The sequence below is a fragment of the Schistocerca cancellata genome, chromosome 9 (assembly GCF_023864275.1).
Source record: "Schistocerca cancellata isolate TAMUIC-IGC-003103 chromosome 9, iqSchCanc2.1, whole genome shotgun sequence".
NCBI classification, from domain to species: Eukaryota; Metazoa; Arthropoda; class Insecta; order Orthoptera; family Acrididae; genus Schistocerca; species Schistocerca cancellata.
In genome coordinates, this window is record NC_064634.1 from 27,549,503 (window position 1) to 27,837,860 (window position 288,358).

General features: G+C 43.2%; 1 pseudogene; it reads left to right on the plus strand.

Annotated features, from left to right (window-relative positions):
* Positions 1-158,449: 158,449 nt before the first annotated feature.
* On the plus strand, positions 158,450-158,567 carry LOC126102490 (5S ribosomal RNA; annotated as a pseudogene).
* The last annotated feature ends 129,791 nt before the right edge of the window (positions 158,568-288,358 follow it).

Below are 288,358 nucleotides of genomic sequence, written 5' to 3' on the forward strand. Positions count from 1 at the left end.
AAAAAGTTGGGAATTACTTACTGAGCAACTCTCGAAAATTTCTACCATCTCCTGTCGTGCTACGAATTTGGCCATTTTCAACTATTTTTTTTAATACTTGCAGTGTCTCTTAGCAGCTAAACTCTTGACAGTACATTCCTTTCGTAGTCTTCTTCCTGTGTAAAAAATTTCAGGGTTGGTTTCGACGTGTTTTATTGGACCATTCCATTTTAAGTTATTTGAAATAACGGTCAGCTGTCCACTATTAACATCGACGCTTATGACGAGGACACAACAGGCTGATAACAGCTGGAGGAGTTTAACACGCTCAGCGCTTTAGCTCAGAAAAACGTACCGTAAAACTCAGTACAAAATCCATATATAAGCAAACAGAAGTACTGCTCCTCTTTCAGGATTTTCAATTGTAGAATTCACGCACTACCACCTGATAGTCGTTTCCCATTCCGTCCATATTAAAAGGGCCAAACGAACGCCAATCTAACGGGATTTGCCGTCGTACAGCAATATTGTAGCTCGCGCTGCACACACCGCCTTCCACGCCAGCGTCACACAAATATCGAGCGCCCAGCTAACTTCATCGTGTCTTCACTTCCCCCTCAATCCGCCCCGCCACTGACGGCTTCTTCTGCGTACCCTGCACGACCATTCGTTGGCAGTACCGTTGCATGCAAAGATCTAGCAACTAGAGATCTGCCAGATCAAAGATGTACCACCGTCCGGCACAGAGTGTAATCGTCAAAATAACTTTCAAATTATAAAACTGTCGTACAAGAGTCCTGGACAACTTCCGTACGCTGGGCGCAGCCTATTCGCGTATCTACAACGCGATTTTGTAAGCGTCTCTGTGGCAACACGTCTTCATAGCTCTGTGAACGGTTTTTGCCCACAATCGTTTGCGCTTCGCAGTTCAAAGCTGTCAAAGGCGCCGCCAGGTTGTAACCTCCCCCTCACTTATCGACCTTAATGACAATGAACAATTAAACCGCGTGTACCTAATGGAAATTTGGGAAAAAGCAATCATCACCGAAGTTAATCTGTCGGTAAAGAGGGAGGAAAGGGTTACATCTAAATGAAAGGAAAAATGCTAATGAAACTGGTGGAAATTAATTTTGAAATAGGGTTAAAGTTAATAAAGAAAGTAAATGTGCGGCCGTTACGTTAACAATCAACTAGCGGTAATTAGATATTTGAGATTTTGGGGAAATTACGGTCGCCAGTCCTAAGGACAATTACTATAGTAACTGAAAAAGAAAGATTATTACACCTATAATTAGCACTAGAAGTGTGGCAACTGAAGGTTGACAAGTGTAGTGCGAAAACTGAAAGTCTGTCAGAAATTAATTTAGAAAAAGAATTAATAAAACCGGAAAATCGAAAGTTAATTTAGTGACTGAAGTTAATAGTGAGCTTTCTTTCTGAAGCACATCGAAATTCAGTAAAATACGGTTAGTCTTGGACTACCTCAACAGTCATTTCAAAAGCTACTTGAATCTACGCAATTTAGAAATAAGAGATTTAACTTTGAACTTGAATTAAATGATTCTGAACAATTAACAATAGTAAAATTTAGTAGGTACCAAACTGAGCTGCAGTCACAGGTAAGCTAAAATACGGTAACAAAACTCGCACTCTTAATTTGTGCTTGTGTAACCTAAATATTGTAGCCAGCTATGAATACCTTAACTGAAATTTGAAATTAAAGCAGTGAAATCGAATGATTGTACTTTAATGCTGGCGTCTGAATTTCAATGACACTCGGGTTCATGTCGGGAAAGGAAGGGACCCTGCTTGGTAATGCAATTGGGACAATGAGCAACAAAGGTTCATGCAAAGTTGCTGTAATTTTGTGATGCAACAATTTTAAAAGTTTGAAAAGCTGAGGTCTGCCATACAGTTCTAAAACTTTACCTGCTTCCAGTCTTCCTTGTTGGTTGAATGAAGGTTTGAAGCCGTCGATCGAGGAAGTGGCGACAGTCACTCATTGTCAGCCGTCGCTGTTGCAGAAGCTGGATGTTGGCGCGCCTTCTTATGGACACGGTCACCAGACGAAACGGGCTCTTGATGTGCGCCAGCTAATGCTTCCCATCTGCGACACCATGTCAGAAACTATCATCGCAAGTCGAGCGCAATTACATGCTGCCAAACCCCGAAAGCGCGGCAACTCGCGGGAGCGTCACACAACACACCTGCTCCACTCGCTACTCCAGCCAGACTCTCTCTGACCGCGCTCCACGCGACAGAGTTAACGCCACCAAAGATCCTACACACTTTGATTCTTCACACGACCTATCGATGTAATCGTTCGATAGCAGTTTTCCCTAGGCAAGACCCAGCGTAAAAATACAAATAATATTTACGAAACAAACTAATTATACATCGACATAAATGCATATATATATAAACAGTAAAACAATTACAATATACGAAGACACAGAAATGTTATATATTCAGGTAACAAAAATGAGGAAAACAAATTTATAGTACAATAGATGGAAATAGGAGGATATGCATTTCCGGCGTTACAAGGTGTCAGCGATTTCCTTAAGCTGACCCGACTGTATGTATGGTTTAATAATAAGAAACACATGTATTAAAACTTCATGCATGATGCTGCATTTTTTCACGCATCTCAGTGTTTATGACGTCATATCTCTTGTACTACACGTCGTACAATGATGTAATTTTGTAGGTACATTCAGTGGCGTATGTAGAAATTGTCTGGTAAATGTATTGCCGATAGAGTTAGTAACAGAGAAGTAATAAATTTAATTGTCGGCACTTTGCGATAGTTTTTCATGCATCTCAGTTTTTGTATGGTCATATCCGCTGAACTATGCGTAGTACCATATTTTGTAGCTGCATTTAGCGGTGAAGTTTATTGCAAACAGAGTTAGTATCGTAAAAGTAATTAATTTAATCGTCATGCACGATGCGGAAGTTTTTCACGAATCTGATTGTTTATGACGTCATATCTCCTGAACTATGGTAGCAACAGCGACTGTTGCCTGATAGTGAGGTATGTATGTGGCACGTTTGGTTGAAACTGGTTGAGTGGTTTACGGAGAGATGTGGAACATACACCCATATATAAATACATTTTTATAATATGTACGGCTTAATATTCATTTTCTATTGTAGTATATGTGATGTTGTTGTTATGGTCTTCAGTCCTGAGACTGGTTTGATGCAGCTCTCCATGCTATCCTATCCTGTGCAAGCTTCTTCATCTCCCAGTAACTACTGCATCCTACATCCTTTTGAATCTGTTTAGTGTATTCATCTCTTGGTCTCCCTCTACGATTTTTGCCCTCCACGCTGCCCTCAAATGCTAAATTTATGATCCCTTGATGCCTCAGAACATGTCCTACCAACTGGTCCCTTCTTCTTGTCAAGTTGTGCCACAAACTCCTCTACTCCCCAATTCTATTCAATACCTCCTCATTAGTTATGTGGTCTACCCATCTAATCTTCAGCATTCTTCTTTAGCACCACATTTCGAAAGCTTCTATTCTCTTCTTGTCCAAACTATTTATCGTCAATGTCTCATTTTCACACGTGGCTACACTCCATACAAATACTTTCAGACACGACTTCCTGACACTTAAATCTATATTCGATGTTAACAAATTTCCCTTCTTCAGAAACGTTTTCCTTGTCATTGCCAGTCTACATTTTATATCTTCACTACTTCGACCATCATCAGTTATTTTGCTCCTCAAATAGCAAAACTTCTTTACTACTTTAAGTGTCTCATTTTTTAATCTAATTCCCTCAGCATCACTCGACTTAATTCGACTACATTCCATTATCCTCGTTTTGCTTTTGTTGATGTTCATCTTATACCCTCCTTTCAAGACACTGTCCATTCCGTTCAACTGCTCTTCCAAGTCCTTTGTTGTCTCTGAGAGAATTACAATCTCATCACTGAACCTCAAAGTTTTTATTTCTTCTCCGTTTATTTTAATACCTACTCCGAATTTTTCTTTTGTTTCCTTTACTGCTTGTTCAATATACAGATTGAATAACATCGGGGAGAGGCTACAACCCAGTCTCACTCCCTTCCCAATCACTGCCTCTCTTTCATGCTCCCTGAATCTTATAACTACCATCTGGTTTCTGTACAAATTGTAAATAGCCTTTCGCTCCCCGTATTTTACCCCTGCCACCTTTATAATTTGAAAGAGAGTATTCCAGTCAACATTGTCAAAAGCTTTCTCTAAGTCTACAAATGCTAGAAACGTAGGTTTGCCTTTCCTTAATCTTTCTTCTAAGATAAGTCGTAAGGTCAATATTGCCTCACGTGTTCCAATATTTCTACGGAATCCAAACTGATCTCCCCCGTATATGTGATACCGTACATTTATTCTTAAACACTGCAGTAGGTCTGTTACAAAAGACAAGTGATTACTGAATTACAATAAAAAAATCACTGTGACCGCATCTGCTGTTATTGCATTTTTAAAAACATGTTTTGCTTTCCAGTGTTTCTTCTATTTCCTTACCAAGCGCTTTAATTATTCATACTTACCAGTCCATTGTCTGTATTGCTCCCGCCTTCCTCCAGCGTAAATATAAAAGCACCAATACCGCCATTCATATTGTTGGTCTATCTCTGCTTCTCTTGTCCTACCCTACACAACTTAAGTCATACTTCTTTTAGGTAGGTCGCCTTCAATCGTTAGCATCATGTAGCCACACTATTTAAGCGTATTGTTTCTCTCTAGTTCAACTTCCACGCTCACACACAGATACCGATATGTCTTGAATCATGTCACTTGCCGTATGTGTGATTACAGTGGTGGGTAACTGTCGTTTTCGGACGTTCGTATTCTTCCGAAAAATGCAGAAAAAAATATTTTGTTACAGGTGCTCTGGTATTCATTTCATTAAATGAATCGTGTTATGAAACTAGAGTACTCGAAATTTCCTTGGAGTTGTATAAACCGTATCCCATTATCGGCTAACAATCGATGTAATAAATGTCACTGATCCCCTTGAGCATTGCACAATCTGCACAATGTATTGCAGTACACTGTTCGTCATTTTCAGAACATGAGGAAGAATTTTCTTGCGAGTCGCGCAGCAGGGCAATAAGTGTCGCTCTGAAATTCGAGCTTGGCCAGTCAGTGGGGAACTACCTTATAGCGATTTTTTGAAACGGACGCCTGCATACGTAACACTCCGAGGTCACAGCAGCAACGCTTCGCCTGGGAAGGTCGGAAAATGGCGTGACGTTGGCAGGTCGACCATAATTTATCACTTCCAGTAGACAGTACAAGGTCCCTCCATTAGGCAGGAAAGAGGTGACCATATGGAGAGATGGCTATCTCCGTCACCGATGAAGAAGAAATGGCTATGGAATTTGTTGATGTGAAATTTCAGTGGGAGCTTTACGCGACTGTGGACTGGATAGACAGCGATGCCACGACTCAACATTCTGTAGAGAATAAAACGAGATATTATTTACTTTGTGCAGCGTGCGCAACATTGTTGTTCATGGTATTCGCAACGGTAGCAATTTATTGCCTGTAATTTGTTGAAATGAAATGTACTTCGCAGTACTACATTTTATAATAATTCCTGTAGGTCATTCCTTTTGATAATTTTTGATTGTTGTGCATTTGACTATCAGTGGAACAGTTCTTTGTTGTTTATGCCCTGTAGTCGTCACAAAAGTGTGAAGTGTCTATTGAATGACAAATAGAAACATTTTTATTGCACCAGGTACATCCAGACAAAGAAAAAATTGATGCAGTCAGGCACTTCGCTGTAGCCATTACTTTTATTTAGACAGAACTGGGATGGAGTCAGAAATGGTCCCGACCGTTGTTCTGCATATTGCGCTGCATACCAGGATACTTAATCAAAATCGTAAATCGTGGCGAAGAAAACTGGTAATGCACAAACGTCTGGAGCTTTAGAATACTGTTCTGCTGATGAATCTGTAATGAAAGAGACGCTTCGGAAATAATGTTGTCTGATATTTTATTGAAAAATGCTCTCCAATGTCGAAAAAATTCTTTATCGGGAGGTTGAATCGTACTAGTAGTTCCAGGCGGAAACTACATTACATGTAGATTTTTCGTCGTTCTCGTGTCGTTATGTCCAGACCATGACTCCAACAAAAGCAATGAATTAATTTCTGCAGCTGGTAGGAATGCGTTTCGAACGAAATGTTGAAAATTATTCTTCCCCGTTTTTCCAGATTTTGATACGTTGATTACAAGATTTTTGCAACTAAAGAGTACATTTTTTATTTCTGGTCCTAATTTGCCTTGCAGTTGTTGAAGAGAGATACACAGCTGCGGAAACAGGAAACCACTCATCCTTTCGAAAGCTTCTATTCTCTTCTTGTCCAAACTATTTATCGTCCATGTTTCGCTTCCATACATGGCTCCAATCCATACAAATACTTTCAGAAACGACTTCCTGACACTTAAATCTATACTCGATGTTAACAAATTTCTCTTCTTCAGAAACGCTTTCCAGCGTGCGCAACATTGTTGTTCATGGTATTCGCAACGGTAGCAATTTATTGCAAAAAAAAAAAAAAATCAGCAGTTGCTGCAACTGTATTTTGGAACACCACGACCGATGTCATCCACCTGGGTCACTTTCAAATGGGTATCTGAATGAATAAAAATGTTAAAGAAAAAATACAAATGGAATTAGTTACAAAAATGGATAGAGTAACAACAAATACCATTAAGACAATCAGTAAAATTCTTCTGGGTTTGAGGCCGCATTGTCATCTGTAAAATTCCGACGTTTCGGCGACTGTTGCAAGGCGCCTTCCTCAGGGTGTTAGCAGTACACCCTGAGGAAGGCGCCTTGCAACAGTCGCCGAAACGTCGGAATTTTACAGGTGACAATGCGGCCTCAAACCCAGAAGAATTTTATTGACTGTGACAACGTCTGCGGAAGCCTACGTTTACAATCATTAAGACAAGATGGTACAGTATGGATTACGAGGTCATTATGAGAAATAATGCCTGTGAATTTTAGATGTGAAAACTCTAAAATCTTTTTAAATGAAACGGACTTTATTAACATTCTTCATCTGCATTCTTTCTGTCTACTTATTTGCAGTCCTCTGTCGCTACGCGGCTCCGAATTCTACCGTGTAACGTCGCGGTGTGTAACGTAGCTATGTCGATGGGGTGAGAAACAGTGTGCTGCAATCAAGATTAAAATCTAAGAGTTCTTCCACACGTAGAACACCCTCTCCTTCAGAATGACAACGCTGGAACACAAGTGGGCGCTTTGGGTTCACAGTCACAGAGTCCCGATTTGAACCCATCCGCCGGCCGTGGTGGCCGAGCAGTTCTAGGCGCTACAATCTGGAACCGCACGACCGCTGCGGTCGCAGGTTCGGATTCTGCCTCGGGCATGCATGTGTGTGATGTCCTTAGGTTAGTTAGGTTTAAGTAGTTCTAAGTTCTAGGGGACTGATGACCTTTAGAAGTTAAGTCCCATAGTGCTCAGAGCCATTTGAACCATTTTTTTTGAACCCATCCGTTCTTTATCTGTCTTCAGAACATAAGGAACGCTTTCGAAGACTTCATAATGTTACTTAAAATCCGTCTTGATTGCAAATTTTTTTATTCATATGTCCGGTTTCGGTTCATTCAGAACTATCCTCAGATCTGATATTTCAGTTACAGGAGTAACCCGTCCAAATCCAGCAACTTTCACATGCTGCGTCACATGTACAAGTTGCTGGATTTGGACGGGTTACTCCTGTAACTGAAATATCAGATCTGAAGATGGTTCTGGATGAACCGAAACCGGGTCATATGAATAAAAAATTTCCAGTCAAGACGGATTTTAAGTAACATTACAGAATCACTGATTGCTGTTATCCCACAAGACATTATGTCTCTTTTTGCAAAATTCGAAGACTTCACTTCGATAGTGAGGGACCGGTGCAGGCAGAGGTGAGGTTGTGGCTCCGCCAACACAGCCAAACTTTCTATAAAGACGTTATGAACAAACTGGTCTGTCGTTGGGAAATAGTGTTGGTCACTAGGGTGACTATGTTGGCAAATAAATATGTAGGCACGAAGAATAAAGATGAAGAATGTTAATAGCGTTAGATTTTTTTTTTAGAAAAGCTATGTAAGTTTGCACATAAAAAATTCGCAGGCATTATTCTTGCGCGCTCACTCGTACGTTCTTAGAGACTGTTAAATTCACGTCAACGTAAAGGCAATTTGCAGTTTATTGACGTTTTCGCAGATCTGAAGCCGGCTTTCTAGCACTAAAAACTAGTAATCAACAGATTGCTGCGATCAAGACTTTTTATTTTGTAGATGGTAAGCAGAAGACCTTAAAAGCAAAACAAAATCTTTATTCAGATCAACACTTGAAAATGACCCTGGTACCTGAATCTGGTCATGCAATTAGCAAATACTGCTGTAATTTTTTTTTACAAAAGCTGTTACTACTGTTAACAATTTCGTAAACATAATTTGATAAGAGTAGGACGGAAGGCATGGCGATTACGATCGGCGACGGGGTTAGCGAGAAGCGACCCAAGTGCGTGTTGGCACAGTGCAGAAAGCACACACACGCATGTACCACAACTGTCATTTGGAATCGTCAATAATGCAATCCCCATCTGTGCCTTGACATGCACGAACTGCCGTCATTTGTGGATCGAACTTTAATAGGCCCAGGCTGCCGATATGTTCAGCACTGAACTAGGCAACTGGTGATGTGGAGAGTGCCCATAGGTTTGCAACTGCTAAGGCTGTGGTCAGCATACCCTTGTGCTGAGATGAGCAGAGAATCACCACTGGAATTTAAAAAAGACTGTCCGCTGTGGCAGCTCTCCACCAATTTTTCTGAGTGTACAGCGTACCTCAGCCAAACAGCCCACTGGTCTCTATGGTGGACATCCACCAAAAGCCACAAAAATTTCTCCTTTTCTCCCTCCTTGACACCAAATCTACATGGAGTCACCAAAAATTGTCCCTTCCAATGGCCAAGCTGCTCATGCAAATTGCACAAATGGTTTACTTCTAACACCACGCCAGAACTCTTGCCTAGACATGGCATAGCGATATTCTTCCAATGAGACATTTTGCTGCAAATATCTATGCTCTTCCTCACTAAACTTGGCACCAGAGGAATGTGCGTTCGCTCCACACCGGCCGAGGACAATGCTCTCCTTCACAGAGCAACCATAAAGCTCAGCGCCCATCTATCGATCGCACACCTAAGGTGGACAGACAATATGTGTCCAGAATCCAGGCTGCTGGCCATTGTCTTGCTGAAGACCGGGCTGCTCGTGGATTGACTTTATGGTGAGAGGCCAACCCCTCCACTCACAAACAAAGTGGTCACACTTTTATTGAAGCCTGGACCCTTTCCTGGAAGAGCCTATGGCAGTTTTTTTGACTTCTGCCGTTCTAGACATGTCTCCCTGCAATCATCGCTAACATAGAAAAAAATCTAGTGGCACAACTATTTATTGCAATCTAAATCTGTCATTCCCTGTCATATCTACAATTACTTGTCGTGATGGCTTGCTATGTGCCAGTACCTGAGATGGCTGCAGTGCCTCTGCAGGGACTTTGAAATCAACAAGAGGTGAAAGATGACATGACACTTTACTCGGACTTCGGAGACCAGCGTGTAAGAGGTCCATGACTAAGGAATTTATTACTAGCGCACTCGAGCAGATGTAATTTCGATGGATTGCTGACGCGCTGCCTGCGATATGTAAGCTATAAGAGAATCGCAGACCAGAGAGCAGTGTTGTATGCAGTTGTAGTAGTAGTAGCTCGAAGTCGGGCGGTTGGGGCCAGTCATGGAGAGCAATGGCGGTGCCTGAGCGACGTAGTATGAGGTAAAAGCAGCCGCGCGCATATATAATTTGTAACAACTGATTTTGTACTATTGTTATATCAAGTCCCATGTAAATGTTTTTAAAAATATTTTAATAATAATCTTTCTTATAATATTTACTTTTGACAATCATTCATCTGAATTTAAAGATTTTACTCATTTCTCCTATCCATGGTCATCCCGATTATCGTAAAGAACAATCAGTTGTTTCTTTTTATACATGACAGATCTAGCGGCCAGCATTGCACTGGGCTGTGCCAGAAAAATTTATTATAGGAGCAGATATACAGGGTTATTACAAATGATTCAAGCGATTTCACAGCTCTACAATAACTTTATTATTTGAGATATTTTCACAATGCTTTGCGCACACACACAAAAACTCAAAAAGTTTTTTTAGGCATTCACAAATGTTCGATATGTGCCCCTTTAGTGATTCGGCAGACATCAAGCCGATAATCAAGTTCCTCCCACACTCGGCGCAGCATGTCCCCATCAATGAGTTCGAAAGCATTGTTGATGCGAGCTCGCAGTTCTGGCACGTTTCTTGGTAGAGGAGGTTTAAAAACTGAATCTTTCACATCACTATGCGTGAAACTTGCCCGCACGCGTTCAACCGTTTCTTCGCTCACTGCAGGCCGACCCGTTGATTTCCCCTTACAGAGGCATCCAGAAGCTTTAAACTGTGCATACCATCGCTGAATGGCGTTAGCAGTTGGTGGATCTTTGTTGAACTTGGTCGTGAAGTGTCGTTGCACTGTTATGACTGACTGATGTGAGTGCATTTCAAGCACGACATACGCTTTCTCGGCTCCTGTCGCCATTTTGTCTCACTGCGCTCTCGAGCGCTCTGGCGGCAGAAACCTGAAGTGCGGCTTCAGCCGAACAAAACTTTATGAGTTTTTCTACGTATCTGTAGTGTGTCGTGACCATATGTCAATGAATGGAGCTACAGTGAATTTATGAAATCGCTTCAATCATTTGTAATAGCCCTGTATACGCGTTATCCGGGGACTTCATTGAGGTAATAATTTTCAATTTATTCAGAATGATTTTTCAGGGCCATGACGCAACATTGCTGACGTCCAGATTTACCAGTTAAGATTCACAGTCAGTTAATTATTGAAAGGTTATATATGACTCACATTTTCACCGGGAGGTTAGTCACATTTTATTATTCCGAGGTCACGGAAGTAAACTGTTGGGAGGTTACAAGCGGTTAAAACCCCAATCCGGCCATCCGGTTTTAGGCTTTCCGCGATAGCCGTAAACCCGTTAGATCAACTACTGTGGTGGTTCCTTTGATATGGCGCTACTGACATATTTGTCCCAAACTGAATTCGTGCTTTCTCTCTCTAATGACCTCATCATCGACGCATGGCTTAACCCTACCATTCTTTCCTTCCTCCCAATGCTTTAATCATTGTGACACCTTACTCGGTGCTCAAATTGGAGACGCCTGCAAGAGTAGCAAGTGGTGTGGGTGAATTTAGAAGCATTGACTAACTGCTGAGAATTAATTACTGTTTTTGAAAATGTAAGGAGACCGTATGGAAGTCCACGTGGCGAAGGGAGGGATTTACGTTATTTCCTACCTCCTATGAGAATAATAAATCACTTCGTTCCAAGAAAGGCACCCCCACCTGAAAGATGGAGGTAAAGGATAGTAGACACTTTAGGTTTCAATGATTGAAAGCACACCTAAAAATACACTTGGTAAGAGGGAATTTTATGTCCGTTCTAGTGTTTTAGCTGTACACCCAAGAGCAGTAACAGTCGAACATTTTTGTTCAAGAGATAATACTGGTACTGCGAGGCGGCAACCCGGGCCACATATGCACCGATTCTATAAATAATTTATAACGAACATAAACTAGCCCAGTAGGCTAGATGTAGCAAGGACGATGCAAAAAATCTAGTAAACACGGGCACTAAAATGCATACCTCAAAAGCTATGAGCAAATGTTCAGTAGCAGAGATGTGTTTCACAGTATCAGGGATGAAGAAGTGCTCATTGCTTTCACTGTGTATTTTTTCTTAATTTGGTCCATAGTAGCACTTCTGAAAATATGGAAAGCAACGAGCTTGCAATAGAACAAATTTTCACTCAAACGACAAAGAAATTGTATTCAAATACACAGATATGTAATCAGGCAGAATACGGCGCTGCGGTCGGCAACACCTATATAAGACAACAAGTGTCTGGCGCAGTAGTAAGATCGATTACTGCCGCTACAGTGCCAGTTTATCAACATTTGAGTCAGTTTGAACGTGATGTTGTAGTCGGTGCACGAGCGATGTGGCACAGTAGCTCCGAGGTAGCGATGAAGTGTGGATTCTCTCGCACGACAATTTCACGCATGTGCAGTGAATATCAGGAATCCGGTAAAACATCGAATCTCCGAGATCGCTGATGCCGGAAAAAGATCCGGTAAGAACGGAACCAACGACGACTGAAGATAATCGTTCATCGTGACGGAAGTGCAACCCTTCCCGCAAATTGCTGCAGATTTCAATGCTTGGCCACCAACAAGTGTCAGCGTGCGAACCATTCAACGAAACGACATGAAGATGAGCTTTCGGAGCCGATGGCCCACTCGTGTACCCTTGATGACTGCACGACACAAAGCTTTACGCCTCGCCTGGGCCCGTCAACGCCGACGTTGGAGTGTTGACGATTGGAATCATGTTGCCTGGTCGGAGGAGTCTCGTGTCAAATTGTATCGAGCGGATGGACGTGTGCGGGTATGGAGACAACCTCATGAATCCACTGACCCTGCTTGTCGGCAGGGGACTGTTCAAGCTGGTGGACGCTCTGTAATGGTATGGGGCGCGTACAGTTGGAGTGATATGGGGCGCCTGATACCTCTAGATACAGCTCTGACATGTGACACGTACGTAAGCATCCTTTTCGATCACCTGCATCCATACATGCCCATTGCGAATTCCGACGGACTTGAGCAATTCCAGCAGGACAATACGACACAGTGATCATATCTGGGATGCCTTGCAACGTTCTGTTCAGATGAGATCTCCACCCCCTCGTACTCTTACGGATTTATAGACAGCCCTGCAAGATTAATCGTGTCAGTTCCCTCCTTCACTAGTTCCGACATTAGTCGAGTCCGTACTACGTCGCGTTGCTGCACTTCTGCCTGCTCGCGGGGGCCCCACACGATATTAGGAGTTTTTTCAGTTCCTTTTGCTCTTGAGTCTATTTTACAGTATCGAAGATGAAGAAATGCTCATGGTTCTTGAGGTAAACATTACAGAGGCCATATTTACTAGACCTTATTTTTTGCTTCGAATTGTCATGGTTCAAATGGTTCAAATGGCTCTGAGCACAATGGGACTTAACTTCTGAGGTCATCAGTCCCCTAGAACTACTTAAACCTAACTAACCTAAGGACATCAAACACATCCATACCCGAGGCAGGATTCGAAGCTGCGACCGTAGCGTTCACGCGGTTCCACACTGTAGCGCCTAGAACCGCTCGGCCATCCAGGTCGGCTCGAATGGTCATTCCTGCTGTATCCTGAATACTGACCATACCTCCTGGGGCAGTCTGTAGCTGTTCGGTGGGGTGTTAATTGGTTTGAAAGTGTGGGTGAACGACTTTTATTAATAATACAATTTGTAATTATATTTCTGTGCACTCTTGAATATGAGATACCATCACAAAAGTTTGAGAAATTATGTAAATGTCAGCTTTCCCCTACTCACTGCGTCGTATTAACAACAGCCTCAATTAATTTAATGTTCCTTGCTACAAACAAGTGCCGCATTTGAAGATGACAGTCTGGGTTCTGTATCTTCGCGAAACGATGCTACTTCGGTGTCAATATTTTTAACGTAACAGCTGCTCGGTACGAATCGTACATGCCCGTGGGTTGTCAGTACTAGAGACAGAACAATACAACATTCCCCCTCTCTGTTCCTCTAAACCCCCAGTGGCCGCGCTATATACAGTAGAAAAATGTCTCTGGGTAACCAACTAGCTGTCTACCTTGAATTTTACAACTGTTAGATAGTAAAAAAGTGCTATAAAGAATGTGGAACGTACAATGATCGACTAACTTTAAAACGTTGCTGAAAATAATATCACAACCAACATCTACAGACAGCAATACTGGTTTACGCGAAGTTGATATATGTCCATCTACAACGTCACGACATGTACTGATGAAGGCAATAAAGCCGAAAGGAGTTTATATACTAAAATAAAATATCAAGCTGCATACTGTTCTTCATTTCTGTGCACTATCTTTTAATTATTTTTATGTTACAATCAACTAGATACAGTTTTATACCCTTCGAAAACACGTAATCCATGAATGTGCATCACCAAAGCGCATTTATAATCGAAGGCTCTGACCACTAATCAAAATGGTTCAAATGGCTCTGAGCACTATGGGACTTAACATCTATGGTCATCAGTCCCCTAGAACTTAGAACTACTTAAACCTAACTAACCTAAGGACAGCACATAACACCTGGTCATCACGAGGCAGAGAAAATCCCTGACCCCGCCGGGAATCGAACCCGGGAACCCCGGCGCGGGAAGCGAGAACGCTACCGCACGACCACGAGCTGCGGACTGACCACTAATCGCATCATAAATATCTTACATGGCATGCTGTGCTAACTTACCGACTCACAGCCTACAGAAGTTTTACACACCCCATCACTTCATTCCATGAGATGACTAAAATGTACTTTCGTCTACCATTAGCACAGATATCCTCGGTATATCCTGTCCCATCATTCATTATCACACTCCAAATTTTTCACTCTCTGCCCACGTTAGTTTTCTACCGACTGGCAGACAACATTATTTTTCTGCAATAACCCTGGCGCCTGCACCGATACACATATTCGAACAATGTTATATACTACGGCAATCTAGTATGTTTACAGGAAACGGCATCTAAAGTCCATTTTCTTGGTTTTAAAAAAGACAGTAAATTACTCAATTGAAAATTAATCTATTAAAATAATATACGCAGATTATTAGTATAACATTGACAGGTGCCAAATAAGACCTGTAACACAGCATGAAGATCAACTGTCGACGCTTTGCTTTCTTATTCGTGTTTACACTGAGTCGACGGAAGCCATGGGATAGCTACACTACTGGCCATTAAGATTGCTACACCGAGAAGAAATGCAGATGAGAAACGGGGATTCATTGGACAAATATATTATACTAGGACTGACATGTGATTACATTTTCACGCAATTTGGGTGCATAGATCCTGAGAAATCAGTACCTCTGGCCGTAATAACGGCCTTGATAGGCCTGGGCAATGAGTCAAACAGAGCTTGGAAGGCGTGTACAGGTACAGCTGCCCATCAGCTTCGACACGATACCACAGTTCATGAAGAGTAGTGACTGGCGTATTGTGAAGAGCCACTTGCTCGGCCACCATTGACCAGACGTTTTCAGTTGGTGAGAGATCTGGAGAATGTGCTGGCCAGGGCAGCAGTCGAACATTTTCTGTATCCAGAAAGGCCCGTACAGGACTTGCAACATGCGGTCGTGCATTATCCTGCTGACATGTAGGGTTTCGCAGGGATCGAATGAAGGGTAGAGCCACGGGTCGTAACACATCTGAAATGTAACGTCCACTGTTCAAAGTGCCGTCAACGCGAACAATATGTGACCGAGACGTGTAACCAATGTCACCCCATACCATCGCGCCGGGTGATACGCCAGTATGGCGATGACGAATACACACTTCCAATGTGCGTTCACCGCGATGTCGCCAAACACGGATGCGAGCATCATGATGCTGTAAACAGAACCTGGATTCATCCGAGAAAGTGACATTTTGCCATTCGTGCACCCAGGTTCGTCGTTGAGTACAGCAACGCAGGCGCCCCTGTCTGTGAAGCACCGTCAAGGGTAACCGCAGCCATGGTCTCCGAGCTGATAGTCCATGCTGCTGCAAACGTCGTCGAACTGTTCGTGCAGATGGTTGTTGTCTTGCAAACGTCCCCATCCGTTGACTCAGGGATCGAGACGTGGCTGCGCGATCCGTTACAGCCATGCGGATAAGATGCCTGTCATCTCGACTGCTAGTGATACGAGGACGTTGGGATCCAGCACGACGTTCCGTATTACCCTCCTGAACCCACCGATTCCATATTCTACTAACAGTCATTGGATCTCGACCAACGCGAGCAGCAATGTCGCGATACGACAAATTGCAATCGCGATAGGCTACAGTCCGACCTTTATAAAAGTCGGAATCGTGATGGTACGCATTTCTACTTCATTACAGGAGGCATCACAACAACATTTCACCAGGCAACGCCGGTCAACTGTTGTTTGTGTATGAGAAATCGGTTGGAAACCTTACTCATGTCAGCACGTTGTAGGTGTCACCACCGGCACCAACCTTGTGTGAATGCTCTGAAAAGCTAATCATTTGCATATCACAGCATCTTCCTTCTGTCGGTTAAATTTCGCGTCTGTAGCACGTCATCTTCGTGGTGTAGCAATTTTAATGGCCAATAGTGTATTATGAACATGCACAGATGGCCATATATCGTGTACACGAGGTACAAACGGACAGTGCATTAGCAGAGCTTTCATTTGTACTCAGGTGATTAATGTGGAAAGGTTTGCAACGTGATTGTAGCCACACGAAGGGAACTGACGGACTTTGAATGCCGAATGATAGCTGGAGCTAGATACACACAACATTCCATTTCGGGAATAGTTAAGAAACTCAATATTCCGAAAAACACAGTGTCAAGAGTGTGTCGAGAATACCAAATTTCGAGTACAAACCTCACCACGGATAATGCAGTGGTCGACGTCCTTCACTTAACGACCGAGAGCAGCGGCGTTTGCATAGAGTTGTCAGTGATGATAGACAAGCAACACTGCTTGAAATTGATGTTGGTTGGCAGGAGAGCCAACACCGGTTTACTAGAGGAAGCCGAAAGGCACGCGTTTTAGCTCACGCAGGCTGGCGTGAGGTCTGGAACAGGACGAGGAAATTAGACTTTAGCAAAAAACGGACGTAGCTGGTGGAATACTTAACTTTAATCCATAAATGGTGAACGACGGTACATGATTACAGTATCAATGGTAACTGGTAATGGCGCCTTGCTAGGTCGTAGCAAATGACGTAGCTGAAGGCTATGCTAACTATCGTCTCGGAAAATGAGAGCGTATTTTGTCAGTGAAGCATTGCTAGCAAAGTCGGTTGTATAACTGGTGCGAGTGCTAGGAAGTCTCTCTAGACCTGCCGTGCGGCGGCGCTCGGCCTGCAATCACTGACAGTGGCGACACGCGGGTCCGACGTATACTAACGGACCGCGGCCGATTTAAAGGCTACCACCTAGCAAGTGTGGTGTCTGGCGGTGACACCACAGAAATAACTGCAGAGATCAATGTAGACATACGACGAAAGTGTCCTTTAGGACAGTGCGCTGAAACCTGGTGTTAAACCGGTTAGAGCAGCAGACGACCGACGCGAGTGTCTTTGCTAACAGCACGACATCGACTGCAGCGCCTCTCCTGGGATCGTGACCATACCGGTTGGACCCTAGACGGCTGGGAAACCGTGGCCTGAATAGATGGACCACGACTTCAGTTGCTAAGAGCTGACGGCAGGGTTCGAGTGTGGCGCAGACCCCACGAAGCCATTGACCCATGTTCTCATCAAGGCACTGTGCATGCCGATGGTGGCTCCATAATGGCGTGGGCTGTGTTTACGTGGAATGAACTGGTCCAACTGAAGATATCATTGACTGGAAATCGCTTTGCTCCGCTACCTGGAGCGCATTTGCAGCCATCTGCGATGGAATTTTTATGGCTGACAACGCCCCATGTCATCGGGCCACAGTTGTTCGCTGTCGGTTTGAAGAACGTTCTGGACGATTCGAGCGAATGGTTTCACCTCCCTGACTGTCTAACATGAATCCCGGCAAACAATTATGGGACTTAATCCAGAGGTCTGTTCGGGCATAAAATGCAGCACCGGCAACACTTCCGCAATTGTGGACGGCTATGAGGCAGCACGGCTCAATATATCTGCAAGGCACATCCAACGATTTATTGAGTCCATGCCACGTTGCGTTGCTGCACTACGCCGACACGTTATTAGAAGGAGTCCCATGAATTTTGCCACTTTAATGTACACTAAATCAATACCGCGTTTTGTCGAACTTTCGAGACTCAGGTGTCCGTTGCAGCAGCTTAAACATTAAATTCAACACCGTATTTTAAAACAAAGTTACATCAGTGTTTCGCAGTGGCTCATGCTCTTTACAGTGACTGCCTCAGCCACAGACTTAGAGAAAGCTTTTTACAATGTTGACTGGAATACTCTCTTTCAAATTCTAAAGGTGGCAGGGGTAAAGTACAGCGAACGAAAGGCTATTAACAATTTGTACAGAAACCAGATGCCAGTTATAAGAGTCGAGGGACATGAAAGGGAAGCAATGGTTGGGATGTGAGTGAGACAGGGTTGTAGCCTCTCCACGATGTTATTCAATCTGTATATTGAGCAAGCAGTACGGGAAACAAAATAAAAGTTCGGAGTAGGTATTAAAATCCACGGAGAAGAAATAAAAACTTTGAGATTCGCCGAAGACATTGTAATTCTGTCAGAGACAGCAAAGGACTTGGAAGAGCAGTTGAACGGAATGGACAGTGTCTTTAAAGGAGGATATAAGATGAACATCAACAAAAGCAAAACGAGGATAATGGAATGTAGTCGAATTAAGTCGAGTGATGCTGAGGGAATTAGATTGCGAAATGAGACACTTAAAGTAGTAAAGGAGTTTTGCTATCTGGGGAGCAAAATAACTGATGATGGTCGAAGTAGTGAGGATATAAAGTGTAGACTGGCAATGGCAAGGAAAGCGTTTCTGAAGAAGAGAAATTTCTTAGCATCGACTATTGATTTATGTGTTAGGAAGTCGTTTCTGAAAGTATTTCTATGGAGTGTAGCCATGTATGGAAGTGAAACATGGACGATAAATAGTTTGGAAAAGAAGGGGATAGAAGCTTTCGAAATGTGGTCCTACAGAAGAATGCTGAATATTACATGGGTAGATCACATAACTAATGAGGTGGTATTGAATAGAATTGGGGAGTAGAGGAGTTTGTGGCACAACTTGACTAGAAGAATGGACCGGTTGGTAGGACATGTTCTGAGACATCAAGGGATCACCAATTTAGTACTGGAGGGCAGCGTGGAGGGTAAAAGTCGTAGAGGGAGACCAAGAGATGTATACACTAAGCAGATTGAGAAGGATGTAGGCTGCAGTAGGTACTGGGAGATGAAGAAGCTTGCACAGGATAGAGTAGCATGGAGAGCTGCATCAAACCAGTCTCAGGACTGAAATCCACAACAACAACAACAACAACCACAGCCACAGAGTTATTAACTGAGTGCAGCTCCTTTTCCATTCGGGCTGTACTTTTATAGATCTCTTATTTCTTTCACAACAGCGTCGGATTTTCAATCTATTATCACGTTTATAGCTAGAGAAAAGTGCAATATATAGAAAAATGACAACGTATTCACATGGTGATGCTCTTCCGTTCGCTTTGCTATGCCCGTTTTTCTGTTGTTGTTGGTATGACAGGTAGCTGATACAGCAAAGACTTTAAGTGGGACCACAGACAGTAAACACTGCGAACACCGTTCAGCAGTAGAGAAGGTTTACCAACAGTGGTTTGCCCAAGGAGAACACTGGACCGTGTAGATACACTACATCGTCTTTCCAGACGAGTCCCGGTTTTGGGTACAGTATCACGATGGTCATATCTGCTTGTAAAGACTCCAAGGATAACAAATGTTGCGAGACTGCACTCGTGATCGTCATTGGACCCAGCATATGGTGCGACTGTGTGGAATGCCGGTGGGTACACAACACGATCACTTCCGGTTCACATAGCTGGTAATCTATTCAACACATGTCACATTTTTGACTTGGCAAGGCCCGTTGTTGTGCTTCATCTTCGACGTCTGCTTGTCGTTATCTTTCAACAAGACAACAGAAGACCACATGTTGTCCTTGCCGTTCTGACCTGTCTCGACAGAACAGATGTTTGAGTGTTGACGAGGCCTGAACCTTGTCCACATATTCACAACTGGAAAAGTATCTATTAATGGGATGCGGAGATACTGGCTCGCCAACACTCACCAGCCACTACAATAGATTAAATATGGCATGAAGTTTAAGAAGCATGGAATGAAGTAACGTATCTACCACCCCCCGCCCCCAAGCATATTTCGACTGAGCACTCAGCCACGCTGGATTCATTGTTGCCGTGAGGTGTAGCAGGTCTGTAAACTACACTTCGCGACGCCCGGGGTGGCCGAGCGGTTCTAGGCGTATCAGTCTGGAACCGCGCTACCACTACGGTCGCAGGTTCGAATCCTGCCTCGGGCACGGATGTGTGTGTTGTCCTTAGGATCGTTAGGTTTAAGCAGTTCTAAGTTCTAGGGGACTGATGACCTCAGATGTTAAGTCCCATAGTGCTCAGAGCCATTTGAACTAAACTTTCCACCGGGTCCATCCCCAAAACACTTACAAATTTAATCACATATTCTTTCTACTATATTCTTCGTACTATACTGTATTCTCACAACAATTAAAATTTCTCATTTTCTGTCCTTCGAGATGTTAATGTCTGTGGACGCTGAAACAAGTTATATACTAAGGTGGCTTTCAGTTACCATACACACAGAGGTATTTGTTTGCTGCAAGTTCTGTTGCAGTTCATCCGAGGCAACACGCCCCAGAAGGGTGCTGGCTGGGTCTGGGACGCCGTAAACACTCCCCGGCTCAATAAGCCGCTGGAGTTGCGACAGGTGCAACCAACGACGCTTCACTTGAGGGACGATGCAATAGCCGAGTTCGCGGCGTGGCTTTGGCGGGAATTGGGTCTCCCCTCTTCTCTTCTCACACCTCCCTCTCTCACTCAAGCAGAAACTTCTCTTCGCCGGTATGCAAGTCCTCAGGAACCGCTGATGCCAGCAGGCGCGTGATGCGGTAAAACGAGGTCGTCATCCATCTCACAGAGACTTTCTATCCAGTAATCTAGGAATTGTGACAGTTGTTCCCCACTAGCACCACTTCATTTCGTGATGTATATTCATGACTTGTCTATTAATCCTGGCAATACCAACTTTTTCCATAACCCGCATTTCCTTGGGGAGGGGGGGTACCTTATGCCCACCCTAAAAGAATCTACAACAAACCATATTATATAATTCTTGCTTCTTAATGAGGAACTGATGTGTAAGGAGAGTCCAGAAGCTGAAAATATAGTTTAGCAAACCGTAAGCAGTACCGAGGTACTCTCAACTGCCATCTCTACTATAATCAACACAAAAAAATTAAGTGTAAATATCGTTAGTTCTTATTCACTGTAACTCAATGCATACTTTTAAAAGACATACTGATGTGTAAGCAAGTTCCTGAACGTGAAAATATTGCTTGTGACATTCTTTAGGAAATGTGACGTTTACTGCAAAGGCTTAAATTTTTGAATTCACTTGAGCTGAAAAACAAAACTTTACTGGAATTTGATGGAAGAATTCATTAAAAACAAAAACACCATTTTAAAATATAAAAAAGGCAGACTAGGTACAATATTTTCAAAAGATAGAAATAAATCACTCTCCCCACCCTCCGTTACTGCGAGAGTTAATCCTCCCTGTTCCGGCATTTAGTGTGGACAACTTATCAAAGTATGTTCTACAAGGCTCCAATTTTACACCTTTGTAACTGTCCACGTTAAACTGCCTGAAGTTGAGGGCTATCCCTCAGAACCAGTGGCCGTTAATAAAAGACACTGTTAGCAAACGCAGGCGTCCACTGCAGAGGATACAGAGATTGTTAGGAATTAATTGCAGAGACAAACGGCCACAGATCACGTATTAATTAATTTATTATTAGTTCCACTCATCAGAGACGAGCATCTTCAGATAATCTTTGCATTGTGGCAACATGTTGAAAGTATCACGTTACACTCAGCACCATCTGGGCAACTAAATTCTAAAGTTGGTCATGTCTGATGAACGGACCAGTAATAAATCACTTAATAAGCGATTTTTAACGGTTTATCTGCACACTAAAGGACTTTCCGTAAGGGTTCTAATTATATCTATTGTAATTAATTATTTGGCTTCGAATGTAGAAATATTCCTTAACGCTATCTTTTTTATTAATAAAGGAAACTGCTGTGACTTCTTCTGACGCGGTACACAGCGCTACCTAGAAATGTCACCACACAGCAGACGTAACAGTGTGCCACCTCACACGTAATATGGGCAGTCACCTCCAGATGGCACTCATACTAGAACTGCTTTCTGCTTGTGCTCCAGTAAATTCGAATAGGCCATGCATCCGCCAATACAGGGCGAGTCAAAAGTCCTTGGATACCTTCATAAGTCGGAAGATGAAAGGGAAAATTGAAATGTGATGATGGGAACATAGGTTTGATGTAGGGCCGCAACTTTTCAGTGAATGTCATTCATGGCCGCCATCTTGAAATCCGCCATTTTGGATTCAAGTCATGTTTTTTAAATGGGAAGGGGGGTATATGACACATGAAATAACACTCGCATGAGCTCTGGAATTTAATGGTGTAATTTGTTTTTGTCCATCTTGTACAGTTTAGAGGTTATTAATGGTCAAAGTTGGGAAGTTACCTTCATACTGACGGCTACAACACATGTTCTACGTGTTGTCCATCACGTGCAATGCACAACTGGAGTCGCTGCAACCACTCTGACTGCACACGCAGGAGAGTGTCTCCTGCAATTTGGTCACAGGCGTGCTGTACGTGTTCCTCCAGGTGTCTCAAATTACGGATGCTCTCAGCATACACTATCTACTTAAGATGTCCCCAAAGATAAAAATCAAGGGGCGTTAAGTCGGGGGATCTGGGAGGTCACTCCACGGGACCACGGCGACCAATCCACATACCTGGCAGTTGTTCCTCCACGGACACCAATGCCGTAGTGTGGAGGGGCTCCATCGTGCTGAAAATAAGGTGGGAAAATGCCGTCAGCGTCCAGTGTGGAAGGGAACACAAGGTCCTGCAGCAGCAACAGATACTGTGTGCAGTTAAGGTGTTGTAAATGAAAAATGGTCCAATGATGCGGGTATCCCATATGCCACATCATACCATCACCTTCGCTGGACTATGTTCTCGAATTGGGGCAATGCACTTCGGATTTGCGTCACTCCATTATCGACAATTATGTCTATTAACCTCCCCGTTCAAAGTGAAATACGCCTCGTCGCTGAAACGTATGCCCTTGGCAAACGAAGGATCCAGTTCGTGTTGTTCAGTAGCCCACAGGCAGAAATCCGACCGGCGATCAGGGTCATCTCGTTAAGTCGAAGTTGCATCTGCAGCTTGTAAGGATGCCACTTATTGGTGTGCAATATCCGGAGAACGGAGGTTTGGCTTATCCCACATGCTAGGGCCACACAACGGGTACTTCGTTTAGGACTTTTCACAAACGACGGAACAACCGCAGTTGCAGTTTCCTCATTGGTGGCAGACCTTTGTTGAACATGAATCGCTCGTAGCAACAATGGCTGTTTGTTAATTTAAAAATGTAAACTGAATAACGGATTATTCTTAATGGCTGCTGGCCATGTTACAACATATCGTACAGAAGTCGGCCATATTGTACACTCGTGTATTGGTATTGTTGCAGAAGTTATTGTTTAAGGAAAAGCACAGAGAATGAAATTTATCACTGAAAACTGCTACGCACGAAAGAAATACTACAGAATCTACTGAAGAGCTAATACACTAAATTATGCGTCTGGTCAAGCCTGCCAAGGCAAAGATGCTGCGTCTTACCTTATTTTGCTGGAAGCTTCGTTGCGTCTTCCCGCAAAATTTTAGAATTGGAAAATATCTTCAGATTTTTGTTATTTCTCATATATTCAAGTCCAGGCCCAGAAAGTTGATTTTTCACATGAAACAGAGAGAACAATGTAACGAATGACAAAATAACAAGTCCGACACGCAGTCGCCAGTATAAAATAAATAAATAAAATAAAATATTAATTATTGTATATATATGATAGTGATTGGTTGTAATTAATATTTGCTTATCTGGAACGTGGACGTTTAATTATTTGGTATCAGACGCTTGACAATGGCTTTTTCGTAAATGCAATGTTATTCGTAGTTGACCGTGAAATAAGACTCAAATAATCGGACTTCGTATTTAAATCGTTTCCAAAGACCGCTGCGGTAGGTGCGGACTCAAAATCTAAATCTCAATATTAGAATAATTTGCCAGCCATGTCAATACGTCGTACAGAGGTGACTGTCTACTAAACATAAAAAAGTTTAAACAGTTAGTTAAATCAGATATATTCAACGAATAAGGCTACAGTTAAATAATTCTACTTACTTTCATAAATAAAAATTCTTTACAGAATCGAGTGCCTAGTAAGATTGCAACTCGCAGTGTTCTTATCTGACACCACATATGGCGGTGTGCCAGTTAATAAAATATACGTGCTTCCCGCACCAGCTATTCTCCAGACCTACCTCTTCTTAATGAAACATAAGAGTGTCATAATTGTATTTTGTTTTATCAGCAGCATAGCGCTGCACTTCTGTGCCATAGGCTTTATTTATTTGTCAGAGATTAATTATTTAATTAAGATTTCGCGTTTCCGAGGAAACTCGCGCACGGCATGCAAATGTGCCTTTATACCCCCTTCCCATTAAAAAAAATGAATTGAATCCAAAATGGCGGATTTCAAGATGGCGGCCATGAATGAAATTCACTCCAAAAGTTGCGGCCCCACGTCAAACCAATGTTCCCACCACCACATTTGAATTTTCCCTTTAATCTTCCAACTTATGAAGGTGTCCGAGGACTTTTGACTCGCCCTTTCTGCCCCTATAGAGAGCGCTGTAACCTGCAAGTATTTCAAGCATCGGTCCAATAGTTCGCATGATGAGCTTCATACGCCGAGCGCACGATTTAAGCGACTGCACGCCGACCGTCGTCCAGTTCTTATCAGTTCCAGTTACCAGCAGTTGTCGTCAGTGTCAATTCCACTTATCACAGTCATCGCTCAGCGGTTATTCCCCAGCGTTCGAGAGCAGCTAATGCCGCAGTTCAGCAGTTCCAGTCGTCGGTCTATTTACGCCGAGTGTCAGACGTTATTCCAACTGATAATGAAAGTATTCATCTACTGAGGGAGGGAATTTAAACTCTCTCAATTTGAAACAGATAGCGAGAGAACATCTATTTTGTTAGGTTGTTCATCAGTGTCACATCTTATCACAAAGCAAAATCTGAGTATTTATTTTGTGATACATATTGTTCAATAAATGATATTTATTGTACTCACGTTTTGCCTCCACTGATTCTGCTTTAGAGGATAGTGTGTAGCTAGCGTGGCAGCAGGCCATTCCCAGTTAGCTTGAGCTATCAGTAGTAGGCGTTTCACTTCCTGCTACCCATACGTCATCTCAGGCGTACCCAACAGAAACAGAATTTCCGGTATAAGTCTCTGGTCAATGTAAATATTTTGTGAATAAACCCATCTAAGTCACATAATGTTATTTATCACGCCATTAGGCTACTGTCATGATTAGATCGAAACTTAGAGCCCGGCACCCCAATTAGGCATAGTTTTATGATGGTGACACTGAAACTTGTTTCGGAAGTTCTAAGTTTTGATATGACGGCGACAATAGCAGAAACGGCTTTAAAATAAAAACTACTAAGCGATCTGAGGTCGTTTTGTTTGCCGATGATACAAACTTAGATGGTCAATTTGTTCAGCATGCAACTCATCTTCGATAGAGGGCATCCGAAACTCTTGGTACAGTTTGATCAAATGGCAACTGCAACTGCGTAAAAACGTGGCTAATGTCGACCGGTTCCGACCCCTACATTAATATCATATTATCAGAATTAGGTATTACAAGTCATGTTGTAATTCTATGGGAGCAAGGGACATACACTACTTGTACTACCAAGTTCTCATCATGTTCCTACTTCTTACATGGTCAATTTCTTCAGCATGCACCTCATCTTCGATAGAGGGCATCCGAAACTCTTCGTACAGTTTGATTAAACGGCAACTGCAACTACGTAAAAGCGTTGTTAATGTCGTCCGGTTCCTACCCCTAGGCTAATATCAAATTATCAGAATTAGGTATTACAACTCATGTTCTAATTTTATGAGAGCAAGAAACATACACTACTAGTACTACAGAGCTCTCGTCATGTTCCTACTTCTGCTAATTGGAAAATCTCGATCACGTACAGTTATTTTCATAACGCCTAGAAAATGCTCGACGGCGATTACGCTGAGCGATTTCCATGGAAATGTCTTTGTTTTAAAGCTTATAAAATGGCAGACGAAGCTCGGTCGTTCGTTGTTTGTGTTGGGTGTGTACGGAACTCACGAAGATGTGAAACAATGTAGAATGCTTTCTTATATCAAACGCCGAATAATCCAAGTAGGGTTTCCGTGGCACCGGCGAATACCTCACCGTTGTCTCGATACAATAGCACTAGTAACGTGACGTGCTTAACATCCAAACTTTCAACAACACAGTAGTGGAATGAATGAAAGTATTATCCTGCCTAGAAATAAGATTACATAGGATGGAATACATCGGAATTAGACTGGTACACGTGATGAAAGCTTTCTTGAGTGAAAGAGAAAGGAGGAAAAGTTCTAGAAAACGTGAGTCGGGAGCACTGCGTAGAATGGAAGTGAAATGAAAACCAGCAGACCAAGAAAGAAAGGTGGTGCTATTCGAGAATGTTAATAACTCAGTGGAGATATGATGTACGAAGTGAAGAATTTATAAAAATACTTGAGTGTGGAAGGAATCTATGGGAGAGTCTTAGCGGGACATATATTACAGCACCGAGGAGTGCTTAACTTGGCGCTGGAATGAGGAGTAAAGTAGAGAAATGGAAGGGACAGAAAACGACTAGTATACATACAGAACAGGTTATAGGGGATACTGGATGTAGTGGTTACGAAGAATCGAAAAGATTCCCACAGGATAGGGAAAGGAGCATAACAGCAACAGATACGTAGAAGAAAAACTTTAGAAAAATTGACAACCATCCACAGGTCAACCGGAATCCGACTGTAGCCTTAAAATCCCAGTATCGATATTGATACATGCGTGAAAAACTGAAGGACGAAAGTAACTGTCGCATAATGCGTCACTGCCTAGCAACACAGCTCGATGAAACTTACAGAAAACGCAATGAGACGAACAGAAATGACACTTTCATTCAAAGAAAATGATTACATAATAATCTCCGCGAGTTACGACGGTCACCCGGACATTATAAAAGGTGGGTCGTGGTGCTGGATAGGATGTATGATAGCCACAGGTGACAACACATCCACTAAAACATACTTCCAAGCTGGATATAAGGTTGGCAACGACTTTTTGTGGCAGGGTGTTCCATTCCCCCACCACCGCGGTTGACAAATCCTGGATGGTCATTGGTACATGTATTCATGCTGCCTCCCCAGCGCATCGTACACGTGCTCACTGGAATTTAGCCCTAAACCACTAAAAGAGGGGGGGGGGGGGTGGCGTGGGGTGGGGGGAATGCCACTAAACCATCATAAAGTGTACTACTGCACATTTCGATCAAAGCAAGTCACAATTTACAGCTTAGGTGTTCGTTAATTACAATTAGCGGATCTGCAATGCTATGTTGTATACCAAATTAACTAGGCTACAAAATGTCCTGCTTTATGCCCCACTGCAGTCGTAAATTTTACGGAGGTTTAGTAGCCCAGAGTTACGCCAGGTGAGCCGGCCCCTGTGGCCGAGCGGTTCTAGGCGCTTCAGTGTACAACTTCGCGACCGCTATGGTCGCAAGTCTAAATCCTGGGGCCCTATTCTGTATCTTTCATACCGATCGGTGTAGTAAGTTAGTGTCGGTAGTGACGTCATTTTCGGTTCCTTATCGAAACATCCTATTCAGTAAGCTTCTGAGACTTGTTACCGAATGGTCCTCCCACCGATTTTACGACAATTGTACCGAGAGGTTTTGGATTTCGGTCTGGCCCTGTCTATCGGTGAGCTGTGGTTTATGTACACCTATAATTTGTTATTTTCAACATATTTAGCGGTTTTAGCTTTGGATTTAGTGATTGTGTTACTAAAGAATCACCAAAGGACGTATCCGGTTAGAAAGAGAGTTCGTAATTCACTATTTTCCTTTGTTAGAAATATGGTTAGGTTGGGTTGTTATGTGAATGATTACATACAAAAAAAAATGTTTTCGGTCAATATTCTCTCAAAATACGTGTTTTTTTATGCAAACAATAGTTTAAACATCATTAAATATCAAGACTGGCTCTGCTTACGTATATTACATGAGTATGAACTGACGTTACTAGTGCCTTTGTGTACTTTTTGCCACAAATGGCTTAGTTAGTAATTATCGAAACGTGTTTACGACTGTCAAGTAACAATGGAAAGCAATTATGTGAAGCCTGATATTGGAAACCTTCCAAACTATCACGCATTTATGACTTACGCAGCACCGTTTGGCAACGAAGTCAGCCTACATTCCTCTGCACTACAGAAATTGAGGACACTCTGTCTATTGTTTGGTGTGGCCAAGTGGTTAGCGGGCGGGAATGCGATACGAAATCTCAGCAGTTCGCGCATGGGTGGGGCAAAATTTTTTTTTTCCTCTTCATATATGTAACACGTTCTGAGACACTGTTATTCGTAAGTTAAGATTTTTCTGCAATATTCGTTAGTACTTACATGCAAGAGCGCACTTCCTCAGTAATGATTTCGTGGTTTCTGTGTGTTTCAAAGTGCTGTGAGTGAAACAACCGTCAGTGACCTTTATATTTTTGCTTGTCTGAAATAATTCACCATTTTTCCCGAATATGTACCGATTTCCGAGTATGCGGTTAGACAGGAATCTAAGAGCACAACTTAAATTACTGGGAATGTAACTAGCAGCAGTCATCTTCATAATCTTGCTAGTCACAAGTATACAGGGTGAGTCACCTAACGTTACCGCTGGATATATTTCGCAAACCACATCAAATATTGACGAACCGATTCCACAGACCGAACGTGAGGAGAGGGGCTAGTGTAATTGTTTAATACAAACCATACAAAAATGCACGAAAGTATGTTTTTTAACACAAACCTACGTTTTTTTAAGTGGAACGACGTTAGTTTTGTTAGCACATCTGAACATATAAACAAATACGTAGTCAGTGCCGTTTGTTGCATTGTAAAATGTTAATTACATCCGGAGATACTGCAACCTAAATTTGACGCTTGAGTACCACTCCTCCGCTGTTCGATCGTGTGTATCGGAGAGCACTGCAACATACATCGCGTTTCTACAGAATGATATGCCAACGTTGCTCGAAAATGTCCCACTGGAAACGCATCGACGTATGTGGTATCAGCATGATGGTGCACCTGCACATTCCGCAATTAACACTAGGCTGACCCTTGACTGGATGTTCGACGGGCGTTTCATAGGACGTGGAGGACGCATAAATTTCCAGCCCGTTCTCCTGATCTCTGGACTTCTTTCAGTGGGGTACGTTAAACGAGAATGTGTACCGTGATGTGCCTACAACCCCAGAGGATATGGAACAACGTATTGTTGCAGCCTGCGGCGACATTACACTAGATGTACTGCGGCGTGTACGACATTCATTACGCCAGAGATTGCAATTGTGTGCAGGAAATGATGGCCACCACATTGAACATCTATTGGCCTGACATGTCGGGACACACTCTATTCCACTCCGTAATTTAAAACGGAAACTATGTGTGTACGTGTACGTCACCCCTCATGGTAATGTACATGTGCGTCAGTGAAAAAGACCAATAAAAAGGTGTTAGCATGAGGACGTAATGTGCTGTTCCAGTCTCTTCTATACCTAAGAGCCATCACCGTTACCTTTGGATCCCTACGTAATTCGGTGCTCTCCGATACACACGATCGAACAGCGGAGGAGTGGTACTCAAACGTCAACTTTAGGTTACAACATCTTCGGATGTAATTAACATTTTACAGTGCAACAAACGGCACTGATTACGTATTTGTTTATATGTTCAGATGTGCTAACAAAACTAACGGGGTCCCATAAAAAAACGTAGGTTTGTGTTAAAAAACATACTTCCGTGCATTTTTGTATGGTTTGTATTAAAGAATTACACTAGCCCCTCTCCTCACGTTCGGTCTGTGGAATCGGTTCGTCAGTATTTGATGTGGTTTACGAAATATATCCAGCGGTAACGTTAGGTGACTCACCCTGTATATCTGCGATCGAATCCTCAACCACAGTAGACAGAGATGTAAGATCTCTGTTGTAGTATTTTTAGACTGTAGCACCATATGCGAAAGATTTTCATTCATGAGGTGCATGTTATGAACTTCGACGAACTGAAGGAGCTCTCGAAAATGCGTTTTTTTTTTATTTTGCAATTTTGTTTTGAAGACCCAAATCGTTGATGCATCATATAGGGAAGTGGGCTACTTAATCATTTGGATCTCTAGGAGCGTGTTATAACCACATTCTGTTTATCTTCTAACTCTAAGAAATCAATTTTTCGGGTGTTTTTATAGATGTATTAGTACATTGTTGCACTACACACTATTACTAACTCATTTTCCGAAACGTAAAATCCAAAACACAATGTCAGTGTGAATGACAATAAGGTGACATAATGCGGCATTTACAACAATCTGCAGAACACAGTCAAATACGCTATCGTTATTATGCATGCATGGAAACATGCGGTCAGAGCAACTGTAAAAATTTTTATACATTTCAGCTGAGAATCATGGAAATGGATTTACTGCGCCTGACACTGTTAAGGAGGAGGCAAGGGCGATGAAGGCGGGCACGTCAGCTCGATGGAATGCGGCGTCATGCGTTACGGCAACGTAAACGCAGTTTTCGGTACTGCGAAGACTGGCTGCTGCTCCTTTTATGACCTCCTCACTGTGAGGAGGTTCGGGTGGAAGTTTGTGGCCTGTTGGCCTTTACTCCCCTGGGAATCTTGACGAATCTTCTTTCTGTACTGGTAGGTATTTCTGGACTGGCAAGGAGTGCCGGTGACCTATTTCCTGTACTTGTCGGTGTGACGATTTTTCTTCTCCTTTTGGCTGTTGCTGAGGGCTCTTCCTCGGATGGGATATTGTGCGAGATGCATCCCGCTTTATCGTATTCTCCATTGACCAGAGCGATGATGATACAGCGCATTTGCCACTCTGTGAAGATAGGGTAGGAGTCAATCAGATTGAACTCCTCCCTAGAAAGACCAAGAAGGCCTTCTGGATATCCAAGTGGGCGATGTGGGAGTTGGGGTTTAGGATGGTTAGGTGGAATGAAAGGATATGGGTTGTCGTGGTGGGGGTACGTGCCATCGCGAAGCGATGCAGCAATCCTCTGCGTTACAGCGCTTGCGCTGTACATATCTGGAAGTGGGAGGAATGGGACTTCTTCCCACTCTTCTTCTTGTGCTGCTGCTTCGGTGTCCGTCGTGAGCTGTGTTGCCTCTCCTTCGGCAGGCTCGTCGGTCTGCGTGGCCACCGTCGCGAACTCCACGCGTGAAGAAGTCGCGTGGGTGGCTGTGTCGACTGTTGTGGCGGAAGCTGCTTTGGCTGAGCGAAGTTCTTGCGTCAGCACAGCAATCTGACGCCGAGCCTCGCCCAGTTCCGCCAGCATGGCCGCCCTCTCTTCCGCCATGGCGGATTTAAAGGCGGACACGGCGTCTTGTACGGCGTCGTTAAGGCGCCTGGTGACGACGTCTTCTGTGCAAGTGACCACCTCTTCGTGTGTGGTGGTCACTTGCTTCTTCGTCTTCTTCTCCGGTCCGCGCCAATTTCTTCTGTAGGCGCAGGAACGGGCGTTGGCCGCGTGTGCGCCACCGCAGTTGGCGCAGGTGCAGAGGGCGTCCTTCTGCTTCTTGCAGTCACGTGTGTCGTGTGCTTGCGCACACTTCGAGCACGCAACCGCTCCGCTGCAGTGCTTGGCGACGTGGCCAAGCTTTTGGCAGCGAAAGCACTGCGCTGCAGTCTTCCTCTTCTTCTTACCGGAAGTCCCTGCTATCGTGAGCAGCAACTCCGCCAAGGCAGCAGCTTTGCGTCCCCTTCCGCGTCCAGGCATCTCCAGTAGCAACAGCGACAATCTGCTATGCGTACCTCACCGCGACGTGAGCGGGAATGACTGCGAAGAAGAGCGCGCCTGTGTCGCCTGCTAGCCGCTTTGTGTTCGTGGCGCTGTGCGCGCTGCAGTGCGCATGCGCGAATCTGCGGCCGCTTGTTTTGCATTGGCTTGCACGACACAAATCGACAACAGCGCTTCAGTTCTCTAGACCCGAACGGTATCGCTGCCGAAATGCATACTGAATAACGCAGCAACTCTAATTCGAGTGCTAGACCGTTCGGTGCTACTGAGTACCGAAACGATCGGCACAATGGCGGGAAGATACAGAATAGGCACCCTGCCTCGGGCATGGGTGCGTGTGCTGTCCTTAGGTTAGTTAGGTTTAAGTAGTTCTAAGTCTAGGGGACTGATGACCTCAGATGTTAAGTCCCATAGTGCTCAGAGCCATTTGAACGTCAGGTCAACGGGCAGGCCAGTCCATTCGCCGAATATCCCCTCGTTCCAAGAGCTCCTGCACCTGCGCTATTCGATGCTTTCACCCAGTGTCGTCGATAGAAATGAAGTTAGGGTCGAATGCGCCCCTGAAAAGACGCACATGGGGAAGGAAGACAGTGTCACAATAACGTGTAGTGTCACAATACTGTGTTCAAAGATTTGGTCAGTACGCTTATGGAACAATGAGACACTATGCGTCCCTACACCATAACATGTGGACCACCGAAACGATCATGTTCGACAATGTTCTTGAGTGCATTACGTAATTTCCATCGTACGACGATATGTCCAGAATCACCACTCAGACTTAAGGTCCTCTTATCAGAGAAGAGCTCGCACCCCGATCCTCTTTGGTTCAGTCCCTTCTCTCTTGGCATCACTGTAAACGTCGCCGCTGACGTGCGGGTCTCAGCGGAACACAACGTACTATGTCATCGCGCAGAGAGGCCACCCTATCGCACACTCGGCGTACCACTTTGCAGAATGAGACTGCACAGTGTGACGGCCGTCTGCCGTTGTAACTGACCGTTGTCAGCAACATCCTGTTACTCGGGCAGCAGTGCCTGTGATTCGGAACGGTCCCCATACACCCTAAGCAGTGCTTTTAGCTACACCAAAGTTTTTTGATAAACTGATGAAAAACAAAAAAAAGTGGAAAGAACAATTTGAGTAAATTTTGCTCTGCGCTCCATAAAGCAACCAATGTGACAAGCATTCGATATAAAACAAAGGCTTTTAGAAACAGCCGATTGCCTTCCACTCTTCTTACTACCACTGCCTGGTTAGAGAAATTTATCGATAGTGTCGTTCCTCCCATCGTTCCTTTCCCAAATCTTCCGTCTCCTGTTGCGATGACCGACATCATATCTTGCTTCGTTCTTTCTTTCAATAACTCAGTGAATTTTTAGAACCCCGCGGCCGGCCCGTGTGGCCGTGCCGTTCTAGGCGCTTCAGTCTGGAACCGCGTGAGCGCTATGGTCGGAAGTTCGAATCCTGCCTCGGGCATGGATGTGTGTGATATCCTTAGGTTACTTAGGTTTAAGTAGTTCTAAGTTCTAGGGGACTGATGGCCACAGATGTTAAGTCCCATAGTGCTCAGAGCCATTTGAACCATTTCGAACCGTTGCCATTCAAACGAAACAAACGGTCATCGCGGCTGTTCTTGACGATAACGAAGCTTGTAATCACGTACATATTCCTATTCATTTGAACAAGCTGACGGAGTTCGGCATTTCTTCAAGGACGGTTTATCATATTAATACCCTGGTCACTCAAAGGACAAACCACACGAATTTCAAAGGCAGCTTGCTCGGACCTATTCTGGTATCCTAGAACTTGCCATAAGGTGCAGTATTAAATTGACTCTTATTTACTCTCTACACTCATGATGGGAATACACGAGCACTTCCCAACTAAAATATTTCGTATACGGACGAAGTATGTGCTTATTACACTGCCGAATCGTATGTTCATGTCAAAACGGCATTACCCACTCTCACAGCACACGTCGATGAATGGCTGGAGGCTCCTACTGAGAAATCGATGATCGCTATTCTCATTGATGGTCATACCGTGTGTGGAAATTACGTTATGCTCGATGCCTAGGGATGATATTTGACTCTAGTTTAAGCTAGGCGCCTCATGTTAGAACTACTGTGACAAAGTGTGAATAAGGTTTAAATGTAATTCCCTCACTCACCCTTGTGCGGTGGGCAGGTTACCTTACTCACAGTATAACGAAGGGTTATTCGATCTCGCCTAGCTTAAAGCTGTCTACTGTATCACAATACAGCTATGGTTTATCCTTCCAAATTAGAGACTCCTCAACACAGAACCATTAGAACTTGTGCAGGAGTCATGCTTTCGACGTCCACCAATGCCGTTTTAATGGAGGCAAATTTCCTTGAGCATTAGAAGCCAAATATTGTCAGATAAACTTTACCCTCTAGGCATGATCCCCATGGACAGTTCTGTATTTAAAATTAGAGACTGCATTTAATGATTACGAACTGCATACTACAGAAGAACTTTCGGCCGTTTGTACCAGCTTTGCCAATTGATCTCCCACCAAACATTGTGTATGATATTCTCCGCATTTGCCTTTATTTATCCACTTAAGTGCCACAAAACTGTTATACGCATGCGCATTCAAATGCAGATGTACGTAATCAGTCAGAATACGGCGTCGCGGTTGGCAACACCTATATAAGACAACAAAAGTCTGGCGCTGTTCTTAGATCGATTACTGCTGCTACAATGGCACGTTATCAAGATATAAGTGAGTTACAACTTGGTGCTACAGTCGGCGCACGAGCGATGGGACACAGCATCTCCGAGGCAGCGATGAAGTGGAGATTTTCTAGTACGACCATTTCACGAGTGTGCCGTGAATATCAGGAATCCCGTAAAACATCAAATCTCCGACATCGCTGCTGCCGGAAAAAGACCCTCCAAGAACGGGACCAACGACGACCATTAAAATTGGTACACCAAGAAGATATGAAGATGATAAACGGGTATTCATGGGACAAATATATTATACTAGAACTGACATGTGATTACATTTTCACGCAATTTGGGTGTATAGATCCCGAGAAATCAGTACCCAGAACAATCAACTCTTGCCATAATAACGGCCTTGATACGCCTGGGCATTGAGTCAAACAGAGTTTGGATGGTGTGTACAGGTACAGCTGCCCATGCAGCTTCAACACATTACCACAGTTCATCAAGAGTAGTGAGTGGCGTATTGTGACGAGCCAGTTCCTCGGCCACCATTGACCAGATGTTTTCAGTTGGTGAGAGATCTGCAGAATGCCAGGGCACCAATCGTACATTTTCTGTATCCAGAAAGGCCCGTGCAGGACCTGCAATATGATATCGTGCATTATCCTGCTGAAATGTAGGGTTTCTCAGTGATCGAATGAAGGGTAGAGCCACGGATCGTAACACATCTGAAATGTAACGTCCACTGTTCAAAGTGCCGTCAATGGGAACATACGGTGACCGAGACGTGTAACCAATGGCACCTCATACCATCACGCCGGGTGATACGCCAGTATGGCGATGACGAATACACGCTTCCAATGTGCGTTCACTGCGATGTCGCCACACACGGATGCGACCATCATGATGCTATAAACAGAAACTGGATTCATCCGAAAACATGACGTTTCGCCATTCGTGCACCCAGGTACGTCGTTGAGTACACCATCGCAGGCGCTCCTGTCTGTGATGCAGCGTCAAGGGTAACCGCAGCCACGGTCTGCAAGCTGATACTCCATGGTGCTGCAACGTCGTCGAACTGTTCGTGCAGATGGTTGTTGTCTTGGAAACGTCCCCATCTGTTGACTCAGGGATCGAAACGTGGCTGCACGATGCGGATAAGATGGCTGTCATCTCGAGTGCTAGCCATTCGAGGCCGTTGGGATCCAGCAAGGCGTTCCGTATTACCCTCCCGAACCCACCGATTCCATATTCTGCTAACAGTCATTGGATCTCGACCAACGCGAGCAGCAATGTCGCGATACGATAAACTGCAATCGCGATAGTCTACAATCCGACCTTTATAAAAGTCGGAAACGTGATGGTACGCATTTCTCCTCCTTACACGTGGCATCACAACAATGTTTCACCAGACAACGTCGGTCTACTGCTGTTTGTGTGTGAGAAATCGGTTGGAAACTTCCCTCATGTCAGCACGTTGTAGGTGTCGCCACCGGCGCCAACCTTGTGTGAATGCTCTGAAAAGCTAATCGTTTGCATACCACAGCATCTTCTTCCTGTCGGTTAAATTTCACGTCTGTAGCACGTCATCCTCGTGGTGTAGCAATTTTAATGGCCAGTAGTGTAACTTCCTTTGCTGCACCGTATACTAATAGTGGCCGCTTTTCTTGATTCGAATTGAGCATTATTTACTTCGTCTTCTTTGATGAAAGTTTGGTAACTCCATTTTAGTGGCACTGTCATTGGTAACGTTACCTTCGCAACTGCTCAGTGGAGTTGCAATCCTGATAGGTGGGAATAACACTTGGCTGCCTGTCACACCGCTTACACAGCTGTAGGGACCTTTCCCACGTCGATCCTTGGAGCACTATCTGTGGATCACTCCCTTTTTTTATTTGGTCTGATTGTGTCAATTCTTTAAAAGAAACTTTTTTTATATACTATTATTATTGCTTGTGGCCTTCATCCAATAAAAAATTTGAATTCTTCTTAATAAGGCCTTCACCCGTCAGTGTAGCTTGTGTTACTGTTATTTTTTTAATGATTGTTTTAAAAATTATTTTGGTATCTTTAACGCGTAATTGTCTCCCTCATTTGTAATTGAGGCCTTCAGCCATTAATTGTCCTGAAGTATTACTCGTGGCCTTCAGCCGACAAATAATTTGAATTCTTTCTTAATAAGGCCTTCAGCCGTCAGTGTAGCTTGTGTTACAGTCAATTTTTTTAATGATTGTTTTAAAAATTATTTTGGTATTTTCAATGTGTAGTTATCTTTCTCACTTGTAATGCAGGCCTTCAGCAGCTAATTGTTCTGAAGTACTGCTTGTGGACTTCTGCCAACAAATAATTTTGATTTCTTTCTTTCTTAATAAGGCCTTCAGCCATCAGTGTAGCTTGTATTACAGGCAATTTTTTCAAAAGATTGTTTAAAAATTATTTTGGTATCTTTAACGTGTAATTGTCTCCCTCATTTGTAATTGACGCCTTCAGCCATTAATTGTCCTGAAGTATTACTCGTGGCCTTCAGCCGACAAATTATTTTGAATTCTCTCTTAATAACGCCTTCAGCCGTCAGTGTAGATTGTGTTGCAGTTAATTTTAAAAAAAATGATTGTTTTTTAAAAAAAATATTTCCTTAAATAAAGTTTATGTGTTTACTGTGCTACCGACGGTAACTGATTAGGCCCCTTCCACACCTTTTCTTGGTTTCCCTAAGTCCCACGTCTTAATACTCTTTAAAAGTTATTGGATTTTTTACAGATTTCTGTTACTTTATGATTTCTAAATCATTTACTTTCATTGATTGTGCATTAGACAGAATTGTGCGCCAACAGATAAATTTCCTACTCGCAACAGCGAGAACGTGACTTTATCCAACTGGAACTGTCACCGCATTCGGATTTTCAATTTCATGTGTTCCAGTCGATAAGAGTAATAAAGATGACAAATGACCGATAACCGACTATTCTCGGTGAAGTCCTATCACAAAATACGCGATCGGGGAACGAAAGTTATTGAAAGGGTTAAAAGAAATTTGGAAGGTACGCGGAGTCGCGAAGTGTTAGAATCCTTTGCATCCAGTCTGTGTTCGCATTCCGTTTACGTGTCCTCCATTCAACTACTGATTCTCACTTAGGATGGGAATAGGATAGGTAGGAATTCATGGATATATACAAACATACACAGTGAGAAGAAAATGTTAAAGTTCCTTGTAATCTTGAAGACAAAAAAATTCTCTGACTCTTCTGTCTCATCAAAAGTGTCAATGAAATCAAATTACTTCTAGATTTACCTTTAATACTATTCTCTACCTATTTAAATTTTATTTACAATGTCCATATCAGGTTAGACTCCTCGTGGTGTGACGTCTCCCGGCAAGACATTTATAAAATCGTTATTATGTATAAAAGAATAACAAAAATAAACAATTAGATGTATTATTGTTATTATTTCATTACTCAAAATTTTTCATGTTTATGTTTGTGCAATATTGATGTATTTATATTTCACAAATAGCGTCTGTGGTCGGCGAATGTATGTATCGAAACAGATAATGATAATGCAAAGAGATAATAAAGATGAATATTAAATTGCCTATAAATAGTGGAGGTTAAAACATTACTCTCTCAGTCTTCTTGTAGCCGTTAAAGTTGTAAGAGCATGTGACGCTCGCTGGAATTCGTAGGTAGCCTTCGTTTGTCCTTCGAACGAGAAAGACGCCATTGGAGGTTGATATTTGTAAAAGGTGTGCACTTTCAATTTATGTTGATTTTTTGAATGTAGAAAAAAAATTATTACCTGTAATAATTTATTGCTAGCTTGCCCAAGATTTCATTCCACATTCTTAGCCGTTTCCAACATATTAGGAATTTTTCATGACGCAGAGCCGTTTTGTTCGGCTGAAGCCGCACTTCATGTTTCTGCCGTCAGAGCACTCGAGAGCGCAGTGAGACAAAATGGCGACAGGAGCCGAGAAAGCGTATGTCGTGCTTGAAATGCACTCACATCAGTCAGTCATAACAGTGCAACGACACTTCAGGACGAAGTTCAACAAAGATCCACCAACTGCTAACTCCATTCGGCGATGGAATGCGCAGTTTAAAGCTTCTGGATGCCTCTGTAAGGGGAAATCAACGGGTCTGCAGTGAGCGAAGAAACGGCTGAACGCGTGCGGGCAAGTTTCAGGCGTAGCCCGCGGAAAATTGGCTCATGCCACAACTGGAGACTGACAGCGCCGACTTCATCTTTCAACAGGATGGTGCTCCACCGCACTTCCATCATGATGTTCGGCATTTCTTAAACGGTGAAAGGTCTCTGTTGGATTCCTTTCATGTTTAATTTCTTAAATCTGTTGCCATTTATGGAATAAATTCCTCTTCTAAATGTACTGTGGCGTTTCTGACTATCTGGGAGGAGACTGAGCAGTGGAACGTGTTACTTTTACACATAAACAAGAACGATCTGTCACACTACTACACTTTAAAGCACAGTTTATATGTAATTCTTATATGTAATTCATGTCACACAGTCTCATACGGAACCTACATCCGCTTTCTTTTATATACTGTATATGATAAGATACTGTCATCCCCCTTCCCTTTTGTGTGAGAGGATGAATGAGCATATGTATTTCTAGTTGCATGCTTGAGGGTAGCAGACAAGGCTGTCTGCTAGAGAACAGTAGGACCAACGTCGGAACAGGTAGCTACGCTTCCTAAAAGCAAAGAGGTTTCTATCCTTAGTATGGTCCTGTCCGTCCGTTGTCATGTTGGTATAGGAAGCTGCCCCTCTGGCCACTTCCGTTGGTCTTTGTGAGCCTCCCTGAGGAAGTACGCTCGGCAGTAGAGCAGTTGCAGTGTGGCCGTGGCGAGCGTCTGAAGTGGTAAGATCTCTGGCTAAGCGCGTGTCTGTTAAGTCCGTAGGACAATGGATTTCTTAAGTTCAGCCTAACTGAAAATTTAATCACCTTGATTTCAGGTTTAGCTCTAAAATATCTAATGCTATCTTAAACTGCAGCGGAGTGTAATTCTCGTGTTAAATTCAGATTATTTTGGGGTAGTTGCTTTGTTACTACTTTGTGAGTAAATTGGAACCACGTGTTGATCAGTAACTCTAACTAAGTTCATCAATCTTAAATGCGAATGTTTGTGTGATTATAACGTCTCGTCTTGACAATATTTTGCAATATAGCAACTTTTCTTTATGTTAAACCCACGTGGAGTGTACTTTGCGAGACCAGTACCACGTGCTTACATAACTGTTTGACCCATCAGATTAATAGTAAGACGTTAGTAACCAGTTCAAGGTTTTTCTTTGGTCAATTGCTTTTCGATCTAATTTATTTTAATTATCAAAATTATTGTGGAGTTGTACGCTTTGTGTAAACCAAGTTGACCACGTGGAGCATGTGGTGTAATCATCAAAGTAGCCCTCAGCTATTCTTTTTGCGAAGACTTCACAAAGAGTTAATATGAATTTAGTATACCAGTGTGTGGTAATTACATGACGGACAGGATTGTGGTATGAACGTAATTTCTTTGGGTAAAAACTGAATCTGTTGGTTGTGGTTAATTTCTTCTTGCTTATGTTTCAATGTTCTTCGTGTGTTATTTTATGAATGGAGTGTTGTATGCAGTTTCCCAAATCTTGGCTCCATATTTTATGTGTTCCGTAAGATTACAATCTCACATTCTTTTCAATCGTAAATAAGGCACCAGCTCAGTTATAACTCACGTATAACATGCTGAAATTTCAATGAACAATATTAAAATAAATTTCCAAGTATAAACTGATTTCTTTCTTTTTATTTAAATTCTCCTTTTTATATATATATTTTACCGGTTTTGTATGACTATTAAAAGATTATCATTAATGTTAGTCTGCTAAATATCTGATGAAACAGTTGCCCAGTAATCCATGGTTAACGTCCCCAGACAGATCACGGCTTTTAACCCACTTTCATTGTCAATTAGCACCGATTTCAGTATACCAAAATTAAAGTAACAATCTTACACATGGCGACCCTGTTCTGTGAATCCGCTAGACTCTGGAATCTCTGAAACGTTAGATTGCGAGCGTGTTATAGTCTTAATTTTTTTCCTACAGCGCTCAAACAACTTCTGTGTTGTTTCCGAGCAGACTTTCAAAAGATTCACGGCGTTGTTGATCGGCGTTGCGTTGTTTGTCTTGTTTTGTTTTTTATACTTGTGTGTTTTATATGTCTGTGTGTTTTTTATTCTCGCTTGTAAATTCCACTGTTTCGATCTAAGATAAAAATTTGTTTTGCGTGTGAAAAAGTGCGTACTAGGTTGGGTATCTTTCGTGTGACTGTCGTAATTTTTGTGGGACACATTTATTTTGATTAGTGTGTCGCATACCGGTTATAAATTGCACTAATGCAGACACGTAACCAAACTAAAAGTAAGCGGTCCGACAACCTAAGCAACATGGACGAAGGGGATAATTTAAATTCGAATGTTAACGTGTCGGGCGGTTCCGAAAATGCAATGGGGAATACTTCAGACGAAATGCAAGACAGGACGAACGGGCTCACATCAGAGCCACAAATTAATTTGCCTCCAACTAACCAAATTGATTTGGCAGAACTCATGAAAGCCTTATTGCAACAAAATAAAGAATCATCCGAAAAATCGATCCGCGAGCTAGGCGAACAAATAGACAAAAAACTAATCCAGCAGACAAATAAAGTCGACAAGTCGATGCAGAGAGTGTCCGATGATATCTCACAAAGAATAAACACTCTGGCAAGTGAGATAAAAATTGATATTATGAAAGAATTAGGCCGTACTTTTGAACAAATCGATGATCGTCTGCAAGCTTTAGAACAGAGCAAGCGGAGGGGCGATACCGAATCTAAAGAAAGCGAAGAACGGCTACTTAGGAATTTCCAAGAGCTGAGGGAAGAATGCCAAAGGGAACACCAGCACGTAATCTCGAGAGTCCAAGAGGCGGAAACGCATTGTCCCACGTCCGTTAGCAACACAATAGCGGACAACAGTTTAGCGATCCACGCATTGGAACAGCAAATAGAACAATTGAAGCACACTGGGGCGGAGGACAAGAGACAAATAGATGATAAGACTGCGGCATTAGCGGACACTGTAGGCACGATGAAGCTGACGGAAAGCGAGAACAATACTACACCGGTAGCGGCCGCAGAGACCGAAGAAATGCGTTCGCTTCTTAGATTTCAGAAGGGACAGTTTGAAGTGAACAGACAACACAAAGCTGTAACAGGCGAATTACAAGAACGCGTGGCGCATCTGGAAAACCGCATGGCGTGTGATTCTGAACTCGCCAATAGCACTAAAAATAGCCGTACGAACAGTGCAGAGAGGGACTCCGGCCACGAGGGAGATTTTGACGACAGGGAAGAATGTAATTTAAGGGGCAGACATGAGAGAAACAGAAACATTCAAGGGCCTCGCCAGGAGGAATTGCGGGGATTTGATTTCAAACATTTCCTTACGGTGAGAAAGTTTGAGATATTCCGAAATTCGCAAAAAGGAATACATCCACGAGCATGGCTCGAGCAATTTGAGTTCTGTCTTCCTCCCGACTGGGCAAGTTGACATAAGATAGAATATATGTGTGGCTATTTGGAAGGCGAACCGGCGATTCGCATGAGGTCGGCAGCGCGTCACTGCAACTCCACTCGGGAGTTTCGACAAGCCTTTCTGTCCGCCTATTGGTCGGAAGCTGCACAAGATAGGGTCAAACATGGCATAATTATGCTGCCAAATTTGAACCAGTCTGGTTTCGGCAGCCCTGCACGCCTATTCGACCACATGCTGCAGGCAAATCAATTCCTATACGACCCATACGGGCCTGCGGAACTAATTAGGATATGCATCACCAAATTGCCGATGCACTTGCGGCACGTCATTCTTGCGGGACGATGCAAAGAGGACGTGGAAACGTTTAAGACGCTTCTCCAAGAGTTGGAATACAATACAGGAGAATGCCCGCCTAATCAGGCACAAGGTTATTACGGGGCACAGCAGCGCGACCGAAATCGTGGCCGTATTACTAATCAACGGCGTGACTGGTCGTCGCGACGCGAACGGAACAATAATCGGGACCGGCCGTATAGAAACTGGGGTGACAGTCGCGAACACAGGTGGAACAACAGAAATGATCGAGGACGTAGACAGGATCGTGAACGCTACAGGTACGGCAACCAGAATCGACACTATGATGAATACGGAGGGAATAGGACTGTAGGCGGAGCACCTCATGATGTTGAAATTCGGCCGGCTAACCCTAGACATAATCCAGCAAATGGAAATGAACGAAACCGGCAATGACAAACGATCAGCGCAGAAGGCGCCCAATCGGAACAAATGAGTAGAAAGGACAGTGAGAAGTAGAAAGGACGGTGAGGAGAAAGAATTGATTAGTTTACATTTGTGATAAATGCATTTTGAATAATATGTTGATAAAAATTAATGATAAAGATGTTTCTATGTGATGGATTGAAGTGATGTTTTAATTTTTTTCTCTCCTTGTGCAATTAGGATTTAGTTTGATTCAAACGTGAAGATAAAAGGTTTCTTTGTGAACGAGTAAAATGCTGTTTATGTTTTTTTTGTGTGTAAATTGAAAAGAGTCGCTCCTGAGGAAAGCAAGATCGTTGCTGAATTAGTGCATAAACTCAGGGGAATATCCGATCTGTGGGTATTATGGGTCTGGCAAACCCAGGTCCCCAGCTGTTAGTAGCCGTGTTTCCGATTTTCTGTTTTCAGTGCTACTATCTATCTATTACTATTCTATATCTGTCAGTGTAAATGAGGATCTCCTACTATAGTATGCGTGCTGTATGAATATTTTAAGATAGGAGAACTCTGAGAAAGGAATGAGTAAGTTTGGAATCTTGAAAACAGGATGCGATAATACGATTGTTGAACCATTGGCTTCCAATATGCGATGATACGTTAATATTGATGATATATGTCTTTTTTGTTCTTTATAGCTGAGTACGTAAAGTGCTGTCTGTGGATTTCGTAAGTATATTGATTCCCTTCAAGGTGAAAGAAGAATTGTGGTTTGTGTAATTTACGTGGCTCTGAAATATTATTGTGGTAGTCAAATACGAGCAGCTTTTCAGCAAATGGAGAATGGAACGGAAATATGGATCCTTTTTGTAGTCTTGATTGATGTTGAGCCAAAGCCTAAAAAAAATTATTCTGCGTTAATACTTGTCCTAGAAAAGCGACGTTTATGTGTTTTGCTGATGCTGTGAGCATTACAGGTTACTGTTTTCGCTGGTGCGGGATGCACTGCAGCCTATATGATTTGTACTGAGGAAATTTCCCTCTTGAAGGTAGAGGATGATTAAATAATTTTTATTATGGGAACGAAGGAAAGCTTGGTTTAAGGTAATAAGCATAAAGCAAAACATTTGTCATTTAAACTACAGGAGGATTCGGATCTTTTGTGTCTGTTGTAAGTTCAATATGTTAAGATGATACTGTTTTACAGAATAGAGGTGACCACAATTTTGCCATTCATGAGAAATGAATCCAGAATAACCACCACAGGCGAAATAACTGATTTGGAAGCGAAAGGTAACGTAAAGAAGGAACGAAATCGCAGCAAAATGGGTAAGAAAATGTAATATAACCTGTATAATGCAAACATTTTTAACCTTCTCAGAGTCATCTGCGTGATTAATTGTTGTGATAACGTAATTTTAGGTGAAATTTTCTTACTGTTTTATGTGTGAATATATGAGTATGATAAATGTATAATTGCGAGTCTCTTTTCAGGTGTGCGAACTGGTATAAATGTTTTGGCTTGTAAATAACCATTGTTCTTTTTAATGTGTATGTTTAAGGAAAGTTCTCCATATTTATCATGTGACAAGACGTATGCCGCGAGCGTCAAGAAGAATGTTGTAGTGGTATATACACGGTGTTGAAATAGCATTGAAGTAGCTTATTGGGTTAACTAGTAGTGGATAGAAGTAGAATATTGAGTAATGCATGTTTATGGGTAGTTAGTTTGTAGAATAGACAACAGGTGTGCATGTATGTGTGTGTAAATAACATGTGAACCCTATGCTGTCCTGACCTATACTTGCACAAGGCATAATCCTATTCATTTTAGTGAATTAATAAATAGCATTTGATTTATTAAAACGTAAGTGAACCACATTAGTGATGTGGATTTAAATATTATATTGTCAGTTCATTTAAATTTTTATTTTTATACTGTCAAGTCATTTCACTTTTATTTTTTTTACATTGTCAAGTCATTTAAATTTTATTTTATATTGTCGATTCATCTAATTTTTTTTATTTTTTAAAAAAAATTAAGTCTCACTTTGTTCTTAAAAATTGTGAAAAACAATACTAAGTGGTATTATGTATGACATTTTGTAATCACATAAGGATGATGAAAAATTTCTGTGAATGCAGTTGAGAACCTGAAAGCGAACCGGCAAAACTCTTAAGAGACAGCGGGAGCAGCCGGACTAGTTGTAAACTGGCGGGTTTCCCAGCAGGACACGCTGTCAGCCAGGCCACTTTGGGAGCGCGGCCGACAACAAAAGAAGGTACACGGCAAACACTTTCCCTTGTACCTGGAGCTAATGGGCGGCCGCCCCGGGCGACCCTTCCTCGAGGCGATGACCTGAGATGGGCGAGCGGTCCACCGCGCGGAAATCCATCTGCTGGCAACGCACCACACGCACGCGACCGTGACGAGACAGCCGCGGTGAAACAACACAAGGGGCGTGGAGCCTTTTGACAGGTACTGCCCAGAGAAACTTGCAGACGTCAACGACGCCTATCGACATTTCCTGATGGATGCCTACTGTCAAGCGACAGTAAATCATGGTTCGATGTTCTCTGGTCGCTAAGGGTGGCGCAAAAGAAGAGCCATTAAGTGTCATCCTTGCCCAGGAATATCAAACCGGCGAGCCAATTGAGGATAACCCAAGAATGTAACAACACAAAGGGCGTGGAGCCTTTTGACACATACTGTCCAGAGTAACTGGCAGACTTCAATGACGTCTATCAACATCTCCTGACGGATGCTCACTGTCAAGCGACAGTAAATCATGGTTCGATGTTCTCTGGTCGCTAAGGGTGGCACAAAAGAAGAGCCATTAAGTGTCATCCTTGCCCAGGAATATCAACCTGGCGTGTCAAACGAGGATACCGCACAAATTTGACAACACAAACATGGAACCAAATCGAGATGACGTGACACGGGAGAAACTTCATGAGAGGGCAGAGACGGCGGGATCGCACGCAACAGATGGACAAAAAAATCCCTACTGACAGCTGCGGCGACGAACCCCCCCTCTTTCCCCTATATTGTGCCTCGGAACAGTGGAAGTACTGAGTGTGTCAGTGAACAGTGATTATACGGTTCTTAGTCCAGTGCATATACGTGTGTTTCTGTCAGAGAAACTCTGACTCGTGTGTTTTGCAGGAGTTCGATTTATTGGTGTTTATTAGACTGACTCTTGTATTTTGCAGGTGTTCTATTTATCTTTTTTTTAGACATTGACTCTTGTATTTTGCAGGTGTTTTATTTATAGGTGTTTTTGTTTTGTTTTAGATGTTGACTACTGTACTGTTTTATTTATCAATGTTTGTTTTTGTGTGATGTATTAGATTTGTGATATTTTGTTTCGTAAATTCATTGCTGTGGCATTGCTTCGTTTATCAGTCAGATAGCTTTTTATTCTCATTGAACTGTGATCGATTAGCCTTTGCATGGGGCATATTTACTGTGAGGAACCCCTTAAGGGTAACAATCACATAATTATTGTAGTTTCAGTATAATGACACAGTGCTCATTGTTTGCTAGCTAATTGAAATATAGTAGAGTGATTAAATGAGTGCCACATAGTCATTTTAATTCTACAAATTATTAGTTTTATACGATATAGAATTTTTTTTGCGATAACCACTTTGTAAAACATGTTTTTTCTCTTATCATTTTGTTGCTTTTGCAGATTGTGCATTGTTATGTTCTGCTTTTTAATACCGATGTTATTTGATGTTCTTTTTTTTAATTGCTGTGGCACCTTTGCTATTTTCATAAATTTTGCTTGTTAATAAACAGTCATAAATTTTCCTGTGATCAGTTGGCTCTTGCAATGAGCAAATACTGGTGAACTCCATAAGGGTAACAACCAGAAATTGTTTTCATATTAATGACACAGGAACCATTGTTTTTACTTGCTGACCGAATTAGGTCTACACTACCTTTTAAATAGGTGTCACAGATTGTGTTCTTTTTTTTTGTTTGAAATTGGTAGATTCTAAAGATGTGTTGAAATTATTGTGTTTTAGCAAGTAGCTGGTGTCCTTTTGCCTTTTCTTTTACACTTTTGGTTTAAGTAGGGTGTGAGAAGCCTGCTTGGGAATGTCCTAGCATGGCCAGAAAATTCCCTGCACAGTCTTTTCCCGGAGCGTTGGGGTTATGAAAGGTCTCTGTTGGATTCCTTTCATGTTTAATTTCTTAAATCTGTTGCCATTTATGGAATAAATTCCTCTTCTAAATGTACTGTGGCGTTTCTGACTATCTGGGAGGAGACTGAGCAGTGGAACGTGTTACTTTTACACATAAACAAGAACGATCTGTCACACTACTACACTTTAAAGCACAGTTTATATGTAATTCTTATATGTAATTCATGTCACACAGTCTCATACGGAACCTACATCCGCTTTCTTTTATATACTGTATATGATAAGATACTGTCATCCCCCTTCCCTTTTGTGTGAGAGGATGAATGAGCATATGTATTTCTAGTTGCATGCTTGAGGGTAGCAGACAAGGCTGTCTGCTAGAGAACAGTAGGACCAACGTCGGAACAGGTAGCTACGCTTCCTAAAAGCAAAGAGGTTTCTATCCTTAGTATGGTCCTGTCCGTCCGTTGTCATGTTGGTATAGGAAGCTGCCCCTCTGGCCACTTCCGTTGGTCTTTGTGAGCCTCCCTGAGGAAGTACGCTCGGCAGTAGAGCAGTTGCAGTGTGGCCGTGGCGAGCGTCTGAAGTGGTAAGATCTCTGGCTAAGCGCGTGTCTGTTAAGTCCGTAGGACAATGGATTTCTTAAGTTCAGCCTAACTGAAAATTTAATCACCTTGATTTCAGGTTTAGCTCTAAAATATCTAATGCTATCTTAAACTGCAGCGGAGTGTAATTCTCGTGTTAAATTCAGATTATTTTGGGGTAGTTGCTTTGTTACTACTTTGTGAGTAAATTGGAACCACGTGTTGATCAGTAACTCTAACTAAGTTCATCAATCTTAAATGCGAATGTTTGTGTGATTATAACGTCTCGTCTTGACAATATTTTGCAATATAGCAACTTTTCTTTATGTTAAACCCACGTGGAGTGTACTTTGCGAGACCAGTACCACGTGCTTACATAACTGTTTGACCCATCAGATTAATAGTAAGACGTTAGTAACCAGTTCAAGGTTTTTCTTTGGTCAATTGCTTTTCGATCTAATTTATTTTAATTATCAAAATTATTGTGGAGTTGTACGCTTTGTGTAAACCAAGTTGACCACGTGGAGCATGTGGTGTAATCATCAAAGTAGCCCTCAGCTATTCTTTTTGCGAAGACTTCACAAAGAGTTAATATGAATTTAGTATACCAGTGTGTGGTAATTACATGACGGACAGGATTGTGGTATGAACGTAATTTCTTTGGGTAAAAACTGAATCTGTTGGTTGTGGTTAATTTCTTCTTGCTTATGTTTCAATGTTCTTCGTGTGTTATTTTATGAATGGAGTGTTGTATGCAGTTTCCCAAATCTTGGCTCCATATTTTATGTGTTCCGTAAGATTACAATCTCACATTCTTTTCAATCGTAAATAAGGCACCAGCTCAGTTATAACTCACGTATAACATGCTGAAATTTCAATGAACAATATTAAAATAAATTTCCAAGTATAAACTGATTTCTTTCTTTTTATTTAAATTCTCCTTTATATATATATATTTTACCGGTTTTGTATGACTATTAAAAGATTATCATTAATGTTAGTCTGCTAAATATCTGATGAAACAGTTGCCCAGTAATCCATGGTTAACGTCCCCAGACAGATCACGGCTTTTAACCCACTTTCATTGTCAATTAGTTCCGATTTCAGCATAGCAAATTAAAGTTACAACCTTACGAATTCAGGATACCAAATTAAAGTAACAACATTACAACGGGAGATTGGAAAACCGATGGATCGGTCTTGGTGGAGATCATGATCAGCAATTCATGTCATGGCCTCCACGCTCTCCCGACTTAACACCATGCGATTTCTTTCTGTGGGGTTCTACATCTACATCTACATCTACATTTATACTCCGCAAGCCACCCAACGGTGTGTGGCGGAGGGCACTTTACGTGCCACTGTCATTATCTCCCTTTCCTGTTCCAGTCGCGTATGGTTCGCGGGAAGAACGACTGTCTGAAAGCCTCTGTGCGCGCTCTAATCTCTCTAATTTTACATTCGTGATCTCCTCGGGAGGTATAAGTAGGGGGAAGCAATATATTCGATACCTCATCCAGAAACGCACCCTCTCGAAACCTGGCGAGCAAGCTACACCGCGATGCAGAGCGCCTCTCTTGCAGGGTCTGCCACTTGAGTTTGTTAAACATCTCCGTAACGCTATCACGGTTACCAAATAACCCTGTGACGAAACGCGCCGCTCTTCTTTGGATCTTCTCTATCTCCTCCGTCAACCCGATCTGGTACGGATCCCACACTGATGAGCAATACTCAAGTATAGGTCGAACGAGTGTTTTGTAAGCCACCTCCTTTGTTGATGGACTACATTTTCTAAGGACTCTCCCAATGAATCTCAACCTGGTACCCGCCTTACCAACAATTAATTTTATATGATCATTCCACTTCAAATCGTTCCGCACGCATACTCCCAGATATTTTACAGAAGTAACTGCTACCAGTGTTTGTTCCGCTATCATATAATCATACAATAAAGGATCCTTCTTTCTATGTATTCGCAATACATTACACTTGTCTATGTTAAGGGTCAGTTGCCACTCCCTGCACCAAGTGCCTATCCGCTGCAGATCTTCCTGCATTTCGCTACAATTTTCTAATGCTGCAACTTCTCTGTATACTACAGCATCATCCGCGAAAAGCCGCATGGAACTTCCGACACTATCTACTAGGTCATTTATATACATTGTGAAAAGCAATGGTCCCATAACACTCCCCTGTGGCACGCCAGAGGTTACTTTAACGTCTGTAGATGTCTCTCCATTGAGAACAACATGCTGTGTTCTGTTTGCTAAAAACTCTTCAATCCAGCCACACAGCTGGTCTGATATTCCGTAGGCTCTTACTTTGTTTATCAGGCGACAGTGCGGAACTGTATCGAACGCCTTCCGGAAGTCAAGGAAAATGGCATCTACCTGGGAGCCTGTATCTAATATTTTCTGGGTCTCATGAACAAATAAAGCGAGTTGGGTTTCACACGATCGCTGTTTCCGGAATCCATGTTGATTCCTACATAGTAGATTCTGAGTTTCCAAAAACGACATGATACTCGAGCAAAAGACATGTTCTAAAATTCTACAACACATCGACGTCAGAGAGATAGGTCTATAGTTTTGCGCATCTGCTCGACGACCCTTCCTGAAGACTGGGACTACCTGTGCTCTTTTCCAATCATTTGGAACCTTCTGTTCCTCTAGAGACTTGCGGTACACGGCTGTTAGAAAGGGGGCAAGTTCTTTCGCGTACTCTGTGTAGAATCGAATTGGTATCCCGTCAGGTCCAGTGGACTTTCCTCTGTTGAGTGATTCCAGTTGCTTTTCTATTCCTTGGACACTTATTTCAATGTCAGACATGTTTTCGTTGGTGCGAGGATTTAGAGAAGGAACTGCAGTGCGGTCTTCCTCTGTGAAACAGCTTTGGAAAAAGGTGTTTAGTATTTCAGTTTTACGCTTGTCATCCTCTGTTTCAATGCCATCATCATCCCGGAGTGTCTGGACATGATGTTTCGAGCCACTTACTGATTTAACGTAAGACCAGAACTTCCTAGGATTTTCTGTCAAGTCGGTACCTAGTATTTTACTTTCGAATTCACTGAACGCTTCACGCATAGCCCTCCTTACGCTAACTTTGACATCGTTTAGCTTCTGTTTGTCTGAGAGGTTTTGGCTGCGTTTAAACTTGGAGTGAAGCTCTCTTTGCTTTCGCAGTAGTTTCCTAACTTTGTTGTTGTACCACGGTGGGTTTTTCCCGTCCCTCACAGTTTTGCTCGGCACGTACCTGTCTAAAACGCATTTTACGATTGCCTTGAACTTTTTCCATAAACACTCAACATTGTCAGTGTCGGAACAGAAATTTTCGTTTTGATCTGTTAGGTAGTCTGAAATCTGCCTTCTATTACTCTTGCTAAACAGATAAACCTTCCTCCCTTTTTTTATATTCCTATTAACTTCCATATTCAGGGATGCTGCAACGGCCTTATGATCACTGATTCCCTGTTCTGCACTTACAGAGTCGAAAAGGTCGGGTCTGTTTGTTATCAGTAGGTCCAAGATGTTATCTCCACGAGTCGGTTCTCTGTTTAATTGCTCGAGGTAATTTTCGGATAGTGCACTCAGTATAATGTCACTCGATGCTCTGTCCCTACCACCCGTCCTAAACATCTGAGTGTCCCAGTCTATATCTGGTAAATTGAAATCTCCACCTAAGACCATAACATGCTGAGAAAATTTATGTGAAATGTATTCCAAATTTTCTCTCAGTTGTTCTGCCACTAATGCTGCTGAGTCGGGGGGTCGGTAAAAGGAGCCAATTATTAACCTAGCTCGGTTGTTGAGTGTAACCTCCACCCATAATAATTCACAGGAACTATCCACTTCTACTTCACTACAGGATAAACTACTACTAACAGCGACGAACACTCCACCACCGGTTGCATGCAATCTATCCTTTCTAAACACCGTCTGTGCCTTTGTAAAAATTTCGGCAGAATTTATCTCTGGCTTCAGCCAGCTTTCTGTACCTATAACGATTTCAGCTTCGGTGCTTTCTATCAGCGCTTTAAGTTCCGGTACTTTACCAACGCAGCTTCGACAGTTTACAATTACAATACCGATTGCTGCTTGGTCCCCGCATGTCCTGACTTTGCCCCGCACCCGTTGAGGCTGTTGCCCTTTCTGCACTTGCCCGAGGCCATCTAACCTAAAAAACCGCCCAGCCCACGCCACACAACCCCTGCTACCCGTGTAGCCGCTTGTTGCGTGTAGTGGACTCCTGACCTATCCAGCGGAACCCGAAACCCCACCACCCTATGGCGCAAGTCGAGGAATCTGCAGCCCACATGGTCGCAGAACCGTCTCAACCTCTGATTCAGACCCTCCACTCGGCTCTGTACCAAAGGTCCGCAGTCAGTCCTGTCGACGATGCTGCAGATGGTGAGCTCTGCTTTCATCCCGCTAGCGAGACTGGCAGTCTTCACCAAATCAGATAGCCGCCGGAAGCCAGAGAGGATTTCCTCCGATCCATAGCGACACACATCATTGGTGCCGACATGAGCGACCACCTGCAGATGGGTGCACCCTGTACCCTTCATGGCATCCGGAAGGACCCTTTCCACATCTGGAATGACTCCCCCCGGTATGCACACGGAGTGCACTTTGGTTTTCTTCCCCTCCCTTGCTGCCATATCCCTAAGGGGCCCCATTACGCGCCTGACGTTGGAGCTCCCAACTACCAGTAAGCCCACCCTCTGCGACTGCCCGGATCTTGCAGACTGAGGGGCAACCTCTGGAACAGGACAAGCAGCCATGTAAGGCTGAAGATCAGTATCAGCCTGAGACAGAGCCCGAAACCGGTTCGTCAGACAAACTGGAGAGGCCTTCCGTTCAGCCCTCCGGAATGTCTTTCGCCCCCTGCCACACCTTGAGACGACCTCCCACTCTACCACAGGTGAGGGAGCAGCCTCAATGCGGGCAGTATCCCGGGCAACCACAGTCGTAGTCCGATCGGGGGATGCGTGGGACGAGCTGGCCGTCCCCGACAAACCCCCATCCGGACCCCCACAGTGATGCCCATTGGCAACAGCCTCAAGCTGTGTGACCGAAGCCAACACTGCCTGAAGCTGGGAGCGAAGGGATGCCAACTCAGCCCGCATCCGAACACAGCAGTTGCAGTCCCTATCCATGCTAAAAACTTGTGCAAAGAACGTCTGAACTAATCTACAGAGAGCGCAAACAAAACGACACAAAATTGAAGCGGTTATTAAAATACAAGATTGCCTAGTAAATGCAGTAATGCTGCCACTTGTGCACTGCTGACACACTGCTCGGCGGCGGAAGGAGACTACGCGATTTAACACTATTCGAGTACTAAAACGTGATGCTACAACTCTCAAATACTATAATACGCCCGAAATTTATGAATTAAACAATGCAAGTACCAAAAACACGCAAAGAAATTAAGAATTAAACTATGTAACAAATGAGTGAGCTAGGAGTATACGACTTGCTGCTGCAGCTGCTTATCCAACGGCGGCAGGGAGCACACTGCCTGTGACCAACCGACACTGGCCGTTCAAAACAAAAACAGATGACAGACGACTACGCGAATTTACACTATTCAGGTACTAAAACGCGATGCTACAACTCTCAAATACTATAATACGCCCGAAATTTATGAATTAAACAATGCAAGTACCAAAAACACGCAAAGAAATTAAGAATTAAACTATGTAACAAATGAGTGAGCTAGGAGTATACGACTTGCTGCTGCAGCTGCTTATCCAACGGCGGCAGGGAGCACATGTGAAAGATTCAGTGTTTAAACCTCCTCTACCAAGAAACGTGCCAGAACTGCGAGCTCGCATCAACGATGCTTTCGAACTTATTGATGGGGACATGCTGCGCCGAGTGTGGTAGGAACTTGATTATCGGCTTGATGTCTGCCGAATCACTAAAGGGGGACATATCGAACATTTGTGAATGCCTAAAAAAACTTTGAGTTTTTGTACGTGTGTGCAAAGCATTTTGAAAATATCTCAAATAATAAAGTTATTGTAGAGCTCTGAAATCGCTTCAATCATTTGTAATAACCCTGTATTTGCAGAAATAAATGGTTAAAAGTCACTCTTCTCTTACTGCGCCCATCGGCGTAAACAGGTTACAACCACCTCCTCTGCCCTGAGGAACCGGCAAGTGGCGAACTGGGAGAGGGCATCCTGACTCACCATCCATCTGCCAAGCCTCCCAATAGTCGCAACCTGCAGTATGCTGGCTATTTCTTTTGACATGCTGCGCTTCAGATCAGCACATGTGTAAATGTTCCCCCGGTAAACCCTGTCAGTCGGGTAGTCTTACAACCAGAAGTCACAGGGAGTGAGATCAGGTAATCGTACCAGCTAAGCCAACCTTCTAAAAAACAATGGGCCAATGATGAAGGTAGCCGTGCAGCCATACCATACGGTGTCACTGTCATCACACAGAGAAACTCCATATGCAGTGACGAGTTAAAGATCTCCACACCCGGCAGTTCTGTGTGTTCACCTTACGCGTCGAGAAAAATGAGCTTCGTCTGTCCATAGGATGGTGTATGGCCAGCACTCGTCAACTTCAACCCTATGCAGACAGTGGAGAGCGAAGTCAACACGTCGTTGTGCGTCCTGTGGGGCAAGCTGGTGTACTATATGGATCTTGTTAGGATACCATTTGAGAATGGTTCGAAGCACCTTCCATACAGTGGACCACGGGATGTTCGATTGTCGTGACACAGCAAGCGCACCACCTGACGACCAGCAATTGCGCGCACCGTTGTCTGCCATACTAAAAGAGATTTCGTCAACCACCTGTGGCGCAACTAGTCGTCGGCGTTTTCCCGAAGCGACGCCCACTTCCCCAGTTGATTCGAACTTCTTCATCATGCTCCGCACAGCGGGTGGAGAAAGCGAACCCTTCCATTATTCTTCCTGCCAGCGATATACTCCAAGTGCAGCTGCAGCATTACTGTTGTTTTGATAATAGAGTTTTACCAGTAATGGTTCAAATGACTCTGAGCACTATGGAACTTAACTTCTGAGGTCATCAGTCCCCTAGAACTTAGAACTACTTAAGCCTAACTAACTTAAGGATATCACACACACCCATGCTCGAGGCAGGATTCGAACCTGCCACCGTAGCGGTCGCGCAGTTCCAGACTGTAGCGCCTAGAACCGCTCGGCCACCCCGCCCGGCTTACCAGTAATGTCCTGCTCCTTTTGTCCAAGCTCATGTTGACACGTCAACAAGTGCACTGTGACTGGTCATGTGTGTGAGACTGTATGATGACTGATCTCGGCATCTAGTGGCCGTAGTTGGAACTGGACGGTCGCGCTGTGACGCATGGAAATCATTCATTCCATATTCTGGACATTAATGTTACCAAGTTTGGTACTCGTGTACTCGTACAGTACAGTTAATAGTGTCCAAACTACAACTTGTTAAATGGGGAAAGTTCAGTTATAAACTTTCAGGAAACATTCCTCACACACAAATAAAGAAAAGATGTTATGTGGACATGTGTCCGGAAACGCTTAATTTCCATGTTAGAGCTCATTTTAGTTTCCACGCTCAATGGAGCACGTTACCATGATTTCATACGGGATACTCTACCTGTGCTGCTGGAACATGTGCCTTTACAAGTACGACACTACATGTGGTTCATGCACGATGGGGCTCCTGCACATTTCAGTCGAAGTGTTCGTACGCTTCTCAACAACAGATTCGATGACCGATGGATTGGTAGAGGCGGACCAATTCCATGGCCTCCACGCTCTCCTGACCTCAACCTTCTTGACTTTCATTTATGGGGGTATTTGAAAGCCCTTGTCTACGGAACCCCGGTACCAAATGTAGAGACTCTTCGTGCTCGTATTGTGGACGGCCGTGATACAGTACGCCATTTTTTTTTTTTTATATATACTCCGCAAGCCACCCAACGGTGTGTGGCGGAGGGCACTTTACGTGCCACTGTCATTATCTCCCTTTCCTGTTCCAGTCGCGTATGGTTCGCGGGAAGAACGAGTGTCTGAAAGCCTCTGTGCGCGCTCTAATCTCTCTAATTTTACATTCGTGATCTCCTCGGGAGGTATAAGTAGGGGGAAGCAATATATTCGATACCTCATCCAGAAACGCACCCTCTCGAAACCTGGCGAGCAAGCTACACCGCGATGCAGAGCGCCTCTCTTGCAGAGTCTGCCACTTGAGTTTGTTAAACATCTCCGTAACGCTATCACGGTTACCAAATAACCCTGTGACGAAACGCGCCGCTCTTCTTTGGATCTTCTCTATCTCCTCCGTCAACCCGATCTGGTACGGATCCCACACTGATGAGCAATACTCAAGTATAGGTCGAACGAGTGTTTTGTATGCCACCTCCTTTGTTGATGGACTACATTTTCTAAGGACTCTCCCAATGAATCTCAACCTGGTACCCGCCTTACCAACAATTAATTTTATATGATCATTCCACTTCAAATCGTTCCGCACGCATACTCCCAGATATTTTACAGAAGTAACTGCTACCAGTGTTTGTTCCGCTATCATATAATCATACAATAAAGGATCCTTCTTTCTATGTATTCGCAATACATTACATTTGTCTATGTTAAGGGTCAGTTGCCACTCCCTGTACCAAGTGCCTATCCGCTGCAGATCTTCCTGCATTTCGCTACAATTTTCTAATGCTGCAACTTCTCTGTATACTACAGCATCATCCGCGAAAAGCCGCATGGAACTTCCGACACTATCTACTAGGTCATTTATATATATTGTGAAAAGCAATGGTCCCATAACACTCCCCTGTGGCACGCCAGAGGTTACTTTAACGTCTGTAGACGTCTCTCCATTGAGAACAACATGCTGTGTTCTGTTTGCTAAAAACTCTTCAATCCAGCCACACAGCTGGTCTGATATTCCGTAGGCTCTTACTTTGTTTATCAGGCGACAGTGCGGAACTGTATCGAACGCCTTCCGGAAGTCAAGGAAAATGGCATCTACCTGGGAGCCTGTATCTAATATTTTCTGGGTCTCATGAACAAATAAAGCGAGTTGGGTTTCACACGATCGCTGTTTCCGGAATCCATGTTGATTCCTACATAGTAGATTCTGAGTTTCCAAAAACGACATGATACTCGAGCAAAAGACATGTTCTAAAATTCTACAACAGATCGACGTCAGAGAGATAGGTCTATAGTTTTGCGCATCTGCTCGACGACCCTTCTTGAAGACTGGGACTACCTGTGCTCTTTTCCAATCATTTGGAACCTTCCGTTCCTCTAGAGACTTGCGGTACACGGCTGTTAGAAGGGGGGCAAGTTCTTTCGCGTACTTTGTGTAGAATCGAATTGGTATCCCGTCAGGTCCAGTGGACTTTCCTCTGTTGAGTGATTCCAGTTGCTTTTCTATTCCTTGGACACTTATTTCAATGTCAGCCATTTTTTCGTTGGTGCGAGGATTTAGAGAAGGAACTGCAGTGCGGTCTTCCTCTGTGAAACAGCTTTGGAAAAAGGTGTTTAGTATTTCAGCTTTACGCTTGTCATCCTCTGTTTCAATGCCATCATCATCCCGGAGTGTCTGGACATGATGTTTCGAGCCACTTACTGATTTAACGTAAGACCAGAACTTCCTAGGATTTTCTGTCAAGTCGGTACCTAGTATTTTACTTTCGAATTCACTGAACGCTTCCCGCATAGCCCTCCTTACGCTAACTTTGACATCGTTTAGCTTCTGTTTGTCTGAGAGGTTTTGGCTGCGTTTAAACTTGGAGTGAAGCTCTCTTTGCTTTCGCAGTAGTTTCCTAACTTTGTTGTTGTACCACGGTGGGTTTTTCCCGTCCCTCACAGTTTTGCTCGGCACGTACCTGTCTAAAACGCATTTTACGATTGCCTTGAACTTTTTCCATAAACACTCAACATTGTCAGTGTCCGAACAGAAATTTTCGTTTTGATCTGTTAGGTAGTCTGAAATCTGCCTTCTATTACTCTTGCTAAACAGATAAACCTTCCTCCCTTTTTTTATATTCCTATTAACTTCCATATTCAGGGATGCTGCAACGGCCTTATGATCACTGATTCCCTGTTCTGCTCTTACAGAGTCGAAAAGTTCGGGTCTGTTTGTTATCAGTAGGTCCAAGATGTTATCTCCACGAGTCGGTTCTCTGTTTAATTGCTCGAGGTAATTTTCGGATAGTGCACTCAGTATAATGTCACTCGATGCTCTGTCCCTACCACCCGTCCTAAACATCTGAGTGTCCCAGTCTATATCTGGTAAATTGAAATCTCCACCTAAGACCATAACATGCTGAGAAAATTTATGTGAAATGTATTCCAAATTTTCTCTCAGTTGTTCTGCCACTAATGCTGCTGAGTCGGGGGGTCGGTAAAAGGAGCCAATTATTAACCTAGCTCGGTTGTTGAGTGTAACCTCCACCCATAATAATTCACAGGAACTATCCACTTCTACTTCACTACAGGATAAACTACTACTAACAGCGACGAACACTCCACCACCGGTTGCATGCAATCTATCCTTTCTAAACACCGTCTGTGCCTTTGTAAAAATTTCGGCAGAATTTATCTCTGGCTTCAGCCAGCTTTCTGTACCTATAACGATTTCAGCTTCGGTGCTTTCTATCAGCGCTTCTCCAGGGCAGCATCAGCGCATCATGGATTCCATGCGACGGATGGTGGATGCATGTATCCTCGCTAACGGAGGACATTTTGAACATTTCCTGTAACAAACTGAAGTCACGCTGGTACGTTCTGTTGCTGTGTGTCTCCATTCCATGATTAATGTGATTTGAAGAGAAGTAATAAAATGAGCTCTAACATGGAAAGTAAGCGTTACCGGACACATGTCCACATAAATATTTTCTTTCTTCGTGTGTGAGGAATGTTTCCTGAAAGTTTGGCCGTACCTTTTTGTAACATCATATATATATATATATATATATATATATATATATATATATATATATATATATATATATATATTGAGAGAGAGAGAGAGAGAGAGAGAGAGAGAGAGAGAGAGAGTTACGTGCTGTTTTGCTTTCATATAGATTTCTTCCTCGCTGTGAGTTTCATAGTAAACAAAACAGAAGTACTGGTTTAATGTCGTATTGGCTTAGAATACTGCTATCTAATCTTAATTTTCGATAATTTTGAATAACAATAAATGAGGCTCAAGATGAGAGGGGGAGGAGTGTCATAGACAGAGAGAAGTGGGAAGACGAGGAGACTGACAAAGGAAATGGGGAGAAGGCTATTAGGCCATTTATCCAATTAATATACGTACTTTGGAACAGTTGAGCACTGACGGGTTCTCTAGTAAACTATGAAACAAAAAGGCTCTCATCTTGAAAGCAGTCAAGGACAATAGTAGTAAAAAAACAGTATGTAAATAAAATACATTGCTTTCATGTACAACAATGTCCCCATCTCGGAGACCAACATCAGCAAATACAGCAACAGCAGGGCATTCCCAAATTCCACATAAAAAATAACAAATATACTAAAATTAATCACAGAGCAATGTTTATACTGAGAAAGAATATGCATGCGAGACCCGATTTTTCTGAGGGTTTGAATAGCGTGCCATCGTAGTTAAAACCGACTATGAGAAAGAAAACAAAACAGCACAATTTCACAGCAGAGCATTGCACAACAGTTTCATTTTCTTTCTCGCAGTCGGTTTTAACAGAAAATCTGTTCACAGTTGTTTAAAAAAATATATTGCCTATGTTAACTGGAATGTTTATTGGTGCAACGAATAAAACTTTGAGCAAGCTCGTCAAGCACTTTGCGAGATTTTGGAACATTTATTCGCCTTTATATTTATACGAGGTTTGGACTTTTAATAGTGGCAACTATTTATTTACAGCTCATACAAAATAAATATGTGTTTCAAAGTTTTACTGACCTTCAAAGTAGTCACCAGCATTGTGTGTAACCCGTCGCCAGTGATGTGGAAGTCGTAGGATACTCTTAGCAGTGCCAGTTGTGTTGACAGTTGGTGCGGCGCGGTCTATTGCCCGACGAATTTGTAGCAGTTCTGAAGCTTCTGTTTAGAAATCGAGCTGAACTCACGAGGGCTTAAGTCAGGGACGTACAGTAGGTGGTATAGCACTTAGCAGCACCATCACTCAAACAAATCAGTAACAGCTTGCACTGTACGTGCTTGAGCACTGTCCTGCAAAATGATGGTCAGGTCCTGCAGAAAGTGTCATCACTTCTGTCTCTAAGCTGGTCGTAGGTTGTGTTCCAAAAATGAACAGCATAGAGACAGAAGTGATGACATTTTCTGCAGGACCTGACCATCATTTTGCAGGACAATGCTCAAGCACGTACAGTGCAAGCTGTTACTGATTTGTTTGACTGATGGGGCTGCTAAGTGCTATACCACCTACTGCATTCCCTTGACTTAAGCCCTCGTGAGTTCAACTCGATTTCTAAACTGAAGGAAGCACTTCACGGCAATCGCTTCAAAACTGCTACAAAGTCGTCGGGCAACAGACCGCGCCGCTCGAAGTCAACACAACTGGCGCTGCTAACAGTATCGTACGACTTCCACATCGCTGGCATCGGGTTACGCACAATGCTGGTGACTACTTTGAAGGTCAGTAAAACTCTGAAACACATATCTATTTTGTACGAGCTGTAAATAAGCAGTTTCCACTATTAAAGTTCCAACCCTCGTATGTATTACAAGCAAATAACCTATGTCCATTAGACTGCTTATTAGAGTACCGAGTAAAAGTTTGAAGTAAATCGGTCACGTACTTTTCGAAATTTATGCAAACAATTTTTCCCATTCATATGCTACATATGTATTCATATATTATAAGATGGCGCTCCAGTAGGCATACGAAAACACGTACATTAGTCTGCAATGTTGTACCAAAATTTCAAATCAGTCAGTGAAGATGTAACGTTTCGAAGAAACGAACAGCTACATTTTTGTTCATATAGATTTAGCAGGATATTTTTTCTTCCTCCCTTTTTGTTCCCGTCAAAATGTTATTTTTCTTTTCCTTCATTATGCATCCAATTATTTCTGCAACTGATTAAGAGAAGAAAAATTGTTTTGGCACAAGGCAGATCCCCTCCAGAAACAAATTCTTTGTGTTCCTTTTCGCTAGTTAAATTTCTTGGACGAGACATGTTTAGTGAAGTATTTTCTCAATGTATTCTGCTGTTTCAGGGAAGCTTATAAATTTGCCATTAATTGTCAATTTATCTTCAGACGCAAAGGGTTTGTACCGTAAAATGTGCGATGCACAATGCACGACCTGTCGTGTAGGCGGACATCTCGTTAGGACGTCCTTAACGTAAAAGCAACGAAAGCGGGGATGCGGGGAAGGTTAAGCGATAGAAGAGGGAACTCTCAAGCAGAGCACTTCAGATACCATAGGGAATTTTTTTGCGTCGTTAAAGCAAGATTAATACAATTTGCATTTTCCGAGTATCGTACCACTGCACGGAAGGCTACCATTTGTACGAACTGACTGATTGCAGTTGTGACTCACTGACATTATGGGTCCTGCGTGTTATGAAGTACGCAATTTTACATTTCTAAACATTTAAAATAAGTAGCCAGTCATTGCATCACTTTTGAATGTTATCAAGGTCTGAATATTTGTACTGCTTTTCTCGGGCAGTCTGCGTAAAGTCAATATTGTGTTAACACACAAAACTAAAAGCAAGGCTGGCAACATACTTTCCAGTAGCAGGTCTGACGTGACTTCGACGTCTGTCTAAGACTCTTTGTCCGAGATTAAGCGCTACTTCCTCAGTACCAAGAAATCCTCATTACAGTCAGATATTTCGTGTGGTACCTCACTGTACATTCGTTAATAAGCATTAGTGTGACATTAAGTCAAATGCTTTTCGAAAATCAAGGAATGTAGCCTGATAGGGGTTTCAAAGTTCCAGTGTCCAGTTTCAGCGATTTTTACTATTTCTCATCGTCACTGACAGCAATATCTACAGGGTCATGTCTCACACTTCTAGAGGTTGTAGGAGTTACTTAGCAGATCACGTACTACTTAGGAAACAATTCGGTTCAATGTTACAAGGAAAACAAGAACTATTCAATCCCACGCTAAGTCTCTCTCAAGCAATTCGCCTATTATGATAGGCTACTCACATTCGTGAACTGTACGATGACACGATGTCATGCCCTCTGTTTCCATCTGCCTTGTTTTCATGTTTCCTAATGATGTGTCATTTGGCTTTACGGTGACTAGTACTGCAGTAACAGTATGCCTAAATACACGTTCGCAGAGTACCCCGATACGTTGTTAATTTACGGCACAACTCACCGTAAATGACAGAAAAGCTTAAAGTTTGTACCACGAATACTTTCCAAATTGTGTGACTGCATCTCACGACACGTTTGCCAGAGTAGAACGATGGTTGCGGGAAAGTGGAAAATTGAAAAGCGATAGAACAAACTGAGGCGCTCCAAGAAGGCGGCGCATTGTCATATTGGAAAAAGAAGTGCTTCATGAACTGGAAAAGAACTCATCGACGAGTGCTCGACCCATTGCACGTGATTTGCGTGTGTCTCATTCGTCTTTGTGGCGTATTCTGCATGAACAGTTACGCCACCTCTCTCACCATCAGAAAGTTCACGCCATGCTCCAGGCGGATTTTGTGTCACATGCAAATTTCTGTACTAGGTTTCTACATCGTTGTGGGGATTTTCCTCAGTTTCCAAGCAGAATTTTGTTCATCAGCGAAGCGCATTTCAACAGGGAAGGGGTTCTGAAAGCTCGAAATAGTCCATTTGAGATCAATAAAATCCAAAAGCTACCTGTGCACGAAGATTTCAGCTTACTTTCAGCATCATTTCTGGGCAGGTATCTGCGTTGGTGGCGTGGTTGGGCCGTACATTCTTCCTCCCCACCTAATGAGTACTAGGTACTTAACATTCCTACAACAATTGGTGGTGGAGATTTTGGAAGATGTGCCGTTGGACATTCGGCACGATTTGTGGTTCCAGCATGATGACGTTGGCAGTGCATTTTGCAGTTCGCGTTCGAAACCAAGTGAACGTAGCCTACGGGGACAGGTGGGTCGGTCGACGTGGACCACATGCTTCGCCACCAAGATTCCCAGAATTAATTCCTTTGGATTTGTCGGGCCACGTGAAGAATCATGTTTAAGAAACCGCTGTCCAGTCGGAGGAAAATCTGTTTACACGGTACATGGCTGCGGCAGAAGTAATTAACCACACACCTCGCATGTTTGACAGAGTTTATGGGAACTTACGGCACAGATACACTGTGGGCACCGAACTTGGTAGTCGTCATATCGAACAGCTTTTATAACATCACAGTAAATAGGAGTGAAACCTATACATCTTCTTAGCTTCTAATTTGCTGGCAATTAACATGACTCAGTGGATATGGTTGTAAAAATTGATGACAAACTCAGATTTTAAACTTTTCTACACTGTGTCTAAGTAGCCACTGCATAAACATAAGTGAAACGATTCACAACTATATCCACTGAATCATGCTAACTGCCAGTAAATTAGCATATTACGAAAATGTTCTCGCACTTATTTCGACAAAATTGGTTTATATAAGTGAAGACACACACTTTGGCGATGACTTGGATTCTACTCAAGTCCGATAATTTATAAAATTAGTAACTTTTGATAATTGCCTGAGGCCGAAATGTAGATTCTGGAATAAAACCTGTTGTACAGTCAAATTGCGGTTATATCCTTCAGAAAATTTGATATATTGTTTACGAATACATTCTGTGTAATTTTGTTTGAGGGACATGTGGTCCATTGTTTGTTTGTTACAGAGTGATAAATAATTTGTAATTTTCTCACTTCATTAACCAAGTTACATTTGTTGGAGGAGCAACTTGTGGGAAAATTACATTTGTTGTTGTGAAATACTTTCACAACAGTGAAAAGCCCGTAGTAGGCTATTACCAAAACGTAAACCACAAAACACATGTTAAGACAACATCCACTCTCCACTGTGACGCCCCTCCACAGACTTCATTGTACCTGGTTGCATATCGACCAACTCTTGGTCAGTAGACCTGTCCATATTGCTGTACGTACCTATAAGTATAAATGTACAACCAACACCGACGTAAAACCAAATCTGATACAGAATTCAGCGATATTGAATGCAAGTGGAGGTAAAAATTGGCCATGTGCGAGTAGAACTCACATACTGAGGGTTTCAAACAAACTTAATTATGTACTGTTGTGTACATAGTTCCGCGTAGTCAGCGTGTACACAACTTTCCCACTAGAGCGCGCCCCGCTAAGCACAACAGTGCAGGCGCAGCGCTCGTCTGCGCACTACGAGATGGCGCTGTCATAGAGATGGACCAAATTCTGCTTCTTCCGATCCACGTATTAATAAGTAACGCAGCCAATGAGATTGCTTCTAATGTAGAACCTTTTCTCCTCACGGATCACACTCATGCAGTGATACAAGAACGTGCAAGGTATTATAATGAGTGTACAGACCTCCGATTGGTGAGTCTGCATTTGTCTGCATCAGTGTACAGGTATACCAGTCTGCATTTGTCTGCACCAGTCTGTACCGGTCTACATTTGTCTGTACCAGTCTATAGTCAAGTCGCCTAATAAGATTACCATATTCCTGTCCTAGCCATGAAGAGAAACACACTCCTGGAAATGGAAAAAAGAACACATTGACACCGGTGTGTCAGACCCACCATACTTGCTCCGGACACTGCGAGAGGGCTGTACAAGCAATGATCACACGCACGGCACAGCGGACACACCAGGAACCGCGGTGTTGGCCGTCGAATGGCGCTAGCTGCGCAGCATTTGTGCACCGGCGCCGTCAGTGTCAGCCAGTTTGCCGTGGCATACGGAGCTCCATCGCAGTCTTTAACACTGGTAGCATGCCGCGACAGCGTGGACGTGAACCGTATGTGCAGTTGACGGACTTTGAGCGAGGGCGTATAGTGGGCATGCGGGAGGCCGGGTGGACGTACAGCCGAATTGCTCAACGCGTGGGGCGTGAGGTCTCCACAGTACATCGATGTTGTCGCCAGTGGTCGGCGGAAGGTGCACGTGCCCGTCGACCTGGCACCGGACCGCAGCGACGCACGGATGCACGCCAAGACCGTAGCATCCTACGCAGTGCCGTAGGGGACCGCACCGCCACTTCCCAGCAAATTAGGGACACTGTTGCTCCTGGGGTATCGGCGACGACAATTCGCAACCGTCTCCATGAAGCTGGGCTATGGTCCCGCACACCGTTAGGCCGTCTTCCGCTCACGCCCCAACATCGTGCATCCCGCCTCCAGTGGTGTCGCGACAGGCGTGAATGGAGGGACGAATGGAGACGTGTCGTCTTCAGCGATGAGAGTCGCTTCTGCCTTGGTACCAATGATGGTCGTATGCGTGTTTGGCGCCGTGCAGGTGAGCGCCACAATCAGGACTGCATACGACCGAGGCACACAGGGCCAACACCTGGCATCATGGTGTGGGGAGCGATCTCCTACACTGGCCCTACACCACTGGTGATCGTCGAGGGGACACTGAATAGTGCACGGTACATCCAAACCGTCATCGAACCCATCGTTATACCATTCCTAGACCGGCAAGGGAACGTGCTGTTCCAACAGGATAATGCACGTCCGCATGTATCCCGTGCCACCCAACGTGCTCTAGAAGGTGTAAGTCAACTACCCTGGCCAGCAAGATCTCCGGATCTGTCCCCCATTGAGCATGTTTGGGACTGGATGAAGCGTCGTCTCACGCGGTCTGCACGTCCAGCACGAACGCTGGTCCAACTGAGGCGCCAGGTGGAAATGGCATGGCAAGCCGTTCCACAGGACTACATCCAGCATCTCTACGATCGTCTCCATGGGAGAATAGCAGCCTGCATTGCTGCGAAAGGTGGATATACACTGTACTAGTGCCGACATTGTGCATGCTCTGTTGCCTGTGTCTATGTGCCTGTGGTTCTGTCAGTGTGATCATGTGATGTATCTGACCCCAGGAATGTGTCAATAAAGTTTCCCCTTCCTGGGACAATGAATTCACGGTGTTCTTATTTCAATTTCCAGGAGTGTACATTGAAAAGCCAAAGAAGCTGGTACACCCGCCTAATATCGTGTAGAGCCCCCGCCAGCACACAGAAGTGCTTGAACACAACGTGACATGGATTCGATAAATGTCGAAAGTGGTGCTGGAAGAAACTGACACCCTGAACCCAGAAGGGTTGTCCATAAATCCGAAGGGTACGAGGGGGTGGAGACCTCTTCTGAACTGCACGTTGCAAGGCATCACGGATATGCTCAAAATGTTCATATCTGGGGAGTTTGGTGTCCACCGGAAATGTTTAACCTCAGAGGAGTGTTCCTGGTGCAACTCGGTAGCAATTCTGGACGCGTGAGGTGTCGCATTCTCCTGCTGGAAATCTCCAAGACCGTCGGAATGCACAGTGGACATGAATGGATGGAGGTGGTCAGACAGCAGGCTTACGTACGTGTCACCTGTCAGAGTCGTATCTAGACATACCAGGGTTCTCGTATCACCCCAACTGCACACGCCCCACACCATTACAGAGCTCCACGAGCTTGAACAGTCCCCTACTTACACGCTGGGTCTATGGATTGATGAGGTTGTCTCCATACCCCTATATGTCCATCCACTCGATACAATGTGAACCGAGACTCGTCCGACCACGCAACATGTTTCAAGTGATCAATAGTCCAACGTCGGTATCGACGGGGTCAGGCGAGGTGTAAAGCTTTGCGTCGTGCAGTCATCAAGGGTTCACGAGTGGGCCTTCGGCTTCGAAAGCCCATATCTATGATTTCTGGTTGAATGGTTCGCACGCTGATGACACTTGCTGATAGCCCAGCACTGAAATCTAAAGCAATTTGCGGAAAGGTTGTACTTCCGTCAAGTTGAACGATTCTTATCAGTCGTCGTTGGTCCCTTCCTTGCAGGACCTTTTCCGGCCGGAGCGATGTCGGAGATTTAGTGTTTTACCGGATTCGTGATATTCAATGTACATTCGTGAAATGGTTGTACAGGATAATCCCCACTTCATAGTGGCAGGTGCTGTGTCCCATAGCTTGTGCGCCGAACACGACGTTCAAACTCACTCACACTACTGGCCATTAAAATTGCTACACCAAGAAGAAATGCAAATGATAAACGGGTATTCATTGGACAAATATATTATACTAGAACTGACATACAGGGTGTTTTAAAAATGACCGGTATATTTGAAACGGCAATAAAAACTAAACGAGCAGCGATAGAAATACACCGTTTGTTGCAATATGCTTGGGACAACAGTACATTTTCAACAGGCAAACTTTCGAAGTTACAGCAGTTACAATTTTCAACAACAGATGGCGCTGCAAGTGATGTGAACGATATAGAAGACAACACAGTCTGTGGGTGCGCCATTCTGTACATCGTCTTTCTGCTGTAAGCGTGTGCTGTTCCCAACGTGCAAGTGTGCTGTAGACAACATGGTTTATTCCTTAGAACAGAGGATTTTTCTGGTGTTGGAATTCCACCGCCCAGAACACAGTGTTGTTGCAACAAGACGAAGTTTTCAACGGAGGCTTAATGTAACCAAAGGACCGAAAAGCGATACAATAAAAGATCTGTTTGAAAAATTTCAACGGACTGGGAACGTGACGGATGAACGTGCTGGAAAGGTAGGGCGACCGCGTACGGCAACCACAGAGGGCAACGCGCAGCTAGTGCAGCAGCTGATCCGACAGCGGCCTCGGGTTTCCGTTCGCCGTGTTGCAGCTGCGGTCTAAATGACGCCAACGTCCACGTATCGTCTCATGCGCCAGAGTTTACACCTCTATCCATACAAAATTCAAACGCGGCAACCCCTCAGCGCCGCTACCATTGCTGCACGAGAGACATTCGCTAACGATATAGAGCACAGGATTGATGACGGCGATATGCATGTGGGCAGCATTTGGTTTACTGACGAAGCTTATTTTTACTTGGACGGCTTCGTCAATAAACAGAACTGGCGCATATGGGGAACCGAAAAGCCCCATGTTGCAGTCCCATCGTCCCTGCATCCTCAAAAAGTACTGGTCTGGGCCGCCATTCCTTCCAAAGGAATCATTGGCCCATTTTTCAGATCCGAAACGATTACTGCATCACGCTATCTGGACATTCTTCGTGAAATTGTGGCGGTACAAACTGCCTTAGACGACACTGCGAACACCTCGTGGTTTATGCAAGATGGTGCCCGGCCACATCGCACGGCCGACGTCTTTAATTTACTGAATGAATATTTCGATGATCGTGTGATTGCTTTGGGCTGTCCGAAACATACAGGAGGCGGCGTGGATTGGCCTCCCTATCCGCCAGACATGAACCCCTGTGACTTCTTTCTGTGGGGACACTTGAAAGACCAGGTGTACCGCCAGAATCCAGAAACAATTGAACAGCTGAAGCAGTACATCTCATCTGCATGTGAAGCCATTCCGCCAGACACGTTGTCAAAGGTTTCGGGTAATTTCATTCAGAGACTACACCATATTATTGCTATGCATGGTGGATATGTGGAAAATATCATACTATAGAGTTTCCCAGACCGCAGCGCCATCTGTTGTTGAAAATTGTAACTACTGTAATTTCGAAAGTTTGTCTGCCTGAAAATGTACTGTTGTCCCAAGCATATTGCAACAAACGGTGTATTTCTATCGCTGCTCGTTTAGTTTTTATTGCCGTTTCAAATATACCGGTCATTTTTGAAACACCCTGTAAGTTGAACTAGATCACTCGCCTTTTCTGTATGTCCAGGCTAATCTCAGGAACTACTGCAGAGATTTCGGTATAGTGTTGGAATTGTCAGGACCGCCATCTTCCCCGTATCGATCTCGATAACTGGCAAAAATCGTTGGGGATGAATGAACTGTCTATGTACATGTGGTGTGCGTACTGTAAGACCTTAGTACACACACCATCAGATTATTTGACTTGTCACTGTAACGAAGTAGGCGAGTGTCAGCAATATGTCTCGTGGTCTTATCGTGGCGTGTTTATCTTCCGCCGTTAGGTCAGACGATAGAAATGCCACTTGCACGCATAGAGTAGCAGATTGCCGGTGACCAACTTTAAACACAACTTGATTAATTTTCACACACATTTATTAAAATAATAACAAGCATAAAAATTACTTAACTTGGTTCTGGATGCTATTTACAATTGACAATCTGAAGTTCGTTTGGTATTAGTACGATAATCTTATTCTCACATATATCTCTGATACTTGACAAAAGGGTCTATATACACTCCTGGAAATGGAAAAAAGAACACATTGACACCGGTGTGTCAGACCCACCATACTTGCTCCGGACACTGCGAGAGGGCTGTACAAGCAATGATCACACGCACGGCACAGCGGACACACCAGGAACCGCGGTGTTGGCCGTCGAATGGCGCTAGCTGCGCAGCATTTGTGCACCGCCGCCGTCAGTGTCAGCCAGTTTGCCGTGGCATACGGAGCACCATCGCAGTCTTTAACACTGGTAGCATGCCGCGACAGCGTGGACGTGAACCGTATGTGCAGTTGACGGACTTTGAGCGAGGGCGTATAGTGGGCATGCGGGAGGCCGGGTGGACGTACCGCCGAATTGCTCAACACGTGGGGCGTGAGGTCTCCACAGTACATCGATGTTGTCGCCAGTGGTCGGCGGAAGGTGCACGTGCCCGTCGACCTGGGACCGGACCGCAGCGACGCACGGATGCACGCCAAGACCGTAGGATCCTACGCAGTGCCGTAGGGGACCGCACCGCCACTTCCCAGCAAATTAGGGACACTGTTGCTCCTGGGGTATCGGCGAGGACCATTCGCAACCGTCTCCATGAAGCTGGGCTACGGTCCCGCACACCGTTAGGCCGTCTTCCGCTCACGCCCCAACATCGTGCAGCCCGCCTCCAGTGGTGTCGCGACAGGCGTGAATGGAGGGACGAATGGAGACGTGTCGTCTTCAGCGATGAGAGTCGCTTCTGCCTTGGTGCCAATGATGGTCGTATGCGTGTTTGGCGCCGTGCAGGTGAGCGCCACAATCAGGACTGCATACGACCGAGGCACACAGGGCCAACACCCGGCATCATGGTGTGGGGAGCGATCTCCTACACTGGCCGTACACCACTGGTGATCGTCGAGGGGACACTGAATAGTGCACGGTACATCCAAACCGTCATCGAACCCATCGTTCTACCATTCCTAGACCGGCAAGGGAACTTGCTGTTCCAACAGGACAATGCACGTCCGCATGTATCCCGTGCCACCCAACGTGCTCTAGAAGGTGTAAGTCAACTACCCTGGCCAGCAAGATCTCCGGATCTGTCCCCCATTGAGCATGTTTGGGACTGGATGAAGCGTCGTCTCACGCGGTCTGCACGTCCAGCACGAACGCAGGTGCAACTGTAGCGTCAGGTGGAAGTGGCATGGCAAGCCGTTCCACAGGACTACATCCAGCATCTCTACGATCGTCTCCATGGGAGAATAGCAGCCTGCATTGCTGCGAAAGGTGGATATACACTGTACTAGTGCCGACATTGTGCATGCTCTGTTGCCTGTGTCTATGTGCCTGTGGTTCTGTCAGTGTGATCATGTGATGTATCTGACCCCAGGAATGTGTCAATAAAGTTTCCCCTTCCTGGGACAATGAATTCACGGTGTTCTTATTTCAATTTCCAGGAGTGTATTACTGCTTAATTAAACCATAATTGTTTCATTTAGGTGTTTTTTTTCTACTTAGGGGCAATTACTCTATGCTATCGAATTTATAATGCACTTCACATTTCTGCAGGCATATCACAGCTGTACATTTTTAACCCCCTATCCACTCCCCCCTACTGTAATACCTACTTCTGATACACCACTTCCTACCCCTTCAGCTCACAACGACAACCCAAACATGTAACAATCTTATATAAATAGCTTCTAAGTCAAGTGGAGGTTAATTGAACGTGCTGGAAATTCTGCAATCTCCTTGTGCTTAGTTACCATCCTTGTAATAAATAAGATCTGTATCTGCTGTGATTAAGATAGGTTGTAGGCGTACGCTAACCTATTTATGCTACGTAGCACTAAAGTGGCTTTGATTAGGTGTTTTTCCTACTAAGAGACAACTACTCTATTTTATACGAGTGTAACACATTTTTACATTTCGATAAGCATATTATAATACTATATATTTTCCTACTTTTAGCGTATTTCATAACTATTGCACTGTGGCTGCAGTCTCATGTTTTCTATCGAACTTGGATCCACCATCCATCCCACAACTCCACCTCCTCCCAAATTCTCCTCTCTCCCTCCCGTATCTTCTGGTCTCTCTCCTATTTTCTTATCTTTTGCTCTCTGCCCTGCTAACCTAATCCAGTGGATCACTATCCTTCCCTCCCCCCCTCCCCCCAAGCCACTCCCCCTTCGCAATTCTTCAATGTTTTATTTTTCGTTATATATCACAGTCTCTTGTCACCCCACCCCCTGCCATCCATTCAAATATGCAGTAGTATTCTTACCATCATTTTATTAAACCACCCTTCCTCATTCTCCAGCATATACCCACTTCTAACACTACTTTTCCCAGTTCTCCTTCTCACTATTGCCCTTTGACACTGCTGCCCCCAATCTCTCCCACCGTATTTGATTCCTAACCCATCTGTCTCTCTCTCTCTCTCTCTCTCTCTCAATTACACTGCTAGCTATCTTAATTTTCTTAATTTTATAAGTCTTGACTTAACAAAGTACATTCCTTCCCCTCTCCAAGCAGCATCCATTTACCTCCTCTCCGCCCCCTGCGGTTTTAATCCCCATTATTAACTTCCATATTTTGTATTATCAATGGAACTTACTGTATCCTCATGTGTGGCTCACTGGTTTTGAATTTTATCTCGATTTGTTCCTTTTAGACCTGAGGTCCTCACCCAACTTAATGTAGACTCACTTACAGTTGTTGACGATCTGATGTATACACGTTTATTGCAAAGATGATGGTGCACAGTGTCACCCCATAGATAATTATATATAATCTGAAGGTATTTAACGTTAATAGTCATATATCCATGACCCTTTTTCATTTTACTTATTCTATAACTGATACTTCCTGATTCCACTATCATTACGTTTTAAGGACGTGTGCTCATCTTTTATTTACCAACATCAGCCCGTTTTTACTAACTATAGCGTGCTCCCACATTTACTGATCTGTTACAAGAAGGTGTTTTTACACGTGGCATTTGGTGGCGAGCCGACATTTTCTTAATTTAGAGCCAACATTGACATTGACAACATGCTAAGTGTCCTGCAATATATGTTAAAGGCGTCAAATGAGGTACATATTTCGTAATTATATAGAAATATACATTCATTGTTTAAGATATTTTATATCTTTTGAAATTTTATGTGAACTTATTATATACAATTTTTGCTTCTAGCAAATACTCGGAAATGTCATTAATGGCCGAAACTTTGGTTGTATTTAAATAAACAATAAAACAGTGAAATGACTGTGAGTTCCTTTAAAAATTTTTGTTTATGTCTTATTACCTTTAATTCATATTTGACATAAATGCTTGTAAGCTACATTTTTAAGTATAATTCCACTTGTTAAAGTTTTCTGGTAATATTCCTATGTGCGTTCCCAGAGATAACGTAGTGAATGTGTTATTGCAATGCATGAGCAGCAATTTAGCGATAACCATATTTTAACTTCGAAGTCTCCTTTCGTAGCGCGTAATTAAGTCATAATAGTAATTATTCAATCTTTATAATCAGTCGAAATATCAAGCAGGAGGGGCTTGGAAAACAGAGATAACTCACCGGAGCCACAATAGTGACATTACAGATCAATTGAGCGTTTCATAGGTCGACTAAATGAGGGACACGACCACAGCAAATTTTGTTTTACGCCTCTTTATGATGCACTCAACCAACGGATAAATATTATTTAGTCCACTGAGTAGAAATACACCGAAAATCACGTTATGAGAGACAAACGAATTATTATAGGCGGTCACTTTGACAGTGCTGTTTGCACAGTCAGTTATTTTATGAAATGATCCAGAGAGACAATAATTACGTTCTTTGTTATACTGGAGGAATATTAATGTCGGGGCAAATACGCATTATTTGCCAATAATTTTCAGTAGGAAACACATACAAAAATTATTTTGCCCCGTAATCTCTGAGTGAGCGTTTAGTTATCAACTGAACGATATATAATCACGTAATTAATTTTTTTGTTGTTTACAGGTAGACCACCCTGCTATACATTTAAAACGCTGCTCTGCAGGACCGTACACACCATTAGACGAACTAAAACAATGCCTCAGCTTTATAAAGGAGATGCGTTATTACTTATTTTCATTTTGTCCCGCTCACAGCCAAAACTTTATAAGTAACCCTCGTAGTGTGAACATTAAAACGAAATATGAAACCATGATTGAAAATGAACATTGTGAATACTCTAAGGTAGAGTTAATGTGGCTACATCAAGCCTACTGAAATGTCAGGAATATGACAGAGAAAGAAATACAGATCGCAAAGCCTTCTGAGAGAAGAATATCACCACATCCAATAGCGAACTCGAAAGTACGTACAAAAACATGGTTATTTCAGTGTTCAGTGACGATCTTGCGACAGTGGAGTAACAAAGTTTCAAACAAGATCCATGCCAAGGATGTTAGTTTTCTGTTCTGTTCAGTTTGTATTCAGATTTAATCATGTAACATGAAGCGTCTAGAATGTAAACATACAGAGTGGGACCGAGAGATTTAACTCGAAAGTTTTTTGTTTTTTGGCGACCAGGTCATGGGTTACTATCCTCCTTTGAAAATTAATAACGAAATTCAGTCCATCCTCTCAGGAAGCTTTTCATTAGGTTCAACAGCGGAATATAAAATACGCAAACTGGACGTATTACGAACTGAAAAACATGTTTAGGTAACGTTACACTTGTACAGGAAAGCCCTTTTAATTACCTTGTATATAAATTACACATAGTAATGGTAAGTACATTTAAAATTAGAAGAAACAACCAAACGTGTAGACACAGTGTATAATAACATTACAAGGCATCCGAAAATCCCCTGCAGAAAAGAAGCAAGTTGAAATTTTATTCAAGTTGAGAACTATCATATTTGTGCTATTTTCCAGAGGAGTTCAATGAATCATTTTTTTAGTACTGAGACACTGTAGGAAGAACAGGAAATCTTGGCAAATAATGACAAACTTAAACACAATATGCAATGATAATAGAGTAACACATTTCACAAAATTAATAGAATGCGGTATTTCGTCAAAGAAGAAGCTCGTGTACAAACAAAACGATGAACAAACATGCCGCATACGAATAAATGTTAAATCAGTGGACCAGAACGCAGACATTGCTTAGCAAAATACAGGTGATCACAACAACGTTGTAGTCTTTGTCAGTGACATATGGTATGTACGATAAGGGCTTCATTTCTCCATGTAAAATTTTCTGTGACAACGTGTAACACAAATTATTTTCCTTGTGAATTCAAGATCATTCTGCAGAAATTTGTTCAGACAATTCAATGAAGGAAATATTGAATCTTTCAACATTCCTACAAATTCCTTAGTATTAAAGAGTATATCATTACTACCGACCAGTAAATGAATTCATAAAATCGGTGCTAACAATCATTACAATGACTTAAAGGCGCTTGTATTCCTTCAAAAGATGTTCAATAATGATGAACACACATCCCAGCAACTTAGTAGCAACCGTAAGTTCGTCTTCTAATTGATCGTTTCCCAACCTGTGGTTTGCGAATCCCCACAGGATGCGCAAAATATTTCAAGCCGTTCGCCAAAATTCTTTTCCATAATGGCGGGTATAGAGGTCAGGTCTACTCGTATTACTGATTCCTTCGTTTCTGCGCCATTGTCATAATAATAATAATAATAATAATAATTATTATTATTATTATTATTATTATTATTATTATTATCATTATTGTTATTATTTTCAAATTAAATTAACCCTGTACAGCCTTGTTATATATGTGTAATATTGGGGATTTATTACATTGTTTCCACGCTAAGTTAATATTTAACGCGAATGCCTGATTTACAGTTATTTAATGACGTTGGGAATACATTTGATGTCGCTATAATTGAAATTTACCGCTCCAGCTTCTATGTATTCTAACAAAACTAACCAAAGTAAAGTGACCCGACTAAGGGACGGTTACATGGGGGTCAGGAGTTTGATTGTGAACACTAGCCTACTTCTTCTTCCCTTGTGCCAGAGGTAGTAAGTTGTCAGTTGTGTATCAGAATCGTTTCCGTTCACATTTAAAAAAAATGGACGTTTCAAAGGGAAACAAGGTCTAACAAAACCGCAAGTTAGTGTTGTGTCAACAAGTCATCAAGCTTCTAGTGATGTTGTCAATCAAACAAAAATGAAATGTGTGTAAAGAAGAGAAAGGGTGATGATGATACTAATATTAGGTTCCGATTTTCATATATAGATGGAAAGGACTATCCCAGGCCACAGAGTATTGTTTGCGGTGACATTCTTGCTAACAGTACTCAAAAACCTTCTCTACTAAAACAGCATTTAGAAGCTAAATACCCCAAATACGTACACAAATCTGCTGATTTTTTACACGAAAAGCTAACGTACAACTACTTTTGTATCCGCTCAAACAGTAACAATGGGAATGCTCTCGAAGTGTCTCATCGCATTAGCTACAGAACTGCTAAAACTGCAAAGTCTCATTGAGCAGCTGAAGATGTAGTGTGACCATTTCTAAGTGATTTAGTGCAGGCCATGCTTGGGCTTGGAGAATGTTTCACAAAAAAGTCAGTATGATACCACTGCCTAACAATATTATCAACCGTCGGATTAAAAAGAAAATGAAATTTTGGAGAGAGTTCGTACCAGTCCTTTTTTTACGATTCAACTTGGTGGATCTACTGAAGATTCTAATTTAGCCAGTTCGTTAATTTTCGTCCGTTAATATTAATGGGGAGTCTGCAGAAAAGGAGCAAGAATTCTGCAGATTCTTAAAAGAATAAATTCGTGAAAATTCAATTGAATGGACTCGCTGTGTAGGCATGTGTTCAGGCGGTGCGGAATCTGTGACAGAGTGTTATCCTGGGTTTGGTGCCAAAGTCAAAATGGTAGCTCCGAACGCTTCTTGCACACGTTGTTACATTAATTCTTGTTTCTAATCGCATACCCAGTGGATTATAATCTGTATTGTTCGATGTAGTGAAAATATTTAATCGTATCACGGCTCATTCTACACTTTCTGCGTCTTTGCAGTGCTTTATGAGGAAATGGGAAGCATTTATGTTTATTGTCTCACATTGAAGTTAGGTGGCTATCTCGATGTAGAACTATTTCTAGACTGTATGAGATTAAACACGAAGTTTACGTTTTGTTCACCAGCCATGCCTTTCACGAAGCAAAATGTATGGAAGATGAGATCTGGCTTTTAGACTTTAGCTTATTTGGCAGACATTTTATCAGAAACTAACAGTTTAAACTGATCTCTTCAGGGGTCAAAAACAACTGTTTATACTGTGCAAGACCATATCGAGTCTCGCATTGAAAACTTGATTTTTGAGAAATGTGTTTCGATGTGAATGAGACCGAGTGCTTTGATACCCTTTACGACTCGCTGCTGGAAAATCATATTTCTTTGGACGAAAATGTCAAGAACGTGGTTAAAGAATATTTGAGGAGAATTGGGAAAACTACAGAGAAAAATTCCTTGCTATGTCCAATAATAACAACTGGATTAGTAATCCCTTCGAAGAGTCATCAACTTTAAAATCGACATTTAGCGTAAATGAGAAAGAGCAGGCTCCTGAAATTCCAACTGATTTTCAGTTACAGAAAAGTTTTAAATCTTTATCATCAAACGGTTTTTTCTTAAGTTTAAAGGAGTTCCCAGCGTTAGCAAATGCGGTCGTAATGAGTTAATTACCTTTGTCATCCACATGTTTGCGCGAAAAGTCGTTTTCTTCACATGCTGTTTAAAAAATAAATACAGAAACAGACTTTGTGTTGAAAGTGACTTGAGACTTTATTTAACTTCTGTGGTTCCTGACTTCAGCACGCTGTGTCGTGGAAAGCAGCTGCAACGTCCTCACTGAATCCTAACGGTGAGTAATTAGAATGTAAACTTGTATTTGTTGCTGCAACTAGGCCTACACATTGTGTAGCTTTTAAGCTGTAACTAGAGTAAATTTAGATTTTAACCGTTAAGGGGTAACTTAATTTCAGGTTGCTAAAGCTTTTTGCTTGGGAATAAGTGTTTTGCATGGCTACTTCATATACATTTAAAAGTCAGTGGTTCAGCCAACTCAGATCGTGGGAGAAGGGGCTTGCGAGTCGAAGAGGTTGGGAGCTACTGTTCTAAGTAAGTACACTACTGGCCATTACAATTGCTACACCACGAAGATGGCGTGGTACAGACGCGAAATTTAACCGACAGGAAGAAGGTGCTGTGATATGCAAATGATTAGCTATTCAGAGCATTCACACAAGGTTGGCGCCAGTGGCGACACCTACAACGTGCTGACATGAGGAAAGTTTCTAACCGATTCCTCATACACATACAGCAGTTGACCGATGTTGCCTGGTGAAATGTCGTTGTGATGCCTCGTGTAAGAAGGAGAAATGCGTACCAAAACGTTTCCGACTTTGATAAAGGTCGGATTGTAGCCCATCGCGATTGCGGTTTATCGTGTAACGACATTGCTGCTCGCGTTGGTCGAGATCCAATGACTGTTTGGAGAATATGAAATCGGTGGGTCCAGGAGGGTAATACGGAACGCCGTGCTTGATCCCGACGGCCTCGTATCACTAGCAGTCGAGATGACAGGCATCTTATCCGCATGGCTGTAACGGATCGTGCTGCAACGTCTCGATCCCTGAGTCAACAGATGGGGACGTTTGCAAGACAACAACCATCTGCACGAACAGTTCGACGACGTTTGCAGCAGCGTGGAGTATCAGTTCGGAGACCATGGCTGCGGTTATCCTTGACGCTGCATCACAGACAGGAGCCCCTGCGATGGTGTCCTCAACGACGACCCTGGGTGCACGAATGGCAAAACGTCATTTTTTCAGATGAATCTAGGTTCTGTTTACAGCATTAAGATGGTCGCATCCGTGTTTGGCGACATCGCGGTGAACGCACGTTGGAAGCGTGTATTCGTCATCGCCATACTATCGTATCACCCGGCTTGATGGTATGGGGTTCCATTGGTTACACGTCTCGGTCTACTGTTGTTCGCATTGACGGCACTTTGAATAGTGGACGTTATATTTAAGATGTGTTACGACCCGTGGCTCTACCCTTCATTCGATCCCTATGATAGTCTACATTTCTGCAGGATAATGCACGACCGCATGTTGCGGGTCTTGTACGGGCCTTTCTGGATACAGAAATGTTGGACTGCTGCTCCGGCCAGCACAGTCTCCAGATCTTGTGGCCAACATGAGAGCACGATGTGCAGCATGCACTGTTCTCGGTGGTAATCATACCCACTATTAAGAACCGTGTTTCATCTTGTCATTTCTGTTCGTCCCAAGGCGTTATGCTTTCAGTTACCTTCATTGCTATACTGTAGCAATTCTTTCTACATATGGTCCAAGTTTCATCAAGCTACATTACTTGGCAGCGACACGTCGTCTTTAAGTTTTACACACCCGTTTACTTTCATTCTCCACCCCGAAAGAGGGGTGAGATGATTGAATAATGACCCATTCTAGGTCCAGGCAGTTATCAGCAAACACCAGGAGGGCTGGTAGTGAGGCAAGGGATGTCCTTTTTGTAAATATTTGGGAGACGATTCCCAACTCGGGTATTTGTCTTACAACGACGAAAGATCTCCCAACAGTTGTGTCCAGAGCCGGAAAACGGAAACTGGTTTTTCGTTTTTATTTATTTATTTATTTTATTTTATTTATTTATTGTTCCTTGGGACCAAATCAAGGAGAAGTCTCCATGGTCATGGAACGAGTCAGTACATGAAATTATAACACGATATTAGAAACAGATAAAATGAAATATAAAAAAAACATATTCAGGTGACAAGTCGTAAGTTTAAATAAAGAAAATCAACAATGTAACACTGGAATTTGCTTCATTTTTCAGCTCTTCCAGGAGCTCCTCGACAGAATAGGAGTGAGCCATGAGGAAACTCTTCAGTTTAGATTTAAAAGAGTTTGGGCTACTGCTAAGATTTTTGAGTTCTTGTGGTAGCTTATTGAAAATGGATGCAGCAGATTAGTGAACTCCTTTCTGCACAAGAGTCAAGGAAGTGCATTTCACATGCAGATTTGATTTCTGCCTAGTATTAACTGAGTGAAAGCTGCTAACACTTGGGAATAAGCTAATATTGCTAACAACAAACGACATTAAAGAAAATATATACTGTGAGGGCAATGTCAGAATTCCCGGACTATTGAATAGGGGTCGACAAGAGGTTCTCGAACTTACACCACATATAGCTCGAACAGCCCGTTTTTGAGCCAAAAATACCGATTTTGAATCAGAAGAATTACCCCAAAAAATAATACCATACGACATAAGCGTATGAAAATATGCGAAGTAGACTACTTTTCGTGTTGAAGTGTCACTTATTTCAGATACTGTTCTAATTGTAAATAAAGCAGCATTTAGTTTCTGAACAAGATCCTGGACATGGGATTTCCACAACAGCTTACTATCTATCCGAACGCCTAGGAACTATAACTGTTCCGTCTCGCTTATAATATGCCCATTCTGTCTGATCAAAATAGCAGTTCTTGTTGAATTGTGAGTTAGAAACTGTAAAAACTGAGTCTTACTGTGATTTAGCATCAAATTATTTTCCACAAGCCACGAACTTATTTCATGAACTACATTATTTGTCACTGTTTCAATATTACACACAAGAACCTTCACTATCAAGCTGGTGTCATCAGCAAACAGAAATATTTTTGAATCACCTGTAATACTAGAAGGCATATCGTTTATATAAGTAAGAAACAGCAGTGGCCCCAGCACCGACCCTTGGGGAATGCCCCACTTAACAGTGCCCCATTGGGACTGAACATCACTACTACTCTCAATATTGCGGAAAATTACCTTCTGCTTTCTGTTCTTAAAGTAAGAGGCGAACCAGTTGTAAGCTACTCCCCTTACTCCATAATGGTCCAACTTCTGCAGTAATATTTTGTGGTCAACACAATCAAAAGCCTTCGTTAAATCAAAGAAAACACCTAGCGTTCGCAACCTTTTATTTAATCCGTCAAAAAACTCACAGAGAAAAGAGAATATAGCATTTTCAGTTGTTAAACCATTTCTAAAACCAAACTGAACATTTGACAGCAAATTATGTGAATGTAAATGCTCCAGTAGCCTTGTATATACAACCTTCTCGATAACTTTAGCAAACACAGATGGCATAGAAATAGGTCTATAATTGTCATATTATCCCTGTATCCCTTTTTATAAAGTGGCTTCACTACCGAGTACTTTAATCGGTCAGGAAACCGAACACTCCTAAAGGAAAAGTTGCAGATATGGCTAAGTACTGGGCTAACATACATAGAACAATACTTCAGTATTCTGCTAGATACCCCGTCATATCCATGAGAGTTCTTGGTCTTTAGTGATTTAATTATTAACTTAATCTCCCTCTTGTCAGTATCATGGAGGAGCATTTCATGTAACAGTCTCAGATCACTTTTTTCTAAGAGCGCTATATGATTCCCTGTTGGGACTAGGTTTCTATTTAGTTCACCTGCTATATTCAGAAAGTGATTATTAAATACTGTACATATATGCGACTTATCAGTAACACGGACATTCCCACTACGCACTGATTCTATATCCTCGACCTGTCTCTGCAGACCAGATATTTCCTTTACGACTGACCATATGGTTTTAATTTTATCCTGAGACTTAGCTATACTATCTGCATACCACATACTTTTTGCCTTCCTAATAACATTTTTAAGCACCTTACAATACTGTTTGTAATGGGCTGCTGCATTTAGATTCTGACTGTTCCTAACGTTTTAATATAATTGCCACTTTGTTCTACAAGATATTCTTATCCCTGTAGTCAGCCACCCAGGCTGCATGTTTGTGCTAGTACCCTGTTTTGAACGTTCTAACGGAAAGCAACTTTCAAAGAGCACGAGAAAAGTCTTGCGAAAAGCATTATATTTATCGTCTACTGTATCAGCGCTATAAACATCTTGCCACTCTTGTTGCTTGATAAGGTTTACAAAGATATCTACAGTAACTGGATCAGCTTTCCTAAACAGCTGATGACTATATTTAACACGTGTTGCTGCACAAAAATCTTTTAGAGTTAAAATTTGTGCATCATGATCATAAAGGCCATTCACCTTTTTGTTACAGAATGCCCTTCTAGTAATGAGGAATGAACAAAAATGTTGTCTATGGTTGTTCTACTGTTCCATTGCACTCTCGTTGGAAAGAATACGGTTTGCATAAGATTATATAAATTAAGGAGGTCTACCAGCATCCTCTTCCTTGCACAATCACTTATACAATTAATATTGAAGTTACCACATATAACTAACTTTTTGTATTTCCTATAAAGTGAACCAAGAACCTCCTCTAGCTTTAGCAAAAATGTTGTGAGATCGGAGTCTGGGGATCTATAAATAACAACAGTTAGAAGTTTAGCTCCATTAAATTTGACCACACCTGCACAACATTCAAACACCTTTTCAGTGCAGTACTTTGAAACATCAATTGACTCAAATGGGATGCCGTTTTTCACATACATGCCTACTCCTCCACACCGCAAAGAGCTCCTCGAAAAGCTGCCAGCCAACCTGTATCCTGGTAAAGGAAGCCTCTGAATTATCTCCTCATTTAAGAAGTGTTCAGATATACCAATAAGTTCAGAGTCAACATCTATAAGCAATTCACTAAATTTATCTCTAATACCTTGTATATTTTGATGAAATATACTGATTCCCTCATTACTCGGATACCTAAGTCATTACTCGGATACCTAAGCTTTGTCAAAAGTGGTTACTTTTTTTAGAGAGACTTCCCTTAAGCAGGAATACCTATCAGCTGACTTCAATCTAAAAAAGGTGCAGCTCTAACACCCACTACTGCAGGAATTATCCCATGCGTGATCCCACCAACCCCACCTATGCTGTCACCTATAAGCTTTGCTAACCTCCCCTTCTCATACCTGTTGAGGTGCAGGCCATGTTTAGTGAAACCCGTCCTGCTGATAGACTCCACCGACACCACTGAAATGTGACCCATGCTTTCTGTCATCAGCGCACCCCCAAGTCTCATGTTATTACACCTGACGGCTGTATTAAGATGAGGCCGATCGTGACACTGAAACAGTTCCACGAAATGCACATTCGTGTTGCCAGTCTGAGTGGCTATCTCTTCCAGATCACCATCTATGTCATACTCCCCATCCCTATCAGTATTCTTACCAGCCCCACCCACTATCACTACCTGATCCTCTTTAGTAAAATCCCTACATAGCCCCCCTATGCTAACAGTGACCTGAGCCAATCCTGCATTAGGCTTCACAATGCTGGTGACCTGGTACTCACTCCCCAGCATTTCCTGCAACTGCTGGCCTACACCTCTGCCATGAGAACTACCTAACAGCAGAACCTTCTTCTTCCTCTTCGACTTTGCAACTGTTCTAGCCACCGTAACTACTGAGGTCTGCTGCATACTTCCTATATCTACAGCTACTAGAGATTCCTCTCCACTAGACTCTGACAGTTGGTCATATCTATTGTAAACACCAATAACAAAACTATCTGAAAATCTTCTTCCCCTAGCAGATCTCTTGCCAACAGCCAGATCCCATTCCCCAACCCCCTTCTCCCTCCTCATCCTATCTAGCTCCTCCTGTGCGTTTTTCAACTGCACCTGAAGGGCACATATCTTACGCTCCTGCTCCCCTATTAACTTACTCTTGCTACATAACCTGCAGTTCCAGGAGAGGATCTCACCAGAATGCCCACTGGCTTCCCCACTGCATTCCTCCCAGTGAAAATACTTCGAACAAGTCTCACACCGCAATCCACTACTCACGGACCTACGGCAAAGCCCACACTTCTCACTCATGGTAAAATTTTACTTTTTCTAAGTTCCGCTACTACAATAAGAAGATGTTAAAAACCTGACTACAATAATTACAAACTTACTCTACAAGGGAAGTAACTACTATTATTAACAGTATTAATAGACTTGGCCACTGTTTCTATGTTTCGATACAGTGTATCGATACGTGGACCTGTTTCAGTGTTTCGGAACGGCTGTGGTTCACTGTTTCGAAACAGTGGTGTTTCATTCCGCCCCTGTCTCGGATAACCGCACCAGATTCGATCTCGAGCCAGACACAGAAACTGTATCGTTGTTTCAAAATAAGGCTGTTTCAGTCCACCTGCGCTTGGAACGGACTAATAGTATCGAAACAGTGATGTTTCATTCCGCTCTGTGTCGTACGAGATTCGGGCTCGGCACAGATACTGAAACACAACATAACACTTCATGAAACACATTCAAGAGTGTCGAAATCTTTTTGACAAGCAATAGAATGAAGCTTAAGATATCCGAAAATAAAGCTTCGTTTCTAGCTGACTGTCCTATTACGAAATGGCGTAACATCTGTTTTATAAACACTAACCAAACAATTCACATTCAAAATAATAAATATGTGAAAATCATTCGATTAAATTACACTTTTTTTATAACATACGCTTCTCTTTTCATGTACAGTAATCGTATTAAGAAACGCAAGTAAGTCTACAACATCTTGAATAAAAAAAGGCGTAGAGTGACAGTTATTAGACATATGCATAAATTTGATCTAGGTATAATTGCAAGCAATCTGTTTGACATATCACTGATAGTGTAATGGTGAACGGGAAGAGCTGGGAAGCATGGTGACTTTATAGTAACGGTTCTAAACACCTTGAAAGACAACTTTTTTTTCTGTTGCATTTTGTTATTTATTCGAATTATTTGGCGTTATTTGTGACTCTATAGTTACTGTCCCTATTATCCACAATGATTCCCTTTACGTGCATGGAAATTAGCAGGATGGGTATATTACCCATACTAACGGAATGTGGGAATCCCAGTAGCATATCCGTTGTTTCTGCAGTTTGCTCCTACCTTCAGTTCCGTTCGTGGTAGTTCTTCTGTCTTCAGTTATGGCTGTCCTCAGCCAATTGAAAAGTATGAAAGTCACACAACACGAAAGTAGCGCATTTGCTGCAGGAAATACGAAACTGCCAAGACGCCCAAATGATAGTTTCATACTTTCTGCGAAATGATTAGCGCTCTCGCAACTCATTTGTGTTTATATGGACATACTTATACAGTAGATATTGAAGATGATAAAGTGTGTGGGTTTATTAGATTACAAAACACAAACTGTTTCACTGTTTTGAAACAGCGTATCGAAACATTATACTGTACTGTTTCATTTGTTTCGAAACAGTTAAGTATTTCAGTTTGACCGTCTCTAAGTATTAATAAACAACAAACGTGAATATATCAAAAGACTAATACAGAAAGAGAATCAAACGTCTAATGACACAGTAAGTAAGCTGAAAACAGTTTCCTAAAGGTTCTTCTGAAATTATTTCACCAGAAGACACAAATAACACCTGTTTAAGACTGGTTTTTCGTTTAGTTTTGTTACGCTGTTTAATATAATATACAGCAGCATCACCGGTCTATTGCGGTCTAACTGTGTTGGTGAGGCAGTAAATTTCCACAGGGCAGTGACTGCGTCACTGCAATTCACTTTGGAGGTGTGGCGGTGGGACTTGTAGTCCCGTACCACCCTCTGACGGTGATAGTACTACATGAGTCAGGCAGAAATTTTGCCTAACATGGGCAGGTGAAGGTGTGACGGTGGGACTTGTAGTCCCGTACCGTGGCGATGTTGACATGGATAGCTGTCGTGAAATAAACCTCGACCAGAATCGAAGCCTATCCATTGAGAACAACATGCTGTGTTCTATTTGCTAAAAATTCTTCAATCCAGCCACACAGCTGGTCTGATATTCCGTAGGCTCTTACTTTGTTTATCAGGCGACAGTGCGAACTATATCGAACGCCTTCCGGAAGTCAAGAAAAATAGCATCTACCTGGGAGCCTGTATCTAATATTTTCTGGGTCTCATGAACAAATAAAGCGAGTTGGGTCTCACACGATCGCTGTTTCCGGAATCCGTGTTGATTCCTACAGAGTAGATTCTGGGTTTCCAAAAACGACATGATACGCGAGCAAAAAACATGTTCTAAAATTCTACAACAGATCGATGTCAGAGATATAGGTCTATAGTTTTGCGCATCTGCTCGACGACCCTTCTTGAAGACCGGGACTACCTGTGCTCTTTTCCAATCATTTGGAACCTTCCGCTCCTCTAGTGACTTGCGGTACACGGCAAGAAGGGGGGCAAGTTCTTTCGCGTAGTCTGTGTAGAATCGAATTGGTATCCCGTCAGGTCCAGTGGACTTTCCTCTGTTGAGTGATTCCAGCTGCTTTCTATTCCTTGGACACGTATTTCGATGTCAGCCATTTTTTCGTTTGTACGAGGATTTAGAGAAGGAACTGCAGTGCGGTCTTCCTCTGTGAAACAGAGGCTTTTGATCGGTGGTCACATTACTATGACTAAACAGTTTGTATTAAGCAATAATAGTAGTTTTAACTGTAGTTTCTGATCTTAAATATTCTTGGAGGAAAGAGGTAGCAGTTATGGCAGGTAACAAGCTCCCCACAGTCGACGCGTCTCACTTTCAAAACATCTTCTCCATGAATAAAAAAGCATGGGAAGAAGCCCCTAATTACTGTGAACATGGTATTATGTCAAGTTAAGGGAAGGGAAGGGAAGGCCAGAATTCTGTGACTATGAGTGTGAAAGGAAATCGGTCATGACCTTTTGAAAGGAAACAATCAGGCATCTGCCGGTTGTCTTAAGGTCTTCAGGGGAGTAACGTAAATTTAAATTTGGATGACTGGTGATTTGCTCCTCATCCCTCCTTCCCAACCTCTCCTCTCCCCATTACCCCCCGCCCCCAAAAAAAGTACAAGCACATTCGATGGACCCAGACATAAGAGTTTGAGACGCCCGATAAATTTATCTGAATTGGATACAAGATGTTCACACTTACTGGCTAAAGGTCGAAGGGCATTCGCCAAATACAGTGCCACGTTTCGCTGGGTGCATCAAAATTACCAAAAATATACTGCAATATTAACCCATTATTGCAAATTTTCGTTAAACTATGGAGTCAAGGTAGAACGACAGTATCAAGAGTAAGTTTTTTAACACATACTCAGAGAGAAAGCTGTTTAACATAAGGGAAATAACTATTTTGTTGTGTCCTCCCAATGGGTCATCATGGAGAACTATCCCTTCTTCTCCTGGTAAAACCTGTTGATATTCTGTTATAGAAAGAATGTCTGCTCTTTCACCAATGAAATACTAGCCCCTGGCGCTGGTGACCGTAGTAACGTGTTACAGCCGGCCGAAGTGGCCGTGCGGTTCTAGGCGCTGCAGTCTGGAACCGCGAGATCGCTACGGTCGCAGGTTCGAATCCTGCCTCGGGCATGGGTGTGTGTGATGTCCTTACGTTAGTTAGGTTTAACTAGTTCTAAGTTCTAGGGGACTAATGACCTCAGAAGTTGAGTCCCATAGTGCTCAGAGCCATTTGAACCATTTAACGTGTTGGAAACATGCAGCCTGATGTCGTGAACTTTGTCTTCTGCGGAGCTGAAAACTTCCTGCCTGCCAGAGAAATTCCGTGGCGGGAAGACTTCTCCGAGCGAGAGCGAAAATTATACCCTTTCCATATAAACTCGTCACGTTGCCGTCATCAAGTTGCTCATAGTATGCTTAATCTCGATCCAGGGATGGGGTGTCTGACGTCGCTGGACACGAATGAAGACACATTTCGAAGATTGCATGTTAGTCAGTTTCGAATAGCCAAACCATTTCCTAACCCGTGCCTCGAGTAAGTCTCGAAAATATCTCGAAGTAAAAAGGTTCTAAAATGGGATGATCACATAGTTCATATACAGGATAAAGAAAATTTGGTAGACTCGGACGTCGCAGTGTTGAGTCCTTACATACTAGCAATACAAAAATGTCAATCACAAAATTTTGCCCTGCGCCTATTTCGGGCAGTAAATGGACGTTACAGACTGGGAATCTGGCAACAGTGTAATCACATGCTTGGTAACTATCCCTGTCAGCAGATAGCAGTAGTGCTGTTCAGTTGGTGCAGTGGCTGCCGTTGTGGGTTGCCCTTATAACACTCCTGACTGTTACTGCTGTACCATAACCTTAAAGCTGGAAGTAGGTTATGTAATCAAACTATTTTATTAAAGCAATTATGGTACAACGCAACAGAGTCGTGTTACCCCCTGAGAGGAATTTTGTTATGTTGACCGTATTGTACCTAACGGAGGTGTCTTATCGGAAGTGAAAATATTTGAACAGTAACAAACAATATTTTTGCCTAGCTATACTGTTTAAAGAATAAGGAAAGCGGTCGCCAGCCTAATTAGGCAAGAGAAAGATCAACGTTCTCGTTTAAGAAAGTAGGTATAAGTAACTATAACGGACAAACACAACCTAGACTTGGCCACACGCGAGTGCAATGAACTCTGACACATACGTATGTTTTAAGATTGAAGCTAACAACTGGAGCAGCACTAACTATTTGCAAAAATATAACAGATACCGAAACACACTATTACTTTCATGGCTTGTTCAGACTGAACAGTCTTTCCTTTACTTGTTACCTAGCATTAACACAATAGACAAACTGTGGATCCTTTTATACTATTAATATGCACTTCTAATACACAAGAGAGACAAACACTTAGCAAACATGAGTATATAACGTTTCACAACTGCAGCTTTCTACTTTTACAACAGCGAGACACAAAATTAACATATATGTAAGATACTGACTCACCTTCTGCGATTTACAACAAGCAGTAATGTGATCATTTACTAAGCAAAACTTTATAAGCCTCAGTCTTAAGAACTTTTAATTTGAAGTTGGAAACAACACATTAATAAGCAGTTTTACTAGGAAAATTATTTTCAGCGAGCATCATTAATTTTAACTCACTCTCTGTCCACATTAACTTTAACTTTCTCTTTACTATGTTCAAGAGGCATTAATTAAAAAAAACTGGTTTTTAATGTTCTTTCAGTAGGGACACTCGGTAATCACTTTAGTTCAAACGGAGACGAACCTGAGAGGTGTAATGATGAGGAAAAAATCAAGGTAGGTACTTAAATTCAGATATAAATTACCTTATATTTGAGCACACTAACACATCCATTAAGCTGATCCTTCACTGTTCATCATTGTAGTATTCCGATACAAAGATTGCGCAATGTGGTGGCGCCCGCATCTCGTGGTCGTGCGGTAGCGTTCTCGCTTCACACGCCCGTGTTCCCGGGTTCGATTCCCGGCGGGGTCAGGGATTTTCTCTGCCTCGTGTTGGCTGTGTGTTGTGTGCTGTCCTTAGGTTAGTTAGGTTTAAGTAGTTCTAAGTTCTAGGGGACTTATGACCACAGCAGTTGAGTCCCATAGTACTCAGAGCCATTTGAACCATTTTTTGAGCAATGTGGTGGCAACTGCATGTTGGTAGGTCGAATTGCAGGTAGAATTGCTGGACTCTGTCATTTCTTGGTGGCGATGATATATACAAATTCCAGAATAGTTCCTGCTATTTATCCATCCATCCGAGGCATTGGAAAGTAGCAGAAAAAGCCTCCCTCGGAACCAGCACAATATGCATCTTTTACATGGCAGTGCACAGTTTGGTAGCTCGTCCCCGACTCGTAGCTCGCTCCCGACTCTTAGCTCGTCCCCGACTGACTATCAGTTCCACCTTTTCTACATAGGCCAACCACAATTTGCGCGCACTACACAGTTCCGTTCCCGAGGGGAACCACTACACCTTTTACATACAAACTAACTAAGAACCCTAAGTGAAGATCAGCAGTTTACATAGCAGCAACCAAGCACATTAAATAAAACAGAACATTTTCACATATTGACATTTCTACCAAAAATTATTCACACAAAATTACAATCATATACAGTAAGTTTTGTTTCCTCCAAATGGGACAAAGAATTTAAATGACAGATACACTACTTTACATAGAATCAAACCATGACTCAAAGTTTTTACAAAGAAAGGAGTATACAATTTTGTGTCATCGAGTCATACAAACACATTTACAGAAGCACAGCAATGTAACATTAAATGAAACAAAAGCAAAATAAATCAGCACAGCATTACAGCTATGGTGTTACACCCTGCATGAGGTTGAGGGTTCGATGCTGGGTTGAGGCTTACTTGTTTCTATTTGCTACATATAGTCTGCGTGGTACGGTATCGGGCGACTTTATCGTCATACTGCGATCACAGTGGGTCTTCCACAAAACATCTGTAGTTACGTTCTACGATCATGAAAACGGAAGTACGATCATTTTCACTAGTCAGATTTCTAAAGAAGCGTTTTGCACCTTGTGGATGCAAATTGTTTCTCGCCACTGCATCTACTACACTTCAAACTTGATCTTCCACAATTGTCATACCGAAACTATTTGTAAAGCAAGTTGCTAGCCCTTCTGGTGCCGTAAAGCCCTAACGAAATGTAATAAACCTGAACGTGGCAAGGATAATACTTGGTATTAGTGGATGCGACCATTGGTGGAGGGTACAAACAAAACAAGTTCGGAATCTAATAGATGCAGTGGTGCGAAACAATTCGCGTTCACTACGTGCAAAAGCTTCTTTAAAACCTGAGCAATGAAAACAGTTGTACTTCCATTTTTGTGTTTGTAGTATGTAACTGCACATGTTTTGTAGAAGACACAGTGTAATCGCTGTATGTCGATCAAGACGCCAGATGCCATTCCACGCAGACTACATTTAGCAAATAAAAGGAAATAAACCTCGACCCAGAATCGAAGCCTGGACCTCCTACGCGCTAACCCGAAACGCTAGCCACTGCACGAAATGCACAGTTACCAGACACATGATTACATTGTTGCCAGATTGCCAGTCTTTAACGTCCACTTACTGCCCGAAATACGCGCAGGACGAAAATTTGTGGCAGCTTCTTGTATTGCTAGTATGTGAAGAAGTCCGAGTGCCCGAATTTTTCTTCAGCCTGTATGAATGAAGGAGCCTGCAGTGAAACTGCGGTTTATCTACGAAAAAGGTGGTCTAAAATAAATTTGCGTAGTCTCTATTGCAGCACTGTTTCAGTAGTTGGTATCCCTGTCGTATCGCCGTTTCAGCCGATACTCAGTATTTGCACAGGACCACGAATACAGTCACGAACTTGCTAGTCTCGCGGGTGAATAACAGGACGGGGTTTATTATAAAGCGAGGCTAAGCGACCTTAGCCCTCGCGGTCACCCACGGTACGGGACTACAAGTCCCACCGCCACACCTGCACCTGCCCATGTTAGGCAATAAATTCTGCCTGACTCATGTAGTACTATCACCGTAAGAGGGTGGTACGGGACTACAAGTCCCACCGCCACACCTCCAAAGTGAATTGCAGTGATAAAGTCACTGCACAGTGGAAATTTACTGGCCCACCAACACAGTTAGACCGCAACAGACCGGTGATGCTGTATTGTAACCTACCACCTCGGACTACAAGTCCATTTTAAAATAAAAAAAAAAAAAAAGACCTTAGCCCTACACCACCCACGGTACGGGACTACAAGTCCCACCGCCACACCTGCACCTGCCCATGTTAGGCAATAAATTCTGCCTGACTCATGTAGTACTATCACCGTAAGAGGGTGGTACGGGACTACAAGTCCCACCGCCACACCTCCAAAGTGAATTGCAGTGACAAAGTCACTGCACAGTGGAAATTTACTGGCCCACCAACACAGTTAGACCGCAACAGACCGGTGATGCTGTATTGTAACCTATCACCTCGGACTACAAGTCCAACCTTAGCCTAGCTTTATAATAAACCCCGTCCTGTTATTCAGCGACAGCTATCCATGTCGCTTAGCCTCTCCATTGGATAGCCCTACTTATAGCTCCCGAGGAGATGAAGAATGTAAAATTACAGATTTGAGCGCGCACGGAGGCTTTCAGACAGTCGTTCTTCCCGCGAACCATACGCGACTGGAACAGAAAAGGGAGGTAATGACAGTGTCACGTAAAGTGCCCTCCGCCACACCACCTTCTGCAGCGCAGACGTGCAGGAAGAGAGTCTGTGACATTCAGTGACGTACCAACAGGGATGTGGAGGCTTGCCGCGTCCGCTGTCGAGGCCAGCTGCGCTAGGTTCCTCGGTTGAAGATCCATGGTACGAAGAGTCACTCGAAGTGTTTGCACAGATCCTATATTGAGTTTAAATCCAGTGAGTCTGGTGGCCATGGGAGTATGGTGATCCCTGAAGCACACAAGTCCACTGAGAACTGTGTGACACGTTCCGTTTCTTGCTACTAGATGTCTACATCTAGATCTACATCTACATTTATACTCCGCAAGCTACCCAACGGTGTGTGGCGGAGGGCACTTTACGTGCCACTGTCATTACCTCCCTTCCTGTTCCAGTCGCGTATGGTTCGCGGGAAGAACGACTGCCGGGAAGCGTCCGTGCGCGCTCGAATCTCTTTAATTTTACATTCGTGATCTCCTCGGGAGGTATAAGTAGGGGGAAGCAATATATTCGATACCTCATCCAGACACGCACCCTCTCGAAACCTGGACAGCGAGCTACACCGCGATGCAGAGCGCCTCTCTTGCAGAGTCTGCCACTTGAGTTTGCTAAACATCTCTATCACGCTTACCAAATAACCCTGTGACGAAACGCGCCGCTCTTCTTTGGATCTTCTCTATCTCCTCTGTCAACCCGACCTAGTATGGATCCCACTCTGACGAGAACTAACTAGAGGCCGAACTAGTGTTTTGTAAGCCACCTCCTTTGTTGGTGGACTATATTTTCTAAGGACTAAAAAATGGTTCAAATGGCTCGGAGCACTATGGGACTTAACTTCTGAGGTCATCCGTCCGCTAGAATTTAGAAGTACTTAAACCTAACTAACCTAAGGACATCACTCACATCCATGCCCGAGGCAGGATTCGAACCTGCGACCGTAGTGGTCGCGCGATTCCACACTGTAGTGCCTAGAACCGCTCGGCCACTCCGGCCGGCTCTAAGGACTCTCCCAATGAATCTCATGAATCTCAACCTGGCACCCGCCTTACCAACAATTAATTTTATATGATCATTCCACTTCAAATCGTTCCGTAGGCATACTCCCAGATATTTTACAGAAGTAACTGCTACCAGTGTTTGTTCCGCTATCATATAATCATACAATAAAGGAGCCTTCTTTCTATATATTCGCAATACATTACATTTGTCTATGTTAAGGGTCAGTTGCCACTCCATGCACCAAGTGGCTATCAGTGCAGATCTTCCTTAATTTCGCTGCAATGTTCTAATGCTGTACCTTCTCTGTATACTACAGCAACTTCCGACACTATCTACTACGTCATTTATATACATTGTAAAACGCAATGGTCCCATAACACTCCCCTCTGGCACGCCAGAGGTTACTTTAACGTCTGTAGACGTCTCTCCATTGATAACAACATGCTGTGTTCTGTTTGCTAAAAACTCTTCAATCCAGCCGCACAGCTGGTCTGATATTCCGTAGGCTCTTACTTTCTTTATCAGGTGACAATGCGGAACTGTATCGAACGCCTTCCGGAAGTCAAGGAAAATGGCATCTACCTGGGAGCCTGTATGTAATACTTTCTGGGTCTCATGAACAAATGAAGCGAGTTGGGTCTCACACGATCGCTGTTTCCGGAATCCATGTTGCTTCCTACAGAGTGGATTCTGGGTTTCCAGAAACGACATGATACGCGTGCAAAAAACATGTTGTAAAATTCTGCAACGGATCGATGTCAGAGATATAGGCCTATAGTTTTGCGCATCTGCTCGACGTAAAAACAAACTGCGTGTAGGGATGTACATGGTTCCCACGGGCACATATACACTAGTGTTGATCCGTTGTGTCTTCCAGAATGACGAGATCACCCATGGAATGCCGCGAAAACATCTGTCACACCATAACACTCCCTCCAACGACCAGGACCCTTACGACTATTGTTACACGGCCATACACGCAAATGCCTCTCTGTCTGATGGTGCGTGAAACGTGATTTACCTGAGAAGGCCACCTGTCTCCATTCAATGGACGTGCAGTTGTGGTACTGGCGTGAAAACTTCAACCGTCGTCGCCGCTGAACGCAGCCAGCATGAGTGCATGGACCAGCCGCCTGCAGCGGAGGCCTATACGCAAACAAAGTTCGCTGAACGGCCGTTCGGGTGACACAGTTGCTGGCCCCTTACTTCATCTGGGTTGTCACTTTCTCAACAGTTGCACGTCTATTCGCTCGTACACATCTCGGTAGCCGTTGTTCACCCCTGTCGTCTATTGCCGGCGGTGCACCACAGTTTCCTGGGTCTCGGCTTTGGATGATTTTCTCATGCACGCTACACTTTAACGAAGACGGCATGCGAATAGTTTACAGGCTAAGCGGAAATTCTTCCACCGTTGTCCCGAAAGAAAATTATCAAACACCTTTGGACTTCAACAAAAGTGCTCCTTTCCGCATTCCGAAACCCTACTGCCCTGTTTTTCCGTGTTCGCTCGCTGAGAAAGACAAGCCTATCGGGGACTTGGCTGTTCCGCAGGCTAAGCGTTTGGTACACTATTCCTGCGGTACTTTTAGTTCTTTGTGTTGTCTTCCCTTTCATCGTAAATTTTCCTCTCCTTTCCGCATCTCTTCGACATGTTTTACACTACCGGCCATTAAAATTGCTACACCAAGAAGAAACGCAGATGGTAAACGGGTATTCATTGGACGAATATATTATACTCTAACTGAGATGTGATTCCATTTTCACGCAATTTGGGGGCATAGACCCTGAGAAATCAGAACCTAGAACAACCAACTCTGCCCGTAATAACGGCTTTGAAACGCCTGGTCATTGAGTCAAACAGAGCTCGGATGGCGTGTACAGGTACAGCTGCCCCTGCAGCTTCAACACGATATAGCAGTTGATCAAGAGTAGTGATTGGCGTATTGTGACGACCGAGTTTCTCTGTCACCACTGACCAGACGTTTTCAATTGGTGAGAGATCTGGAGAATGTGCTGGCCAGGGCAGCAGTCGAACATCATCCGTATCCAGAAAGGCCCGTACAGGACCTGGAACATGCGGTCGTGCATTATCCTGCTGAAATGTAGGCTTTCACAGGGATCGAATGAAGGGTAGAGCCACGGGTCGTAACACATCTGAAATGTAATGTCCACTGTTCAAAGTCCCGTCAATGCGAACAAGAGGTGACCGAGACACGTAACCAATGACACCCCATACAATCACGCCGGGTGATACGCTAGTATGGCGATGACGAATACACGCTTCTAATGTGCGTTCACCGCGATGTCGCCAAACACGGATGCGACCATCATGATGCTGAAAACAGAACCTGTATTCATTCGAAAAAATGACGTTTTGCCATTCGTGCACCCAGGTTCGTCGTTGAGTACACCATCGCAGGCGCTCCTGTCTGTGATGCAGCGTCAAGGGTAACCGCAGCCACGGTCTCCGTGCTAATTGTCCGTGCTGCTGCAAACGTCGTCGAACTGTTTGTGCAGATGGTTGTTGTCTTGCAAACGTCCCCATCTCTTGACTCAGGGATCGTGACGTGGCTGCACGATTCGTTACAGCCAGGCGGATAAGATGCCTGTCATCTCGACTGCTAGTGATACGAGGCCGTTGGGATCCAGCACTGCGTTCCTTATTACCCTCCTGAACCCACCGATTCCATATTCTGCTAACAGTCATTGGATCTCGACCAACGCGAGCAGCAATGTCGCTATACGACAAATTGCAATCGCGATAGGCTACAGTCCGACCTTTATCAAAGTCGGAAACGTGATGGTACGCATTTCTCCTCCTTACAGGAGGCATCACAACAACGTTTCACCAGGCAACGCCGGTCAACTGCTGTTTGTGTATGAGAAATCGGTTGGAAACTTTCCTCATGTCAATACGTTGTAGGTGTCGCCACCGGCGCCAGCCTTGTGTGAATGCTCTGAGAAGCCAATCATTTGCATATCAGAGCATCTTCTACCTGTCGGTTAAATTTCGCGTCTGTAGCACGTCATCTTTGTGATGTAGCAATTTTAATGGCCAGTAGAGTCTATACGGTCCACTGATAGTGCCACCACCATCTGTCGGTGAGTGATTATTGCACGTTGACGTTGAACAGAGGCGGTGGTCACATTACCGTGTCTGGTCAATATTGGTTACTGACACGTTTAACAATTCTTATAATACTTTCATTCTTTTAATTCCAACATTAAGCTTACGACGACGTTAAAACGATCGCAAGCTTTTTGTTTCAACATAACGCCCACAAAAGGAGTGATGAAAGACTTTTCACCAACTTACACGGACCGGTACGTGCATACAACGAACTGCCATCCAACAGATCAACGGGTTTGGCCACTTTGGATATAGTCAAAGTGGATGGACCTCAACTTATACGCTGGACTGTTTCACAATGGAGATTGAAGACATGAAGTTTCTGTTTAAGCACAAGTGATTGACGGAAAGCCATCGAGTAAAACAGAAGTATTATGTAGTGTTCAGCAAGGAAATGTTACCAGACATTTGTCGTTCTTAATCCACCTGAACGATTTAGGAAATAATCTCTTAGATTGTTTGCAGATGATGGTGTCTGCCGACTTGTAAAGTCATCAGATGACCAAACAGATTGAAAAATTATTTAGACAAGTTATCTGTATGGTAGCAAAAGGTGAAATTGACTCTAAATAATGAAAAGCGTGAAGTCATTCACATGAGTACCAAAAGGATTTCGCTAAATTTCGGTTACACGATAAATCACACGAATGTAAAGGCTATAAATTCAACTAAATACTTAGGGATTACAGTTACGAGTGCTTAAATTGGAATGACCACATGAATAATGTTTTGCGAAAAGCAAATCAAAGACTGATTATTCCCAGAACACTTAGAAAATGCAACAGGTCTAATAAAAAGGCTGCTTATACTACCCCTGTCCGCCCTCTTCTGGAGTATTTCTGTGCAGCGTGCGATCCACATCAGAGATGAGCGACGCAGGATATCGACAAAGTTCAAAGAAGGGCATCTCGTTTCGTATTTTCGCGAAATAGTGGAGCGAGTGCCATGGATAATACGCCAACTGGGATGGCAATCATTAAGGAAACGCATGTCTCGTTGCTGCGGTATCTTCTCATAAAATCTAAATCGCCAACTTTCTCCTCAGAATGTGAAAACATTTTGTTGGCGGCCACCTACAAACGGAGGAATGACAATCATAATATAATAAGAGAGATCAGAGATCGCACTGAGAGATACGAACGTCGTCTTAGCAGCGCATTGTTCGAGAGTGGAATGGTAGAGAAATAGCATTAAGACGGTTCCATGAACCCTCTGCCAGGCACATAATAGTGAACTCCAGAACAATCGTCTGCATGTACATGTAGTTGTAAATGTTAGCGGAAGGGACTTCCCGGTAGGTATATTTGCTTGGTGGCTGGAAACATCTACATCTACATCAACATGGATACTCTGGAAATCACATTTCAGTGTCTGGCAGAGGGTTCATCAAACCACCTTTTTTCTCTATCATTCCAATCACGTATAGCGGGCGGAAAGACGACCTCTAATTTGCTTTATTTTATCATGGTGATCGTTTCTCCCTATTTAGGTCGGCGGCAACAAAATATTTTCGCATTCGGAGGAGAAAGTTGGTGACTGGAATTTCGTGGGAAGATCGCTCCGCAACTAAAAACGCCTTTGTTTTAATAATGTTCATCCCGAATCCTGTATCATTTCAGTGACACTTTCTCCCCTATTTCGCGATAACACAATACGTGCTGCCCTACTTTGAACTTTTTCGATGCACTCCGTCAATCCTATCTGGTAAGGATCCCACACCGCACAGCAGTATTCTAAAAGAGGACGGAGAAGCGTAGTGTAGGCAGTCTCCTTAGTGGATCTGTTAATTTTTCTAAGTGTCATACCAACAAAATGCAGTCTGTGGTTAGCCTTCCCCGCAACATTTTCTATGTGTTCCTTCCAATTTCAGTTGTTCGTAACTGTAATTGTAATTCCTAGGTATTTAGTTGAATTTACGGCATTTAGATTTGACTGATTTATCGTCTAGCCGAAGTTTAACGGGATCCTTTTGACACTCATGTGGATGCCCTCACACCTCTACTTATTTAGTGTGAATTGCCAATTTTTGCACCAAACATGTGAAGGTGAAAATAAACCAGTTACGCTACTGTCTTATGTTGGGAGCGTGTGCTACAAATTGGGGGAGTCTGAAACATTAAATCTTCTTACTGAAGAATGTCTCGTCCATCAGCCTAGATCATAGCGTCCCTGGGACATACTGAAGATGACAGAGAGCGGCAGGAGATCGGTGTGTATAAACTGGCGTGTCAATGTGGACAAATCAAACTGGCCAGATTGTTCGCACAGTCTTTACCAGGTGTGTGGAATTTTATTCCAATTACAGGATTAAAACAAAATGAGAAATCCGCGGTGACGAGTTTGAGATCACGAGACATTGCTTACCCGAGAATATGGAATAAAATGTAAGGATGTACAAATGGTTGCTGCCGGATCCTATTCTGGGACTGTTCCAATAATGCTCCAGTTAATACTGGGTTGGGGGATAACATTACTAACTGAAAAGGGATGTGGATGACTGTTTCAAATTGAATAATAATACAATGGAATTTGACTACGTCATCGCAAATTTATATGACAACTTTTGATAGTGAAAAGCAGCTCCTCCAAGTGGTCTCGACATGGCCTTTATAAATGTATACGTTGCCCTGGAGGCAGCATTCTGTTTTTCTGTCTCTCTCTCTTTCTTTTTTTTTACCATCTGGTCATGTCTTTTCGTGGCCCGTGTAGGGTCGAAAAGAAAACCTGATAATAACGTCAGATCAGGGTAGTGGGCGTCTAATGAGCAAATTTTGCCGTGAAACTTATTCTACAAAACCATAAGCAATGAGCGATGAATGTACGGAAATCAACAACAGTGAATAATTGGTCGCAAGAATTTTTGAGACCGCGCAGCACAAGTTTAGAGCACGGTAGCCAATAATTTCTTCGTGAATGTCAATATGGACACAGAAATTTCCAGTACGTATAATGAAACATATTTGAGATAAGAAAAGTGTTTATAATTTAATTTTTGTTTTGTGCATCATTTGTGTCACAGTTTACAGGTGCTGATATTATTTTAGAGGTGCTGATCTACTTATAAGAATGAAAGTTCATTCATGCTTGCCATACATTATAAAAAATTAAAACTCGTGACGTTTAGAAACAGAATCGAAGTAGAAATTGCAGACATTGAAAAACTGAATGAATTTAGAGCAGGGAGATCGTGTATTGATAATATACTCTCCCTATGACAATTGATAGAATAAAGAACTGAAAGAAATTTGCAGATTCACTTAGTATCCATAGATATCAAGAAAATATGTGGCAACGTCCCACTAACTAAGCTGCTCGAAGCTCTGGAACTGTACGAGTGACTCGGTGTATACATCCACAGATTTAATAAGGGTAGGATTTACCAGCTCTAGCTTTTTTAAAATAAATAAAGGGTTCGAGCAAAGCTGTTGTTTATCTCCAAAACTATTCAAAATATGTGTACAAATGGTCTTCCAGAACGAAGCTGATATCTCCTAATGATGAGAAAATTAACAGAAGAATACAGCAAACAGATACTGAAGAGGAACCTCGAGAAAACACAGTACAAAACGACGGGAATGCAATAGTTAGATATAAGGTAATGTATCAATCGGTTATTGTCAAAGTTACAAATACCTACAGAGTATAATTAATGAAGATGCAACATATGAAGATGACTTTGGAAACATATTGAGCTCTGGATGAAGTGCAGTATTAAAAGTGAACTCGCTTTTGTGATCCAAAAAATAGGATTAAATTGGAAAGAACACATAAAAATGTTGCGGGGAAGGCAAACCGAAGATTGTGTTTTATTGGCAGAACACTTAGAAAATGTAATACATCTACTGAAGACATTGCCTAAACTACGCTTGCCCGTCTTCTTTTGGAATACTGCTGGAATACTTACCAGATGGAAGTAACAAAGTATATCTAAATACACTCCTGGAAATGGAAAAAAGAACACATTGACACCGGTGTGTCAGACCAACCATACTTGCTCCGGACACTGCGAGAGGGCTGTACAAGCAATGATCACACGCACGGCGCAGCGGACACACCAGGAACCGCGGTGTTGGCCGTCGAATGGCGCTAGCTGCGCAGCATTTGTGCACCGCCGCCGTCAGTGTCAGCCAGTTTGCCGTGGCATACGGAGCTCCATCGCAGTCTTTAACACTGGTAGCATGCCGCGACAGCGTGGACGTGAACCGTATGTGCAGTTGACGGACTTTGAGCGATGGCGTATAGTGGGCATGCGGGAGGCCGGGTGGACGTACCGCCGAATTGCTCAACACGTGGGGCGTGAGGTCTCCACAGTACATCGATGTTGTCGCCAGTGGTCGGCGGAAGGTGCACGTGCCCGTCGACCTGGGACCGGACCGCAGCGACGCACGGATGCACGCCAAGACCGTAGGATCCTACGCAGTGCCGTAGGGGACCGCACCGCCACTTCCCAGCAAATTAGGGACACTGTTGCTCCTGGGGTATCGGCGAGGACCATTCGCAACCGTCTCCATGAAGCTGGGCTACGGTCCCGCACACCGTTAGGCCGTCTTCCGCTCACGCCCCAACATCGTGCAGCCCGCCTCCAGTGGTGTCGCGACAGGCGTGAATGGAGGGACGAATGGAGACGTGTCGTCTTCAGCGATGAGAGTCGCTTCTGCCTTGGTGCCAATGATGGTCGTATGCGTGTTTGGCGCCGTGCAGGTGAGCGCCACAATCAGGACTGCATACGACCGAGGCACACAGGGCCAACACCCGGCATCATGGTGTGGGGAGCGATCTCCTACACTGGCCGTACACCACTGGTGATCGTCGAGGGGACACTGAATAGTGCACGGTACATCCAAACCGTCATCGAACCCATCGTTCTACCATTCCTAGACCGGCAAGGGAACTTGCTGTTCCAACAGGACAATGCACGTCCGCATGTATCCCGTGCCACTCAACGTGCTCTAGAAGGTGTAAGTCAACTACCCTGGCCAGCAAGATCTCCGGATCTGTCCCCCATTGAGCATGTTTGGGACTGGATGAAGCGTCGTCTCACGCGGTCTGCACGTCCAGCACGAACGCTGGTCCAACTGAGGCGCCAGGTGGAAATGGCATGGCAAGCCGTTCCACAGGACTACATCCAGCATCTCTACGATCGTCTCCATGGGAGAGTAGCAGCCTGCATTGCTGCGAAAGGTGGATATACACTGTACTAGTGCCGACATTGTGCATGCTCTGTTGCCTGTGTCTATGTGCCTGTGGTCCTGTCAGTGTGATCATGTGATGTATCTGACCCCAGGAATGTGTCAATAAAGTTTCCCCTTCCTGGGACAATGAATTCACGGTGTTCTTATTTCAATTTCCAGGAGTGTAGTTCAAAGAAACTGCACGTTTTGTATTATCACGAAATAGGGGAGAGACATGATACAGGATTTGGGGTGGTCATCATTAGAAAAAAGGTGTTTTTGATTGCGGCGGAATCTCCTCTGAAAACGAAATCATTTTGCTGGCTCCGACCTACATAGGGAGAAACGATCATCATAATAAAACAAGGGAAATCAAAGAGCGAACGGAAAGATACATGCGTTCGTTCTTTCCATGCGCTGCTAGAGATTAGAACAATAGAGTATTGTTGTGAAGACAGTTTGAGGCACCCTCTGCGTGGCACTTAAGAGTGATTTGCAGAGTATCAACGAAGGTGTAGAAATAAAGCCATTGTTGAGACAACTACAGTCTACGGTTCGGACTGCTGGATGATTACGAAGAAAAGTCGCAAGATGATCGAAGCTGTAGAAATGGACTTTCTGAGACGAGCGTAATGGATCCCCAGTTTGGAGCATCGGACGAATGAAGAAGTACGGGAAATAACATGCAAGATATGCAACAGTCGATATAGAACGCAGATGACTGTTATGGTTCGGATACTTAATGGGAATAGAACAATAAAGAGTACCCAAAAACGGATTTTAACATAGACCTAGAAACGGAAGGCGTAGAAGGAGACCGCTACTTGAATGGAATCAAGGGATGGAAAGGAGTATAACCAACAGAAATTTTACCGTTGAAGACACACAAAATGGGTTATTATGGAGGCTGAGATGCGGCATGTGGCAGCAGCAGTAGTAAGTACCTCCGCCAGTATACAGAGGTTCCCAAAAAACACCTACAAACTTTAGGAACAGGTTCCTTATACAGAAATAAGTAAAAAAAGTCTAGTAAACAAAGACTTCAAAATGCTTACCTTAAGAGTATGAGCACTCTTGATCTTCGATACAATCAAATACATCTCTTCTACAGCAAGGACTTTGCTTTCCATCTATAGGGAGGCGAAAGAATTGACTAAAACAAGAAAAGAATATGTGGTAAACACGCGGCCCAAAATGCATACTTCAAGAGCTATGAGCACATGTTCATCGTCGCTGTTGTGAAACATCTCTTCTACTCAACAAGTGCTAGTAGTTCCTAGGGTATGCTTTTTAAAGCCTATGTTTACTAGAATTTTTCTCTTGTTTTGGTCTATACTACCACCTCCCAAAATGTGAAAAGCAAAGAGCTTGCAGTAGAAGAATAGTATCGAAGAGGAACAAGTATGCGTATCTCTTAACGTATGCGCTTTAGAGCCCTTGCTTACTAGACTTTTTTCTTGTTTTGACTTAAGGAATCTGTTCCTAAAACTTTTTTTTAAATTTCGTTATGAAAGATATTGCACTTTACAGTATTAACAGGCAAATGAAAAGGAGACAGATGGAAAAAAGTAAGTAAACTTCGGAACGAATTCCGTCTCAGGCAAGACAACGTCTTGTGCCTTTTGTAGTATCTTCAGTGGGTTTATTTGTTTACTTTCTCTCTGCAAAATTGTTGGTATATGTTAACTTCTAAAGAACCTTTCGGTGCAAAATATTTAAATATGTAAAGTGAGCGATTATTGTCAAATATTTTACATTAGTTTGCATACAGTTCAGAGCTGAGACAGAAATCAATATGTTTAGGAATTCGATGTTGTTCTTTTACAATATGTGTAAAAGTTCTACTTTTATGGTAAATTTCGAAATAAAGTGGGAGCATACACTTGTTACCATACCTTGCACATACATATGGAGAACCAACAGCTTCTTGGGAGGTATGGAAACAAATGTATACATCCACTTTATTTCGAAATTCACTATAAAACTAGAATCGTTACACATATCGTAAAAGAACAATAGAAAATGCCTCGACTCATTAACGCATGTCTCAATTGCTGGTCGCTGAAATATTATGTCCTACTGATTTTTAGCATCAGCGTCATTCTGATAAGAGTGCCGCATTTATTTAAATTTGTGAAATAATAATAATGTTCTCAAAGGTGATAAAATATCACTTCTTGTCTAGTACATCACATTTCTCCATTCTGTGAGTTAATTCCTGTATTTCGTAGCTGTTGAATGCTTTTTACCTGAAACCACTGGATATTGTTTCTGCTGTTAGTGGCTAGGACCTCTTCTTAGATAACCATCTCATCGTAGAAAGGTTGTCACCAATACTATCGTGTTTATCCTTAATATTCCGGGTGCAAGATAAACATCATACGGACTTCAGTCGTATATTCCAAGATCTATGAGGAAAAGAAAGCTTTCTATCAACATGAGTCGAAAGACTTTCTGTTAGGACATAACATTGCTTTGAAAGGTTGTAGCACTGCGTTAACAGGTATGTTGGAAACATTACCGAGGGCGCGTAGTTATAAAGTAATAAGTGAGAATTTCGCCTATGACAGCCGTAGGCAATAGAGGTTGGCGGTACAGGTCCAATAAAGGTAAAACTAGTGTGGTCGACAGACGCGTTATATCAGTAAACATATAGTATTACATACATTTATAGGGAATTCGCAATAATATTTACCGTGAGTGATGGAAACGTCGTGGTGGGCCTGTGACTTGTCTATTTTGGTCCTCATTCTACTGGACTTTTCTTGAGATGTCACACAAAATATCAGGCAAATGCTTTAGACAACCGTGAGGATGAGAGGTACTATGAAGTTTCCACTTAATTCTCAAGTTTCATGATGAGCATGGAATGTAAAGGAGCCAACGTAACGCTCTGTCGAAAGGGGCGAGTCTCGTTTAGAATTGACGCTCATAAATTAGGAAAGAAGTTGTAAATACATTAAAATGACTATTACGAAACCGTCTGGTAGATTAAACCTGTATGTCGGAACGAGACTCGAACTCAGGACCATTGCCTTTTGCAAGGAAGTGCTCTACCGACTGAGCTACGCAAGCAAAACACGCGAACCCACCTCACAGCTTTGCTTCTGCCAGCACCTCGTCTCCTACCTTCCAGACTTCACAGAACCTCTCCTGTGAAACTTGCGAGACTCGTACTCCTGGAAGAAAGGATATTGCGGAGACATGGCTTAGCCGCAGCCTGGCGTACCTCCACAGAAAGAAATTTTCTGTATGCAGCGGAGTTTGCACTGATATGAAACTTCTTGGCATATTGTCCGTGAAAAATATGGGTCCCAATTTCGAGTCTCGGTCCGGCACACAGTTTTAATCTGCCAGGAAGTTTCACATCAGTTCACATTTCGGTGCAGGGTGAAAATTTCTTTCAACGGCTGTTATCTTGTATAACAGAAGTTTGGTATAAGGTTAGTTTTTTATTCACTTCATATCATTTCACAGTGATATGAAATATATTCAGCTTAAAACATAACTGAAAGTTAACAAACGTTGGAAGGTGGCTACACTGAGTCACAGCGCCAGAGATTGCACCAAAGATTATTATTCTGCCGCCTCCACTGGTGCAGTAGTAGTTCAGAGAATGTCGAGTGCAGTTGTTGTTCTGTTGGGCGTGAGAGTAGATACTGTTCGGTTGGTGTAATGTATAGGTGGAGATGTTGCAATTATCACAGTGTATTTGAGAAAGGAGATGGGCTTTGATTTATGATGTTGGTGTAATGGAAAATTTTCGTCAATATATAATGAGGTGAAAAGGTATTACAGATTTCTTTAATAACAATGCTTCTTGGTCACAGGTACAGTCAACAAAGCATCTGGCTCGTGTTCATGTATTAGACTTGTAATTCTGGTTTCTATATGCAATTATAGTATTTCTGGTTTTTCAATTAGTTCATTGTAAATGGCGTTTAAAATATTTAGTCGTTTTGAGAAAGAACCGAGCTAGATACATGTACGTTGAGTCACACTACCACACAGAGAACAGTTACTCTTGTGCTTTGTTGTTTCGTAGCATTTATAGTTGCAGGGGACTTAATTAATCAATTGTGTTATTGGAAATTCCTTGTCATTATTTATCTTTATTTTATGCAGTCAGATTGCGTGCTAATACTAGTCAGGGCCAACCGGTTACGAGACTTCGTAACCGGTTACACAGCTACTAAAATTATTGCATCTTTTTCCTTTAATTAAGCCCCCATGCACGTGGCGACCGCTGCTTCGTATCGTCCCTTGGAATTCTTTTGATAGTAAAAATAGCAGACAGTAGTATCGTTGTAGTAATTTGTAGTTTGGTAACTGTTGTCTACATTGCACATATAGATTTTGTAATTGAACATTTGTAGTTGTCTTGTCATTATTCTGATGGTATTTTTGTAGAATTTAATTTTTGATGAGTCGTATACGGGTTTGACAATTTTCTGGAATTGTTCGTTAATCGTGTTTGTCGGGAAACATTTCGTGTGGATGGTATTGTTGGTGATAAATTGTTATATTGTGTGTAATTCTCGTATAATGACGAGTTTTGTATGTTTTGTAAATGATTATGCAATCGATGAAAAAGTCAATAATGATGGATAGTCAGAATAACGAAATTGTTAACATGGCGAACTTGCCAACACAGGAGAACAGAATGATAAATAATGATGCAGAAAAAAATTTAATAAGCCGGGAAAATACTCCGGAACCAGTTCAAATTTTTTCACAATAACAAAATTTTCAGAATACGAGATTAATGACTGAAGATTCTGGAATAGTATCGAACACAGATAGCTTTACAGCTATGACGAAGGAAGTTAAGTTTTACGGGAAATGTTAGGGGCGAAAAGAATTTCGAACCAGTTAATATGGAGCAGTTGATGAGTGCAATATTAAATTTGGGATCACAAATAGGAATAATTAAAACTGATATGGGAACAATGGAAACACGGTTAGACTCACGAATAGGGACATGTTTTAAAAACATGAAAGATGAATTAAAGAAAGAAATTAGAGAAGAAGTACAACTGATTTTGAATGCTCACAATAATAGATTAACTTCAATAGAAATTAGACAAAAGGAACAGGATAGAGAACTGGAAGAAAGAGATCGCGTGATAGTAGAAACATTTTCAGAGTTAAATTTACAATGTGCACACGATAAGGAAGAAATATTTGAAAACATCGAGGAAATCGTACCAAACGACAGAATAAATAACCTAACACAACAATATGAACAGTTAACTACTAAATGTGTCAATAATGAAACCAGAGTCGCGACACTTACGGAAGACGTAAATAAACAGAAAGAACAAATAGGTGACTTATCGGAAAGAGGTGATGAGATTTCAGATAAATTGACAAGTCTTAGTTTAAATGGGGACTGAGATTCAGATGAGTACCAGAATATAAAAAAACATGTTGAAAATCAGGGAAAATTTAATGAACGCGTTAAAAGGGAATTTGAGACGTTACGAAAGCAAGTTAAACAAATTGAAAGGGAAATCGTAGGAAAAGACAGTAGAAGAAATTTAGAATCACCGATAGCAGCGGGTTTTGAAGAAAATAATTTATTTCATTTACGAGATGCAACAAGAGAGCGCCAGGCGCGCGACCTTGACAATAATCGACATTCGGACTGGGGCAGACGCGGTAGGTCTTTGTCGCCACGAGGCGAAAACTTTGACTATAAACACTTTTAACTGTTCGGAAATTTGAGATCTTTTGCAATTCTAATAATGACATACATCTATGTTCATGGTTAGATCAATTTATGTACGCATTTCTGCCAAATTGGCCACTAAGTCACGAACTGGAATTTATGTGTGGATATTTAGAAAACGAACCGGCGACGCGCATGCGCGCACTTATTACAGATTGTAATAATTTAAATGATTTTTATCATGCATTTCGATCGGCATATTGGTCCGAAAACACGCAAGACAGAGTCAAATATAGTCTTATTATGCAGCGTAATTTTAAACAGTCTGAGTTCCGCACGCCGGCAGAATACTTTGAAGATATGATTGGAAAGAATCAATTCCTTTCCAACCCTTATAGCCCCACTGAATTAATTCGCATTTGTTTAACTAAGCTGCCAAAATCGATAAGACACATTGCTTTAGCCAGAAGATGTAAAGACGACATTGAAACTTTTAAGACTTTGCTACAAGAACTTGAGTATGACAACGACGACGGAACTTCTTGTAATTTTTTCAGTAATGGTAATCACAATAGATTTTCAGAGAAAAGGGATAATGATCGGAACGGACGTTATAGCGGTAATTTTGAAAATGACAGACGAAACAGACAGGACAATAGATACCAGCCTTATGACAATAACAGACGTTCTTACAGAAATTACACAGACAAGTATAATAACAGAAATTCTTACCGGAATGATCAATCATACGGAAACAGTAATCGGTATCCTCAAGACAGAAATTATTCATACAATAATAGAAATTCTTACTACAGAAATAACCAGGGTAGTAAATCTAACAATAATTTCAGAACTGACAGTCGAAATTAGACAAGAAATAGTCATGCAGATAGCCAGGAAAATAGAAATTTTAATAACAGACACAACCAAGAATTTACATGTAACAGACAGGAGGGACCTAACTGGCATCCTCCACGTGACAGAAATTCAGAGAGACAAGAGCAAATCGTTGAAATTGATCCGCGAAATGACACGAATAATCAAAGACGTGACGCAAACAATCGAAAATGACTTATAGCTTCGGCTTCTGGCAGCAATATAGACGGTTCAGAAAGAATGACACTACAACTTTACACTACGTACACTTGGAAGACATGAGAGATATTTTGCTAGACGAAAAGGAAAATAATGTAGACGCATTTTACATCCTGTTATTGAAGTATGCGTGAGTAAGAATAAGTTCACTGCGGTTTTAGACTCTGGGAGCCCATTGAATGTTATTATTGAATCAGTTTTTTGTATATGTGTAAGAACTATTGCATGCGCTGTGTTACCTGTTTCTAAAACTACAATTCGAGGAGCTATTTCTGGAAAAAGTGTGGAAGTCAAAAAACAGATCACCTTAAATTACATTATTCAAGGATATGAATTTTTTGCTAATTTTATTATTGTTCCATTACTCAGTACACAAATGATATTATATATTGAGTTTCTTAACACATATAAGGCAATTTTAGACTTTAAGGAAGGAATGTGAACTTGACTGTTGCCGGAATGCAGAGACGTTTGAAATTTTTCGAGTGTGTAACGAAATCTGAATTAGAAACAAATTGTTTAAGGTTTCTTACTTCTGATGTTTTCGCTGAGTATTATAACGACAATGCGTTCATTCATGACAACGACAATAGATACAGAGACGCGATGGATGATATAAGTAATAGTGAAGAATTAATTTATGAAAAAGTTAACAAAGGTGAAGAGACAGATGACGTTGCAAGAGAAGAATTGCACCAGATTTTGACTTCACATGCTACAGTATTTAGTCATCACAGAGGAACTATACAAGGCTTACAATATTTATTTAAAGTAAAAGAACACACACCATTTCGGGGAAAAAAGTACGCTACTCCTTTGGCTTATAGAGACAAGGTCAAGGGTGAACTTCTATACATGTTAGATCAAGGCATTACTGATCCAGCAGGCAGTCCTTGTACCAGCCCATTACATGTCGTTCTTAAAAATGGTGGGTCAATTCGTTTGGTTCTGTATTCCAGACAGATAAATAATATCATCATTCCTGAAACTGACCGTCCACAAAATTTAGATGAAATTCTTCAACATTTCCATGGAATTAAAGTTTTATCCACAATTGATATGCGCGCAAGTTTATGGCAACTCCACCCTGATTGTAGAAAATACACTGCCTTTTTAGCCTTTGGGAACTGTTATCAATTTTGGAAATTACCGTTTGGACTTCTGTATCTTCAGCAGCATTCATTCGTGGTTTAAACGAAATTTTACCTGTTTATCTTCGTAACAATATTACTTCATATGTTGACGATATTTTTATTGCTAAACGTTCTTGGAGTAAGCATAACAGAATTTTGGATTCATTATTACATATTTTTAATAGAGTTGGCATCACAGTGAACTTGGAAAAATCTGAATTTTGTCGTTCTCAGGTGAAATTTCTCGGTCATATTATTTCTACAGAAGGTATTCTTCCTGGTCCAGAGAAACTAGACGCTATTCGTAATTATGCTGTTCCTACTACAAAACGTGATGTTCGTAGTTTCCTTGGTGTCTGTAATTTTCTTAGACGCTTTGTTAGATTGGACAATTTGACCACACGTCGTTTATGTGAACTTTCTGGAAAGAATTCTAATTGGTTTTGAGATGAGGCAACTCAATTAGAATTTGAACAACTTCGTGATGCTTTAGTTGCTGCTCCACTTCTTTCACATCCGGATTTATCCAAAGATTTTTGTTTGGCGACAGACTCATCATACAAAGGCCTAGGTGCACACTTATTTCAAGAGATAGAAGAAAACAGCGTTGTAGTACAGGAAACTATTGCAGTTGGAAGTCGTGTTCTCTCTAAATCAGGAAAGAATTATTCGATTACGGAACTTGAAGCTTTGGCTGTTGTTTGGGCTTTCACAAAATTTCGCATGTTTTTGTATGGCAGACATACTAAGGTTTACACCGATCATCGAGCTCTGGAATTTCGTATGTTAACAAAATTAAAATATGGAAGATTATCAAGTGGGCACTGTATCTACAGGAATTTGATTTTTGTATTGTTTACATCCAGGGTTCTTCAAATATTATTGCTGATGCTTTATCACGTGCACCTATGGTTTGAAACAAAGTGCCGAGGAGGACTGCAAAGAAAACAATTATTGTTTGATGTATTTTCAAGGTGTTGCGTTTGAAAATTTTATTTCGTCTTCGCTCCAGGACATCGCTAAGGAGCAAAACAAGGATACAATCTGGAAGGACATTAAGGAGAAGTGGAGGAGAAAGGAAAGTGTAGCGATTAGACAGTATTATTTAGTTCGCAATGATATTCTTTTTTGAACGAAAATCGGTTGGAAACTCTGTTTGGTTAGTTTGCATTCCTGATGAGTGGGTTAATAAATTGATTTGGTATACACATTTCAGTTATGCACACTTTGGTCCCAGAAAATGCTTTCATAAATTACGAGAAAATTGCTACTTCAGTAATATGTAAAAACGTATTCGATTTGTTCTTGCCAAATGCAAATTATCTCAAAAGGCTAAGCCGCCAACCATTTCTCACAGAGCACCGTTGTTTCCTATCATTCTAGCGAAATTAAAGGAGATGGCTGCAGTCGATTTGCTCGGTCCAGTGGTTCGTTCTACTAATGGTTTTGCGTACATTTTGGTAGTAGTGGAACTGACATCAAAATATGTGTATTTTACACATTTACGCAAAGCAACAGCTCGTTCAGTATCTAATGCTTTCATCAAACATTTTCTTAAAGAAGTGGGACATGTTGATAAAGTTATATCAGATAATGGATCACAGTTTCGCTCTAAAATTTGGCTTCGTACCCTAAGGCGTCGTAAGATTAAACCAATTTTCATTTCACTTTTTCACCCTCAATCTAACGGTTCAGAGAGATGGATGAAGGAAATCAATAAATTGTGTCGTTTTTATTGTCGTCAGAATCACAGAACGTGGGATCAGTATCTTCATATCTTCCAAAAGATTCTGAATGAACTCCATAATGGTTCAACTTCTTTACTGCCTATATTGATATTAAAAAATAAAGCACCTACAAATCGCATTTCTGAAATCGTTCCTTTTCCGCCTACACGGAAACTGCGGCATTCTGAAGTTGTCAACCTGGCTCTACAAAATATTGCATCTGCGGCTGCTAGAAGAGAGAAATCAGCTAAACGTCCTGGTCGTTTAAAAACTTCGTCAGTTGGTCAAAAGGTGTTAATTAAGTCTCATCGTTTGTCTCACAAAGGAAAAGGCTTGTGTCGTAAATTTTTTCTGCTTTATAACGGTTCATATAGAGTTCGCAAAATTATTCATGGTAACACTGTTGAAGTAGAAACTCTTAAATCACGGCGTTCTAAGGGAATACATCGTATATCGAACGTTAAAAATTTTGTTGAATGACATACTTTTGAGGAATTAACAGTTACACGTAAACAAGCAGAGAATACAGGAATACCGCGCCGTGTTCTAGCTGCAGCACATACACAAAGCGACAATCAGTCCGCGTGCAGCACAAGGTAGCCGTTGACCGCAAACAATTACTTCCCACGTCACGCTTACCTACAGCTGATCGTGCGCTCAGTGCGAGTGCACTGACAGCCGTAGACAAATACACAGTCTAATTTCTCCGATTAAATTCAGTATAAAGCTACAGTGACTTGATAACTTATGTTATTAACGTTCAGTTTTTCCAAGATACAGTTGCATAAAATATTTAAGAACTTCAGGTAAATTCTGTGCTTGTACGACATTAAGAAGACTTGCTATCGAGAAAATTTCAGGAAGAACGTAATTTCGAAGAAGAAAGTAATAAACTAAAAAGGTAACTATTAATTGAGTTTATTTTTCAGTTAACATATTTCTACTTAGGTATGTACTTTATACGTAATTTGCTGCTCTCGATTACGTGATTTATACTTTGTGTTAAATTTTATGGTCTATGAATTTACTTGTGAAGCGACATGCTTGCGTACATTTGCTGATTTTGACAATGTTTTATTAATGAACAGAGTTGTTACTCGTGTATATTATGCATCGCTTGGCTGCTATGCTTTTTCACTGATGTCATATTTTTTATTATGTGCCTGCTGTGCCTATTTATTTAAATTATAATTGTCACCTGATTGGTTGTGCTGATATGGTTATGCAAGTAAGTTATACTTTGTGATTTATCTGATTGCGCCTTCATGTTTACCTGATATGATGCTTATGACCTATTTATTATGTAAGATATATACTTGCTGCTTTGCCCATGGATTGCGTATTTACACATTTTTGTTTTGTTGTCATAACTACTCTTTAATTTAGTATAGAGAAATACTTATATACTGTGTACGAACATAGAGTTTATGTTACACTATGGCATTAATTATAGATCGTTCGATTGGCAGAGGCTCGTTCTAGGGATTGTGCTGCATCCACTTCTTGACATTCCTTGCTCTACTGGTATATTTACTCGCTTTTGCATGTTTTGCTTACCCTCAGTGCTTTACATTTTAAGATAAGAAAATGAACTGCTATAATTCTACGAACTACATGGGTACAAGAAACTTCATTGAAGTCACATGAACTGGAGGTTCTATGGAAGCTATATTAATTCATTATAATATAAAGGAAGCTGACGACGTGAAATACCAACACTAGCTTTAGACCATTGACAGTTATTACACTGCATTCTTCGTGAGCAACTGAAATAGCAAGTGACACTTGACACTAAAAATACTCCACATATTTGCTTTTATTTTGCCATGATTCTTGAAGTGGTGTACACATTGTGAAACATAACGGTTTATTCATTCAAATTCTTATGTGATCATTAATACTGTGTACTCGCACCTACTTACTGAAAGTTATTCAAACTGAAGGCTGTTAGAGGTCATGTATGCATTTCTTATAGTTTGTAGTGGACAAAGTAACCAAAATGTATTTTATAATTCATAATGAGTAGAAGATTTGGCTCAGTTGGATTACACAGAAGTTGTGTGTAGACACTGTGTATTCGGATTGTATGGGATGATGAATTGAAGTTTGCACTAGGATTTTATCTGTACTTGTTCAAGAAGACTGACTAGAGGCAAGAGTTGTTATGGAAGTGAAATGATATTGATGGTTTATATGTATCGCGTTAGGTAGAGGTATTATTGAAGTATTGAGATTGTGTGATTTTGATGATTATCAGAGTTTTGGTGGATAAGAGGTAAGGTAAATGATATTGGTGATAAGGTTTATATGTATCGACGTATTGAAGTGGTATTATTGAAGTATTGTGATTATGTGATGGTGATGATTATCGGAGTTTTGATGGATAAGAGGTAAAGTAAGTGAGGAGCATTTTTAGTTTTTTGGTTTATATAGAACAAGAAGGATGAAGATGGTAGACTAGAACACTTAAGTGGAAGGAAGATTGTCTACACACACACACATTGTTAAATCAATAAGCAGTATATACGGTTTTGGGGGAGGAAGGAAGTATTTGCGTATGTTGGCAAATTGACAGCTGTTCAGCAACCATGTATTTTGATGTGGCTTGGCAAACATTGGTCTTGACATGATGACGATGACGTTGATTAACTATTATTACCTATTATACACTGTTGCCACTACTATTTGATACACATGTTGAACATCAAATCTTGACAGAATTGCATTTACGCAGTTAACACTATTCAATTACGCAATAGTACTTAATATGTGGATGAAAGATGAGTGAGTGTGTTTTGTGTGTTTTCCTTTCCTAATCTCAAATAATTGGTACCGACCTACCTCCTAAATGTTATTTTACTTGTTTGTTATGGCTTGCACTGACACCAATAAATATTATAGGTTTACTGATATTTGTGTGTTTGTAATAGTTAATATGACAATTATCTGATATCATTTGTGCGTTTATTATAATTTGTATGTTTAGTGTATGAGCATTGATAATAATTTTGTAAAAACGATTGTGTGTGCATTCAAACTGTTGTTTGTGGTTACACCTATTATCATTGATGGGTGCCACTTGTAAATGTTTAATATCTGATGATGAACTCTGATGAACTTTTTAATTATTGCTGGTGAATATTATGGACTATTACCTGCACTTGTTCAACATTACTGGGTGCCACTGTTGGAACTGCTACTATTGATGTGATGACACTCATTCCTGCCTGCACCTGCTCGCCATTGCTGGGTGCCACTGTTGGAACTGCTGATGCTGAAATGATGTCACTTGTTGCTATTTGCACCTGTTGACCTTTGATGGGTGCCACTGTTGGAACTGTCAACTACTCTGAGGAGTGCTACTTGTTTATTGAACTACTGAAAAGATTTTATATGTGTAAACTGATTTATTGTGTATTTACTGTTTATGAAATGTTATGGTACTGCTATTTGCACCTGTTGACCATTTCTGGGTGCCACTGTTTGAACTGTCAACTACTCTGAGGATTGCTACTTGTTTATTGAACTATTGAAAAGATTTTATGTGAATGTTTGTGTAAACTGATTTATTGTGTATATACTGTTTATGAAACGTTATGAGACTCTTATCTGCACCTATTTGTCATTGCTGGTGGCATTGATTGAACTGTTTAACTACTTTGAGAAATGATACTTGCGTAAACTATTATGTAAAATCGCATGTACGCAAGCATTTGTATTCCTTACTGTATTTTTATATATTAGGTTATTGAAAGATCAGTGCAAAGCCAAATTTTATTTAGTTATGTGATATTTACTTATTAATATCATCTTTTATTTTTGCCTGTGTTTTTTTGGACGAATTTGGTGGTATTTTCACCACCAATGCTGGCAAAAATACCACCAAATTCTAGCCCGTGGAGGAGGGGCATATGAAAGGTGGCTACACTGTTCACAGCGCCAGAGATTGCGCCAAATATTATTATTCTGCCGACTCCACTGGTGCAGTAGTAGTTCAGAGGATGTCGAGTGCAGTTGTTGTTCTGTTGGACGAGAGAGAGGAGGGGCATACGAAAGGTGGCTACACTGAGTCACAGCGCCAGAGATTGCGCCAAAGATTATTATTCTGCCGCCTCCACTGGTGCAGTAGTAGTTCAGAGGATGTCGAGTGCAGTTGTTGTTCTGTTGGGCGTGAGAGTAGATACTGTTCGGTTGGTGTAATGTATAGGTGGAAGATGTTGCAATTATCACAGTGTATTTGAGAAAGGAGATGGGCTTTGATTTATGATGTTGGTGTAATGGAAAATTTTCGTCAATATATAATGAGGTGAAAAGGTATTACAGATTTCTTTAATAACAATGCTTCTTGGTCACAGGTACAGTCAACAAAGCATCTGGCTCGTGTTCATGTATTAGACTTGTAATTCTGGTTTCTATATGCAATTATAGTATTTCTGGTTTTTCAATTAGTTCATTGTAAATGGTGTTTAAAATATTTTGTCGTTTTGAGAAAGAACCGAGCCAGATACATGTTCGTTGAGTCACACTACCACACACAGAACAGTTACACTTGTGCTTTGTTGTTTCGTAGCTCTTATAGTTGCAGGGGACTTAATTAATCAATTGTGTTAATGGAAATTCCTTGTCATTCTTTATCTTTATTTTATGCAGTCAGATTGCGTGCTAATACTAATCAGGGCCAACCGGTTACGAGACTTCGTAGCCGGTTACACAGCTACTAAAATTATTGCATCTTATTCTTTCAATTAAGCCCCCTTGCAACGTTCAAAAGCATAATTACAGATGGGATCAGCTAATTACAGAGTTAATTTTGCACTGGTTTGTCACATTACTTTCGCTGCACGCAATGTACACACATACTTCTAGCTGACATCATGAGCATGATGATAGCCCTGTCTGTAAATTTATATTCTTTGTGAATTCCCACTGATCCCTCCAAAAATCTGAGTTCGCATCCTTCCATAAGTAATGAGTTTTTGAGCTCAGATAGATCACAAACCTTCGACATATACTTTTCCAGTGTCGTGCATTACACCCTGAGAGTATATTATGGGATGTGCGAGAAGTTAAATTTTGGAACTGCAGCCTTGATAATTTATTTCCGGAAGCTTACTCTTTGTTATTTTCTGCACAGTATAAATTACACAGGCTGACAAAAGAAGTGTATCACACAGCAGACACAGTATGGTGTCAGTGTAACGCGGTACACGTACACAACTTTGGCGGGTATGTAAATGATTATAGAGTTGCAGTTCTCTGTGACAGCTTGTAACCTCCCAGAGAAATTTTGAAAGACAATAATTAAATGTTAGAACTAGCAATCTGACCCATGTATAAGCTGCCCACAAAATATGAAAGTCAATTTAATAAGAAATGAATGAAATCTCAATGACAATGAAAACACAAATAGACCGAAATGTCGATCTTTAGGCCCTGATTAAACTCAAATTCTTACCTCAGTAATACTGCATCTGCTCTTATTTTTCGCCATAGCTTGAAGGAAATGCATCGCAAATATAATTTTTTTTTTGAATTTAAGGGAAACTTTTCTTTAAGGAAATGCAAGGAAAATATTATTTCAAAAAGGATTGTTTGTTAAAATGCTTGGTTTGGAAACGAAATTATTATTGGGGCGATTCTTGAACAAATTAGTTACAGTTAATTTACATTACATTATCAGATGTGCGCAAAGCTGCTTCATTACCTTATTTAAAAATATACCTCGTCCTGAATCTTGGCCAGAGCCATGTCGGCGCCCGCCGACTCCTCATACACAACCCGCCTCTCTCTCGCGCGCCACTAGCACTGACTACCTACATGCAACTACTACATCTCGCAACAGAACGGAACTGTCGCGCGCTATTACTCTCTCGCAACTGAACTGACTACATGCTCTCTGGTCAAAGATTGTCATGGCTCACCAACGCTGCGTACGCGTTTCAAGCTGGAACGGTCACCAGAGTGATTTGGTGTTGTTACAAGGCCTGGCAGAACGTGTAAGGTGAGCCAAGGTCATTGGATGATGAGTGACGACTGTGAACGACATGGAACTCGAATGACACAGAGATTCCCCGTACTCGAGTGCGACAGCGTTCTCAGAACCAAATTGCGTTTGTAAGCGGCCTTGTTGGTCTCCATTTGGCCGAGTTGTCGAATTGTTCATTATTAAGAGGTTTTTGGGAATTCGAATGTGACAGTGGATTGTCGTTGGACTGCAATGGAACGTGAAGTCAGGTGAACTTGTCATCAAGATTCCTGTCGAGATATCAGATAGAGTTCGATTCGGAGGAGGCCAAAAGAGAGGCTCGCCGTATTGCGTGCAAAATATGTCCCTATATCTGCCATTCGACGACATGCAAAAGACTCCGAGCAATGGTCTGCGTCATCCCCCATCATTGGCAGGAGAATACCAGCAGTTGGGGTGGAGAACTACTGTCCCATAAGTAGAGTGCCATTGACACCACACCGCGAAGCGCTACATGCGGTCACCGGGAAGCATGCCCTGACGAAGAATGGCGTCGCACTGTGTTCTTCGATGGATAGCATTTCTGCTTTACCCCAAATGACCATTGTCGGCGAGTATGGCTGGAAACCAAGGTCTGGTCCCATGGTTTCAGTGTTTTGGAGAGACAGAGCGGTGTTACTCCTGCTGTCATGGTGTGGAGAGACATATGACGTGGGTCAAGGCTGGTTGTGAGTGAGAGACCTCTGACACACAACGGTACGTCACGGATATGGTGCGCCTTACTAGACCGTACCTGTGGTCTAGAAGTAGGGTCTTTGATTCATAATCAAAACGTCTTCGGTCCTGGGTTCGATCCTCGCCACTTCCTAAATTTTGATAAATAATCAGCATTGGCGGCCGAAGACTTCCGGCATAAGAAGTCAGCCTCATTCTGCCAACAGTCTTGTCAAAGAGGGCGGGGGAGCGGATAGAGGTTCAGGGCACTCTCTTGTCCTAGGGGTGGGAAATTGCCCCTAAAGGCGGAAGAATCAACTATGATCAACGACATGAGGATGCAGAAGGCAATGGAAACCACTGCATTAAAGACACGTAACGTGTATCCACAGGACATGTGGCCTGTATTTGAAGAAGTGTCATGATGATCTCTCCATTGGCAAAAGATTCCGGAATAGTCCCCCATTCGGATCTCCGGGAGGGGACTGCCAAGGGGGAGGTTACCATGAGAAAAAGATTGAATAATCAACGAAAGGATAACGTTCTACGAGTTGGGGCGTGGAATGTCAGAAGCTTGAACATGGTAGGGAAACTAGAAAATCTGAAAAGGGAAATGAAAAGGCTGAATCTAGATGTAGTAGGGGTCAGTGAAGTGAAGTGGAAGGAAGACAAGGATTTCTGGTCAGATGAGTATCAGGTAATATCAACAGCAGCAGAAAATGGTATAACAGGTGTAGGATTCGTTATGAATAGGAAGGTAGGGCAGAGGGTGTGTTACTGTGAACAGTTCAGTGACCGGGTTGTTCTAATCAGAATCGACAGCAGACCAACACCGACAACGATAGTTCAGGTATACATGCCGACGTCGCAAGCTGAAGATGAGCAGATAGAGAAAGTGTATGAGGATATTGAAAGGGTAATGCAGTATGTAAAGGGGGACGAAAATCTAATAGTCATGGGCGACTGGAACGCAGTTGTAGGGGAAGGAGTAGAAGAAAAGGTCACAGGAGAATATGGGCTTGGGACAAGGAATGAAAGAGGAGAAAGACTAATTGAGTTCTGTAACAAGTTTCAGCTAGTAATAGCGAATACCCTGTTCAAGAATCACAAGAGGAGGAGGTATACTTAGAAAAGGCTGGGAGATAGGGGAAGATTTCAATTAGATTACATCATGGTCAGACAGAGATTCCGAAATCAGATACTGGATTGTAAGGCGTACCCAGGAGCAGATATAGACTCAGATCACAATATAGTAGTGATGAAGAGTAGGCTGAAGTTCAAGACATTAATCAGGAAGAACTAACGGTATCTCATTTAGTTCCCTAGTCATTGGGTTTTATGTTAGACGGAGGGTCGCACACAATGGGGATCTGCCGGCTGCTATGAAATACTTATCATTTAAATTTAAGAAAACTATTGGCTGAAAAAATTGAGTTTTGTACATCTTATAGTCTGATCTCTTCGCCCGATAAAGAACTGAACTTCTTTTCGTTATACGCAGTAGCTGTTGCACTCCATCAGGTAAAGCAATGCACGAAATTTTAAAGATTTGGCAGAGGAAAAATCGCAACTACGCAAATGGTTGATTTTAGCTCATACATTGCCGTGATTGAAATGGAACTAAGATACCGAAATTTTATTTAAAATTAAGAGCAGAAGGGTATCTCAATTCGTTCTCGAGTTATTGGGTTTTACATTTGATGGACGGGTGCGAGCGACGCGCCCATTCACGTCCTTGCCCATCGCGAATCATGTAGCCATAACAATCGTCATATTTCACAAACGATTCAAGATATCGAAACGAGGTATATTGCAGATGATAGCACGATATGAGGCGCATTTGTTTTACGATAAATAATCTAGACTTTTTTTTATTCAAAGAAATATGGAAATAACTCATACGCTGCAGTGAGAGGCTGGGGATTCAGAACGCATACAGAGGTCGACAGCACTGTAACCGAGTGAGATGGCGCATTGTTTAGCACACTGGACTGGCGTTCTGGGGACGATGCTTCAATCTGGCCTCTAGGTTTTCCGCGATTTCCCTAAATCGCTTCATGCGTAAGCAGTGATGATTCCTTTGAAAGGGTATGGCCGATTTTCTTCTCCATCCTTCCCTAAACCGAGCTTGTGTTCCGTCTCTAATGACCACGCTGTCAACGGGACGTTGAACACTAATCGCCTCTTCCTCCTCGACCGTATTGTAGAAAAACCCAAGACGCGCGGATATACACGTCCACAGCATCGGGGGAACGGCGTAGCAGGAGCTACAATATACGCTCACGGCAGCGAAAGGGTTAGAAACTAGACTATAACTTCAATAGAGCTACGCAACTTCAGTAGAGTATGCACTTAGCAATACATGTTAAGAGTGTACTTCATAAAGAAAGCTGCAGAAACCACGTAGTTTACTGCCTGATATGAGTGGTAGCGCTACAAGGGAGGCTAAGCAGTGAGCACGAACGTGTTCTATGCAAGCAGAGGGTGTCGCCTCAGAACGCATCATTTGCCTGGTCTCATACTGACGTCATCTAACCGATGAGATGCCGTTCTCTGGACATAAAAGTCAGACATACCCCAGGACGATGATGATGGAGGCAATCTAGAAAACTGCTGCGGAAGCAAAGGGAACTTCACAGCAAACATAAACATAGCCAAAGCCTTGCAGACAAACAAAAATTACGCGAAGCGAAATGTAGTGTAAGGAGGGCTATGCGAGAGGCGTCCAATGATTTCGAAAGTGATGTTCTGTGTACTGACTTGGCAGAAAATCCTAAGAAATTTTGGTCTTATGTCAAAGCGGTAGGTGGATCAAAACAAAATGTCCAGACACTCTGTGACCAAAATGGTACTGAAACAGAGGATGACAGACTACAGGCCGAAATACTAAATATCTTTTTCCAAAACTGTTTCACAGTGGAAGACTGCACTGTAGTTCCTTCTCTAGATTGTCGCACAGATGACAAAATGGTAGATATCGAAACAAACGACAGAGCGATAGAGAAACAATTACAATCGCTCAAAAGAGGAAAGGCCGCTGGACCTGATGGGGTACCAGTTCGATTTTACACAGAGTACGCGAAGGAACTTGCCCCCTTCTTGTAGCGGTGTACCAGGTCTCTAGAAGAGCGTAGCGTTCCAAAGGATTGGAAAAGGGCACAGGTCATCCCCGTTTTCAAGAAGGGACGTCGAACAGATGTGCAGAACTATAGACCTATATCTCTAACGTCGATCAGTTGCATAATTTTGGAACACGTATTGTGTTCGAGTATAATGACTTTTCTGGAGACTATAAATCTACTCTGTAGGAATCAGCATGGGTTTCGAAAAAGACGATCGTGTGGAACCCAGCTTGCGCTATTAGTCCACGACACTTAGAGGGCCATACACATGGGTTCCCAAGTTTCTTGACTTCCGCAAGGCGTTCGATACGGTTCCCCACAGTCGTTTAACGAACAAAGTAAGAGCATATGGAGTATCAGACCAATTGTGTGATTGGATTGAAGAGTTCCTAGATAACAGAACACAGCATGTCATTCTCAATCGAGAGAAGTCTTTCGAAGAAAGAGTGATTTCAGGTGTGCCGCAGGGGAGTGTCGTTGGACGGTTGCTATACACAATATTCAATAATGATCTTGTCGATGACATCGGAAGTTCACTGACGTTTTTGCAGATGATGCTGTGGTGTATCGTGAGGTTGTAACAATGGAAAATTATACTGAAATGCAGGAGGATCTGCAGCGAATTGACGCATGGTGCAGGGACTGGCAATTGAATCTCAATATAGACAAGTGTAATGTGCTGCGAATACATAGAAAGAAAGATCCTTTATCATTTAGCTACAATCTAACATGTCAGCAACTGGAAGCAGTTAATTCCATAAATTATGTGGGAGCACGCATTAGGAGTGATTTAAAATGGAATGATCGTATAAAGTTGATCGTCGGTAAAGCAGATGCCAGACTGAAATTCATTGGAAGAATCCTAAGGAAATGCAATCCGAAAACAAAGAAAGTAGGTTACAGTACGCTTGTTCGCCCACTGCTTGAATAGTGCTCACCAGTGTGGGATCCGTACCAGATAGGGTTGATAGAAGAGACAGAGAAGATCCAACGGAGAGCAGCGCGCTTCGTTACAGGATCATTTAGTAATCGCGAAAGCGTTACGGAGATGATAGATAAACTCCAGTGGAAGACAAGGAGAGACGTTCAGTAGCTCGGTACGGGCTTTTGTCAAAGTTTCGAGAACATACCTTCAGCGGGGAGTCAAGCAGCATATTGAGCCCTCCTACGTATATCTCGCGAAGAGACAATGAGGATAAAATCAGAGAGATTAGAGCCCACACGGAGGCATACCGAGAGTCCTTCTTTCCAGGAGCAATACTAGACTGGAATAGGAGGGAGAACCGATAGAGGTACTCAAAGTACCCTCCGCCACACACCGTCAGGTGGCTTGCGGAGTATGGATGTAGATGTAGATGTAGAAATTTCATCCAGTTTCTAAGCGGCAAGTTAAGCGAGCACTTTTTATCCCGTCTGTGGGACGCCACCCCACCCCTGGAAGTGGCTGCCACGGGCAAGACGGCCGCGTCTCATAGGGCAGGCAGTTGGCCGGGCATCGCGCCACGCACGCCTCGGTGGTCGCAAGAAGCGCGCCGGGCGTCGATAGCGCCTGAAATACGGTCCGCTGCCGCCGCCGCGCCCCCTGCTGCCCGTAGATCTAATTAAGGCGGCGGGCCGTCCTAATGCCCTCGCCCCCTCGCTAATGGCCCGATCGTTTCGCTTCGATTTTGGCTTAACGCGGCCGGAATTCGGCGAATCCGGGACCTGAGCTCATTTGTGCAGCGGACGAGCGATGCGAGTCCGTCTGTCACTCGCACAACAAAATTGGAACCGACCTAGTTGAAATTTAAAAAAATGCCAGTGTAAGTCTTCTGCAATAGTTTAGGTTAAAAAGGTTTTAATTACGTAAGTTGCGAACAGATAGCTCCCGTTTGAGTGCGTTGCTGCAGCGTTTACGATTATGCAACGAAAGCTGGCTAATATGCGGGTATACAAGCGCTGACACATAGGCAACAAATTTATGTGGCATCCGATTTTCTCCGACGTGCTTCATCAGAGTACCACTTGCAACCTACGTCCTCTGATTGTTTGCTGGATCTGTTCCAACCTATGTCTCCCTCTCCTAGCATGGAAGTTATTCCCTGATGTCTTTATACTTGCCCTATCACCTTCAATGTATTCAAAAAAATGTTCAAATGTGTGTGAAATCTTATGCTACTTAACTGCTAAGGTTATCAGTCCCTAAACTTACACAATACTTAACCTAAATTATCCTAAGGACAAACACACACACCCATGCCCGAGGGAGGACTCGAATCTCCGCCAGGACCAGCCGCACAGTCCATGACTGCAGCGCTTTAGACCGCTCAGCTAATCCCGCGCGGCTCAATGTATTCGCTACACTTTTCACCCTCTACAGCTCCCTGTATTAGCACGGAAGACTTCTGAAGTAACAGAGGTCCTCTCACCCTCTCCCTTCCTCTCGGTACTGTTTTCCTTATAATCCTTTCCCCACCGATCCTGCAGAGAACCTGCTCATTCCTTACCTTATTCCGCCTAATTTTCAACATTCTTCTGTAGCACCATATCTCCAATGCTTCGATTCTGTGATTTTCCGATTTTCCAACACTGTTTCACTACCGTACAGTGCTGTGCTCTGCACGTACATTCTTCGAAATTTCTTTCTCAATTTAAGGCCTAAGTTTGACACCAGTAGACTCCTCTTCGCCAGGAATGCCCATTTTGCCAATACTAGCTTGGTTTTCTTTTCCTAGTTACTACATGAATGACGAGTATTTTGCTCTCTAGGTAGAAGAATTCCTTAACTTCGTCATCCCCAATGCTGACATTAAGTTTCTCGCTGATCTCATTTCCGCTACTTCTCATTACTTTCGCCTTCTTTCGATTTATTTTCCGTCCATATTTTATACTCACCAGACCGGTCATTCCATTCAACAGATATTCTAATTATTCTTCACCTTTACTGAGGATAAAAATGTCATGAGCGCATCTTATTATTGCTATCCTTCCACCTTGAATTTTTATCTCACTTTTCAACCTTTCTTCTATTCCCGTCATTCCTTCTTCGATGTATAGATTGAACAGTACGAGTGAAGGACTACATCTGTGCCTCACATCTTTTTCAATCAGAGGACTTCGTTCTTTGTCTTCCAGGCTTATTGTTCCCTCTTGGTTCTTGTACATATTGCACATTACCCTTCTTTCCCTATAGCTTACCTCTATTTTCTCAGAATATCGAACATCTTGCACCATTTTACAATGTCGAACACATTTTCCTGGTCGACAGATCCTATGAATGTGTCTTGATTTTTCTTGAGTGTTGTTTCCATTATAAACCGCAACGTCAGAACTATCTCTCTGGTGAACTGTGGCGGCGTTATTATCAAATGCGTTAAAACCAGGACCAAAGTGTAATTCTTTTCTTGGCTTCCGATGGACAAACACCGCTAGCATCTAACAAAGAATGAAGGATGTGCATGGAGTAGCATGTCTGTCGAAAATCACCGTTGTGGAATGGGATGCCAAGTTCAGCATGTCCCCAAATCGCAAACCTCGTAACGAAGAAATTTCACGAACTCAGTTGGGAGTTACTCGAGCTCGCACCTATAGTCCTGCTCTCTCCTCACGGCCGGGCGTCGTGACCGAGCGGTTCTAGGCGCTTCAGTCTGGAACCGCGCGACCGCTACGGTCGCAGGTTCGAATCCTGTATCGGGCATGGATGTGTGTGATGTCCTTAGGTTAGTTAGGTTTAAGTAGTTCTAACTCTAGGGGACTGATGACCTCAGATGTTAAGTCCCATAGTGCTCAGAGCCATTTGAACCATCTGAATCTCTCCACCCTATCAAGCTTCGCTCCCTTAAAATAGGCCTTGAAAGGTTGACGATTCCCTTCGGGTGAGGATGCAGCAAGTAGTTACGGACTTCTTCGCGCAGCAGGACACGTTTTACCAAACGGGTATCTTCAAACTAGTGTGTCGGTGGGATGACCGCCTCAGTGTTCGCGCTTATCCTGGCTGATTGGCATGCCCGCACTGGACTGTACGGCCTTCGAATGGAAAGTCTTTGTGCGTTCCTTGTAGAGTTGTAGTTTCGAGTCGCGTTGGACTACAAATATGCCCGCGTATCCAACCTACCGCGCGCTGCTGCCACGAACTACCTCCATTCCTTCCTAGTTACTGCTCGGTTCCTGCAGGTGTCTTCAATCCCCAGGTTTTCAGGGTCGTTCGCCAGGTCGTCAACCCAGCGCTGCCTTGGTCATCCTATGTGCCGTTTGGTGTTTGGTTTCTCCTCAGATGCCTTCTTCACCTGTCTTCCCTCTAGCATGAGGGCTACACTGCCCTACCCCTTGCGTTTTCTGCCCTTTAGCTTCTGTCGGACTGTTGTTTGTTGCATAAGTAGGTAGATTCTCTCATACCCCATTCTCCTCCATTCTCCGTTATCCGAGATCGGTCCCCATATCTTCCTCATTAGTCTTCTTTCAAATATTATCAGTTTCTCTTCTCCTTCAGTCATTCTCCAAGTTTCTGACCCGTACATGACTACAGAGCATGTCACTGTGTTATACTCGTAGATTCTCATCTTAGTGTTCGCTGATATCGAGTTTGAGTCGATACTCTCCCTCAAGGGAGATTTATATTTAGTTCTCGTTGCTTTTCTTTCCTTGGTGTCCATTCATACGATTTTGTCAGTGTTAAGCCAAGATCTGGTGAGCTCTCACGAACCACATGCCATCTGTCTCAAGAAATTCTTCCCGCTATTTACTTCCTAATTGCATGAACTCCATTTTGTCTTGATTAACCTTTAGCCCAAACTTCAGTGCGTGGTTGTCCATTTGCAGGTACACTTCCTTCAACTCTCGGTTGGATTCAATTAGTATTAGTGTGGACTACCATCTGCGTATGTGGAACAATTGAAGTTATCATCCATCCGTACTCCAACACATTCGTGTTGTCTACATATCGCGTTGGACTAAGGAACTAAAAAGTTTACCTTGGGTTGTATTCACAGTCATGCAACACTTGCCATTTGACTATATAGATCGCTTAATCTGCCGTGTACAATCACGAGTTCGGCGTTCGGTCATTTTCAAGCACGACAGTCATCCACGACATTGTGGTACTCGAAAATGGCCAAAGGTGGAAATCATGAATGAACAGCAAATAAGCGATATAAACAGTCAAATGGTGGAACTTTCGTTTAAAATGGAAATAAAACAATGTGAGTGGAGACGGCTCGTTCATAAGAAAATTATTCCTAACGTATCAGGTTGCAGTCACCGGCAGCCCTTGACGAAACGTCTGTTGATAACGCCTCTGACGTTGTCCGCAAAACGACACAGTTGCGTATAGGGAACAAAGGTCAGCAGAAAACCGATGTCAAATGCTGGGAGACTTGTAATGAAATGAAATATGAGTAATAGAGGGAAACATTGAAGTTTCTTACAGTCCTGTAGACAAGTAATCTATATTACCACAGTATAAAACACATGGTAACGACATTCCAGCTTACGTTTGTTATACAATGCGTCAACAGCGCTTCAAGCGGACCGAAACCTAAACTTTCGAATGTGATATCCAATGAGTACGAATAGTAACGTTAACATTAATTGTAACTTATTTCAGTCGTGCGGTAGCGTTCTCGCTTCCCACGCCCGGGTTCCCGGGTTCGATTCCCGGCGGGGTCAGGGATTTTCTCTGCCTCGTGACGGCTGGGTGTTGTGTGATGTCCTTAGGTTAGTTAGGTTTAAGTAGTTCTAAGTTCCAGGGGACTGATGACCATAGATGTTAAGTCCCATAGTGCTCAGAGCCATATTAATTTATTTCATACAATATGGAGCGTCTGTAGTGCCACGAAAAGAGCAACTAAGAAAGGCCAGATCATCTGTCCTCATCCAGTTACCTAAAGATCTTGTAACGAATGTAACGGTACACTACAGGGCATATTACTTACGATTCCCTTGTAACCTGCACATACTTACTGAAGAATGTCGGGTTATTTAAGAACAAAGAAATGACTAGAAGAAAAAAGGAGACCTGAGCTTTTGCAGGAAGATGTAGTACAACTGCTCAACAATGTGAAACTTTGTTCACTGCACTTCCAGTCACATCCGTGAATGCGGAAAATATGAAACTTGCATGCAAAGCAATAATTACATTGTTTAACGAACAAATGACGCGCCGTCAACTGTAGCTGAAGGGAAAACCACGGAGACGTGATAATACGTAGAACGCTAAAAGCAATGAAACTGTTTCACAGCACAGAAGAAGTCAATCCACAGTTGTTGCTACATTTGAGTCACCAACTACAAGAATCTTCATCACTTTCGCTTTTAACGGAAAAGTATTTACATTTACAAAAACACATGTGTATTAGGAAGTCGAGTGAAGTGTGTGTTATAATGAGAGCAGTTAACGACATCCAACAAACTACACTACTGGCCATTAAAATTGCTACACCACGAAGATGACGTGCTCAGACGCGAAATTTAACCGACGGGAAGAAGATGCTGTGATATGCAAGTGATTAGCTTATCACAGCATTCACACAAGGTTGGCGCCGGTGGCGACACCTACAATGTACTGACATGAGGGAAGTTTCCAACCGATTTCTCATACACAAACAGCAGTTTACCGATGTTGCCTGGTGAAATGTTGTTGTGATGCCTCGTGCAAGGAGGAGAAATGCGTACCATCACGTTTCCGACTTTGATAGAGATCGGATTGTAGCCTATCGCGAATGCGGTTTATCGTAGCGCGACATTAGTGCTCGCGTTGGTTGAGATATAATGACTGCTAGCAGAATATCGAATCGGTGGGTTCAGGAGGGTAATACGTAACGCCGTGCTGGATCCCAACGGCCTCGTATCACTAGCAGTCGAGATGACAGATATCTTATCCGCATGGCTGTAACGGATTGTGCAGCCACGTATCGATCCCTGAGTCAACAGATGGGGACGTTTGCAACACAACAACCATCTGCACGAACAGTTCGACGACGTTTGCAGCAGCACGGACTATCAGCCCGGAGACAATGGCTGCGGTTACCCTTGACGCTGCATCACAGACAGGAGCGCCTGCGATGGTGTACTCAACGACGAACCTGGGTGCACGAATGGCAAAACGTAATTATTTCGGATGAATCACGGGTTCTGTTTACAGCATCATGATGGTCGCATCCGTGTTTGGCGACATCGCGGTGAACGCACATTGGAAGCATGTATTCGTTATCGCCATACTGGCGTATCACCCGGCGTGATGGTATGGGGTGCCATTGGTTACACGTCTCGGTCACCTCTTGTTCGCTTTGACGGCACTCTGAACAGTGGACGCTATATTTCAGATGTGTTACGACCCGTGGCTCTACCCTTCATTCCTTCCCTGCGAAACTCTACATTTCAGCAGGATAATGCACGATCGCATGTTGCAGGTCATGTACGGGCCTTTCTGGATACAGAAAATGTTCGACTGCTGCCCTGGCCAGCACATTCTCCAGATCTCTCACCAACTGAAAACGTGTGGTCAATGGTGGCCGAGCAACTGCCTCGTCACAATACGCCAGTCACTACTTTTGATGAACTGCGGTATCGTGCTGAAGCTGCATGGGCAGCTGTACCTGTACACGCCATCCAAGCTCCTTTTGACTCATTGCCCAGGCTTATCACGTCCGTTATTACGGCCAGAGGTGGTTGTTCTGGGAACTGATTTCTCAGGAACCATGCACCCAAATTGCGTGAAAATGTAATCATATGTCAGTTCTAGTATGAATTATTTGTCCAATGAATACCCGTTTATCATTTGCATTTCTTCTTGGTGTAGCAATTTTAATGGCCAGTAGTGTGAGTGAGTTTGAACGTCGTGTTCGGCGCACAAGCTATGGGACACAGCACCTGCAACTATGAACTAACAAAATGTCCAGACACTCTGTGACCAAATTGGTACTGAAACAGAGGATGACAGACTAAAGGCCGAAATACTAAATGTCTTTTTCCAAAGTTGTTTCACAGAGGAATATTGCACTGTAGTTCCTTCTCTAGATTGTCGCACAGATGACAAAATGGTAGATATCGAAATAGACGACAGAGGGATAGAGAAACAATTAAAATCGCTCAAAAGAGGAAAGGCCTCTGGACCTGATGGGATACCAGTTCAATTTTAGTGGCCAGTAGTGTAAAACAATGTGACTGGACACGGCTCATTAATAACAACCTTGTTCCTAACGTATCAGGTTGCAGTCACCGGCAGTCCTTGACGAAACGTCTGTTGGTAACGTCTCTGAAGTTGTCCGCAAAACGACGCAGTTTCGTATAGGGAGCAAACGTCAGTAGAAAACCGATGTCAAATGCTGGGAGACTTGTAATGAAATATGAGTGAATAGAGGGAAACATTCAATTTTTTACGGTACTTTAGCCGAGTAATCTATATTAGCACAGTATAAAACACATGGTCACGACATTCCAGCTTACGTTTGTTATACACTGCGTCAGCAGCGCTTCAAGCGAACCGAAACCTAAACTTTCGAATATGATATCCAATGAGTACGAATAGTAACGTTTACATTAATTGTAACTTATTTTATACAATAAGGCGCGTCTGTAGAGCAACTAAAAAAGGCCAAATGATCTGTCGTTATTCGGTTACCTAACGATCCTGTAATGAATGTAACGGTACACTACAGGGCAGTTTATTTACGATTCCCTTGTAACCTGCAGGTATTTACTGAAGAAAGTGAGGTTATTTTAAGAACTAAGAAATTACTACAACAAAACAGGAGACCTGAGATTTTGCAGAAATATATAGTACATCTACTCAACAATGTGAAGTTTTGTTCACTGCACTTCCAGTCACAACCGCTGAGCCGTAGTAAAGTTAGCTTTGAAAAGCGCGCCGCAGCGCGTAGCGTGAAGCAGTCGCCCTCCGTTTTCTGGCGGTGGCCTTGTTGTCGTATCAGCCTTCCGTCGCCTTACCGGAACTAAACCCTCCCCCTACTATCCTCTTCTCCATGAGGATCACCCCTTCCCTGACACCCTTAGTAAGGCCAATCGCTTTGCCTCCTACCTGTCTGATGTATTTTCCATCCCCGATGATCCCCAGTTCGATTACTCCCTCTTCCCGGATATCCGCGATCGAACTGACACCTCTGTCCCTCCCCTCGTACCTGGTTTCCAGTACTTGGACAACATTGCACACACGGAACTCAATGCCCCTATCACTACACAGGATCTCATTGCTACACTCCGCACAAAACGCAACACCGCTCCTGGTCACGAACGTGTCACCTACCGTCACCTTCGTGAAGCTCCTGTCTCTTTCCTCTCCACCCTGGCCAGGCTCTACAATGTAGTCCTGTCCACCGGTTACTACCCCGACCTGTGGAAAACCTCCCGTATCCTGATGTTCCTCAAACCTGGCAATCCGCCGTCCGCCATCTCCTCCTGCCGCCCCATCAGCCTTACCTCGGTTTTCAGCAAGGTCCTGGAATCTATCCTCACCCGATGCATCCACCAGCATCTCCGCCAGCACCGCCTCCTTCCCAATGTGGCTTTCGGCCGTCCTTCTCTTCCGACGACCTTCTCCTTCACCTCACTCATCTCCTTTCCGACCAGCTTAATTCCCGTCGCTCCGCAATCTTCCTCTCCCTGGACCTCGAACGTGCTTATGACCGCATATGGCATTCCGGTCTCCCCTTCAAGCTCCAAACCTTCGCCCTTCCCATTAACTACGTCCGTCTGATCGGCTCCTTTCTCTCCCGCCGTCCTTACTACGTCACCATCCATAACACAGATTCCTACACCTTTTCCCCCTCCGCCGGTGTGCCCCAAGGCTCCGTCCTCTCCCCCCTTCTCTACCTTTTGTACACGGCGGACACGCCGCCGCCGTCACCCCCCGTCCACCTTCTCCAGTTTGCCGATGACACCACCTTCCTTGCCCTTGCCCCCACCCTGCAGCGCTCCCAACACCTTCTCCAATCCCATCTTGACCGGTTCACTGCTTGGTGCAACCAGTGGTGGCTCCTGGTCAATCCCTCCAAAACCCAGGTGATCATTGTAGCTAAAACCACCCCTTCCTTCCGCCTCCTTGATTTCTATCTCACCATCTATGGCCGTCCTATCGCCCTCACTCCCACCCTTAAGTACCTTGGCGTCACCCTCGACCGTCGCCTCGCCTGGACTCCCCACTTCCGGACAATCCAAGCCAAGGCACGCTCCTGACTCAGTCTCCTCAAGCTCCTCTCCGGCCGTACGTGGGGTCTGGACCCCTCCACCATCCTCCACACCTATAAATCCCTCATCCGCCCTATCCTTTGCTACGCCCATCTGGCTTGGATCTCCGCCCCCCCCTACCTTTTATAAATCCCTCCAAATCCTTGAACGCCATGCTCTCCGCCTCGCCTATCGCATCTGTCTCCCCTCCCCCACGCGGCTCCTGTATGATCTCATCCCTTTCCCCCACCTCCTCCTTTTCCTTGAAAGGATACGGATCCTGTACACCTCCCGCAAACTCGATCCTCCTCACCCGCTAGTCTCCCCAATCCTCTCCCACCCCAGCCTGCTGCCGCGCCTGTATTCCCACGTCCAACCCGGTCTCCATCTCTCCACTCTCCTTACCCTCTCCCAAGGTGGCTTCTGCCAGCTCCCTCTCCCTGATGATGCCCTCCTACCCTCCATCTACCCCTCCTACCAACTTTGATCCTCCCACTCTCCTCCTGTGTTTGCTCCTCTGGGCACCCTCCCTCCCTTATCTCCCTCTTCCCTCCCTCCTCCATTTTTCCCCACTCCTCCCCCGGGCTTCCCCTCCCCTGTCCCTCTCCTCCTCCCCCCATCTCCTCAGCCATTGGCATCCTTGTTCTCCCCTCTCCCCCACCTCACCCTTATTCCCCTCTTGGCAGGTCCCCGGAGTCGCACACGCTAAGTGGACATTCGCGCGCCGGAGATCATCGCCCTCAGTGTCTCGTGTGTGCCGTCGTGTTTAGTGTTCAGTGTTCACCGTCACACTCCATCGTTCACCAGTGCCATCGTCATCTTCAGTGTTTGTGCTTTGTGTCAACAGTTTGTAGTGTGGATTGTCATCGAGTGTGAACGGCTTCCTGCTTTTTTTTAATGTTCATGTGTCTACTGTTTTTTCCCGCCGTTTTTCCAAGTCATGTATCTTCTCTGTTTATATCATTGTACTATCTTTGGCTGAAGAGCGGCGTATTGTGCTGCTGCCAGGCTATCTGTTCTACAGGTTTTAAAATCACAATAAAGAAAAAAAAACTCTCGTGGATAGATGGCAGTCGGGGCATCAAGAAGCGACTAGTACTAGAGGGACAGCACGCAGACCGCGCCATCAGCGTAAGCGACGCGAGCAGCGGCTCCGTGTTACGGGGCGTTAACTGCTCGTCGCGAAAGGAATGTTCCTGAGCGTGGGTCCGCAAGGGGCCTAATCTGCAGTTCGGCCGTATGCTCAAAATGGCTCTGAGCACTATAGGACTTAACAGTCCCCTAGAACTTAGAACTAGCTAAACCTAACTAACCTAAGGACATTACACACATCTATGTCCGAGGCAGGATTCGAACCTGCGACCGTAGCGGTCGCGCGGTTCCAGACTGAAGCGCCTAGAGCCGCTCGGCCACTTCGGCCGGCCGGCCGTATGCTGTCGACCGGCGAGGAGGTTCTGAAAATCGGCGCGCCTTCCTGCGTCCGTTGAAACGGTTGGCAGCGGGCGGCTCGGCAGAGCATTTGGAGGTGCTGCGTTGGTTCAGTCATGGGAGTCGTAACGCACCAGAAGTTGAGTATTGATTGTTGACAGATTTTATGAAGTTAAAATGAATTCAATTTACTTATTCTTGTTAATTATACCAGCCGTATATTTTGGGGGTCTCCCGCCATTTATTCTCGTCTGCCCACCCGCGGGAAGGTGGTAATATTAGAAAGGGTGGTCCGTTTGTCCCCTTCTGAGGACGAAGGGGGATGGAGTCAGAGTAAATCTGTGGTTCGGATTGCTTCTTTCCCCTCCCAGCTTACCTATGGGTTATTCGACTGTTAGCCTCTGCCATGTCTGTGAATGTCTAAGACACCAATGGTTGTACTGTTTAAAATGCAAGGCACTATGACCTGATCCATTCTCTCGCCTGCCATAACTAGTATTACTAGACTCACGTGTAGAAGTTACTCTAAGAAAGAAGAAAAATTCCTTTTGTCTCGTGGTAAGAACTTGTCAATTGCATAACGAGTTCCTGCTCGTCTGGAAGCTGTAACTTACGTAAATTTGTGTTCATGTATATTTGGCTACAATCAAGCAAGGTTGTTAATGTACGCCGTAGTGGATTTTTTATATTGTTTCTAGTCAGCAAAAACTGTTGTGTGTTTTTTTACAATTCAATACCTTTTAAGGCTTTTACTCAACGTGCTTATGTGTTTTATACAGGTAGTTGGTTATTAGTGTGTTTTCTTGCCATACGAAAGTTTGCCATTTAATTACGCGTAGAAATTGTTGCCTTGAAAGAAGAATGCTGTAAAAGTTCGCAAGTCGTACCTTGCGAGCGTGTGTGTTTGCCGAAAGTTAACTGGCAGAAATTTGTAAAATTTGTTTTTTTTATATATTTTGGAAATGTTAATGTTATTAACTGTGAGTGCCCCTCCCCCTCCCGTGTGCATGACTCATGCGTTTTGGTTTTTTATATTTTGAGAACTTTTGTAAACAGGATTGTCTTTATATGTTGCAGACAAGTTAGATTCTGCGCCATTTAATGAGCCTGAGTGAGGCTGTTGTGGGCGACCGTAGCTACGGCTGACGTAACCAAATGGGAAATTTGTCTGCACAAAAGTGAAGCCATATATTCAAACCGTATTCATTTATTAATGGAGTGAAATTCACCTGTAATTTAGCTGAGCTTGAAATATTATACAGCGTCGCGTTGTATACGTTAAATTGATTGCCTGTGCTTGCCTTTTACTGGCGTGAAATTTTTTTGTAACCATTTATAATTTAAAAGTCCTTTCCTATCGTAAATTGTGACTTATTCGTTAAATGAATGTTGGGTTCCTTTAAAATATCCTAAAGTCTTGCACCAAATTTGAATAAAGAGAGTTACTGAAAATTGTGTGTAATTTCAGCAGTTATTCCTTGGCACCTACTTCTACTTTACATTTTGTGTATTAATTGTGATTAATAACCTTTGGTGAACCAGTAGTAATGTTACGGTTCATCCGTGAATGCGGAAAATTGGAAACTAGCATTGTTTAACGAACAAATGGCGCACCGTCAACTGTAGCTGAAAGGAAAACGACGGAGATGTGATAATAGATCGCTAAAAGCAAAAAAAAAAAAAAAAAAAACTGTTTTACAGCACAGAAGAAGTCATTCCACAGTTGTTATTACATTGGAGCCACAAACTACAAGAATCTTCAATACATTCGCTTTTAAAGCAAAAGTAATAATATTTACAAAAATATATGTGTATAAGGAAGTCGAATAAAGTGTATATTATAATGAGAGCGGCTAACGACATCCAACAAACTATTGTACATTACATATCATTTCAAACCATTTCTAAACTTTTTCTTGCTTATATATTTAACATAAAAAATTTGACACATTAACTCGTTTGTAAAGTAATCAGAAGTCTGAAGCTGTTTAATACGGAGGTGACAGTAGATCTTTTGAGATTGTCACCTTGTTGGTGTGGGCGTGAAGGAGCTCCACCCTTTTCTTTAAAAAAGAATTGGGATTTTGATTATTTAAAGAATCATGGATTTACCGGTACTGGTACTGGTTTACTGGTTTCGCAGCCACCCTGACTGAAGAGAAGGAGTGAGACAGCTGCGTACGGTTGATAGTCGGGAGCTCTATCTTCTTATCTCGTGTTTTCTACTGAAAATATCGTGCTTGTTCTCTTGTTAACTTTACTATTACATAGGTCGCCTAAACTTTTTTTAAATTGGTCCTGTGCGCAACAAATAACTTACTTGGTCTTTCTGCTGCCACTGCTTGATCTGCTGCATTCCATTATTTAAAAAACCATAAAAATCTTATTATTCACGCTGAGTGTGAGTGCAATGCATGTTCTGTATGGCGGCTCCTGCTGTTACTGCGGCTGCTGCTGCTTACTACAACTACATATAATTCGAGAGAAAGGGTTTGGTCAAATCTAAACTCGATAACTGATAACCCAAACAAGTAATTCCCTTTTTAAAAAACTATATTCTGAAATCGATTATTTCTCATTCAATTAACAAAGCGCTAGAAGCTCTTTGAACAATCGCTTAGTACGAGGTGCATTCAAGTTCTAAGGCCTCCGATTTTTTTTCTCCAGACTGGAAAGAGATAGAATGATGCGCATTGTTTTAAAATGAGGCCACGTTCATTGTCAATACGTCCCAGAGATGGCAGCACCGTACGGCTGATGGAATTGTACCGCCAGCGGCAAGAATGAGAACTTTTAAATACTTAATATGGCGACGTTTTCCTAACTTGAATAGCGTGCAATCATTCGTTTTCTGAATTTGCGTGGTGTGCAACCAATTGAAATTCATCGACAGTTGAAGGAGACATGTGGTGATGGAGTTATGCATGTGTCGAAAGTGCGTTCGTGGGTGCGACAGTTTAATCAGGGCAGAACATCGTGTGACAACAAACCGAAACAACCTCGGGCTCGCACAAGCCGGTCTGACGACATGATCGAGAAAGTGGAGAGAATTGTTTTGGGGGATCGCCGAATGACTGTTGAACCGATCGCCTCCAGAGTTGGCATTTCTGCGGGTTCTGTGCACACAATCCTGCATAACGACCTGAAAATGCGAAAACTGTCATCCAGGTGGGTGCCACGAATGCTGACGGACAACCACACGGCTGCCCGTGTGGCATGTTGCCAAGCAATGTTGACGCGCAACGACAGCATGAATGGGACTTTCTTTTCGTCGGTTGTGACAATGGATGAAACGTGGATGCCATTTTTCAATCCAGAAACAAAGCGCCAGTCAGCTCAATGGAAGCACACAGATTCACCACCACCAAAAAAATTTCGGGTAACCGCCAGTGCTGAAAAAATGATGGTGTCCATGTTCTGGGACAGCGAGGGCGTAATCCCTACTCAGTGCGTTCCAAATGGTATTACTGTAACAGGTGCATCCTACGAAAATGTTACGAAGAACAAATTCCTTCCTGCACTGCAACAAAAACGTCCGGGAAGGGCTGCGCGTGTGCTGTTTCACCAAGACAACGCACCCGCACATCGAGCTAACGTTACGCAACAGTTTTTTCGTGATAACAACTTTGAAGTGATTCCTCATGCTCCCTACTCACCTGACCTGGCTCCTAGTGACTTTTGGCTTTTTCCAACAATGAAAGACACTCTCCGTGGCCGCACATTCACCAGCCGTGCTGCTATTGCCTCAGCCATTTTCCAGTGGTCAAAACAGACTCCTAAAGAAGCCTTCGCCGCTGCCATGGAATCATGGCGTCAGCGTTGTGAAAAATGTGTAAGTCTGCAGGGCGATTACGTCGAGAAGTAACGCCAGTTTCATCGATTTCGTGTGAGTAGTTAATTAGAAAAAAAATCGGAGGCCTTAGAACTTGAATGCACCTCGTATGTAAATCTGCCTCCAGTGGCATTAAAGCAGTATTACAAATTAATCAAACTCTTGAGACAGACTGAAATACACCTCTATTAAATACATAGTGAAACAATTCCCTGACAATTACAAGAGAAATCAATGACAAAAATCAATACTTAATCTATTCGCCTAACAATGGTTTCCCTTAAGAATTCAACTGCTATCATTATCAATATTAGCGTCTGCTGCTACGCACATACACAAACACTTTTCTTTAAATTAATAAGCGCGCTGCAAATTATAAAAAATATCAACTCACTACCAAATCCTGTGTCGCTGCTGGCGGACACGGCAGTACGGCAGCTCGGCGACGACCCCTCGCCCAACACACGTGCGCACCACAGCAGGCGGGCTCCTACACTGGCTTCCAAACTGCCGCTAGTTAATCCGTGCGCTGCGAAGCGCGACAACAATGTCTTAGATTCCAGAGCTTGTGTATGCGCGCTGTAGCCAACCTTTAAATCCTAAGAGAGTATTGCCAACTCTCACGGTGTTCGCCCAGCGCCTACGTTCAGGAAAAGGGGAGCCAGCCCTGGCGACCGCTCCTGAACCTCCGCGCTAAAGGGCCACCAACAAGCAGAAGAATCCCAGGGTGTCTGCCCTCGCAACCGCCTCGGCTTCGCCGCAGGAGAATAGCGTCATGAAGACGTACGTCGTCCACGCAGCAACGGCAGCGACGCGGAAAGCTCTGGGGTCAGCCAGCGCCAAGGCTGAAGAAGGAAAGGCGGCACTCACCGCCAATGCGCGAGAGGCTGGCGTAGACATCCCTGCAGAAACCGCCGTACGGGCAGCCCTGCTAGAGGAACACCTGCGATAAGCAGTGAACAGAAGACGCCCAACTTCAGCGAGTTGCCGCCGGCCGGCAGCTGCCTGATGCAGCGCCAAGTCACCACCGACACGGTGCTCAAGAATTATGACGTTTTGGGAAATCATCATTGAGCCGTGGTAAAATTTGCCGTTTTGAAGAGTGCGCCGCAGCCTGTAGTGTGAAGCAGTCGCACTTTGTTTCTGGCGGTGGCGCCGCTGTGGCAATCGCAGCTTTGGTGTCTCCCTCTGGTGGCAAAGGGGAAAGGTAGCCTGTTCACGTGCATTTAAGACGCGCTATGATCTCGCTACGAGAGAGTCTGATCAGATGATCAGTCGTTGCTAGTCTAGTCAGTTGGTCAGCCGGGTCAGTGTGGGACAGTCAGTGTCTGTCTGTCGTCCAGAGTGCTAGTATGTATTAGGTCGCCAGTCTGCTCGAGTTTGTTCGGGCAATGGTCATTGGCGGTTGGATCGATCGGTTGGTCGGTCGCGCACTGGGACACAAGATGATTTGTCCGTCTTCAGCGTCGGCGCATGTGAGGTCGCCACGTGAGTCCAGTGGGCCGCGGCGTATAGCGAGGGGTAGTGGCTTCGCGGTCGACACGAGAGCAACTGGAGTCAAACCACGACATCGGGCTGGCCGGGGCGAGCTGCGACGCCGTTAGACGGGAGATCGGCGCGCCTTCCTGCGTCCGTTGAAGCGGCTGGCAGCGGACGGTTCGGGAGAGTGTAGGAGCTGCTCCGCCAGGTCTTCGCCAGAAATCGCGGTTTATTAGAAGTTAAGTGACTGGAGATATGTTGTTTCACTTACTTCTTAAAATCTACTTCATTTCGTGGTGAGGTCACCAGCCACTTTGTTTTGGGGTCGTTCCACCATTCTTCTCCGTTGGCTCACCCGTGGGAAGGTGGTTATTTATGAATTGGGTGGTCCGTTTTTCTTTTGTGGAGTTGGGGCGGGTTAGAGCAATCTGCGGTTCGGGTTGTTCAGTAATCCCCTGTCAATCTGCCATACGTTTTAGCTGCCTCTGTCATGTTTGTCGTATTTGGTGTTAACGAATTTATTGCTTAAGGGGTAAAGGCCGAATTCCTGAAATATGTTTTTATCTTGCCTATCATCTTGAAAGGTGGTATATGTGTAATGTAGAGCATGTTTGTACATTTTATGTTAGACTGCATTTCATGGATTTTTATTTAAATTGTCATTTTAGTATATAAAGTGCCACCCATCCACCGTAAGAGTTCTTTTAAAAACAAGTTGCACTTTCGGTGGCAAATAATTTTTAATGTGAATGCATTGTACCATTTACATCCCACTTACGGGTTGCACAGTTAATGTGTTTGTGTGAGTTGTTAAAATTTTTAGTTTAAAGTAATCTGGTCTGTTGAAGATTTGCACCAGTGTAGTCTTTCAGAGGTGGTTGTGAGCGGTCGTCACTAAGGCCATGTGAAAAGGGAGCGGCAAGGTCCTCAGCCCGAAAGCTTATTATTGTAAGTAGGCTGTTTAGGTTCTTATATTGGCAACGTTACGTAGCGCTCTCTATGTAAGTAGGCTGTTTATGTTTTCTTATTGGCAACGTTACGTAGCGCTATGTATGAAAATCACTGGCTGTGCTGTGTGCAGTCTGTGGCTAGTTTGCATTGTTGTCTGCCATTGTAGTGTTGGGCAGCGGCAGCTGGATGTGAACAGCGTGTAGCGTTGCGCAGTTGGAGGTGAGCCGCCAGCAGTGGTGGGTGTGTGGAGAGAAATGGCGGAGTTTTGATATTTGTAAGACTGGATGTCAATTATGAATATTAAGGTAAATACATTGTTTGTTCTCTATTAAAATCTTTCATTTGCTAACTTTGCCTATCAGTAGTTAGTGCCTTCCGTAGTTTGAATCTTTTATTTAGCTGGCAGTAGTGGCGCTCGCTGTATTGCAGTAGTTCGAGTAACGAAGATTTTTGGTGAGGTAAGTGATTTGTGAAACGTATAGGTTAATGTTAGTCAGGGCCATTCTTTTGTAGGGATTTTTGAAAGTCAGATTGCGTTGCGCTGAAAATATTGTGTGTTAGTTTAGGCACAGTCCTGTACTATTTTTCTAAGGGGACGTTTCATTATCAACAAAAAAAAACCAAAAAAATTGTTATTTCTATCTCTGAATAAATTGTAACTTGATATTTAGAGCCTGTTTTGTGATTATAATTTTTAAATCTGCTTTTTAAAAAAAATAAAGGAAAGGGTTTTTGGGGGGTTTTAGGAATAAAATTTCCATTTGTTGAAATTTATTTTGTTTTCATCAGTTACTCTGGCAACTACTTCCACGTTCACATAGTGTCATTAAATGTGTTAATGTTCTTCATGAATCGTTAGTAAATGAAGTAAATTCTTAAGAAAAGCTTTTGAAAGTAAATTCACGGTACAAACATCTCCTCCATAAAAATCAACATGGATTCCGCAAACAGAGATCCTGCGAAACTCAGCTCGCTCTGTTCCTTCATGAGATCCACAGCGCAGGAACATCGTTGAGTCTAAAAAAAAAAAAAAAGGCTCTGAGCACTATGGGACTTAACTTCTGAGGTCATCAGTCCCCTAGAACTTTGAACTACTTAAACCTAACTAACCTAAGGACATCACCCACATCCATGCCCGAGGCAAGATTCGAGCCTGCGACCGTATCGGTCACACGGTTCCAGACTGTAACGCCTAGAACCGCACGGCCACCCCCGGCCGGCGCAGGTTAATGCAATGTTCCTTGATTTCACTAAGGCATTTCACACCGTCTCGCATTGCCGTTTAATGAAAAAAATACGAGGTTACGGAGTATCGGAGGAGACTTGCGATTGGATTGAAGTCGTCGCTCTTAACGGAGCAAAATCTACAGATGTAAAGCTTATATTCGGAGTACCACAGATAACTGCGACAGGAAAGTTGCTGTTTACATATATATGTTACAGTCAAAACCCGTTTTTAGTTAGAACGCGTTCTTACCAGTTAAAACTAGTTTATACTGAGACACTTCGTCAAAACGCGTTTTGCCTAATTAAAACTAGTTTTAACTGACTTTCGCTCTAATTAAAACTACTTTTAACTGACTTTCGCTTTTGACCAGCAGTAAATTCTAGTTGTAACTAAAGCAATCAGTATCAACTAGTTTCAACGAGTAAGAACGCGCTCTAACTAGACAGAACTAGTTTTCACTAATTTTTTTTAGGGGAAAATATTAAAATTAAGAGCAACTACGTGTTGGTTGAAATAAAAAAACAGCATTTTTATATTGTGCAATGTAATATTTATTGAGAATATTGATCATACATATAAGTCGTTAATATTAACTACAGCAATACAAAAATAACCAAACACTGAGGAAACGTTTTAATGAACATTACAGAACCATCTTGCCTGTCATTGTAGCCGAGTGGTTCTAGGCGCTTCATTTAGGAACCGCGCTGCTGCAGGTTTGAATCCTGCCTCGGGCATGGATGTGTGTGATGTCCTTAGGTTAGTAAGGTGTAAGTAGTTCTAAGTCCAGGAGACTGATGACCTCAGATGTTCAGTCCCATAGCGCTCAGAGCCATTTGAACCATTTTTTGGACAGAGCCATATTAACAGTATTAGTTACGAAAGTCGAAACAAAATAATCATTCATTAAAAGTATATTAATTACCCATACAATTGACAAAAGTTGCTACACTCTTAATAAAAGAGAAATGTACCAAAAAAATTTAACAATTAAATTTTGATTATTTGTTATTGCAAGGCAAAATGCCATGACATTTTGAGTTATAAAGGTTTCCTGTTTTCCTGCAAAAGCACCTTTTTGAAATACATGCATTCTTACACACACAGCGAACAAATACTTTCCTGTTCCTAATGCTGTCATCTTGGCAGCAGCTCTTAATGATAACTTTGTCTCTGGCACGTCTTCCAGCAGCAAGAATCTCTCTTTGGGCACGTCGAATTCGGATCTGGAAGAGAACTTTTAATTAGGTTGTTTGAAAGGCGATTAGGTTCTTAATACATATTATAAAAAAAAATATTACAATGTAAGTATCAAAACTTAAAATATTAATTAATTTCTTGAATAGTTAGCAAAATTTTCAGAGCATTAAATCAACGAAGTAATGAATATGTCTGACATTTGTACTTCTACTCCACACCAACTGTGCATCTTTCTTCAAGGGATTTAATAAAACTGGTGGTGGTAAACAGTTTCTGTAACATGAAACGAAAATGTTATAGGCTTATCCCTGCATGATTGCGTTGCACACTGCTTAACTGCTTCTTTCATCGCAGGATCTGGTTCATGAGTAACAGTGATATTTCAGATTTCGTATTATGATGTAATTTCATAATCGATTATAAAAGCAAAGTTGATTGCCACCCCTATCACAACGTTTTTCTATTGTAGAGGAATTCCGCATTATGTATGACGGCTTTGTCGTTTCGTTTTCACCCAGACATGTTTCAACACTTTTTTTGCTACCTTCAGTGGGTTTATTTGATTATTTTTCTTTTGACATGACGCTATTGAATATTTATGCTAGTAGCTTGGGGTCTACTACGCAATGTGCAGGTTGTCATAGTTTTTGAGGTTGTGGTGTTTATACTTTGTGTGTGCCGCGGCAGAGATTAATTCTGTACGATTTGGTCGCCAAGCAGAGAGTCACTCAACAGTTTTCGAAAGTTGTCATTGTATTGTCCTCTCAGTTCACAGCTTGGAATTACCAGAAGCCACACAGTTTTAAATTAGTACGTAAGTCTTGATAATGAAGACACAAAATCCTAAGCATAAGCAAAATACGAAAGACGCACAATAAAATCACTCTTATAATGAAATATAAGCGCAATAATTAAATTGGTAAAACACAAACTGAAATTCTAACTGAAAGATGTCAAGCTCTTAGCTGACAACAGCTTAAGCCTTCCACTGTTTAAGATGCCTCTCCCGAAGACCAGTGTCCAGGTCCACGACTATGTAAGAGCAGTCACCTTGAATCTGACTACCTGGCAGGGGCCGTCACACAACAAATAAAACTCGTTATTTTTTGCTGAGTCAGATCAGGTCGGAGATGGTTTCTGACCAGAACCAGATCTTCTTCTTTGACCGTTCGTTGCATTATCGTACGATTGTGCCACGATTTTCTTAAATATTCCGCCTAATTCTTTACTCAGCAACTGATATTCTTTGCTTCATTCATCAGTTTTCATAAAAATACAGAAAGAATCGGTGTACTTGCAACTTTTCTTGAACATAATAAATTTAAAATATCTGTTGCATTTGAAAAATAGTTGCTAATTCCAAGACAAACAAAATGAGTACTGAAATAGGAGATGTGAAACAGATTACATCCTTCACCCTTTTTGTTCTGTGATTGGCTGCAATGTTTTAAACTTAAAATTCCATCTTATTTATTTTTCCACTGGCGTTTTTCTTGAACATAATAAATTTAAAATATCTGTTGCATTTGAAAAATAGTTGCTAATTCCAAGACAAACAAAACGAGTTAAAGGGGCTGTGCTTTTGGATAAGTCAACGGAAGGAATATTGCTGTTCCAAGAAACTAATATGATGATAGTTCGTCTCATTACCAATACTAATGAATCTCTGACGACGTATAGGTAACCTTATGTGGCAGTAGCATACTCTTAGTCTTTTTTCAGTGTACTGAAATAGGAGATGTGAAACAGATTACATCCTTCACCCTTTTTGTTCTGTGATTGGCTGCAATGTTTTAAACTTAAAATTCCATCTTATTTATTTTTCCACTGGCGTTTCCTTCATAATTTATCACTGTACGGGGAAAGTGTTTCCGAATAATTAATGTTGAAATTTTCATAGAAATTTGTATAAAACGTACCAACCAACAAGTTTTGCTTTACCTGCTGACTTATTTTGGTTGGCTCAGGAATTGCTTTCGATTTGTAGAACTTGGCAACTGTACTCTCGACGAAGGTAAACATTAAATTTTTCAAAGGGGCACTTCACTTAGCAGCTTTTTTTGGCAATAAAAAGGAAACAGCAAAAATAAAACAAATGCTGCTTTCATTTGCATTTCAACAAAACCCAGAGAATAATTAAAAAGGCGAGTTAAGAGCACATGAGTGAGGTACACATAGATGCGTTACTGTGCCTGTTGCATGTGAGCATCTGTGACGCTTTCACTAACAGTGACGTTAAGTGCTGTTTTTGCTTTAGTTTCACACGGTAACCACCGTCAGCCGTGTCTTGATATCTTCCAAAGTCGTGCTTCAACTGGTAAGACGTAGTTAATCATTTATTCGCAATTAATATTTTACATTCAGCAATTATGGTAGCGCGTGAAATCGACCAGCTAGTTGAAGGAGAAGTAGGAGCTCTCTCAGAAACTTTGACGTTAACGGCTGGGACAACAGTGTGCTATCCACATGTCTCTCACGGTCTTGGCGTTTACTAAAGCTTTATGGCAGTGACGGAACCATCAGTCACATAGGATCGCATTGTGCCCTGGGAATTACAGATCGTTCTTCCGTGTAAGCCGCGTTTCTCTAATTTCATCATTAAGAACACAGCTTGGGAGGTATTGCCATTCATTACCTTTCTGACAATGAATCTCAGTGTGCTACCTGCATTCTCGACAACTGTAGTGTCCCTGTTATTTCGCTTCAGAGAAGTACCAACATATTTTTCTTTCTCTTTTTGTAAAAGAAAAAAAAATGGGAGGAGCTCCTCCGCGCCAACACCAACGTGGTGACCACCTCAAAATATCTGCTGTCAACTCCGTATTAGTTCGTTGCTAATCGAGGACTTCACAGAATGTGGTGTCGTGATGTTATCCGTGCGTCTGGGTAGGATTACAAACTAACACCGTCGCATAGAGGAGGTAGAAGTAGACGAAAAACGAAGGAAGGGTAGCGGTTTCAAGGGCAGAGGGGGGGAAAAAGTACCAAGGCAAACGGTAAGGGAAAAAAAACGTCTGCGATAGTCTGGACAGGATAGTAAGAGCAGTAGCGGGTTTTTTGCTGCCTGCGACCGATCATGTAAGGGTAGGTTATGTTAGTAGTGGATATCTAGCATCGATACCGTGTCAGAGCTATGGGACTTTACCGTTAAAGCAATCCAGTGTGGCAGCGCATTGCACTGCTGTGAGCCTTCTGCTGCATCTATACTACGTCATACTCCGCAAGTCACCTAATGGTGTGTGGCGGAGGGTACATTCGGTACGACCATCTGATCCCTCCAACACTGTTGCACTCGCGAACAGTCGTCGGAAGAATGATTTTTGGTAAGCCTCTGTATTGGCTCTAATTTCTCTAATTTTCTCCTCGTGGTCAATAGACAAGATGTTTGTGGGGGGGAAGTAATATGTTTTCGGACTCCTCCTGCAAACTGATATCCGGAAATTTCAATAGTAAATCTCTCGGTGATGCGCATCATCTCTCTTGTAACGTTTGCCAGTGGAGTTTGTAACGCTCTCTCGCCAGCTAAACGCTCCAGTGATGAAACACGCCGCTTTTCTTTGGATCTCCTCTATCTCATCTATCAGTCCTACCTGATAGGAATCCCAGACAGGTGAACAATACTCTGGACTCGAGCGAACAAGCGACTTACAAGCCACTTCTTTCGTGGATGAGTTACATTTCCTTAAGATACTTCCGATGAATATGAGTCTGGTGTCTGCTTTTCACACTATCTGTTTTATGTGGTCATTCCACTTAAGGTCGCTCTGGATAGTTACGACTAGATATTTTACGGCAGACGCTGTCTCCAGCTGTTTGTGCTCAGTAGTGTAGCTGTACAGTAGTTGATTTCTTATGTATGCGCAACACGTTACATTTGTTTACGTTCAGGGTCAACCGTCAGAACCTGCACCATTCATCAGTTCTCTGCAGGTCGCTCTGCAAATTGTCATCATCTTCTGGCGTTGCTACTTTGGTATAGGCAACTGCATCATCTGCCAATAGCCTTAAAGAGCATCCGACGCCTCGTACAAGATCAAAACCCCTTTTATAGTTAGAACGCGTTCTTACTAGTCCAAACTAGTTTTTACTGAGCAACTCCGTCAAAATGCGTTTTGCACAGCTAAAACTAGTTTTAACTGACTTTCGGTTTTAACCGGCAGTAAATTCTAGTTGTAACTAAGGCTATAAGTATCATCTAGTTTCAACTAGTAAGAACGCGTTCTAACTGAACGACACACAACTAGTTTTCTCTATATTTATTCAGTACATGCCACTGTAGATGTCAGTGACAATATAATTATACCGATTCCTGTTATCGACAGAGCAAAAGCAGATCTCCCCAATATTATTGGAGTTGTTATTCAGAAAGATGAACAGGGCTGGCGCAAGACTGGAACGAAATATGGGATACTCGACAAATTGTAAGGCAGGTATGTATTTCAGAATTGATTTCAATAATTTAGGACTATTGTCAGACATATTCATTACTTCGTTGATTTAATGCTCTGAAAATTTTGCAAACTATTCAAGTAATTAATTAATATTTTAAGTTTTGATACTTACATTGTAATATTTTTTTATAATATGTATTAAGAACCTAATCGCCTTTCAAACAACCTAATTAAAAGTTCTCTTCCAGATCCGAATTCGACGTGCCCAAAGAGAGATTCTTGCTGCTGGAAGACGTGCCAGAGACAAAGTTATCATTAGGAGCTGCTGCCAAGATGGCAGCATTAGGAACAGGAAAGTATTTGTTCGCTGTGTGTGTAAGAATGCATGTATTTCAAAAAGGTGCTTTTGCAGGAAAACAGGAAACCTTTATAGCTCAAAATGTCATGGCATTTTGCCTTGCAATAACAAATAATCAAAATTTAATTGTTAAATTTTTTTGGTACATTTCTCTTTTATTAAGAGTGTAGCAACTTTTGTCAAATGTATGGGTAATTAATATACTTTTACTGAATGATTATTTTGTTTCGACTTTCGTAACTAATACTGTTAATATGGCTCTGTCCAAAAAATGGTTCAAATGGCTCTGAGCGCTATGAGACTGAACATCTGAGGTCATCAGTCTCCTGGACTTAGAACTACTTACACCTTACTAACCTAAGGACATCACACACATCCATGCCTGAGGCAGGATTCGAACCTGCAGCAGCGCGGTTCCTAAATGAAGCGCCTAGAACCACTCGGCTACAATGACAGGCAAGATGGTTCTGTAATGTTCATTAAAATGTTTCCTCAGTGTTTGGTTATTTTTGTATTGCTGTAGTTAATATTAATGAATTACATGTATGATCAATATTCTCAATAAATATTGCATTGCACAATACAAAAATACTGTTTTTTTTATTTCAACCAACACGTAGTTGCTCTTAATTTTAATATTTTCCCCTAAAAAAAAATTAGTGAAAACTAGTTCTGTCTAGTTAGAACGCGTTCTTACTCGTTGAAACTAGTTGATACTGATTGCTTTAGTTACAACTAGAATTTACTGCTGGTCAAAAGCGAAAGTCAGTTAAAACTAGTTTTAATTAGAGCGAAAGACAGTTAAAACTAGTTTTAATTAGGCAAAACGCGTTTTGACGAAGTGTCTCAGTATAAACTAGTTTTAACTAGTAAGAACGCGTTCTAACTAAAAACGGGTTTTGACTGTAACATATATATGTAAACAGCAACTTTCCTGTCGCACTTATCTGTGGTACTCCGGATATTAGCTTTACATCTGTAGATTTTGCTCCGTTAAGAGCGACGACTTCAATCCAATCGTAAGTCTCCTCCGATACTCCGTAACCTCGTATTTTTTTCATTAAACGGCAATGCGAGATGGTGTGAAATGCGTTACTGAAATCAAGGAACACTGCATTAACCTGCGCCGGCCGGGGTGGCCGTGCGGTTCTAGGCGCTACAGTCTGGAACCGTGTGACCGCTACGGTCGCAGGCTCGAATCTTGCCTGGGGCATGGATGTGGGTGATGTCCTTAGGTTAGTTAGGTTTAAGTAGTTCTAAGTTCTAGGGGACTGATGACCTTAGCAGTTAAGTCACATAGTGCTCATAGCCATTTCAAACTTTTTTTTTTTTGCATTTACCTGCGCTGTGGATCTCATGAAGGAATAGAGCGAGCTGAGTTTCGCAGGATCTCTGTTTGCGGAATCCATGTTGGTTTTTATAGAGGAGATGTTTGGACCGTGAATTTACTTTCAAAAGCTTATCTTAAGAATTTACTTTATTTACTAACGATTCATCAAGAACATTAACACATTTGATCACACTATGTGAACGTGGAAGTAGTTGCCAGAGCGACTGATGAAAACAAAATAAATTTCAACAAATGGAAATTTTATTCCTAAAACCCCCCAAAAACCATTTCCTTTATTTTTTTAAAAAGCAGATTTAAAAATTATGATCAGAAAGCAGCCTCTAAATATCAATCGCCGTGTGGTCGTCCGTCAGCATTCGTGGCACCCACCTGGATGACACTTTTCGCATTTTCAGGTCGTCGTGCAGGATTTTGTGCACAGAACCCACAGAAATGCCAACTCTGGAGGCGATCTGTTCAACAGTCATTCGGCGATCCCCCAAACAATTCTCTCCATTTTCTCGATCGTGTAGTCAGACCGGCTTGTGTGAGCCCGAGGTTGTTTTGGTTTGTTGTCACACGATTTTCTGCCTTCATTAAACTGTCGCACCCACGAACGCACTTTCGACACATCCATAACTCCATCACCACATGTCTCCTTCAACTGTCGATGAATTTCAATTGGTTTCACACCACGCAAATTCAGAAAGCGAATGATTGCACGTTGTTCAAGTAAGGAAGACGTCGCCATTTTAAGTATTTAAAACAGTTCTCATTCTCGCCGCTGGCGGTAAAATTCCATCTGCCATATGGTGCTGCCATCTCTGGGATGTATTGACAATGAACGCAGCGTCATTTTAAAACAATGCGCATGTTTCTATCTCCTCAGGGCTCCCTCTCCTCCCCCTCCCTCCTTCTGAGTGGCTTTACCCCCCTCCTACTCCCCCCCATCTCTTGTGCCTCCTTTCAGTGTCTCTGCGCTCCCTCCTGCCCTCTCTTCCCTTTTCCTCTCCCGCCCCACATGTCTCCTGCCTCTTCATGAACCCACGGTTGCCCCTCCTCTCTTCATCCCGCCGCTTCCTCAGCTGCCCCATGCTCTCCCCTCCTTTTCCATCCTCTCTGACCTTTCCCTCGGCAGGTCCCACCTGGTAGTTTTACTCTTCGTCGTGTGTGCTCCAAGTGGGTTTTGAGTGTGTTGTTTCGGAGTGTTTTTAATACTGTGGCCAACTTTTAACATGTGCATGCGCATTCAGTGTCTTCTCTGTGTTTCAAGAATCGCCAACTGTGTTTTTTATACTTTCTGGTGACTTTTTTAACTGTCCCCCATGAACGTCTACATGTCCATGTCTTTTTACCTCCATTTTCTCCCCTTACTCTGTTTTATGTTCCCCTTTTTTTATCTCCTTATGTATATATCATTTTATTCTTGTTTTAGTTGTCGCGTCTCTCGGCTGAAGAGCGGCGGATTGTGCCGCTGACAGCCCTCCCCTGCCCATATGGGGCAGCGGAATGAAATCATAATAAAGAAAAAAACAAAAAAAATCACGGTTGCAATGCAACGCAGCGAAGAGCCAGCCAGTGATCTTGACACGAAGAATTCCATCGCCAGATCTCCCTTCCCTCCGTCGAAATCCTGCTAGCACTTATCGCATGGAGCAAGACGGCGAAGTGCCTCGGCGTCGCCCTTGACCAAAGACTCTCCTGGGCTCCTCATATCCGAGACATCCGAAGCAGAGCCATAGGGCGCCATCGCACTCTTCACTCTGTGCTGAACCCGCAATCGACTCGGAATCAGTGGCTGAGTACACAGCTGAGGTGTGGGGAAAGGCCGCAGATTCACTTATGGCAATCCTGCAACGGATCCAGAATGGAGCTCTGATTGTGACATTATTGCTCATATTTTTAAAAAAATTTTGTAAATATTTTATTGAAACTGTTAAAGCAGAAGCAGAGACATCTTGTTTGAAGCGAAATCGATACTGAAACTCTTTGATAAGATTAAAATGAATGTACATATTAAGAAAGAGGGTGTAATATTTACTTTTAAATATTGTAAAGATTTCTGTTTGTTATAATTATTAAATGTAAAAAGGTGCTATAATGTAATTATGTCTGTACTACTTACTGGCACTCACTTAGGGCTGTATGAGATATGTGTAGTATAAAAGATGGAGTAGTTCCGTCAGGAATGGAAAGCTGTGTAAGCGTAGGAAAAGGTGGGAGCGGAAACGTTTGGCGCGCTTTGGCGGGCGCGAAAAAATTCAGTCGGTGGCCAATGATCTTAGAGGCAGCACGTACGGTGCAAGCATAGTGTGGAGTGCGCCATATTGTTGCATCTTGCCTCGGTTGGAAACTGCAGTTTATCACGGCCTGGTATGGGGAGAAAAACGGGCTGTTGATTATAAGTTGGATCATCGCTATGAAGAGGAAATAAGTCCGACATGGATAACTGCTCTTGGCCGTTCTGATATTAATGCAGTTGTTGCGACCAACGCCACCGTCGCTGATCACAGTTTACAGGGTACGACATTTTAGCTATGTATTACAGTGTGTGTCAGAAAGTTGAAATGTGCTTTAAGAATAATAACCATCATCCATATTAACAATTGTGTCCACCTGGTAATTTATCCCGCTCATAAACCAAGCAGGATCCTAACCTGGTAAATGAAAATTCCGAGTGACCTGTATTCAGCCAGGACTTTGAAATTATTAATACATCGTTGGCAAATCAGTGATTAATCAGTTAAATAATTGATGGAAAGAATAACTGAGTATTTCATAATTAACAATGCTATTATTTTCTGTGTTAAAATGATTACGTAAGGTTATGCCAGATTCAGAGACCACATTAGATAAATTGTTTGCTGCTTTCACGTTACGTATTAATGAAAGGAAATACTAAGTTGATGATTAATGGCGATAAATAGTAACGTTAAGAGTTCATAGTGAATCAATGAAATATTGAGTACCAAATATGTTGATGTAGAACCCCCCCCCCCCCCCTGTGTCCAAATTTACTTTTGCTTTCATGAAATCAGCCTGTTTGCTTAAGCATTTGGGTACTATAGTTTTGTTTCGAACGGCTAAACTTTTCTTGTCTTGCTGAACCGTCGTTTATCTAAATCTGAAGCGAAATCTGTTGGGTAAGTAGGGAGTTGCAATCTTTTCTGCCGTCCTAATCAGCTTCATTACGTGTGCCTAATCAGACTGGCTAATAATAGTGTACCACCAACCACATATATTGTTATCGATGCAGAATAGTAGTCCAACTACTGTTATTTGCCATACCTCTGAACTAATGACTTATTTGAAGAAACGAGTTAAAGACTGATGCTTATTCCTTAGGTAACACACACGGTTATTACACTTGTTTCTGTGGTTTTTCTGTCGGGATAGGTAACTGTATTTCTGTTTGTTACATTGCTTATTATTAATATTATAGAATAAGAGTCGAGCGGCATGAAAGGGAAGCAGTGGTTGGGAAAGGAGTGAGACAGGGTTGTAGCCTCTCCCCGATGTTATTCAATCTGTATATTGAGCAAGCAGTAAAGGAAACAAAAGAAAAATTCGGAGTAGGTATTAAAATTCATGGAGAAGAACTAAAAACTTTGAGGTTCGCCGATGACATTGTAATTCTGTCAGAGACAGCAAAGGACTTGGAAGAGCAGTTGTACATCAGCAAAAGCAAAACGAGGATAATGGAATGTAGTCAAATTTAGTCGGGTGATGCTGAGGGAATTCGATTAGGAAATGAGACACTTAAAGTAGTAAAGGAGTTTTGCTATTTAGGGAGTAAAATAACCGATGATGGTCGAAGTAGAGAGGATATAAAATGTAGACTGGCAATGGCAAGGAAAGCGTTTCTCAAGAAGAGAAATTTGTTAACATCGAATATAGATTTAGGTGTCAGGAAGTCGTTTGTGAAAGTATTTGTATGGAGTGTAGCCATGTATGGAAGTGAGACATGGACGATAACTAGTTTGGACAAGAAGAGAATAGAAGCTTTCGAAATGTGGTGATACAGAAGAATGCTGAAAATAAGGTGGGTAGATCACGTAACTAATGAGGAGGTATTGAATAGGATTGGGGAGAAGAGAAGTTTGTGGCACAACTTGACTAGAAAAAGGGATCGGTTGGTAGGACATGTTTTGAGGCATCAAGGGATCACAAATTTAGCATTGGAGGGCAGCGTGGAGGGTAAAAATCGTAGAGGGAGACCAAGAGATCAATACACTAAGCAGATTCAGAAGGATGTAGGTTGCAGTAGGTACTGGGAGATGAATAAGCTTGCACAGGATAAAGTAGCATGGAGAGCTGCATCAAACCAGTCTCAGAACTGAAGACCACAACAACAACAGAATAAGAATATTACAGTTGGCTTGGCATGTCAGTATGTTTTGTAAACCAATTCAGAGAATACAAAATACACGCAGGTATTACATCTGGTTCAACATATCAGGACAGTAAATAACACACACAAAATAAGGAGGAAAATTACATGATGACCACTCTGCATCTTCCGAGGGATATTCCATTCGTCTGCTGCACGAGTACGCAGACATTCCACTCTGGATAGATTCGGGTCACCGCGAGATCCTTCTATGCAAAGGCGGGACTATCCCGTAACAGGCTCATCCATAGCCTGGGCCACCAACAACAAACATCACGGACCAACAGCACGTTGGCCTGACCTGCTGCGAGAATAATTTTCTCGCGGCAGACGCTGGATGTTATCAGCACACCAGCCAAGGACAGTTAGTTTAGGTAAAGTTCTTTTCTTTTCTGACCCACAGGAACAGCTCACACTGCTCAACATGCCGAGCAAGGAAAGTTCACCAATGGAGCGACAGCGACCACGACAGATACAGTCCAGCTTCATGTCTTGTCAGTCAATGGTTGTCACTTGATTTTTCCATAAACCATTACCTGAATCTTTCTAAGAATACACTGTAAGTAGGCTGTTTAGGTTTTTATGCTGGTAACGCCACGTAGCGCTCTATATGAAAATTGCTGGCTGTGCTGTGTGCAATTTATTCCATAATTTTTACTTGGTGGGAGACAACATAAAGTACATTTTTGTAACAACGAAGTTTATTTCAGTCTGTCATTTAGTTAACTGACATAGTCAGGCTTAAACTGTGTTCATTGTTCATGTGGTAACCTATAGTAATCATTGTACATTGACTGAAGATCCGATTCATATTGATTATTGCAACCATATTATTTTTTTTACTAAGAGCGGTTTCACGTTTATTTATTAGGACCTAAGATAGGCAGGGAGACATGATACAAAATCAGATAAGAAACAATCCAAGGCCTTAGATTAAAGGATCCGAAATGGGAATTTTGTACTAAAATAACACCTAAAATGCAAAAGAATGGTAAAAATGAATATACTAAATGGAATTTGAGGATTAAAAAATGTCTTCATAAATGATCCACGTCCTGGAGAAGTTAAAAAAAAAGAAGAATGAAACAGATGTAAGTTTTTAAAAAATAATGAATATCTAGAATCTACAGAACGTCTTGACCGTTTTCGTGTAAAAGTTAAGAGGATAGAAAAATGAAGTTTACAACACTACGCTGACAATATCGAAAGAGATGGGAAATAATCAAACGTCTGTTGAAACACTGGCGCAACACGAAGAACGAACAGTAAATATAGATAGTTTATCTCCGTTTGTATTATGAAATCAGCTGTTAAAAGACTATCACGAGAAAATGAAATAGATACGTTTTCAGACGGAAAAATTCACTTCTACGTTACAGATAAACTTGAAATTTGATACTTACTTCATTAATTAAGACACAATAAAGTTAGTAGCACAAATCACTTAAAAATTTCAGCCATAATACCAGGAAAGAACAATCGAGATCGTGTATAAAACTGCGCAAATTGCTCAGTAATTAACAATTTTTTGTAAGCAGTAACCTTTATTTTTATCATTACTGTCTTTGTCGGAAAGGAATAAACGATATTATCATTATTACTATTGTTATTACCATAAATTTGTTTGGTAAATTTTGTCTAAAATTATATCTTAGTTATCTAACTTGTAACAGAGCAGGATTACCGGTTAGGTGAATATAGGGTTACAAATACAAAATTAAATAGAGGAAAAGCAGGAGTAGGTTTAATAATGAATAACAAAGTAAGAAGGCTGGTAAGCTACTACGAACATAATACTGAACGAATTATCGTGACTAAGACAGACACAAAGCCAACACCCACCACATTATGTACAAGTTTCTATCCCAACAAGCTCCTGAGTAGATGAGACCGTGACAGAACTATTCCGTCTGGTGTGAAAGATGTATGAGATAGGCGAAATACCCTCAGACTTCAAGAAGAATATAATAACCCCAATTCAAAGGAAAGCAGGTGGTGACAGATGGGAATATTACCGACTATCAGTTTAATAACTTCACGGAAGAACAGTTTACGGAAGAATGGAAAAATTGGTAGAAACCGATCGCGTAAAAGATCAGTTTGGATTCGAGAGGAATGTAGGAACACACGGCTTATTTTGGAAGGTAGGTTAAGGAAAGGCGAACTTACGTTTATAGCCTTAGAGAAAGCTTTTGATAATATTGACTGGAATATTCTCTTTGAAATTCTGACGGTAGCATGGGTAAAATATAGGGAGCGAAAGGCTATTCACAGCTCGTAGAGACATCAGGCAACAGTTAGAAGATTGTAGGGGCAAGGAGGATATAAGATAAACACAAGAAAAAGAAAAATAAGGATAATGGAATGTAGTCAGATTAAAGCAGTTGATGCTGAGGGAATTAGATTAGCGAAGGACATACACTCCCGGAAATGGAAAAAAGAACACATTGACACCGGTGTGTCAGACTCACCATACTTGCTCCGGACACTGCGAGAGGGCTGTACAAGCAATGATCACACGCACGGCACAGTGGACACACCAGGAACCGCGGTGTTGGCCGTCGAATGGCGCTAGCTGCGCAGCATTTGTGCACCGCCGCCGTCAGTGTCAGCCAGTTTGCCGTGGCATACGGAGCTCCATCGCAGTCTTTAACACTGGTAGCATGCCGCGACAGCGTGGACGTGAACCGTATGTGCAGTTGACGGACTTTGAGCGAGGGCGTATAGTGGGCATGCGGGAGGCCGGGTGGACGTACCGCCGAATTGCTCAACACGTGGGGCGTGAGGTCTCCACAGTACATCGATGTTGTCGCCAGTGGTCGGCGGAAGGTGCACGTGCCCGTCGACCTGGGACCGGACCGCAGCGACGCACGGATGCACGCCAAGACCGTAGGATCCTACGCAGTGCCGTAGGGGACCGCACCGCCACTTCCCAGCAAATTAGGGACACTGTTGCTCCTGGGGTATCGGCGAGGACCATTCGCAACCGTCTCCATGAAGCTGGGCTACGGTCCCGCACACCGTTAGGCCGTCTTCCGCTCACGCCCCAACATCGTGCAGCCCGCCTCCAGTGATGTCGCGACAGGCGTGAAGGAGGGACGAATGGAGACGTGTCGTCTTCAGCGATGAGAGTCACTTCTGCCTTGGTGCCAATGATGGTCGTATGCGTGTTTGGCGCCGTGCAGGTGAGCGCCACAATCAGGACTGCATACGACCGAGGCACACAGGGCCAACACCCGGCATCATGGTGTGGGGAGCGATCTCCTACACTGGCCGTACACCACTGGTGATCGTCGAGGGGACACTGAATAGTGCACGGTACATCCAAACCGTCATCGAACCCATCGTTCTACCATTCCTAGACCGGCAAGGGAACTTGCTGTTCCAACAGGACAATGTGCAATGTCCGCATGTATCCCGTGCCACCCAACGTGCTCTAGAAGGTGTAAGTCAACTACCCTGGCCAGCAAGATCTCCGGATCTGTCCCCCATTGAGCATGTTTGGGACTGGATGAAGCGTCGTCTCACGCGGTCTGCACGTCCAGCACGAACGCTGGTCCAACTGAGGCGCCAGGTGGAAATGGCATGGCCATCCGTTCCACAGGACTACATCCAGCATCTCTACGATCGTCTCCATGGGAGAATAGCAGCCTGCATTGCTGCGAAAGGTGGATATACACTGTACTAGTGCCGACATTGTGCATGCTCTGTTGCCTGTGTCTATGTGCCTGTGGTTCTGTCAGTGTGATCATGTGATGTATCTGACCCCAGGAATGTGTCAATAAAGTTTCCCCTTCCTGGGACAATGAATTCACGGTGTTCTTATTTCAATTTCCAGGAGTGTATTTAAAGTAATAGATCAGTTTTGTTATTTGAGTAGTAAAATAACTGATGACACCCGAAGCAGGGACTGGAAATAACAAGAAAATCGTTTCTGAAGAAAATATTACATATATATTTAAGTGTTAGGAAGTCTCCTCAGAAAACATTTGTATATGATGCAGCCATGGAAGTGAGACATGGACGGTAAACAGTTTAGACAGGAACAGAAAAGAAACTCTTGAAGTGTGGTGCTACAGAAAAATGAAGAAAATTAGGTAGTTGTATGATGTAGCTAACGAGGAGATACTGAACAGAATTTGGGAGAATCCGAATCTGAGGCACAACATGACTAGAAGAAAGGATCGATTGATAGAACACATTCTGAGTCAAGAAAGGATCACCAATTTAGTACTGAAGCCAAGTGTGTGTGTGTGTGGGGGGGGGGGGAGAGAGGGGGATATAATTGTGGAGGCAGACCAAGAGATGAATACAGCAAGTTCATTGAGAAGAACGTAAGCCGCAAGTCGCAGTAGTTATTTGAAAATGAAGAGGCTCGCACAGGATAAAGTACCATGGAGAGCTGCATCAAACAAGTCTAAGAACTGAAGATCACAACGACAACACAATATATTTATCATGACTGTACAACCAAAATAATAATACAATTTTCGATACTCATCGAAACTTAATTTCCTGCTCGAAAAAATGTTTGTAAGTATATGAACGTAAAATATGTGTACAAGACACTTAACTCTGATGTAATACACAACATAATCAAACGAAATTCACATTTTAAATCAAATCTGCATATGTTCCCCAGTAAATTTTCAATTAAAAATTCACCATAACCTCGTAAAGAATGGCTTTACTGTTGAATTGATATAGTACGCTAACTAAAGCTCTGAGATAAGGCTGAGCTTCTAAATGTATATTGCCGCCCGTAGTGGCCGAGCGTTCTAGGCGCTACAGTCTGGAACCGCGCCACCGCTACGGTCGCAGGTTCGCATCCTGCCTCGGGCATGGATGTGTGTGATGTCCTTAGGTTAGTTAGGTTTAAGTAGTTCTAAGTCTAGGGGACTGACGACCTCAGATGTTAAGTCCCATAGTGCTCTGAGCCATTTTTTAAATGTGTATTTGCCAATAAAATAAACTACTGAAAAGACATTTGATATATTTTATTATCAAGTTTCTCGCCCATTTAACTGTATGTGTGCATCCAAGAATATGGCTACCATGAAATAATGCAAAAAGAGTTACGCGACCAGGCAGAGGACTAATGCAAGAAACATTACGAACCGTGGATATCAAAACTGTAGGGGGAAAGACAACTGTTGCAGAACGATTTTATTTTTAAGGAGTTAGCCTGGGGAAGAATACTTACTGTTACAGTACTAGAGGTTCGGGTAATGGTGTGAACGAAGCTTAGCAACCTTTCGCTGAACATAACGTATAACATTTTTACGTTAGTATCACAGGCTGTACGCTAACAACCCAGAGATTGCAAGTAAGCGTTTTGTTGTTATTTGCAGAACAAACTGGAAGCAGCAGTGTAAACGCGTTCTGTGCACGTACAGCAGTGGGGCGCAGTGGTGGGCACAGCTTTCATGTTCTTTGCGCGGCTGTTTGGATTTCACGATTAGACCACTGCATAAATCGAATCTCGGTATGTTGATTCACGGACGCTCTTACACATATACTGTTTATATGTGGTATTTCGTTCTTCCCCTATTTTTCACAATTGAATGTTTGTCCTTCGAACTGGAAACGCATGCTTAAAGTAGTTACCAGCTACCAATCGCGTTTCACATGTACGTGGAACGCTCTTTGTGCGTGTGTGGTAGTGATCAGGTTGCTTCTTATGAAGTTGAATGGCAGGTGTCCCTAGTAGTATTAAGTGAACGACACGGAATGAATGATGAAATACTTAGGACTAATGACAGTTCAAATGGCTCTGAGCACTATAGGACTTAACATCTGAGGTCATCAGTCCCCTAGAACTTAGAACTACTTAAACTTAACTAACCTAAGGACATCACACACATCCATGCCCGAGGCAGAATTCGAACCTGCGACCGTAGCGGTCGCGCGGATCCAGACTGAAGCGCCTGGAACCGCTCGGTCACAACGGCCGGCTGGCTAATGATGTCGAAACATCACAAGGGAGAGAGAGAGAGAGTGAGTGAGTGTGTGTGTGTGAATGTATGTATGTATGTGTGTGTGTGTGTGTGTGTGTGTGTGTGTGTGTGTTTGTGTGTGTCTGTGCGAGAGAGAGAGAGAGAGAGAGAGAGAGAGAGAGAGAGAGAGAGAGAGAGAGAGATTAGAGTCTCGTGTGACGGGGAATTATCAGTTAATCTGTGATTCTTGAGTTTCTCCCGGCGTATTTGATAATCAAAATATCCACGGGTGTGCTGCCGGTCTATAGTGTCCAACGGGCACAGTATTTCGGCGATCATACTGTCGCCATCATCAGGTGAACTGACGGACTGAGCTCCTGTGAACGTGCCGGCACGGAGATCCGTACGCTATGGCTGCTCAGAGGGAACTGGGTTCGGTCGCGGCGGCGGCCGATTTAAATACCCTCCGCCCGCGGCGCGCTCCCTCCGCCGTCCGCGTCCCGCGCCACGGTCGCGCGGTGGAACAGATTGCGACGGCGTCTGAGATGACGTCGGTGTGATGGCTCTGTCCGCCGTGATCGTCACAACTATAGAAGAGAAGGGCTGACGGCACCCTAGGTCATGGGGTGTATCGGAAGACAACGCACGCTGATATGTATTTGCACGCAGACAGCTGCCACCACCCTTCACAGAGGAACGGGGTACTTAAAACTCTAGTACATAGGGCGCGCACTATCTCTGACGCAGAGAGTCTACCGCAGGAATTGGAACACCTGAGAACTGTATTTCGAAAAAATGGGTACTCAGAGTGGCAGATTCAACGTGCTCTCCGCCCAACCACTGCAGCACAACCTGTTGAGATGGATGAAGTCACGAGGGAGGAGGTAGGCACTGCATTTATTCCATACACAGGCGCACTCTCGGGGAAAATCGCCCGCATTCTGAAGAAACACCGGGTCGGAACTGTGTTCTGTCCTCCAAATAAAACTCGTGCACTGGTGGGGAGCGCCAAAGATGACCTCGGTTTGAGGAAGGCCGACGTGTACCAGATTCCGTGTCAATGTGGCAAGTCGTATATTGGTCAGACGATGCGTACCGTCGAGGATCGATGCCGTGAACACCAGAGGCACACTCGACTGATGTATCCGAGCAAGTCGGCGGTCGCTGAACATTGTTTGTCGGAAAATCACGCCATGGAGTATGACCGCACGAGGATTCTGGTACAGACGTCGAGATACTGGGACAGCGTTGTTAGAGAGGCCATCGAAATTCGCACCAATGACGACCTCATAAACCGTGACTGTGGCCATAATCTTAGCAAGGCTTGGGAACCAGCGATTGGGTTAATCAAGAGTAAATCTAGCAAACGTATAGTTGTGACGACCACGGCGGACAGAGCCATCACACCGACGTCATCTCAGACGCCGTCGCAATCTGTTCCACCGCGCGACCGTGGCGCGGGGCGCGGACGGCGGAGGGAGCGCGCCGCGGGCGGAGGGTATTTAAATCAGCCGCCGCCGCGACCGAACCCAGTTCCCTCTGAGCAGCCATAGCGTACGGATGTCCGTGCCGGCACGTTCACAGGAGCTCAGTCCGTCAGTTCACCTGATGATGGCGACATGTATGATCGCCGAAATATTGTGCCCGTTGGACACTATTGACCGGCAGCACACCCGTGGATATTTTGATTATCAGTTAATCTGTCAAAGTGTACAGACGCATCCCTCCGTCAGGTTTGTGGTATAATTATGACTGCAAATAAGAGGAAGTGTCCCTCTGCTAGGAACTATGACATTGGGACGGCCATGGCGACGAAGGAGAAACAATCAAATCTGCAATACTGGCACGTTATCGGATAGACTCTGAGAGACTGGAAGAATTGCGTAAGAAGACGGATGTAAATTAGCTGGACGCATGAAAATACTGTAGTGTTTTTGTTGTCACATAGAATTCTTCGTCTTTATAATTTACAGATTCCGGTATCAGTACTTGCCTAACGGTCTTGCCGCATTGGTCATACCGGTTCCCGTCAGATCGCCGAAGTTAAGCGCTGTCGGGCTGGGGTAGCACTCGGATGGGTGACCATCCGGTCATCCGAGTGCTGTTGGCAAGCGAGGTGCACTCAGCCAATGTGAGGCAAACTGAGGAGCTACTTTATTGAGAAGCAGCGGCTCCCGTCTCGTAAAATGACATACGGCCGGGACAGCCTCATGCCCCTGCATGTCCGCATCCAGTGACGCCCGTGGTCTGAGGATGATACGACGGCCGGTCGGTACCGTTGGGCCTTCGAAGCCCTGTGCGGTCGGAGTTCAGTTTCAGTACCACTACCTATTTTTCTAGTAACAGATCGTTCGCATAAAATGTTTTGAATACGATCAAACTTATTTTTCCCTAACTTTTATTCAGTGCAGTTTTCGACGACATCTGACAAGCTTTATAGTGTTGAAACGTCCACTTAGAAAAATTTATGGATTACTGTGCTGATAAACCTCTTACGTTATTTGATTTTCAAGCAGCTGAGCAGAACGGAACGTACTCAGACATTTCTGTTTTTACTTATTCCGATCAACACTAAACTGACACACAATATTTTTAGCGCAACGCTATCTGACTTTTAATAATCCCTACAAAAGAATGGCCCTGACTAACATTGACCTATACTTTCACGAATCACTTACCTCACAAAAATCTTCGTAAACGAACAACTGCAATACAGAGAGCGCCAATACTGCCAGCTAAACAAAAGATTCTAACGGCTGAAGGCGTAACTACTGATGGGCGTAGTTAGCAAATGGAAGATTTTGATAGAGAACAAACGATGTATTTACCTTAATAGTGTTCAATATATATATATATATATATATATATATATATATAAACAAAGATGATGAGACTTAACAAACAAAAGCGCTGGTACGTCGATAGACACACAAACATACACACAAAATTCTACCTTTCGCAACCAACGGCTGCTTCGTCAGGAAAAAGGGTAGGAGAGGGAAAGACGAAAGGATGTGGGTTTTAAGGGAGAGGGTAAGGAGTCATTCCAATCCCGCGAGCAGAAAGACCGACCTTAGGGGGAAAAAAGGACGAGTATACACTCGCACACGCACACATATCCATCCACACATATACAGACAGACAAGAAGACATGTTAAAAGGCAAAGAGTTTGGGCAGAGATGTCAGTCGAGGCGGAAGTGCAGAGGCAAAGATGTTGCTGAAAGACAGGTGAGGTATGAGCGGCGGCAAATTGAAATTAGAAATTAGCGGAGATTGAGGCCTGGCGGATAGCGAGAAGAGAGGATATGCTGAAGGGCAAGTTCCCATCTCCGGAGTTCTGCCAGGTTGTTGTTAGTGGGAAGTATCCATATAACCCGGATGGTGTAACACTGTGCCGAGATGTGCTGGCCGTGCACCAAGGCATGTTTAGCCACAGGGTGATCCTCATTACCAACAAACACTGTCTGCCTGTGTCCATTCATGCGAATGGACAGTTTGTTGCTGGTCATTCCCACATAGAAGGCTTCACAGTGTAGGCAGGTCAGTTGGTAGATCAATTGGGTGCTTTCACACGTGGCTCTTCCTTTGATCGTGTACGCCTTCCAGGTTACAGGACTGGAGTAGGTGGTGGTGGGAGGGTGCATGGGACAGGTTTTACACTGGGGGCGGTTACAAGGGTAGGAGCCAGAGGGTAGCGAAGGTGGTTTGGGGATTTCATAGGGATGAACTAAGAGGTTACGAAGGTTAGGTGGACGGTGGAAAGACACTCTTGGTGGAGTGGGGAGGATTTCATGAAGAATGGATCTCATTTCAGGGCAGGATTTGAGGGAGTCGTATCCCTGCTGGAGAGCCACATTCAGAGTCTGAGCCAGTCCCGGAAAGTATCCTGTGACAAGTGTGGCACTTTTGGGGTTCTTCTGTGGGAGGTTCTGGGTTTGAGGAGATGAGGAAGTGGCCCTGGGTATTTGCTTCTGTACCAGGTCGGGAGGGTACATGCGGGATGTGAAAGCTATTTTCAGGTTGTTGGGGTATTGGTTCAAGGATTCTGGACTGGAGCAGTCTCGTTTGCCACGAAGACCTAGGCTGTAGGGAAGGGACCGTTTGATGTGGAATTGGTGGCAGCTGTCATAATGGAGGTACTGTTGCTTGTTGATGGGTTTTATATGGATGGACGTGTGAATCTGGCCATTGGACAGGTGGAGGTGAACGTCAAGGAAAGTGGCATGGGATTTAGAGTAGGACCAGGTGAATCTGATGGAACCAAAGGAGTTGAGTTTGGAGAGGAAATTCTGGAGTTCTTCTTCACTGTGAGTCCACATCATGAAAATGTCATCAATAAATCTGTACCAAACTTTGGGTTGGCAGGCCTGGGTAACCAAGAAGGCTTCCTCTAAGCGACCCATAAATAGGTTGGCGTACGAGGGGGCCATCCTGGTACCCATGGCTGTTCCCCTTAATTGGTGGTATGTCTGGCCTTCGAAAGTGAAGAAGTTGTGGGTCAGGATGAAGCTGGCTGAGGTAATGAGGAAAGAGGTTTTAGGTAGGGTGGCAGGTGATCGGCGTGAAAGGAAGTGCTCCATCGCAGCGAGGCCCTGGACATGCGGAATATTTGTGTATAATGAGTGGCATCAGTCGTGCAGATGCGGGGATGTTGTTGAATGACAGGTGAGGTGTGAGTGGCGGCAATTTGTTATCCACCAGGCCTCAATCTCCGCTAATTTCAAGTTGCCGCCACTCATACCTCACCTGTCATTCAACAACTACTTTGCCTCTGCACTTCCGCCTCGACTGACATCTCTGCCCAAACACTTTGCCTTTTAACATGTCTGCTTGTGTCTGTATATGTGTGGATGGATATGTGTGTGTGTGTGCGGGTGTGTACCCGTCCTTTTTCCCCCCTAAGGTGGGTCTTTCCGCTCCCGTGATTGGAATGACTCCTTGCCCTCTCCCTTAAAACCCACATTCTTTCGTCTTTCCCTCTCCTGCCCTCGTTCCTGACGAAGCAGCCGTTGGTTGCGAAGGCTAGAATTTTGTGTGTATGTTTGTGTTTGTTTGTGTGTCTATCGACCTGCCAGCGCTTTTGTTTGGTAAGTCTCATCATCTGGGTTTTTGGATATATTTTTCCCGCGTGGAACGTTTCCCTCTACTGAATTCATATCATTAATTTGAACCCAACAATTACATTTGTTATTGTCACTGTTGAATTTCGAAGTCTTTTGTGTCGTCTTATTTTCTCCTTCTGTTTTTGCCAGTAGTTTCACTTTGTATTCACCTTCTCCTTTTTACCATAATCTACTAGACAATTTTATCCCGCTGATATATACTCAGTAATACGTAACACGTAATAATACGTAACCCACTTCCAAACCATAACAAAAAAAAATTGTTTTTTCCGATTTCAACACTACCACTGCTATAAAATCCGCCGTTTCTAGTTCACAAACAGTTCCTTTCACCTATTAGACAACCTTTTCGGCTAGTTCTACTAACTTTACCTTTATTTCCATTTCCGTTTTTCTCACATCACCGATCATTTTTAGCCGCTTCCCACAGGTTTTAACGTCATTATTTTTTCATCAGACAATTGTTAGCCTCATTTCCATAATCTGCCACCACCAAACCACTCCTTTTAATACATCTCAACGTATTTTTTTGAAATTTTCCCGAATTTCTCCACCCTTTAACGTTTTCTGGCGGCAACACAACCACCTAACCTTTATGCACACCACAGGATCAACATAGCCCACCTCTAACCAACACTTTTTTGCCTATTTTCACACCAGATCTCCATTTGCTTTCTAGTTCACCTTTATCTCTCCCCATATATTTTTATATTTATTTTCATTTTCATTTCAGCTTCATGTTACACTTTCCACCTTCTAATACAATGTCACCCTCACAACACCTCCACAACGACCCCATTAAGTTTAATTTACATTCCCTCTGCAAACATGCCTTCGCCCTAGCCAGATTACACTCCCATATTTTATTTTCTCGGGCTTGTCCGACATTTGGCATCACCCCCAAAGGCCTCACACTTAAAGCTCCCTTCTCTGGCTGCAACCCTTCTTTCCATCAGTCCCTATACCAGTTCCAAACTGAACAATCCATTGCCCTCACCCACCTAATCCTTCACCTACACATCAACTCAGCCAATCAACACACCCGTCAACTCCTATCCTTAATAAAAGTCCTCAATCTTTCCTCTCCCACATCCACACCGGCTGTTCAGAGCATCCTCCTACAGGCCAACCGCAAATTAGAACAGCATGCCACTCTCCACCTTAAAAAACTATCCAATCTCCTGGTTTACCACCTCCGGAAAGGCAACTCACTCACCCTTCACAACCTTTCCAACAAGCCTCAACCTCCTCTCATTGCACACAGACCCAGTCTCTCCCATCTACTCAATCTCCCACTTCCAGCTCCACTCCTCCAAAACCTCAAAATTCCAATGAACACAATCTGGAACCACAACACCCCAATTCAGTAGTTAACCTTTCCTCCAAACCTCTCTCCCAATCCGAAACCTCTGTCCTATCCAAAGGCTTCACCTTCAGCCCCACTCCCAGATTCAACCAAACAGCTCTCGTCAAAGATTTACTGTCCTACACCCATACTCTCTACTGGAAATATCACTTTGCCACGAAGAAAAATGATTCTAATCCTACTCCTAATGATCCAACTCCCCAAGACACCATCCAAATTGAACCCTGCCTGGAACAGTTCCGTCCTCCGACACAGCGGGAACTACCTCCTCTTCCTCAAAATCATCCTCTCCAAACCTTCCAGGAATTTCTGACTTCCAGCCTTGCCTCTCAATTCTTCTTAAAAAACCTTAATCCTACTCCCAACATCAACACTGCTGAAGCCCAGGCTATCTGTGATCTGAAGGCTGACCGATCCATTGTCATTCTTCCAATGGACAAGGGTTCCAAGATCGTGGTACTTGATCGTCGGGAGTATGTGGCTGAGGGACTGTGTCAGCTTTCAGACAACACTACTTACAAAGTTTGCCAAGGTAATCCCATTCCTGATGTCCAGGCGGAGCTTCAAGGAATCCTCAGAACCTTAGGCCCCCTACAAATCCTTTCACCTGACTCCATCAACCTCCTGACCCCACCAACACCCCGCACCCCTACCTTCTACCTTCTCCCTAAAATTCACAAACCCAATCATCCCGGCCGTCCCATTGCAGCTGGTTACCAAGCCCCCACAGAACGCATCTCTGCCTACGTAGATCAACACCTTCAACCCATTACATGCAGTCTCCCATCCTTCATCAAAGACACCAACCACTTACTCGAATGCATGGAATCCCTATCGAGTCTGTTACCCCCGGAAACCAACCTTGTAAACATTGATGCCACTTCCTTATACACAAATATTCTGCATGTCCAGGGCCTCGCTGCGATGGATCACTTCCTTTCACGCCGATCACCTGCCACCCTACCTAAAACATCTTTCCTCATTACCTTAGCCAGCTTCATCCTGACCCACAACTTCTTCACTTTCGAAGGCCAGACATACCATCAATTAAAGGGAACAGCCATGGGTACCAGGATGGCCCCCTCGTACGCCAACCTATTCATGGGTCGCTTAGAGGAAGCCTTCTTGGTTACCCAGGCCTGCCAACCCAAAGTTTGGTACAGATTTATTGATGACATTTTCAAGATGTGGACTCAAGTGAAGAAGAACTCCAGAATTTCCTCTCCAACCTCAACTCCTTTGGTTCCATCAGATTCACCTGGTCCTACTCTAAATCCCATGCCACTTTCCTTGACGTTGACCTCCACCTGTCCAATGGCCAGCTTCACACGTCCATCCATATAAAACCCACCAACAAGCAACAGTACCTCCATTATGACAGCTGCCACCCATTCCACATCAAACGGTCCCTTCCCTACAGAATAGGTCTTCGTGGCAAACGAATCTGCTCCAGTCCGGAATCCTTGAACCATTACACTAACAACCTGAAAACAGCTTTCGCATCCCGCAACTATCCTCTCGACATGGTACAGAAGCAAATAACCAGAGCCACTTCCTCATCTCCTCAAACCCGGAACCTCCCACGGAAGAGCCCCAAAAGTGCCCCACTTGTGACAGGATACTTTCCAGGACTGGATAAGACTCTGAATGTGGCTCTCCAGCAGGGATACGACTTCCTCAAATCCTGCCCTGAAATGAGATCCATCCTTCATGAAATCCTTCCCACTCCACCAAGAGTGTCTTTCCGCCATCCACCTAACCTTTGTAACCCCTTAGTTCATCCCTATGATATCCCCAAACTACCTTCCCTACCCTCTGGCTCCTACCCTTGTAACTGCCCCCAGTGTAAAACCTGTCCCATGCACCCTCCCACCACCACCTACTCAAGTCCTGTAACCCAGAAGGCGTACATGATCAAAGGAAGAGCCACGTGTGAAAGCACCCACGTGATTTACCAACTGACCTGCCTACACTGTGAAGCCTTCTATGTGGGAATGACCAGCAACAAACTGTCCATTCGCATGAATGGACACAGGCAGACAGTGTTTGTTGGTAATGAGGATCACCCTGTGGCTAAACATGCCTTGGTGCACGGCCAGCACATCTCAGCACAGTGTTACACCGTCCGGGTTATATGGATACTTCCCACTAACAACAACCTGGCAGAACTCCGGAGATGGGAACTTGCCCTTCAGCATATCCTCTCTTCTCGCTATCCGCCAGGCCTCAATCTCCGCTAATTTCTAATTTCAATTTCCCGCCGCTCATACCTCACCTGTCTTTCAGCAAGATCTTTGCCTCTGTACTTCCGCCTTGACTGACATCTCTGCCCAAACTCTTTGCCTGTACAAATGTCTGCTTGTGTCTGTGTATGTGCGGATGGATGTGTGTGTGTGTGTGCAGGTGTGTACCTGTCCTTTTTTCCCCCTAAGGTGGCTCTTTCCGCTCCCGGGACTGGAGTGACTCCTTGCCCTCTCCCTTAGAACCCACATCCGTTCGTCTTTCCCTCTCCTTCCCTCTTTCCTGGCGGGGCGGCTGTTGGTTGCGAGGGCTGGAGTTTTGTGTGTGTGTTTGTGTGTCTATCGACCTGCCAGCGCTTTTGTTTGGTGGGTCTCATCATCTTTCACGTAGGAAAAATATATCTAAAAACGAAGATGATGAGACTTGCCAAACGGGGGCGCTGGCAGATCGATGGACACACGAACAAACGCGGGCATGCACACAGGCTTCTGGCTTTCGCAACCAACAGCTGCTTCGTCTGGGGTGATGGAGGGAGGGGGAGGGACAGGGGAATGTGGGTTTTGTGGGAGGTGGTGGGGAGTCGTTCCAGTCCCGGGAGGGGAGGAACTTGCCTTGGGGGGAGGGAAGGACGGGTGTGCACTCGCACACACACGCATGTCCATCCGCACATATACAGACACAAGCAGACATGTTAAAAGGCAAAGAGTTTGGGCAGAGATGTCAGTCGGGGCGGAAGTGCAGAGGCGGGTATGTTGTTGAATGACAGGTGAGGTGTGAGTGGCGGCAATTTGTTTTCCACCAGGCCTCAATCTCCGCTAATTTCAAGTAGCCGCCACTCATACCTCACCTGTCATTCAACAACATCTTTGCCTCTGCACTTCCGCCTCGACTGACATCTCTGCCCAAACTCTTTGCCTTTTAACATGTCTGCTTGTGTCTGTATATGTGTGGATGGATATTTGTGTGTGTGCGAGTGTATACCCGTCCTTTTTTCCCCCTAAGGTAAGTCTTTCCTCTCCCGGGATTGGAATGACTCCTTACCCTCTCCCTAAAACCCACATCCTTTCGTCTTTCCCTCTCCTTTCCTCTTTCCTGATGAAGCAGCAGTTGGTTGCGAAAGCTAGAATTTTGTGTGTATGTTTGTGTGTCTATCGACCTGCGAGCGCTTTTGTTTGGTAAGTCTCATCATCTTTGTTTTTAGATATATTTTTCCCACGTGGAATGTTTCCCTCTATTATATATATATATATATATATATATATATATATCATCTTTGTTTTTAGATATATTTTTCCCACGTGGAATGTTTCCCTCTATTATATATATATATATATATATATATATATATATATATATATATATATATATATATATATATATATATCAGTTCATGATATCCAGTAGTACAAATTTACTCACTCTGATGGACAGACGTCCAGATCATCCGCTCTCAAAACTCCCCCATCTCTCTCCCCACATCCACCACTGCTTGCGGCTCACCTCCAACTGCGCAACGCCACGTGCTGTTCACATCCATCTGCCCTACACTACAATAACAAATATTCCAACAATGCAAACCAGCCACAGACTGCACACATCACAGCCAGCGATTTTCGTATAGAGCGCTACGTGGCGTTACCAGAATAAAAACCTAAACAGCTCACTTACAGTGTGTTCTTAGAAAGATTCTGGTAATGGTTTATGGAAAAATCAAGTGTCAACCATTGACTGACAAGACATGAAGCTGGACTGATCTGTCGTGGTCGCTGTCGCTCCATTGGTGAACTTTCCTTGCTCGGCATATTGAGCAGTGTGGACTGTTCCTAGGAGATGGTTCAAATGGCTCTGAGCACTATGGGACTTAACTTCTGTGGTCATCAGTCCCCTAGAACTTAGAACTACTTAAACCTAACTAACCTAAGGACATCACACACATCCATGCCCGAGGCAGGATTCGAACCTGCGACCGTAGCAGTCCCGCGGTTCCTGACTGCGCGCCTAGAACCACTAGACCACCGCGGCCGGCAGTTGTTCCTAGGATAAAAGAAAAGAACTTTACCTAAACTAACTGTCCTTGGCCGGTGTGCCGATATTATCCAGCGTCAGCCGCGAGAAAATTATTCTCGCAGCAGGTCAGGCCAACGTGCTGTTGGCCCGTGATGTTGTTGGTGGCCCAGGCTATGGATGAGCCAGTTACGGGATAGTCCCGCCTTCGCATAGAAGGATCTCGTGAGGGCCCCAATCTATCCGTAGTGGAATGTCTGTGTACTCGTGCAGCAGACGAATGGAATATTCCCTCGAAGGTGCTGAGTGGTCATCATGTAATTTTCCTCCTTATCTTGTGTGTGTCATTTACTGTCCTGATATGTTGATCCAGATATAATACCTGCGTGTAATTTGTATTCTCTGAATTGGTTTACAAAACATACTGTCATGCCAAACCAACTATAATATACTATTAATAATAAGTAATGTAACAAACAGAAATACATTTACCTATCCGGACGGCAAAACCACAAAAACAAGTGTAATAACCGTGTGTGTTAACCTAAGGAATAAGCATCAGACTTTAACTCGTTTCTTCAAATAAGTCATTAGTTCAGAGGTATGGCAAATAACAATAGTTAGACTACTATTCTGCATCGATAACAATATATGTGGTTGGTGGTACACTATTATTCGCCAGTCTAATTAGGCACACGTAATGAAGCTGATTAGGACGGCAGAAAAGATTGCAACTCCCTACTTACCCAACAGATTTCGCTTCAGATTTAGATAAACGACGGTTCAGCAAGACAAGAAAAGTTTAGCCGTTCGAAACAAAACTATAGTACCCAATTGCTTAAGCAAACAGGCTGATTTCATGAAAGCAAAAGTAAATTTGGACAGAGGGGGGGGGGGGGTTTCTACATCAACATATTTGGTACTCAATATTTCATTGATTCACTATGAACTCTTTAACGTTACTATTTATCACCATTAATCATCAACTTAGTATTTCCTTTCAGTAATACGTAATGTGAAAGTAGCAAACAATTTATCTAATGTGGTCTCTGAATCTGGCATAACCTTACGTAATCATTTTAACACAGAAAATAATAGCATTGTTAATTATGAAATACTCAGTTATTCTTTCCATCAATTATTTAACTGATTAATCACTGATTTGCCAACGATGTATTAATAATTTCAAAGTCCTGGCTGAATACAGGTCACTCGGAATTTTCATTTACCAGGTTAGGATCCTGCTTGGTTTATGAGCGGGATAAATTACCAGGTGGACACAATTGTTAATATGGGTGATGGTTATTATTCTTAAAGCACATTTCAACTTTCTGGCACACACTGTAATACATAGCTAAAATGTCGTACCCTGTAAACTGTGATCAGCGACGGTGGCGTTGGTCGCAACAACTGCATTAATATCAGAACGGCCAAGAGCAGTTATCCATGTCGGACTTATTTCCTCTTCATAGCGATGATCCAACTTATAATCATCAGCCCGCGTTCCTCTCCATACCAGGCCGTGATAAACTGCAGTTTCCAACCGAGGCAAGATGCAACAATATGGCGCACTCCACACTATGCTTGCACCGTACGTGCTGCCTCTAAGATCACTGGCCACCGACTGAATTTTTTCGCGCCCGCCAAAGCGCGCCAAACGTTTCCGCTCCCACCTTTTCCTACGCTTACACAGCTTTCCGTTCCTGACGGAACTACTCCATCTTTTATACTACACGTATCTCATACAGTCCTAAGTGAGAGCCAGTAACTAGTACATACATAATTACATTATAGCACCTATTTACATTTAGTAATCATAACAAATAGAAATCCTTAAAATATTTAAAAGGAAATATTACACCATCTTTCTTAATATGTACATTCATTTTAATCTTATCAAAGAGTTTCAGTATCGATTTCGCTTCTTTTGCTTTAACAGTTTCAATAAAATATTTACAAAATTTTTTAAAAAAATTTGGACAATAATGTCACAATCAGAGCTCCATTCTGGATCCGTTGGAGGATTGCCAGGAGTGAATCTGCTGCCTTTCCCCACACCTCAGCTGTGTACTCAGCCACTGATTCCGTGTCGATTGCGGGTTCAGCAGAGAGTAAAGAGCGCGATGGCGCCCTATGGCTCTGCTTCGGATGTCTCGGATATGAGGAGCCCAGGAGAGTCTTTGGTCAAGGGCGACGCCGAGGTACTTCGCCGTCTTGCTCCATGGGATAAGTGCTCCCAGGATTTCGACGGACGGACGGGAGATCTGGCGATGGAATTCTTCGTGTGAAGATCACTGACTGGCTCTTCGCTGCGATTTCGTTGACCCCGGTTGACATTGCATCGTGTGCGCGTTCATGCTGCGGGTGTACATCGCTGTGTTATCGGCGTAGAGTACCAATTTGGCACGCGCCATCCGCTTTATGAGTCAGTTTACAGTGAGTACAGCAAGGGGACAAGCACTGACATCTGTGGCACTCCAGCACGATCTGTCGGTTTGTGGACGTACCATCATCTACCCTGATGTGAAACGTTCGCTCTGCTAGGTACGATCAGAGGAGGACTCGGTATTCCTAGTACAAGGTCTGTACGCGAGACCGTCTTGCCAGATTCAATCGATCGCTCTGGACATATCGAGTAACATTGCCCCAAGGCATTCTATTGTTTCCATAGCTCTCATCGCCGGCTCTGCGAGTCTCTGAAGAAGCTGGTGAGAGGTATAATGACCGCTACGAAAACGAAACGGGTCGTCTAGAATAACACCCTCCTTGGTGACGTGTTCCATCAGCCTTTCCGCGTACAGCCTCTCAAAAACTTTCGAGAGTGGCTCGAGCAGGCTGATGGCCCGGTAGCTGGTGACCTGGCGTGGATCTTTGCCGGTCTCAGGGATGGTCACAAATTTAGCGTGTTTTCACGTTGCCGGGTAGCTGTCTTTGTGGGGTATCTTGTTGAACACTTAACTAAATGCTGGTGTGTTTGTGTTGGGAGGTTCTTCAGCAGTTGTTTGTTTGTTCCATCGCTGCCTCCTGCTTCCCTGGTGTTAAGGGAACGAAGTTGTACCGCGACTTCTTCCTCTGTAATCGAGTCGATGTCGATTATGTGTTCTTAAGTCCTAGCTGCTAGAAAGATCGATAGTTGCTCGTCGACCTGACAGCTGTGTACCCAGTCCACGATGTCGACCATTGGCGTGAGATTTGCGGCGAATGCGTCGGCTCAGCGCGCTGGCTTTTTTATGTGGCTCACTGAAATATTCGTTGCCTTGTAGCGGTTATGCTCTCTGTCGGCGCCGCAGGATGTTCTCCACGATTTTTCAGGCGCTACAGTCGCCTGGGTTGAGCGTGGACACTAAATCTTGTCCCCCCCCTCCCCCGCCCATCTTTTCCTTTGTTCTTCGATTGCTGTCTTTATCTCCCATCACATGCGGCTGACGCGGCATTTGGTGTCGTGTTGGCGAGTGAGTTGCTATTCACGGAACAGTTGATTCTTCTCGGTGATAGCTGCCAGGATGTGTGGTGGTAAACTGCTGCTAGAAATATCGTGGCCGCTGCGATTGTCTCGGGATGGCTCAGTTTGCTGCTCGTAGTAACTTTCGGTTGAGGAGAGCTTGGGCTACATTGGCGCCCTACTTCGAGTTTAACTGCTTGGAAACGATCGCAGTCCAAGTTTCTGTAACCTGGGTGCTGCTTTGGAAGGGAGGCGCCGATCACGCCCATCTCGTAGATGACTGGGACATGATCGATGATAGGACGTTACGCATTTCGGCCTACGTTAACTGTCTGATGGCCCTTAGTAGTGTGAAGTCGATCACGTCAGGTCGGCCACGGGCGGCGAAATGGGTAGGGTCCAAGAGCGCCAGGGAGACTGTGCACCATTTTGATGAACAACCCAAAGGCCCACTGATGTACCCTTGATGATAGCATGACACAAAGCTTTACGTCTCACCTGGGCCCATCAACACCGACATTGGACTGTTATGAGTGGAAACATGTTGCCTGGTCAGACGACTCACGTTCCAATTATATCGAGTGGGTGGACGTGTATGGGTATGAAGACACCTCATGTATCCACGGGCCATGCACGTCAGCTGGGGACTGTTCAAGCTGGTGGAGGCTCTGTAATGGTGTGGGGAGTGTGCAGTTGGAGTGATGTGGGACCCCTGATACGACTCTGACAGGTGACATGTACGTAAGCATCCTGTTTGATCACCTGCATTCATTCATGTCTATTGTTCTTCTCGACGGACTTGGGGAATTCCAATAGGACAATACGACACCCCACACGTCCGGAAGTGCTACATGTAGCTCCAGGAACGCTCTTCTGTGTTTAAACGCTTCCGCTGGGCATCAAACTTCCCAGACATGAATTTTATTGAGCATATCTGGTATGCCTTGGAAGTGCTGAAGAGATCTCCACCCCCTCGTACTCTTACGGATTTATGGACAGCCCTGTAGGATTCATGGTGCCATTTCCATCCAGTACTACTTCAGACGTTGTTCGAGTGCATGCCATGTCATGTTGTGACACTTCTTTATGCTCTTAGAGGCCCTGCACGATATCAGGCAGATGTACCAGTTTCTTTGGCTCTTCAGCATATATATATATATATGAGGGGAGCTACAGACCCTCGTAAAAAAAAAAAAAAAAAAAAAAAAAAAGGACTAACATTGCCGTGGGCGGAGCTTGTGTAGTACACATTTCTGCCGCTAGGCGTGTATAGCGCAGCCCTTGCCCGTCCAATGCCGTCTATGTTGTCGTTGTTTTGTTCTTGTTCCGTTTTTTATGGTCGTAAGTTTAAGTGAACAACATGCAGCTGTGAAATTTTCTACTAGTTAAAAATGCTAATGAAACGGTTTTAATGTTGAAAACAGCTTACAAAGGTGACGCTGTGGCATAAAAATGCATAAAATTCGAGTGGTTTACTCGATTTAAAAATGGAGACATGTCGATTGATGGAAAACCTTGTTCTGGAAATCCATCAAGTGCCCGAATCGACGAAAATTATTCACAGTTTGTTGCTCAGGTCACACCGTCCGTAAGACCTTTTATTTGGAAGTTTTAAGAAGATTTCGCAACAATGTTTGCCAAAATGTGTGTGAAATCTTATGGGACTTAGCTGCTAAGGTCATCAGTCCCCAAGCTTACTCACTACGTAACCTGTATTATCCTAAGGACAAACACACACACCCATGCCCGAGGGAGGACTCGAACCTCCGCCGGGACCAGCCACACAGTCCATGACTGCAGCGCCCTAGACCGCTCGGCTAATCCCGAGCGGCTGATCGACAAAAAAGACCAGATTTGCGGCAGACAGGAGACTAGTTCTTCCTAGACGACAACGCATCTGCACTCACAGCCATCTCTGTTAGACAGTTTTTGGCTAAAAATGGCGTGGTTCCGCTGCCCCACGCATCTTACTCGCCTGACCTGGCTCCGCCCGACTTTTCCTTATTTCGACGCATGAAACCATGCAAGGAAAGACACCGATTTGACAAAATTGAAGAAGTCAAGAAAAAAATGAGGGAGGACCAGTCAGCCATTTCTAAAGGTGACTACATAAAATGTTTCAAAGAGTGTAAACACCCATGGGGCAAATGTATTATGTATTACTTGTAATGCAGAGAATTTTGAAGCGGACGAGGTTGTTTTGTAAACAATTTGAAAACTGGAATTATTTTTAAAAGTTGTATATATATGAGACTGTGAGAGAGCACATTCCGTAGACGACATGGTGACTCTTCAAAATATTTTGCATAACAGATCTGTAGAACAGCTACCGAACTGCAAATGAGGAACAACTTTCAGCATCTGGTATGTTCGACTGCGTCCGCTTTGCTGTTTGTATATTCCGTAGGTGAGTACTGCTGACATCTGCGTGGTTCAAAAGTGTCTACGTAAACCTAATGTATAGGAATTCAGAAAATCAGCGCATCCTGAAACCAGCACGATTCCCCCGTTCACGCCGACAAAGCGTCGTCTGTCATAAGTTACACGGTGTGTTACAAAAAGATACGGCCAAACTTTCAGGAAATACACAAATAAAGAAAAGATGTTATGTGGACATGTGTCCGGAAACGCTTAATTTCCATGTTAGAGCTCATTTTAGTTTCGTCAGTCTGAACTGTACTTCCTCGATTCACCGCCATGATTTCATACGGGATACTCTACCTGTGTTGCTAGAACATGTGCTTTTACAAGTACGACAAAACATGTGGTGCATGCACGATGGAGATCCTGCACATTTCAGTCGAAGTGTTCGTACGCTTCTCAACAACAGATTCGGTGACCGATGGATTGGTAGAGGCAGACCAATTCCATGGCCTCCACGCTCTCCTGACGTCAACCCTCTTGACTTTCATTTATGGGGGCATTTGAAAGGTCTTGTCTACGCAACCCCGGTATCAAATGTAGAGACTCTTCGTGCTCGTATTGTCGACGGCTGTGATACAACACGCCATTCTCCAGGGGTTTGAAGTCACGCTGGTACGTTCTGTTGCTGTGTGTTTCCATTCCATGATTAATGTGTTTTGGAGAGAAGTAATAAAATTAGCTTTAATATGGAAAGTAAGCGTTTCCGGACACATGTTCATATAACATATTTTCTTTCTTTGTGTGAGGAATGTTTCCTGAAAGTCTGGCCGTACCTTTTTGTAACACCCTGTATAGCCCATGCGAGATACGCAGAAAACAGTCTTTCGAACCTAAGCAACGACAGTTCAAGAAATCATCTAAAATCCTCATTCTCTGGGATGTACCCAGTGAACGGTATGAAAGAAATGTCCGCTAATCAAGCTCGCATTTTAGCCTTACCCTACAGACAAACGTACCAATTCAGCACCGATATGAAGAAAGCCAAAACATTTAATGAATACTGACCAGTAGCAAGTGCTCTCAGCGCCTTTTGTCGTGAAACTGCAATCCCATTTCGCAATTCACGGCGGCACGCCTTCTCACATCATCTTTCATTTTTTCCCCTTAAGCCTCACCCCCCCCCCCCAGCCCCCACCCCACTCACCCACTCTAACCAGTCCGCAGCATCCAGCTCAGACCCAGTGACACTACAGCTTATTTCTTCTCTAAGCTGGACACTAATCATTAGAAGTGCATTTTTGATGGAACCGAAAACCAGTGTTGCACTGTGTAACTATAACTGGGAAGAAATAATTACGAGTACTAAGAGACTTTTGCTTATCTCATCTGACTCTCTTGCATATAATTCGCAGCTCCGTCTCATCTGTTTATCTACGTGACCGGTTTCTTATTATATTGATTGACACAGTTTCATGCACATCTCTTATAATGATTTATTTTCTTTCAAAACACTTCTTTAAAAAATAATACATTAAAGAATTCTTTGAAACATTTCATAATGCTCATTATCAGAAGAGAGTAACTAAAACTGAGAATCAGAACAAAAACTTTGTAACAGCTCAAATATTGAATAAGATGTGAATGCGGATGGCACGCTTTGAGTCTCTTTATAGCCCGCGTCAAAATCTTCCATAAAACGCATTTTCAATTATCATAATATTTTAATTAAGAAAGAAATTTCAACCAAAGTATACAGTTTTAAAAATTAATGTTCGAAGGTGCAAGATTCTTTTATTAACAATATTTCAGAAAGTTATCTTTGCTTAATGTAAGTTGTTATTTCGCCAATACACAATAAAATGTTTCAATTAACGTCTTTTGTCCGTGTAAAAAACTTACGTACTCTCTGTGTTGTGTATGTAGCAATTTTTGTGATCTTTCTCTTCAAAAAACATTTTTTCTGTGAAACTAATTGCATTATTGAAACAGGTAACAGACATGTTAAGCGTGGATATTAATTTTCAATCTAAAACATTAAACCATTTTCTTATTTGGTCGTAGCCGGCCGGTGTGGTTCTAGGCGCTTCAGTCTGGAACCGCGTGACCGCTACGGTCGCAGGTTCGAATCCTGCCTCGGGCATGGATGTGTGCGATGTCCTTAGGTTAGTTAGGTTTAATTAGTTCAACGTTCTAGGCGACTGATGACCTCAGAAGTTAGGTCGCATGGTGCTCAGAGCGATTTCATTTGGTCGTCACGTTGTATGTCCCTGATTGTGACTTCACTATATTGCATGAGGAAGATAGCTATGTGAAACATGTAGATAGATATTTCTTTTTTAATTCTGTGTGCCTCTTCTGTTTCAAAATAAATGATTAGATGACAAACCTTTATTGTCATAAGTTATACATGCGTATTGCCCTCGACAACAATTCAAAAGAAAAGCTTCTATGGGTTCAGCCCATACTGAATGAAGTGATTGCTTTCGTGTGATCGTCTGTTTTGCAGCGTACATGTGCGGTTTCGTATTGTAAAGTGTATCACAGATTTGGATCGACTACTTCATTAAGTACATATATTTCAACAGCCATCTCTAATAACAGCTGCCGACTCACAGAGGTAGCATGTAATTCTCAACATCGCTTGAAATGACTGCAGGATATATCGCTCTTCCCTTCATTGACAATACATCCCATGCGTTTCCTATGTCTCTTCTATACTTTACAACGAGGGCGGGATTATAACTTAATCAAAAATGTTGAAATGTGCGTGAAAACTTATGGGACTTAACTGCTAAGGTCATCAGTCCCTAAGCTTACACACTACATAACCTAATTATCCTAAGGACAAACTCACACAACCATGCCCGAGGGAGGACTCGAACCTCCGCCGTGACCAGCCGCACAGTCCATGACTGCAGCGCCTGAGACCGCTCGGCTAATCCCGCGCGGCTCTAACTGAATCGAATAAGAATAAGATATGAGGCATATTGCGTATGCAGGGCTGCCTCCTGAATATTTCGGCAACTACACTTACGTGTAGGTTCCGCAGGCGAGCTACTGCTCTTACCTCACTTGGGAGCTTTTTTGTAAATATAAGCCGACGTAGTGTGCGCAGTAGAGCCCCCTGCACATGCAGCAGCGCCCGCGGGGGCAGCCACACCACTACGTGTCATGCAAAACACAGTACGCTTGTGGGAGACTATGCACATCTCTGCAGTCATTTATCCTCGCGGCTCTGTGGATGTATCCTTCCGCTGGCCTAGCTTAGGTCAGGGTTCCACCTCTGCAGCCAGCCAGGTTTCAGGCTCCACCGAATCCAGAGCCACTCCAAGTCTCCGCCAAGGACCCCACCAGCGATGGCTGCCTATAAAATTATCATGCTGCCTTCGCTGGGTGCCCTACCCGCTGCTGTGTTCCCAACAGCCACTTCAGAGGGCACTCCTTCGCTGTGTTTACCCGTGGCTGCCTACAAGCTCCTTACCTAGTAGGACTGTATCATACGGCCTTTCCCTGCTCCTCGTGGCATTGTCCAGGACAGACAGTTTTTTATTATCACGTTGTGAAGATTTTCGCTCTCAAAAGTGTACCTCGTTTACTGCCTATAATAGTTTTCACTGCAAAGTGTGCATATCACTATGTCCATCCACACCAATTATCAAAATGCTAGGACAGGGCCTTGAGAATGAAGGAACCTAAGCCTGCCTGAATACAAATGTTGTTGTTGTGGTCTTCAGACCAGAGACTGGTATGACGCAGCTCTCCATGCTACTCTATCCAAGCTTCTTCGTCTCCCAGTACCTACTGCAACCTACATCCTTTTGAATCTGCGTAGTGTATTCATCCCTTGGTCTCCCTCTACGATTTTTACCCTGCACGCTGCCCTCTTTAATGAAAAACATATATATATATATATATATATATATATATATATATATATATATATATATATATGAAAAACATATATATATATATATATATATATATATATATATATATATATGTATATATTATTTATTATGTAAAAAATGAATGGATGAAAATGGGGAAGAAATGGCTTTAAATATTTTTGTTATTTACTCTTTCAGTACGAACTTTGTTGTAGAAACCCTTATTTACGTGTGGTGATAAGAATTCATTTCGACGGAATTAAGCACATTTAAAATTACGTCAACCTTAGCAACCCTCTCATGCTGATAAATTCATACTAACTGATTAATAACATTTATGACTTTGAAAATTGTATAAATTAAAATTTTTACGTATTTCGGCCTTGGCACACATTTTCTAAATGCAGTGGTTTTTTAAATATTCTTGAATTCTTTCCCAGCGTTAGCTATGGAACACAAGACTGTCTCTGTTAGCATAAAATGGTTAAACATTGCCAATGCGACCTGAACGTTTAATTATCATTGACAAAACACACTTCACTATACGTTTAAGTTATTTGCTTTAGAAATTGAAAGAACCAACAGATTAACAACTTCAACGTTAATTATCCGCCTATGAATGTACAAATGTAAAACCAGTAATAAATTCCATCAGCCTCAGGATCGCTGTAAAAGAAAAATATTTCGTAATTCACTGCTAATTTTACCTGCTCCCGATTTACGGGTTTGGTTAATTTTATAGCGGAACAATTTTTTAAATGTGCCGCCGTTGCAAATCGTTCGGTCGCGGCACAGCCAAGCAACACCTACTATAATCGCTAAAAATGCTGAAAATTCTTTAAAGAAATATTATAGATGACATGGGCAAGCTAATTTATATTAGTAATGCACAATTTTGATAAATTATAATGTATTTAGACCATAACAATAATAAAAATTACACACCTTTATAATTTCTCCTCTAATGGCGGCTAAAGATAGATACAGACAAAAGAAGTCTACTCATTCATATAATGCTACGTCACAGGTTCCTCTCTCTCTCAGCTCTTGAGGAAGACGACAAAGAATGCACACCATGCAGTGCTATTTATATTATTGCTGACCATTAACATTCTCTTTGTAATCCTACAGCATTATTCTCCTCTGTGGCTATATTTTACATTTTCTTTTCATCGCAGATATTAACATAGTTCGTAATTACATTATGAGTATAAAAATATTACAATTATAAATACATCGAGAATATTATTACAGAAAATATTACAATAATAACGAACCTCCTTTATACAAAATTAAATAATATTTTTTGTAAAACAATTACAGTACATACGAATTGCTTCATAGCGGCGTACATAGTACAATTAAATGTCATTTCATTTTATTAATAGTGTGTGTGCTGCCAGGGAACGTTACACCTCCAATACTAAACTGGTGATCCCTTGATGCCTCAGAACATGTCCTACCAACCGATCCCTTCTTCTAGTCAAGTTGTGCCACAAATTTCTCTTCCCCCCATTCTATTCAATACCTCCTCATTAGTTATGTCACCTACCCATCTAATCTTCAGCATTCTTCTGCAGCACTACATTTCGAAAGTTTCTATTCTCTTTTCGTCTAAACTATTTATCGTCCATGTTTCACTTCCATACATGGCTGCACTCCATGCAAATGGCCGGCCAGGATGGCCGTGCGGTTCTAGGCGCTACACTCTGGAACTGCGCGACCGTTACGGTCGCAGGTTCGAATCCTGCCTCGGGGATGGCTGTGTGTGATGTCCTTAGGTTAGTTAGGTTTAAGTTGTTCTAAGTTCTAGGGGACTGATGACCTCAGAAGTTAAGTCCCATAGTGCTCAGAGCCATTTGAAACATTTGTCTCTCACAGAATTACAATGTCATCGGCTAACCGCAAAGTTTTTATTTCTTCTCCATGGATTTTAACTCCTACTCCGAATTTTCCTTTTGTTTCCTTTACATTGTCAAAAGCTTTCTCTAAGTCTACAAATGTTAGAAACGTAGGTTATCTACAGAGCACAGAAGAAGACCGTATTTTTCTTTACTGAAGAGTGCCATGTAACACTTTATACATATGGGCCTATAGGCATCCTCATGGAGCACCAAAAATTAATTTGTAAACTACAGTTCACATTTAAATGTATAAATACAGATTATTATAAGCATGCCCTATAACAGATACGCCGGCACGAAATCAAAAATGAAAATGAATGTTGAAGTTACATAATTACATCGCTTGTAAGCAGGGTGATAATTATTTAACTATATGAAATAATATTTTCATAACTTCTGAACGGTCTGCGTCAGGGCGTTCAAACTGCACGGCCCGCCGCGGGGTATGACGGGAAGTAGTTAGCGCATGCGCACGCGCCTTGTTGTTGTTGTCGGCTACTTGCACGTGAAAATGTCACGGTACTACTATGCGAGCCTACTTTGCGAGCAATAAAAGGCCAACTGCGACTCAAAGGAAATTTGCGACCGAGTTGAAGCTGAAGACAAGCGTTCCAAGCGTGCTAACAATTAAGAATTTGATTCGCAAGTTTCAGAGAACGGGTAGTATTTGTGGTGATAGTGTTGACAATGTCGGTCGTCCAAAAAGGGTGAAAATTCCTGAAAATTGCGAGAAGACTCGCTCTGTGTTTCAAACCATTCCTAGGAAATCCGTCAGACGAGCTGAACAACAGGTGGGAATCAACCGAGAGGCACTGCGGCAAGTAGTTGTTGAAGACCGGCGTCTCTTCCCATACGAAATTCAAACCAGTGAACCATTAAGACCCAGTTACAAGGAACAGCGGTTGTTTCACCAACATTATTTTCCACAGAATTGACGAACAGGATTTCGATACGAATATGGTTTGGCTTAGCGACGAATCCCACTTACATTTGGATGGGTTCATCAATAAGCAAGACTGGCGCATTTGAGGGACTGAGAATCCGCATTTCGCGAACGACAAGTCTATTCACCCGCAACGGTTGACTGTGCGGTGTGCAGTGTCCAGTCACGGAATAATTTGTGCGATATTCCTTGATGGTACGGTCACTACCAAACGGTACGTGAAGGTTTTGATAGATGATTTTATCCCCATTATCCAAAGTGACCCTGATTCGATGATGATGATGATGATGATGATGATTAGTGTTTTAGGGCGCACAACAGCTAAGTTATCAGCGCCCGTTCCCAAAATTTCAATTCAGAGCCAAATTGTGAGAGAATTGGTATCGTTCAAATTGCAAGATTGGACACAGCACATCAAAACAGGGAGATAAAACTAAAAATAAAATAGCAGTACAAACAGGTAAAAATAATTAATTAACGGTGGCTGAGTGACCACTTACAAATAATGGGTGACCAAACCACTGGACAGCACATTAAGACTTCAATCCCAATATTTTGGGAAGAAGGCCAGACATCACACAAAAACGTAAAACTCTAGCGACACTCGCCTCATTATTAGTTAAAAGAGGGGGTAGGTCTGGTGGGAAACTGAAATCTTCCCTCAAACCCGCATATAAAACACACTCAGTTAAAATATGTCGTATCGACAGCTGTGTCCCACATGTCTGACACGTTGGTGGCTCCTCACGACGTAACAGAAAACCATGTGTCAAAGGACAATGTCCTATTCGAAGCTGTGTAAGGGCTACTTCCTCAGGGCGTCGTTGTCGGAAGGAGGTGAGCCACGGTCGGACAGAATCCTTCACCGCTCGCAACTTATTATCCCTCACGTCCAGCCACTGAGCCTCCCACCAGCGCATGACCTTCCGAGTCACGAAAGACGTAATGGCCTGCAGGGGGACGGAACAGCGAGCAGGAGGTGGGATGGAGCAAGCCTCCTTGGCAGCCGCATCTGCAAGTTCATTTCCAGGAATTCCTATGTGCCCTGGAACCCAGCAGAAAATTACATCCTTACCCTGCTGTTGCAAGAGCAGGAGTGCGTCCTGCACCTCTTGCACCATCCGATCTGCTGGGTACATCTGTCCAAGAGCGTGTAGAGCACTTTGGGAATCGGAGCAGATGATGAATTTCGTGCCACGATGTCGGCGCATATGCTCTAATGCTTGCAGAATGGCAAACAGTTCTGCATAGTAAACTGAGAACTGCTCTGGGAGCCCTATCCGATGGACAGTATCGGGAAACACAGCAGAGCAGCCCATAAAATCCCCCTGTTTAGACCCATCCGTGTAAACAGTAACAAAATAGGAATGGCGTTCTAAAACCTCAGTAAATTTAATTTTAAAAAGGTGGTCCGGGGTACAATACTTCCTGTAAGCAGCCAGATCAAGAAGTAATCTTGGCCTTTGTAGTCGCCAGGGAGATCCCCTACTCCATCCCTGGTGGAGTACCTGAATGCCCTCCAGGTGTACTGGCTCGAGACTCTCCTTTGCACGGATGCCAAACGGCTTTGTTGCCGCCTGATTCGACAAGAGGTGGTTCATTCAAGACGGAGTTCGACCCTATCGAAGCAGGAGAGTGTTTGATGTCTTGGATGAGTAGTTTGCGGACCGCATTCTGGCTCTAGGGTACCCAGAGGCCACTGGCATGCGTCTCGATTGGTCGCCATATTCTCTGGATCTGAACACATGCGACTCCTTGCTATATTAATGATAAGGTGTACAACAACGACCACAAAACCATTTCTGAGCTGAAAAATAGCGATTCAGGAGGTTATCGGCAACACTGATCTGCCGCTATTCGTCTGCGCCACATCATCGCCAATGGTGGCAGGCATATCGAACATGTCGTAACCTAAATCTGAATATCTGTAGTGACGTTTACATATTTAATAAAGAATGTGTACGCCGCAGTTTCTAACTAATTTACGCTATTTTTTATATAGTTCAATAATTGTCACCCTCTATTACAGTACTTGTACAACTATAAGACTGTGACGACTCGGTCTGTCAGGGCTACTACTCGTCGCAGATAGTTATACTTGATAGATTGACAATTTATACAGTAGGCAGTCCAGTAGCCACTGCAGCTGTATTTATTCACGTCGACTATAGACCCACGCTACGGTCGCAGGTTCGAATCCTGCCTCGGGCATGGATGTGTGTGATGTCCTTAGGTTAGTTAGGTTTAAGTAATTCTAAGTTCTAGGGGACTGATGACCTCAGTAGTTGAGTCCCATAGTGCTCAGAGCCATTTGAACCATTTGAACTATAGACCCACACAACAGGTTTTGCAACCTTCGAGTTTTACCTTCTGGTGTATATAAATGCTATGTCATTTGGTGTGAAGAGTACTTGCATAATACAGGGTGATTCAAAAAGAATACCACAACTTTAAAAATGTGTATTTAATGAAAGAAACATAATATAACCTTCTGTTATACATCATTACAAAGAGTATTTAAAAAGGTTTTTTTTCACTCAAAAACAAGTTCAGAGATGTTCAATATGGCCCCCTCCAGACACTCGAGCAATATCAACCCGATACTCCAACTCGTTCCACACTCTCTGTAGCATATCAGGCGTAACAGTTTGGATAGCTGCTGTTATTTCTCGTTTCAAATCATCAATGGTGGCTGGGAGAGGTGGCCGAAACACCATATCCTTAACATACCCCCACAAGAAAAAATCGCAGGGGGTAAGATCAGGGCTTCTTGGAGGCCAGTGTTGAAGTGCTCTGTCACGGGCTGCCTGGCGGCCGATCCATCGCCTCGGGTAGTTGACGTTCAGGTAGTTACGGACAGATAAGTGCCAATGTGGTGGCGCTCCATCCTGCTGAAATATGAATTGTTGTGCTTCTTCTTCGAGCTGAGGGAACAGCCAATTCTCTAACATCTCCAGATACTGTAGTCCAGTTACAGTAGCACCTTCGAAGAAAAAGGGACCAAAAACTTTATTGGCTGAAATGGCACAGAAAACGTTCACCTTAGGCGAGTCACGTTCATACTGAGTTGTTTCCCGCGGATTCTCAGTGCCCCATAGTGTGGAAAGTTGCTTCATCACTAAACACAATCTTTGAAACGAAAGATTCATCTGTTTCCATTTGAGCAAGGATAAAATCACAGAAATCGATTCTTTTAATCTTATCAGCTGCAGACAGTGCTTGAACCAATTTCAGACGATAAGGTTTCATAACTAACCTTTTTCGTAGGACTCTCCATACAGTTGATTGTGGAATTTGCAGCTCTCTGCTAGCTCTGCGAGTCGACTTTCCTGGACTGCGAACAAATGCTTGCTGGATGCGTGCTACATTTTCATCACTCGTTCTCGGCCATCCAGAACTTTTCCCTTTGCACAAACACCCATTCTCTGTAAACTGTTTATACCAACGTTTAATACACCACCTACCAGGAGGTTTAACATCATACTTCGTTCGAAATGCACGCTGAACAACTGTCGTCGATTCACTTCTGCCGTACTCAATAACACAAAAAGCTTTCTGTTGAGCGGTCGCCATCATACCATCAACTGACGCTGACGCCTAGTCAACAGCGCCTCAAGCGAACAAATGTACAACTAAATGAAACTTTATAGCTCCCTTAATTCGCCGACAGATAGGGCTTAGCTCTGCCTTCTGTCGTTGCAGAGATTTAAATTCCTAAAGTTGTGGTATTCTTTTTGAATCACCCTATATAACAGAGTAAAAGTTGGTGTGGCTCGCCAAAGTTGTTAGCACTATTCAATTGATTAAATGTCATCAGCCACAGCACACGCTACGATAACACATGGGACGCTCGCTGTCAGCTGCTATGTTGGTGCATAGCACATGAGCACATGAGCATTTCGGCTTTTGAGCACAGTACTTCCTTGGATTGTCTGTTGCGTGACATAGGCCAACAGGAATATATTTTAATTGGTAAAATGGTGGCACTTCGTGATTTTAACAAAGGCGTGATATTCATAATTGATGATGCTTTTTTATCAATTGATGACGGTATTTTATCAAATGAGGATCTCTGACAACTTTGCGTAGCCACACCGTCACTCTGAGGCGTTGTGCAACTACTCCTCACACCATATGACATAGCATTTATACACACCAGAAGATGCAACTTAAATGTTACGAAACCACTTTTGTGGGTCTGTTATACAACTTGAAAGGTATGTGCTGAGATTCGATCAGGATAGAGCCAGTGAAAAATGTCGATAGTTCCCAACCGCAAGGTTGGACGAGTAGTACATCTTCGAGTAGTAAGATCTTTGACAGCTAACAGAGCTATTATAGGTGCACGCGGTAAAAGTTTGAGTAGTGGTGAGGTGATGCGCTGAGACAGCAGACGTGTTTCGAGTCGGAGCTAGATGCCTGCAGGAGCAGCCGGGTCGTGACAGTGTCAAAGTAAGAACTGGCGCTACGCACATAATAAGCTATATACTGAGCGAAACTCGGCACATACCTGGGGAAACTAGAAAGAATAATTAATAAAATAGGTTTTCTTTGGTTAAATAATGTCCAAAAGCTAGATAGAAATCCCATTGTTGATGCAATAAGCGTTTTGTGAAACTTTCTCGTAAATTCATGCTATAGAAGTTTTTTTTTTAGTTTTTCACATGTTAATGTGCCTTAAAAGTTTGAACAATAAATATATTTTTAGATAAAATTAGACTTTCATCTCACACCTTATGTCGTTCTCAGCATCCTGTGCTTGCATTGAACCAAAAGGTACATTAAAGTAAAGTTCCCATGAGTAAAGCTAATAATTTCATTTATCAGAGTAAAATAATCTATATGCCATTGCACAGTCGGCAAATTATTCAGCTCAGGACAGAATTTTTATTAAGTAACAAACAGGGCCAAAATGAGTAAAGTTATCTAGAATGACAATTTTATGCCATTGCACTACGGCTGAGTTGAATATATGTTTTATTATCGGCTAAACGGGAAGGAGTGTACCAGCTAAGTCCACAGACGCAGTCAGATGCAGGTTGGTGACTTTCATTTATTTTTTACCACTAAACTTTCATGCAGTCAGATGTGTATTTTGAGTATTAATTTTCCAACAATATTTTCATGCAGTCAGATAAAGTTCAGTTCAGTTAAATACGCAGTCAGATGCAAGTTTTATTAAAGACTAAAGCAGTCACATACAGTTCAGTCTAGTTTAAATAAAGAAGTTTTATTAACAACACTTTCAAACTGTAGTGGACTATTGGACTCTTCATTTAGATTTATATATAATACTTTTAACAGATGAATTTAAACAACTGTCTACTGTACGAATTGTCGATCAGTCATGTACTACACGTCAGGATGGGCGAGAGAAATGGCGAGGAAGAGGGCAGATTTACGTCATAGCTTGCAGTAAAACAGTGGTACTACAGACAGGTGTTCATCCAAGCAGCCTTATAAAATGGCACTGCGGCTGGTCTCGGGACTGTACTGTGTGCTCGCAAATGAATCCGATGGCTCAGTCCACTGACGCCCCCGGTAACGCCGGTGACTTCCACTGTTCTGAGCCACGTGAGGCTGCTGCAGCGGCGCCGTATGGGTCACCAGTGTGCGAAGGGCGTTCTCGACCCACTCAGGTCCTCCAGAGTTTCGCTGGCTACGCGCATGGAGGTAAGAATAGAGGGAGACGCCGTGACGTCACAGCTGTGAAGCCGAGGGTACCCATCTCAATCCGACCAAAACATTGCTGCTGTAAGCTTGTGTGCATAGGCTTGTCGCTCGCTTTTGGAAGGATTTTGCGCTATTATAGTGACTTGTGTGGTGTTCGGATGTACGAATCGTTCTGATTGTGATGCGAAATCGAAGGGAATAACATTTCATGTGTAAGTTGTCTCGTTAAGTGTGATTTTACGACTTCATTGTGAATGAACGTGTGCTACATCGGTAGTTGTACTATAGCGTGTTTTTCTCCTGTATTATTTTAGACTTCCTAAAAATGAAAGTCGGAAAGCTCTGTGGGAGAATGCCGTGAGGAGGAAGAATTGGCGTGCGTCTAAATGGAGCACTAAATGTTCTCAGCATTTCCGAGAAGAGGACATAGACCGAACTTCCCTTTCAACAGTAAGGCTCCGAGAAAATGCTGTACCATCAGTTTTCCCTACACACCCAAAACATTTGCCAAAGGTATGTTAATTCAAAGAATTAAATTCTTAGTTTTCAAGTTCACGTTTCAGTATAATACGTACGTATCGTCGATAATCGAAGTGTTGAGTAACTCACTTTGTCTTCATCATGTACCAAATTAAAAGCTAACACTACATTAACTGGCGTAAAGTATAGGCCTAAACAGGACACTGTGTAGGTTTGCCATTCTATGTACCGTATTTCAGTAAATACTGGTGGTAATGAACAGTGTTTCCCAGTAGTGTTCAAAAAAATGGTTCAAATGGTTCTGAGCACTATGCGACTTGGCTTCTGAGGTCATCAGTCGCCTAGAACTTAGAACTAATTAAACCTAACTAACCTAAGGACGTCACACACATTCATGCCCGGGGCAGGATTCGAACCTGCGACCGTAGCGGTCACGCGGTTCCAGACTGAAGCGTCTAAACCGCACGGCCACACCGGCCGGCTCCCAGTAGTGTAACGTAACTGAAATGTCCCAGTACGTATTACAAGATGTATTTATGGGGCTTTGGAGGGAGGGTATAGCTAACTTAGTTTTCAGTTTCTGTTATTTAGTTTGTGATACAAGTTTATTACTGAATTATCAAAATTGTATCGTTTACATTGAAGGCTAGCTATTCGTAATTTTTTTTATTCCGATTTTGGCCGTCTAGAGACCGCGTTAAACAACTATTTTTCAATGTACATTTCTCCTATTGCGCTCCTCCTCTTTTCTCTTCTGCCAATATGTCTTCATCCTCTCTCTGTGCTGCTCCCTTCGGTCTTCTGTCCACACTGTTCCTCCAGTTCTTCTCTTCTTCACTTCAAATCCTTCAAAATGTTGAATTTTGTCTCTCATTAAGTCTCTGTTGGTTATATCATCTTCTCCTATACCCATCTCCTCTAAGTCTGCTTTGACTTCTTTGAACCAGGTAATTTGGGTTCTGGGGTTCTTGTCAAAAAACATGCCTTTCATCATTCATTCTTTTCACATGGGCGTAAAAGCTTACTCTTCTCTTCCTCAGAGTATCTCCCACTTTCTCAATTTTGTCATACACTTCTCTATTACTTCTAAGCTTCCAAGTCCCATTCTCAAACCTCGGCCCCAGTACTCTTCTAATGATTTTTCGCTCCTTTTTTGCTATAGCTTCCATTTCCTTGTTAGTGTTCATTGCTAAACATTCAGATGCATACAGACACTCTGGCTTAATCACAGTGTTGTAGTGCCTTATTTTTGCGTTAATTGATACTGACTTCTTGTTGTACACATTCTTTGTTAGCTGGAATGCCATTTCCATTTTTCTTGTTCTTGTTTTATTTCCTTCTTTATCTGAAGCATTGGGCTGGGTGATTTCCCCTAAATATTTGAAATTAGAAACCTTCTTTATCTGGCCATACCTTGTAATCATATTGTTCGGTGCCTCTTTTACATTGGTTAGGTACTCTGTCTTTTCAAAGGAGATTTTCAGTCCTGCTTTTTCTGCTGTTTCATTCAGAATATTGATCTGTTTGACTGCTTCTTCCAAACTTCCTGCCAGAATCGCTAAGTCATCAGCAAAAGCGAGGCAATCTACTTCTAACCCATCCCCTATTCTTCCTAATCTGATTTTTTGTATTCCTTCTTCAGTCTTTTCTTCCTCCACTCTCTAATAACTTTTTCTAACACACAGTTGAATAGGGTAGGTGACAACCCACCTCCTTGTCTTAATCCTGTTCTGATTTTGAATGGTCTGGATACCTCACCACGGAACTTTACTTTTGCATAGGTATCCGTAAGTGTTTCTTTGACGATTGCGACTGTTTTCTTGTCTGCTCGAAACTCCCTAAGGATGTTAACCAAGGCTGTTCTGTCAACGGAGTCGTACGCCTTCTTGAAGTCAACAAACGTGATAAAGATGTCTTTTCCTCTTAATCGTCTATATCTAATAATTAACTTCAAGTTTAAAATTTGCTCCACACAAGATCTTCCCTTCCTAAAGCCTGCTTGGTATTCACCAATTTCTTGATCAAGTTGTTTCTCCAATCTGTTTTGTAGGGCCTTAGATAGAATTTTATACGTTACCGGAAGTAAAGATATCCCTCTGTAGTTATCTGCATCGGTTTTATCCCCTTTCTTGAAGATGGAGTGGATTAATGCAGTTTTCCATTCTTCCGGTATACGTTCCGTTCTCCAAATCTCATTGATTATTCCCAGTAGTTTTTCTTCAGTTGTATTATCCACACTTTTCCACATTTCTGCAATTATCATGTCTTCCCCTGGTGCTTTATTGTTCTTAATGTTTTTAATGATTTCTCTGATTTCTATGAGGCATGGGGGTTCAGAATTATTGTTTACTGTGTTTGGGGTGTTGGCTGGTAATTTTTCAATAGGTTCCTGACAGTTGAGGAGTTGTTCAAAATATTTTGCTAATATTTCACAATTTTCTTCATTATTCATTGCCAGTTTTCCACTGGTATCTTTAAAACACAGATTTGGTGCTACATATTTTTGTAGTTTCTGTCTGAATGTGCTGTAAAAGGATCTGTTATTGTTTCTCTTAAAATCTTTATCCATTTGTATAAGTTGGTTCTTTTCAAATAGTCTTTTTACTGATCTAATGAGTTTTGCTGTAGAAGATCTTTGCTGTTTGAACTCCAGGTAGTCCTTATCACTTTTGGTTGAGTGCCATTTCTTCCATGCCTTCATCCTTTGTTCTATTGCTTCCTCACATATCTCATCCCACCATTCGTGTTTCTTTCTCTTTTTCATTTTTGCGACTTCTTGAGCAGATCTTATCATTCCTTCTTTTATATCTTCCCATTTATCCGAACATATAACTATGTTTTGACAGAATTCTTCTCTTTTCTCTTTCAAGATGTTTGCGTCTATCTTTTGAGTTTTCGTGTTTTGTATTTGTTTCTTTCTTTGTGGTATGAAATTTAATTTGATTGTCGATAAGTAGTGGTCAGTTACAATGTTTGCCCCTTTCCGAACTCTCACATTCATTATTTCTTTTTGATTATAGTGTGTGATGGCTATGTGATCTATCTGGAACTCTCCAATACTTGTGTTTGGTAATTTCCATGTTTTCTGTTTCTTAGGAGGTTTTTTGAAATTTGTAGGCATTAGTTTTACGTTATGACCCTTGCATAGTTCTATTCGTAATATTACATTAAAAACAATTTTTAATCAGAAGAAACGCAGAATTTCGCCTTTACGAGATTTTATTTTAAATAAAAACTTTGAAACAACCAATCTGATGACGTTACATGCGTATATGGTGCAATTAGCGACTGTAATACACGCAGCGCTGTAGCACACTGGCAATGTTTTGGTAAGAGTGTCATGGCAGCGAGCCACGCCCCCATGGCTTCAAAACGTAGTACGGCTGGGATACGTAGCGCCATCTCTCCTTATTCTTACCTCCATGGCTACGCGCACCAGTGCACAATCGTTGTGCACTTGGGTGTGATAGTTGGCACTAACCGCCCTTATGCCAAAATAGCAGTGCCCCAGTCACCACCAGGACGGTGGCTGATGACGCTTAGGTGGTTAACAGGCTGCAAGGGTGCGCTCCCCCCAGCCGGACAGTAGACATCACCCAGTAATAGCCGTGGTTTCACTGTACCATAGAAGCCCGACATTCTCTCCATTTCAAGATACAGACAGAATGGCGTCACGGCTGGATGCTTTGAGCCACTAAGCTCTATTATATTATTTATACCCTTTCGCTAAGCTTCTGATATAGTCTTACTGGCGACGGAGATGGAGGGGGGAGGGGGAGAGAGAGACACGAGTAAGTTTGTCAGATACATGTCCTACCATTTATCGTAGTTCGCTTTCTGCCGAGCACAGGTTGCTACACCTGGTTAAATGAGCAACATGTAGTTTTCTCAGTATCACGTAAGGGCTCCGTGTTAACAAACTGTTACTTCACTTCTGGTCATGCGACGTTAGCAGTTCCACGTACCTCAGCTGGGACCGGCGCAGCGAACCGCGTCCCTCCGGAGTCGTTTGATGTATGAGGTGCATTCAAGTTCTAAGGCCTCCGACTTTTTTTCTAATTAACTACTCACCCGAAATCGATGAAACTGGCGTTACTTCTCGACGTAACCGCCCTGCAGACGTACACATTTTTCACAACGCTGACGCCATGATTCCATGGCAGCGGCGAAGGCTTCTTTAGGAGTCTGTTTTGACCACTGGAAAATCGCTGAGGCAATAGCACCACGGCTGGTGAATGTGCGGCCACGGAGAGTGTCTTTCATTGTTGGAAAAAGCCAAAAGTCACTAGGAGCCAGGTCAGGTGAGTAGGGAGCATCATGAATCACTTCAAAGTTGTTATCACGAAGAAACTGTTGCGTAACGTTAGCTCGATGTGCAGGTGCGTTGTCTTGGTGAAACAGCACACGCACAGCCCTTCCCGGACGTTTTTGTTGCAGTGCCGGAAGGAATTTGTTCTTCAAAACATTTTCGTAGCATGCACCTGTTACCGTAGTGCCCTTTCGAACGCAATGGGTAAGGATTACGCCATCGCTGTCCCAGAACATGGACACCATCATTTTTTCAACACTGGCGGTTACCTGAAATTGTTTTGGTGGCGGTGAATCTGTGTGCTTCCATTGAGCTGACTGGCGCTTTGTTTTTGGATTGAAAAATGGCATCCACGTCTCATCCATTGTCACAACCGACGAAAAGAAAGTCCCATTCGTGCTGTCGTTGCGTGTCAACATTGCTTGGCAACATGCCACACGGGCAGCCATGTGGTCGTCCGTCAGCATTCGTGGCACCCAGTTGGATGACACTTTTGGCATTTTCAGGTTGTCATGCAGGATTGTGTGCAGAGAACCCACAGAAATGCCAACTCTGGAGGCGATCTCTTCAACAGTCATTCGGCGATCCCCCAAAACAATTCTCTCCACTTTCTCGATCATGTCGTCAGACCGGCTTGTGCGAGCCTGAGGTTGTTTCCGTTTGTTGTGAAAGGTGGCTACACTGAGCCACAGCGCCAAAGATCGCGCCAGAGAGTATTGTTCCGCCGCCTCCACTGGCAGAGTGCTTATTGAGACGTAGCGGCAGGCAGTTCTCGCCAAGAAGTTGTGATGGACACTGCATGTCGTGAAGTCAGAGTGAGATGTGATAGTGGATAGTGTTGTTCCATGTTTTATGCAGTGGTTTGATGGGAGAGATAGCAGATGTTGTTCTAATGGAGATATTGTAATGGTCAGAATGCATTTCGTCAATATATATGGAGGTATTTTCTTTTATTCTTTTATTCTTTCAGTGACCTGAATAATGTGTCATTACAGGTTCAGTCAACAAAGCATCTGGCGTGTGTTCTTGTATTAGAGTGTAATTTTGGTTTTCTTGCACAATTATACTATTTCTAATTTTCTTTTATCACGTCAATATAATTGGTATTTAAAAATTCTTGTCTTGTTGAAGAAGAACCGTGCCAGATGTGTACGTTGAGTCACACTTCCACACACAGAACAGCTACACTTGTACTTTGTTGGCTTCATGGGTTTTATAGTTGCTGGGGACTTAATTAATTAATTGTATTAACTGAAATTTTCATTTCATTCTTTGTTGTTGTTTCATGCAGTCAGATTGCGCAATAATACTAGTCAGGGCCAGCCGTTTACGAGACTTGCGTAATCGGAAAGACAGCTACAGTAAAAATATTTTCATAATAATTTAATTAAGCCCCCATGCACGTGGCGACCGCTGCTTCGGATCGTCCCTTGGAATTCTTCTGATTGTAAAAATAGTAGACAGTAGTATTGTAGTAGTAATTTGTAGTTTAGTAATTGTAGTCTATTTTGCATGTGTAGATTTGGTAATTAGCATTCTTCTAATGGTATTTTTCAAAATTTAAGTTTTATTGTCTTGTCTATGGGTTTGACAATTTAGGGCAATTATTTCAATTGTTCGATTAATCGTGTTTGAGGGAAACATTTCATGTAAATGGTATTGTTGGAGATAAAGAGTCATTGTGTGTAATTTTCGTACAGTGACGAGTTTTGTATGTTTTGTAAATGATTACGCGATCAATGAAAAAGGCAAAAATGAAGAATAGTGAGAATAACGAAATTGTTAACATGGCGAACTCGCCAACAGAGGAAAACAGTATCATGAATAATGAAGTGGAAAACAATTTAATCAGTCGAGAAAATAGTCCGGAACCATTTCAAAATTTTTCTCAATCAGAAAATTCACAGAATACGAGATTAACGATAGAAGATTCTGGAATAGCATCGAACACAGATAGCCTTATGGCTATGCAGAAGGAAGTTAGTATTGCAGAAAATGTTAAGGGCGAAAAGAATTTTGAACCATTTAATATGGAGCAGTTGATGAGTGCAATATTAAATTTAAGATCTGAATTAAAAACAGATATGGGAACAATGGCAACACGGTTAGATTTACAAATGGGAACAATGGAGCATTTACGATCTGAATTAGAAACACGGATGGGAACAATGGAAACTCGGTTAGGATCTGAATTAAAAACAGAGATAGGAACAATTAAAACAGAGATGGGAACTTTGGAAACACGGTTAGATTCACGAATAGGGACATGTTTCAAAAATATGAAAGATGAATTAAAGAAAGAAATCAGAGAAGAAGTACAGCCGATTTTGAATTCTCACAACAATAGATTAATGGCAGTAGAGATTAGACAAAGGGAACAGGATAGAGAACAGGAAGAAAGAGATCGCATTATAGTACAGAAATTTTCAGAGTTAAATTTACAACGTGCAAAAGATAAGTAAGAAATATTTGAGAGAATCGAGGAATCCGTACCAAATGACAGATTAAATAACCTAACACAACAGTATGAACAGTTAACTACTAAACGTGTTAATACTGAAACCCGAGTCGCGACACTTACGGAAGACGTAAATAAACAGAAAGAACAAATAGGTGATTTATCGGAAAGAGTTGAGGAGATTTCAGACAAATTGACAAATCTTAGTTTAAATGGGGACAGAGATTCAGATGATACAGCTCCGTTGCCATTTTCAGAAACCGAAGAGTACCAGAACATAAATAAGCATGTTGAAAATCAGGGAAAATTTAATGATCGTGTTAAAAGGGAATTTGAGGCATTACGAAAGCAAGTCAAACATATTGAAGGCGAAATCGTAGGAAAAGACAGCAGAAGAAATTTAGAATCACAGATAGCAGAGGGGTTTGAAGAAAGTAATTTATTTCATTTACGGGATGCAACAAGAGAGTGCCAGGCGCGCGAACTTGACAATAATCGACATTGGGACTGGGACAGACGCGGTAGGTCTTTGTCGCCACGAGGCGAAAACTTTGACTATAAACACTTTTTGACTGTTCGGAAATTTAAGATCTTCCGCAATTCTAAGAATGACATACATCCATGTTCATGGTTAGCTCAATTTCTGTACGCACTTCCGCTAAATTTGCCACTAAGTCACAAACTGAAATTAATGTGCAGCTATTAAAGTCCTCAGGGGATTCACTACTCTTAAGTGAATGTGTGCTGTAGCGAGCATAGGGCCCCAAGCTGTAGTGGTGCTATTTCTCTTTTAGTTTTCTGTACCGCTGCCTACTCTTTTACTATTCTTTGCATCTGTCAAAACAACTCTATCAATCTATCTAGACAGTAGTAAACAATAACCTGATATGACTATTTTACCTAAAAGTGATTTCGTAAATTACCGTTTGGACTTTACCTTCAGCAGCATTCATTCGTAGCTTAAATGAAATTTTACCTGTTTATCTTCGTGACAATATTACTTCATATGTTGACGACATTCTTATTGCTAAACATCCTTGGAGTGAGCCCAACAAAATTTTGGATTCATTATTATGTATTTTTGCAAGAGTTGGCATTACTGTGAACTTGGAGAAACCTGAATTTGGTCGTTCACAGGTGAAATTTCTCGGTCACATTATTTCTACAGAAGGTATTCTTCCTGATCCAGAAAAACTTGACGCTATTCGTAATTATGCTGTTCCTACCACAAAACGTGATGTTCGTAGTTTCCTTGGTGTCTGTAATTTTCTTAGACGCTTTGTTAGATTGGACGATTTGGCCACACCTCGTTTTTGCGATCTATCTGGAAAATTCTTTTTAAACGAAAATCGGTCGACAACTCTGTTTGGTTAGTTTGTATTCCTGATGAGTGGGTTAATAAGCTGATTTGGTATACGCATTTCAGTTATGCACACTTTGGTCCCAGAAAATGCTTTCATAAATTGCGAGAAAATTGCTACTTCAGTAATATGGAAAAACGTATTCGATCTGTTCTTGCCAAATGCAAATTATGTCAAAAGGCTAAGCCGCCAACAATTTCTCATAGAGCACCGTTGTTTCCCATCATTCCAGCAAAATTAAAGGACATGGCTGCAGTTGATTTGTTCGGTCCAGTGGTTCGTTCTACTAATGGTTTTGCGTACATTTTTGTAGCAGTGGAGTTGACATCAAAATATGTGTGTTTTACACCATTACGCAAAGCAACAGCTCGTTCAGTATCTAACGCTTTCATCAAACATTTTCTTAAAGAAGTGGGTCATGTTGATAAGGTTATATCAGATAATGGATCACAGTTTCGTTCTAAAATTTGGCTTCGTACTCTACGGCGTCGTACAATTAAACCAATTTTCATTTCACTTTTTCACCCTCAATCTAACGCTTCAGAGAGATGGATGAAGGAAATCAATAAATTGTGTCGTCTTTATTGTCATCAGAATCACAGAACTTGGGATCAGTATCTTCATATTTTTCAAAACATTCTGAATGAACTTCCTAATGACTCAACTTCTTTACCACCTATACTGATATTAAAAAATAAAGCACCGACAAATCGCATTTCTGAAATCGTTCCTTTTCCGCCTTCACGGAAACTGCGGCATTCTGAAGTTGTGAATCTGGCTCTACAAAATATTGCATCTGCGGCTGCTAGAAGAGAGAAATCAGCTAAGCATCCTGGTCGTTCAAAAATCTTGTCAGTTGGTCAGAAGGTGTTAATTAAGTCTCATCGTTTGTCTCACAAAGGAAAAGGCTTGTGTCGCAAATTTTTTCTGCTTTATAACGGTCCATATAGAATTCGCAAAATTATTCATAACACTGTTGAAGTAGAAACTCTTAAATCACGACGCTCTAAGGGAATACATCATATATCTAACGTTAAAATTTTTGTGGAATGATATACTTTTGAAAAATTTTTGTAGAATGACATACTTTTGAGAAACTAACAGTTGTATGTAAACACACGGAGAATGCAAGGATACCGCGCCGTGTTCCGGCAGCGGCAGATACTCAAAGCAACAGTCAAGTCTGCGCGCCGCACAAGGCAGTCGTTGACCGCAAACAATCACTTCCTACGTCACGCGCCTACAGCTGATCGAGCGCTCGGTGCGAATGCACTGACAGCCGTAAACAAATACACAGTCTTTTTCCGAATAAAATCAGTATAAAGCTATAATGATTTGATGAATTATGTTATTAACATTCAGTATTTTTCAGGATACGGTTCTATGAAATATTTAAGAACTTCAGGTAAATTCTGTGCGTGTCCGACGTTAAGACGACTTGCTATCGAGAAAATTTCAGGAAAATTGTCATTTCGAAGAAGAAAGTAATAAACTAAAAAGGTAATTATTAATTGATTTTATTTTTCAGGTAACATATTTCCACTTAGGTACGTACTTTAGACGTAATTTACTGCTCGCGATTACGTGATTCATACTTTGTGCTAATTTCATGTTCTATGAATTTACTTGTGAAGCGACGTGCTTGCGTACGTTAACTGATTTTGACAATGATTATTAATGAACTGAGTTGTAACTTGTGTATATTATGGATCGCTTGGCTGCTATGCTTTTTCACTGATGTCATATTTTTTTATTATGTGCTTGCTGTGCTTATTTATTTAAATTGTAATTGTCACCTGATTAATTGTGCTGATGTGGTTAGGTATGTAAGTTATACTTTGTGATTTATCTGCTTGCGCCTTCATGTTTACTTATTATAATTACATATGAACATTTATTTGCTTACGCTAATACAATACTAATGACCTGTTTATTACGTAAGATATGTTTGCTGCTATGCGTATGGATTGCATATTTATACATTTCTGTTTGTTGTCACAACTACTCTTTAATTTGGTATATAGAAATGCTGTTGTACTGTGTATGAACATAGGGTTTAGGTTACACTATGGTATTAGTTACAGATTGTTCGCTTGGCAGAGCCTCGTTGTAAGAATTGTGCTGCATCCACTTGTTGACATTCTGTTCACTACTGGTATATTTACTCGCTATTGCTTGCTTTGCTTACGCTCAGTGCCTTATATTTTTAAGATAAGAAAATGAACTGCTATAATTCGACGAACGACATTAGTACAAGAAACTTCATAGAAGTCACATGAGCTGGAGGTTTTATGAAAGCTGTATAAATATATGCCAACAGGAAGGAAGCTAACGACATGACATACCAACACAGTTATTACACTGCATTTTTCGAGAGCAATTGAAATAGGAAGTGACACTTGACACAAGAAATACTCCACATGTTTGCTTCTGTTTGCCATAATTCTTGAAGTGGTGTACACACTGTGAAATATTAGGATCATTCACACTCCGTAATCGTACTTAATTACTGAGAGTTATTCGAACTAAGTCTGTTAGAGGTCATGTATGCATTCTTTGTTTATAATTCATAATGAGTAGAAGATTTTGGTCAGATGGATTACACAGAGGTTGTGAGTTGACAGTGTGTCTTCGGATTGTATGGGATGATGAGGTTTGCATTAGGATTTTATCTGTACTTATTTGAGGAGACTGACTAGAGGAAAGAGTTGTTATGGAAGTGAAATGATACTGGCAATAAGGTTTATACGTATCGACGTATTGAAGAGGTATTATTGAGGTATTGAGATTATATGAAGTTGATTGGAGTTTTGGTGTATAAGAGGTAAAATAAGTGAGGTGCATATTTTTTTTTTGGTCTATATGGAACAAGGAGGATGAAGATAGCAGACTAGAACACTAAAATGGAAGGAAGATTGTCTACACACACTTTGTTAAATCACTAAGCAGTATGTATTTTTTTTTTTTTTTTTTTGGAGAGAGGAAGTTGCATATCTTGGCACACTGACAGTTGTTCAGCAACCGTACATTTTGATCTGGCTTGGCAAACATTGGTCTTGACATGATGACTATGACGTTGACTTAACTATTATTGACTGTTATACATTGCTGCCACTACTGCTTGATACACATGATGAACATCAAATTTTGACAGAATTGCAATTACACATTTAACACTATTCAATTACACAGTAGTACTTAATGTGGATGAAAGATGAGTGAGTGTGTTTTGTGTGTTTTCCTTTCCTAATCCAACCCACCTATCTCCTAAATATTATTTTATTTGTTTGTAGTGGCTTGCACTGACACCCATAAATATTATAGGTTTACGGATGTTTGTGTACTTGTAATAGTTAATATGACAATTATCTGACATCATTTGTGTGTTTGTTATGATTTGTATGTTTAGTGTAAAAGCATTTGTATGTGTATTCAAACTATTGTTCATGCTTGAACTGTCTGAGTAGTGATGGTGAATATTATGAACTGTTACCTGCACTTTTCAACATGATGTGTGACACTTAGAAATTTTTAATTTCTGCTGATGAACTGTGTGATCAGTGATAGTAAATATTATGGACTGTTACTTGTACTTTTTCTACATGATTGGTGCCACTATGACATGTTTAATTTCTGCTGATGAACAGTGTGATCAGTGATAGTAAATATTATGGACTGTTACTTGTACTTTTTCTACATGATTGGTGCCACTAGGACATGTTTAATTTCTGCTGATGAACAGTGTGGTCAGTGATAGTGAATATTATGGACTGTTACTTGTACTTTTTCTACATGATTGGTGCCACTAGGACATGTTTAATTTCTGCTGATAAACAGTGTGATCAGTGATAGTGAATATTATGGACTGCCTTCTGCACTTACTCCACATTGCTGGGTGCCACTGATGGACTGCTTCTACTGAAATGATGTCACCTGATGGTGTCTGCACCTACTCAACATTGCTGGGTGCCATTGATGGACTGCTTGTACTGAAATGATGTCACCTGTTGGAGTCTGCACCTACTTCACATTGCTGGGTGCCACTGATGGACTGCTTCTACTGAAATGATGTCACCTGATGGTGTCTGCACCTACTCAACATTGCTGGGTGCCACTGATGGACTGCTTCTACTGAAATGATGTCACCTGTTGGAGTCTGAACCTACTCCACATTGCTGGGTGCCACTGATGGACTGCTTCTACTGAAATGATGTCACCTGTTGAAGTCTGCACCTGTTCCACAATGCTGGGTGCCACTGATGGACTACTTCTACTGAAATGATGTCACCTGTTGGAGTCTGCACCTACTCAACATTGCTGGGTGCCACTGATGGACTGCTTCTACTGAAATGATGTCACCTGTTGGAGTCTGCACCTGTTCCACAATGCGGGGTGCCACTGATGGACTGCTTCTACTGAAATGATGTCACCTGATGGAGTCTGCACCTGTTCCACAATGCTGGGTGCCACTGATGGACTGCTTCTACTGAAATGATGTCACCTGATGGTGTCTGCACCTACTCAACATTGCTGGGTGCTACTGCTGGAACTGTCAACCACTTGTTGTGAAAACATTTTATGTGAATATTTGTATAAACTGATTTTTTGTGTATTACTGTTTGTGAAAATTTATGAGACTCTTACCTGTACATATTCGTCATTGCTGACGCTATCGATTGAACTGTTTAACCACATGATATTTGTGTAAAATATTATGTAAAGACACATGTATGAAAAAATTTGTATTCCTTACTGTATTTTATATATTAGGCTTTTGTAAGGTCAGTGCAAAGCCAAAATTTTATCTAGTTATATGATATTTACGTATTAATATTATCTTTTATGTATTTTTTTGACGAATTTGGTGGTATTTTCACCACCAATGCTGGCAAAAATACCATCAAATTCTAGGTCGTGGAGGAGGGGCATATGAAAGGTGGCTACACTGAGCCACAGCGCCAAAGATCGCGCCAGAGAGTATTGTTCCGCCGCCTCCACTGGCAGAGTGCTTATTGAGATGTAGCGGCAGGCAGTTCTCGCCGAGAAGTTGTGGTGGACACTGCATGTCGTGAAGTCAGAGTGAGATGTGGTAGTGGAGAGTGTTGTTCCATGTTTTATGCAGTGGTTTGATGGGAGAGATAGCAGATGTTGTTCTAATGGAGATATTGTAATGGTCAGAGTGCATTTCGTCAATATATATGGAGGTATTTTCTTTTATTCTTTTATTCTTTCAGTGACCTGAATAATGTGTCATTACAGGTTCAGTCAACAAAGCATCTGGCGTGTGTTCTTGTATTAGAGTGTAATTTTGGTTTTCTTGCACAATTATACTATTTCTAATTTTCTTTTATCACGTCAATATAATTGGTATTTAAAAATTCTTGTCTTGTTGAAGAAGAACCGTGCCAGATGTGTACGTTGAGTCACACTTCCACACACAGAACAGCTACACTTGTACTTTGTTGGCTTCGTAGGTTTTATAGTTGCTGGGGACTTAATTAATTAATTGTATTAACTGAAATTTTCATTTCATTCTTTGTTGTTGTTTCATGCAGTCAGATTGCGTAATAATACTAGTCAGGGCCAGCCGTTTATGAGACTTGCGTAATCGGACAGACAGCTACAGTAAAAATATTTTCATAATAATTTAATTAAGCCCCCATGCAGTTGTCACACGATGTTCTGCCTTCATTAAACTGTCGCAACCACAAACGCACTTTCGACACATCCATAACTCCATCACCTCATGTCTCCTTCAACTGTCGATGAATTTCAATTGGTTTCACACCACGAAAATTCAGAAAACGAATGATTGCACGCTGTCCAAGTAAGGAAAACGTCGCCATTTTAAGTATTTCAAATAGTTCTCATTCTCCCCGCTGGCGGTAAAATTCCATCCGCCATACGGTGCTGCCATCTCTGGGACATATTGACAATGAACGTGGCCTCATTTTAAAACAATGCGCATGTTTTTATCTCATTCCAGTCCGGAGAAAAAAAAATCGGAGGCCTTAGAACTTGAATGCACCTCGTAATGTCAACAATGCTGCCCTTTGGCTTACTTCATCAGCTGCGCTCTCTACTCCCTGGTCGCGACTCGAGAATGACTTAAAAATGTACAGTTTGCATTGTCGATCTTTTTTTTTTTTTTTTTTTTTTTTTTTAAGAAAATTGGTTCAAATGGCTCTGAGCACTATGGGACTTAACATCTGAGGTCATCAGTCCCCTAGAACATAGAACAACTTAAACCTAACTAACCAAAGGACATGACACACATCCATGGCCGAGGCAGGATTCGAACCTGCGACCGTAGCGGTGGCGCGGTTCCAGACTGAAACGCCTAGACCCGTTCGGCAACAGCGGCCGGCCGATTTTTTTGGGGGCACTGAAAAATATACTTGCAGCATGACAAACAGATTTACAATGTTTAAGGCAAACTATAAGCATCTCGGTTACTGAATGAGACTCGTCAGGATACACAATCCTGATTCCTATCACGCTGTAAGAACATTGAGTATAATATCGTTCATCCTGCTTCAACCAATTAGAACCGCGAAATTCTGTTACCTGTAATAGAAGCCCGATTCTCCATTTGTATTCCGCTAAAAGTAACAAATAAATTGGCTTTGGCTTCAAGTGGCTTTGAGCACTATGGGACTTAACTGCTGTGGTCATCAGTCCCCTAGAACATAGAACTATTTAATCCTAACTGACCTAAGGACATCACACACATCCATGCCCGAGGCAGGATTCGAGCCTGCGACCGTAGCGGTCACGCAACTCCAGACTGTAGCTCCTAGAACCGCACGGCCACTCCGGCCGGCCTAAATTGGCTTTAATTTACCTTTAGTAAAGTAAATGATGACGAGAAACATTAATTTGATGAAGTTATCTAGTAAGGGAAAGTCCTGAACTCCGTGATTACCCTGATAAGGTGTTTCCTAGCCTTTTGTATTTCTATTAATGTCACAACAATTTGGAGTGCAGCGCACTCTTGTTCTGAGGTGTGTCTGTCTGTTTCTGTGACATTGAGCTACAAGCCTACAAAACAAGAATGTAAATACAATAATTTATATTCATTATTGCGACCATTTGTTTATACTGACTCACACTGAAGTTATATGAGTTCTGAATATTATAAAGGCGTTCCACATTAAGTAAAATGTTTATGGTTACGCGACTGCCGCTCGGGATTGGCCGTGCGGTCAAGGCGCTGCAGTCATGGACTGTGCGGCTGGTCCCGGCGGAGGTCCGAGTCCTCCGTCGGGCATGGGTGGGTGTGTTTGTCCATTGGGTAATTTAGGTTAAGTAGTGTGTAAGCTTAGGGACTGACGACCTTAGCAGTTAAGTCCCATTGGATTTCACACACTTTTTTTTGTGTACGGGACGTTAAGTAAACATGTTTATGAAAATGTTAGCACAACATGATCTAGACAGACTTTCCTAAGCGAGGTATCCAACAAATGGCTGTAAATTTCCACAGTGGCAACCAACTGTTCTGCGAGATATTACACTACAGCTACTGTAACTTTACTTCACTTCCGGTGCTCTTTCATTCGATGTAGACAGTATGTGAAACTGTATGTGACTGTAATCCAGTGCCGCTAATACTCGTGCTGCCATACAATGTAAGCTTTCACGGCCGGTATTGTCTGCACTTAAAACTTCCGGGCTGATAGGTCGTGGTCGAAGTATAAAACACTCTCCTGACGTTTCGTCTCCGACTGCGGGAGACATCCTCGGAGGTAAAGCGGCGAACTGCGAAGAGAACTCGACGAAGCGCTGATTATATAGGCAGTACAGAGGGCGCCACAGTCGATCACGTGGCGTCGGCTATGAGATTGTCTCTGGTAATGCCAACATTCTCGATTGAAAGTAATCGATCGTCACGCTTGCGGCGCAACGCTGACATCCAAATTTTATCCAGTTTAACACCTTCGTCTTTCCTGTTAAAATTATTACGATGTTTATCAATCTCGATAGCCTCTCTATACAAGCGTGCATAATAATGCGAGGTTTTTGATATGACGCTCGTCTCGCTGAATTTTATTTCATGATCACCTTCCTGGTAAACGTGTTCCGCTACGGCTGATTTATCCGTGTGACCCAGGCGGCAATTCCTCTTATGTTCAACAAGACGGGTGTTCACACTTCTCTTTGTGGTACCGATGTAAACCTGTCCACAACTACAAGGAATTTTATATACCCCCGGTGTAGCCAAAGGGTCTCGTGCATCTTTTGCAGACCTTAAAAACTGCCACAGCAGTCCGCTGACGTAATTAGGATGGAAACGGCTAGGATTTTACGTACGTGTAAGCCACCTAAAAGTAATTTGTCGCAGGCTCAAAGGAAGGCGCTGAGGGATATAAATGGAGATAAAAATATTATTGTTCTTAATGCAGATAAGGGTAATGCCACCGTCGTACTGAACAGTGAGGACTATCATGGAAAAATCAATGACATTTTAGTTCCCTCCAATTACAAAAAACTCCAGAAAGATCCGACTATGAAGATTTTAAGAATGACAAATCGACTGGTGAAAGCGTCTTCATTTGGCTCCGACAATAAGAAGCTGCTTTGTAAAACAGAAGCATATCCACCTAGACTTTATGGCTTACCCAAAGTTCATAAACCTGGGATTCCGTTGAGGCCAATTGTCAGCGCTATAGGCGGACCAACACACGAGTTAGCTAGACACCTTGCCTCAATGCTGCAGCCTTATGTTGGTAGGACGGACAGTCATATTAAAAATTCAGCTCATTTCATTGACAAGTTAAAGGAAATGAGCGTGGGCCCGGATGATATCCTCGTCAGTTTTGACGTTGTGTCGTTATTTAACATGATTCCCGTAAACGAAGCTATCTTATGCATAGCGGATATTTTTCCTACCGGTATTTTGGCATTATTCCGACACTGCCTCACCACAACCTACTTTCAATACAATAATGACTTTTATGAACAGATTGACGGGGTGGCTATGGGCAGTCCTCTCAGTCCAGCTGTGGCTAACTTATTTATGGAGACTTTTGAACAACGTGCGTTGCAGACTGCCAGTAAGAGACCAGCCAGATGGTATCGCTACGTCGATGACACGTTCGTAGTATGGACACACGGAGCAGAGGAGTTGGATGCCTTCCTGACACATTTAAACAGCGTTAATCCGAAAATCCAATTCACTATGGAGACGGAAAGGAATGGGCAATTGAACTTCCTGGATGTGTCTGTGATTAAACGACGGGACGGAACGTTGGGCCATAAGGTGCATAGAAAGCCCACGCATACTGATCGTTATCTACACAAAGAATCAAACCACCACCCTAGACAAAAAAGAGGTGTAATGAAAACTTTGGTAGACAGGGCGTACAAACTTTGTGAACCTGTTTATTTAAAAGATGAGATTGAACATCTACGGTCAACGTTCGTGAAGAATGGCTATTCTAGCAAGGATATAGATCGAGCACTTCGCTCTAGGCAGAAAATCAGGAGTAACGACGAACAACAGTCGTCCAAGGGCAAAGTTTTTCTTCCGTTCATTAGTAAGGTCACAGACCGCATTGGGAAAGTTTTAGGCAAGTATGGGGTGGAAACTATTTTCAGACCCACCAGAAAAATAAAAGAATTTTTAAGGTCGGCAAAAGATGCACGAGACCCTTTGGCTACACCGGGGATATATAAAATTCCTTGTAGTTGTGGACAGGTTTACATCGGTACCACAAAGAGAAGTGTGAACACCCGTCTTGTTGAACATAAGAGGAATTGCCGCCTGGGTCACACGGATAAATCGGCCGTAGCGGAACATGTTTACCAGGAAGGTGATCATGAAATAAAATTCAGCGAGACGAGCGTCATGTCAAAAACCTCGCATTATTATGCACGCTTGTATAGAGAGGCTATCGAGATTGATAAACATCGTAATAATTTTAACAGGAAAGACGAAGGTGTTAAACTGGATAAAATTTGGATGTCAGCGTTGCACCGCAAGCGTGACGATCGATTACTTTCAATCGAGAATGTTGGCATTACCAGAGACAATCTCATAGCCGACGCCACGTGATCGACTGTGGCGCCCTCTGTACTGCCTATATAATCAGCGCTTCGTCGAGTTCTCTTCGCAGTTCGCCGCTTTACCTCCGAGGATGTCTCCCACAGTCGGAGACGAAACGTCAGGAGAGTGTTTTATACTTCGACCACGGCCTATCAGCCCGGAAGTTTTAAGTGCAGACACGTGCTGTCAGTTGGTTGTCGAAGAAGTGTTTCTCTATTGAGTGCAAAATGTTTCCTGCACAATAGAAAACATGCAAGATTTCGAAAAACAACCATTTGCAAGTGTTCGCAGACTATTATTTCTTGCAGTGCAATTTTTCTGATAAGGTTCAATGGAATATTTACATTCCACTTCCAAACAGAGATGGGGCTATTAGTTCCAGCTACCGAGCATACTTCTATATAAACACACATTCCAGCACTCTGAACATTATGGATTTTCAACTGTAATTTCCAGAATCAAGATTTTGCTCTGCAGTGGCATATATGTTGTTTTGAAACAGCTGTGTGCTGGACCTGAACTGAAACCTTCATAAACCGTCAGAGAGGCGCTGTCGTAGTCTTACCAACTAGCAATGCCTGCAAAAGTCAAGGCTCCCAGTTCGAATCCAGTTCCGATACGCGATTTTAATTTTCCAGAAAGATTTCTCTAGAAATTTGTTACATTTTTTAAGAAAATAACTGGCTATCCTTATTATAAGCATAGAAAAATCTACAATCGTCGCTTGAGGTCGGGTTCTTCGCATGTGTAATACCGATTGAAGCTGACTTGTCATGCTTCGTCCAACGTGAGAAATGACAAATATATATATGCATCGTGTGGGCAGTTGTGAGTGTAGTGTTGTGTTTGTGTTCTTGCGGATGGGTACTGACTTAAAATAAGAGGTGTAGGTGGAAGATGGGGGGAGGGGGCGGTTAGGATCTCGTACCAGCACACGGTTACGCTTTTATAACAGTGTGAAGGGTGACGCCTAACAAAATCACCGTCAGATGAATGTATGGGCCACGCGTCACATTCTAAGACTCTATGAGGGACTACATAGTCTAGTGATTTGACATGAGGCATTCACGGAAGATTTGGTGAACAGAAAATTAGTATCTCTTGCTTGGCAAACAATGGTCATGAAAATTTTGTCCACCGCTACGATTAAAGGTGCGTACCTGTGGACTGTGTCTCTATATTAGTATAATTTGTGAGTATAAGCTATACAGGTATATGTAGTGATACATGAATGTTCCTCCTTGATTTGTATTAATTGGGCCGTGTGGGATTAGCTGAGCGGTCTAGGGCGCTGCATCATGGACTGTGTGGCTAGTCCCGGCGGAGGTTCGAGTCCTCCCTCGGGCATGGGCGTGTGTGTTTGACGCTTAGATAATTTAGGTTAAGTAGTGAGTAAGGCTAGGGACTGATGACCTTAGCAGTTAAGTCCCATAAGATTTCACACATTACTTAACCTAAATTATCCTAAGGACAAACACATACAGCCATGCCCGAGGGAGGACTCGAACCTCCACCGCGACCAGCCGCACAGTTCATGACTGCAGCGCCTTAGACCGCTCGGCTAATCCCGCGCTGCTGAAATTCAAGATAAGTAATTAAAAAAGAGATGGTCAAATCTTTTTTGAAATAATTTGTCTAATAATAAGAAATAAAACAAACTAGAGAAAATGTAATGCACGTTTGACTGTTGTACGAAATCATGTACAGCAAATGAGGTATTGACTGAGCATTTAAAGTTCACTATTTAATTTAAAATTTTAAGGATATTAGAATAGAACTCTTCAAAATTCTAAGCTAAATATTAAACTTTAAACTCTCAATAGGCAGCTCATTCTCTGTGCATGATTTGTCTCTGGTTTACATAATCCACCAGTCAAATATCCTGCAATTGCCTTATAAATTCTAAGAGTCGAAATGAAACAATGACTTTAAATTTTGAATCAGCACCTCGTTCGTGTACATGAATTCGTGCATCATTCAAAGGCGTGTAAAATGTGTCTGTAGCGCAGACTATTTCTTACATGTGGCCAATTTATTCTACAAAACATTTGACCAGTTTATTTGGATTTTTTCAGCCTGTTAGTTTCTAAATAAGCGCGAGATTCATAAAATGCCTGAGGGGATATGGAAATCGAGGCAAGTATATTTTTAAAAGACGATTTCATTCCGTCTGCTTATTGGAAACGGAAAGCGGCGGGAGCAGTAGCGGTGGAAGGCTGGAAAGAAATCACCGTTTGTCCGAATGGAATCTCATACGTCGCCACTCGCGGCATCTGTTCGCTCTTTTCTCCTCGAACCAGTGTTGTATTTTGCAGAAAGGAATCGTGCCCTGATGGGGAGACGAGAATGGGAAGGGATGGAGGCAGGAACGGTTACGATCGGCGTTTTGGGAATCGATGAATAAATTTGTGGCCTCCACGGAGGAAGTAGGGGAGGAGGGCAAAAGGATAGGGCAGTGTGCAGGCCGCTGGCCTCTCTCGCCCCATTCCTCCCCCCCCCCCTCCTTGCCCCCACAGGCCCGTAATTTTCCATAAACAGGCGGACTGTTGGCCCGGGGTGTGCAGAGCCAGAATGGCAGATGAGATGTCGCCTGGATCACATCTGGCCACCAGCTGCTGCTCGGAAGGACGACGTTCAACTGAGGCCTTACATCTCTCCGGTCATAGTTTTTGGAAGAACTCGAACAAAGACCAATCTCGAATAACTCCTACGACATGCATCGACAGTAAGAATTTTTATGAGGCCGGAGTCTCTCCCAGCGTATACAGTGTTCAAATAACTTCAGCCAGGTGACGCAGTCGCAAACCCCTGGTATTTCGGCAGGTGACCAACCTGTTATTTTTGAGGAAAACTACAGCAAATAAGCGCTGTCCAAGTGAATTTAAAAACCTCGGTTTCCAGAGAAATACCGGAAATATAATGTACATACACACACACGCACGCACACTTGATGTATCATGTGATAAGATTGCTATCCATTAATGTGACAGTACGAAAGAGATACACAAAGATATTCTGTATTACTCTGTATTACGCTTAGTTAATTATATTTAGATACTAAGCTTTTGTTCTTGGCAAGATTCAATTTCAGCAGACAAGACTCTGTTCTTCAATATGTAGAACAAATCGAATCCATTTGAAACTTTGAAGGAAATTTGCATATACATCTGTATATGTGATAGAGAATCGCTAATTCATGTGGGAGAAGAATTTCGCTGATATAAGGTCAATACAACTTCGTTCATTTCAAAAAGGTAGGTGTTATTTCTACATATTTACTCAAGTGTGATATATTAATGAATACCAGCTCGAGAACGATTCTGACGGGAGCGTTCAGTTCTGATTAAATAATTTGATGCTTTCTTCGGAAAAGAAGTGACTTCACGGATCATTTTCTTTTTTTTGCCACAATTGTTTCTAAGAACTGAAGGCAAATCAGATTGCTATGCAACAGAGCCCTGACTAATATTTCTAATTAACTTTGATTAACACTTTCAGCTTCAATACAGCATCTGTAGCAGCTGGAGCAGATCCCCATTGTTTCTAAGAACTGAAGGCAAATCAGATTGCTATGCAACAGAGCCCTGACTAATATTTCTAATTAACTTTGATTAACACTTTCAGCTTCAATACAGCATCTGTAGCAGCTGGAGCAGATCCCCATTGTTTCGAAGAACTGAAGGCAAATCAGATTGCTATGCAACAGAGCCCCGACTAATATTTCTAAGTAACTTTAACACTTCCAGCTTCAATACAGCATCTGTAGCAGCTGGAGCAGATCCCCATTACAACGGAAGCGTATAGTGTGAAAGCAGTTTCACCCATCGCCCTGTGTCCCACCAATAGTGTATGTATTCACTACAACAGAGCACACACACAATCACTCACACATATAAAGCCACAACAAAGGTCATGTGGGAAACATTTCAGTATAAAAGGCTCAGTATAGGCAAAATACAAGTTAAGTGAAGATAGCTGAGTGATTTTATAACATAACACACACACACACACACACACACACACACACACACACACTCACACACTGTATAAATACACCACCGGAAAAGTAGTACTCCCTATTATAGGTTTCTAATTCATCCAAGATTAATTGTTGCAATAGCGCATATAAGGTACATGAAATGTTTAAATTTACAGACCAGTAGCTCAAGCGGTTCTGAGGTACCAGCATCGACCCATGTTGAAACACCGATAGCAGTACTTGGTGTAGCCCGCACTGGTGACAATGGAAACGCCGACTACGGCATCCAGTCGCTCGTATGGATGCCAAATACTGGGAAGCATTATGTCACGACCGCTCGACATGTTCACCTGTTTGTAAGAGTTGTTCGTTGACGAGTCGTATGAGTCACTTACTTGTTCCAGCGCTATCCTGCACATGCTCGACTGTAGACAAGTCCAGAGATCGTGCTGGACAGGGAAGTTTCTGCACGCGTTGCAGAGCACGCCAAGTTTGACAGGCAGCGTGTGGGCGAGCGTTACCCTGCTGGAGAAACACATTGTCTTTCTGTTGCAAGAACAGTGAAAGAACGGGTTTGACAACATACTGTACGAAACGAGTGCTGGTTAGCATCCCCTCCACAACACTACAGGTGAACGAAAGTTGAAGCTTACGGGACCCCAGAATGTAAGGCATAGGGAGGGGCCAGCGCAGTATACGAACAACACTGACCAGGTCTACGACATATGTGCAGACGATTATCACTTAGATGCAGGCACAATATGCTTTCATCACTGAAGACTATGGAGTATATAACACTCCTGTCTGCTACTGCTGTACCATAACCTCAAAACTGGAGGCAATTTGCAAAACAGAATTATTTTGTTGGAGTAATAATGGTATAAAGCAACAGAGCAGTGTTACCCTCTGAGAGGAATTTTGCTAGGTTGACCATGTTGTTCCTAACGGAGGTGGCTTATCGGAAATGAAATTCAGAATTACGTAAATATTTGAATAGTAACAAACAAAATTTTGCCTAGCTGTACTGTTTATAGAATAAGGGAAATGGTCGCCAGCCTAATTAGGCAAGAGAAAGATTAACGTTCTCGTTTAAGAAAGTAGGTATAAGTAACTATAACGGACAAACACAACCTAGACTTAGCCACACGCGAGTGCAATGAACTCTGACACACACATATGTTTTAAGATTGAAGCTAACAGTTAGAGCAGCAAAACTATTTGCAAAATTATAAGAGATACCAAAACACCTTATTACTTTCAGGCTTTAAAGAGATTATGGTTTTTTTATAATTAGTGGTCTTCCCATTACTTGATACTCAGCATTAATACAATAGACAAACTATGTATCTTGTTATATTATTAATATGCACTTCCTATACACAAGAGAGACATACACTTAACAACCATGAGCATATAATGTTTCACAACTGCAGTTTCCCACTTTTACTACAGCGAAACACAATGTTGACAAAATTTCAAGAAACTGACTCACCTTTTTGAATTTACTACAGATATCAAGGTGATCATTTGCTAAGCAAAACTTTAGAAGCCTCAGTCTTAAGAACTTTTAATTTTGCAGTTGGCAACAGCACTTTAATAAGCAGTTTTAATAGGAAAATTATTTTCAGCAAACAACATTTACTTTAACTCACTCTCTTGCCACATTAACTTTAACTTTCTTTTTACTAAGTTCAAGAGGCATTGATTAGCATAACATTGGTCATAAATGTTCTTTCAGTAGTGACACTCGGTAATTACTTTAGTTCAAACGGAAAGGAACCTGAGAGGTGTTATGATAAGGAGAAAAATCAAGGTAGGTACATAAATTCAGATATAAATTACCTTATATTTGAGCACACTAACATATCCATTAGGCTGATCCTTCACTGTACATTAGTGCAGGATTACGTTACAGTGATTGCGCAACGTGGTGGCAACTGCATGTTGGTAGGTGGATTCGCAGACAGAATTGCTGGACTCTGTCATTTCTTGATGGCGACGACAGATACCAATTCCAGAATAGTTCCAGCTATTTATCCATCCATCCGAGGCATTGGAAAGAAGCAGGAAAAGCCTCTCTCGGAATCAGCACAATATGCATCTTTTACATGGCAGTGCACAGACTCTTAGCTCGTCCCCGACTGCTGGCTCGTCCCCGACTGACTATCAGTTCCACCTTTTCCACCTAGGCCAACCACAATTTGCGCGCGCTACCCAGTTTTTTTCCCGAGGGGAACCACTACACCATTTACCTACACAATAACTAAGAACCCTAAGTGAAGGTCAGCAGTTTACATAACAGCAAACAAACACCTTAAATAAAACGGAACATTTTCACATATTTACACTTCTACAAAAAAATTATTCACACAAAATTACAATTATATACAGTAAGTTTTGTTCCCTCCAAATGGGACAAAGATTTTTAAACTACAGATACACTACTTTGCATAGAATCTAATCACGACATCAAAGGTTTGACAAAGAAAAGAGTATACAATTTTGTGTTATCTGTTCAATCAAACACATTTACAGATACTCAATGTTATAACATTACATAAAACAAAAGCAAAATAAATCTGTACAGCAGAAGAGGTATGGTGTTACAAGTACCATTCCATTTGCCAAGTGAGCCTCTGATGGCACAAGCTGAGCTGTGTACTTTGATGCTGCGGCATCAGTGGAAGACGGCTAGAGATGTTCTTATCCATAGTCCCTGCTAATAATCGGTTCACAACAGGCCGTGTTGACACATCTGGGCTCACAAGCCTTCTTATCTGACTGAGGCAGCTGTGCGATCTGCTTCTGCTGACCTTACAATATGACTATTGTAGGGGAAGTCTGAGCTGCGTGGACGTCCAGATCCTCATCTGCAGAGCGCGAATGGTCACTTGACCGCTGGTACAAGTATCGTTGCACAATCGAAGTAGCACGTCCAACTCATGTAGCAGTTCTCCAAAAGGGCTATCCCACCACTGGGAAGGCCACAATTTCACCTCTTCCAAAATCGCTCAATTGGCTGTAGTAACCACGAGTGCGTCTCCATGGCAGGATTGCCTTCATGCTTCACAGGTTTTCATTTCATAGAGCCTTCTGGATGTGAGCATTTTCTATCAAAGGGTAGACACAGCTGGTCTCTGACAGTTACACCCATTGGCGGATTTTGGCTGTAAGTTTGAATTTTGGAAGGAAGATATGTCAATTGAGTTACCTCCACTAACCTAACCCCCTCTCCTCCCCCAGAAAAATGTTGGCGGACGACATCAAACCATTATCGGTACATCTACTATCCCCTAGGTGGCATACACCATCATTGGATCAAAATCGACGTCATCTTTTCAGAAGTACTAATGTTTTTCCCGGCAGTCTACTAGCACCACCCCACAACCAGAGATGACCGCTGCCAGAAGGTTCCTCACACTGATTTGTATTATTGAACCACAATATTGTTGCACCTGGGGGTCAAGGGGCTTCGGTCAGCTAATTGTGAGTCAGTGCATAATCAAGTTTGTGGAGGGAAGGGAAGATGGTACAGCTACATCCAATGAAAACTGCACCATCCTTATGATTAGAATTGTGGAGCGGATGCTCCATCACACAAGGGGGAGGCGCCAAGTTCTTCATGTACTGTGTCTGGTTCATTGCAATCCGATCAAATTTCATCAGCTGTCTCAGTTCCCATCCCTTTGTCGTCGTCATGTGTTGCATATTCATCTTCGCTCTCAAGACCAACACTGATCAGTATATTCTCTATTGTTTCGTCCATTAACTCAAATCTGTGCCAATATTCATTTTCAGTTCCTTTTACACGTTAGCAGTGGGGGCAGGAGAGCGTCATACCAAGTACCGTTATCCAAGATGGCGTCGATGACGTCATCCAAGATGGCGGCCGTGATGTCATCTGATTATGTCATCCAAATTGGCGGATTTTGGTGGGAAGTTCGAATTTGGCGGGAAGATAGGTCAATTGGGTTACCTCCACTAACCTAACCCCCTCCGCTCCCCCAGAAAAATGGCGGAAAGTTCAAATTCCAACAAGACAATGCAGAACACCTAAGAAAATGGCAGGAAGGAAAGGGCACTTGGACTACCTCCACTAATCTAAGGTACCTCATCCTAGGAGCTGGTGGGAAGTTAGAATTTTCATGTATCTCTACTACTACTACTACTAAGAAAATGGTGGGAAAGAAAGGGCAGTTGAACTAATCTAACTCACTTCTTCTTAGGAACTGGAGAGGTGAAAAGGACTCAGACTGAAGTCTTTATTTCATGCAGTACGGCCATCCAGTGTGTGTGCTCACCATGAGCTCCAGACTCCAACTGACTTAGTACACATCGCCACCACCAGAAGGTGCTCTCATCTCTGACATAATCCAAGATGGCGGCAGACATTGCGTTCACCAAGAGCTCCAGACCCCAAATGTCTTAGTACACAGTACTGGCACCAGAAGCTACTGTCGTTACGTCAGATGATGACAGAAGTACCGTTATCCAAGATGGCGGCATACAATGTGTTCACCGCGAGGCCTAGTACATATTGACACCATCAGAGAGCGCTACCATGGAGCTGAAATGAATTTTCGCGAATGCCACGCCCACCTGAACTTGGAATGAAAAGTTAAAGTCACCACCACAATCCTGAAACGACCGCCACATCCCCCTACCAGTCCATGTTGTCAGGATAACGTGTACTAACGTGCATAGTGCATGCTGTAGCCGGCCGGGGTGGCCAAGCGGTTCTAGGCGCTACAGTCTGGAACCACGTGACCGCTATGGTCGCAGGTACGAATCCCGCCTCAGGCATGGATGTGTGTGATGCTCTTAGGTCTAAGTAGTTCTAAGTTCTAGGGGACTGATGACCTTAGAAGTTAAGTCCCATAGTGCTCAGAGCAATTTGAGCCTTTTTTTGCATGATGTATTCCTGGATGGTGGGGGCAAATGGCGAGAAAACGACTCTGTCTATATTGGACATAAGTTTTATATTTTGCAAGCAATGTCTCCACCACGAGATCTACACTCCATTTGACCTAGTACACATTACTGCCACCAGAGGGTTCTGTCATCCCTCCTGTGACCTAATCCCAGATGGTGGTCTGTAGGGGGAAAATGGTGCGAAAATGACTCAGCCTGCACTGGTCTGCTGCGGAGAGTAGCGAAGGAGTGCACTCTATTTATTTTGGAACATTTTATTTAGGGATGGAGTATATTTATCACACTGACACAAAACACTCGCCCTGATGTGCTTGGGCTCACAATGCACAGTCTGCAGACACGCAAACAACCCCTAATTTACCGAAATAACTTCAGTACAGGCATGTAGACTCCTTCCAAATAATTCAGGATATTGATGTGTCGTGCTCAGTACTCATAAACTGTCCAAATAACACATAGCCCAGCCTACAGACCTACTTGCAAAATAATACAACAAAAGACATGCACGAGCAGCATCTGCCACCCCATGTCAACTAGAGCGCAAATGAGGTTAGCGGCAACCCCGCCAAGTGACGCAGCCATCAGCTATCAAACTACACACAGACGCCCGTTAAGGTCCTGCGCACATGAGGCTGTGACCCCCCCCCCCCCTTTAAACTTGACAGCAAATAAATTCCTATCCAAATACATACACTCCTGGAAATTGAAATAAGAACACCGTGAATTCATTGTCCCAGGAAGGGGAAACTTTATTGACACATTCCTGGGGTCAGATACATCACATGATCACACTGACAGAACCACAGGCACATAGACACAGGCAACAGAGCATGCACAATGTCGGCACTAGTACAGTGTATATCCACCTTTCGCAGCAATGCAGGCTGCTATTCTCCCATGGAGAAGATCGTAGAGATGCTGGATGTAGTCCTGTGGAACGGCTTGCCATGCCATTTCCACCTGGCGCCTCAGTTGGACCAGCGTTCGTGCTGGACGTGCAGACCGCGTGAGACGACGCTTTATCCAGTCCCAAACATGCTCAATGGGGGACAGATCCGGAGATCTTGCTGGCCAGGGTAGTTGACTTACACCTTCTAGAGCACGTTGGGTGGCACGGGATACATGCGGACGTGCATTGTCCTGTTGGAACAGCAAGTTCCCTTGCCGGTCTAGGAATGGTAGAACGATGGGTTCGATGACGGTTGGGATGTACCGTGCACTATTGTCCCCTCGACGATCAGCAGTGGTGTACGGCCAGTGTAGGAGATTGCTCCCCACACCATGATGCCGGGTGTTGGCCATGTGTGCCTCGGTATATGCAGTCCTGATTGTGGCGCTCACCTGCACGGCGCCAAACACGCATACGACCATCATTGGCACCAAGGCAGAAGCGACTCTCATCGCTGAAGACGACACGTCTCCATTCGTCCCTCCATTCACGCCTGTCGCGACACCACTGGAGGCGGGCTGCACGATATTGGGGTGTGAGCGGAAGACTGCCTAACGGTGTGCCGGACCGTAGCCCAGCTTCATGGAGCCGGTTGCGAATGGTCCTCGCCGATACCCCAGGAGCAACAGTGTCCCTAATTTGCTGGGAAGTGGCGGTGCGGTCCCCTACGGCACTGCGTAGGATCCTACGGTCTTGGCGTGCATCCGTGCGTCGCTGCGGTCCGGTCCCAGGTCGACGGGCACGTGCACCTTCCGCCGACCACTGGCGACAACATCGATGTACTGTGGAGACCTCACGCCCCACGTGTTGAGCAATTCGGCGGTACGTCCACCGGGCCTCCCGCATGCCCACTATACGCCCTCGCTCAAAGTCCGTCAACTGCACATACGGTTCACGTCCACGCTGTCGCGGCATGCTACCAGTGTTAAAGACTGCGATGGAGCTCCGTATGCCACGGCAAACTGGCTGACACTGACGGCGGCGGTGCACAAATGCTGCGCAGCTAGCGCCATTCGACGGCCAACACCGCGGTTCCTGGTGTGTCCGCTGTGCCGTGCGTGTGATCATTGCTTGTACAGCCCTCTCGCAGTGTCCGGAGCAAGTATGGTGGGTCTGACACACCGGTGTCAATGTGTATTCACCTAGACAGAGGTGCTGGCAGGACGGACCAGGGACGCTCGCTGTAATGGACTGACAAGACAGCCAGTCCACAGTGACGAGTAACCGAAAGGCACGCGTTTACACACGCCGGCTGGCGTTAGGTCTGAAACAGGATACATAATGAATGCTATAAAGAAAAGTACGTAGCTGCTGGAATACTTAACTTTAATCCATCATTTGTATACAGCGTTCTGGATGATACAAGTGAGACTCTCTCTAGAAATGGTTAATGGCGCCTTGCTAGGTCGTAGCCATGGACTTAGCTGAAGACTATTCTAACTGTCTGTCGGCAAATGAGAGAAAGGCTTCGTCAGTGTAGTCGCTAGCAAAGTCGTCCGTACAACTGGGGCGAGTGCTAGTACGTCTCTCTAGACCTGCCGTGTGGTGGCGCTTGGTCTGCAATTACTGACAGTGGCGACACGCGGGTCCGACATGTACTAATGGACACGCGGGTCCGACATGTACTAATGGACCGCGGCCGATTTAAAGCTACCACCTAGCAAGTGTGGTGTCTGGCGGTGACACCACACTCGCGCTTTCACAGTCGCTAGCCACCGCCAGATGCATGTGAAAGTTGCATCTATTTTCAGATGTACAGCCACTGTTATACTGACATCACAGAACTCCAAGGCGCAGCCCCCATATTCGAGACACCTCCGGACAGCACTTGTCTTTCCTGTTGATGACAGAGTAGCTACAAACCTCCGCAAACCCATCTAACAATGTTCTCAATCTTATACTCATGTCACCTGACTATGTAAAAAACAAGAACTGAGTCAACCTCGCAGAAATTGTATATTATCCCAGAAATAGTTAACGCTCGCTTTCTTTATGTCTCAGCTTGGATGCACGAAAATTCTTGCCCTAACAGAACCTGTTTACGAAAATAGCGCAGAATAACGTCGAATGCACTCTTCCCAGCGCTCCTAACGTGGTACCCTTCCTGTTCTCAACATACGAAGATGTTCTCAGCACTATGTAGAGGCTCCTATATCCCAGCACAAAGGATGTGAATGAATCGAGAATTATGATTGGCTCTTATCGAATTTACCCTCCGAATTACTGTTGTCGTCGGTATCGAAGCTCCATCCACCTTTTCTTTCATTCTGCAGATGGGACTTTTAGCGGAAAAATTATTTTGCGCAGATCGCTAAAGTGCATTAACAATTGACTCGTTTTAAGTAACCTGCAAGAGTTGCGCGGGCGTGTCGTGGGAAAATGTTCATAGGGAATTTACCCACTTTGCAGATGACGTATGCCTAGGTGTGATTGCTACTGTAAGAGAGCAGCCAGAAAGTCAGCTGGAGTATTATCTGTATCTGAAGGATATTTCCAGATTTATTGCCTTTTCGTTTTTGTTTACTAAACATTACTTTAATGTTTGTATACCAGAATGACGTAGATGCGTCTGTGTATCAGGATTGCTGCAGGCCAGTATTGGCGCGAGTATGATCATGAGCGAGCATTCTGACTGGCGGCGAGTATGGTTAGCCAATCAGAACTGAGACCGTTTCCGCTTGTTACCTGATGTTATACTGGGTGTGAGACCACAAGAAGGGAGTCTCTCGCTAGCTTTGAACGTGGACGCTCATGTTACTAGTGCGAGTCAAAATAATATGTAAAATGAAGGAATATTTAGTCTCTTGTGTTTGATACGTATCGTGACCGACGTGGATGTAGTTACGGGCAGTTTTGTGAAGTTTGAAGTTTTAGAACTGTATTGTTGGAATGATATTCGCGTGTGAAATTTTGGCCTTCGTAGTATCCACGTGGCATGTTTCAGTACTCATCCGCTGAGCATTTTTGGCGAGCAATTTCTTTTTTGAGATCCACCAGAAGGACCGAATGTAATAACTCATGTTAGTGGTGGAATTAATAACTGTGGAAACGTTGTTTAACTCTGGTCGGATTTGGACAGATTTCTGGCTGCTGTGCATGCGAAATGAGTGTACGAATTGTGAACTTGACGCAAATAACCAATAGTTTAAATGCGGACTGAATAGTACGATTTCTTTGGTTATAAAAACAAATAAACTTTTTTGTGTGGAAATTTCGGACATTATTTTCCAGAAGCCAATCCATTATATTACCGCCCGATAAATTTTTTTATTGACAGTTTTGCTACAGAATTTTATTTCCTTGCTACAGTTGCGCGACCTCAGTAATTGTAGATATTAGATGGTGTTTTTTTTATCAACGCTGCTTTTACATCATCTTGTAAGTATCTACGTTGCCGAGTGAAGGGACATCGAGTAGACACCGTTCTGAAGTAAGTGAATTTCTAATTTGCAGCCTGCACAGCACACGGAATTGCAAACCCCGCCACGCCGCAAAGAAATGGTTCAAATGGCTCTGAGCACTATGGGACTTAACTTTGGAGGCCATCAGTCCCCTAGAACTTAGAACTACTTAAACCTAACTAACCTAAGGACATCACATCCATGCCCGAGGCCGGATTCGAACCTGCGACCGTAGTGGTCGCGCGGTTCCAGACTGTAGCGCCTAGAACCGCTCGGCCACTCCGTCCGGGCAGCCACGCTGCAACGGGTATTTTGTCAAAGACGCTGGCACTTCGAAACGCATCTGCATATTATAAGAGGTCCGAGCAGATGTAATTTCGATGTATTGCTCATGCGCTGACTGCGATATGCAAGGTATAAGAGAATCGCTGACCAGAGAGCAGTGTTGACTGCAGTAGGAACTGTGTAGCTGTAGCAGTAAGTTGTTGCTGGTGGCTAGTCTGCAGTCTGCTCTGGTCTGGTATGGTGTATCGTGTTGGCTGGCCGATCGCGGTGCAGCGATGCCGGAGCCTGAGTATTTTAAAATTAATAAAAATTAAAAATGTTTTTTTAAAAAACTATAATTTTTAAAAAATGTTTTTTAAACTATTAATTTTAAAAAAATAAAAAATTAATAGTTTTTTAAAAAACATTTTTAAAAAATTCATAGTTTAAAAAAACATTTTTAATTTTTATTAATTTTAAAATACTCAGGCTCCGGCATCGCTGCACCGCGATCGGCCAGCCAACACGATACACCATACCAGACCAGAGCAGACTGCAGACTAGCCACCAGCAAGTTTCCAACCGATTTCTCATACACAGACAGCAGTTGACAGGCGTTGCCCGGTGAAACGTTGTTGTGATGACTCGTGTAAGGAGGAGAAATGCGTACCATAACGTTTCCGACTTTGATAAAGGTCGGATTGTAGCCTATCGCGATTGCGGTTTATCGTATCGGGACATTGCTGCTCGCCTTGGTCGAGATCCAATGACTGTTAGCAGAATATGGAATCGGTGGGTTCAGGAGGTTTAATACGCAACGCCGTGCTGGATCCCAACGGCCTCGTATCACTAGCAGTCGAGATGACAGGCATCTTATCCGCATGGCTGTAACGGATCGTGCAGCCACGTCTCGATCCCTGAGTCAACAGATGGGGAGGTTTGCAAGACAACAACCATCTACACGAACAGTTCGACGACGTTTGCAGCAGCATGGACTATTAGCTCGGTGACCATGGCTGCAGTTACCCTTCACGATGCATCACAGACAGGAGCGCCTGCGATGGTGTACTCAACGACGAACCTGGGTGCACGAATGGCAAAACGTCATTTTTTCGGATGAATCCAGGTTCTGTTTACAGCATTATGATGGTCGCATCCGTGTTTGGCGACATCGCGCTGAACGCACATTGGAAGCGTGTATTTGTCATCGCCATACTGGCGTATCACCCGGAGTGATGGTATGGGGTGCCATCGCTTACAGGTCTCGGTCACCTCTTGTTCGCATTGACGGCACTTTGAACAGTGAACGTTACATTTCAGATGTGTTACGACCCGTGGTTCTACCCTTCATTCGATCCCTGCGAAACCCTACATTTCAGCAGGATAATGCACGACCGCATGTTGCAGGTCCTGTACGGGCCTTTCTGGATACAGAAAATGTTCGACTGCGGCCCTGGCCAGCACATTCTCCAGATCTCTCACCAATTGAAAACGTCTGGGCAATGGAGGCCGAGCAACTGGCTCGTCACAATACGCCAGTCACTACTCTTGATGAACTGTGGTATCGTGCTGAAGCTGCATGGGTACCTGTACCTGTACACGTCATTCAAGCTGTTTGACTCAATGCCCAGGCGTATCAAGGCCATTATTACGGCCAGAGATTGTTGTTCTGGGTACTGATTTCTCAGGATCTATGCACCCAAATTGCGTGAAAATGTAATCACATGTCAGTTCTAGTATAATCGTGCAATGAATACCGTTTATCATCTGTGTTTCTTCTTGGTGTAGCAGGTGGCCAGTAGTGCATTTTACAGTAGATACCGTTTACAAAAGTTTTTCATCAACAGTGCAGTTGAGCAGTATGAATGCGCGATATGTTACATTTGTTTAGGTCTATGTCAACTGCCGGAACCTGCACGATTCAACAGTGATTCTGCAAATCGATATTGTCCTCTGGCATCGATACTTTCTTGTGCCCAGCCGCATTATCTGCGAACAGTCTGAAAAAGCTTCCGGAGCTTTATACACTCCTGGAAATGGAAAAAAGAACACATTGACACCGGTGTGTCAGACCCACCATACTTGCTCCGGACACTGCGAGAGGGCTGTACAAGCAATGATCACACGCACGGCACAGCGGACACACCAGGAACCGCGGTGTTGGCCGTCGAATGGCGCTAGCTGCGCAGCATTTGTGCACCGCCGCCGTCAGTGTCAGCCAGTTTGCCGTGGCATACGGAGCTCCATCGCAGTCTTTAACACTGGTAGCATGCCGCGACAGCGTGGACGTGAACCCTATGTGCAGCTGACGGACTTTGAGCGAGGGCGTATAGTGGGCATGTGGGAGGCCGGGTGGACGTACCGCCGAATTGCTCAACACGTGGGGCGTGAGGTCTCCACAGTACATCGATGTTGTCGCCAGTGATCGGCGGAAGGTGCACGTGCCCGTCGACCTGGGACCGGACCGCAGCGACGCACGGATGCACGCCAAGACCGTAGGATCCTACGCAGTGCCGTAGGGGACCGCACCGACACTTCCCAGCAAATTAGGGACACTGTTGCTCCTGGGGTACCGGCGAGGACCATTCGCAACCGTCTCCATGAAGCTGGGCTACGGTCCCGCACACCGTTAGGCCTGTCTTCCGCTCACGCCCCAACATCGTGCAGCCCGCCTCCAGTGGTGTCGCGACAGGCGTGAATGGAGGGACGAATGGAGACGTGTCGTCTTCAGCGATGAGAGTCGCTTCTGCCTTGGTGCCAATGATGGTCGTATGCGTGTTTGGCGCCGTGCAGGTGAGCGCCACAATCAGGACTGCATACGACCGAGGCACACAGGGCCAACACCCAACATCATGGTGTGGGGAGCGATCTCCTACACTGGCCGTACACCACTGGTGATCGTCGAGGGGACACTGAATAGTGCACGGTACATCCAAACCGTCATCGAACCCATCGTTCTACCATTCGTAGACGGCAAGGGAACTTGCTGTTCCAACAGGACAATGCACGTCCGCATGTATCCCGTGCCACCCAACGTGCTCTAGAAGGTGTAAGTCAACTACCCTGGCCAGGAAGATCTCCGGATCTGTCCCCCATTGAGCATGTTTGGGACTGGATGAAGCGTCGTCTCACGCGGTCTGCACGTCCAGCACGAACGCTGGTCCAACTGAGGCGCCAGGTGGAAATGGCATGGCAAGCCGTTCCACAGGACTACATCCAGCATCTCTACGATCGTCTCCATGGGAGAATAGCAGCCTGCATTGCTGCGAAAGGTGGATATACACTGTACTAGTGCCGACATTGTGCATGCTCTGTTGCGTGTGTCTATGTGCCTGTGGTTCTGTCAGTGTGATCATGTGATGTATCTGACCCCAGGAATGTGTCAATAAAGTTTCCCCTTCCTGGGACAATGAATTCACGGTGTTCTTATTTCAATTTCCAGGAGTGTAGTTGATCATTTCTATATATCGTAAACGGGAATAGTCCTATCACACTTCTTTGGGAGATTTCGGAAATTATCTTTACATCTGTTGATTCTGTTCCGTTAAGAGCGACGTGTTGAGTTCTGTCTGTATGGAAGTCTTGAATCCAACAACAAATCTGGTCCGCTATTTCGTAAGCTCGTTCATTACTAATCGGCGGTGCGGTGCTGTTAAATGTCTTCCTGAAGTCAAGTAGCGGTGTTCTTAACAGCGCTATGGATCTCGTGGAGCCGGCCAGAGTGGCCGAGCGGTTCTAGGCGCTACAGTCTGGAACCGCGCGACCGCTACGGTCGCAGGTTCGAATCCTGCCTCGGGCACGGATGTGTGTGATGTCCTTCGGTTAGTTAGGTTTAAGTAGTTCTAAGTTCTAGGGGACTGATGACCACAGCAGTTAAGTCCCATAGTGCTCAGAGCCATTTGAAACATTTTTTTTTTGATCTCGTGGAGGAACAGAGCGAGCTGATTTTCGCAAGACCTCTGTTTGCGGAATTCGTGTTGATTTTTACAGAGGAGATGTCTGTTCTCCAAAAACGTCGTCATTATTCAGCACGTAATATGTTCATAAAGCCTACAACAGATTTACGTCAACGATATAGGCCTATAATTAAGTGCATCATTAAGGATCCTTTGACTCTTCTTCAAAACGGGAGTGATCTACGCTTTCTTGCAGTTGTCACATAGCATTCATCTCTCCAGCGATCTACGATGAAGTGCTACTAGAAGGGGAGCAAGTTCTTTCGCATAATCGTTGTAGAATTTTGTAGGTATCTCATCTGATCCTGATGCCTTGCCAGTACTAAGCGCTTGTACTTTATATTCTATTCCGCGATCGGTTATCTCAACATATGCCATCTCGACGTTGTACGATGATTGAAAGGAGAGACCGTGTTACGATTTTTGCAAATCTGGGAAGAAAAAAAAATTCGGAAACTGTTTAATGCACTTTAAGTGTAATATTCTAGGTTCAAATGGTTCAAATGGCTCTGAGCACTATGGGACTTAACATCTATGGACATCAGTCCCCTAGAACTTAGAACTACTTAAACCTAACTAACCTAAGGACAGCACACAACATCCAGTCATCACGAGGCAGAGAAAATCCCTGACCCCTATTATTCTGGGATGAAGGATAAAAGAAATGTTAGCAAGAGCAAGTTATCTTTGAGAGCATGAGAACTGTGGTTAACTGTAAAGCCACCATACGTGGTCGAATGTAATAAGCGGCACCCGGGTTACGGCAGCGTTGGCAGCGGCGGATTATCGATAATCCAGCGGCGCGGTCGTGAAATTTAATATTCTGTAAAACAAGGATAAGGGCGCCAAGGAATATTTCCTATCCTCATCGCACCGGCTCTTGCTAAGCAGATAAGACGGAGGCCCTACACAAAGGCTGTCGGCCTCACGAACCGATTCTTTTGTACTGAGGGGGATATAACATTTATACGTGCTCATATATCTACTCGTGACTGAGGACAGTACAGCAGACGACATTACATCACTATATACGTCATATATAGATTAATAACCCGATAACAATGCTAAGAATGCGAAAAATTACGTACGTATTATGTGAAGTGTCTCGAGAGAGCGCGTCAAGTTTCCATCACTTCCGACAGATAGCGTAGGACAGTTTCAAAATGGCGTCTGAACGTGATTTACGCTACAAGCAACGTGCCTTTATTGAATGTCTCACTGATGCGAAGGAAAGAGTGGGGAATATTCGAAAACGCTTGTGCAAAGTCGATAGTGCATCTGCCGTCGACAGAAGTACAGTTAGTGGCTGGGCACGGAGGGTGAGGTCATCAGAAGGCGGTTCGGCGGAGCTCCACTATTTGCAGCGGTCGGGAGACAATCCACGGCTGTCACACCTGACATGCTGCAGCGAGCTGATGCTGTCATTCGCGAGGACAGACGCATTACACCCCGCCATTTGGAGCTGCATCTGTCAACCAGCAAAGAAAGTGTCGATACAATTGTATGCACTCTTGGATACTCAAAAGTGTGTGCAAGATGGGTCCCGCGGTGCCTAACGGTGGATCACAAATTCCGCAGAAAAACATTTGTCTCGATTTGTTGCGACGTTTTGAAGCTGAGAGGGAGGCCTTCTTGTCCCGGGTTGTGGCAGGTGATGAAGCTCGGGTTCACCGTTTTGAGCCCGAAACATAACGACTGTCGATGGAATGGTGCCATTTCCACTCCCCACAGAAGACAAAAAAATCAAAGGAAATGCTTCCGCCGGTAAGGTCACGATCACCGTGTTCTGGGACTGCGAAGAAGCGATTCTCATCGACGTGATGCCAAGAGGCGATACCATTAGTCCAGAAGCGAATGTCAACAGAATGAAATTTTCACTCTGCAGCGGAGTATGCGCTCATAAGAAACTTTCTAGCTGATTAAAACTGTGAGCAGAACCGAGACTCGAACTCCGGACCTCTGCCTTTTGCGAGCATGCTCTGCCAACTGAGCTACCAAAAGACGACTCACGCCCCGTCCTCACAGCTTTACTTCCGCCAGTTCCTCGTCTCCTACCTCCCAAACTTCACAGGACCTCTCCTGCGTACCTTGCAATGCTAGCACTTCTGGAAGGAAGGATATTGCAGAGACATGGCTTAGCCACAGGCTGGGGGATGTTTCCAGAATGAAATTTTCACTCTGCAGCGGAGTGTGCGCTGATATGAAACTTCCTAGCAGATTACAACTGTATGCCGCACCGAGACTCGAATTCGGGACCTGTGCCTTTCGCGAGCAGTTACTCTACCAACTGTTTTTTTCTTCATTTTGTTCAGTATCGTTTGTTGGTCGGGACGAACGTCACACGACATCCTTTCAAGTCGATCGTTAATTCTTTTACTCAGTTTTTTTTTTAATTACGAGGTGCATTCAAGTTCTAAGGCCTCCGATTTTTTTTCTCCGGACTGGAGAGAGATAGAAACATGCGCATTGTTTTAAAATGAGGCCGCGTTCATTGTCAATACGTCCCAGAGATGGCAGCACCGTATGGCAGATGGAATTTTACCGCCAGCGGCGAGAATGAGAACTGTTTTGAATACTTAAAATGGCGACGTTTTACTTACTTGAACAGCGTGCAATCATTCGTTTTCTGAATTTGCGTGGTGTGAAACAAATTGAAATTCATCGACAGTTGAAGGAGACATGTGGTGATGGAGTTATGGATGTGTCGAAAGTGCGTTCGTGGGTGCGACAGTTTAATGAAGGCAGAACATCGTGTGACAACAAACCGAAACAACCTCTGGCTCACACCTGCCGGTCTGACGACATGATCGAGAAAGTGGAGAGAATTGTTTTGGGGAATCGCCGAATGACTGTTGAACAGATCGCCTCCAGAGTTGGCATTTCTGTGGGTTCTGTGCACACAATCCTGCGTGATGACCTGAAAATGCGAAAAGTGTCATCCAGGTGTGTGCCACGAATGCTGACGGACGACCACAGGACTGCCCGTGTGGCATGTTGCCAATCAATGTTGACGCGCAACGACAGCATGAATGGGACTTTCTTTTCGTCGGTTGTGACAATGGATGAGACGTGGATGCCATTTTTCAATCCAGAAACAAAGCGCCAGTCAGCTCAATGGAAGCACACAGATTCACAGCCACCAAAAACATTTCGGGTAATCGCCAGTGCTGAAAAAATGATGGTGTCCATGTTCTGGGACAGTGAGGGCGTAATCCTTACCCATTGCGTTCCAAAGGGCACTGTGGTAACAGGTGCATCCTACGAAAATGTTTTGAAGAACAGAATCCTTCCTGCACTGCCACAAAAACGTCAGGGAAGGGCTGTGCGTGTGCTGTTTCACCAAGACAACGCACCCGCACATCCAGCTAACGTTGTGCAACAGTTTCTTCGTGATAACAACTTTGAAGTGATTCCTCATGCTCGCTGCTCACCTGACCTGGCTCCTAGTGACTTTTTACTTTTTCCAACAATGAAAGGCACTCTCCGTGGCCGCACATTCACCAGACGTGGTGCTATTGCGTCAGCGATTTTCCAGTGGTCAAAACAGACTCCTAAAGAAGCCTTCGCCGCTGCCATGGAATCACGGCGTGAGCGTTGTGAGAAATGTGTACGTCTGCAGGGGGATTACGTCGAGAAGTAACGCCAGTTTCATCGATTTCGGGTGAGTAGTTAATTAGAAAAAAAATCGTAGGCCTTAAAACTTGAATGCACCTCGTACAGAGGGCATCCACCCCTCTGACCAAGAACGCTGATCTACCGAGCTAACACCAACTGAGCTAACCAAGCACGACTAACGACCCGTCCTCACAGCTTTACTCCCTCCAGTACCTCGTCTCCCACTTTTCTGCAAGGTTTGCAGGAGAGCTCCTGTGAAGTTCGGAAGGTAGGAGACCAGGTACTGGCGGAAGTAAAGCTATGAGAAGGCGTAGTGATTAGTGCTCGAGTAGTAGCTTGTTAGAGCACTTGGCAACGAAAAGCAGCTGTTCCGAGTTCGAGTCTCGGTGCGGCACACAGTTGTAATCTGTCAGGAAGTTTCGTATGTCAACACATTAACAAATTTCAAGACGCGCTTTCGGCGGCTTCGGCGCCACAGCAATCCAGGAGATGTTTTGCTCCAACACGATAACGCTCGGCCCCACACAAATCTGAGGACTGCTGAACACATTGCAAGACATGGTTGGACAGTGTTACCACACCCACCCTACAGCCCTGACCAAGCTCTCTCGGACTTCCACTTGTTTCGGCCATTAAAGGATGACATTCGTGGAAGACATTTTGAGGACGCGGAGGAGGTGACTCACATAGTGAGGCACTGTCTCCGAAACCAGGATGGGGATTGATACCGACAGGCCGTACGCGCCCTTGTTTCGGGGTGGAGGAAGGCCATAGAACGGGATGCAGATTACGTGCAAGAAAAAGGGTGTCTAGATAAAACACCATTTTTTCGTGTGTGTATTTCTCATTATATTCAATAAAGAATTGTTGAATAAAAAAATACGGTGTTGCACTTTCTGGGCAACCTTCTCAATAGCAATTGAATGACGTATGTTTTCAGGTTCTGCAATATCTCCAACTACATTTGGCAAGAGCTGGCCATTGTTTATTTTTCCCTGGGCTGCAATTCGGGTGCTGAAGAGTGGGCACGTTGTTGCAAAACGGTTAGTATGTACTGACAGGCAGAGTCCACTTAATAGTGCAGTTACAATTGTGCAAATAACATCAGATGGTAAGATTTATGACTTATTTGTAGGAAGACTGTTTGATGCAGAGAAAAAACAACCAACACACTGATATGTGTACATACCCTTTTCAAGAAGGGACGTCGAACAGATGTGCAGAACTATAGACCTATATCTCTAACGTCGATCAGTTGTAGAATTTTGGAACACGTATTGTGTTCGAGTATAATGACTTTTCTGGAGACTAGAAATCTACTCTGTAGGAATCAGCATGGGTTTCGAAAAAGACGGTCATGTGAAACCCAGCTCGCGCTATTCGTCCACGAGACTCAGAGGGCCATAGACACGGGTTCACAGGTAGATGCCGTGTTTCTTGACTTCCGCAAGGCGTTCGATACAGTTCCCCACAGTCGTTTATTGAACAAAGTAAGAGCATATGGACTATCAGACCAATTGTGTGATTGGATTGAGGAGTTCCTAGATAACAGGACGCAGCATGTTATTCTCAATGGAGAGAAGTCTTCCGAAGTAAGAGTAATTTCAGGTGTGCCGCAGGGGAGTGTCATAGGACCGTTGCTATTCACAATATACATAAATGACCTGGTGGATGACATCGGAAGTTCACTGAGGCTTTTTGCAGATGATGCTGTGGTGTATCGAGAGGTTGTAACCATGGAAAATTGTACTGAAATGCAGGAGGATCTGCAGCGAATTGACGCATGGTGCAGGGAATGGCAACTGAATCTCAATGTAGACAAGTGTAATGTGCTGCGAATACACAGAAAGATAGATCCTTTATCATTTAGCTACAAAATAGCAGGTCAGCAACTGGAAGCAGTTAATACCATAAATTATCTGGGAGTACGCATTAGGAGTGATTTAAAATGGAATGATCATATAATGTTGATTGTCGGTAAAGCAGATGCCAGACTGAGATTCATTGGAAGAATCCTAAGGAAATGCAATCCGAAAACAAAGGAAGTAGGTTACAGTACGCTTGTTCGCCCACTGCTTGAATACTGCTCAGCAGTGTGGGATCCGTACTAGATAGGGTTGATACAAGACATAGAGAAGATCCAACGGAGAGCAGCGCGCTTCGTTACAGGATCATTTAGTAATCGCGAAAGCGTTACGGAGATGATAGATAAACTCCAGTGGAAGACTCTGCAGGAGAGACGCTCAGTAGCTCGGTACGGGCTTTTGTCAAAGTCAGAGAGATTAGAGCCCACACAGAGGCATACCGACAATCCTTCTTTCCACGAACAATACGAGACTGGAATAGAAGGGAGAACCGATAGAGGTACTGAAGGTACCCTCCGCCACACACCGTCAGGTGGCTTGCGGAGTATGGATGTAGATGTAGATGTAGATGTACCTTACTGGCCATTAAAATTTCTGCACCAAGAAGAAATGCAGATGATAAACGGGTATTCATTGGACAAATATATTATACTAGAACTGACATGTGATTACATTTTCATGCAGTTTGGGTGCATAGATCCTGAGAAATCAGTACCCAGAACAACCATCTCTGGCCGTAATAATGACCTTGATACGCCTGAGCATTGCGCAAACAGAGCTTTGATGGCGTGTACAGGTACAGCTGCCCATGCATCTTCAAAACGATACCACAGTTCATCAAGAGTGGTGACTAGCGTATTGTGACGAGCCAGTTGCCCGGCCACCATTGACCAGACGTTTTCAATTGGTGAGAGATCTGGAGAACGCGCTGGCCAGGGCTGCAGTCGATAATTTTCTCTATCCAGAAAGGCCAGTACTGGATCTGCAACATGCGGTCGTGCATTATCCTGCTGAAATCTAGGGTTTCGCAGGAATAGAATGAAGGGTAGAGCCACGGGTCGTAACACATCTGAAATGTAACGTCCGCTGTTCAAAGTGCCGTCAATGCGAACAAGAGGTGACCGAGACGTGTAGCCAATGGCACCCCATAGCATCACGCCGGGTGATACGGCAGTATGCTGATGACGAATACACGCATCCAATGTGCGTTCACCGCGATGTCGCCAAACACGCATGCGAACATCATGATGCTGTAATCAGAACCTGGATTCAACCGAAAAAATGACGTTGTGCCATTCGTGCACCCAGGTTCGTAGTTCAGTACACCATCGCAGGCTCTCCTGTCTGTGATGCATCGTCAAGGATAACCACAGCCACGGTCTAAGAGCTGTTAGTCCATGCTGCTGCAAACGTCGTCGAATTGTTCGTGCAGATGGTTGTTGTCTTCCATACGTCGCCATCTGTTGACTCAGGGATCGAGATGTGGCTGCTGCTACCATGCGGATAGGATTCCTTTCATCTCGATACGAGACCGTTGGGATCCAGCACGGCGTTCTGTATTACCCTCCTGAACACACCGATCCCATATTCTGCCAACAGTCATTGGATCTCGACCAACGCGAGCAGCAATATCGCGATACGATAAACCGCAATCGCGATAGGCTACAATCCGACCTTTATCAAAGTCGGATACGTGATAGTACCCGTTTCTCCTCCTTACACGAGGCATCACAACAACGTTTCACCAGGCAATGCCGTTCAACTGCTGTTTGTGTATGAGAAATCGGTTGGAAACTTTTCTCTTGTCAGCAGGTTGTAGGTGTCACCACCGGCGCCAACCTTGTGTGAATGCTCTGAAAAGCTAATAATTTGCATATCACAGCATCTTCTTCCTGTCGGTAAATTTTCGCGTCGGTAGTACGTCATCTTCGTGGTTTAGCAATTTTAATGGCCAGTAGTGTAAGTTATTTACATTTGCATCTGCTTTTAGATGGAAAAACAGTTCGTTAAGAATAAGTTAATTTATACTTACAGTGATTTTCGGTCGATTTCTCGCTTACGTCGGGAAATGCCGTCGGATAGCACATCGTTGTTTTTCTGCGTTAGACCCTGATAATTTTCGTCTAATTTTTAGATGTTCTGCGGCACTATGCATTTATGTTTTTCACAACATACTTTTATGCACACCACTGTATTCTGCTTGTTTTTGTACTTCAAGTATGTGTTGTGGGTTGTGTTTTGTAGTGTTGCAAACAGAACCTTTCCATCACTTTGTCTTGGACCTACAAACTTTTTTTAAAAAATTAGATTATTGTATGTGTGTAATTCTATTTGATTTTGTTTCTTTGTATTTATGTACTGTGTAAGAGTAGAGAAGGAATAGCGATGGAGGGATTCTTCTTCTTTTTTTTTTTTTTTTTTTTTTTTGCAAGGGAGGGAGGAACCGTGATGAGAGGATACAAATATACAGCAGTGTGATGGAGCGTGAGTTAGAGGAGAAAGTTATAAGTGAAATGAAACTGTGAGGGGGGAGGGGGGTGAGGAGGTTGTGGGAGTGTGGGAAGGGGTGAAGGATGGAAAAAGCTCTTTTATTTCTCATGTAATTTCATAAATTGTCCTATGTAGAGTTTGGTTTCCAATATATATTTGGTCATTGGGCTTCTTTATGTGTGGACATTTTCTTGGAAAGGAAGGAGGTGTCTGTCTGTACTGATTTTTATGATATTCATGTCGTTTTCAGTATTGCTTGGTCTGCAGTGTTCTTTTTCTTAGATGATCAGCAAATGTTGAGTGATTTGTACCGTATTTAATTGCACTGATGTGTTCATTATATCTTGTGTCGAATGTCCTGCCACTCATTCCAACGCATATCTTCTCATAATCTCTGCAACTGAGCTGATAGATACCACATTGTTGGTATCTGTCTGGTTTTGATTTTAGTTTTGAGATGTGCTTTTGTGTGGAATTGTTTGTGTTATTTATGCCTTGTTTTTTGAATGAGTTACCTGTTTTATGTATGAGTTTGTTGCGGTAGGTCTTGGTATGCCATTTTTTGTTGTTGTTGTTGTAGTGAAAGCTATGCGAGTTAGTGTGGTTTGGTTAGTTTTCTTCATTATTTGTCTCTTTAATATTTTGTTTAGTTTGTCTACCATTGTTTCTTTGCGTCCGGTTTTTAATGCTATTTGTTTCATAATGGCTAGCTCTTTCTGGTAATCATGAGTGTTTAGGGGGATCCTGTTGAGCCTGTTTAACATGTATCTGACTGCTGCTTGTTTTTGTAGTTGCAACGACAGAACAAAAAATAATACCCTAAAGAATTGTAAAGCAACTACGGACACTATGGTCTCACAAATGAAGAACTGTCTGTCTGTAATATTTGTCGTTTAACTGGTGTGACTGTTTGCGGAAAATTGTCGTTATTCGAGGTGCCGCAATTCGCTACGGACGACGACGCACACGCTCCTCATTCATCACTGCCAGCAGCTACACAGTCGTCGCCTGCATACAGCACTAGCTGTTTGTCCGGCGTCCATTGTTTGCGTTCCGCTTCCCCGCAACTACGCGTACGATTGAAACGCAGCGTATTTGGTCGGCGACTGCAGCGGAAAGCGCCGCACGGATTGTGCAGGTTGTGAGAGAGAGGGGGAGAAAGACCCGGGCACGCGGAGAAGTAAATGGTCGTCGGGAGGTCCGGATGCTCCGCGGGGGCGGAAATCTCCCTGCAAATGCGGTCCCTCCGTAGCCCGCGGCCTGGCGCAGAGGCCGGAAGTGACGTAGCAACTCGCCGCGCTCGCGTCCGCCGGGCCAGGATACCCGGGTTGCCGGCCATCCCGCGCCGTTGCAGCAAAGCGATGCGGCGCGAAGCGCTGCACGGTCGTATCGAGAAATTGGGTTTGTTCGCGCGAAACTCAGCCTGTGCCGCGCTACCTGCCTGCCGTTGCGACTCGTGGAAGAGAGTATTTGCGAAACAGAAATTTGCCTGTTCCGATCTCTTTCCTCTAGCATCGGAAAGACGCGCAGCACTGCTCTCAAAATACAGGGAGAAAATTTTGTTGGTTGCTGCAATGAGGCATTCAGTTTCCAAGAATTTTTCGCCGTGGTTTCGTCGACAGTGCCTTGCTATCGTTTCCACAGACGCTTAAGAGAATAGAAAAACGAATGGAGAGTTTAATCCGTACATGTTACAAAAATGGGTACATATTATAAATACCTTACACTGCTGACTAGAAAGTGAATCATTAGTTTAAGGTCTCACGGTTCTAGGCGCGCAGTCCAGAACCGCGCGACTGCTACGGTCGCAGGTTCGAATCCTGCCTCGGGCATGGATGTGTGTGATGACCTTAGGTTAGTTAGGTTCAAGTAGTTCTAAGTTCTAGGGGACTGATGACCACAGATGTTTAGTCCCATTGTGCTCAGAGCTAGCCATTAAGGTAAACAAAGCTTCTGATATGAAATTTTTCATTGCCTTGAACGCGTGTATGTACACTGGTTTACTCGTTTCAACATGACTCAGCTGTCATCGTCGGATCTGAAAGGTCACAAAAACTGCAAAAATATTTACACTGTAGTAACTGTAATCTTAAAATAACGATTTTATACAAGTTCTTTTTGACATACCCACAAAGTACAGATTGCGAAATCATGGTGTGCGATAAATCGCACATTTGTATTCGTACCGTCCTAACCGACTGTGAATTTGAAATACACACAAGATTATCTTTACATAAGTTATTATAATACATACACAAATTCCAATTAATGCGTAAGATAACATTACCTCATGATAAGGAGAGAGTGGAACATTAAATAGTGCAACTGCGTCTTCATATGAAGACAGAAGCACAAGTATGGCTGCCGGCTTTTAACGATTCAGTTTGCATTTCTCATACTCTGTTAAATGTACATTAAAAGAAGCATTTATTATTATTATTCATGAAATTGCTGCCATCTGGTGCCACTCTTCTGTATTAGTTTGTTAGCCTGTAATAATTGCACACACATACGGCACTTCTTCGTGAGACACGTTTGTGTGACTATCTTGCCATGAAGACACAGCTATAATTTACAATGTTGTGCTCTTTTTCTATCATGAGGTAATGTTATCTTAGACATCTATCGGAATTTCTATATTTGCTACAGTCAGTTATAAGTAATTGTGTTATAAGTTAAGCGCTGTCGAGCGTGGTCGGCACTTGGATGGGTGACCATCAAGGCCGCCATGCTCTGTTGCCATTTTTCGGGGTGCACTCAGCTTTGTGATGCCAATTGAGGAGCTACTCGACCAAATAGTAGCGCTTTCAGTCAAGAATACCATCACAACGACCGGGAGAGCGGTGTGCTGACCCCACGTCCCTCCTATCCGCATCCTCCACTGAGGATGACACGGCGGTCGGATGGTCCCGGTAGCCTGACGACGGTGTGCTTTTTTTTTTTTTTCTAATTCACAATCCATTACGCTGGTACGAATACGAGCATGCGGGATATCGTACAGCATGATAACCTGTCCTCTGAGGGTACGTCAAAAGAACTTACCTGAAATCGTTACTTTACGGAAAAATTTGGAAATTTGTGGTAAGGTCTTATGGGACCAAAATAAGGAGGTCATCGGTCCCTAAGCTTACGCGCTACTTAATCTAACTTAAACTAACTTACGCTGAGGATGACACACACACACACACACACCCATGCCCCAGGGAGGACGGGGGCAGCCGCGTAGACCGTGACAAGACGCCCAAGACCGCGTGGCTACCTCGCGTGGCATCATTTTACGATTACAGCTACTACAGCGTAAAAGTTTTTGTAGTTTTTGTATAACTTTTCAGATCTGAAGATGGCAGCTTAGTCTTGTCGAAACTAATGATACAGTGAACATACACATCATCAAGGCAATGAAAAACTTCATATCAGAATCTTCTTAAAGACTGGCAACCAGCTTCACACATACTTCCAAAATTTTACCGAACTTCCACTCTTAGACAAACACTACAAAATGATTAAAGGAAAAAATGTTTACCACTTACATTTTCCCTGTTTATGCAGATCAACTGCCGCTTGATGCTTGACGCTACGATTTATTATTCTTTATTACTATCTCTATTCACAACACATTTCGCAGACAGTATCCATATATTCCGCTGAATTTACCTACAAAGATATATCGATGTGCGATACATGGTTCGGGGCATATGACCTGATAAAAATTGAGATGCGTGAAATACTGACACAGTATGCATGGCGTTTTAACTTATTACTTATTTACTACTAATTATATTCACAACACATTACTCAGACAGTAGCCACATATAAACTGCAGGGAGAAATACGAAAGACATACTGGTGAAATATGTTTACAAACAACTGTGGAAAATGTTAAATGTTGTAAGGAGGCTGTTTATGTTTTCTTTATGTAAGTAGGCTGTTTATGTTTCCTTATTGGCAACGTTACGTATCGCTCTATATGAAAATCACTGGCTGTGCTGTGTGCAGTCTGTGGCTAGTTTGCATTGTTGTCTGCCATTGTAGTGTTGGGCAGCGGCAGCTGGATGTGAACAGCGCGTAGCGTTGCGCAGTTGGAGGTGAGCCGCCAGCAGTGGTGGATGTGGGGAGAGAGATGGCGGAGTTTTGCAATTTGTCCTGAACTGCTATATATATATTATGACTATTAAGGTAAATACATTGTTTGTTCTCTATTAATATCTTTCATTTGCTAACTATCCCTATCAGTAGTTAGTGCCTTCTGTAGTTTGAATCTTTTATTTAGCTGGCAATAGTGGCGCTCGCTGTATTGCAGTAGTTCGAGTAATGAAGATTTTTGTGAGGTAAGTTATTTGTGAAAGGTATAGTTTAATGTTAGTCAGGGCCATTCTTTTGTAGGGATTTTTGAAAGTCAGATTGCGTTGCGCTAAATAATATTGTGTGTCAGGTTAAGCACAGTCTTGTATAAATTGTTCTAAGGGGACGTTTCAATGTGTGTAAAATATATGTGACATGTACATATACGTGCAAAGCCACTGGTGAAAAAGCTCATCCTAAACCCATGGAACGGTCTCATCCACATTTGGTACACATATTAATTATGATCTGGAAAGGAATACTGTGGGGGTAAGAACCGGCAATCGCATATTGAAGTGGGAGTGATAATGTGGAGAGGGAGAACAGGAGGAGAAGAGATGGACAGTCAGGAATAGGGAAGCAGAATATGGAAACACTTGGGGAATGAGAAGTTGGACAGAGAAGGGAGGAGGGGCAAATGGACAGAGCAGAGAGGAGAAGATGGTCAGAGGATGGAAAGAGGAAGTGACGGACAGACAGTGGGAGGGAGAGAGAGGCAGAGGGAGGGGAGGAGGTGAATACATGGAGAAGGAAAGTACAGAGAAAGGGAAGAGGAGGACATGGACAGGGAGAGGTGTAGATGGACAGAGAAAGGAAACAGGAGGAGATAAAGAGGGAAAGGTGGAGGAGATAGACACAGAGATGGGCAAGGTGGAGATGGACAGGGAGAAGGTGAGGAGGAGATGGACAAAGAGAGGGGAGAGGAGGAGATGGACACAGAGGGGAAGGAGGAGATGGAGAGAGGGTGTGGACAGAGGGTGAAGGAGCATATGGACCTTCTGTCCAGGAGCAGATGGACAGAGAGAAGGTGGAGGAGAAAATTGACAGAGAGAGGGAGAAGAGGAGATGGACAGAGAGTGGAGGGGTGGATGAGATGAAGAGAGAGAGAGAGGGTGGAGGAGAAGGCCAGGGACGGGGTGAAGAAGTAGATGGACAGAGAGTGGGAGAAGGAGGAGATGGACTAATGCAAGATTGAAGTAAATACACACCTTGGCAATGCCAGATGATCATCCAGTGAGTTGTCAAATAATCGTACTGTATCACTTGTACTGGCCTGCTTTGAGTTAACCCAGTTTAACAACAAAGGGACCTTCTTCATGTCCATCCATATTCTTTTCAAGTCTCTGTCGCTATTTCAGAGTCTCTTATTTTGGAGTCATCAGTCTTCTGACAGGTTTGATGCGGCCCTCCACGAATTCATCTCCTGTGCCAATCTCTTCATCTCAGAAAATGCAACTTAGGTTCTCAATTATTTGCCGAGTGTATTCCAACCTCTGTCTTACGTTAAAGTTTTTTCCCTCTGCAGATCCCTCTAGTAACAAGGAAGTTATTCCCAGATCTACATCTACATCTACATCCATACTCCGCAAGCCACCTGACGGTGTGTGGCGGAGGGTACCTTGAGTTACTCTATCGGTTCTCCCTTCTATTCCAGTCTCGTATTGTTCGTGGAAAGAAGGATTGTCGGTATGCCTCTGTGTGGGCTCTAATCTCTCTGATTTTATCCTCATGGTCTCTTCGCGAGATATACGTAGGAGGGAGCAATATACTGCTTGACTCTTCGGTGAAGGTATGTTCTCGAAACTTTGACAAAAGCCCGTACCGAGCTACTGAGCGTCTCTCCTGCAGAGTCTTCCACTGGAGTTTATCTATCATCTCCGTAACGCTTTCGCGATTACTAAATGATCCTGTAACGAAGCGCGCTGCTCTCCGTTGGATCTTCTCTATGTCTTGTATCAACCCTAACTGGTACGGATCCCACACTGCTGAGTAGTATTCAAGCAGTGGGCGAACAAGCATACTGTAACCTACTTCCTTTGTTTTCGGATTGCATTTCCTTAGGATTCTTCCAATGAATCTCAGTCTGGCATCTGCTTTACCGACGATCAACATTATATGATCATTCCATTTTAAATCACTCCTAATGCGTACTCCCAGATAATTTATGGTATTAACTGCTTCCAGTTGCTGACCTGCCATTTTTTAGCTAAATGATAAAGGATCTAACTTTCTGTGTATTCGCAGCACATTACACTTGTCTACATTGAGATTCAATTGCCATTCCCTGCACCATGCGTCAATTCGCTGCAGATCCTCCTGCATTTCAGTACAATTTTCCATTTTTACAACCTCTCGATACACCACAGCATCATCTGCAAAAAGCCTCAGTGAACTTCCGATGTCATCCACCAGGTCATTTATGTATATTGTGAATAGCAACGGTCCTATGACACTCCCCTGCGGCACACCTGAAATCACTCTTACTTCGGAAGACTTCTCTCCATTGAGTATGACATGCTGCGTCCTGTTATGTAGGAACTCCTCAATCCAATCACACAATTGATCTGATAGTCCATATGCTCTTACTTTCTTCATTAAACGACTGTGGGGAACTGTATCGAACGCCTTGCGGAAGTCAAGAAACACGGCATCTACCTGGGAACCCGTGTCTATGGCCCTCTGAGTCTCGTTGACGAATAGCGCGAGCTGGGTTTCACAAGATCGTCTTTTTCGAAACCCATGCTGATTCCTACAGAGTAGATTTCTAGTCTCCAGAAAAGTCGTACTCGAACACAATACGTGTTCCAAAATTCTACAACTGATCGACGTTAGAGATATAGGTCTATAGTTCTGCACATCTGTTCGACGTCCCTTCTTGAAAACGGGGATGACCTGTGCCCTTTTCCAATCCTTTGGAACGCTACGCTCTTCTAGAGACCTACGGTACACCGCTGCAAGATGGGGGGCAAGTTCCTTCGCGTACTCTGTAAAATTTAACTGGTATCCCATCAGGTCCAAAGGCCTTTCCTCTTTTGAGCGATTTTAATTGTTTCTCTATCCCTCTGTCGTCTATTTCGATATCTACCATTTTGTCATCTTTGCGACAATCTAGAGAAGGAACTACAGTGCAATCTTCCTCCGTGAAACAACTTTGGAAAAGACATTTAGTATTTCGGCCTTTAGTCTGTCATCCTCTGTTTCAGTACCATTTTGGTCATAGAGTGTCTGGACATTTTGTTTTGATCCCCCTACCGCTTTGACAAAAGACCAAAATTTCTTAGGATTTTCTGCCAAGTCAGTACATAGAACTTTACTTTCGAATTCACTGAACGCCTCTCGCATAGCCCTCCTCACACTACATTTCGCTTCACGTAATTTTTATTTGTCTGCAAGGCTTTGGCTATGTTTATGTTTGCTGTGAAGTTCCCTTTGCTTCCGCAGCAGTTTTCTAACTCGGTTGTTGTACCACGGTGGCTCTTTTCCATCTCTTACGATCTTGCTTGGCACATACTCAGCTAACGCATTATGTACGACGGTTTTGAACTTTGTCCACTGATCCTCAACACTATCTGTACTTGAGACAAAACTTTTGTGTTGAGGCAACAGGTACTCGGAAATCTGCTTTTTTCACTTTTTCTAAACAGAAAAATCTTCCAACGCTTTTTAATATTCCTATTTACGGCTGAAATCATCGATGCCGTAACCGCTTTATGATCGCTGATTCCCTGTTCTGCGTTAACTTTTTCAAATAGTTCGGGTCTGTTTGTCACCAGAAGGTCTAATATGTTATCGCCACGAGTCGGTTCTCTATTTAACTGCTCAAGGTAGTTTTCAGATAAAGCACTTAAAAAAATTTCACTGGATTCTTTGTCCCTGCCACCCGTTATGAACGTCAGAGTTTCCTAGTCTATATCCGGCAAATTAAAATCTCCACCCAGAACTATAACATGGTGGGGAAATCTACTCGAAATATTTTCCAAATTATCCTTCAGGTGCTTAGCCACAACAGCTGCTGAGCCAGGGGGCCTATAGAGACGTCCAATTACCATGTCTGAGCCTGCTTTAACCGTGACCTTCACCCAAATCATTTCACATTTCGGATCTCCGTCAATTTCCTTCGATACTATTGCACTTCTTATCGCTATAAACACGCCTCCCCCTTCACTGTCCAGCCTGTCTCTGCGGTATACATTCCAATCTGAGTTTAGGATTTCATTACTGTTTACGTCTGGTTTCAGCCAACTTTCTGTCCCTAGTACTATATGGGCGTTGTGACCGTTTATTAATGAGAGCAGTTCTGGGACCTTTCTGTAGACGCTCCTGCCGTTTACTATTAGCACATTAATATTGTTATTCCCTGTTGCATTTTGCCTACTCCTACATTGCCGCGTCTCAGGAGGCGTCTTGTCGGGCCTAGGGAGGGGATTCTCTAACCTAAAAAACCCCCATGTGCACTCCACATGTACTCCGCTACCCTCGTAGCCGCTTCCGGCGTGTAGTGCACACCTGACCTATTCAGGGGGAGCCTACATTTCTCCACCCGATAGCGGAGGTCGAGAAATTTGCACCCCAGATCTCCGCAGAATCGTCTGAGCCTCTGGTTTAAGTCTTCCACTCGGCTCCAAACCAGAGGACCGCGATCGTTTCTGGGAACGATACTACAAATAGTTAACTCTGATTTCACCCCGCGAGCGAGGCTTTCCGCCTTCACCAATTCCGCCAACCGCCTGTACGAACTGAGGATGACCTCTGAACACAGACGGCAGGAGTCATTGGTGCCGACATGAGCAACAATTTGCAGTCGGGTGCACCCAGTGCTCTCTATCGCCGCCGGTAGGGCCTCCTCCACATCTCGGGTGAGACCCCCCGGCAAGCAGACAGAGTGAACACTTGCCTTCTTCCCCGACCTTCCCGCTATTTCCCTAAGGGGCTCCATCACCCGCCTAACGTTGGAGTTCCCAATAACTAATAAACCCCTCCCCCCGTGTGCCTGCTCGGACCTTGCTGAAGGAGCAGCCACATGTCCACTCACAGGCACAGCGGGCGATGCCACACGGCCAGCCTCCACATTGACCCTCCGCCTCGTGCGCCGCGAACGCCGCTGAACCCGCCACTCCCCTTGGGGAGAGGGTGGCCCAACCGCGCCCAGTACCCGCGAAGATGTCTCGACAGCAGGGACAGTGGGTGAAGCATGTAACACCTGGGGTGTACCTTGCGACGCACCAGACTCCCCACTGCCGCTACACTCCGAGGCAGCAGCCTGAAGACGGCTGACCGCGGACATCAACAGGCTCAGCTGTTCGCGAACAGTGGCCAGCTCCCCCTGCGTCCGTACACAGCAGACATCCTATCCATCCTAAGGAATCAATTTACTGAAGAGAGTTAATCAACCTTTAACTAGACTGCTAATTCACTAAAGGCGGCTGTTTATTCACAAAACTGGTTGCTAGCCACTTCTTGTAGAAAACAATGAAAAAAGCACAACATGTCTCTGGACTGTATTCAAAACAAACACGAAATCTATGGAACTATTAATAGCACTCGACAATTAAAGCTTCCTAAAAGCAAATACACACGGAAGAAGAAGTGACAAGTAAGAAAAATACAGTTAATACTTAAATTAAGGTAGCTCGCTGCACAGCAGATGTGAAGCAGACGGCAGTAACGACGACACTGACTCTACTGGCACTATGGCTGACTAAAGGGGCTCTGACTGTATTCAAAACAAACACGAAATATATGGAACGCTATTAATAGCACCCGACAATTAAAGCTTCCTAAAAGCAAACACACACGGAAGAAGAAGTGACAAGTAAAAAAAATACAGTTAATACTTAAATTAAGGTAGCTCGCTGCACAGCAGACGTGAAGCAGACGGCAGTAACGACGACACTGACTCTACTGGCACTATGGCTGACTAAAGGGACTCTCTCTGACTGTATTCAAAACACGAAATCTATGGAACTATTAATAGCACTCGACAATTAAAGCTTCCTAAAAGCAAATACACGCGGAAGAAGAAGTGACAAGTAAGAAAAATACAGTTCATACTTAAATTAAGGTAGCTCGCTGCACAGCAGATGTGAAGCAGACGGCAGTAACGACGACACTGACTCTACTGGCACTATGGCTGACTAAAGGGGCTCTGACTGTATTCAAAACAAACACGAAATATATGGAACGCTATTAATAGCACCCGACAATTAAAGCTTCCTAAAAGCAAACACACACGGAAGAAGAAGTGACAAGTAAGAAAAATACAGTTAATACTTAAATTAAGGTAGCTCGCTGCACAGCAGACGTGAAGCAGACGGCAGTAACGACGACACTGACTCTACTGGCACTATGGCTGACTAAAGGGACTCTCTCTGACTGTATTCAAAACAAACATGAAATCTATGGAACACTATTAATAGCACCCGACAATTAAAGCTTCCTAAAAGCAAACACACACGGAAGAAGAAGTGACAAGTAAGAAAAATACAGTTAATACCTAAATTAAGGTAGCTCGCTGCACAGCAGACGTGAAGCAGACGGCAGTAACGACGAGATGTCTTAACAGATGTCCTAAAATCCTGTCCTTTCTCATTTTCTCATTGTCAGTGTTTTCCACACTTTCCCTTCCCCTCCGATTCTGCGCAGAGCCTCCTCATTCCTTACTTTATCAGTCCACCCAATCTTCAACATCGTCTGTTGTACATATTGTGTATTACCCGTCTCTCCACTATACCTTACCTCTATTTTTCTCGGAATTTTTAACATCTTGCACCATTTTACACTGTCGAACGGCTTTTCCAGGTCAACATACCCTATGGACGTCTTTTGATTTTTCTTGAGTCTTGCTTCCATTATCAGCCAAACTCATCATGATCTAACACATCCTCAGTTTTCTTTTCCATTTTCTGCACGTTATTCTTGTCATAAACATGAATGCATGAGCTGTTAAACTGATTGTGCGATAATTCTCGCAGTTGCCAGCTCTTGCAGTCTTCAGAATTGTGTGAATGATATTTTTTCGAAAGTCAGATGGAATGCCGCCAGACTTATGCATTCAACACACCAACTTGAATACTCGATTTGATCCCACTTCCCTCCAATGATTTTAGAAATTCTCATGGAATGTTTTCTATCCCTTCTGCCTTATATGATCTTAAGTCCTCCAAAGCGCTTTTAAGTCTTGATTCTAATACTGGATCCCCCATCTCTTCTAAATCGACTCCTGTTTCTTCTTCTATCAAATCAGAGAAATCTTCCCCCTCTTCAGCGTACTGTTCCCAGCTATCCGCTCTCTCCATTACATTAAACACGGAATTCCCGTTGCACTGTCAATGTTAACAACTTTGCTTTTAATTTTACCGAATATTGTTTTTAATTTCCTATATACTGCGTCAGTTCTTCCAGAAAATCATTTCTTTTCCATGTCTTCACATTTTTCATGCAGAAATTTCGTCTTAACTTCCCCGCGCTTCCTATTTATTTCATTCTTCAGCGACTTGTATTTCTGAATTTTCCTGAACGTGACTGTACTTCCTCCTTTTATCGATCAACTGAAGTATTTCTTCTGTTACCCATGGTTTCTTCAGAGTTATCTTCTTGTTATGTATGTTCTTCTTTCCAACTTCTTTGATTATCCTTTTTAGGGATGTCCATCCCTCTTCAACTGTACTGCCTTCTGAGCTATTCCTTATTGATGTATCTATAGCCTTAGAGAACTTCAAGCGTATCTCACCATTCTTTAGTACTTCTGAATCCCACTTCTTTGCGTACTGATTCTTCCTCACTAATCTCTTACATTTCAGCCCACTCTTCATCACTATTACGTTGTGATCTAAGTCTACATTTGCTCCTGGGTAAGCCTTACAATTCAGTATCTGTTTTCGGGATCTATATCGGACCATGATATAGTCTAACTGAAATCTTCCCATATCTCCCGGCCTTTTCCAAGTATGTCTCATCCTCTTGCGATTCCTGAACGGAGTATTCGCTATTACTTAATGAAATGTATTATAGAACTCAATTAGAGTTTTTCCTCTCTCATTCCTTGTTCAAAATTTTTCAAATGGCTCTAAGCACTATAGGACTAAACATCTGAAGTCATCAGTACCCTAGACTTATAACTACTTAAACCTAACTAACCTAAGGACATCACACACATCCATACCCGAGGCAGGATTCGAACCTGCGACCGTAGCAGCAGCAGGGTTTCAGACTGAAGCGCCTAGAACCGTTCGGCCTCAGCGGCCGGCTTATAGACTGCATCAGGATTCACTGCGTGTACCATGAAAGTTAGACGGAAGGTGACAAAACTTGGTTTTCATGGTCAAGCGGCTGCTCATAAGCCACACATCACTCCAGTAAATTCCAAACGACGCCTCGCTTGGTGTAAGTAGCGTAAATATTGGACGATTGAACAGTGGAATAACATTGTGTCGAGTGGAGAACAATGTGGCGATCCGATGGCAGGAGTGTGGGTATGGCGAATGCCCGGTGAACGTTATGTACCAGCGTGTGTAGTGCCTACAGTAAAATTCGGAAGCGGTGGTGTTATGGTGTGGTCGTGATTTTCACGGAGGGGGCTTGCACCCCTTGTTGATTTGCGTGGCACTATCACAGCACAGGCCTCCATTGATGTTTTAAGCACCTTCTTGCTTCCCACTGGTGAAGAGCAATTCGGGGATGGCGATTGCATCTTTCAACACGATCGAGCACCTGTTCATACTGCACGGCCTGTGGCAGAGTGGCTACACAACAATAACATCCCTGTAATGGACTGGCCTGCACAGAGTCTTGGCCTTAATCCTAGAACACCTTTGGGATGTTTTGGAACGGCGACTTCGTACCAGGCCTCACCGACCGACATCGATACCTCTCCTCAGTATAGCACACCGTGAAGAATGGGCTGCCATTCCCCAAGAAACCTTCCAGCACCTGATTAAACGTATGCCTGAGAGAGTGGAAGCAGTCATCAAGGCTAAAGGTGGGCCAACACCATACTGAATTCCAACATTACCGATGGAGGTCGCCACGAACTTGTGAGTCATTTTTAGTCACGTGTCCGAACACTTTTGTCCTCATAATGTATAGCAGAGTAGCGGAATGTACCGATAGTTATGCGGTACTGTTTTGCTCAGTTTACGGGATTGTCGAATGTGAGGAAAGTACGCGAAGGTGCCAGGCAGTATCTAGTAGTGTAATATAGAAATATGTTTACATTATTATCAAAATGATTTTGTCCAAGTCGTTATCTTCGCATTCTTTATTAGAAAAAAGTAAGCCATTAAAAACCGAGGGCCAAACGAGAAACACCCAACTTTGTCAAACGACCAGTAAATTCACCATAACTTTTCAGTGGGACTGATCAACCTGTAGCAGTGACCTAGATGCGATGTTCTGCTTGTATTGTCAGTTAGTTGGAATGGACAGAAATACTAGCTAGACGAACACTGTGTGCACGCATTTGGGAAAATTGATGAAAGCGAGTACGGACTATCTTTAAGCATCTAAGATCGTCTGTAGCTATAGCTCCCTTATGGAGAAATAGAACAGAAACTGCGCTTTATGACCAGCTCAGTAACGGAATATTTTTCACAGTCGACAAGTAGGCAGAGCAGGGACATCCTTAACAGCCCTATTAATGCAGTGCGTTTTCTCTGAAAACAAGAGTGGGCGTTTCAAGGACACGATGAAACAACAGATTCAGTTAATCGGGGAAACTACACTATTGGACATTAAAGTTGCTACACCACGAAGATGACGTGCTACAGGCGCGGAATTTAACCAACAGGAAGAAGATGCTGTGATATGCAAATGATCTGCTTTTCAGAGCATTCACGCAAGGTTGGCGCCCGTGGCGACACCTACAAAGTGCTGACATGAGGCAAGTTTCCAACCAATATCTCATACACACACAGCAGTTGACCGGCGTTGCCTGGTGAAACGTTGTTGTGATTCCTCGTGCGACTTTGATAAAAGTCGGATTGCAGCCTATCACGATTGCGGTTTATCGTATCGCGACATTGCTGCTCGCGTTGGTCGAGATCCAATGACTGTTAGCAGAATATCGAATCGCAGGGTTCAGGAGGGTAATACGGAACACTGTGCTGGATCCCAACGGCGTAGTATCACTAGCAGTCGAGATTACAGGCGTCTTATCAGCATGGCTGTAACGGATCGTGCAGCCTCGTCTCGATCCCTGAGTCAACAGATGGGGATGTTTGCAAGACAACAACCATCTGCACGAACAGTTCGACGACGTTTGCAGCAGCATGGACTATCAGCTTGGAGACCACGGCTACGGTTACCCTTGACACTGCATCCCAGGCAGGAGCGCCTGCGATGGTGTACTCCACGACGAACCTGGGTGTACGAATGGCGAAACGTCATTTTTTCGGATGAATCCAGGCTCTGTGTACAGCATCATGATGGTCGCATCCGTGTTTGGCGACATCGCAGTGAACGCACATTGGAAGCGTGTATTCGTCGTCACCACAGTGGCGTATCACCCGGCGTGATGGTATGGGGTGCCATTGGTTACACGTCTCGGTCACCTATTGTTCGCAGTGACGGAACTTTGAACAGTGGACGTTACATTTCAGATGTGTTACGACCCGTGGCTCTACCCTTCATTCGATCCCTGCGAAACCCAACATTTCAGCCAGATAATGCACGACCGCATGTTGCAGGTCCTGTACGGGCCTTTCTGGATACAGAAAATGTTTGACTACTGCCCTGACCAGCACATTCTCCAGATATCTCAGCCATTGAAAATGTCTGGTGAATGATGGCCCAGCTACTGGCTCGTCACAATACGCCAGTAACTTCTCTTGATGAACTGATGTATCGTGTTTAAGCTGCATGGGCAGCTGTACTTGCACATGCCATCCAAGCTCTGTTTGACTCAATACCCAGGCGTATCAAGGCCGTTATTACGGCCAGAGGTGGTTGTTCTGGGTACTGATTTCTCAGTATCTATGCACCCATATTGCGTGAAAATGTAATCACATGTAAGTTCTAGTGTAATATATCTGTCCAATGAATACCCGATTATCATTTGCATTTCTTCTTGGTGTAGCAATTTTAATGGCCAGTAGTGTACGTGGAGTTGTTGAAGTACACTGCAGAGTGTGATCCATCGCCTCACATGGAAAGCTCTACTGCCTTTAAAGAAATTTCTAGTTGAATCAAAATGATCTGACGTAAGTCGTATGTTCGACAGTTTTATCAACTATAATGCGAGAAATTCTGGATGTTACTTTTGTAGATGGGGGAAATAGAGTACACTTTTCTATTAGGGCGAATTACATGAAGGAGAGAGAAACGAAAGGTTCTTGGTGTTCTGTGAAATAAGTAGTGAGAAATATGTCCAGGTTACTGTAGAATTTAACGGTGCACTTCTTATTGGAATTTGCATGTAATAAAAAACTGGTCGCAAAATCAGTTGGTGGCGCGGCGATTATGGCGCGAAATCTGAACGGTTTTCTGGTTTTCAAGCATTAACAGAAGTCACATATATACTGAAGCTGTACTTTTTCTCTGTTGTGCCCATGTACCAAGCCTCGTTTTGCCTCGAAGAACCAGCCAAATACTGGAGTGTAAACTATTCTTTAGTTCACTCATTGAAATTCCAGCATTTCTTTCAAGATCTCTCGAACTTTTGATAGATATCTGCAGCGTTTTTTTTCTTCCCATACGTCTGTCTAACACGACATAAAGACTGGTAAACAATGTGTGCAGGGATGGAATTAAACTTTGTGCTATGCTATGTAAGTAGGCTGTTTAGGTTTTTATGCTGCTAACGCCCATAGCGCTGTGTATGAAAATCAGTGACTGTGCTGTGTGCAGTCTGTGGCTGGTTTGCATTGTTGTAATATTCTCTATTGTAGTCTTGGGCAGTTGGATGTGAACAGCGCGTAGCGTTGCGCAGTTGGAGGTGAGCCGCCAGCAGTCGTGGATGTGGGGAGAGAGATGGCAAACTTTTAAGAGCGGACGATCTGGACGTGTGTCCGTCAGGAAGAGTAAATTTGTAAGACTGGATGTCGTGAACTCATATATATCATCATCATTATCATCATCATTTAAGACTGATTATGCCTTTCAGCGTTCAGTCTGGAGCATAGCCCCCCTTATACAGTTCCTCCATGATCCCCTATTCAGTGCTAACATTGGTGCCTCTTCTGATGTTAAACCTATGACTTCAAAATCATTCTTAACCGAATCCAGGTACCTTCTCCTCGGTCTGCCCCGACTCCTCCTACCCTCTACTGCCGAATCCATGAGTCTCTTGGGTAACCTTGCTTCTCCCATGCGTGTAACATGACCCCACCATCTAAGCCTGTTCGCCTTGACTGCTACATCTACAGAGTTCATTCCCAGTTTTTCCTTGATTTCCTCATTGTGGACACCCTCCTGCCATTGTTCCCATCTACTAGTACCTGCAATCATCCTAGCTACTTTCATATCCGTAACCTCAACCATGTTGATAAGGTAACCTGAATCCGCCCAGCTTTCGCTCCCATACAACAAAGTTGGTCGAAAGATTGAACGGTGCACAGATAACTTAGTCTTGGTACTGACTTCCTTCTTGCAGAAGAGAGTAGATCGTAGCTGAGCGCTCACTGCATTAGCTTTGCTACACCTCGCTTCCAGTTCTTTCACTATGTTGCCATCCTGTGAGAATATGCATCCTAAGTACTTGAAACCGTCCACCTGTTCTAACTTTGTTCCTCCTATTTGGCACTCAATCCGTTTATATTTCTTTCCCACTGACATTACTTTCGTTTTGGAGATGCTAATCTTCATACCATAGTCCTTACATTTCTGATCTAGCTCTGAAATATTACTTTGCAAACTTTCAATCGAATCTGCCATCACAACTAAGTCATCCGCATATGCGAGACTGCTTATTTTGTGTTCACATATCTTAATCTCACCCAGCCAGTCTATTGTTTTCAACATATGATCCATAAATAATATGAACAACAGTGGAGACAGGTTGCAGCCTTGTCTTACCCCTGAAACTACTCTGAACCATGAACTCAATTTACCGTCAACTCTAACTGCTGCCTGACTATCCATGTAAAGACCTTTAATTTCTTGCAAAAGTTTGCCTCCTATTCCATAATCTTGTAGAACAGACAATAACTTCCTCCTAGGAAACCGGTCATATGCCTTTTCTAGATCTATAAAGCATAGATACAATTACCTGTTCCACTCATAACACTTCTCCATTATTTGCCGTAAGCTAAAGATCTGGTCCTGACAACCTCTAAGAGGCCTAAACCCACACTGATTTTCATCCAATTGGTCCTCAACTAATACTCGCACTTTCCTTTCAACAATACCTGAGAAGATTTTACCCACAACACTGATTAAAGAGATACCTCTGTAGTTGTTACAATCTTTTCTGTTTCCATGTTTAAAGATTGGTGTGATTACTGCTTTTGTCCAGTCTGATGGAACCTGTCCAGACTCCCAGGCCATTTCAATTATTCTGTGTAGCCATTTAAGACCTGACATTCCACTGTATTTGATGAGTTCCCACTTAATTTCATCCACCCCAGCCGCTTTATTACACTGCAATCTATTGACCATTTTTTCCACTTCCTCAAATGTGATCCTATTTCCATGATCATTCCTATCCCATTCTACCTCGAAATCTGAAACATAACTGATCGCATTTTCACCTACATTGAGCAACTCTTCAAAATATTCCCTCCATCTGCCCAAGGCATCCACAGGATTCACCAGCAGTTTTCCTGACCTGTCCAAAATACTTGTCATTTCCTTCTTACCTCCCTTTCGAAGACTGCTAATTACACTCCAGAATGGTTTTCCAGCAGCTTGACCCATAGTCTCCAACCTGTTTCCAAAGTCTTCCCACGATTTCTTCTTGGATGCTGCAATTATCTGTTTGGCTTTGTTTCTTTCTTCATCATAACTTTCTCTGTCTACCTGGGTTCTGGTATGTAGCCATTTTTGATACGCCTTCTTTTTCCTTTTACAGGCTGCCTTGACTGTATCATTCCACCAAGCTGTTTGCTTCATCCTACTTTTACACACTACTGTTCCAAGACATTCTTTAGCCACTTCTAGTACTGTGTCCCTGTACCTTGTCCATTCCTTTTCCAATGACTGTAATTGGTACCTTTCTGAGATCGCTGTTATGTACTTGTGCCTTATTTCCTTATCCTGAAGTTTCTCCACTCTTATCCTCCTACATATGGACCTGACCTCCTGCACTTTCGGCCTCACAATCCCAATTTCACTGCAGATTAAATAATGATCAGTGTCGTCAAAGAATCCCCTGAATACACGTGTGTCCCTCACAGCCTTCCTGAATTCCTGATCTGTTATTAAATAGTCAATGACAGATCTGGTTCCCCTGCCTTCCCAAGTATAGCGTGAATGTTCTTATATTTAAAAAAGGAGTTTGTGATTACTAAGCCCATACTGGCACAGAAGTCCAAGAGCTGTTTCCCGTTCCTGTTGGCCTCCATATCCTCTCCAAATTTACCCATAACCTTTTCCTACCCTTCTGTTCGATTTCCAATCCTGGCGTTAAAATCACCCATGAGCAGAACACTGTCCTTGTCCTTTGCTCTAACAACTACATCACTGAGTGCCTCATAAAAACTATCCATCTTATCTTGATCTGTCCCTTCACAATGCGAATATACTGACACAATCCAAATTTTTTTGCTAGACACTGTCAAATCTATCCACATCAGTCGTTCGTTTACATACCTTATTGCAACTACGCTGGGTTCCATTTCTTTCCTAATGTAAAGCCCTACACCCCATTTTGCTATTCCTGCTTTGACGCCTGACAGGTAGACCTTGTATTCTCCCACTTCCTCTTCTTTCTCACCCCTCACCCGAATGTCACTAACAGCTAAAACGTCCAGCCCCATCTTACTTGCAGCCTCTGCCAGCTCTACCTTCTTCCCAGAGTAGCCCCCATTGATATTAATAGCTCCCCATCTCATTACCATCTGTTTGCCAAGTCGTATCTTAGGAGTCCCTGGTTTGTCAGTTAGAGGTGGGACTCCGTCACCTCCAAAGGTCCGAGGCATTTTGCTCTGATTATTGTCAGCATCATATTTAGAGTACCAGGGAAGCCGGTTGCTAACCTTACTTGCCCCGAGTCCCATTGGTTTTTACCCCTAACGGCTGAGGGACTAACCGGTGGATTTGGTAGTCTTTGCCGTATGAGCACAAAGGTGACCACGACTCAGAATATGTCCGAGATGCCCAGCCTTATTCCAAAGTAACTGGTATCCCGACTGTCGGGACCACTTACTTGGCCACTCATACGTTGCCCGTGGTTCATGAACTAGGACATGACTACAGGAACCCACACCATGAACCACTCTCATATATCTATCTATCTATATATATATATATATATATATATACATACATATATATATATATATATATATATATATATATATATATATATAAAACATTATTAAGGTAAATACATGGTATGTTCTGTATCAGAATCTGTCATTTGCTAACTATGCCTATCAGTAGTTAGTGCCTTCAGTAGTTAGAATCTTTTATTTGGCTGGCAGTAGTGGCGCTCGCTGTATTGCAGTAGTGCGAGTAACGAAGATTTTTGTGAGGTAAGTGATTGATGAAAGGTATAGGTTATTGTTAGTCAGGGCCATTCTTTTGTAGGAATTTTTGAAAGTCAGAATGCGTTGTGCTAAAAATATTGTGTGTCAGTTTAGTGCTGATCAGAATAAGTAAAGAGAGTGATATCTGAGTATGTTCAGTTTTGCTCAGCTGTTTGAAAATCAAATAACGTAGACATTTATCAGCACAGTAATTCATTAATTTTTCTAAGGGGAGGTTTCAGCTACAACGTTCTCAAGAAATTCATTCCGATAGTTTAGCATCAATTTATGGCTTTCTGTAACTTTTGGAACCCACTGGACAAAGTACAGTAGGACATGTAGAGGAGAGTGACAATATTTTGAAATGGAATCCATGCCCGGAAAAGTACTGTTTCCGTGCCACGCCCATTTGAAAACATGTTTACCAGGTAGGTATGCAACTGCGTAGTCATGGTGGAGGGTACTTACGTCGGATTGGCTGATAGCATTTGACGTCTGTGCTCCGTCTCTGACCCGGTTAGAGCCTCATTAAGGTGCCTGTGAGTGTCAGAGTAACATGATTGATGATGATGGTGATGATGATGATGTTTGGTTTGTGGGGGGCTCAGCTGCGCGGTTATCAGTGCCAGTACAAAGCCTCAACCTTTGTTCAGTCCAATATCGTCAATTTCATGAATGATGATGAAATGATGAGGGAAACACAAACACCAAGTCATCTCGAGTCAGGTGAAAAGCGCTGACTCCGTCGGGAATCGAACCTGGGACCCCGTGCTCGGGAAGCGAGAACGCGACCCTGAGACCACGAGCTGCGGACAAACATGGCTGAGTACACATTTGCAGATTACATTGACATGTTCCTTCTGCTTGAGGGAAGGGCTGGTCCTCGCTTTTTTCAAGATCCTTATCCACAACGGATGGCTCCATCGCGTACAGTTTTCGCAACAATTACGCAACGGCTTCGAGAAATTGGTACCTTCACCGTCAGCAGGCGTGACTGAGGTGCTCCGACGAGACGCCGAACACCCGAAGTGGAAGATTCCGTGCTGCATCACGTTGAAGACAAGCCGTCAACGAGCGCATGACCGATTTCTTTGGTTATTAATGAATGGAATTGTAAAACAAGTGATATGCTGGATCACGCCTAATAATTACTTGTAAAAGTGGTCGTGTTACCAAAATTTTTTCAAAGGGTTAGCACGGAAACGGTACGTTTCCAGACATGGGTTTTTGTTCAAAATATTATGTACTCACAAACCCTCTAGAAGTCCTACAAGTTTATAACGGGAATTTACGAACACTCTGTATTTACTTTCATCAGTCTGTTGCACAACATCATTCACAACCATGAAAGTAATATTTTGTACTGTGAACAGGAAATCCAAGAAACTTGCCGTTCCATAACAGCGTTATGTGCAGACTGAAATATTTTGCAAGAGACCATGTCTCAAGTAGAACCTTCGAAGAGGAATTTATCAGCTTTATAGCATATGCATCTATTGCAAAGTGCTTGCTAACATTGATACCCACTTGGATTTAAGATTTCAAGATTATTCTCAACTTGAAATTTTTGAATGTAGTCCAAAGTGTTCCCTGAGTCTCTTAGATGCATATGGAAACTTTTTAGCTGCCTGTAACCTCTCCCTCACTTATCGACCTTAATGACAGTGAAAATTTAAACCGCGTGTACCTAATGGAAATTTGGGAAAATCAATCGTCACCGAAGTTAATCTGTCGGTAAAGAGGGAGTAAAGGGTTACATCTAAATGAAAGGAAAAATGCCAATGAAACTGGTGGAAATTAATTTTGAAAAGGGGTAAAGTTAATAAAGAAAGTAAATGTGCGGCCGTTACGTTAACAATTAACTAGCGGTAATTAGATATTTGAGATTTGGGGGAAATTACGATCGCCAGTCCTATGGACAATCACTATAGTAACCGAAAAGGAAAGGTTATTACACATATAATTAGTACTAGAAGCGTGGCAACTGAAGGTTGACACGAGTAGTGTGAAAACTGAAAGTTTGTCAGAAGTGATAAATTTCGCTACACTCTGACTTAATTTAGCAAAAGAATTAATAAAACCGGAAAATTGAAAGTTAGTTTAGTGACTGAAGTTAATAGTGAGCTTTCTTTCTGAAGCACATCGAAATTCAGTAAAATACCGTTAGTCTTGGACTACCTCAACAATCATTTCAAAAGCAACTTGAATCTACGCAATTTAGAAATAAGAGATTTAGCTTTGAAATTGAATTAAATGATTCTGAACAATTAACAATAGTAAAATTTAGTACATACCAAGCTGAGCTGCAATCACAGGTAAGCTAAGATACGGTAACAAAACTCGCACTCTTAATTTGTGCTTGTGTAATCTAAATATTGTAGCCAGCTATGAATACCTTAACTGAACTTTGAAATTAAAGCAGTGAAATCGAATGATACTGGCGTTTGAACTTCAACGACACTCGGGTTCATTCCGGAAAAAGAAGGGACCCTGCTAGGTAATGCAATTGGGACAATGAGCAACATAGGTTCATGCTACGTTGCTGTAATTTTGTGATTTGAACAGTTTGAAAAGCTGAGGTCTGCCATACAGTTCTAAAACTTTATGTGCTTCCAGTCTTCCATGTTGGTTGATTGAAGGTTTGAAGCCGTCGATCGAGGAGGTGGCGACAGTCACTCATTGTCGGCAGTCGCTGTTGCAGAGGCTGGATGTTGGCGCGCCTTCTTCTCGACACGGTCACCAGGCGAAACGGGCTCTTGATGTGCGCCAGCTAATGCTACCCGTCCGCGACACCATGTCAGAAAACTATCGTAGCAAGTCGAGCGCAATTACATGCTGTGCAACCCCGAAAGCGCGGCAACTCGCGGGAGCGTCAAACATCACACCTGCTCCACCGCACTACTCCAGCCAGACTCGCTCTGCCCGCGCTCCACGCGGCAGAGTTGACACTACCAAAGATCCTAAACACTTTGGTTCTCCACACGACCTATCGATGTATTCGTTCGAAAGCATAGTTTTCCCTAGGCAAGACCCAGCGTAAAAATACAAATAATATTTACAAAACAAACCAACCTAAATGCATAAATATATATATATATATATATATACAAATAGTAAAACAATTACAATATATAAAGACACAGAAATGTTATATCTACAGGTAACAAAACAAGGAAAAAAATTACAGTACAATAGATGGAAATAGGAGGATATGCATTTCCGGCGTTACATGCCGTTCGATTGACAAATGAGCTCACTGTAGTGTACAGTACTCAAGACTTTAGAAATGTAATCACAAATGAACTTGAAAAACTGCCGACTGCTCATTCAATGCTAAACGAATGCTTTCAGTAGTTTAATATGTTAGTGTCTGTACTGTATACAAGTAATGTGGCTATGCCTTCAGAAGGAACGACGTCTTCAGTGTTGAAGAGAAATCAGTAGCCACTCTCGAAATTCCTCTTGTAATTATTTCAATTGAAATAACCTACTAGGTGAACTCAGAAAGAAGGGACATTTCGTTGAGGAGGTGGTTACCAAACTGGCTTCCCGCGAGAGAGGAATGGTGATTCAATTCCGTTGGTATGGCAGCGTTGATCCACCAAAATGCCAAGGATGAGTTAAAATCCATAAGCTAGTTTTTTTCCATAATAATTGCCTTATAGTAACACACGGTCCAGTCACATTAATAGAACCACTGCTTATGCTCGATTCCAACGTGCTATAAACACTTACATACGGCAGGGGCAGCACTAGCAGCGGAGGGAATATTAAGAGTGTGGTGATGAAGCGGACAAGCGGTCGTCGTCGTAATGCGGAATCGGAGTGATTTATGTGACTTCCAAAAGGTCATGATCGTTGGCATTCAGGCTAACGATGACGGTATTTCCGAAACGGCGAGTCTGCAAACTGTTTGCGTGCCGCCGTGGTGAAAGTGAAAACAGGCGCCGGGGCAACTGTGAGGAACCATGAGTGCGCAGATGTGTATAGGCGAATAGACACGCAACTGTCGAGCAGCTGAGCTCCCAGACGAACCGAGTGTCTCCTAAACGACCGTTTAGCGAACTTGAGGTGTGACATACGGTCACGCAAGATGCACGACTGCTGTTATTGTCACCGGAGAAAAATTTAATCCCTTGATGTTCAACAACTCAATTTTATTGACGCGTTTCAAATAAACTCATCTTCAAAATATCAGAGAAGGTAGGGAGCTTCACACACTCGGTATGACCTGAAGTACAAGTACGAACATCAGCGAACGTTGCTGCGTATGGACCTCGGCAATAAGTGTCTAAATTGGTTCAAATGGCTCTGAGCACTATGGGACTTAACATCTATGGTCATCAGTCCCCTAGAACTTAGAACTACTTAAACCTAACCAACCTAAGGACAGCACACAACACCCAGTCATCACGAGGCAGAGAAAATCCCTGACCCCGCCGGGAATCGAACCCGGGAACCCGGGCGTGGGCAGTAGGTGTCTGATCCACGCACCCACGTGACCGGTATTCATCTGCAGCTAAGTCTGGAATTCGCAAGCCAGTTCTGGACCTCCAACATGTGGCGACAAGCTACCTTCTCAGATGACAAAAGGCCGTCGGCATGTACAACGTGTGACATCTTGACAGCAGACACCCTGCAACGACCGGCGAAAGCGTCCAGGCCAAAGGAGGGAGCGTTATGATCTGGGGAAAGTTTTCGTGGCATTCACTGTGTGGTCCGGTCATTGTGGAAGGCACAGCGGACCAACACAAGCACGCATCTATCCTTGTGGGTCACGCCCAACCCCAAACGCAGTCTGCTTCTCTTCTGCACGGTCTCATCTTCCAGCAGGACAGTGCATCGTGTAACGCAGTTCCGAGAGTACGTGCGTGCTAAGAAGAGCACCAGGGTGAGTTTACCATGTTCTCATTGCCACCAAACTCCCCAAATTTAAATCTAACCGAGAAACTGTAGGGCCACCTCGGTAGGGCTGTTCGCGCCGTGGATCCCCAACCGAGAAACCTAGCGCAGCCCGCCAGGGCAATGGAGTCAGCACGGCTCCACACTCTTCTCGTTACCTTCCAGGTACTCACTGACCCTCTTCCTGCACGTCACGTTGCGGCACGCTCTGCAAAAAGTGATTAATTAGCGTTTAACAAGTTACACTACTGGCCATTAAAATTGCTACACCACGAAGATGACTTGCTACAGAGGCGAAATTTAACCGACAGGAAGAAGATGCTGGGATATGCAAATGATTAGCTTTTCAGAGCGTTCACACAAGGTTGGCGCCGTTGGCGACACCTACAGCGTGCTGGCATGAGGAAAGTTTCCAACCGATTTCTCATACACAAACAGCAGTTGACCGGCGTTGCCTGGTGAAACGTTGTTTTGATGCCTTGTGTAAGGAGGAGAAACGCGTACCATAACGTTTCCGACTTTTATAAAGGTCGGATTGCAGCCTATCGCGATTGCGGTTTATCGTATCGCGACATTGCTGCTCACGTTGGTCGAGATCCAATAACTGTTAGCAGAATATGGAATCGGTGGGCTCGGGAGGGTAATACGGAACGCCGTACTGGATCCCAACGGCCTCGTATCACTAGCAGTCGAGATGACAGGCGTCTTATCAGCATGGCTGTAACGGATCGTGCACCCACGTCTTGATCCCTGAGTCAACAGATGGGGACGTTTTCAAGACAACAACTATCTGCACGATCAGTTTGACGACGTTTGCAGCAGCATGGACTATCAGCTCGGAGACCATGGCTGCGGTTACCCTTGACGCTGCATCACAGACACGAGCGCCTGCGATGGTATACTCAACGACGAACCTGAGTGCACGAATGGGAAAACGTCATTTTTTCGGATGAATCCAGGTTCTGTTTACAGCGCCGTGATGGTCGCATCCGTGTTTGGCGACATCGCGGTAAACGCACATTGGAAGCGTGTATTCGTCATCGCCGTAGTGAGGAATCACCCGGCGTGTTGCTATGGGGTGCCACTGCTTACACGTCTCGGTCACCTCTTGTTCGCATTGACGGTGCTTTGTACAGTGGACGTTACATTGCAGATGCGTTACGACCCGTGGTTCTATCATTCATTCGATCCCTGCGAAACCCTACATTTCAGCAGGATAATGCACGACCGCATGTTGCAGGTCCTGTACGGGCCTTTCTGGATACAGAAAATGTTCGAATGCTGCCAGCTGCCAGCACATTCTCCACATCTCTCAGCAACTCGTCACAATACGCCAGTCACTACTCTTGATGAACTGTGGTATCGTGTTGAAGCTGCATGGGCAGCTGTACCTGTACACGCCATCCAAGCTCTGTTTGACTCAATGCCCAGGCGTTACAAAGACGTTATTGCGGCTAGGGGTGGTTGTTCCGGGTACTGATTTCTCAGGATCTATGCACCCAAAATGCGTGAAAATGTAATGACATGTCAGATCTAGTATAATATATTTGTCCAATGAATACCCGTTTATTATCTGCATTTCTTCTTGGTGAAGCAATTTTAATGGCCACTAGTGTAGTTAGACTACAGCCCATTAATGGCAATACACCCTGGTATTTCAGATTTACAACACAAATCAAACATTATTTATCACAAAATATAATTATATTAAGTTCCCCATATATAATACAACCATAATCATTATATTTCATTATCATCAAAGTATCCCTTGGATTTAATGACTGCCTGACAAGAGGCGGTCAATTAGTTTTTGTAGGTATCGTGCAATTAACAATATTCCGGAGACGTTCTTTGCTGGACATATTAACTTCCCTGATATGTCTGTCCACTTCATCCCAGACCATATCAATGGGGTTACAATAATGGCTTTGGCACAGCCATAGAATATCATTCAGTACTTTCTGTTTTTCCTTTTATGCAATGTAGCTCGTGCAGTAAGCCGACCGATGTTTTGGGTCATTATCCTGTTGTAAAGTCAATTCTTCCTCTATTAAGTGCAATCCACTTCGTATTGCATGATACTGAAGTATGAGGCGGTACTGCTTCTTATCCATACATGCTTCTACTTTCACAATGTTGCCAAATCTATCTCCAGCAAAACGTCCCCAAACGACAATAGAAGCTCCACCGTGTTTAGATGTACGTAGAACGCACTCGTGGACTACCCTTTCCCCTACAAATCGGCGAACAAATATTCTCCTTCTGGTCCCAAAAATCTCGAACTTCTGTTCATCGGTGAGTAACACCTCCGTCCACTCTTCCATTGTCCAATTACGATGTTTTCTAGCCCATTCATGACTTTTATGTTTATTTATGGGCCTTAGAAGGTTTTTTTTTTTTCTGTGAGACATCCTTTCAAGCCAGCTTCAGTCAGTCTCCTTTTTACTGTTGCAACAGATTCCGTTGTGTTCATTTCTACCAACTCCTCACGGATTTGGGACGCGGTTTTGAATCTGTTTGTCTTACTGGTAATTCTGATATATTTATCTTCACTTTTAGTTGTTTTACGAAGTCGTCCTGGTCGTGGTATCTCCTTATTGCTACCTCTTGTCTGCTGGCGGTGAGGGGTGTGCTGCACTCCCCCTATAGACACACCACACTATTTCTCGAGTTGTCGAATAGATATACTTGCTTGGGTAAGTGTTACAATTGCAGCACGTTTTTCTATGGATATCTCCACTCGTGGAGGCATACTAGCGATGTGCACATTTCAATGTCACGAAGGAATTGTCGTGCAGGAACCACACGTTATGTATCGTAGCAATGCTTGCCGTTCGCTGTGGACATCACATCACTGCAGGGAACAAAGCAGGTGCACCAAATGCGGCGTCCGTCGGCAAATAGGTAAACAAACATACGAGATAGGTACATAACGTTCATGTACGCAACACTGCTTGTTGTATACTATTGTATCTCGATGGCCACAAACAAAAATCATGACATGTGTACAGCTGTACAATTCCGTTTCTTCCTCAACTGTGCCCACGGTATTGATTGGAAAAGAGCACAGGTAGTCCCAGTCTTCAAGAAGGGTCGTCGAGCAGATGCGCAAAACTATTGACCTATATCTCTGACGTCGATCTGTTGTAGAATTTTAGAACATGTTTTTTGCTCGAGTATCATGTCGTTTTTGGAAACCCAGAATCTACTATGTAGGAATAAACATGGATTCCGGAAACAGCGATCGTGTGAGACCCAACTCGCTTTATTTGTTCATGAGACCCAGAAAATATTAGATACAGGCTCCCAGGTAGATGCTATTTTCCTTGACTTCCGGAAGGCGTTCGATACAGTTCCGCACTGTCGCCTGATAAACAAAGTAAGAGCCTACGGAATATCAGACCAGATGTGTGGCTGGATTGAAGAGTTTTTAGCAAACAGAACACAGCATGTTGTTATCAATGGAGAGACGTCTACAGACGTTAAAGTAACCTCTGGCGTGCCACAGGGGAGTGTTATGGGACCATTGCTTTTCACAATATATATAAATGACCTAGTAGATAGTGTCGGAAATTCCATGCGGCTTTTCGCGGATGATGCTGTAATATACAGAGAAGTTGCAGTATTAGAAAATTGTAGCAAAATGCAGGAAGATCCGCAGTGGATAGGCACTTGGTGCAGGGAGTGGCAACTGACCCTTAACATAGACAAATGTAATGTATTGCGAATACATAGAAAGAAGGATCCTTTATTGTATGATTATATCATAGCAGAACAAACACTGGTAGCAGTTACTTCTGTAAAATATCTGGGAGTATGCGTGCGGAACGATTTGAAGTGGAATGATCATATAAAATTAATTGTTGGCAAGGCGGGTACCAGGTTGAGATTCATTGGGAGAGTCCTTAGAAAATGTAGTCCATCAACAAAGGAGGTGGCTTACAAAACACCCGTTCGACCTATACTTGAGTATTGCGCATCAGTGTGGGATCCGTACCAGATCGGGTTGACGGAGGAGATAGAGAAGATCCAAAGAAGAGCGGCGCGTTTCGTCACAGGGATATTTGGTAACCGTGATAGCGTTACGGAGATGTTTAACAAACTAAAGTGGCAGACTCTGCAAGAGAGGCGCTCTGCATCGCGGTGTAGCTTGCTCGCCGGGTTTCGAGAGGGTGCGTTTCTGGATGAGGTATCGAATATATTGCTTCCCCCTACTTATACCTCCCGAGGAGATCACGAATGTAAAATTAGAGAGATTAGAGCGCGCACGGAGGCTTTCAGACAGTCGTTCTTCCCGCGAACCATACGCGACTGGAACAGGAAAGGAAGGTAATGACAGTGGCACGTAGAGTGCCCTCCGCCACACACCGTTGGGTGGCTTGCGGAGTATAAATGTAGATGTAGATGTAGGTATTAAACATTATCTACAGAGAACCAGACGTCATTTATTCGGTGTATTGAAATTAATGAGCGTTAGTGTGCATTAATAGTGACCGTGCAGTGTATAAACTGTCATTAAGTGCAATTACACTCTAAGGAAAAGAAAGCGTCTCCATATACGTTTTCGCTGATCATCGGAGCTGAATTCGAAGAGGAAATCATTACTGAAGACAATGTTACCCAAGTCGATGACATTCCAGGAGGAATGTGCCCGACACCGCTGCAGACGTAGTTCTTGGCGTACGGAGGTCAACGGTGGTCGGCGCAAGGGGTGCTGTGAGGTCAGCCACATTTCTGTTAGCCGCCTATGGTCACTGACTCTCCATCTGTACGTCGGATCGATGATAACGACGAATGCGGGGCTCTGATTGCCTATCTGTCCTGAAGTTCGCTCGTACCTCTAGGTTTACCGCTTCCTTTTTCACACTGTATTCGGTCATGGTTCACCCGTTGCTGCTACCATCGCCGAATACTGTCATCGTTTCTATTCAAATTTCGAACGATTCGACGATTACTCCAACCAGTTTATTTGAGCCCAACTGCACAACCTCTTCCAAATGTAGACATCTTCGTGCACTGTTCACACGTCTTTCTGTGACGCATAGTTGGTTTCCAGCTGAGTACATGTAATGAAATTCATACAGACTTTATGCCCTGGTGTCGACATTTCTTTTGTTTAGTATCCTCACCAGCTGCGTGGTGAGATTGACAGTTTCGCATTTTCCGTTGATATCTATATGATTAACAATTTGTGACAATTTTGCAGAACTCCAATGTGTGCGTTGTTTCTTTCTTTTTATTTTTTTTAAATTGTACTTCAAGTTCGCACTGAAGAGGCCACAAAGTGACCGAAATCTGAATCTGAAATAAATATTATCTGCGACTGGTCGCTATAGCGTCTACTACTTGGAATATTGTTTTAAACCAGATCAAACCGTCGTCTTCAGATACCTCGCTGTGTACCAAAGTGAAAGTGAATCATCTTCCTTGAGTCTAAAAACTACCAAGCCACACATTGATTATGAGATGATTGTTTGAAGTGGTTGATACCGGCAATGCAAAAATAAATCATTCAGTCATGAAACTAACATTGTAGTAATAAGAATTTTACGTAGCAGGTGGACAGTGCTAGGGTAAAGCCGGTACTGGGACACTAACTTATGACCTTAACCTATAGGTCTGCTATATGGTTTTTCATGAAACCCTCTCTCTCCTCGACCCAAGGATCTCTTAATGTACTTTTCTCCTAAGTGTTTTCCTACTCCGTGGGGATAATCAGTGAATCTGAGAAACGCCCCACCTCATCCCTCCCTCCCTACACCCCTCCCACCGTCTGGAAATTGCCAGAAAAAAAGACTCATTTTGTGCTGGGGAGAAAGGATCTCATAACACAAAATTAAAATCAATGTCAATAATATACTGTTGCATATCCTTTATATAATCAGGAATAAAAAGCTCTTCTCTGGTGGGAAATACATCAACTGTGGTACATCCAACCTTATGATGTCACTTGACGTCCTATTGATAGATACTGGTGCAGTTAGGTCAAAATCCTTAGTGCATCAATTCCACAACCCGCCAGTTCCCGAGAAATATTGAGGTACCTGTGATTGATTGATCACCTATTTGCTGGTAAATACCAAATGATAGATTGTGAAGAATATTTCAATTTGATGGAAAAACACTCATCATACATCTGAGGTCTTCTACACATAGATGCATGACTACACAAGCACCCCACTCCATCACCACAACCCATATTTGGCGAAAGAAAACTTCAAATCGTGTCTTCAGAACGACGACATGGCATATATACAGGGAGCTACAGCCACACCGGATTCCTCATGTATTCCAACATGCACACGTTGGGAGAGAGGCCTGGACACAGGGCTGGTTGTTGTGGCATGCAGACCAGAAGTCAAGCTAGTTGCCAAACAAAAAGCCAGGTGACGAAAACCCTTCGTGTGTTTGTGCCAACAGGTAACAGTTGGTAGAAAGCATTAGCTTTCCGCTGCCACAACCGTCAGACTTGTTGTCCTGGTCTGATTACAGTGCTACAGGTTGGTGGTGGGAATAACACATCACAAAACATCGCTAATACAGAACTAAACGTTCCACAAACATCGCGAAAAGTCCCACCTAACACGTATACCACAAATAGAAACTATGAAACACACACCCACTAAGAGTTCCAAGCACACACACATCGCTTACTACACTTACTACACTTCACTTGGACTGTCACGACAACATGTCTGCTTCCCACAGTGTCTAGAAGCCTTGTACCAGGTGTACGAACAACTAGCGAGCGATCCCAGCGCCCCAGATGCTGACTGGTTATCACATGTGTGTAATTACTTGATTTAAAGGAATTAAATTTCAAAAACACTCACCATGTACTGGGGTTCCTGTACGCAGACTGATATGAGAGCTCTAGCACCTTCTTCCATGCATGGCCTGTAACACATGCGATCATGAGGTCAACCAAATGCATATTCACTGAGCCAAAGGATGCCTCAGGTCTCGCCACCTGGTCAGTCCAGATACTGTGGAACAGAAGTCGGTGTCCTTTGATATCTGATACGTGGAAAACCACATCCTCTCTCTCTCTCTCTCTCTCAAGTGGCTACTAAGAGACGGTTTCCAGTCAGTCACTGGCGGCCGACATTGTGCAGCTTGGATATATGAACTGCAATTCAACACCGAATATAGACCTTTCCCAGTTTAAAAAATTCACTTTATCCAATCCAAGACAGGGATTTTGTAATTCATAAAACTAGTTTCTCGCACTAAAGGTAATTCCTGCCCTTTTATACAAGTTATGTTGCGAAGCATGCACACATTTTCACGTCACTAAATTACTGTCAGTTGTTCTGAAAAATCCCCCCCATGAACCATGGACCTTGCCGTTGGTGGGGAGGCTTGCGTGCCTCAGCGATACAGATGGCCGTACCGTAGGTGCAACCACAACGGAGGGGTATCTGTTGAGAGGCCAGACAAACATGTGGTTCCTGAAGAGGGGCAGCAGCCTTTTCAGTAGTTGCAGGGGCAACAGTCTGGATGATTGACTGATCTGGCCTTGTAACATTAACCAAAACGGCCTTGCTGTGCTGGTACTGCGAACGGCTGAAAGCAAGGGGAAACTACGGCCGTAATTTTTCCCGAGGACATGCAGCTCTACTGTATGATTAAATGATGATGGCGTCCTCTTGGGTAAAATATTCCGGAGGTAAAATAGTCCCCCATTCGGATCTCCGGGCGGGGACTACTCAGGAGGACGTCGTTATCAGGAGAAAGAAAACTGGCGTTCTACGGATCGGAGCGTGGAATGTCAGATCCCTTAATCGGGCAGGTAGGTTAGAAAATTTAAAAAGGGAAATGGATAGGTTAAAGTTAGATATAGTGGGAATTAGTGAAGTTCGGTGGCAGGAGGAACAAGACTTTTGGTCAGGTGATTACAGGGTTATAAATACAAAATCAAATAGGGGTAATGCAGGAGTAGGTTTAATAATGAATAAAAAAATAGGAGTGCGGGTTAGCTACTACAAACAGCATAGTGAACGCATTATGGTGGCCAAGATAGACACAAAGCCCATGCCTACTACAGTAGTACAAGTTTATATGCCAACTACCTCTGCAGACGATGAAGAAATAGATGAAATGTATGACGAGATAAAAGAAATTATTCAGGTAGTGAAGGGAGATGAAAATTTAATAGTCATGGGTGACTGGAATTCGTCAGTAGGAAAAGGGAGAGAAGGAAACATAGTAGGTGAATATGGATTGGGGGGAAGGAATGAAAGAGGAAGCCGCCTTGTAGAATTTTGCACAGAGCATAACTTAATCATAGCCAACACTTGGTTCAAGAATCATAAAAGAAGGTTGTATACCTGGAAGAATCCTGGAGATACTAAAAGGTATCAGATAGATTATATAATGGTAAGACAGAGATTTAGGAACCAGGTTTTAAATTGTAAGACATTTCCTGGGGCAGATGTGGATTCTGACCACAATCTATTGGTTATGAACTGCAGATTGAAACTGAAGAAACTGCAAAAAGGTGGGAATTTAAGGAGATGGGACCTGGATAAACTGAAAGAACCAGAGGTTGTAGAGAGTTTCAGGGAGAGCATAAGGGAACAATTGACAGGAATGGGGGAAAGAAATACAGTAGAAGAAGAATGGGTAGCTCTGAGGGATGAAGTAGTGAAGGCAGCAGAGGATCAAGTAGGTAAAAAGACGAGGGCTAATAGAAATCCTTGGGTAACAGAAGAAATATTGAATTTAATTGATGAAAGGAGAAAATATAAAAATGCAGTAAATGAAGCAGGCAAAAAGGAATACAAACGTCTCAAAAATGATATCGACAGGAAGTGCAAAATGGCTAAGCAGGGATGGCTAGAGGACAAATGCAAGGATGTAGAGGCTTGTCTCTCTAGGGGTAAGATAGATACTGCCTACAGGAAAATTAAAGAGACCTTTGGAGAGAAGAGAACCACTTGTATGAATATCAAGAGCTCAGATGGCAACCCAGTTCTAAGCAAAGAAGGGAAGGCAGAAAGGTGGAAGGAGTATATAGAGGGTTTATACAAGGGCGATGTACTTGAGGACAATATTATGGAAATGGAAGAGGATGTAGATGAAGACGAAATGGGAGATAAGATACTGCGTGAAGAGTTTGACAGAGCACTGAAAGACCTGAGTCGAAACAAGGCCCCGGGAGTAGACAACATTCCATTTGAACTACTGATGGCCTCGGGAGAGCCAGTCATGAAAAAACTCTACCATCTGGTGAGCACGATGTATGAGACAGGCGAAATACCCTCAGACTTTAAGAAGAATATAATAATTCCAATCCCAAAGAAAGCAGGTGTTGACAGATGTGAAAATTACCGAACTATCAGTTTAATAAGTCACAGCTGCAAAATACTTACGCGAATTCTTTACAGACGAATGGAAAAACTGGTAGAAGCCGACCTCGGGGAAGATCAGTTTGGATTCCGTAGAAATGTTGGAACACGTGAGGCAATACTGACCTTACGACTTATCTTAGAAGAAAGATTAAGAAAAGGCAAACCTACGTTTCTAGCATTTGTAGACTTAGAGAAAGCTTTTGACAATGTTAACTGGAATACCCTCTTTCAAATTCTGAAGGTGGCAGGGGTAAAATACAGGGAGCGAAAGGCTATTTACAGTTTGTACAGAAACCAGATGGCAGTTATAAGAGTCGAGGGGCATGAAAGGGAAGCAGTGGTTGGGAAAGGAGTAAGACAGGGTTGTAGCCTCTCCCCGATGTTATTCAATCTGTATATTGAGCAAGCAGTAAAGGAAACAAAAGAAAAATTCGGAGTAGGTATTAAAATTCATGGAGAAGAAGTAAAAACTTTGAGGTTTGCCGATGACATTGTAATTCTGTCAGAGACAGCAAAGGACTTGGAAGAGCAGTTGAACGGAATGGACAGTGTCTTGAAAGGAGGATATAAGATGAACATCAACAAAAGCAAAACGAGGATAATGGAATGCAGTCAAATTAAGTCGGGTGATGCTGAGGGAATTATATTAGGAAATGAGACACTTAAAGTAGTAAAGGAGTTTTGCTATTTAGGGAGTAAAATAACCGATGATGGTCGAAGTAGAGAGGATATAAAATGTAGACTGGCAATGGCAAGGAAAGCGTTTCTCAAGAAGAGAAATTTGTTAACATCGAGCATAGATTTAGGTGTCAGGAAGTCGTTTCTGAAAGTATTTGTATGGAGTGTAGCCATGTATGGAAGTGAAACATGGACGATAACTAGTTTGGACAAGAAGAGAATAGAAGCTTTCGAAATGTGGTGCTACAGAAGAATGCTGAAGATAAGGTGGGTAGATCACGTAACTAATGAGGAGGTATTGAATAGGATTGGGGAGAAGAGAAGTTTGTGGCACAACTTGACTAGAAGAAGGGATCGGTTGGTAGGACATGTTTTGAGGCATCAAGGGATCACAAATTTAGCATTGGAGGGCAGTGTGGAGGGTAAAAATCGTAGAGGGAGACCAAGAGATGAATACACTAAGCAGATTCAGAAGGATGTAGGTTGCAGTAGATACTGGGAGATGAAGAAGCTTGCACAGGATAGAGTAGCATGGAGAGCTGCATCAAACCAGTCTCAGGACTGAAGACCACAACAACAACAACGTTCTGAAAATCCTGTACAACAATAAGGCATAGGTTATATTACCTCTAAGTGTACTCTCATCAGGTAAAGAAATGGCTATTGTTATCAGCTTAATATCTCCTACATCCAGCATCACAGGAGAAGAATATTAGACTCTTTTTTGGATCATGGGTTGGTTGTGTTGGGTTGTTTGGGGAAGGAGAACAGACAACGAGGTCATCGGTCTCATCGGATTAGGGAAGGATGGGGAAGGAAGTCGGCCGTGCCCTTTCAAAGGAACCATCCCGGCATTTGCCTAGAGCGATTTAGGGAAATCACGGAAAACCTAAATCAGGATGGCCGGACGCGTGATTGAACCATCGTCCTCCCGAATGCGAATCCAGTGTCTAACTACTGCGCCACCTCGCTCGGTTTTTGGATCATGATAGAGTGCTGAGTGAATGCTCTACCTCTGCCTAAGGATAGCTCTTCTAAAATAACCAGATGCTTTGTCACCTACGAAGCCTCTTAGGGAAGCTGCTCAGAGGAGTTGTAAATATCAGATTTATTCTCTGTATGACTTTATAAATTCGCTAATATAGCTGATTTTGTTACGATGGTCATCTCTCCCTGTGTAGGTGTGAGATTAAAATTTCGTTAAAAAATCTCACCACAATGAAAGATAATTGCTTCAAGTCGCGAATCATATCCGTCATACTCTCTCCTAGCACAACTGCGCTATTTTTTTTTTTGTATGATTATGTGTATGGGATTCACGTGGAGGGTCTCTCAGACCCAACACTAGACTTGCTACTGGCGAATCCACCTTTAGTCACCACCCCAGACATAGCATGGGTAGGTGATTTTCCTAAAATCACTCCAGGCAAATGCCGGGATGGTTCCTTTGAAAGGGCACGGCCAACTTCCTTCCCCATCCTTCTCTAATCCTAATGAGACCGATGACCTCGCTGTTTGGTCTCTTCCCCCAAACAACCCAATATCATGGGTGAATTTACCTTGAAACCCTATCCCTGCCATAGTGTGTGGGGGATCCACTCTGAACCCTATCTCAACCATAACAGATGGTGGATCCACCTACACATGGTGGAGCCACCTTCCCGCCCTGTAAGGTGTCAGGCAAATCCAACACCTTCCATGAAAACCCTGACATGATAAGCAAATCCAGTAGTATGTCACATAGCTCCGAATAAATCGTGACATGAAATTAACCAAAGTAATATGAGTAACGAGTGAGCAAATGGAATACCACAGACTAACACAAGAATGCCTAAATGCATGTCATACCTTCCCACCGTGAGACAGACGTAGTTCCGAGGGGAGAAACGAGAACAGAAGCCGAGAGCAGAACCGTGTTAAGCGAGAAGGCACTACGATAAGGGACGGACGGACACCCACGTCTCCAGCCAACTGCTAGGACCACACCACCCGCAAGTTTTAGCGTGAGACTTTTTCGCGTCTCTGTTACGTTAGGACCACCCCCCAGCCCATGTTAAAAGCAAGAGCCCTCCAGAAGAACAGTATAGATCTTACGATAACGCTAAAAGGACCACACCAGCTGCAAGTTTTAGCGTGAGACTTTTTCGAGTCTCTGTTACGTTAGGATCACTCCCCAGCCCATGTTAAAAGATAGAGCCCTCCAGAAGAACAGTATAGATCTTACCATAACACTAAAGGACCACATCAGCTGCAAGTTTTAGCGTGAGACTTTTTCGCTTCTCTGATACGTTGCAAACTTTAAAAACATTGCCCCACCACGAAAAGTATAACGTTTCTCATTGGATAGACATAATTTTTGTAGGCAGAGCTTAAGGTTAACATTGAGAACCTGATTGGCCAGATGAAAACACAGCCAGATAGTTTTTTTTAAACCAACTTCGGTAAATTGTAGTAAGGAGAAGTTAGGAGACAGTTGCTTCGGAGATGGCGAGGTGAGCGGAGCTGTGCTGCCCGTCGCCCCCTGACGAACACCGACAAGGTAATGAACGCACGCGATGCCACATTTTTGAGGTTAAAACTAGTCAATTCCCTAAAAAACACGCTCAGAGCGTCGTTGTGCGAAAGTGGTAGGGAGACACAATATAGAGTAAACAGACACCACGCAGAATGTTTAGAACCCTCTCCCAGCCATAAAAGGTGGTCGATCCACCTACATACTCTATCTTGGCCGTAATAAATAGTGGCTCCATCTTCGAACCCTATCCCAACTGTAATGCAAGCTGGACCATAGCTGTGATGTAATGCATGGTGGATCCACCTATAAGTTCTACACCGGTCATATTGTGAACCTATCCTGTGCCGTAGGGGCCCCTCAAGGAAAACCAGTACACACACATGTACCGAAAAATAACGTAATTGTGCATGTGTTGAGAACTGTACTACATTAATTAGCAGTTTTCGAATACGTGGCTGTAAGTGAGGTCATGACCTCATGAACAGAAGTGACAAAAAATTGGGAAAATGACGAAAGTTGACGGAAAATACATATAAATTGACGGAAAATGCTACAAAATGTGGGAAAATTGAGGGAGAATGAGAGAGTAGTTACATATCTGCTTGGTGCAGGAAAAATCATACATGGAAAATAATGTGTGACAGCAAAAGGAATACAAGAAAAAGTTGGCATTGAAGCACTCAGAAACAGGCAAAGAGTAATTTTTCGTGTACAGCAATAAGATGGCCGGAATAGATTGCTTCACGTGGATGACCATCAAACGCAGAATTAGAAGTTTACATATGTTGGCTCACAAGCCCAGGTGTGACCTGAGAGTTATTGGCAACCACCTTAGACATGTGACTACTATAAATTTTTCGCTCTGCTTAAGTAAAGAGCATTGTATTACCAACTTGGGGCTGCAACATACAGCTACCGAGTAGATCGTGTGTTTCACCCTGTGCAAGACGGCTTCAGTGTTTTAAACTCTGACACACAGTATTTAAATCTGTTTCTGTGTACTCTCTACCAATCACAATCCTGTGGGTCAGCTAGCAAATATCTTACAGAGCAGCTGCTGCATAGCTTTTAATAACATCCTGCAGTATTTCTACTGAGGTAATAGGAATACATACAAGTTGACTGCTGTCTTGGATGCTTTCCTAGAAAAGAGAATCATCTGCTTCAAAATTGACGTGGATCTGCGTTAAGGGATGATAGAAAGTAGATGGAGCAATCGGTTGAGAGAGGATGTCGCGAGTTAGGGTTTAATGATAGACTGATGATGCGTTCTAGAGAGAGAGAAATGTAATGGTAGGTCATTTATCATGCATTTAACCATATTTTTTCTGTGTTCTCTTGTTCTGTATCAGTTGTGTGGTATAACCTGCATCTGACTCGTACACAACTGCATGTTCTGTGTATGACTTAGAGTGCTATCTATCTGCATTTGTTAGCTGAAAACCTCCCTGTAGCGCAGTCAGTAGAGGATTTCCAATGCATGTGTGATGAATCATGTCCACTAAATCAATGGAATACCAATTTTGGCGCCCTCCTCTAGATGAACAAACATCTGTGCGAAGAACTCCATTTCCCTGCCACATTTTGGACGTAAATCGAGCCTTCAGTTTCATAGCTTCAGTGATTCTAAGCTACTGACAGGGGTTTGTGAGGTACTGCAATCCCTGTGAATATATGTGCTCGACGGATTCTTTGTGTGGAAGAGATTGTGTTCTTTCATGGACTTAGAGCAGTATGGTGTGTAATTTCCCATGTAAGCACTGCTCCTACGCATTTGTCGATTTACTCATAAGATGCATTTTTCCATTGCTCACGATCATTTTAAAAGTTTGATGTGAGCAAAGCATTACTCCGAACAGCAATCGGATATGGACAGTGAGCACTTAACACCTCTGGAAAGCTATATAGTGCATGTTTCTCAAAGAATCTCTGTTTATTTTCCTTCGGTGTAGAAGGTAATAGTTTTATTATCTTAAAGATTATCGCTATAGTAAGTAGGATTGAAAACTAGCAGGGGGAATGTATCCCATGTGTTGCAAATGTATTTCATGAATTGGAGATATATAGTGAATACTACATATGCGAGTAGTATATCAGAAACCACAATGCTTTAACATTATAGCATGCGTAAGTGCAGAAGCATGTAGCCTTAGGAGCATATGTTTATGTTATACGATCTTTCCCCTCTTTACAATGCGCTATTCGATGGAATCCAAACACTACAACAATACCACAGAATTGAGAGCATAAGTGTTTATGTAAAATGTTTCAATTTTCTTTCATCTGGAACTCTATCATGCAAAAACCATACATTATTTCTTCTTTTTAAGCACCTGTTATATTACGACAAAACTCTCAAATGTATCAGGCTCATACCTACTATAACCCATAAGTAGTGCTAACCTTCTCAGCATACATGCATCTAGACAGATTGTGTTTAATTGGATGACGTGAGTAAGACTGGTATGAAACAGTCTTCGAATGGCAGCAGTTACATTATTAAAATGAGAATACTTGTCTGTATCACTATCGTCAGTCGGTTGTGCCAGCTTGGAATACGTATTTTAGTCTTTTCGATGGCGGAATATCGAAATGTATTCATTATGTGGATCGCAGCTCATTCTATGTGAAAGTCACACTTATATACCAATTTCCTGTTATTGTAGCACTGTACGTCAAAACAATATGCTGTCTGCTGAAAGACTCGTGGTTCGTCTGTCTATACATATACACTACAGTTGTCCAGAAAGTAAGTTCCGATCGTTCGCTAAATGGAAACCACAGTGAAAATCAGAAACATTTTATTTGCAAGAGTTTGCTACACTTTCCAGATACTTCTCTACATAGTCGCCACTCCGACTTAGACATTTGTCGTAGCGTTATACCAAGTTTCCAACACCATCGTCATAGAATGCAGCCATCTGTGCTTTCAGATAATTGTCTATGCTGGGCTATAGCGCGTAGCCTGCGCCCAAGTGTTGTCTTCGTATCCAGCGTTTCATGTCAACAGAGATGATACTCAGGACGAACCAATTAGGGCTGTGTTGTGGGTGATCGAACACTTCCCGTCGTAAAGGCTGCAGAAGCGTCTTCACTGCCCCTGCAGGTGCGGCTGAGAATTGCCATGAAGAAGGAAGTGCGTGGCAGTTGTGTTAGGTGGGCTGCATTCATTAAGGCGAAGTCTCTCAGTGGGCCCTCCTACTTGGCGGGAGACATCGTTGTTCCAGGCAGCTTTACTCGCTCATAGTGCGCTCACAACTGAGAAGAGCGTCTTGATGCGATCGGTGGTCATACTAGAGACACTACCGAACACATCTGTGAAAATCTTCATCGGGTTTTCACTGTGGTGTCCATTTCGCGATCGATCGGAACTTACTTTCTTGACAACCCTCGTATAATCACTCTGCGATTGACGCTTACGTGTTTCGCTGGGGGTTCATAGTACCACTTTCAGACTATTGCTCGGTTGCCGCTCTCCAATAGCATGTGGCAAAAATGGGATACCTGAACTTATTTTGAGGCGATGGTCATTTTGCCCTATGTAGATGGGAGCCAAAACATGTTCGCTTTCTCAAGAGAAAGTTCATGACTGAAATTTTATGAGAAGATCTCGCAACTCGCTTATCATATCCATGGCACTCTTTTCCCTATTGGCGATATACGAAACTTGAACGTTTTCAATGTACTTCGTCAACCACACCGGGTAAAGATACCATACCGCGCACTAAATCTCCAGAAGACGACCGACGAGCGTAGGGTAGCAAGTCCTGTTAGTAGATTTCCTGCACCTACTAAGTGCCGTGTCAATAAAACGCCTTGTTGCATGTTTTCAAATAACACTTATAATCTCTGTGTATTTAGTTATTTCGACACCCCTTAAATTTGAGTGATTTCCGTGAAAACGAAATGGAACAGAACTTTTTTTAGTACAAATGTAAAGGACTACACGCGTTTTATTGTTTGAATGAATTACCACTTCTTTCACAACGCAGACATCTTGTCTAAATCATTTTGCAACTGATTTTAATTTTCTCATGGCTCAACTAGGCGGTAAACGGCAGTATCATCTCCAACCAAACAGAGTCGCTCAGATTGTCTCCAAAATCGTTTATATAGCAGAGGGCATGTCCCATTTCCCTGGGGAACGGCGGATATCACTTAGGTTACACTAGACGACTTCGTGTCACTTAGTAGAACCAGCTGTATCCGTAAAATCACACGTGCAAAAAAATTGTTTCGTGCGTTTTATATTCGATAATGTCTTAAATCAAGTCGCTTTTGACAGATGATAAAAATGCGTATAACAATATAAAAACAAAAATATTGCCTCCAGTGTGTTTATGCCGCTGGTGGGGTATAATATATCGTGCAAAATAATATTTTGTGGAAGTTTACGTTCACATACTGCGTCATAGTGCGGTCTTTAGTTGGTCTGAGGATGGTGAGGGGCTCGCCTGTTTATCTTCCTTTTCAGCTCGCCGTCATCTGGCGAATCGTAATTAGCTACTATTCCCACTGCTGTTCTTTGCTGGATGTGTGTATGTGAGTCTGCGAAATGTACACGTGCGTGCGTAAGCGTGTGTGGTGCTCTTGCATGCGGAGGGTGCCCCTGTTGGTGTGCTGCTTCATACGGAGCTCTTAACGAGCGCTTCTGTCTTTCTCCCTCCCTCCCCCCCTTCCCTCTCCCTCCCTCTCTCCCTCTCTCTCCCTCTCTCTCTCTGTCTCTCTCTTCCCGCGCTGCCTGGATTTAATTCGAGAAGAGCGCTGCAGAACATTTTTTTCTCTCCCTGGAGGGCGGGCTTCGCCCTTGTTAGGTCTCTTAGGTGTGGTTGCAGGCAATCCCCCGGCGCACCTTAAGCGCTCTTTGCTGAGTGGAGAGGAGGGGGAAGCCTGTGCTGGAACGACGCGTGGAAATTGACTCATTTCGGCGCGAGCGGCGCTCTGCTTCCTCCACGTGCTGGCGGTGTCTGCTCCACAGTGGGCGATCCCACGTCTCGTTCTCCGCTTGGGGAAACGGCGGGAAGGGGTGGGGGGGGGGGGCGATTGGCTGGCCGCCATTTAGTGAACGGGTGTTGCGGGGTGTGGGCTTGTAGTTTATTTACAATGCTTTTAATACGAAGTCCCACTAACAAAGCAGGATCCAGAATACCCAATTCCTTTTCACAGCGTTACGCTATGAAACAGTCATGTAATCTCCTGTATTCCCTCTTAAAATGAGCCTGAAAAGGCTCGATATCTGTTTATAGAATAAAAATCTGAAAACCTCCTTTCAAAGAAGGCTGTATTTTTTGGCAAAGTTCAGTTGTCAATGGAATGAAGTGGTACATCACATGAGACATGCCATAGTAGGGGTCTTTTTTCTGTCTAGAAGTCGAGTTATTTGTACAGAGTTGATCATCCTGGAAGGACGTTGTACATCAGTGCAAATAGCAGATGTGGCTGATGTAAGTTTAACTCCAAATGATACTGTATCGTCAAAATAAAAGCCTAGAGAGGAAAATAAATCCATGAAATTGGAAGTAGAATGTCAAGAAAATTAAGAAGAACTGTAGTGGACTGACCCGACAGCCAATCCACTAGGACGGGTAGCCGAAAGTCACGCGTTTAAGCTCACGCAGGCTGGCGTGAGGTCTGGAAAATAACAAGGAATCATAGTAGCCAAAAATAGTACATAGCTTCTGGAATACTTAACTTTAATTCATAATTGGTGAACATCGGTCTGACGGTACAGGCATCCATAGATACATAACAAATGTGAATGGCGCCTTGCTAGGTCGTAGCAATTGACGTAGCTGAAGGCTATGCTAACTATCGTCTCGGCAAATGAGAGCGTATTTGTCAGTATAGCTTCGCTAGCAAAGTCAGCTGTACAACTGGGGCGAGTGCTAGGACGTCTCTCTAGACCTGCCGCGTGGCGGCGCTCGGTCTGCAATCACTGACAGTGGCGACACGCGGGTCCAACGTATACTAGCGGACCGCGGCCGATTTAAAGGCTACCATCTAGCAAGTGTGGTGTCTGGCGGTGACACCATAAGAACAATGAAAAATCTTATGTTATTAGAGCTGTTAAGACGCATGTAAAAAAAAACTGAATCAAAAGAAGTACGTATAAGAATGTTGTACATCATTACACCATAAAATTTTACCCTTGAATAATTTGCTTGGTCTTGTCTCTGGTTTGGGCTAAAAACCAAATGGGCAACTGCACTTCAATACAACTACCTTGATATGAAAGAACACTTTGGAAGCAGCAGACCATACACTAATTGTTTAGGGGCATAGGTGTGCAACAACCGCGAGAAAAAGAAGAGTAATGGATATAGTGATTACCTATGAATGGAAGTATGTAACAACTGAAGCTTGTTTAAAGACACCTATCATTACAAAGGAAATGAGTCACAATGTTTTTGTTGCTCTTAATGGTTTTTGAAGTAATTGTTATGTCTGAGTCTAACTTGCAAATTACTGCCTATATTTTAGAATATCAGTGCAGGTGAACCAAATGCAGTGTATCTGAGTCTTAGTAATAATGTCATTCAACTTTAGGTATTTCATCATCATCATCATCACCAGTTATCTGCTATATCAGCAGGTCCTTTGCCTCTCCATTTTCTGCGATCCATTGCTTCCTTCTTAAGGCTGCTGTATATTGTACCGTCCATCATGTCATCCAGTATCTGGAATCTCTTCCTTCCTCGCTTCTTTTTCCTTCTACACAACCTTCTAAAACTGTTTTTATCAGTCCGTCATGCTTTCTTAATATATGCCCAATCCAATTTCTTTTTCATCTCTTTATTACATCTCGTAACTGTCTTTTCTCTCCCACTCTTCTCAATACCTCTTCATTTTTCACTCTGTCCATCCAACTTATTCTTTCCATCCTCCGCCATGTCCAGATCTCAAAAGCCTCCAGCCTTTCTCTGTCTTTCTTCCTCATAGTCCATGTTTCAGCGCCATGTAGAAGAACATTTCATACAAGACATTTTATTAGTCTCTTCCTGAGTTCTCTGTCCAGACTGCTGCAGAAAATTCTCCTTTTCTTATAAAATGCCTCTTTTGCCATTGCTGTCCTTGTTTTAATTTCTGTGGTGCACTTCCAGTCGGTGTCTATCCTGCTTCCAAGATAATTGAAATTTTGCACCTGTTCTAGTATTTCTCCATTCATAATTTTTATTTTCTTATTTCCTCCTAGTGCCAATACTTTTGTATTATTTGTGTTAATTTTCATTCCATTTTTTCCGTTAGTGTCCACCAAATCCTGTGGCTAGAAGGACCATGTCCTCAGGAAACCTCAAGCACCCTACTCTTCTTCCTCCAATTTCTAAGCCTTTGTCATCTAATGAGCATTGGTCAATCATATTTTCCAAGTAGAGGTTGAAAAGAGTAGGTGATAGCATCCTTGTTTTACTACTTTTCCTAGTCCGATCCAGTTTGTACTTTCTCCTCTAACTTTAACTAAGGCTTTTTGATGCAGATATAATTAGTTTACAAATCTGCTGGTTTTCCAGTCCACTCTCTTTTCCCTCATGATAGTCGCCAGCTTGTCCCAAACCACATCGTCAAATGCCTTTTCTAGATCTATGAAGCACATATATAGGTCTCTCCCTTTTTCAATAAACCTTTCTCCCAAGATTCGTAGGAGCCCTATTGTATCTCAGGTACCCGTATTCCGTCTAAAGCCAAACTGCTCCTCGTCAAGATTCTCCTCCATTACTTTTTCAAGTCTTTTATTAATTATTCTTAACATCAATTTGGCTGAATGTGAAATGAGGCTGATTGTCCTGTGCTCACTGCATTTCTTGCTTCCTTGTTTTATCGGTAATGGAATCATTACTGTTGTCAGAAAGTCCTCAGGCCATTCATCACTGTCATATATTTTATTACATAATCTCACTATTTCTCTTATGCCATCCTGGTTCAAGCATTTTAATATTTCTCCAGTTATCGTATCTGTACCTACCGCTCTGCCATTTTTCATTGCAGCTATGGCAAACTTTACTTCTTCCATTATGATGGTTGGTCCTTTCTCGTCATCACTTACACTGTTGTGTGATTCAAATTCCAGAGTTTCTGGTTTGCTATTTGTGTCATATAGCTCTTTTAGATATTCTTCCCATCTCTGGTGGACATCGTCACGATCTTTGTACATTACCTCTTCGTCTTTACTCAAAATTTCCATACTAGCACTTCCTGCTCTGTTTTGTTCCCATGTCATAGTCTTTACTCTGTTGTATAGTAAGTCGTATCTTCCCTTCATGTCCAGTTCTTCAGTTTCATCACATTCGTCTTTTAGCCATTTTTTCCTAGCCTGCTGTGTTTCTCTTCGCAGTTCATTATTTAACCTTCGGTATATCTTTCTTGCATCTTCAGTGCTCTTGTTTTTCAATTTTCTTCTCTCCTCAATCTTGGAAATCATTTCTTGTGTGACCCATGGTTTTTTTGACCTTTTCCCTATTACATATCCTATATTTTGCTGTCCTGCTTTAATGATTCCTTCTTTCAGCATATTCCAGCACTCGTTGGCATTATCAGGTGGTTCTTTGTCTCGTAATGTGTTTAGAAACTCCCGAGACAGCATTTCTGTAATTTGTTCTTTGTTGGATCTTATCTTTTCTAGATCCCACTTCTTCACCATGGTCGCCTTCATCAGTTTTTTCATCCTTATCTCTATTTCTGCCATAAGTAAGTTGTAGTCTCTATTAATATCTGCACCTGGTAATGTGTGCACCTTCTTGATTCCATTCCTGTATCTTTCTTCTACGAGTATAAAATCGATTTGGTTTCTGCATTTGTCCCCTGGTGACTTCCAAGTGTAAGGCCTCCTCTTGTGGTTGTTGAACCATGTGTTTGCCGCTATCAGCTGCCTTTCCCTGCAGAATTCAATTAGCCATTCACCTCTGTCATTTCTCTTTCCAAGACCATCACTGCCTACTATGTTTCCCTCTTTCCCTTCTCCCACAATGGCGTTCCAGTCTCCCATTACTATTTTGCAGCATTTTTTATTTTCGTCCATTATTCTCTCTATTATATTGTACGTTTCCTCTACAATTTGGTCATCATGTTGGTCATTTGGTCATGAAGTTGGCATATACACCTGGAAAATCAGTAAATCTTTTTGTGCTCCTTTCAGCCTTACACCAATAACCCGGTCATTTGCATAGTCTACATATTCCACACATTTAGCCAATTCCTTTGTCATAACCATTCCTACTTCATTCATTCCTTTTACTTTTCCTCCTGAGTAGTACAACACATATTCATCTGACTGTAACTCTCTATGTCCATTCCATCTTACCTCAGCAACTCCTACGGGGTCCATATGATTCTTTTCCATCCCTCTTTTAAGGTTTTCTAGTTTTCCTGCTTGTAGCAGTATTCTAACATTCCAGGTACCATTTCTCGTTTTGATTTTTTTGCCTCCTTTCAAGTTGTCCCCCCCGGAGATCCGAATAGGGGACTATTTTACCTCCGGACACTGATTTAACATGAGAGGAAGCCATTTTTGTGCATAAAATCGAGACTGCGGTGGTATTCCGTCGCCTTCCGCAGTTCTGGAGGCCGCCCCTAACATGGGATACAGACGCCTTTTGCAGCCGTCCGCTCCGGGTCAGACGCTGCATGAGAAGTACAGGTTGGAAAATGAAAGAACCCTAGTCCTGGAAACCTAATAGCGTCAGGGTCGGAAAAGAACAAGAGCTGGCCGAGGGTGGCCAGATAGGAAAGATGAAAGTGAGGAGGCTGGCGTAAGTAAGTGGAAGCAATGCCGGGACTCAGGTCGGGACCCCGTGGTCGCCAGCCACGTACTCACTAGGTGTGACTCCCTGAGGAGGAAATAGGTATTTCATTCTCTGTTAAAAACAAAAGAAAAACTCAACCTCAAATTAATATCCTTATATCCGTACTATGCACGTGCAATCTGCTCAAAACGTTGCAAGTGTCTGTCGTGGTCAGAACTGTGTGCTGTGCAATTATGAGTACATTATGCCGGAGCAAAGTTAATTCGATAGTGGAATAGCTGTTGGGGTTATGTGATGAGAGCATCCTTTGCTGTATAGAGCTGCTTCTGCTAACGGTCGGGATAATGACGGTCTTTCCGACATGTGGCAGGACCATGATATACATTGCCAAGAACGTTATGTGAATTCACCTTCCGACTCCCAGTTCAGTTTACATGTTGTCTTCTTTCTCTTTCGACTTCTTTCTTCCGGAATTGCAGATATACAAGTTGTGTACGTTTATTTATCTTTTTTGGCAACTGTAACGAAAGTCTTGTTAAGACCAGACGCGTTTCGCTTTATTCGAAAGCATCTTCGGTACTCAGGTTTTTGTAGCTGTTCTCTTCATTTTTCTTGTTTTTTCCACGTGGATTTGTTGAGTATTCAGCACACAGACCTTTCGCTGCATATAATATTCACGTGTCTGTGGTGAGAAGAACTACTTCAGCTCGCCATTTTCTGTGTTCTCCCTCTGTTTAATCTTTTTTTGTTCTTTTTTTAGTTTGGAATTTGATTAAATAAATACAACGTGTAATTTCAGTATGTGAGATGATATACTGTGTACCTATTTTAAATACTAATATTTTAGGTTAGGCATATTTTAAAGCATTATAAACAATGTATCACTCCAACCTTCAGGCATTTCTTGGAGGCATGTGCCGTCTATGCAGCTAATTGAAGGCACTTTGTTTGTTGCCATACGCGTTTCGCTTCTTTTATTGGGAAGTATCCTCAGTAGCCTGAAACACATGTTTCCTTTTATACATACAATAAATGTATTATGTGGTAGATATAATATGCTTCTATATACATTTGTTTTTCTCTTGTTTTTTAGGTTAGAATCAACTTTTCCAGCATAAATTTCGTAATTTGAATTTATCGTTCGGTGTTAATTACGATTTCCGGCGCTGTTAACCCAAGTGTGTGATCCTGGAGATGTATTCATTAGTTTCCATACACCAGCTGGCCAATTTCTAGTGTTCTTTCACTCACATTTGTCACATCTCGTATATCACTTGCACTTTCCATTCTTTGTGATCAACATATGCATGTTTTCGCTGTGTAGTGTTTGTTGCCCATTATTTGGTGTTTATCTGTCTTTTGTTTGTGTTGTGTTGTGGTTTGATATTTTTCATTTGTTGTTGTTGTTGTTGTTGTGTGTGTGTGTGTGTGTGTGTGTGTGTGTGTGTGTGGTTCAAATGGTTCAAATGGCTCTGAGCACTATGGGACTCAACATATTAGGTCATAAGTCCCCTAGAACTTCGAAATACTTAAACCTAACTAACCTAAGGACATCATACACACCCATGCCCGAGGCAGGATTCGAACCTGCGACCGTAGCAGTCCCGCGGTTCCGGACTGCAGCGCCAGAACCGCTAGACCACCGCGGTCGGCCGACTGTGTGTGTGTGTGTGTGTGTGTGTGTGTGTGTGTGTGTGTGTGTGCATGTGTGTGTGTGTGTGTGTATGTGTATGCGTAATTGTGTAATTTTTCCTTGGGGCGGTGAGTTCTTTTACGGGTATTTGTGTGCGTGTGTATTGGAGTGAAAATGACTTTTTTTATGGATATTGGTATGTGTGTGAATTCTTTATATCTAGGTCTGAGGTTCCTACTTGGCATCCCCAGATATACTAACTTACATTCTTCGTATTCTAGCTGGTATATATCTGCGCCTTGGTATATATCTCGTTTATCTATAGTTTGTACATGTGACTGGAGTGTGTTTCTTGTTCTGTAAGCTATGTGTAATCTCTGTTTCTTTACCATATGACAGTTATCTACATATACATCTACATGGATACGCTGCAAATCACTTTTAGGTGCCTGGCAAAGGGTTCATCGAACCACCTTCAGAATTATCTATTATTCCAATCTCGTGTAGCGCGTAGAAAGAACGAACACCTATATCTTTCCGTACTAGCTCTTACGGTCAAATAAGGAAGAAGGCATAGATAACATTCCATCAGAATTTCTAAATTCATTGGGGGAAGTGGCAACAAAACGACTATTCACGTTGGTGTGTAGAATATATGAGTCTGGCGATATACCATCTAACTTTCGGAAAAGCATCATCCACACAATTCCGAAGACGGCAAAAGCTGACAAGTGCGAGAATTATCGCACAATCGGCTTAACAGCTCATGCATCGAAGCTGCTTACAAGAATAATATACAGAAGAATGGAAAAGAGATTTGAGAATGCGCTATGTGACGATCAGTTTGGCTTTAGGAAAAGTAAAGGGACGAGAGAGGCAATTCTGACGTTACGGCTAATAATGGAAGCAAGGCTAAAGAAAAATCAAGACACTTTCATAGGATTTGTTGACCTGGAAAAAGCGTTCGACAATATAAAATGGTGCAAGCTGTTCGAGATTCTGAAAAAACTAGGGGTAAGCTATAGGGAGAGACGGGTCATATACAATATGTACAACAACCAAGAGGGAATAATAAGAGTGGACGATCAAGAACGAAGTGCTCGTATTAAGAAGGGTGTAAGACAAGGCTGTAGCCTTTCGCCCCTACTCTTCAACCTGTACATCGAGGAAGCAATGATGGAAATAAAAGAAAGGTTCAGGAGTAAAATTAAAATACAAGGTGAAAGGATATCAATGATACAATTCGCTGATGACATTGCTATCCTGAGTGAAAATGAAGAAGAATTAAATGATCTGCTGAACGAAATGAACAGTCTAATGAGTACACAGTATGGTTTGAGAGTAAATCGGAGAAAGACGAAGGTAATGAGAAGTAGTAGAAATGAGAAGAGCGAGAAACTTAACATCAGGATTGATGGTCACGAAGTCAATGAAGTTAAGGAATTCCGCTACCTAGGCAGTAAAATAACCAATGACGGACGGAGCAAGGAGGACATCAAAAGCAGACTTGGTATGGCAAAAAAGCCATTTCTGGCCAAGAGAAGTCTACTAATATCAAATACCGGCCTTAATTTGAGGAAGAAATTTCTGAGGATGTACGTCTCGAGTACAGCATTGTATGGTAGTGAAACATGAACTGTGGGAAAACCGGAACAGAAGAGAATCGAAGCATTTGAGATGTGGTGCTATAGACGAATGTTGAAAATTAGGTGGACTGATAAGGTAAGGAATGAGGAGGTTCTACGCACAATCGGAGAGGAAAGCAATATGTGGAAAACACTGATAAGGAGAAGAGACAGGATGATAGGACATCTGCTAAGACATGAGGGAATAACTTCCATGGTACTAGAGGGAGCTGTAGAGGGCAAAAACTGTAGAGGAAGAGAGAGATTGGACTACGTCAAGCAAATAATTGAGGACGTAGGTTGCAAGTGCTACTCTGAGATGAAGAGGTTAGCACAGGATAGGAATACGTGGCGGGCCGCATCAAACCAGTCAGTAGACTGACGACAAAAAAAAAAAAAAAAAAAAATTCTCTTTTACGTATGTCTTTTATCTGTTACGAACTTATACACCAACCTTACACTGTTGTGAGATGTGACAAGGTGTCTATGGTCTTTGTTTTTCCTGGAGCTCCTAGAAGTATCATGTGTAAGTAGAACATCACTTTATTACAAATATGCTTTGGATTAGTTTCAATATAGATAATACTATTTTTATTTTATTGTCGCTTTTAACTTGACGATTGAAACGAAATTTTGTTTTTAAACTTCTTTATCTCATTCCTCTAACACATTCAAAGAATTTAGGTTTTCTCTTAAGCTTTTTTCTATTACTATTTCCTTTTCTTTTATATAGGCGTCTTCAGTTTTAACCATCGTTCCTCTTTTTCTAGCTCCAAAAGCTTCACTAAGGTTTTTTCTTTCCTTTTCACTAATTCTTTTCTTCCATTACAGGTATTCTGAAGTACAGGGTGTTTCAAAAATGACCGGTATATTTGAAACGGCAATAAAAATTAAACGAGCAGCGATAGAAATACACCGTTTGTTGCAATATGCTTGGGACAACAGTACATTTTCAGACAGACAAACTTTCGAAATTACAGTAGTTACAATTTTCAACAACAGATGCGCTGCGGTCTGGGAAACTCTATAGTACGATATTTTCCACATATCCACCATGCGTAGCAATAATATGGCGTAGTCTCTGAATGAAATTACCCGAAACCTTTGACAACGTGTCTGGCGGAATGGCTTCACATGCAGATGAGATATACTGCTTCAGCTGTTCAATTGTTTCTGGATTCTGGCGGTACACCTGGTCTTTCAAGTATCCCCACAGAAAGAAGTCACAGGGGTTCATGTCTGACGAATAGGGAGGCCAATCCACGCCGCCTCCTGTATGTTTCGGATAGCCCAAAGCAATCACACGATCATCGAAATATTCATTCAGGAAATTAAAGACGTCGGCCGTGCGATGTGGCCGGGCACCATCTTGCATAAACCACGAGGTGTTCGCAGTGTCGTCTAAAGCAGTTTGTACCGCCACAAATTCACGAAGAATGTCCAGATAGCGTGATGCAGTAATCGTTTCGGATCTGAAAAATGGGCCAATGATTCCTTTGGAAGAAATGGTGGCCCAGACCAGTACTTTTTGAGGATGCAGGGACGATGGGACTGCAACATGGGGCTTTTCGGTTCCCCATATGCGCCAGTTCTGTTTATTGACGAAGCCGTCCAGGTAAAAATAAGCTTCGTCAGTAAACCAAATGCTGCCCACATGCATATCGCCGTCATCAATCCTGTGCACTATATCGTTAGCGAATGTCTCTCGTGCAGCAATGATAGCGGCGCTGAGGGGTTGCCGCGTTTGAATTTTGTATGGATAGAGGTGTAAACTCTGGCGCATGAGACGATACGAGGACGTTGGCGTCATTTGGACCGCAGCTGCAACACGGCGAACGGAAACCCGAGGCCGCTGTCGGATCACCTGCTGCACTAGCTGCGCGTTGCCCTCTGTGGTTGCCATATGCAGTCGCCCTACCTTTCCAGCACGTTCATCCATCACGTTGCCAGTCCGTTGAAATTTTTCAAACAGATCCTTTATTGTATCGCTTTTCGGTCCTTTGGTTACATTAAACCTCCGTTGAAAACTTCGTCTTGTTGCAACAACACTGTGTTCTAGGCAGTGGAATTCCAACACCTGAAAAATCAGCTGTTCTAAGGAATAAACCATGTTGTCTACAGCACACTTGCACGTTGTGAACAGCACACGCTTACAGCAGAATGACGATGTACAGAATGGCGCACCCACAGACTGCGTTGTCTTCTATATCTTTCACATCACTTGCAGCGCCATCTGTTGTTGAAAATTGTAACTACTGTAATTTCGAAAGTTTGTCCGCCTGTTAATGTACTGTGTCCCAAGCATATTGCAACAAACGGTGTATTTCTATCGCTGCTCGTTTAGTTTTTATTGCCGTTTCAAATATACCGGTCATTTTTGAAACACCCTGTAAGCAGTGTTTGTGTACGGTGAATGAAAACACACACGAGGGTGGTTTAATGTTCTACAATATTTATTGTGTTTGCGCTTTCACTACTGTAGTATAGTTTTGTATGTTCGCTTTGTAGATAAGCTTATTGTTTTATTATTGTGCCTTAACAAATAAGCTAATTCATCTCGTTTGTTTACGTATTTCGCAAGTCCATTTAGGTATATGCATTCCCCAAGATAATTAAACTGGTGTAGTTTCTTAATAAGTGCCTCGATTCATTATTACACTACTGGCCCTTGAAATTGCTACACCACGAAGATGGCGTACTACAGATGCGAAATTTAACCGACAGGAAGAAGATGCTGTGATATGCAAATGATTAGCTTTTCAGAGCATTCACACAAGGTTGGCACCGATGGCGACACATAGAACGTGCTGACATGAGGAAAGTTTCCAACCGGTTTCTCATACACAAACAGTAGTTGACCGGCGTTGCCTGGTGAAACCTTGTTTTGATGCCTCTTTTACGGAGGAGAAATGCGTACCATCACGTTTCCGACTTTGATAAAGGTCGGATTGTAGCCTATCGCGATTGCGGTTTATCGTATCGCGACATTTCTGCTCGCGTTGGTCGCGATCCAATGACTGTTAGCAGAATATGGAATCGGCGGGTTCAGGAGGGTAATACGAAACGCCGTGCTGGATTCCAACGGCCTCGTACCACTAGCAGTCGAGATGACAGGCATCTTATCCGCATGGCTGTAACGGATCGTGCAGCCACGTTTCGATCCCCGAGCCAACAGATGGGGACGTTTGCAAGACATCAACCATCTGCACGAACAGTTCAACGACGTTTGCAGCAGCATGGACTATCAGCTCGGAGAAATTGGCTGCGGTTATCCTTGACGCTGCATCACAGACAGGAGCGCCTGCAATCGTGTACTCAACGACAACCCTGGGTGCACGAATGGTAAAACGTCATTTTTTCGGACGAATCCAGGTTCTGTTTACAGCATCATGACGCTTTCATCCGTGTCTGGCGACATCGCGGTGAACTCACATTGGAAGCGTGTATTCGTCATCGTGATACTGGCGTTTCACCCGGCGTGATAGTATGGGGTGCCATCGGTTACACGTCGCGGTCACCTCTTGTTCGCATTGACGGCACTTTGAACAGTGGACGTTATATTTCAGACGTGTTACGACCCGTGACTCTACCCTTCATTCGATCCCGGCGGAACCCTACATTTATGCAGGATAATGCACGATCGCATGTTGCAGGTCCTGTACGGGCCTTTCTGGATAGAGAAAACGTTCAATTGCTGCCCTGGCCAGCATATTCTCCAGATCTCTCACCAACTTAAAACGTGTGGTCAATGGTGGCCGAGCAACTGGCTCGTCACAATACGCCAGTCACTACTCTTGATGAACTGTGGTGTCGTGTTGAAGCTGCATGGGCAGCTGTACCGGTACACGCCATCCAAGCTCTGTTTGACTCAATGCCAAGGCGTATCAAGGCCGTTATTACGGGCAGAGCTGGTTGTTCTGGGTACTGATTTCTCAGGATCTATGCACCCAAATTGCGTGAAAATGTAGTCACATGTCAGTTCTAGTATAATATATTTGTCCAATGAATACCCGTCTGTCGTCTGCAATTTTTCTTGGTGTAGCAATTTTAATGGCCAGTAGTGTATATTCTTTGTCGCGTCCGTGTTCTGTCGTGTTCACCTGTTTCTAACGGATTTTGGAGTCGTCCTTTTCTGGAATCAGATGTGAATTTTCAGTCATTTACTGTCTTATTTAGTTTCACTATTATTTTCATGTTCCTCTCGAGTACTACATACACTAACCCCAGGTATTGTGTTGTTTAGTCTATATACTCACCTTCTACTCTCTATTCTGTTGTCGTATCTTCCATGTTCTTATACTTCGTTTTCGGAGAGGGCTGCTGTCTGAATCTCAGGTGCTCAGAAATTGTCCTATGAAATACAATTTTACGAATAAATCTCGTGCTAAATTGGACATTTGGTGAAACTGTTTTTCAATGTATTGCAGATTCTTCCAGTTGTTTTAAGTGTCCTACTAATTTCCTTTCCCGAAACCAACAAACCAACTACTGCTTTTCTTCATCTGATTGTTCTCGCTATGAGAACGCTGTTTTTGCGAATTAGTTGCTCCTCACAGCATCTCCGTTTCCTGAAAGTTCTTTGGTGTTAAGCTACTTGGCGATATGATTCCTGTTATATTTAATCACCAAACACGTGACATATCAGGCAGATTCTGAAATTTTCCGAGGCTGGTTTTCACAGTCATATGTAAGATGCAGCGAAGTCTTCAGTGTATCACAGAACGTGACTAGAAGACTTAAATGTAAGCCAAGAACTATAATGAATAACTGGGAAGTAAATTATATCTAAATATAATTATGATAATTTCTCGTCGCCCCAGAAAGCGATTCACGTGATTTAAATGCGTGTTGAGTAAGATACATATTCTCGTTCCCCTGCTTCAGATGATCTCGCGAAACAGATGAAGGCAGCGCTTAAAGGTTAATGAGCTACTTACTGCAAAGGGCAGTGCTTCAAAGGAGCCCTTTAATGTTGCGCTTAGCTCCGAAATATCCTTTGCTCACTGGAGCAATAACTTGTATTTACCTCAAAAAGGCCTGAAGCATCTAGGAACTGAAAAAGGGTTCTGTGTGGGAGATAAGCTAAAGTCTTGAGTTCTTAGCAAGACGCATACGTTACGACGCGACGCAACTCATGAATGTTAACATTCTGGGCAAGACCACTGATTTTGTGATGTAAGTGCCATCTTTTCTATCTGAATTCATATACATTGCAGTTATTAATGCAGAATTTGATGACTTTGTTACTAAGAAGCACGACCTAGTTTTCTAATAGATATTACCGTGATCGATGAGTTTTCAAAAAAATCTATTCAAAGACGATGTCATGAAATGTACATTCTCATTTTCCTACTTCGTATGTTCCTGTCGAAAAGGTAAATATAATTATTAAGGGTAACTGAATTTATGAACATACATATTTGGAGACTTTGCTTCCTTTTGTGAAAGTTAATCGACAGTCATACATACAAAATAGTGTACATTAATCAAGACAGTTCGCAAACTCAGGTGATACATTTCAGACTCATTCAACATAACCTTAAATGTTTTGACGAGTGGTAATGACAATTGAAAGAAAACAGCCCTCGGTCACTATTTTTAACGAATTAACCGCGTTTCAACACTGCTACGAGTGTTTTCCTCAGAATTTAAATCAAAGAATGGTCTATAACTTGGTCACAGAATTATGACTAAAAACCCTCTTTGATTTAAATTCTGAGGAAGACACTCCTAGCAGTGTTAAAACCCGGTTAATTTGTTAAAAATAGTGACCGAGGGCTGTTTTCTTTCAATTGCAGCTATTCACGGTCTCTGAACGTGCAGATATGTACAAAAAGAAGTGGTAATTATGTCAAATTTTGTGCCGAACTGAGCATCGAACTCAGAAACTTTCGTCTGGGGGGCAATGCTCTTACGAGATGAATAGTCTATTTAGTACTAACGACCGACTCACACAAGATCGTGAGTCATGACTTGATAGCTCAGTCGCTAAGAGCTTTCCCCACCAAAGGCAGCCGTGATACATTATGCGTAAATTGAAGGTGCAGGTGGGGAGAAAGGAAAGGGAAGGGGCTACTGATGTCAGCTGCATCAGGACATTAAGCAGAATCAGCGGCAGTGGGTGAAAATACACTCCTGGAAATTGAAATAAGAACACCGTGAATTCATTGTCCCAGGAAGGGGAAACTTTATTGACACATTCCTGGGGTCAGATACATCACATGATCACACTGACAGAACCACATGCACATAGACACAGGCAACAGAGCATGCACAATGTCGGCACTAGTACAGTGTATATCCACCTTTCGCAGCAATGCAGGCTGCTGTTCTCCCATGGAGACGATCGTAGAGATGCTGGATGTAGTCCTGTGGAACGGCTTGCCATGCCATTTCCACCTGGCGCCTCAGTTGGACCAGCGTTCGTGCTGGACGTGCAGACCGCGTGAGACGACGCTTCATCCAGTCCCAAACACGCTCAATGGGGGACAAATCCGGAGTTCTTGCTGGCCAGGGTAGTTGACTTACACCTTCTAGAGCACGTTGGGTGTCACGGGATACATGCGGCCGTGCATTGTCCTGTTGGAACAGCAAGTTCCCTTGCCGGTCTAGGAATGGTAGAACGATGGGTTCGATGACGGTTTGGATGTACCGTGCACTATTCAGTGTCCCCTCGACGATCACCAGTGGTGTACGGCCAGTGTAGGAGATCGCTCCCCACACCATGATGCCGGGTGTTGGCCCTGTGTGCCTCGGTCGTATGCAGTCCTGATTGTGGCGCTCACCTGCACGGCGCCAAACACGCATACGACCATCATTGGCACCAAGGCAGAAGCGACTCTCATCGCTGAAGACGACACGTCTCCATTCGTCCCTCCATTCACGCCTGTCGCGACACCACTGGAGGCGGGCTGCACGATGTTGGGGCGTGAGCGGAAGACGGCCTAACGGTGTGCGGGACCGTAGCCCAGCTTCATGGAGACGGTTGCGAATGGTCCTCGCCGATACCCCAGGACCAACAGTGTCCCTAATTTGCTGGGAAGTGGCGGTGTGGTCCCCTACGGCACTGCGTAGGATCCTACGGTCTTGGCGTGCATCCGTGCGTCGCTGCGGTCCGGTCCCAGGTCGACGGGCACTTGCACCTTCCGCCGAACACTGGCGACAACATCGATGTACTGTGGAGACCTCACGCCCCACGTGTTGAGCAATTCGGCGGTACGTCCACCCGGCCTCCCGCATGCCCACTATACGCCCTCGCTCAAAGTCCGTCAACTGCACATACGGTTCACGTCCACGCTGTCGCGGCATGCTACCAGTGTTAAAGACTGCGATGGAGCTCCGTATGCCACGGCAAACTGGCTGACACTGACGGCGGCGGTGCACAAATGCTGCGCAGCTAGCGCCATTCGACGGCCAACACCGCGGTTCCTGGTGTGTCCGCTGTGCCGTGCGTGTGATCATTGCTTGTACAGCCCTCTCGCAGTGTCCGGAGCAAGTATGGTGGGTCTGACACACCGGTGTCAATGTGTTCTTTTTTCCATTTCCAGGAGTGTAGGTACATCTCAAGGCCGGTTCACATTCCCACCGAGAGCCACCTGTCCACTGTCCATGTCCATTTCCTACACGCTCTCTACTCTGAGATTCCCGCAGGCGGTCGGACGTAATTGTGCATCTTCACTGAAGGAGGTGGATCCACTGCGCATTTAGGCGAATTAATTATATGAATGCATGCTGTCTGTTCTTTCAGACATGTCTGAAAGGACAGACACCACACATTCTGTACTTTCGGACATGTCCAATAAAACATACACTACACGTTAATTTTATTAATTCGCCTAGATGGGCAACAGATCCACCTTCTCCATTGCGGATGCGCAAGTCTGTCGACCACCTGCCGGAACAGTGTAATGAGCATGGAGGAAACGGACAGGTGGCTCTCGATGGTAATGTGGATCGGCCCTGAGTTTTGGTAAGATAGTCTGCGCAGTTGCGATAGCACTGTGTCCCTGATGGCGCAGCGGTTAATGCATCTGCCTAGTGAACAGGAGATCCCAGGTTCGAATCCCGGTCTGGTGCACACTTTTCAACCGTTGCCGTTGATTCTGTGTACTTAGACCGCTGCACATCAGTCCGCCCCCCTCTAACATTTCCGTTCTCCCCACCGCCACCTTTAATTAACATATATGAGCAAGGTCTGATAACCAGGAACTTAAGACGACTTCTTCTTCTCCTGCAGCCCAAATGATCATTTTGAAAAAGTCTTTCAGTGGTAGTGTATAGAAGGACTACATCAGAGTGAATCACCATGTCATTGAAGTGCATAAGTGACTCCTCCTACGGAGACGCTGAAGAATAGAGCTAGATTGCTCTGCACAAAGAGAAGATAACGTGATAGCATACTTTGTGAAATAAACGGTGGTCGTGAATAACAGGGGTAATATTGCCCTAGCGCTGTGTTAGGTTCAGACGCATCTGGGTCGCACGAATGCGCCAAATGAACAGTGTGACGTCGGAACAGCTCGCTACCAGACAGAATGTGAGATATCTCTGGCGGTGCAGCCATTTATTTCAATTGCGTAAGCGTCCAGTAATTGCCTAAGTGGGAGGAGGAAATTCAGTTGCGCCACTTGGCGAAGCTCCACGCCAGTGGCGTCTTGAATGGAT